Source organism: Pomacea canaliculata, linkage group LG13 (genome assembly GCF_003073045.1).
Source record: "Pomacea canaliculata isolate SZHN2017 linkage group LG13, ASM307304v1, whole genome shotgun sequence".
NCBI classification, from domain to species: Eukaryota; Metazoa; Mollusca; class Gastropoda; order Architaenioglossa; family Ampullariidae; genus Pomacea; species Pomacea canaliculata.
This window is the reverse complement of record NC_037602.1, coordinates 6,246,022-6,478,826: the sequence shown is the minus strand read 5'-3', so window position 1 is coordinate 6,478,826 and position 232,805 is coordinate 6,246,022. Positions and strand designations below refer to the sequence as shown.

At 40.8% G+C, this 232,805-nt stretch overlaps 3 protein-coding genes across 7 annotated transcripts; 1 reads left to right on the top strand and 2 right to left on the bottom strand.

Annotated features, from left to right (window-relative positions):
• Positions 1 to 37,406: 37,406 nt before the first annotated feature.
• Positions 37,407 to 60,951, top strand: LOC112554603 (forkhead box protein B1-like). Its single transcript, XM_025222476.1, is given in 4 exon segments — positions 37,407 to 39,136; positions 39,139 to 39,500; positions 39,503 to 40,205; positions 57,862 to 60,951. Coding segments are annotated over 3 exon segments (669 nt in total). The 5' UTR covers positions 37,407 to 38,988; the 3' UTR covers positions 39,662 to 40,205; positions 57,862 to 60,951.
• A 17,950-nt stretch (positions 60,952 to 78,901) lies between these two features.
• Positions 78,902 to 181,311, bottom strand: LOC112554294 (zwei Ig domain protein zig-8-like). Of its 3 annotated transcripts, none has more exons than XM_025222016.1 (9): positions 180,550 to 181,311; positions 177,554 to 177,689; positions 106,962 to 107,092; positions 96,202 to 96,416; positions 95,853 to 95,891; positions 95,427 to 95,569; positions 92,713 to 92,860; positions 87,936 to 87,959; positions 78,902 to 85,329 (listed from the first exon to the last, which is right to left on the bottom strand). In XM_025222016.1, the coding sequence occupies exons 4-9, from the start codon at positions 96,338 to 96,340 to the stop codon at positions 85,175 to 85,177; spliced, it is 648 nt and encodes a 215-aa protein (XP_025077801.1). In that variant the 5' UTR covers positions 96,341 to 96,416; positions 106,962 to 107,092; positions 177,554 to 177,689; positions 180,550 to 181,311; the 3' UTR covers positions 78,902 to 85,174. The 3 variants fall into 3 exon arrangements, with proteins under 3 accessions (XP_025077801.1, XP_025077802.1, XP_025077803.1); XM_025222017.1 differs by having other exon boundaries at positions 180,851 to 181,311; XM_025222018.1 differs by lacking the exons at positions 177,554 to 177,689; positions 180,550 to 181,311 and adding an exon at positions 129,943 to 130,309.
• Positions 181,312 to 211,175: 29,864 nt separating this feature from the next.
• Positions 211,176 to 227,949, bottom strand: LOC112553929. Of its 3 annotated transcripts, XM_025221420.1 has the most exons (5): positions 227,902 to 227,949; positions 226,905 to 227,196; positions 224,447 to 224,524; positions 214,482 to 214,505; positions 211,176 to 213,909 (listed from the first exon to the last, which is right to left on the bottom strand). In XM_025221420.1, the coding sequence occupies exons 2-5, from the start codon at positions 227,086 to 227,088 to the stop codon at positions 213,779 to 213,781; spliced, it is 417 nt and encodes a 138-aa protein (XP_025077205.1). In that variant the 5' UTR covers positions 227,089 to 227,196; positions 227,902 to 227,949; the 3' UTR covers positions 211,176 to 213,778. The 3 variants fall into 3 exon arrangements, with proteins under 3 accessions (XP_025077205.1, XP_025077206.1, XP_025077207.1); XM_025221421.1 differs by lacking the exon at positions 224,447 to 224,524 and having other exon boundaries at positions 214,482 to 214,556; XM_025221422.1 differs by lacking the exon at positions 224,447 to 224,524 and having other exon boundaries at positions 227,902 to 227,947.
• Between the last annotated feature and the right edge of the window lie 4,856 nt (positions 227,950 to 232,805).

Here is a 232,805-nt window from a genome sequence, read left to right as displayed (position 1 = left end):
GAGAGGTTTAGTAAAGTTGCATATATAATAAAAAGGCTAATAAATACTTAATCTGGATAGTGATAATTATTTGCAGTTTAATATCGTGTCTTTTTTAATAAATGCGGTCATTGCTCCTTAACCTACATGATGTATTCCTGAATGGAAAGTTCCTGAGCTTTGATATAAACTTCGTGCAACACAAATACCACAATTCCCCCATTTGCTGGGGTAGGGATCGGGTAGAGGCTTAATGTTTGACGCCTGGTGCAGCAGGGATCGTGACATTAAGAATCCGACATTTCTCTCCACTGGCTCAAGTGGCAAAAGGTCATCGCAAGACAAAGTGCCGTAGACACACGTGGGCCTCAGTCGATGGTGGAAGATCGATGTCTTGTGATGAACGGGAAACGTGCTCAGCGATTCATGGCAACTGGAGATGAAATGTCTTTATGCGAAGACCAGGGACTCGACACACGCTCTCTCTTGTTTATACAAACGATCGTAAGGGGGATTGGGGGGGGGATGCTGTTAATTAATTTATTAAATTTTTCACTCTCCCATCCCTCAGTCTAACGTGGTCAATGGGTATCCTGACTGGTGATCGTTGAATCTGATCCTTCTGCACCTTCTTCCCCAGTCACCGCCTCAACGATCTGAAGGCATCCTCTGCTTGCGGATTTGCATAGCGGACTGGATTTCCGACTCCGGTCACGTGATTCAACACGTCACAACTATGGCGTGGGTTACAGACGCCTCCATTTTTGGTTGTGCGTGGGGAAGTTGTCGTCTGCCTAATATCTAGCAAATGATATCAGTAAACTAAAAAAAGCAACTGTTAATTTTTTTAAAATAAAACTTCTGGCAAGAGAAATGTGTTTTCCCTCCAAAAGAAGTTTTGACAGTTGGGATTCACACATCACAAAAGGCCGTGTTCGTTATCTTTCGTACGATTAATGGGGAGAGAGAGAAAGGAGAGGGTTATCCATCAGAGCTATCTGTGAGCTATACTAGGAGCAAGCAAACTACACTGAAATATTGTTTTGATAAACAGAAGTTCCGCAAAGAGACGCAAAAGTGGGGGTAAATATAGATGAGATGATAATGAGGAGGAGAGCTTCGTCCACCCTTTTCAAGCCTTGGTGTGAAGATGGTGGAGAGTAGCAGAAGTAGTTCAGCAAACGATTAATGTTATTTTATCAGTGGAAGGGCAAAGTGTAACACGCTGGCAAATTTACTCCAAGCTCACCATATTTGCCAATGTTCGGATGTGTGGGACGGAATGAAGGAATTTGGGATGTTAAAATAATTTATGCTGTTAACATAACTTGGATTTAATCTACGATGTCAATGTAGCCTAAAGTAAAATTATCAGACAATAAAATAGCGAAACACACGAGCACAAGTGCAAAATAATTGACGGAAAAACCTTATCTCCCTCTTCAGTTCCACTTTTAAAGACCCGTGCTGAATTTTCCATTTCCGCCATATGTGTCGTAACAGTTAAAATATATTAGCTTTTTATTTCCAAAATGGTTAACACTATTTTTTCAAAATTCGTCGCCTGTTCGTGTTATCTTATTTTCTCAAAAAAGTAGCAAAATGCAACAGAAGCATTGCAATTATTAAAAATAAAGTTTTAAAAAATCTGAGCATTTTTAATGACACATTCGAATTTAATGAAGCGCACCCGTTTTTTAATTTTTTTGATGATAGCACTAGTTGATTTAGAGAAATGTTCTAATCAACCAAAAACTGAAAGAGCTCATGTTGTGATCTGTGGCCTGCGTTTAGTGAAAATTAGAACTTCAGCCAAACGGAAGGCCAGAAGTACAGAACCACATCAACATGTCTATTTGAAGCAAACTTTGACACAAAAATGAACGCTTGGAATTGTGCCTGTCTTTTTCCACAACAAAATAACACACAATAGCCTTATATTCTTAAGTGAATCACTCTAGAAAATAATAGCAAATATTACCCAGTAAGTTAATAAACATTCAATAAATACACTAAAGCTTGTATAAATACACTAAAGCTTGTATAATACACTTAAGTTCGTATAAACACTCTAAAAGCTGGCATAAATACACCAAAGCTCGAAAGACAAAATTAAACAAAAACTTGTACAAGTGAGATGAATTTACAGTTGTGGAGGAAAAGAAACACACACAGGACACGCGCTGGAGCGGGAATTCCTAATCCAGGGAATTGCTTCTTTAATGGTCGGAATTGAGCACTCGAGCTGTCAGCATCCACTGACGGGAGGAACTTGATGATCAAAGGCATTTGTGATGGCTCTTGTGGTGCCTCTGCTTGCACTGTGCACCAGTCTCAGACTACAAGTGTTCCCCAGCTGCTCGTTATGTTTCGAATTCATTAGCAGACGGGAAAAAAATGATTAACAGAAGATCGCATGGACCTTTGCATGTTTTGTTGGTTTTTCTGGATTCGCGGAGATTTTAGACATCTTTTGTTTTGAGTTCAGTCTGTTAGCTTTATGTCTCCTTTAATGTTTGTTCCATTATTTATTTGTTTGTTTATTTTTTTTTTGCTTGTTTATTTGTTTGCTTGTTTGTTTGTTTATTTGTTGTTTTTTAAACGTATAAGACTACTTTAATTAGTGACTATTGGAATAATTTTAATAACCAATTCCAAAGAACCAAAAACCATGGCAGACTTGGCCTTATATATTCGTCTGTTAGCTTTGCTGCTTCACACTGACTCCCATTGATGGGTATCTCCAAGCTAGACAGCTCATCTACAAAAAAAAATGTCTTTTAAATAAGCATTATCCATGATATTACTCCTCTCCGAACTTTATTCCCATGACAATTCTGTTTCGGGAGAAAAACGCTCAGATGAACCGAGGGCAAACATTTTTCTTGTTGGCGAGGTCCACATATCTTTTGGATGAGGTTGGAGAGGTCGCCCTGTCTGTGCGTCTCGCCACGTGCTTCAAGGTCTCGTGAATTTGTCACGTGCAGTCACGCTTGAGCGAATCGGAGCTTAAAAAGCCATGATCGTCGGAGTGAGTTTGGATGCGCGGTTTTAGCACAAGGTTTCGTGTGAACACCCAGCAGGGCCACCACTCCAACAGACACGGAATGACAGACAGAACGCAACTTTTTTTTAGAAATTCTGCTGATAATGGGCTCGGAGAGCTTCTAGTAGACTTGTTTTTTTATCCTCACATCTCTCCCTCTCTATTTCGATTTAGCGACCCGACTCTCGATTCGCGGACCACTGGAAAGGGTTTCTGACGACTGCGTTGCAAAAAACCAAAAAAAATTCAGTTGCTAAAGTTTTTTTTAAAAAAATGGAAGATCTCAGTGGAACTGTCGGCAGCATCACGATTTAAAGTGCCCTCCCAGGTTTTGACAGACAGGGACACGTACTATCTCTCTAAGGTCAAAAAGGTCCAACGGATTTCTGTCAATTCGTGTTTGTTTAACCTTTCGATTTACTTCAAGAATGTTCGTTGTGGTACGACTGTGTGTGACATATTTCCATTTTGGAGACCTCATCTTCTGAGGGTAAACTTGAAACCTAGTGGTGAGGAGTCAGTAAGCTATGTAAGTAGGGTAAACAGCTTTCTCCCACACACTCAACGCAGGAAGAGAACCAGTAAATGTGTTAACCCTTTCTTGACGGCTGCCTTCCTTTTACAGCAAGTTGCAGCATCGTGATTGGTGAGTCTGTCTCACCCTCCTTGTGTGTCGCCGACATGTCTGTAACACTCTCCTTGCTTCGTTGGTCAGTTGTTTTTTTTAACGGGAAAGTGCTTCTACCTAAAAGTGATTTCGCACTATGAGGATAGAGCGACGGAAACTGGAGTACCCGGAGAACACCCTTCCCTCCACCCTTCACTGGTCCAAAACTGCGAATAGGTGTCACATATAAATGTGTCTATACTCCTCGAAGATTAACAAGGACTGAAGTAATAGACTGTTTCGAAATGAGATGTAAGGCCTCTAACAAGTGAATTTTTTAATCACTCCGCTATCGAGCTTTCCATTCTCTTCTCGTCCCTGTAGCTGTGTCTCCTCTCGTCTCCTTCCTTGTATGGAGGAAAAAGTGCTGCCACCCACAGGCGATTTCGTACTGCTGTGTGGGGAGGGTGGGGAGGGAGGGGAAGGGGAGGAAAGGGGTGAGGGTAGTTGTGGGAGGAGGGTCGGTGTTCCGTGATGCCGCAAGTGATGGTTGCTCTCTTCCATCTGCTCTTTTGTTCCATCTCTTGTCCTCAGAGGCCAGGAGGCGTACCGTGGTGGTGGACTATACTGATCGCCCGATTTCTTCAGTTGCCCAATTCCTATACTTTAATCTTTTGTTCAGTTTTGGAGTACTATTTTTATTTCTACTCTTAATTTAATACATGTTGTAATTTTTTTATAATTTATTTATTTAAAATTGCTTGTATAAATATAGATTCGGATGATTTGCCGCCATTTTTATAGTTCTTTCGATTCAGAGACGAAGTTACTCTGTTTTATGTTTAATTACAGCTCCGTCTATGGATGAATAAAGCAAACCATATGCACTGTAGATGATGCTAACGGGTTGGTGAAGTTGGGGCTTATGCTCCGACACTTCTGTGGGCATAAAGTGTAGGGGACAAGTGTCAAACTGTGTCTTTTGTGGGCATAAAGTTTGGATGACAAGTGTCAAACTGTACGCCAGATCTGTGTGCTCCTGACCTCTCGTGACCTCCTGTGCTGGAGGAAAAACTGGATGGGTTAAGAAGAAAAAATACTTTCGAAACAACGTTTTTCGTTCCATATTTTTCACACTCAGTTGATTTATTATTAAATTTTTTGAACGGTTACATCAAGACAGACATGTTATCGAACATTTTCGTTAACTTTTTTTTTTTACAGAAATAATCCTATAGAAGGAAGTGTCATGTCTGTCAGATTGTTAAATAACTTTTATTTCGTTTTCTGCGAAAGAGCTAGTTTCTCCCAAAAAGGGTTTTCTTGTGGGTGATCGGAGACAAATGCGTGCATTTGCATCGCAAATGAAAATGTGTTCCAGACTTGGGTTTTGTTGACCCTTTGATTGACAGAAACTGAACTGCTAAAAGAAAATAAATATCTCTTCATATTTGATAGAGTTGATTTTACAAAGAAAAAAAAGAGAAGGAAAGGACGAAAGAAAGAAATTGTTCTGTTATGGATGGCAACTGCTAGATTCAAAATATCAGTATTGCTGCTTGCTCAGGAAAAAATTTAATTTCACTTAGGGAAAGTACAGCATCCAAATCGCCGAAAGAAACCAATACTTGGCAGAAGGGATGTGTAGCATTCAACCCCACACGCACCCCTCCCGTCAATATAACCTGACATACGGGAGGTACAACATCAAAGTTCCTGAAAAGAAGTTTATAACTTGGCGTAAGGGAAGCGTAGTCTTCAAAGCCCCTTTACTTCAGTCGCATCACGCATGTGCAGACGGCAGCAGCACGCGCCATCAATATTAACGCAGTGCCTGCCGCCCTCCACAATGGTGGCTAAAGCAATCAGGAACGTCAATACAGTCTCGCAGAGTTTTGCCAGAGTAGCGTCCCCTGCCTTTTGTTTTCATCACGTAGCTACTTGCAGGCTCCGGCCTGCCCTGGGCCAGTGGCCGGCTGGGGCCAGGGATGTAAATGAAAACAGGTGTCTTCTGTAAGCAAAGCGTCCGGCGGTCAACGTCTGTTCAGTGGAGGATAGCCATGAAAGGTCGTGAACTCTGCCGAGGGGAAGGAAGAAGGACCAGTAGACTACTATAATACAATTGTCTTAGTCGCAGAGTAATCAGAACAGCGGTACAAAGTATCAGTGTCATATTTTCGATCGCTTTACACCACACAGAGTGAGAAAAAAAAGTACATCATCGGATTTGATATCTTTGTTGTAGTTTTGACACGTTCTCCTACTTCTTTCTCTCTCTCACACACACACATACCGGATCCTCGTATACTTTTATATATGTTTTGCTAACACAAAATTACGTTGTTTTTTTTTAAATTAATTTGATTCTAGTTTGTCTACAATTGCCCTTGGATATTTGTGTTTTGTTTGCGAGAGAGAAAGGGTGTGTGTAAGGGACGTTGTCCAGTTTGTGAAAATGTTTAGAAAACTCGGCGAGTCTGGTTTTGATTGGGAGAACAGCGCTACATAAATTATTATTCTGTTTTCCAGTCAATAAAACTTACATATTCTATGATACCTTCATCGCGATATGATATGGCCATGCTAATGAAGCACTAATGCAATGCATAATGTAGAAGGTGTCGAGTTACAGACAGAAATCAGGAACTGACTTTGTGTCCGAGCTGTCTGGTGCAAGTCAGTATTCCAGCTCTGACTATTGTGTGTCTGAATATTATAGTCCTGATCTTGCTCAATTCGCAGAAGAAGCACTAATAATGTTGATGGTTCTTTGATCACCACGTCTAACAGCAAATGCACTTAAAAAAAGAGAATGTGTTTGGGATTTCCGTTCCTACAAATGCTAGCAGTTGAGGGTTGAATACAAATATATTTACTGCAATTAAAACCTGTGAGAACTGTGTCAGAGAGTCATGGCTGTTAGGAGAGACCACTCAATAACAAAATCGTTTTCACAGTTTATCACCCTTGCTTCTAACCCTTGTACTCTAGTTACAGAAACACTCTGGCATGCTCCAAAGAATTTTATGTCAACTCCCAGGATTCATTCATTTTATTAGTTCATAAATCTAACTTCTATTTTATTCTCTTTAATGCGAAAATGTACTCCCGTTATCCAGCTGTTTTATTTTTATTTGTATTTTTATTTTATTTTCTCTTTCGAAGCTGCACTTGAAAACACAGTTTTATCCGACAAATCATAAAAAAAAAAAATATGCACAAACGTTGGCAAATTTCTTCTTCTTTAGCTGTGTCCGTTGCCTTATTTCATGTGTTCATGTGTTCATGTCTGCTTGGCAGTTTTCTGTCTACCTGTCCATATGGGTTTTTTTTTCGGTCTGTCGGCTACTTTTGCTGGCCAGTGCATCAACATGTTTACCACCTTTATTCAGACACTTCTCGTTTCCTCACCTCAGAACTTCTTTTCTCATCTTGTACTTACTGCTTCACGAAGAACTGATAAGGGTGGCTTTCATATTTCTGATATTTTAGCAGACCTTGTCCTTGCGTGCCACGTCTGCTGCCGCCCTGTAGATCCTTGTTGATGATAAAGATGATGTTGGTGCGTAACCACAGTAACAGCAATGTAAAGTTGACAAGTTATGACATTATGGAGCAGGAGGCAGGAGTCTCTCTATTTTTATGGACCTTCATTCAGGTAGAGAGTGGATGCACAGAAGGGCGGCCTGCCAGGAAAATGTATCATGTTCTGAACATCCGTCAGTAATGGTAAGCTCTGCTTTGCACTTTTAGCTGCTTACAGCCCTGTTATTTATTCTTTTTTTTTTTTACCTCTTTGCTCGGAGGTATGATAAGCGAGAAAATGCGGCATGTTTCTTTTTTCCTTTTTTCTTCTTTTTTTTTTTTAATTATTTTTTGGGGATTTATCCATTATTTTCTCCTCATTTTCAGCAAATGTATCTGTCTTTTAAAAAGGTCGTTGCTTTATGCATAATTTTTAAAAAGTTTTTGGTCTAGATTGTAAGAACATTCTATCTTTCATGTCTGAAGATTAGACTCATCAAGATTGGTCTTTATTCGGGTGGTACAGCGGAAACCCGTAAATGGATCAGACGAGCACCTCTTTTTTTCATTGTTAATTGTAAAAAATATTAAATCACCCTCTTTAAAACGTGAAAACCAGTTTTTATCTTTATGTCACAATGAATCAATAACGATGACTGCTTCGCGAACTCTAACCCCTCACCCCTAGCCCCCAACGCTTGGTGCATCTCAATGTTTAATAGCTTCAGTCTGCACAGAAAGCCAGGGTTTAGTCTGTTAGGACTGTGAATCCTTGGTAAGCATGGTTTTGTTAATTAGACTAAATAAACCAGGAATTCTGGTTCCTTGAACTGAATAATCTAGACAGATCGGTCTGGAGGTGTGAGCACATCGTAATTCTCTCTCATTCGCCCGAGGACATGGAGTGCGCAGTGTTGTTTTGCAGTCAGGGAGTTTTATAGGAAAGGATGAGGCAGCGAAAAAAAAAAAAGGCTAAAGGAAGAAAAAAGGTGAAAAGGGAAGAAGAACTGATGAGAAGACCATGAATGACACAGCAGGAACTAAATGGGACAAAGAATGTCAAAACCGATTCTTCCGGCAACATGATGGAATAGTAGCTTCAGCTGGTATTCTTGATGATGATGATGATGATGATGATGATGATGATGATGATGATGATGATGATGATGGTGGTGATGGTGATGGTGATAAGTAGTATTAAATCTGGTAAAATCAAACGTTTGTTGTGTGTATTTTTTCTTGTATTTTTACTAACAGAAGTTAAATGCCGGAGGCACTTTTCTCTATGTCGCAAGAATATTTTTTTTTTTGCTTTTGGGGATATTAGTATTCTTCTGTAGGGATTGTGGAGTAATTCAAGAAGTGCCTGAATCACCCAATAATTTAAAAAGCCTGAGGTGTTCACTGTCAATAATATGGTTCATGTGTAATTAATATTTTTTCACCCATAAATCTGACAAAGCACAGTTGGGTAATGTATTAATAGGCGGGGTACGACAGTTTACTACTGGAGCGTGAAACGTTTGCAATTTTATCAAAAAAAAAAAAAAAAAAAAGTTTTATTACTCGGCAGGAGATCGTTTCTAAGTCTAAAGCAATGTTGTGGTGGATGTGGCGCACGACTCGTCATTTTTATCAGTACTTCTTAGCAAGTGCTCACAACACAGAAGACTAAGAGGAGCTCGTTAAAGGGAAAGCACTCGTTCAAAACTCAACAATGGTTAAAGGGAGGTAACAGCACACCTCTCCGTGATCGTAGGGTTAGTGGTTAGTGCAGCGAAGTACGCCCACACACTGGTGTAATACCAATGAGAGATATCCAACTTCTCCATGTTAATTAGCTGCAGGATGAGTACCTTAACCCTTTATACGATGAAGGCAGGAAAAGGAGGCTACTTGCGAGCCCTGCTCTCTAGCTCTGTCACCCTTTCACACACACAGAAAAAAAATATTTATAATATATAGATAAACATATATTTATTGTTTCAAGCGTATTTGCTATCATGGGTTGGTGTTATATATAAATTATAAATCAAATATGTATAATATGTATAAATAGGACATTATATTAAACATCCAATTCACCCCTACCAGGCTACCATACCTGGAGTATAAGGACAATGGCGAGCTACTCGACGTTGTGAGAAATGGTTTCTATGAGCTTTTTTATTCTCCCTCCCCACTTCTGCAAAGCATGTATAAGCCATTCTCGTGTTATTCTAGGTTCTAACATCAACCAATTTTATCTTTCTTTACAAAATAATACTGCTATATAAAAGAGCTGTTTTGAATGCCAGTATACTACTTTTGACAAAAGATATCCCTCAGTCCCCAATCTATCTCTAAATTTCTTTCTTTTCCATTGCCAACTGTGTGTGTGTGTGTGAGAGAGAGAGAGCTGGTCCTGATTAAATGGGATCACTCTTAATTCAATCCTCAACGACGAAAAAGACCAGAGAATAAAATACTCGTCTATCTGTGTCAGTTAACAAAGCAGATAAAAATATTTTGATAACCCAAAAACGAACCAGTGACCTCTGCATTCTTGTTAAATTATAAAAATGCGACCTTTCGACCTCTTTCTTAAACAAAAAGAGATCAACATAACAGTTCATTCAGTTGTTGTCATAACGAAATTGTTTTCAGTAAGATTTTCCTTCCCATCCTCCAACCTGCGAAGTATTAAGCAGATGAGTAAGGCAAGCAGGGGAGCGCACTTTGCATGTGCATTTTTGTATCAGCAAGACAAGAGTTGCTTCCCGTGCATCACTGATTACAATACCATTCCGTCATTAAAAAAATTTTGTTTCGGAAAGTCAGAAAAAAAATTGTAAATTTTATTTTTATTTTAACTACTTCCATATGCACCTTGGATAAAGCATTGGCATAGAGGTAGGCAAGATTGTATTGAAGGTAAATGGCTTGCGAACTTCTATACAATGTTGTAGATATTAGACATCTGTCCAACAAAGTTCTATCGTTTGTAACTTTTATTATGCATTCAAAATTTGTAAAGTAAAATGACTGTGATTGCTCGGAGCGAATTATGGTATCCTGATATTTCTATCTTGGGTTTAATGGATTTGTATGCATTAAATAGTCAAGCATTGTTAAACAAACCAAAATATCGTTTACTACATTGCTCCACGGAACGAAAATTTTATTTTTTGCAGATTTTAAAATCATAGTAAAATCCAAACAAAAAAGGAGGGGGGGAAGGGGGGTTTGCAAAAACTGGTTTGAGGTTTCGATGAAACCGCTAATGGATAACTAACTCGTCCGACCCTTGCGTTTTATTATATGTAGTTACCTCCCTTTATCTAGTGTAAAAGCGCGGTGCCTTACAAATATGTAGAATACTATTACTTTTATTTGTTAATATATTTATATTTTAGTATACTTACTCATTATTTTGTCTGACGGAACCTGCGTCAAGCGTTTGCATACAACGTCTTTTAAAATTAAATAATAATAAAATTGCGTTTTGATTATTAATGTGTCGCTGTGTCAATTTTTCGTTATGTAACCCTTCTTTAATAATTTTTTAGTTTACAGTAAAGAAAAATCAAATGTGCACCATAAAAAACGATTCATAACAAAGATCATTTGCATTATTATTTGTATGATTATTTGTATTTATCTCTTCTTCTGTCGAAACACTCGTAGAGTACCAGGAACCTCTACTTGAAACACTCGAATGACGTAAACTCGTCTTCTTTGCTCATGTCATATGGCATGACCCTAACCCTTCAAGGTACCTTGGAAGGTAGTCGACTCCATGGTGGCCAAAGAAAGAACAAAACTAGACTGGTCGTCCTGTACAGGACCTCACTATTGTGTAAAGGTAAGATTGGAGGCCGCGTCTATCCAAATCTGCTTCCTCTAGCGACAGTGCTAACATTAATTCTGTCCCCGCTTTTAACAACTTGTTATCTTTATTTGATTTAGCTGCTGGGATTTAATATGGACACGGCTACAGAAAATGCAAAAGTTGTCAATCAAAGCGAAGAAATACACTCACTCAATCGTTGGTTTCTCTTGCTGTCCCATCCCACCCCGCATGGGGCAGGTCTATCACGTGACCAGATAGATCATTCGCTCGTCCACTGTGTCCTCTGTGCCCTCAAAACTTTGACACAAGCTAGAGTGTCCTCAAAAGTTCATGGCAGCTGAAAGCGAAATGATTTAACCATCTTTCACAGCAAAGGAAATGTTGTGCAGTTGTACTGCTGGCGTACTTGAGCGTCAAAGGGCTGAGAGGTCCCTTGATGGCATGGTGTTGGTGAGGGACTCGGCAAAGTATTTCTGTAACCTCTTGATGAGAGTAGATTCCCTTGACTGGCCAGGAGACACGTCAGGCGTCACTGGGGTTCAATGAATGCTTCAGCAGACATGAAAAATAGAGGGAGGCTCTCATGACTTCCCGTCTCTTCTAAAAACCTTTAATTTTCAATCTGCGGATTAACAGTCATTTGCTGTAAGTCACAACAGCTAATTGCCTCCATTACGCAACCATTGCCTAATGTCTGTGGATCCCTTTTCATTGGCACCTGTTTCGTAAGGAAGGAAATTTGTAATTTGTCTTGATTTTTCACTTGTTACCTTTTACAGAAGGCAATCTATGTCGTATTATTCAACATAAGCGTTTCTTTGAAAATAAAAAGGTGCCTTGTACCTAGCTCGATTACAGTGATAAAAAAGGAGGGAAACTAGAGACTGCAACTAAAGTTCGTGAGAAGTTTGAGTGTCTGGGCTTGGCGTCGTTTAAGCCGATGATATAATGTAAAGCTTTTTTGATAATTAAAACATTCTTTAACATCTTTACTAGTCTCCACCTTAAATTTCTTTGATTATTGTTAGCTTTTAGTTGCCTGTTTCGAAGGTGGTTTAGTTTCTTTTGAAAGTTTGGAATTGAGATGATGATGATGGTTGATGATGATGATGAGGAGGAGGAGGAGGTGGAGAAGTAGGAGGAGGAGGATGCATACATCACCAACACAAAGGAAAGATGAATTATTGACAGTACCTCTCATTGATACGTCTAATTCACACCTCTTCCATCTCTTCTATTGCTGAACACTTAACAAAGTACACGTTGCCATGTACAATCATATATCGCCCCTGTCAACCTCTTTCTTGTCACACATCAGACGGTAGAAGATCTCAACAAGGCCATTAGTAGTCTGGCTTCGGGTAAAGCCCCGGATGACGTGGGATCTGTCCTGGTTTCATCAAGCACTTGGTGCTGATTGTAAGACAAGAACTGAAAAGGTAAATTCACCTGGATATGGGAATTAGTGTCTAGCACGGATCTGTGCCAAGTCATTTTATGAACAAAAACTGAACGCCACTAAACCTGGAGGTACGACTTGCAGGAAATGATCTGTCTTCTCGTTGTTAGCGTGACTAGGATGGGATCATATACACATGGAGTATTCTTTCTTTAGTTTTTGCGTATAATGCAGGCTTAACTTTTATATAGTCATGCCAGAAATGTGTAAAAAAAAAAAAAAAAAAAAGAAAGGGAGTACTTTCAGCAGCATTGTCCTAAAACTCACACATACACACACTTCCATATACGCATGTATGCCTTATTCTTGTGGGTCGTAAATGTCATATAGTCTACATAATATTTATTTAATTATTGCGAACTACAAAAAGAGTACAAAACTTGTGTCTTCCGTTTTCAAGAAGACGTATCTAGATGATAAAAAGCTGATAACCGAGTAGCTCCGAGTGCTGGTGTCTGAATCAAGGGGAGCAGGTTCGATACCCTTGTGGCGCAGCAAAGTTTTCTCTGTTTGACCCTGTTTACTTCATAGGGGTCTAGAAAAAAGCTAAAGCACCGAGTGAGTGCATTTCATTATTTTATTATCATTTAATTCACTGGGGTTTTCTCTCTATATATATAGGGACCCAGATATTTCTTCCATCTTCATAGCAGCAACTCTTTAGCAACTCATGTGGAATCTCTAACCATCTCGCACATTAAAATGTCCCTTAAAAAGTCCAGAGAGTGTGTATGAACTGGAATGTACCCCACTCATGCACCCCACCCCGAGTTACAACCGTCGTACGCTGGCTACACCGACAGCCGCTGACGTGGGCGGCACTCTGAAGATTCACTTAATAAGAGATACAGTTACCTCGGCCGGCAGGGGTTGCGGGGCCTAATCGCCATCTTGCTACCTTGCAAGCGATTACCGACAAATGGCTGCTGGGCCGGTGACAAATGACGGGCCCGCTACACCCGCCTTTTCTTCCTGAGCTTTCAGTTCACCCACGTGGACCCTGTCAAAGGGATGGCGGCCTGCTTCTTTGTAAACTATTGCGGAGGCTGCGTGAAAAGGAGAGCGAGATTCAATTGTCAGCTGGAGCTGTAAGACCAAGCTACATAAAAGCGCTTCTGGTGTCCGACGGAAGATTTAAGGACACAGGGTGACCCTTTGACTACAAGGGGTGACTGATAACTTGTCAATGAAAGTGGTTTAAAAAAGATTTTTTTTTTCGACAGTATTTAATGTTTGTTTTGTGAACGAAAGAAGAAATCAGCTTGTTAATTAAAAATATAAAATTCCCAAAGCATTCTACATTAATTCGAGCAAATTTATTCTGGCTCCAGAAAAATTGTGTCGTTATTATTTACTGATTTATGCAAACATGTACATTCGTTTTGTTTTCATTTCCTGTAGAAGTATTTTTAAATAGTTTTTCATCATCATCCTCATCGTCATCATCATCATCGTCATCGTCGTCATCGTCATCATGACGAGATTTTCACCTTTTTGATTGCAGACATTCTGTATGCTCGACAATATGTTAAGTCTTTAAATGCATGATACTCTATCCTCACCCTCTCAGAAGCCCATTGTCTCCTGACGGAGGACAACACCAGAAGGAATGTATATCAGCATCAACGACCACTTACCTCAGCAACAGCAGGCCAGACCGACGCCGAGGCCCTTAAAGTGGAAAATCAAGCGACAAGTGTTGCTGGCGAGAGTATCCAATGACAAGTTCGCTTGCAAATGGTTTTCTTTTCTCCTCCCGAGACTCGTATTCTTGTCGACTCTTTCGTGTCAAGGAGTCGCCGGCGATTAGGTGTCTGAGGCTAGTGATCAACTCTCAGTAAGCTCGCCATGAATAGATAGTACTTACACATTTAAGTATCTACAGTCAACTACAAGGACTTGTTAGATCTTTTCCGAGTACAACATAGTCACATCCTTTCTCTTCCCCTCTTTCTCTCTCTTACACACATACAAAACAGGATTTATAGCCAGATATAGTGGAGCATTCTCCGTCACACCATGTGTCGCACAAGTCGTGACCATGTGTATGAATATCTCTTAGAAATATGCCTGGTTTGAAGCCAAATCTACTGAAATGTTACCCATCTTTGATGTTAATGGTTCCAGTCGTGTCCAATACAAGCGACCATATCTGCAGACTCTAATCATGACCTGGAGGAAAAATCAACAAGCTTTCGCAAAAACAAGTACTGGACATTGGTCATTCAAACATTTCGAGGATGCCACAATAGGCGGGTTTGTGAACGCAAAGGGAGAGCATTTGGACAAACCCAAAATAAGAGAGTTCGCCTAAAATAATAGGGACCTTGTCACAAAAGGTCAACAGATGGAGAAGTGGGTGGAATATTACTTTACTGTCCTCAGCTCTTGCAATCCGAGCGCCTGAAGACCATGGACGAGTTTGACACAGAGCTGACGGTAGACGATCTCAATAAGGTCTTTAGCAGCCTGGCTTCCGGTAAAGCCCCGGATGACGATGGGATGTTCTCAGGCTTCATCATGCACTACAAGAGTAACCTATTATCGCTGGGTAGGATTTTTACCAGACTGGGTTTCGCCACGTGGCCACGAGTTAACTGTCCAGCTAGTAAAAACAACTTCAGCAGAAATCAGCAGATGCTATTATACATTGTTTTATTGACATCACCCAGAAGTATGGTCCTGTGAGCAGAGAAGACATGCTCAAAACCTTCCCAAAGATTGGCTGCATCCCTAAGCCAGATGGAATCCTTTGAATCTCATTCAAAAATCCGTACAATTCAACAGCATCTCCTCTGAGCCTTATGGCATCGTATCGGCACTGGTTGTTGCGCTAGTCCTCAAACAGTCTTCTGGAACGAGAACTGAGGCCATGTATCTTCACATCCGGTCAGGCGGAAAGCTTTTCAACCTTTTGCTAAGCTGGGGATACATGAAATGCTCATTAAGGACCTGTTTGTTTGCAGACAACACAGCGTTGATCACACACGTAAGCACTCCAGCTTCTTCTGTAGGACCGCTTCTCTACGACCTGCCTGGACTTGGGGCTGACCGTCTGCCCGCAGAAGACCAACATTCTGGTACAGAATGTAAACGAATCGCAAATCATTACCATTGAAGTTCATCGGTTGAATTAACTTGGACCTACCACCATCGAAAACCTTTTCCTCAGCAGAGAGGTTTGGAAAGACAGAGAACGCTACTCACACATCTCACCTCGAAGTGTGGAACAATCCCAGGGGTACACACAGAAAAAAGCGCAGGAATTTCACCAACTCTTTATTTTAATAATCAAGTATATCCACTTTAATAGATGTTACAATACTCAAAAATATCCAGCTTAACAGAGATTGTTATTCCAGTTCTGATCTGTTGCGCCATGCGAACAGCTGATACATTCGAGCTTTAAGCAGTAAATGTAGATTCACCAACCATAGTCAACTCTGAAGGAGTCCCAGAAACAATTGTGACAAACATGATTACAGAGCTCCTAGGCGCTTACAACAATGACTCAGCATTGAAGTGGAATGTTTTTGATTTTAACGGTTTCTTTAGTTTAACGGTGTTATATACTTTTGCCGTTTAACGAGATGTGATAAGGCTAGTGGCCCCCCGCTCTCACTTCCCCTTCCCTCTTTCTCTCCCCCTGCTAGAACCCTCCACCCATCTGACTCTTTCCTTCCCTGTCAGTTTGTTTCTCCTCCTCTCCTTTTTGCGTTTTTTTCACACCTGTGGCCTTGTAAGCTCTCCAGAGTTGCCGTTGACTCCTTTTGTTTGCTTAACTTCCTCCTCGTCAGAGTCGTCACAGCTTAGTTGTCTCCTGTTACCTCGCACGTGCGACCTGCTCCAAAAGTCCCCGACACCTCCACGTGCACACCCTTCCTTCCTTCCTTCCTTTCACTCCCATTCCGGAGTAGCGACCCTTGTCCTGCAGCTTATAGACCAGACCTGGGCAAACGCCGGCCCGCGGGCCGGATCCGGCCCGCCTCCTGTCTCTGACCGGCCCGCCCGCTGGCCGCCCACCAGTAAATATACTATATATACAGTATTGGGTAAAACTGAGTTAACTATATTAGTCCTGCCCTCTAGAACCATTCCAGTTTCTCATCCGGCCCCTTGGGAAAATTAATTGCCCACCCCTGTTATAGACAGAGAACTCTCTTAGGTGATGACAGTTCACAGGTCAACAACACTTTTTTTCCTCATCCATATATTTGAATTTCCCTTATATATAAGACCCCAGGAGTTAGCAATTGTAATGTTTAAAATATTTGTTGTTACAAACATAGAAATAAATAGTGATGTCTTAGCAATCACCATCGCTTGTTGTGTATGATGCAAAACACGACTCAAAAAGACAACACCTGCACTAGGGTCAGCCATTACATGTTCGGATTTACCTCTTTGCGCACCTGTGCGGCATCTTCTTTCAGCTCGGTGGAGCTCAGCCGCGCAAGGGCAGGTAACAAATTAGCAACACGGGGCCAGGTGTGTCGAGGTGTCAGGGCCAACACTCGGGGCCGCAGGCGGCACTTGACGGAAGCTCCCGGTGTCCCTGCTCCCGGCAGTGCGGAAAAACCATCCGGAAACTGCGGCGTTCATGTCCAGGTAAGGGTACATCCAGAGATGCGAAGTATCTTGTATCACACACACACCCAGTCCCCCACACCCCCTGCCTTTGCCGACACCTGCTCAATCTTAATGTTTGGATTGAAAGTAAAACAAGAAATACGTTAAACGCCAAGACGACGACGACGATGATGATGACTGGTACTCTTTAAAGAGGTCATAAAGAAATAAAAAGAAATGTAGTGGCAAAGAAGAATGAAAAATTATGAAGAAGGATAAACGACAATGATAAATAAAAAGAAAGAAAGAAGAAGAAAAAAGGTTTTCAGGAAATATTGTCTTAGTATTTTGAAATGTAACAAAGAATTCTGATGTAAAAGCCTTCTCTCCTGCGAACGAAAGTTTTATATATATATAAGCCCAGTCGTTTCAAAATATTTCTATACTCGGGTAAGCCTTTAAGCCGAGCAGGTTAGTGTAGATGTTTACACGCTTGACAGCGCAACTCGCGTGTAACGGTGAGCACTGGGGCGAAACGGTTGGTATGATGACAGTCTTCTATCTTTTCCTCTTTGATCTCGTTGTGTTGTATATCACTCATGAACACTGACTTTTTTCTATTTAAAAGCTTAATAAATAAATATATTCTTAGGTTGTCGAGAGACGGTTGGCTTTCAAAGTCAGAAAAGTAGAGGTATTGTCACCTTCTGGCCTTTGTGTATTAAGAGATTACAGGTTCAAAGGTTACATACCATAACTATCTCGGAGCAAGTTTATTATGTGAGGCATTCATCCATCGCTGCGTTACGCGGGTATCGAACCAACTACCACGTGATACTCCGGTTTTGGCATTTTAACCTCGAGGCTGTCCACTTTTCTGGTTTTAATGAAGGAGATAGGTTAACTTTCATTATTGATACTGTTGACGGCATAAACTGAATGTGAATCACCTGTCTATTTAAATCATTTTACTAACGTCTCACTCGTTCACTAATCACATGTCTAGAGATTGGATTCTCTCCACACCACCAATCATCCTTTTTAATGTCTTTGTATTTTTCCCTCCGACTATCATCCCCTTCATCCATCTCTCTGCCTGTAGGACCATTTAGCTGAGTGGGCTGTGACAATATCCAGTCAGCCAAGCTAACGCAGGGCATGTGTTAGAGCGGAAAACAACAATGGAATAATGAACAGGACAACAGTCGACAACACCTTTTCGGCACCAGCACCCAATTTACACCGCAGGTGATGTGAACAGCGGCAGCTGTGGTCGATACATATTGGTTTAAAGGGCTAGAGTTAATCAGCGGACAGTTCATCGCCCAGCCTCGTGGCTGCGATTTACGAGGAACGTCTGGCTTCCAACGAGGTCCTCTTTCTCATCGTTGTGAATGTCATCAGACTGTCCATGCGAAACATTTTGCAGTGATGAAGTCTTCATGGACAATCTGAAGTTTTGATTTGTGGCCAATCCCTCATGCTATCTAAAACTTGTACAAACGATAAGATTAATACAGCTGATCATGTGGGTTTTTGTGTTTAATAAAGTTGAGACAGGATTGTGACAACTTACAACTGAAGGTGGATTGTCGATGGCGCAGAAGCAGGTGACTGTTGACACACGTAAGGGAAAGCGAAAGAAAAGAGACGATAAATGAACAGGAGGTGAAACAACCACACACTATTCATAGCAGTTAACTGTCTGTCTGGTCGATCCTGATTAGAAGGCACCAGATAGGTATTAACAACTATCGACTACCTGCAGTTGGGAGGAACACATATGCCACCCAAATATTACCAGAACAGCGCGGCGATCGTGAAATGAGAAAGCGGCCTGACCGGCAAAAAAAGAAAAAAAAATACGCCGGACAGGGTGCAGCCCTTGGGCAGATGGCTGCTGGAGAGAGAACTCTTCTGTCTTGCAAAACCCAGTTTGGCCATCAGAGCGCACGGAAGGGAGGTAATTGATAGGTTGGTGGCCCAGTGTTGGGCACGGCCCGCAAATTAATGCACTTTTCGCAAACATCATAAATCCTAGCATCGAGCCCCCGTAATTAACGCTACCTTATCCAGGCGCCTTATAAACAAATTATCGCCCTCCGTTTCTCTTCGCCACTTTGGGCGTCAAGGGTTAAAGGGCGGATTGTGACGTCCGTTCTCTCCCGCCATGCATCGCGATTGCGACGTGGCGGCACGTGGAAGAGGGCATTGCACGTGCGGGATAATGTGATCAAAGCAGGGGAACATGAGACCGATGGGAGTTATCATGCGAGAGATGCAGGCTGGGGAGCCCGCAGTTCTGACGATGTTTCCATCTGGATGATTGTGGGAAAAAATGAATAAATAAAAACAAAAAATGTTATCCACAACATAACAATGATGTTTGGCTAGGAAAGAAAATCAATAGACTAAATAAAATAAAATTAAATTTATTTTAATGTGTAAGGTGGCAAGCTTTTGTCTGTTGAAAGAGAATGAAAGGTTAACTGTAATGGCTTGTTGACACGCGAACACAGGCGTTGAGAGAGGAAGAATACGAAAAAGAGAAGAAAAAACAAAACAAACAGACCACCTCTCTCTCCCCAATCCTCTCCATCCAAATGTTGAATGGGAAAAACACTATAGCACTGTTTTTCATGGCAAACTAGTTACTTTATCAGAAATTAAACCACAAACTTTACCAAACTACCAAAAACACCAAAACAAAAATGCTAATCACGATTTTGCTGCATCAGTTTTTGCTGCATGCTAACATTTTAGTCCTCACATGAAGTGATCATTAGGGTCAATAATATGCCTTGCTGAACGGAGTTTAAACAATTAATAATGAATCCGTTGGTTTTAATCAAGAGATATATTTTCATGCATGCACGTGCTGTCTGTAAATGTTTTCATGCTTCTACACGCTGTCAGCAGAAGCCGTATACACCACACGCGATGTACAGGATATTTTGTAACTGTCTGAGATACTAAAGAACACTTTCTATTAACATGATGCATAATTTTATTTATTTCTAAAGATGCTTGCAGAGGAAGGATGACTATACGTGGGTCGAAGGTTAAGGACTTCACTCGCGACGAACGACCGTGGCCACTGCTTTCTTGTTTAGCCCTTGCCCGTAAATGTTAATGATGTTGTTGATGTTGATGTTGATGTTGTTGTTGTTGTTGTTGTTCTTCTTCTTCTTCTTCTTCTTCTTCTTCTTCTTCTTCTAGAGGATCTAGAAAGAACGTATGTGCTCGCGGTTGATGGACACTGACGACCAGCAGTCTAAGTATGCTTCTAACTGAAATATCATCAGTCAGTTGACTGTTTTGCTGTAGCAGTCAGGTTGACTGTACTTTGCTCAGATAACACAAGTAAGTGGAGAGACATGTGGCCCTAGGTTCCTCGAAAAGTAACAAGGACTAAACAACAAACGGAGAAATTGATACAAACACCTTTCCCCTTTCTTTAAAAAAAAAATCCTGCATTCTCTTCATTGTTGGTCTATTTTTGAAAGAATTATTTGTTTGGGGAGTTTTTTATTAATACAATTTGGTCAGCCTATGATGCGGTTACTGTCGGCATATCCACAGCAAACACAGAGCTCGGCAAACAAACTAAAAGCTCGACGAATGCAATACTGTAGGCTAATGCTTGTAAGTGTTTAGAAACTCACAGACACCAAGTATAATTAAGCAAAGCAGCGGAAATCAAAATACTTGTTACTGAGAAAACAGTTGTGAGTGAGCGAGCGAACAAGTCTCGGTGAGAGGATGGGTGAGGTATAAAAAAAAAATCCTGGAGGCGGCTAATCAAACGACTTCACAGCAAACGTTTTTACCAACTTGTCCTCTTCATCTTCCCAATGCCTCTTTCTTTTTCTCTCTCTCTCTCTCTTTCTCCCCCCCCTACCCCCTCCGAACCCCGCAAGCTCTTGTTGGGGCCGTGTACACGATTCGCCGTAACAAATTGTTTTGGAACTTGATTAGTTCGCACAGGCGGCGCTGCAGCGGTGGCGGTGATGAGGCCAGATGACGGATGGATGCGGCAGCTGGGGGGTCGCTGGCAGACTATGTTGCAAGGATGTCTGCCTTGTCCTCCCTCCCATTGCTTGGCGAGCACCGCGCCTGGAAATTGTCTGGCGTCAACAGAATCCGCTAGGTCGGTCATTTGCCGTTGGGAGGGGCGTGGCTGGACACAAGGCGAAAACAAATTGTTTGGCCACCCGAGTCTCTGAGTTTACCGAGGGCTTCGAGCCATTTGCACAAACGTATTCGATTGTAAAAGAAAAAAGGAAAAAAAATGAAGTAGGGTAACCACGTTCTTTGCATTGCAGAGCATCGCCGCAGCTGAATCGTGTTTTGTCCTCCGAGTTTAAATCGTGTTTTAAGAAATTTGCGTTCTGAAGCAAAGAAACAGAAGGGGTATCACTGTTTTATTTAAAGTTCACACTATTTCTTGATTCTACTGAATCGAACAGCAAAGAAAGAAAAGGAAGTCGATTGTTTCAAATGTAATAGTGTTTCTACATGGACTCTCTGTCGTTTCACTATTACAGAGATAAAGAGAGATGACTGAGCAACACTTCTTTGTGCCAGTGTATGGAGAAGATAGACAACGACTTGAATAATAGAGGATGTCATGTTGACATAACCATCAGCCCATAATGGTGACGATCCATGTTTGCATAAATCCTTTACAAAACCTATTCTGCCATTATTTTACAACTCTCCCGACTCAAAGAAGCTTTACTAAATCATTTCTGGGAGGTTTTTACAGTTTTTTCGCAATATTTTCAATAGCTGCATTTTTAAAACCCATTTTCCTGGGAAGTTATTGGAACACTCGCACATTTAAGTGATGAATAACTTTAAACATGTCTCCCAGTCACATGTCTGCTTCACAAATGTTTTTTTGCCGTCAATACATCAAACAGACAGGTGATGATGCATACGATTTTCGCCGATCACATGGAAATATTCCCTTACGTCCTCATAAAACAAAGATCGATGATTTGGAAAAAAAAGGACATACATTTTACTGGCAAAGAGAATAAGAAGCATGTACAAAGACACAAAATTGTTATGTATGGAAGTACAGACGATAGAAACGTTGAGTTTGCACACGAATTGGAACATAATTTTTTCATTATTTTATTTCTTACAAGGTAAATCTCTGTTTTCCACCTGTAGACTGCTTTCTCGTTCTTGTTTCTATCTACCCCTCTCCCATATCTATAAAGATTCAGTTACCCACTTCAGGGCTGCGTTGTTCGGGTATCGAACCAGCTGGTATGGTCTTCATCATGTTCAGATGTTTTCGTCATCACCTCCAGGATCTTTGAGAAGGACAAAGAAGGGATGAATGTAAATAAGGAAAAACTGAAACTAATCATGACAGATATAAAGAAAGAATGAATCAGATCAGAATATTTTTGTCTTCTGAGAAATCTGTTGCCTTGAACCTACCGTTGTTTGCTAAAGTGCGACCAAGCCCTGTGCCGGAGTTATCGCCGCCTGGAATAGCAGACGAGTCCCAATCACATGTCTGATGTATCGTCAAGGAAAACAAGAAGGAGCATTCAGATTATGTTAATATTGATCGATATGAACACTTCATCAGGTCAAAGGAACTCATAAAGAATGGATGACAGTAAATTTCCCCAAAGCCATTATCGACTTAAACTTCCATGCACGGAAGATCCTATTTATTCACTCAGTCCTCCGCGAATTAGCCCACATCATGTTGCGGAACTATCCATTTTCTTTGTTAGTTTTCTTTTCTAAAAAATGCAACAGACCACAAAGCAATAACGCTCTTAAGATGATGGAGCTGTTGTCCAATATTTTTCAAAACAAGACTTTCCATTTTTCAAGATGCCAAAACGGTTAATCAGGCAAAACATTGTGTGGAAATTGGAGGAGAAGCAGCTTTGGTGAGTGTGGGCGCCGTGTCACCGCTTCTTCTGCATGTGGGCGCATCAAAGCCAGTGGGTAATCTACAATCTAAACAAGCGCAAACGAATGCTAAATAAACAACATTACCCTTGTATGACCTGTGGGAATGGCAAGGAAACAACGCCTAATGAGGATCTGTAATTCGATTTCTTCAGATTTATGGCTCAGTTTTTGTCTTCTTCTGTCGTCAACGAAGCAGATGATTCCATTTAAAGATGACCGTTCCTTTAGAAGATTATTTTAGACGACAAACATAAAGCTAGAGACGGACTTGTAACTGATCAAATAAAAAGATATGTATATATATATTTTATTGTCTTTCTCTCTCTGTCTGCGTATTTATTTCTATGTTTATGTCCATTAGTCTATATCTCTCTCTTTCTCTTCTTGCGCTGATTCTGCTGAGCAGTGGCTTCATATTAATGCAATCATCTACTAACAGTAATATTTTTTTTCAGGTATTAAACAGTTTAGGTAACATTCTAATACACGTGCACACTCACCTAGCTACTACGACAGTATCACCAGCAAAGAATATTCCTGAAATGTGCACATGGAAATGAAACTCTGAGACAGAACAAACATCAAAGGAATCCCAGCTCTCTAAGCCCGACAAATCATTTGTTTCTCACCTTTCCTATTTAGTATTAATTCCACAAGGAATAACTTCATCGTTTGCGACCTCCCGCCCTCTCACTCCCCCTCCTGGCTTTCCATTAGCTTGGGGCCGGCAAATTAGCAACATGAGGCACCCACGTGTAGCCAAAAATGTAAATTTGTTGACAGAATTAATAACACTGGGGCCTACATTAATCAAGATCGCGAGTGACACAGACTTTGTCCTATTGACCAGCCCTTTTCCACTCAAGAGTAAACACATAAAGGCCTTTGCAAATATTTGGCGCCTCCGTTGAAACTCAGACTACCGTGAGTTTACCAGTCTTTGCTGCTGGAGCCCCCCTGTAAGCTAGCTGGTGCCCGCCCTTCCCCACAATCCGAATTTGCTTTCAGAAATTTTCCGGAGTTTCGGCCAGCGTCAAAGCCCAACTGTCCAAAGTGCAGTCATTAAAGAGAGAACGAGCGAGGCAGAAACCCACCATTCGTCTTGCTGGCTTTCCAGCCGGCTGCCCCTGTATGGGTCGTTTGGGAGAAAGCTTGGGGACACCACGCAAACGCGGCCGACATGTTGAAAGGACCCGGATCGAATTAGCGCCCTTGGCTTTCCGCCCTGCAACTGTAATGGTGTCAGGGCCTCCCTGTCACGTCGCCCACCGGATGTGCGCCCTTGCGCCTGCGCAGTGAGTGGAAGTAACGGCGGCCATTTCAAGTCAACGAGGAAACAACGTCCTTCTTTACATGCCTGCGCATGCGCGCAGTCTGTATTTGCTGAATATTCTCTTTCTTGTCTGTGCTCTCCCCGTTTTGCGACAGTTCTCTCCCTTGTGAGCGACTTGCAAGCAGATGATATGTAATCTCAGCTTTATGTCTCCTGGCGTGTGACGATACTCCTGCTAGTGTCTTCAAGAAAAAAAAAACTTACAAAGAACAAAGAACAAAGTACACGGACATGTGGAAGACAGTAATACAGAAGTGACCAATCACTGCGCTCCTGTGCGACTTAATAGCAGACAGAGCAGCAGAGCTGCATGCTGAATATTTGTTGTCACCTGGCGCCCTCTGTGGAGTTTTTAGGCATTATTGACTTTATTATGTTTTGCAAACTATGTTCATTCGTTGGAGAAGTGTAATTAATATGTTAATTTAAGAAATAAAACTGCTGAAATCCGAATCATCTTTTCCATTGATAAATTACCATAATCTATTGAGATTTAATCTTTAAACAAAAAGGCAAAACAGTCGACGCGAAAACTTCTTTGGCGTCGATAAAGGACTAAAAGGGTATCTTACCAAACTTACTTGTTAGTTGTTTTAGTCGTGGTTTTGTTCTTTCTTTCTTTTCTTCTTTTTTTTTTTCGTTTTCTTTGTGGTTTTTAAAAAAAAAATATATATATTTTTTGTTTGTTTTAACTTGTGTTTCGTTTTGGTGTTTTGATTTTGGTGCTTGTATTTTTATTAGTATGGGGTTTTTTTGGTGTGGGGTCTGTGAAAAGGTGAGATTTTTCTGGATGTTGATAGAATTGTTTGTGCCACGTCCAATGATCCCAGGTTGCAGGTTCGTCTGAATATCCTGTCCTTGTCGCCCTTTCAACATTTATTTCTAGTTGCGAAACTGAAAAGCGAGAAGAATGATCAGTTGATGATAGCGACAAATGACTAACAGGGAATATTCAGGTTTTTTTAAAAAGCGAGAACATGAAATGTAAAAAGAGTTCTGCTGTAGGTACTATTCTGTGATTCTCTCCTAACATATCATGGACTGGTACAACTGCCTGCAAGAACCTCTCTGAATCTTAGGATGCTTGGTTCGTTCTGATAGCTTCTGATAGCTGAGTAAATAACCTTTCAGGAAGGAAATAAACTCAGATCGTACGCCGATAGTTTCTAAACTTCTAGTGTGTAAATGTATTTAAAAATTAAAGAAAAAAAGGAAACAAACAGAAAATCTAAAAGAGTTATAAAAGTATTTTCAAAAATGAAAAAATGATGAATACATTTTAATGAAAATTCTAAATTCTCATGCTTCTGCTTGTGCTTCAGACAGTATGGACTCTTGTGACTGCGTGCGTGCGTGTGTGCCAGCGTACACATGTACAATCACACGTGCGCACACTTGTTATGCTGCACACCCTACCCCTACCCTTTTAACCATCAGTTAACCTCTTCTTTACACTCCTCCCTTTCACAAATCGACTCTCAGCAAGTTCCCTCCTACCACCCCTATAATCAGCAGTGGTGACCAAGTTTACTGCCTTCAAGAACGCACATCCTCCATAGGTTTCTCGCCCCACTGCCTCTTGTTCCACATAAAGCCCACAATGCATGGCGCGGCGGTCGTAAAGCCACTCCGCTGTTTGGTCGTCTGGACACCACGGCAGCGACGACTGCCTCTTGCGATGGCAGTTGGACACTGATGGGGCTGTGAACGGTGGTCGTTGGCAGTCATTGCCGCGATCGTGGTGTGTACATCTGGCGGTGGTCGCCATCGAGGATGAGGCTTGCGCGCTCTTCAACGATCTTGGGCTCGACGACTTCGGTCGATGAGTGATGAACACTCATCGACAGACGACAGTCATCAATTATGTTCGTCTTACATGGAGGCGTAGGATCGTCTTTATTAGTCTCAGCCATGCATAATAATTATTAGCAAAATCGCATATAAGTTATAAAGATGATTAAGTTAAGTCTTCGGGTTTTCTTTGTTTGTTTGTTTGTTTGTTTGTTTGTTTGTTTGTTTGTTTGTTTGTTTGTTTGTTTGTTTCTTTGCTTGCTTGCTTTTTTCTTTGCTTGTTTGTTTCTTTCTTTCTTTTTAAAGTATTTTCTCGAGTAAGTTAATCGTAGGCTTTTGTAGATGAGTTCTTCTTGGGACGTTGTATTTCATTCCTCACTCTCTTCTATTCTCTGTACCCAGTCTCTCTCTCTGTTTTTTTAATCGACTTACCTTGGCAGTCATCGCTTGTTTTTTAAATTGTAATGCTAGTCTGATTCCCAAGAGATAATGTTAATGATGTAACTGCAAAATCTGGAAAGCTTTCCGGGGACATCTTTTTTAAACTGAGCAATCCTTCTCAGTTTGAACATCGTCCCAGCAATCAAGAGAATATAACTTTAAGAAAAACGATCATTCACGAACTATTTCATGTTGATCGGTGATCTAGGTTCTTTTACTATATTTATTAGTACATATAGCTGATACATCGAATATGATTGTCCAATATGTATGAATGATGGTGCAGGGGACTTATTTAAGAATTGAACGATCAGAGAAAAGGTTCTCGTGAACAGTTATGACAGTCTTTTCCTTCCCTGAACCTACTTTGCCACCTCTGTTTGAACTGTCGGAACCTATGTCTTTCTGTCCCTTACATTTTTATATATTTGCTTTAAGTTTCATCAGATTTGTACTCTTACAGGCTAACTTGCGAGCAGAGACTGAAGTACTAAGCCGCTCCTAAAATGGTATAAGTGTGGGATTACAGTAAGTTGTTATACAGGTGATGAAACTGCTTTTTAAATTACCTTTCCTGTGGTAAATTAATTCTAGCACCTACAGTGTGCAAAAAAAGTTGTGACTGTTACTTTGGCGCAGCACTGGATATTTCTGCTAATTCTCTTAAACTATAGTTATGGCTGATCAATTTTAAAATTAGTTTTGCACAAAACCACATCACTAACTTTAAATAATGTTTTACATAATAGCGAGTGTATACAAGCTGTTGTTAATGGGATTGTGAGCTTTCTTTTTTAGTTAAATAAAAGTACGACTAATTTGGTTGTGTATATAGTTTAAGTTTGAGGACTTCTTGAACTTGGTGGTCAGCGACAGGCAACAAGAACAACCGAGAAACCAAAGTAAAGACTGAGAGTGAAAGTACATGTAGACGTAAACGTACTCGTGATCGCGAAGGTACGCATGAGAGAAGGACGAGTACTCGATGTTGTCACGTATTATTAAAATTACTAATGTTGTCATAATTAGTTAATTGATATCCAGAAATTACACTGGGAGATATTGGCAACGTTGGCACAATGTTTAAAATTCCCAAATTACCTGGGTTTAATTTGCCAACATAACTACATCAGAATACTGAAAAAAATGATAATAATCTCTTGTCACGTGACTCCATGCAGTTGTAAGTTGTGCTGTTTCATTCACACCACAAAGGACATCAGCATCTTACTACTAACATCAGGAAACTACATTGAGGCTCGACTAGAAACAATAGTTATGGACTTTTAAATAGTTTGGAAGGAACTTTCTATGTGATGTCAACACGCAGGCGGCAGCAGCACTCGTGGTGTCGTCCAGCGACCTTTCAAACGGTAGCCAAGTCTCCGTCTTTTGAATTAATATTCATGAGCCTGCGAGCATTTGTATAGCCTGCGCTTAAAAAAGCGATTTGAGCACCTTTAGCCGAACGAGTTGACCAGTTTTCAGAGGGTTCATTCTTTTCGCACCCAGCAGGAGTCATGTGACACGAAAAGATCAAACGCTAGGCGGGCGAGGAGGGACCTGGGAGGTAATGACAATGGTCACAGGGGCGCTGTTTACATTAGCGCCTTGCGATCAGCAGTAGGGGTGGTAGGGACTTGTCATCAACGAACAGATCTTTAAATAATTTTTATTTCCTTCCTACACCCTTCTTCTTTCAGTGTCGAGTTTTGAACTTTATAAAAAATTCTCTTTTTTTCTTTCTTCTCTCACCTGTTGAGAGGTGTGTTCGTCTGAAGATCAACGTGTACACAGGACCTCATTGCAGCGCCTCAAACGGGTACGGCAAGATGGGTAGAAGTTAATCGCGCAACCACTCACGCGAAAGTCCCCTCCACGGGCTATCAATGGATCTCACCCAGTGGGGGATCCTGGGGGATAGCCGCCAAAGCTTGCGCCCTTCCCATAAGCAGAGAACGGCGTGGACAAATCCGCGTCGGGCAGAGCCAGATCCCGAACCACATCAATCTCCGTCGCCAGGACAGCCCGCGCGGCAGAGGGTACGCTACTCTGTTGACAAAGTGGCTCAAAACGCAGGGTTTATGTTCCTCCACGTTGCTCCAGTCTCTCCAGGGGGCGCTAGGCTCTCGGCGAACAATATGCCCTTTTGAACCTTGTTTTCCTTTCGCACCAATGACTTACCGGGCCATGTTGACACACCATCAACTTCAGCGGAGCAGGGGAAGTCACCATTTTGCGAGGTGTCTTCCTAAGGGAGCATACCTAGCCTCGGCATTCTGACCCCAATTTCTTTTTTTCTTTTTTTTAATACTGTGGAAGTCTTCTATTCAGGAGGACCTTCTTCTCAATCCCTGATGTCCTCTGGCTTGCAAATGCCACATTTCAAACGGAACGCCCTCTCCCTGTAGCCCTCCGTGGCGATGGCCAATCTTTCACCATGCCATTAGACAGACCTTCAACCCTGGTTCACACCAAACACGTCGTTGTCTTCAATAGAAATGGAAGGAGGCCAAGACCTGCAGATCATTTCCGATGGGGGACATCAGTATTTCCTAGGTTCCAGTCTGCTAGAAGCACTGCTTTTATTTTCATTGGCATTCATTCTAGTCTAGCTTTCATCGCCATTTCAAGGCCTACCCGATTTCACTAAACTAAACACAAAATAAAACAAAAAAATCTTGTCAGTATTTTGTTCTGATTTTCTTCAGTAAAGCTCAGCTGCATTCAAATTTCTGAAATCACTGAAAACTGCTGAAAGGCGACAGTTCCTAACATTTGTTAATACAGAATTTCCCAATCAGCAAGGGTACTTATGTGACAATCCATGGAATGAAATTTCGACTTATTTTCAAACACTCAGGTGTAAAAAAAACACCGATGTTTAAAATCTTGAACGTTGTGATCGGAACAGACCTGTTCGCTGAGATTTAGGAAATTGGCAACTTTTAATGGATAAAGCACATTGATGTGAAAACAATTTCGCACCCGCGTTTTTCTGTTGAGGTGTGGTTTCCTCATTGTCTGCGGTTCTGGTGTGGGCAACTGCTCCGTTTACGGTGTCTTTATACAGGGTGAGGTTTTTTCTCTCCAACTTTTTCCTACAGTAACCACAAAAGTGAGATGGATAGCCTTTCAACTGATCAGAAAGAGGGCAACAAGGATTACCACAGATTTTTATGGACTACAGCAGCATGCGCATGCACGTGACAGTGTATAAAGCACACAAGTGGCTGCAGTCCTGTGTGGTTGGCGGTCCGAATATTCTCCATTATCCCCGCATATGGGTACGTTGGCTGCCCAGATGGTCACATCTCTGAAGCCAGACATCAGCAGCAAAGGGAGATAAAACAAGCCGTTAAACGATTGTCCCGCCGACCATCTCTTCCTCTGAATTCGCTATAAACCCAGCGAAAGCTGGCCATCAAGGTTTCTCGCTCACTTGCCGTGCATTAAAAGCCTAATGAATAAAAGTGCCACCTTCCAGCGCGGTCTCATTTTCATGTCCTTTGAGTGACAGAGGCGACGAAGCGGTAACTCGGTAATGGTCTCTGGAACAGCTGACAGTGACCTCCGCAGGACCAACAGTCGTGTCACTGACACTTGCCACGCGTCCGCCAAAAAATAAAAGTGGGGAGGGACTTGGTGGGGTGAGAGAATCTTTTTTTCTGATCGGGATCCCCAAAGCTAGCGTATGTAGAATATGCTTCTCTCCAGAACTACTTTGTTGAAGCAGTCGCTGCTCAGTCCTGGGACAATTTCGTGCTTCTTGTCTCGTCACTCCACAGTATTTACTGGATTTCAAGTACAGTATGTTACTGGACTGAAGAAAGTTGCTCTACTGAATATATACTGAATACGCTCGCCGAGTTCATTATCGTCTCTCGTCGACGTCGCTTGTCTTCGCTACGTCACTCCACTACGTTGCCGAGTTATCGACGTCTTCCCTCGTCTTTTGCTCGTTGCTGAACGTCTTGGATCTGGGGAATAATGTCTCTAGCGATGGAGGTAGCCATTTCTTTTCTTCACATCCAGTCGGGACAGCTTCAGTGACTACAAATCCTAACCGGTTTCGCTTGTTATCGTTTATAAGGTTTGCCTTTGTTTTATATCCCAACAGAATGTATTCCGAATTATGAGTTAGCAGCCTCATTTTAACTGTAACAAAATCCACTTCGATAAAGCAAAAATGACAAATCAGCATAACAAATAAATTTTAGAAATGAAATTTTAATACAGACTTACTTTAAAGTAGGTTTTACTCGTTATCCCTGAGACAAAGTAAAGTTTGCCATTGCTCATATCATGATAAATATTGCTCACTTTTTTTAAAATATGAAAAATTGTAAGCTTATTTGGAATTTAACAAAAATAAATAAATGCACTACACCTACCATTTTATGGTTCGTAATGATGCAATACATCAGAAATGTCATTGTGCAAATGGTGTACACTTCTACTCTGACAAAAACAAAGCAACCCCTACCCCACCCCCTAAATCCACAAAACTTTTTAAAGAAAAAGAATGTCAACCCTACATCAGGTCTGTTTTTCTCAGCAGTTTACACGTTTGCATAAGAATAAGGTTAAAAAACGTGTTGGGATGGGAAGAGATGAAAACATGGGGATGGAAGAGCTCAGACTGTCTGTAAACGTGTTTTCCTTCGAACTCTTGCCAGAGGCTGCATGCAGGACAGCAAAGGCTTCTGGAACCTTCATTTCCGCATCAAGGCAAGGTTTCCACGCTACAGGAAAAAAAGGTCAATCGAAGCCGGAAGTGTATCAAGAGAACTAATAGAAGCGGGTGGAAATCGGGAATAATTTGGGGATAGCGATATTCCATTACAGGTCTGCACTTTGTAGGGATTTTCTATCCAACAGTTGACATTTGAAATCAAGGGGTTAGCCCCTGAACAAAAAGGAGGCCATTTGCCTTGAAAGAGTCTTCGTAAGGTTTTCGTCCTGATGTTTACTTTCGCAGGGCGGGATGTCTGGGGGGTACAACTCGGGCTTTGTGGCTGGCCAGTGATGTCCCTTGGGCAAAGCTAGATGCTCGGGCTGGTCGGCGCGTTCGTATTCTACTCATTCCATGCTTTGTTTTTCTCGTAAACGGCTTTAATGCTCTGTATTCCTTTTTATGTTTGTCGCTGTCACATGACATACTGCGAAGATGCACCATTCCAGTCCTCGCCTCTTCCTGACCATCTGCTTACCTCCACTTCATCCGGTTCCCCAGCTTTCCGGGGATTGGCTGCCTCGCTGTCAAAAAGAAAGTTGGTGAAAAGCAATTGTAACTTTATTTTCTCCCACTCAAACCAACAAATGGTCGTCAGATATTGATGTTTTCACATTAAAATCCGAGATTTTACAAGAATTGATGGACAGAATAACTGAAAAATTAAACTTTAGGGAAACTGTTATTCAAACATGAATACTTTAACAGTAAGTTTATTTGTATTTTTTTTTTTTTTTTGATGGAGGTAGAATGTGTTTTGGCCGTTGTTGATGATCACTGATGGAAATGAGCCGTTAAGATAAAAACTAGTCAGCTGAAACTGTTTGCACTCTTCACTTATATCGGTGTACAACAAACAGCTCTCTGTGGCACTGAGTGGAGTTTTAATGACTTCACACTTAGTTTATCTTCCAATGTTCATGAGTTAATGTGGCGGTGATTACGGCGCTGGTCACGACTCATCAAACAGGCTGCTAGTGTTGCGCCTAAACGTTTGTCACACATCATCGAACAATGAAGTGATCCCTTTTTTTCAATGACTGGAGCAGATATGAAAATGAGAAAAAAAAAACTTTGATATAAATTAAAAAGTGTGTGAGAGAGAGAAACAAAGATAGCAAGAGTTGTCGACGGCTGTCAAATTTATTATATCATTTCTACTTTCTCGCTCGGCGGTGGTCCTTTGGGAGTTAAACAGACTTGATACTGTCACAGTCAGGTCACACGGAGTGAGTGAGTGAGTTGAGTATGTTTGAATCTGTGTCTGAATTTTTTTCTATCCCACATATGTTATTGCCGTCGGTGATAATGTCTGTAGCCGGTGTCACACCTGGTGGATGACAAACTGGAAGAGGATACGATGACGAATGTGAACAGCGATGACGACTATGTCGACATTTCTGGTTCTCGTGAAGTAGTAGTCGGAACGTGACCTTATAAAAAAATAAAGATCTCATCGGGTTCCGTGCAGGTGTGAGGACACCTGAATCTTCTTACCTGTTAAATGTAAGGCAGCGTCTGATTTATTTATATCGCTGACGTCAGTGTCCGATTGTTGACGTCAGATATAAATAATACTTTTGGAACGAATGTACACGTGCACGTACACATGTGCATATACACATAGACACGTACACAAGATGTACACACGATTTACGCCCGTATAAATGTATTCAGTCCTGATCACACACATGCCCAATGTCACTCTCACACGAAAGCTTAACCTGTCAGGTAAATCAGCAGTTCACGGAGTCCTGTGGATATTTTCGGAGCTTTCGGCGTTTTTTGACTGACATTGTATGTGTGTGTGTCATAAAATGTCTTCAGCCATCTTGACCTGGAGCTAAATACGTGAGACGTGCAGGTGTCACACCTGTCCTGTTGCTTCCCTCATCTTTGATACGCAGGGATGCCCGCCTCTGTGTGTTGCTCTCACATTTTTCCCCCTTCACCTATAAATGTTTCCGATTAGAGTGTAAGACTGCAAATGTTGGAGTTAAGATGGAGGTAATGTGGGAGGCTGGAAATAGGGGGAGAGGGAGACATCAACAATAACTCAACATAAAATGACACTGGTATTTCTCTAAAACAATGTTTATCGTTCTTGCTACATTCTTAACAAAGCTGTTTTATCTGGAAATATTTGTTTTTGATCATAGTTCCTCAAGTGATGGACACTGGGGAAAACCCACATTCACGCATAATAATTACGAGAAGTTTACGTTTCCTGCGGGTTGACGTTTGGAAATTGTTCTGTTGACCAATATGTCAATGTGAAATAGCTTCACTGATAGGAATTAAAGTTGGCCCAGTAGGTAATGTAAACATTTAAAAAAAATTGTAATTGTTGAATATATTTTTTCCACCTGAGACATGTCATGCAAAGACAAGGCCAGACTGAAGTGAGGGAGCAAGAAGAGAGAGAAAAAAAAAGGAGCAAGGAAAATATATCAGTCCAAGAACAAAATTTTAAAAAAGCATAAAGGAGACAACAAAAAGGAAAGCAAAATTACATATTTTGTTATATTTTAACATTTTTATTCTAGCAAAATGCTAAATATATTGCAGTTCCCTATCAGTCCTTTTTTTTTTTCTTTTCTTTTCTTTTTTTTTTTTTTTTTTTTTTGCACCTGGATGTAAATTATTCTATCTCTTTAATAATTTTTATATGGTTCGACTCCACGAAAGATTAAAGGAAGTAGTCACATTTACCATGAATGGTTTTTATTTGTTGACTTTATTATTTTATTTATTTTTATTTTTTTTTAATTTTTTTTTTTTTTTTTTTGCTCTCTGCCCACTGTTTTTTTAAATACAGAACTTCCCTGTCTTTTTTTTTAAAAACCTGAGCGTGGAATAAATATACACATATATATATACACACACACTGCCATATCCTGTTAAGAGAACAAAAGCTCGTGTATAACTAGAAATGTATTCATCTCACTGTAAACAATCTGAAACAAGAAACTAGCCCTCAAAACTGCTGGACATGTAATACAAATTAATCCAGTATAAAACAGCTTTGTTCCGCGACAAACAATACTGAACTGTCAACGGCCGCTTAAACGGATAACTGCCCTTAACTCTGCCACCCGACCTTGTCGCCAGCGGGTAGGTGATTAATAGGTGATTTTGTGGCCATGCTTCTGTCATTACCGCATCGATCCCCGTGTCACCCCGTTGCCTCCCTTTTCTCGTTGATGTTGAGTGGCCCCGCAGTAATGCACACGGATGGTTGACAATGAAATCGAGACTGAAACCTTCGCTTTTTTCTCCCTTCCCTTCTTCCCCACAGCATGGATCATGAAAATACTGTCGCACTATTTTTTTTTTAAAGTGCTTGAAGGTTATGGGATTTACCTATGGCGTTGAAGTTTAATAAACATGAACATGATCCTTAATCAATGATGTTCAAAAAGAAACAAACTATAAAACCCGAGTATTTTTAAAGTGAGGTAAGATGATAGATTTCTGAGAAAGAGGAAAATCCGCGTGTTAATAAAGCAATACATATAGCACAATGGTGGCATGAGGGATGAAATACATTTTAAGGCATGTAATGAGAACGAATGCCACTTTAAATACAAATCTCCTTTTATAGAATAGTAAATATTTCTCAGTAAAGTATTTTAAAAAAATATCGCAAGTTCTGCTATGGTTATGTAGAAAACGCTCAGGCCGTAAGAGCAGGAAATAGAGTTATTTTTGTGCGATATTGTTATTGTGAGAATTTGTTAGTTAATACAGGTGAGAGAGAGAGAAGACAGAAAGTTAAGTTTACATGGAACAGTCAACATGAACGAAGCTGACGGAAAGTTTCTTAGTAACCTAAAAGATATTAAAGAAACTAAATAATGGATAAGACTCTCACTACTGAAGTTTCTCTAAAAGCTATTCCAACTACATAAAAGCCAAAGGGCCGCAAACTAAAGTTTCACTGATGAGAAAAATGCTGTGAGAGCTGACAGGAAAGTAATCGTCGTGGGCAGAACGTTTCGAGATAATGGAACTTTTGCCAACATGCTAAGTCCACAGTTTGTATTGTTTTTCAATACATTGCCTAACATTTTGCCAAGTTGGACAGGATTTTGGTGCAGGCTGGGGGCTTTAACCCTTTGGCACTTTGAGAGCAACCTTAACTGTGGTCTTCATCGGATACAATACCTCAACATCACAGGGTCACATCTCCATACTGCCGTATATTCCATTTAGGAACTGTATTTGGAAATATAATATGGGAGGATAGTCAGGACATTTGAAAATTTGTGTGATTAGAAGTAAGAACCAGTATTTCTTCACCGTATTTTCTTTCTGTAATCATAAACAAAAATATCTACATTGAAATCCTTGAAATGTCTCAACATATAGGTATAAATACGATATTTCTATTATCTCCCTCCCCCTCCAATGTCACCCACGAGTGTAGATAAAAATGAGTATCAACCTGGGCTCAAAACTTAGTCCAATGTTTGTCCATGTATGTCCGATTGAGAAGGACATTTAGACAAGGATGCTTGTCTTACATATCAAAAAGTTTATAAGTTTCTGCCACGAGTTTTCCTTTTCATCTAGCCCAGCGACCTTTTCATTGCAAGAAAACCGATCTTTGATCAAGCCAATAATTAAGCCTACATATTAATATAGTTTTTTTTATGGGGCCTCGCACTAATTAGAGTGGTAAGTAATTTTAACTAGCAAAACTTCAGTGAAAATGTGTAATCACTTACATACATATACTGGCCCCGGAACCTTCCATGAGCTGATAGTACCTAAGAACTAACGGTACCAACAATGAACAACATTAAACTTAACCAACGGAAATATTTGAGGAAATTCATCGTTAGTCGATGTCATCGTTAGAGGGACATCTCAGTGACCTTACAGAAACACAGTTGTGTACTGTCAAGTATTAGGCACTATACATCATTGTATTATGTACTAGATATAATTGTATTCTTGTACAATTGGCATTGAAGTAGGTTTGTTGACACCAGCATCGTGTTACTGTGTGCTTCGATGTCACCAGACGACAGGAACTGTTCAGTTTTATTTTATTTTATCTCTGGCCGCCGTCACTTGAGGATAGGAATGGCTCATCACTATATGAATGTATGGGTCTACTGTCAATAGAAAACAGTAGGTGTCCCGCTCCATTCTAATATTATGGGCAACACCGTGGTATACAGGGTCTATTGTTGTTATGCGGTCTGTGACTTCCCCGATGATTAGAAGGACCGTTAAACCCTCTGAACCCTCTTGGCAAAAGTCGCTGATTAGGAAATGGTTAAGTTTTCTCCAGTTTCTTCAGTTTCTTATTCGTACTTAGTATATCAATACAGTTATTATGATTGTTATACATTTATATATATATATATATCAGTGAAAATATGTAATTATTTATAAGCTTTAGCAAAAACTTAACAAATATATGTATATAAATATAAATATACACTGCCCCCAAAATCTTCAGTGAGCTGAGAATGCCTAAGACCTTCTCTCTCTCTTTCTCTCATGTGTGAATGCTTTTGCTTGAGTATGTGTATGTGTGAAATTCCACATTTTACGAAATCCACATACCATCAATATTGTTTTCGTCAGTCAGTCTGCCTCTTCGTAATGTGGTTCGTTTTTATTTTTGGGTATATATATACATACACACACTTCAGCGTACGCGTCTACAAAATCGAGGAAAAGCGTCAATGGAGCCAGCTTTACATTTCCTGGGTGAGTTCAAATATCTTACAAAACGTGTCACGTTCCTTGTAGCATTTACAGTTTAATATTGAAAGTAATTCACCTTAGTGTCTGAATGTCCAGGCGGTGATATGTCATGATATACCTGATCAGCGCTAAGATCAGGAGCACTTCTCCGAAACGAGGTACACACTTGGTTACAGTCAACGGAAGAAGGAAGTTTATGTTGAGAGAGACAGAAGAGAAGAAAAAGTGAGAAAGATTGGTTCTAAAATCAAGGTTGAATCGGCACTGAACTCTCTTCTATATATATATACCCTTCTTTTTTCTCTATATATCTATCAAACTATGGAACAGAATAAACAGAATTGTTAGTGATCATATGTCGGTAGCAAGATGATTAGCCAAACACCTAGCCATTTTAGCTGTCAGGCAATAATAGATGGAAGGAAATAGATACAAGCAAACGCATGTAGAGCAAACATGCTGACACATAGTCAAGCAAGCAAGCAAACTGACAGAAAGAACATTTTGCACCGTAAGTGCCATTAACTACAGGGACCAGCTATCTTCTTTTTAATATTTTACACACAAGGAAGCGACCTTTCCCTCCTGCCATTAAAATCTTTTTTTTTTTTTTGGTTGTTAAATAAGTTATACATATACGAGTGTATGCATCATTACCCGTAGGCGACTTGTAAACCCCGCTCGCGAACCTTCTCTCTTCCTTCCGAATAAGAGCATCTAGACGAATCCCTCACACTTTCTCCCTGGGACACCATCCCACTCGCTTGGCTTGTTACAGCAAACAGGGAGACGTCAAACACGACTAATTTCTCGTCTGTTAGGATCGGTGTTAGCCCCGTGGTCCCCCTCCCTGTGAAGCCCGGCATCGCTCGTCTGCTCCTATTGTTCCCACCAGGAGTCAGGTTCCAGGAGGGCGTGGCTCCGCAAGCCCGATCCCCCAACCTCCCCCTTTCTTGTCACGCCGACGGTCGAAGAGCTCGGGTGCTGTAGCCCCGCCCACTGGAGGAGATTGACTGACAGAGGCGCGAGAAGTCGTCTGGCAAGAGATGAGAATTAAGCGAAGACGAGGTTGACAGGGTGAAGGATGCCATGAAGTTGCGGTGCGTTTGTGCCGTGCCGGCGGAGCGCAACCTTGCTGTCAAAATGGTGTGACAAGTCACCTTTTCACCCCCCGAGTGTTCATGTTGGGCTGTTGCTAAACACGGGAGGAGGAGGAGGAGGACAGACGTGGACGACTGGTCTCTCAAGCTTTCTCAACCTCGGACACTTGGCCATTCAGTCTTGAAGCTCAACCCGAGGTAGCAGCTGTTTGCAGAAAACTTACTTCGACTACCCGGCTGACTTCGACTGGGGGACATTCCGGGTAAAGGGGGGAACCTTCGTCATTGGTATGTGTGTGTGAGATCCCGTTGTTTACAGCCTCACCCTCGGTGTCTTCTCGACGACGATTTGGAACCGAGGGGCTTAACGAACATTGCGCTTCCTCGCGGAGAGCTTTCAGAATGATGACTGTAGGCGCAATAATTTATAATGCACTTATGCGACGACTGTTTGCACGATGAAAGGGAGAATTTTACAGTTGATGTGATTTTCAATTGAGCTTCGATCGACGTAGGAATCAAGTGGATGAGAGGTGACATCATATCTTGTTCAAGGCTCAGAAACTCAAATTACGTCAAAGCCTCTGTTGCTAGGTAAACATCATTAATAAACAATTCGATTAGTTAGAATAAAAAAAAAAAAAACAGGTGAAAGAGGAAAACAAGGAACATCTGTGGAACACGAATGCGAAGACTTGACAGTTCAGTGAAAGACGTGTTCAGAGCAAACTTACCTTGCCTCACCTGGTCTTCTGACGATGTGATTAACTGTAGGGATATGGGCAGAAACACCGGCAAGAAAGCGACTACTGCAAATGATAAGTCTGTTCGTATTTAGTGAGCTCCACCCTTTAAAGTAAACAACAGCCAACAGAGTGCTCCTGAAAGAGGCCTTGCCATGCCGAGACCGGGTAGAAACAGCTACGAGGAGCAGAAGCCTCCGTACTCCTACATTGCCCTCACTGCCATGGCGATTCAGAGCTCGCACGAGAAGATGCTGCCTTTGAACGAGATCTACAAGTTCATCATGGACAATTTTCCTTTCTACGAAAGAACACTCAGCGCTGGCAGAACTCCCTCCGCCATAACCTGTCCTTTAACGACTGCTTCATCAAGATCCCCAGACGCCCGGACCGCCCCGGCAAGGGCAGCTACTGGGCCTTGCATCCCATGTGCGGGGACATGTTCGAGAACGGCAGCTTCCTGCGTAGGAGGAAGCGCTTCAAGCTGTTGAAATCCCCGGGGAATCTGTCGCATGGAGTGGACCCAGCCTTGAGCTTAAAACCAGGTCTGCAGCCCTCGGCCAGCTTCCTACAAGAACAAGCAAGGCTGCGATTGCAGCAGTGGGGGGCTGCCACCGGCGCCAGGTTCCAGCCGTACCCGTTGTCCCCCATCACGCCGTCCTCGGAGCCACCATCATCAGTAGCTTCCAAACCTCCTTTTCTATCGACAGCATCATGGCACCCGACTTCAAGTCCCAGGCACCTCGATTTCCACCCCAGCCCGGCCTGCTGAGTCCTACCTGCCGGCCTTCAGTCACTTGGCCAGCGGCATTTCTCAGGCGGCTTTGATGGCGTCCTACGCAGCGTCCATGGAACTGTCTGGCCCACTGGGGTCACCCCTTGCTCGGCTGCCGGGTCGCTCTTGTCTAGAGTGTCTCCATCGGACTTTCCCTTGTTAAAACACGACATCATGCCTCCAGCGGTCCCTGTGCCGATAAAACCCTCTCCCATCAACCCCCTGGCTGCCCTTCACGGAGCAGGTGTGGCTCCTTCCGGGGCACTGGCAAGGGTGGGGCTACCCTTGTCCCTGGCATCCTCGCTGGCAGTAGGGAGGCCCCACCACGGCATTTTCCTTGACATCCGTGCCCAGCTTCTCGCCGGTGGAGTGTTGCGCGCTGGTCAGCAGCCTGGCTGAGGTCGGGGCATCAGTACTGACCAGAGGCTCTCACCTGTCCAGAGACAATGCCTCTGCTCTGGCACTGGTGTCCAGCGTGATGGACAGGGAATCTTCCGGTGCCGATCGCTCACTTCCGCTTCCGGTAGTTCGTCTGCCGTCGCCGTCGTCTTCTGAAAGCTGACACCTTTCGTCGATGTCGGACAATGAACGGACCTGGTGAGAAAACACAGCTCTTCTTGTGTCTTGTTTCGTTTGCAATGTGTGTGCTGTGCACCCAGTGTGATCCAGGTAAAAACTTAAAGTTTGTGAACATGATACTGGAAAACCTTTCTATGAACAATACATAACTGGTGTTACAATGTCTGTTTATTGTTACAGAGGTTGACAATTTACATTTCACCCTCTTAAAAACTTTTTTTCTCGTTATGAACTGGAAATGATCGGACTTTGAAAATAATTGTCAGGTTATTTGGAATCTCAAACCCATTTTAAGTTAAAAATTTAACATAAAGTAGTCCTCATCTGTGTCAGAGCATACCTTCCCTTAAAATAACTTACTATGATAAATAACAGAGTAACCTCTTCATTTCTTCTTTATTGTATTCTTTTCTCTTCCTTCTACATTTTCTTTCCTTTCTCTTTGTTTTATTTATACTGTTGTTTTGAGACTGTCTATTTATTGTGCTTTTTTATAATTTTGGTTTTATCATCATCATATAGACATCTAAAGAAGTAACACAAATGTTTTCTGATCTACATCTTTAAAGAATACTTTCCAGAGAAAATATTTCACCTTTCACATTATTTCTCTTATACATGGCAAAAAATACCATTGAGAGCTCAAACCTTTTATTTGAAAAGATACGGATTGAATTATTTCGGTTCTACATGGCCACTGAGTGGAGAACTGTTCACTTCTGTCAGAGAGAGAGGTTGAAAAGGGTGGGATGAATAGGGCTGTGGACAACATGTGAATGAAGGCGAATTATTTCTCTCAGTGCTTTGCTACCCACTCAGCTACCCGTGAAAATTTGAGAGGTCTCGTCGGCCCCCGTCTCCTACTTTGTAAAGATACGGGTAGCAAAATGAACATCAAGCAACTGAGCTTGTGTACAGACCCACAACAGTTTATGATGCTGCACCTTTACCAGGCACTTAACTTCAAGTTCATTGGCACTCACACTATCAATGGTACCTGAGATATATATATAGATAGATATATTCTTTTTCATCGTGAGCGACTTAACCAGATTCTTTTCACTCAGACAGCGGTTGTTATTTTTAATACAAATATAAGCAAATGCTAAGTTTATAAGTTTATCTGCAACCTTCATTTTATTTATATTGCTTGGCCTAGCTATGTCTTATTATTCTCAATAACAAATATAGTTGTTTATTTCCTTAAGTGGAAAGGTGAACAATTCAATAGAAAGATACAAATCTTTACTTAATGTAAGAATCTTAAAACTCTGATATACTTATTGAAAATACATGGACAGAGAGAACAAACATTAGGAAATATGTGTACGCATGTGCGTACCGATAGAAAGATATGGAAAGATGAGTCTCTATAGAGTACATTTGTGAAGAACAAGAAATTAAAGAAAACTTAACATTAGAAGTCATGAAAATTTCCAACTAATTAGCACCACACGTTCTAATAATTTGTCTGAGCATTACTATACACAAGTTACCCTTCTATATGGTACACGTTTGAAAGAAAAAAAGTGTTTACATTAGACTTTAGAAGTGTAGCCACACCCCTAGTTTATTCTGTCAACAGTCTGGCAAAGCTGTACACACATACACACAGACAACACAGACAAACACACAAACAACAAATCACTTCACACACACACACACACACACACACACACACACACACACACAAACTACCCCCCACCACTCCCTCTCACACACCCTCACGCACACACGCACACGTACACACACGCACTCCCCCTCACACACCCTCAGCACCAAACACAAGCATGAGGTCGTTTAACGGAAACGTTTTTATTCCTCTCCCCCGCTCTCTCCTCCATCTCTCTCATGCACTTCGTGCAATAGTGTAACTGTTCTTCTACTGAGTGGATCAAGTGACAATCACATATTTATTAAGTAAAAGCTAAACAAAATACCCGGGAATCAAATGGAAGTGGACAGCGTAGTCTTACAGAAGATATGTAGATACACTGATTACTAAATATAGAAATGAGCAAATAAAATAATATATAAAATAAATAATATGTACACATAGCATTGCATGTTAGGAGTTTACAGATTCCAGGTGACATCGTGTGCAATGTTTTTCTTCTCTTTTCCTTAAGTGAATTAAAAAACTTGGAAAAAACAAACAAAAAAGAGATAGATATTGGATGTAAGGAAAGCAGAGAGAGAGAGATAAATAGACAGCAAGCAATAACATTAGTCTTGATAGAGCCTTGCGTACTTTTTTTTCTTTTCTTCCTTTTTTTACTCTTTTCTCTCACTTTGAAATGTCCTTTTTTTCTCTGTTAAAATTACTTAAAGTCTTATCTCTCTCTCTCTCCCCGTGTAGGATCATGAAGGTAATCTGCCATGTCCTCATATTTCACATGAACCTACATCGACGGTTAAATTAATTACTTTGTTTTTATAGTAAGTTTGAGAAAAATAGATTGTCCTTTTTCATGTTTTAATCTACATTCTAAATATATAAGAAGCTGACATTTCAGTAAGAGGTAGGAGAGGGACTCAGAACAGACGTGGGAAGCAAAATTTGACACTTGCTGCTTTTGAGCTGAAAGGTCTTTGATACAGAACAGCCTGTTTAACCTACTTGTTTTTGTTTATTTTTTTTTTTACTTCTGTCCATTTTTATGCTATTTCTTTCTTTGTTTCTTTTTCTTTCTCTCTCAAGCTCATTCAGTAACACCCACACACTCTCTCTCTCATTGAAGTGGTTTCGGTAGTCCTGTGTTCCCATTCTTCAAATAATTCCCTCAGAATTGGCTATTTATAGTGCAGGTTCTGAAAGTACATGACTGCAGGTAGGTAAAGACATATTCAAGATATGCTGAAGATCGGTTTATCCCCTCATACGGGGCTGGGCGAGGGGGAGGAGGGTCTATTCACGATTTAATGGCAATCTACCCCACGCAGAGCCGAGCCAAGCGCTGTAGGTAATGATGCAGCAAAGTCAACAGGGCAAATATTTCATGATTTTTTTTTTTTTCATTAAAGCCTGCGATTGATTTTGATATTGAAATATTTAATGCTCATCTCTACCTGTGGCCTGCTGCTGGTATTAAATACTTGATTATTTAGCACGCTATACAGCGGCAAGGGGAGGCAAAGGGGCGCGAAGGTAGAGAACTCGTCATCAAATATGCATCTTGTTTAGCAGCCACCGGGGTATAAACTGCATCAAGATGTCTGTGCACCATTGTCAGCCCGTGTTCTATAACTCAAGCTGACATTAAAATACATCTCTTGCGTGAACAATCAGGAGGATTTTTTTATTTCCATTTTTACCGTTTATTTTTATGGCGGCCTGACTGGGAGTAGAAAGGAGTCTTTGATCCCATTTTCTTCTGCTTTTCTTCCTCCAACAATTACCTTGCAGTGCGAGAACCGTTTAATTTTAATTTGCTATTTAAAGAAATGTGCAGTATGGAATTGGATTACCTTGAACCAGAAAATAACTATTTAAATCTTTATGGAGTACATGCGTTAATTTTTAACTTCTTTCTTGGTTAGAAAAAAGATTTTGCGGATTCTTTTATAAAATTATAGGATGGCATCTAATAATTCTTTTAAAGTTTATTTGATCTGGTATTAGCAGTTAATATTTTAGAACTGTAATGATTACTATTTGCTGTTATTGAGTCATGTGAGTGTAAAGCATGGTTGATGTGGAGATAGTAAATAAAAATGTCCGATATAGCATGCTTTGTGCTCTTGGAGGCGAATGAGAAAGTCATTGTTTACTTGTAAAAATTAAGATTGGCAATGAAATACTTTTATTTTTCAAATTACTTTTGTGCAATAATACTTGTTATAGTTATACAGACACAAATCAACAAATTCACACACATACACACACACAGAAAACAACGCGACACGCGGACACTTCGTATACATGTGAATCATGCAAACGGCTAAAAATATTGGGTTGAGGAGGGAGAGGGTGGAGGAGAAATAAAATCAATGATAAAGTGACAAAATAACAAAGACTTTGCGAAAGAAATGAGTAGGCAGGCAAGCAATCAGACAATCAAAATGAATCGGAAAATTAAATAAGAGCATTTATCTTTTTTTAAACCCCATCTGTCTCTCCTGGCTATAGTTCCATAGTTCTTCACATATTGTTGAGGACAACCCCAGCATAAACAACCCCTAAGTCATCGCCTCTGTCGATTTAGTTGCCGCAGAATTATCTGTTTGCCAACCAGTGTGACGGACAAAGCAGACGTCCCCGATGAATAGCAGCGGCAGTCTTTGATATTTGATTTCAATAAAAAGCAAATATTTTGCTTGAGTGCTTAAGACATGCCCCGCGTTCGACTCTTGCAGTTTCCAGCTTCAAATGTGTTCAGGTTTAATGTTTCTGCATTGCAGAAAAACACTGAGGCCACTTTCCGGCAGGGATGGTTGAAAGGCATGTTTTCCTCCTTTTTCTTTTCTTTTTTTCTTCCATCCATGTACGTATGTCTCGTGATTTCCACATGACAACCCCGTGAAACAGTAATTAAAATAGCAATAATCATATACTGAAGAAAGAGTTACGTGTCACTTGAGAGTTGCTTTGAAAATCGGAAATTTGTGTACACACATCAGTGCACACAGGAAATCGTTCATTCTCAAGCGCAGCAAAGAGATTTATAAGATGCTCTGTATATTTAATAATGAATGAAGATTTGACATACCGTCGCTTGTGCACTCACTCACTCACTCACTCACTCACTCACTCACTCACTCACTCACTCACTCACTCACTCACTCACTCACTCACTCACTCACTCACTCACTCACTCACTCACTCACTCACTCACTCACTCACTCACTCACTCACTCACTCACTCACTCAAGCACGCCAAGGAGACAGATACCCTGAAACATCAGGGTTCAAAACCCGCTCCATCACTGTTTCTATTTCTCTGCTCACGACGGGGGTTAAATGCAGAATGTCACACTCAACAATAATCAGTGATTAAGAAGTAACCCTCCGACAGCTGAGCTTTCTGGAGGTTCAAAAAAGGTCGAGACAGAATGTTCAAGAAAACTCACATCACCGAGGTCTCATTTAAGGTCGCAATTATCATCGCAAACCACGGAGACCCAAATCCTGTTGGCCCTGGTGGTATTAGAAGGTCAAAGAGCATAAAATAAACTGTCTTATTACACCCACACTTGCCAATGTCATGCCAGGATCCACTCGGAGAACAAAATGGCGGGATCTCTGTGGGTGTGAGCTCACCATCCATCTCCTGTGCTTCTTGGTGCGCCTGCTGCTGTGACTGCGCGGCAGCCAACGCGATTTTTAATTCCGCAAATTTGCATTTTATTTGTTTGGCCTTATTTCCTAAACAGCGGTCCTCGGGCGCAGGCCACAAAGGGAAGTGTTTGGTTCCTGTTTTCATATTTTGATTAGATTAGTCAAGCTTGGCTACATTGAAATAAAAAGAAAACATCCATCCTTTCTGGGCTGTCTACGACGGGAAATCTGAACTGGCTAGACTGATTGCTGAGCTGAGCAAACAGAAGTGAGTCCAAGTTGCCGAGTCTTTCGCCTGTCATGGTCTAATCGTCAAGATAGAAAGACAAAAAATAAATAAAATAAAAATAAAATAGAAATAAAATTTAAAAAAATCGTGAACTATGTACAAGTTTAAGGTGTACATCGTATATCAGTTAAATATAAAGATCAAGTTCACTCCGAGGGATTGGTAATGAAGTAGAGTTATCGTAACACTAGGATTAACGATGGACCGTTAGCATCCTGGGGTCCTGTGCATAAATACATGTAAGTACCTGTCGTGTCACTGTCACTAGATACGCCCACCAGATACTCGGGGGCCTTTTTGTACTGATGGAATTGTAAAGCAAATATTTCATGACTACGACCCCCTCCATGCAATGAATATGAAATTCTTGCCAGCAAGCTTTGCCCTCCCTTTGATATGGTGCTCGAGCTGAAATATTGTTTCTTTTTTGGAAAAAATAAACAAACAAAACAATCAAGTACCCCTAGGCTTCTGAACACCAATTTCCAATTATGTTAATCTGAACAGATTTTTATCTTAATTCTTTTAAGTACACAAAAAAAAAAAATTTCCTTGAAATCGTGTATTAAAAAATTTATTAAATTACAAAACTTTGTATCAGTTAAGTAGCTTTTAAGCCGGGACAGTTTGCTCCTCGTATAAAGAATTATGGCTGATAGAAGCATTGTTGATAGAGACATGGCTTATAGAAAAAACCAACCTGAATTGCCATCCCTACCCTCACCTTCCTTAAGATGAAGCTTAATCACATTAACCGCATGCAATCTGTTTATTGTGTACACTTACAGAAGCATGTGAACGGTCGTTTAATGGACTGTAAGGTCACTTCAGTCAGGCTCCTTTGTAAGCTACATTGTGTTCCTGTCTTTTTCTTTAAACAATGTGTGTTATAAGCAGGTAGCTGTCTTCCTTCTATCGCTCTTGTTAACCCACGAATTCCTTTCTACTTCTATGTTTTAGAAAGCAAACATGTCTTTTTTTGTCAGAAGCATGCATGGATGTTTACATTGCTTGGCACAGCGATGAAACAAGTTTTCAATGGAGAAATGTAGCATTGTAGTGAAGCATGTTTGTTTTGTTAAGCAGAACAAATTTCGGTGTACACTTAACCTTGCCTTTTGCTGTTGACAGGGTTTTCGTGTGTGACCACTCGAAATGCCTATATATGCCCAAAAGTAAACAATATTCTTGGCAAAAATAAGAAAGTCAGAATTCTATTATCAAGATTAGATTTTACAACTGCAGACCCAAGGTGTCCGTCTTTAGAGATGCTTACAATGCCTCTTTTTTTACCTACATATATTTAACGAAGGATGTGAAAAAAGAAAGAAAGAAAGAATAAAACCTCTAGGTCTGCTCGATCGATCTGGAGGTACACAAGTCGAGGCCTTATCAATATTGACAATAGCTGACGCTCCAGAGGCACAATGCCAACACACATCTTGTAGTTAAAATTAATTCCTATTAATCCCCTGTGTCACTAGATGACTGCTGTATCCAGCCAAGGATCACATGCGTGGACAGTCACGTGGGTCTTGGAACAGTCCTCACCATGGCAAGCTTAACAGATGGCAAACATCTTTTATTGTCTATTCTAATTTGAAGGTTGAGATGCGGATTCAGAGCACAAGGAGAGATAAGAGTAGTCCGTGGTTTATGAACCTGGCAATAGTTTGCAAACAGTGGTTTTCAGTCAAAAGACTTTTAATACATTTGACAAGTATTTTATATCTTTCCGTGAAATATCCGTCAGCTCATGCCAATGATGTGCACAATATTACAAAGTGTATTTCATTGTCGAGATCGGTTTTGTGGTTTGCTGTATAGGTAACCTGTGTGTATCCATTCTATGATGTGTGTAGCCAGTAGCCAATACAGCTTGCCCGTTCGTATACGCATATAAACAAAAAGTTCACACACATTTAAAGCTTGATCCATGCTTTTTTTATTTGGTCACTAAAATCCGTGTGCTTTAAACACGAAAGCCGAAAATGCCCACAGAAATCGGCCCAAACAATCCTAAAATTTAGGCATTTTTGGACGTTCTTGGAGTAGGAATACTGTCCCAGATCAGTCAAATAAATCCGGTATTCTGTAATTAAAGAAGGAAAATTAGTCTAAATTAAGCACTGAACAAAAGCTGCTAGCCTACCGCTAGTGGACAGATCTTACAAATCCTTGAGAAGAGAGAAGAGTGGACCGAGAAATGCAGTGGGTAGAAATTGGCGACGACTGAAACGAGAGAGACAGGGCGATGAGACTGAGGACAATAGAGAAAGAGCGGAAGGGAAGAAGAGAAAGAAAATAAGTAAAAAAGAAAAGTATAAGAGAGGAAGAAACAGGGAGGGAAGGTAAAATTGAAGCAGGAAGAGGTAGAGGAAAGAATAGGGAGAGAGATAGAGAGAGCAAAAATAAACAAATAAAAAATAAAAAATAAAAAAGCGAAAAAGAACAGAGAGCGAGAGAGGCCAAGATGAAACGGAGGAAACGGAGTTTTAACAATACAATGCCACTGTTGATAAAATATCGTATTTCCTGTAATATTTCATGGATCAGGATGATTGAATATGTTTAGAAATGTCTGGCTCGCCTGTAATATGAATGAACGTTTCTTTCTCGCACAAGCAGAGTGTTTGTTGGTGTAGTCCTCCGGGTGAGTCACAGGGAGACTGAATGTTGTCTCTGGACCCAGGGGCATCAGCTACACCTCCAACATGCTTCATCCACACACTTCAGGTGCATGCAGTCTCCTTCACCTCTTTACACCTGTTTGTGTTTTTCTCCAATGCTATTTCTAAAATACTAAAGAATAGCACAATTATCAATTGTTTAGTATTTATTTGGTTGGTTGTCTGTCTGGGCGTGGCCTGATGGACTTGTTTCTTGTTTTAAACATCACTTGCTTGAAACTTGTTGGCAACAAGAGCTAAAGTTTTGCTTGTGGTAATGTAAGGCAATGCTTTCAATGTTAAATTAAAATTTATTGTTGGGAATAAAAGAGGATTGTGTTACTTTATGTAAATGTTGTACAACTATGTTGTGTATGTACCTTTCCCTTCCTATCCTATTTTAATTTTAATATTTGTTGTACCTCATATGCATGCTACTGCTGTATATACATGAAGCTTTCAAACGAAGAAACATAGTAGGAATGTTTAAATGTAGTATCTCGGAGTCGTGAAACAATTTTCTGTGGATTTTTTAATTATGCGTTAGCGATGGTATACACCTTCCCGACCTTACTGTATTTTTTTTTCCAGATTAATTAGTACAAAGTCCCTGCTGTGCAAGCTGAAACGAATTTATGTTAAAGATAGAGAAATGGAAGTAGCAAGAATAAAAGTTAATAAACTGTACTGAATTTTCTGGAATAGAATACATGGATAAAAATCACAATCCTGAGACAATTACAATCTAAAAATCTTATTATTTCTGAAGACACCAATAATATAAGAAAAAGCAACAATGTTTACAATTTTAAGACGCTACACTACCTTTAACTTAGTCTCCAATCGTATACTTTATTTTTTTTGTTTTATTTTTGTTACTTAATTACTTAAAGTTAGTGCTAAGTAATCCATAATTTGGTTTTGATATAGAATTTCTCTCTTGGACAGCGATGGTGTCATTCGAAGTTTTTTTTAGGTTCTTTTTCTCTCCTGAGCTCAAGATTTGAGGGACCAAGCCTTACTTTATTACACAGATGTACAACCATTAGGTGAAGACATGCTAGCGGATGTGAGATGGTCTTTACCTTCTGTTGCAGGATTTTGTTAAGACTTCAGCGGTGACTGATGTGTGCCTTGCATGTCATGTCTTATAAGGCTACCACGCACAAACTCAATGAGGCTAAATGGCCGGAGAATCAATGAATATTAAATCTTGAGGCAGACTGGATAGTTTGAAGCAAGTTCTCGGACTGCCCCCTCCAGCTTGGTGGCAAAATCACAACATGTGAGGACGATATGAGTTTCATCATCTAGCTAAATTTTGGAAGAATTCTCGCTTCTAATGAAGTCGGAATAGTACAAAGTACTCCTGTCATATCATCAAAAGGAAATCATTTTTTTCTCTAATCTCCAAGTTTGATAATAAATAAGTAAAATGGTGTATAAAGACATCAAGTCGGTGGGGTTCGATATAAATTATGAGAAACAATTTGATATATATAAATGGAACTTTCAATAAACAAAACAATTTAATTTAAAGCAAAAGTCAAGGAAATGACAACCGGGGCTTATACTGACAATTTGGATCGTTTCCATGCAACGTTTTGGATTGCAAAAATAATCATTTATCTACAATCCCGTCTAGCACACGGTCTGGTGCAGTACAAGGAAGCCACCCTGGTTTATTGTCATGATCCCATCCGTCCATCCCGCCCGGCCATTCACTGTTAATATCCTAAGTGCGGTCGTCGAAACGCTGGCATCGTGCGCACAGCTTCGAACCTGAGGACAGCGGGTTGAGCTTTGCAAGAAGACTGGTTACAAAACTTCATACTTCACTAGTTAAAGTCAGTTTGTTTTCGACAGGCATACAGCTGTATGTTAAACTTGACTGTAAGTAAAATATTTATTTAAATCCAGAAATATTGAGCGGAAGCAATTCACAGATTTAGTATCTATCATTCTCCTCGCAACGGCTAGCGATTGTCACCAAAAACTATAGACTGGATGTCCTGGGTTCAGTTCTCGTATCGGGATGCTGTTTCTATCTCTACACGACCGCTACTATGTCGTGATAAAGCAAAACTGAATAAAACATCAATTTCTCCACAATTCCTAATTTCCTTTCTCTTTTGCTTTAATACTAAGAAGGAGAAAAAAACCCAGCAGAGCACCGACAAAAAATAAAGAAATAAATGAATAAATAAAACAAATAAATAAAATAAAAACAAAAAAGGTAAAATAAATTAAAACAGAAATGTAAAAGAAATAAAAACAAGAAAAATACAAATAATATAAATAAAGAAAAAAAAAAAGAAGATTGCTAGCAATCCTTGAATATTAACACAAGAACGGAAGACTTAATAAAGTAGGTGAACTTGGCGCTGAGCAAATAAGCCACGCCTGATTAGCCGGACCTGACTGAATGGACCCTCCCATCTGGAGTTCCGTGAAGATAGATCAAATCACTGGCATTATTGCTCCATTGTATGCGCAAACATTGCTCCAGCCTGTCTAATCCCGACCACGCATGCGCGCAAACGTCATTCTACATCCGCGATCGTCCTCGGTCGACCGGTCACCTGCAACAGCTGCTGTCGCGGTCGTCGGCGACACTTGTGAAGTCGCAGATGGAGCATCAATAACTGCTAAAGAAGAGAGGCAGTGTCAACATGTGGTTTAGTGGCAGGATGAAAGTTCGCTAGTAAATCACTTGAGGCTTCTGGAATTTCTCGCGAGTGAATGTAGTAAAAGAAAGAAGTGTTGCGGTAACCATAGGAACGCGTGAACACACTTCTGAACACTCATCGGTTAAAAATGATTCACACTGGCAAACACGTTCAGTATAATATTGCTTCGTTCAGTAACTCCAGAAGGAGAAGAGACAAGACCAGAAACATTGGAGGACCATGACACTATATTCAAAATTAACTAAATTAGCTACTTTTTTATAGTGTATAACCATCTACAATCAGAGAACACCCCCACACACACAGATAAAAAAGAAAATACACGACGTGTATATATATATACACACTCCCTTTGATGAGTGCGACATTAGTCGGAGTAAATGTCAATCGTAAAGAACATCTTACAGCTGTAGGGTCATTGAGTTCATGTACACGTGTGCTGGTTTAGTCCCCAGATTTCGCCTACCTCCCAATCCGTACAAAATAGGAATAAAGGAGTGTGGGTAGGGTTGGGGGACTGGGTAGGTGGGAGGAGGAGGTGAAAGGTGACCGAGCCTGCAGCAGACGTTGACCGCTGACTTGACCCCTCTGCTTATTGGCGCATGCGCACAACTTCCTGTGTTTTTCTCGCCTTTTCCATGGGGATCTGCTTTTCGGAACTGGTGAAGGAGAATGTGCTTTTTTTTCTCCATCTTTCGTCGAAAAATCTATCGTCTGTTTCTTGTAAATAATTATTTCACTGCTCTGGCTCAAGTACATGAACCCATTTATTCTCAAATATTTAGCGGAATAGGTCTTTGTTTATTTTTAACCAAAAACAAAACTAATTAATTTTGCGCTACTTATGAACTGAAAATTAATCCAAAAACGGAAGAAAGTATATCAGGAATCATTCTTGTTTCAAATGCAATTTAACTGATAACAATCAAAATAATTAATAGAAAAAATTATAATTATATACGACAACAACATAAGTGAATGAATTTATTTTATCCCAGTCCAACTCTTTGTCCAACTGATATCCTAATGTCTACAGAAGAAAAAAAAATGCAGGCCTTCACACAACACAAGACACACGAAGTACTATATAGTCCTTAGTTATTACAATCTTTTTTTAAAAAAAATGGAGTGTAGTGAAGTGGATCGACACTCGCTTCATTTCTTATTGTTCACCAATACTTTTGATGAGCCTGGGGGCGCGCTGTCTGCCTGTCTCAGCACGCGTGTACGGGTACCCTGGCCACAGATATACCCCGAGGAGCCCTTAATCGGCCCCCACGGGCACAAGGCAAATGTTGATAATCCGAAAATCGCAAGCCAGAAGGGAGGCGGATGCAAACAATAATGGCAAGACGATGAAAGTTTGATGAGGCCGGGCATGAGAAGCCGAGTGATGGCGCGCGGGGGTTGCGTGAGTAAATCAAAAGGGTAGGTAAGGTCGTGAACGTGGGGCCCGACAAACACCAAATACAAAACGAAAAAAAAAAAAAAAGGCAAAAAGAAAGGAAGAAAATAGAAGGGTGGAACACGATACCATCTTCACGAAAGAAACGAATATTTGTCGAGGTCAGCCAGAAAGAATGATTTTGTCTTTCTTTGTCAGTCTTTGGGAGCACGATCGTTCAGTTATTCATTCCTCTTCTCATTTCAAGTGAAAGTCTAAACATTTAATAAAACATGTCTTATCCATTCTCGATTTCAATATCAGAAGATATCTTTTTATTTATTAAAAGAGCGTACAGTAACAAACAAACATACACACGTGCACACATATACAAACACACACGCACAGAACCAGGAAGGAGAAGAGAGAAAAGCTGGGCGGTGACAATAAAGCAGATTAATGTTTCCAAGAAATTTCCTCGACATCAAAATCAATGGTTTTACTCTTTTATTTACATGAATTCTGTTGTGAAAATTTGACACGTGTGTGTTTATTGCCAAGAAATACTTATTCTATTTGTCAGATGGCAAAGCCTTTGAATAAAGCCACGTTGACAGAAGAATTCTGTTTAACATTTATGATATCCCGTGCCTGGTAGTTAGCCTACATTTTCAGGAAATAGGTTGGCCCACAGTTCTCTGACCTTCCAGCAAACATTTGTTTGCACATCAACCGAAATTTCGCTAGTTTGTCTTTGTCTCCAATTTTTTCTCTTTTCCTATGTATATTTTTGCACTCCTTTATCATGTGTGTCAACATTAATGTGCATGAGCAGTTCATGTGTGTAGGTGAGTCTGTACAAGATGACTCTCTCTCTCTGTTTTCTCATAATAATCTACTGCAGTCAGATGGCCTACATCTTGTTTCCCACCACAGAAACACCATTCCTTCTCAAACCCTAGTCAACCACGGTCTCCCCCAGACACACGCCTTCCACAAAAAGAAAGACCTCACTGTTCCACACTCCATCCCAAACTTTAGTGGCGGTTGGCACGTGTGCTATCAACTTAACTTAATAAACGACCCGACCACGTGACAAGTTGGGGTCCTTAATGAGCTTCCAGTTGCCCAGTTGTTCCAAGTCCTGTGTTTAGCTTCCTGTTTCTTAGACAGAAGCGACGGTTCCAAGTCTATTATTTGTTCGTAAATTACTGGAAGTAGTCAGAAAACAGTTACTGACTTCATTAAACATTCGCCAAGCGCCTGCCATTTGCAATTTGCTAATGATTATTGCGGCACATACGTGGCCTGCAGGCCGGAATACCCCGGGTGTCGAATCATGAGAAATCTCTCCAGCTTCGGAAACATTAAGATGAAGTGGTTTAATATTTAATAGAAGTTGGTTATTATCATTGCTTGTTTATGCAGATTTATCGGTGTAGCTTGAACGCTGAAAGGTACTATCTCTCAATCTGTTACTGTTCTATATGTAAATGTGTGTTTGTTGTTTGTGTGCTTGTGTGTTTTGTGTGTGTTTTATGTGTTTATGCGTGTGTGTGTTGGAGAAAGAAAGAGAAAAAGGTGACGTTAATTAAACCAATCAAGGAAGATGGAGAGATAAGTTAAATGAATAGAGAAAAAGTGATTTAGGTAATTTGGGTGTCAAGCCTAAGGCGCTATATGCTCTTTTAAACATATTTTCACAGGTTTTCTGTATTTATATTTCTTTTGAATATGTCTTCATTTGTTTAATAGGTATTCTAAAGTCACACACACACACAAGGCGTCTGTAATATTTATCTATTTTTTTCTGAAGAATAATTTTATTGGAGCACAATGTTTATAGGTTTTCCGAGTAAATATTTAACGCACTATATTTCTGTATTTGTCCCTAAATTCTTATTGAACTATGTATCATTAGTTCTATATTTATGTTCTTTAAATAATTTTAATCTTATTTTATAGGAGTTTGCATTGAATGCAGCAGGTACAAATTAATAATTAATTACAAATACATTTTTATGCTCCATTCGCAATGATTGAGGGATGCATCAGCAGCTTAAATTCAATCAAAATAAGTTGGATAAATTTAGTTATTTATTTTAAAATCTTTGTAGTGAATATAATTCTGGTCTGCGGCAATATTACTACAGGTTAATTTTTCCTTATGCCACTTTCCACAATACTTTCATACAAAATTTTATTTTCCACTGGGACTAAATTAATCACGAGCTGAACACAGAGCTCGGTGCAAGCACTACTACTACAACATGGAGCTCAGTCAGTGTGATAGCCACTGCAAGTGCCACCCGACTCGACAGGGGTAGCAGCCACTTCTGTGTGCTATCCCTGCCACCCGAGTAGGACCCTGGGTCTCCTCTCTTTCTGTCTGATTTGCCTTCAATGCATAATTTACCTTTTGCCGCCAGACGCAGCGGGCCGCCGCTTTCACTTGCAAACACAGCGCCCCCTATGAGCCGCGGGTCGAGATGCTGGAGGTGTGAAAGCCGGGCTTCAAACTTTGCCAGCGAGGACATGTGGATGGTACGATGTCCCATAGTTCGAAGCTTTGACTGCAAGAGTTCATTAAATACTGTTTGTAGGCAATCTTGTGGTAAAGGAACTAAGTGCCTATTCCACTTTTTTATTTACATACATATTAAAATTTGACTACACGGTATACATAGCAGTGTATGAAAACTCTCTCTCTCTTGGTGTGTGTGTGGGCACGGATTAAGTTTAAAACTCTAGCCGGTTGATGATTTATTACGCTCACAAAACTACTTTTTAACTACTTTTCTTAAAATATCATTTCAACATTTATCATAGCCTAACCCATTTCCTTATATTGTTGAAGCGGAAAGAAACCAATAAATAAATAAATAAAATAAATAAATAAACAAAAAAGAAAGACAAAAAACCATGTGTTTTTAACGAACTTTACGAAACTGTTTGATGGCAAGACTTCAATCTGTTCAAGACCACGCGTAGTCAAGAAAATTCAATTGCATTCTCAAACAGTGGCGCAGCTTTTAGTCATGTTGTGTTCATGGTTATATGTAAATAACTGTAGCCATGCTGTAGAACTAACACATAAAATATAAGCTGATATGTCGTCTACCTGACAGTACATTTCACAGCTATAATTGTCCTTACACTTCTACCCGAACTGATGTATCAAGCCTGTCGCTTCACTCGAAGACATCATCCATCACAACAAAGACACGCGAGTCTTGTGACCCTTGACATCCGTTAATCGCTTTGTGAATAAGGTGAGGTATCTGGGTGGCTGGGGTTCGGGTGGAAACATTAAGGGCAGCTAGAAAAATCACCCATAATATTTTCACACTGCTCTCGCGATTACACCACAAGAAAACAAATACAGCAATTAGATGAACCTTCCACCCTGCTCTATTTTTTTTTCCCACAGACACATGCGCGTGAGCGCCTACAAATAAAGAAAAGCAAAGAAACACACAACCACACTCAAATAAACACAAACACACAAACTGAAGACACACGCACGTACACACACACACACACGGACACGCTCCTCCTCCCTTTACTCAAAGTGCTAACAGGAAACGCCGATGACAGTCATTTGAACAAAATGACGTGCAACCAATTTCCATCCCTCCGTGTTTCGTCGCTTCTTTTCCAATTTCGACTTCATTTCTGGCGAACGCTTTGTGTAATCACTAATTCCGACCCTCGCAGGCGTCACACCGTTTGCCAAATGAAAGAGCCGCCCGTTGCCCGCGCCTGGGACCCATTACGCGTCGCAGACGAGCAGGCCGCACATCAGGCGGAAGAGCGGGTGCGCGCGCCGAGGCCTGGTCACGTGACATGTTGATGAGTCCACCGAGGGGAGCGACGACTTGGCGTCGGGGGCTGCGCGCGACAAAGTGACAAGGTTGTGTAATCCCGTCATTTGCCTTGATATACCCTGCGCTGAGCCGGCGGATTTCCAGCCAGCGAGTTAAACGGGTGGGAACAACGAAAGGTGGAGGGGAGAAGAGGTAATAATTAATTACCAGCGAGGACGTCCGCCGATGAGCAGGAGGAGATGATCAAGACAGGCAAGCATCGTAAAGCACCTCCAGCTCGAGGGAATCAATGACCTGCTTGCACATATTGTCTCGCCTTCAAATAGAAAAACAAATTCCGAGGGTGTTTTGCTTGACATACATCGGGTGTGCGAGACAAACGTCTCCAGCGACTGGTGACAATCCAATTTCCTTGTTCAACGTGGTTCACTTTTATGATGTCTACTTACTGAAAACAGGGAGGAGGTGCAACTGGAACTGTCACTTTAGTCCTTCTTTTCTATAATGACGGTTAATACTGGGGTAGTTACTCCGAGCAAGCAACTTTTAAAAATATAATTTGTTTGGTATAGAACAAAATTAAAGTATAATGTCTGTAATACGTAATATTATTTTCATACCTCGCGATGTACACAAACACTAATCGGAAGCTGTAACAAATATTCTGTAACGAATACAATATATATATATACAAATAAACAAATATAATGGAGCTCCCAGCAACAAAGGAAAATATATATCTCTGTTGCAACCAGACATAGACAATAAAGATGTATTGTATATATTTTTACATAACCTGTAACGATTACGATTTTCGTGAAGTATGTAGTTAATTCTCATATACACCACACTTTTCTTTTCTTTGCTTTTTGTTTGTATGTTTGTATGTTTGTTGTGTGTGTGTGTGCAATTCACGTGCACTTAAAGCTTATTGTCGGTGCAGTATGTTCTCTCCTTCACGTTTCACATGAAACTACATGTCAATCTTTAGTTTTAAATATTTACTTACTAGTACATACTTAATACTTTTATTCATCCGCAAGTTTTATTTTATATAATTATAGTAGCATTCTGAAGACTGACTACTCTGAAAGGATAAGGTTCGCGGAAGGAATAAAAACAAAATTTAGTAAATTTTATTGCACCAATTAAAATAATTGAACATCAATTTTCAAATTATACGCGGCTTATTACAAAATTGAAAAAAAAATTGCTCATGATTGAATATTTTTGATTAATTACTTTTTTACACATTCGCAAGGTAGACAAACACTGCAAATAGCTATACGATTGAGAAAGGTTCATGTAATGGCAGTGAATACAGTTAGCTTTTCGCCCTGTAAATGCGTATAATTGCTGCATTATTGCCAGTGATACAGCCATCAACATCTTGTCATTCTCAGGACCTCATTTTCTTCTTCTCTTTTTCCTTCTTTCCTTCGCACTCATAAACATGCCACTCCCCTCCTTGGGCCACTGTTAATGCAACATCAATCAGGTTTCGTGAAGAAAACTTTAAATCCGTGTTTTCTTACAGACCCTGACCCATCTGCTGTTCGCGACTTTTGTGCTGAAGAGCTCGCAAGAAGTTGGTGACAGCGTCGACAAGGCGCGGGTCGCAGACTTGGCGAAAATCCTCTTCCCTTGTTCTTCAGCCACTGGCCAGGTCTCCTGTGCCCCTGGTCGGTATCATCAAAACAACATCTAGAACAAGCCGACGCTGACTCCTTCAAACAATTAGTGTTTCTCTCTGACGGACCCCTTTCACCGCCTTAATCCAGACTTTGCATAAGCAATGCAGTTTGTCCCCTCTTTCATTTTGTTTTACATCGTAAACAGACAGGGCCAAGTGCCAGGCGAAACCCGTCTCCAGGAGAACATTAACTCGGAGAGGGTTAGGCGGACGTTTGGTCTTAATTAAAGGGGGATTACTCGCAATGGTGGCATTTCTCACTGGAGGAGGATGCCTGTCAGAGCCTCTGGCGTATGTGAAAAACCTTCATTTTGTGTGTAGCTCCACTCCAACGCACTCCTTGGCCAAACTCTACAGGAGGAATCTTCTACTAGAGGTATAAACATAACTTATTCCTCTCTTCCACCATCCGAGTGTAGCTCGTCTATCCAGGTTTGTCTCCCGCTGTTAGCTGATGTACAAAATATTTCCTTCTAGTATTTGATTATTTATTGAGGTAAGGTTCAGTTGCAGTGATTTTAGTAAGTGTATGGTTGTCGTTTTTAGTTTAAAAAAATTAAGGATCTTCTGGCTGGAAGTACTGAAACAGTAGTGTGTTTATTTAATAATACTGAACGAGAGAGAGAGAGGAAGAGAGACAAGGGAGAGAGAACGGTGGATAGAGATAACTGATAATCAACCTAAAACAGAGCTGATTTGGAGGAAAGAGCTGGCATAATTATACTGACATGATATTCTCTCTTTTGAACCAGAATGGAAGTGCTCTGTCTGTCTCTAAGGTGCAGACAAATTACACGCAAATAGAAATAATGTAAAATTTCAGTTTGGAAGTTTCCTTTCGAGTGGTGATGTATTGGCGTCTGGACCTGTAATTGTCAAGACTTTTGACTACATGGTGTGTGTGTTTTCGCTTCGTGTAACATCCTCCATTTTGTAAACCTTTTTCCGTATACCTTGCAGAACCTTGATTATAAACCATCCCCAATAAAACACTACAAGACTCCCTCACGGTATGCAACAAAAACAACAGGATTGATCGACTTGACTAATCAACCAGGCTATAAAAAGCATAAAAACAAGTAACAATTGAAATGTTTTAAACAGCAACAATAAAATGATGGTAAAATTTGGCATAGCGCCTTTGGAAAGACCATTTCTCTATCTGTTTCTGCGCATGACAATCTGTGCGTTCTGTTTTGTTTTATAAATGAATGTGATCCTAATTTGTACCGGAAGATAAATCACTAGTGATGTACCAAAATATTTATCAACAAATGGCTGATGCTCGATGTGAGGTACATTTTCCCCAAATCTGGATGAATAATCCCTTTAGTTCTTGACAGACACATGTACAAACATCTGCCAGGAGTCAACAACACTGACGTCACGATTGTACACGGAGACGGTTATGTTGTAAAGGTTTCAGCTGTACAGCAGGGAACATAATGTAAACTTGACATATCCTGACTTCATGATTTCTACCTTTTTCTGAATAATTTGATATTTGTAAATGTTTACCTCGGAAACAAACAAGGAATATTCATCCAGTTTCTTGAGGACAGAGCGTCTGACACCGAGCTTTACAACAATCAGTAGAAACATATTTCACGAATCTGTCAACAAAATGCTACACAACATTGGAAACTGCTGTGTTGTGTTCGAATTTTTCTGCACATCTCACGGAGCTGTCCCAAATGTTTTCTCACCACAGATCAGTCTGCCAGCAAACATCTCCATAATACTTCCCCGCGTTGACACATTCCCCTGACAAGTAAAGTACACTTGTGTGAGATTTCCTCGCAAACTGAAAGGCAAGTTCGACATAGACTGGCAGCCAGACCCCAGAGTTCCGGACTGATAATTATCATTAAGGTGCCTTTTTCTTTGCTGCTGATCGTGGGTGGATACTATATCTGTCATTGTTTCCCTCTTTTTTTGTATTTTGTTGCTCTTACACGCGTGATCGTAATAATTTAGAAATTTATGCTGCTGATGCCCAATAATTCGTTAGAATTTTTAAATATTTTCTCTGGTTACTGGAAGTACACCCACCATTTCCATTCTATTGCACGGGAGTAAGGCTGTTCACCAGACAGGTCAAGAATGTTGTCAGAAATCCTGATCCTGTTGTATGGGTTCAATCTTCTATACGTGTGACTGCCAGTCTGTACTAGCAGAACTGATCACTTTTTTTTTGTTTTTTTTTTGTTGTTGTAAAAATAGAATCTGTTTCTCATATCATGTGGCTTTATCTGCCGGGTTTTTGTAGAAATATTTCTCAGACAACATTATTTAGCTGTTCGCCTTCTGAATTGCGTCTCGTCAGGCTGATAAACACGTTTCGCATTCTGCTTTTTCTTGTTTTGTTTTTGAATATCCAGGGCTATCGGGACTGTTTAATGTAACACAGTTCTATTACACAGTGTTCGTTCAGTACCCTCCTGTCAGACCGCTGGTGGTCCAGTGGTTCAACCGTGAAGCGCTTGTCATCAGATCAGCGATGATCGGTTATCGTTTGTTCATACCTCGGGTATGTTGTTCTTTCTCTAAAGGTGGCAAGTGTTTACATGGGCGACATTGTCGGTGTCTTTATTTTAGACATATCTACCCGTAAAACACAATTCTAGCTCAGCAACCGACCCTAACACTACGATTGTCTGTATCAGGTAACATTTTCAAAACGGATTTCATCACCGTACGAACTTCTTTCGTGCCGCCATGTGGCGCCCTACTCGGTCATTCGGAAGGAGTCGCATACACCTACAGACATTATAGAACATAGACATTCAGCTATGTCACGATAATTAAATTTTTTTACAGGCGTCGTGGGTATGCGAAGGAATGTGAAATTTTATTAAAATCATCCTCTGACCAAAGCCTATGTTTTGTTGTTGTTTTTGTTGTTTTAAATGATAAATAAATCAAATAAAATTCAGTCGAAACCAAGCTGTGCATTCTTTATACCTTAACCTTTGCATGAACGAGCGCGCTCACTCACAGAGAAGGAAGTGAGAGACAAAGAGAAGGAAAGATGGAGAGAGGGAGAGAGATCTTCCGTGCAACCAGTGTGTGCACAGACAGAAAAATAACTCCACGCTACTTATTTTATATTTCACGTGCATACACAACAAATAATAATAAATAAAGTACATGTTTGGGCACAAGCAGCTGCCACGCTACCAGCACTGAGGTCGGTTCAGACCTCCAGAGGTCGACTCCACCAGCAGGTCGCCTCAGTCTTTTCACCGATGGCGGACTGAGCCGCCGCGTGATCGGCTGGAAATCAATTAAATTCGTCTTAGTGAGGCGCACTGCGCGCACGGACATGCGCAGTGGGGGCTGGAGAAGGTGGAGGGGGGATGAACAGCAGCGACAGCACAAGAGAGAGAGAATGAGAGAGAAAGAAATAAGGGGGGTGGACATACCTTTTGCTGCTTCAAGAAGGTTGGCTGTGATACAATAAGGGGGCAAGAATTTTTTGAGTGTGGATGTGTGTATATCGGATAGTGTGGCTTGACAGCAGGACAAATATAAAAATATAGGCTCAACTTCTTCAAAGGTCTAAGCATCATATGGCAAACATATGGCAAAGTTTGCACAGGCATAAACATTGTCCATTACATGATCAAAAGCTCTCTCTCTCTCTCTCTCTCTCACACACACACACAGATAAAGAGAGAGAGAGACACACACACACACATGTACAAAGACAGAAAAAGTTTGCCAGCCTACCTCTCCCCCACAATACATTCCTCTCCCTCCTACATTCTCTCTCTCCGGTAGCACAAACACTTTGCCTACCCTGACCAACCCGTACTTTCTCTTACCTACATAAGCACACTCATCCTTTTCTCCAATACATAAACAAACAACACAACCCTTACACAAATTTTGACACAGATGAACCGTCGGACGGACTGACGGACACAATGAATGAACCAAACGTGTGTGACAGCGATAAGAGAGGAAAGAGTGGGAGACAGGAGACAATTTCGTTGATTACTTTTAAACATCGCGTGCTTAGCGACTTCGAAAAGATCTGCAACGATGAAATGAATGAATGACAGCAAGAAGAAAAAAAAGGTATCTGATAAAACCACGAAATAAAGGTAAGCAAACATGTAAAAACATCCCACAGAGACATGAATACAATAATCCTACTACTTAGTCTGCTAAGCAGTGCACAAAGCATGTGCATTGAAAATAAATAAAGTTTTACACACACACAAACAAATAACGAGACAGACAGACAGACAGACAGAGAGACAGACAGACAGACAGAGACCTTGCTCCTCCAGTCTTTCCTTTCATGGGAGGGTTGCGCCCAGACACATCCCGTGGATTTAGCGGCCCACGTTTTGCCATGAGGGCGCCGTGAGGCGGGACTAGCGAGGGCTTGGTGGGCAAGCATCACTCAAGGCGGACTGCATCACACCCGCTCCACCCCTGGCAAGCCTCGGCTACGTGGGGATGAGGGAACAGCAGCACACAAAGCCATGGCAACCTTCCAGGAGGGGGAGGGCAAGGACCGGAATGAGGCGAGCGTAGCAACACATGTGTCGCCATCAGAGGGCTCTCCGCGGGTTAATTGCTGCAGTGGGGGAGGGGAGGAAGAGAAGGAGAGTTGGAGGGTAAAATGAAGGAGTTGGGTGTTGAGTCAGTGCTGTATGCCACCCAGGTACCACCTCTATTGACTTTTACTCATAGATGATACACAGATTATCTTGACACACACAAACACAGTCAATGCCACCCACACACACTCCGCCTGTCCAATATTTTCTGGACAGTAAATACCCGGACTAGTGGAAATAGTTTAGGCAAGAAGAAGCTAGAGACCTCACGCACAGTTAGTCCTTTAAAGGTCACTGATTAACGTAGTAAACACCATTCCTAGTTACTCGAATTTGGAAAAAAAAAAATTCCTAATTACTCGAATTTGGGAAAAAAAGTTTCATCAAGTTTCCCGAAGTTTTTACATCAGGGTTATTTAGAAACTTTTCCAGACTTCGTCAGAACAAATTACAGATGTTCAAACTAATTATTTACAATTTTTTCTTTATTTTCCCCCCTCTCTCTCTGTGTCCACTTCGTCTTCCTGTATTGTCTGTGAATATGATTCGGAACTAGGTTGGAAATTCCTTCTAAACTTTTGTTTCCATGACTTCCGCAAAAGCTGTAACCTTTCTACTGGAATACATTAGTCACCTAACTTGTGTTCGGCCAAATGCAAAAATGATACTAAGTAAAAGAATTCCAAAATTCATGCAAAAATATCTGTAACTTCGTTTTCTATGTTTTCGCAAACGGAGGCTCTTGCAGTTTCATACAAAAAGTTTGAGCATAACTACTATTATCTCATGGCGCTTATTTCTCTACCTAATCGTTTATTTGTTTGGTCTGTCGTTTTACAATATAATTGTCTGTTTTTCTATGAGAAGAAGAAAAAAAAATGAAATTTGTGTATTTTGTGGGCGCCGACTTCTTCCTTGAAGCATACACGTCTATCATTAGTTAATACAAAACTCCAAACATGAAACTCAAGCCGGAACAATTCTGACCACACATTGACAAACGAGTTCCATCTTCTCGACTTGTTATATCAGGATCTGTGTGCAGGATGCTCCCCTCCACCACTCCCTTGCACCCCACACACTAAACTCCGCCTGGGAATCTTCCCAGAAAGCCCTTCTCTTAGCACCCAATCCTTCCTCCCTCAGCAGCCTCCCTCGTTACCTTGGTACCCTACCTTTGGCGACACCTCCCTCCGTCTGCCCGGTGTCATGACCATTTGTTTTCATGTTGCAGTGTTGTGCTGGGCATCTTAACTGTTAGCATAGTCTGCAAGGATTAGCCTTTTTTCGTTCCGGAGCGAATCCCTTGACAAATTTTGCGTCCATCCATCAGTGGTTCCGCAAATTGCGCATTCATCACACCCGACCGTGCGGCTTGCGAAGCAAGGTTCAATTACGGGCAGGGCTTGCAGAAAAGGGACCAGAAGGTGGCAGCATCCAGCATCCCTGGCCATCAATGGCAGATAGCATGACTACAGACGATCGTCTGCTCTCAATAGTTGATTGCTTGCTCAAATTTATTGCCTGCATTTCCTTGGTATTTAAGTAACCACTGTCTCATTTTTAAACGAGTTACCCAACGTTGCAGAAAAGTTTCAAGCGAAGAAAATGCTGTCGTTCTCCCCCCTTTTCCCCATATCAGCCATTTTGTCGGCTCCCCCGAGAGATTGGAGCTGGCTTAGGACAAGAACAAAGCCGCGGAGATTCTCACCTGAAAAACACAGGCAATACCCCGGCTATAAGCTACCGCTCTTCCTGCCTCAATATACTGACTGCAAACGATCTCAATTAATTTTCTTTGCTGATCGAAAAGAGATTTCCCTTTTAACTGCTTGTCCGCCAGGGTGCGCTGACACAGTCATGCGAAAATCCATTTTGCATTGTTGCTTAGCGCTTTGCAAAACTATTTCTTTATTGTGTTCGCACTTGGCTGTTGCCTGTTCATTTTCTACCCAAGTCTCTATTTATTTTCTTTTTTCCTCTCTTTTCCTGTCACCAATGAGATCCTGCCTCCACAATTATTTGAATATGTGCTTAAAGATTATTTGTTTAAGTCTTTGTTTTTTTTTTACCAAATCAATTATTACACCAAGTAAGACTGGTCTAGTAAGTATAAATGTAATAAAGTAAGTATCAAAGCATAAATTAATTAATTAGAATTATTTAACCAAACTTAAAATATGAGCCTAACGAATTCCAAAACTGACAAAAGTAAATGATTCTAGACCAGAGGTACAAAGGATGAGTTTATTGTCAGTTATAAATGAAAGGAAGATGATGGGATACGTCTTCCTCCTCATCCAGCTTGATGGGGTGTGCGTGCGTGTGTTCATCCACAAACCCTATACAGGTGAATGACTGAGCAGGTTTCAACTGGCAATGTGTTGTGTAGACTCCAGTATATTTCCTCAGGTGCCCATCCTTACGGGTAGCGAACCATGATAGGCATGACACAGGAAGTGAAGGTTTGGATGTCAACGTGGTGCAAGTGTCAAAGGTTTAGCACTCAGGAATGCTAGTGTCCGATGTTTAGAAATGAGTTGATCAGGGTGGATATACTATGTCGAACTCTACAGAAAAGAGCTATTTGTCTTTCTCTTTCTTTCCCCACCCCGTATACTTCAATACCTCTACAATATATAATTTTAAAGAGCGGTACAATGCCAAACTTTATGCTGGGATAATTCTGTCTTTCAATGGCTGTTAAATTACTTCATGGACAATATAACTTTCAAGCATATATGAACAGTTTTATGTGAGGATATATCTAGTATCTCTGCAAAAACTTCTTAATATTTATCTCTGGAGGATATTGATAGATTGATCTGATGTACCATATGCATACAAAGAGAAACAAAGAGACAGAGAAAGAGAAGATGAGGAAGAAAGAAGTAAAACAAACAAAAGAAAATAAATATGAATAAAATAAAAGAATCTACTTACATTTAATTATTAAGAGAAAGTTATGAAAAGTCTTTCTTTCTTTTTAACCGTTCTTCTGTCTTTTTAGCTTTCGTAGGAAATACAGAAATCTTTGTGACATGCAAAAGAAAGAAAAAAGTAATCTCGTTGGCAACAGAGAGCTGCGGAGCTACGACAGTATAACACATCCCAGCGAAGTGACTCGAGCATTCGTTTCGTATCTCGAATGTTCGCAGGACTGCTGCAGGCTGTGGTGCGTGTGTCTCCGGCCATCCCTTAAGTCTGCTACAAGCAGTAGTTTCCTCAATTTACTGATGCATGCTTCTTTCTTCTCCAATTAGCGAAGTTAACGGCGTCGTGCCCCCGGAATTTGAACAACACAGATGAGCACTTCACTCACGCCAGCAACGAGCAGCGTCACCATCCCACAACCACTACGACGACCACCACCACCATTACCTCTCATACAACTACTCATAAGTAAGCTACAAATAGTCAAGAACCAGTTCTGATAACTTTATACACAGTGAGTTACTAAGACTAGAATGTTTATTATTTACCCTTTCACTATACTGCTTGGTCAAGGCGACGCTTACATTTCACTCACATATTTAATTAAAAAAAAATTAAATGTATTGTAAATCAGACCGGGCAAGTCAAAACCCTATCAAACCACTAACTCAACCAACTCAACTCAACCAACTCAACTCAACCAACCAACCAACCCAACGAACGAGCGAACGAACAAACGAACGAACCATCCAACCAACCAACCAACCAACCAACCAACCAACCAACCAACCAACCAACCAACCAACCAACCAACCAACCAACCAACCAACCAACCAACCAACCAACCAACCAACCAACCAACCAAACAAACAAACAAACAAACAAACAAACGAACGAACGAACGAAACCAATCCAAAACTAAACCAAACTAAACTAAACCAAAACAAACGAAACAAAGTTAAGCTACTCTATTTGTTCAACATGTCCTTTAAATTTTCCGGTGTGTGTAGTAGATTACTGCAACTGTTGTAATTTGCTGATTACCTACACTACTCGGGTACAAAGCCGAGCATGTTAATGACCGTGCAAGTCTGAAAAAAGCACAAGAGGGACGACACAAGGTCCACCGAGCAGACGAACCAATACTCATTAGGTGGACGGGCCCGAGCCGGAATGTTTCAAGAGGGATGAGTGGTGTGCTCCTAGGTAGAATCGCAATTAATAATGCATAGCTAATCACTAACGAATGTTTTCTGTCTTCGCTGATCCGGAAACAGATGACGCTTTATTGGACAATCGAGGAAAATCGAGAAAAATTAGTTTGCCAAAAAACAGGTGTTGAAGCTGTAGGGAAAAAAATCTCCAGGGAACGAAAGGAGCTTTGCGAAATATGAGTCTCTAAACTGTCAACTGAAAAGTCAACATAAGAAAGAAACAAACACAAGAAGGTGTCTGAATGTGAGTTTCGGCAATAGTGATGTTTGTTAGATGAAACACATTATAATCCCGACACTTGGTTTGTTCAAAAATATAACAAGGAAAGTTTATGGTTCGTATTCGTAAACAAAAAAAACACAAACAATCCCCTTTGTCATTTCTGCTACTAATACACCTCTAACTAACTCTAAGCAAACGATTTCAGATTTAAACATTAGTTTTTTTTAGCCCGTATAACCAATTATTATCTTTTGTATCAGCAGAATTGTTCAAGAGGCCTTTTGGAACTCATGTTCTGTCAGATCGTTTACAAAACAAAAACCCACGAAAAAACCACACAAAAATATTTCCGAATGAGGCGGAATCGAGTTGGAAGGACGAAGGAATAATATTTGGATTTATGGGAGGCCGAACAATGGCGCTGGCTGGCCTGGTGATGTTGTTTACCGAGGTAATCTCGTGAAGTATATTAATAACCGTAAGGCCATTCATTATAAACACCATTAAAATTTTGTTGGAAAATGCAGTCTGCTTCAAGCTTATTTCTGCTCTGATATCTCTCTTTTCCATTCCTTCCTTTCTCCTATTTTTCGATCTTTCTCCCTCGTCTTAAAATCATACATGGTAGAGAAGAGAGAGAGAAGGAGATGAAACATCCCGTATGATTTCTCAGACAATATGACATTACATAGAAAGAAAAGTTTGTTTTTTTCTTCTTCTTTTTTTGCAAGGTGGGGCTGATAATTACAAATTGCAATATTTGATTTCACCAGACACCCTGGCTTGGAAGCTGACACTGTTCCACCAACAATGGCCCGACAATGGGCCGGAATCATAGGCTGGGATCCGGGCCGTAATCCTGCAAATGAATGCCATTTGTGGTTCTTGCTCTCAATGGTGTTTTGTCATAGAGGACGACAAAATCTGCCTTTCTTCCTTGAGTGTGGAGTTCGAAAACTTCACGGTTTGCTACTCTCGCACGCACACACGCACATGACTCACTCACGCACGCACTCACTCACCAACTCACTCACGCACTCAGAATAATGACTAACAAGCTTTATAAACTCTACTCTTTTTTTTTAAAGTTAAAACTGCAAAGAAAAAATATTGTATTGCAATATTTAGTCATAAAGGGAGAAAATCCACCGCTAGCAAGTAAACAACCAAACACACTTAAATTCAGCATGAAAACTTCAGAAGGAAAGAAAATCAAATCGAACTTGGTTTTAAAGAGTTTAATACTTTCCCATAAAAGCAAACAAATTAGTTAATAATTATAGTAGAAACATTTGAAAACGATCAAACACTGTATAACTAATAAAACACAGTAGAAATTGTTTTTAAAATAAAGAGAAGAAAAACTTGCTTGATTTTTGATTAAAGAAGAAAGAAAGAAATGGAAAAAATGGAATGGGTGAGTGAGTGACTGACAGAGACAAATAAATAGAAATAAAACGATTATTCTTTTAGAATTGATTTACCAAAGAATTCTTCCTTCTTACTAACAAAATAACAAAACATCATCTCGTGTCGCTTGGGTCCAGAGTTGAAAACTCGTGTTTGTTAACAGACTCACACTTAATTAATTTCCCCAGGTCTGTGTGAACTGATGCTCATGGATTTCACCAGAGTGAAAACATCAGAGCGATACTTGAAGTGTGTAGTAGTATCTTGAAGAATAACAATACAAGACTCAGTTGACTCCTTATCCCTTAAGGTATCTCAGGGTATCTTTGTGCGACACATTGAAAACATCCATTCTACTGAGGAATTACACATCACAGTATTCCTATATTAACTCCTCTAACTTGACTTTCTCGACAAGCAGAAACAAATAAAAAAAAAACCAGAACTGATGGGAGGACAGGTAAATATCGTTGTATAACACGACCCACGCCCAAATTTATACCATTTTCACACCGCCTCTCAAGAGATTTGTAGCGTGGACAAAAATATTTGAAAGGCAGACCGGGTCTCTTTTTATTCTTATTTTGTTCCTTTTTCTTCTTCCAGATTCGAAAGACGAATGATGGGTACTGTTCCAGACGGCAAGCTTACAATTCTGCCTTTGTGCCCACCCTATCAGCTTGTCTCCAAAGTCGATTACGCCACACAATGCGTTTTGGTCCGGCACCCAGACTGGCTCTAACCCGGGGGTCACTTTACCCACAGGAAATCAGAAGCTCCTTATGCATTGGTGTTTCAGCCGCCAACAATGGACTCCTGCGTAGGGTCAAAACCCGGGAGATTACGAGTTTAATGCGCCCCTGTGTGTAGAGAAGTCTGAACAGGTATTGATACAGCGGAGGAAAATTTGATGTTTTGTTCCGCTTTGTTACACAGCAGAGCATTGCATGCATTTGCAACAGGATTTAGAAGTTTGGAAAATATTTTCCCCCGGACGGAAGAAAATAACTACATGCACAGACACCATGCTCAGCTGGATCGGACAAAAGACAAACAGAAGTCAGAAAAGAAAGCGCAAATATGATGTAAATTTCATTTATACAATTTTCAAATCACTAATCACTTTCCTGAGATCAAACGCGCCTGGTTCCATGAGGTGGTCCTCCGTACGGTCAAATCACATTTGAAAAAAAAAGAAATCTCGTTTGTATTGTTGTACACAGATTGCTGGAGATGTTTGTCTATTATTTTCATGGATATTTATTGTCTCCAACGAACTAGTTTTGAGCTAAACCTTGCTCTAAACATGAATAAATGAATTTTTATCAGATGCAGCTCTGAAATGTACAGACATCGCGAGTGTAAAACAGATTTGCAATTACTTAAACAAATTGACTGCAATTAGTTTGTCTCAAATGTTCGTTAACGATTATGAAAATGTCTCACGTGGGTTGACTTATTTTCGAATCATTTTAGAAGGCCAAAGCCAGATTGAAAGCTTTACTTCGACAGAGAAGGCTTTCTCCTGTTAATGAGAATCTTTTTTACGTCCAATCACTTGTCGCCCAAACTCAGATGATAATTCTGGTGGTTCAAATCACACGAACTAAACAATTTTTGCTTAGAAAAACGGTGTTAGTTCCTTGTATAGAACTGAGTTCAGTCATTAAAAAAATTGCATTTTAATTAGCCTAACACTGTTTAAGACACACGTTTGCTTTGTCCGAATTGACATAAGATTTGTAAACAGTCGTATTTCTATTTTTCCCCACGATATCACCTCTCCTCTTGTTAACTCAATCAAAAACAGAAAATACCTGTGCAATCAGATATAGAAATGATTAAGGAGGTGGACGCGTCAATCATCTAAAATCAAAGTCTCGTGCAAAGGTGAGAAGAAAAAAAAAGTACGGAAAGCTACTTGCGCTATAGCTTCTTTATTTCAAGGAGTCGTAATTAAAACGAAAACTGTCAACGCGTCTGTCAACACATCGGTGGCCCTCCTGGACTCCTTATGACATAACGAGCAACACGAGCCTTTTCTGTCCACCCAATCACTTCTGGCTGCAAAACAATCTCACCAAAGCCTTTGATGTAATTCAATGAACGTCAGACGACAGAAACACCGCCCGTGCCTTGTTTTGTCGTTTTGATTGGCAGCCATTCAATTTCTGGCCATACATGAAAGAGGTGCATAGTCTAAATTTGCATTTCGCTCCCCCAACACGTGCACCGGAATGAGCGATGCTTCCAACGGTCCTTCGAATCAATTCCTCCCAGAACGCCAAATCCGGGTGGACGCAAAGTCTGCTCAAAGAGTCTAGATATGGCCTTACGTGACACAGCAATCAAATATTTGCTAATTAAATCGTGTGACTTTTCTTCTTCTATGCTACAGAAATTCAATTGACCCACTGTATTGTAGAGCAAATTAAAAGCTTTAATTACAACCGGAAGGGGGTTTCTAAAGTTATTTTATTTCGACGATATTAAAAAAAAAACAACAACAACCAAAAATCCTAGTTATGAAGTTTTCGGTTTTATTTTTATTTTATTTATTACATTTGAGTGGATATCATTTGATGAAAAACAGGTGACGGAGGCACTTAAATATAAACAAACTATATGGGCTGTCACTCTTGTTTGTTCACCTCTCTTGTTGACCATGTGTGTGTGTATCGTCGTGACAACGATATTCTAAACGTGCAGTGATGTGAACACAAGAGCAACGATAAACACATTATTCCAAACAACAACAAAACTTGTCTCAAAAAACAAACAAACAAACAAAACCCTGCTTATCCCTTTTGTGAAGAAAGCGGAGACAAATATGATCTTGTTTTTTCTTTCTTTCTTTTTTGCTCCATTTATTTTTTTCCCACTCTCTCTCTCTTAGGGACACAGTCTCGTACGCGACTTCACACATACACTTCCAGCACCCGCACACTCATACACATGCACTCAGACTTTTTCTCTTTCCACAACCCTTTCTCTCTTTTCTTTCACTTCCTCCCGTCTTGTCCACGACAACACCAGCCAAGCAGAACCCTCACGGCAGTCAGGCGAGACAATGAAGCAGGCCCGGGTCTCCAGCGCGCAGGTCTCAGCAGCTTTGGACCACATTCATCACGTGACTCGCCCGGACGCCCGCGTGCTAGTCTCAGCAGCTTTGGTCCACATTCATCACGTCACTCGCCCTGACGCCCAGCGGCGGTGCCCCTCTCTCCGGAGCGGTGACGTTCGGGGCACTGGTGGTGCTAACATTTACACATGTCAGTCCACGTGGCCGTCGGTGCGTGCTGCTGGCTTCCACGACTGCAGCAAGTGGGTCGTCTTGGAGAAGACAAAATGCTTGTGTTTTCATCTGAAACAATTGTATGAGAGGTTGACGACAGTGACGTGATATGCACGTGTCCTTCTATGAGACAGAATCACACACACACAACCACAATCGCATACAAAGATAAAACGAGGGAGGGACATTCTAAATTCCCAATTTAAGGAAAAGTGTAAATGACAAAAGAAGAAATGAATATTTATTACACACCTACACGCGAAAGTAGTTTTAGTTCAAACCGTTGATATACAAGAACATTCTCGCATCCTCGTCATCGAGCTTTCTGACTTCAATCTCCAGAAGTAACATTCCTTCCCTGCCTCTCCCGGCATTTTCTTTTCAAACCAAATCTTCAGCCGTTCCTTTCTGTTGACCTGACATTAATGTTCACTTTCCAAAGCGACTAAAGCTTCGATATTGTGGCGATATTCTGTCAAGCCGCTTGTATGAATTTTTTCTGCCCTTCCTTTTATTTCCTTAAGCCGCCACAGGAATCCGATTGAAACGACAAATATTTGCATGCCCTATAGAATGATCAGGCCACTCTCCTTAATTGCAAAGTAAACGCAAGGGGACCTTTGCATAGCGACGCTCGACCAAAAAAACAGGAAGGAATTAAATCGACTACCTCCAGGCCTCGCGAGAAAACGAAATGAGAACAGACCATCACGAAAAGGTGCAATTTGGTATGAAATACATCCAGACAATCGGTGACCAAAAGGAACCAGAATAAACTGTTTTCGTGCAAAAGCTAAATTTTCTCTTTGTAAGAAAATTAAAAAAAAGGGAGATGATTTAATGTTCCATTCCTGCTGAGTTCTTTGTCGCACGAAACGGGAGGATTTGCGCTCAGACAAATATTTTGGATGAAATTACCCGGCTATGTTATTTTATTTATTTTACCCTGACACCAACATGGGGCTGAAGAGCACACTTTCCGCCACGCAGAAGCATATTTTGTGCGCGGATAACAATTCAAAAGAGCGGACTAACATTGGTCAAATAGGCTAAATTGGGCAGAGTGTGATCTGGACCGGTTGGCTGACAAACAAGAGCGCCTGGCCAAACTTACGATTCATTTCCGCCCCGAGCTGTCCAAGAGGGCGAAGAGAGGCGAAACATTACAGCCACTCGATTAAACAAGTAGTGCATTGACACTTTACCACTGGGCGGAGACTCCATGGCTTCAAACCGCGCTTTTCTTGCCCCCTTTTAACTCTTCTTTTGAGAGATCAACGTAGTCCGTTACTTGACTTGCCCTGTCAAATGTTAGCGCGCCGAAAACTGATGACTCCCTCTAATGGAACTCTCGGGTATTTCCTCTCTCCATTTCCTGTCTCGCCTTTTTGCTCGGGACCTCGCGTGATTCGGAATGTCTCGCTGGCAAAAGAACAGAGATGTCGATGGTGTCGGACACTGAACAGCCGAGCAGAGGCGGTCGTAGCTGCCAACAACGGCGGGGTCGTGTGACGTCATTATTCGACGATTGCAAGCGAGCGATGAAGCGATGCCTGGACGGCGATGTAAAAACAACATGAATTGGTTTCGTTACTAATGTGGATGACCAATTGACCTTTTATGTTGTTGCAAATATTAGTGTTTGTGTTAGTCTAGATTAACAGTGTTTGAATGATCGTGACTGTGAAAGGTTGGAGAATTTTTTTTTTTTTTTGAAAAGGGTGGACAGTCTTTACCTTAACCTCTGGGTGGGGGTTTTAAAGACCATAATTTTCTCGGGGCCAGCTCTTTGTGAGATCGGGGCCTAAAGCTTTACCTTCCCCTGGAATCAGGTAGCCATTCCCGACAGCTGGGTCAACTGAAGGAGGAAGCCGCTGTGCAACATGGGAATCGATTTGTAACGCCTCTCATTTCCCTGTCAAGGAAAAAAAAGACACACACACACATACATAAATATACACCCACTCACATATGTATCACAGATGATGTATAAATTACCTAAAGAATGATTGTAACTAAACAGGTAAATGGAAAAGAGAAATGCACTACGACATCGCGTTTTGTCAGCCGATGTCTCACATGCATGGAGCAGTTAGGCAAGGGAAGCAACCCTTCTATTTTGTTTGACTAGTCACTCAGTGCTTGCGTCCCATGCAGCAGCGGCCTAATTTTTGTCTCTGCCATTACTCGCTCACATGTTCAGTCCGAGGCGATGCAAGGGATATAACTGTGCTTAAATAAAACGTTATCGTCTTACTTCCCCTTTATACCCTCTCGCTATGCAATAGAGAAAAAGAAATACAAAGAAAACAAGAGTGACCACTGTTACAGAGCTTCAAGTCTCGCCACCTTCAGTACATAAAGGTAAACATCCTTTACATCGCGAGTAAACATCCTTTAACGAAGATTAATGTATCACAGTACCTGTTGTTGACATGGAAACAGACACCTCCGCCACGCACCTTACCGGTAATTGTAGCAGACCTGTCTGATCTGAGAAGTCGGTAATGGTTAGGTCAAAGCAAACATCCTTTGATCAGTCACTTTCAGTAAATGTCAACAAACAAGTAACCCTGGCTAGGGTGAGTGCGCGTGCGCTTGTGCGTGCTCCATACAAAGTCACTGGTTTTGCTCTTCCTTCATAACAGGCTTGGGGGAATGTTTTTTTACTCAAAAGGTCATTTTGATATTTATAACATCATTTGCGGGCCACACAACATTATCTACTCAGATCACCACAAATACCTTTTCGTAATTTTGTGCGCGAACAATTAGTTCTGCCCGGGAAAGCATAGCGAGACGACTGCTTGGCGTCTGTAAAATATTTGTTAATGATCAGAATGTGTCAAGAGAATACAGTAACAAAGCCTTTTTATTATCCACAGCTTTGTTTGTGGTTGTGCAGTGAACGTAGAATAATAATAAAAATCGTGAATATGAGCACACAACTACCTCCTCCTAATGTTCGATGCATTTGCGAAATGTCCACACACTCACACACACAGATATGATTATCCTTTGTACTTTTGGATACTTGTACGCGAACTGTACACAACACTTAGGGTAAAGGTCAAATTCATGTATTATTATTTTCCAGTGTCGTTCACACAGGCCGCGGGTAGCCGTCTAAAAGCCTCCGTGTCTGTCCTGTCATGTACTCGTATGTGTTCTGTCTATCCGTAATGGACGTTCCGTGCTTGTCTCTCAAAAGTGATGTAGTTATAAAAATTATTATTATTCACTTAATATACATTTTTATTGCTATGAAAATTGCTGCTAGATTTACTGAAATTTACGGTTGCCTTGGGCTGGATCGAATGTCACCACCCTGCTGTATATGATTTGGAACAGCTTAAGACCTCTCGTCCCCTGTATTATCCCCTCTTTCTCTCTCTCTTTCTCTCATCGGGAAGCAATGTCAAGGTGTCACATTCATACATCTCCTCGCATCGTGAGCGTTAATTTGAACTGAATGGTTGCAATCTCTCTATGTGCCTAATTTAATTTTCTTTTACTAACGGAAGAGAAGATATTTTGCTGCCGGAATTAATAGGCGCCTAAACTACAGTAAGTTTGAATCAGCAAATAAATGTTTAGCTTGAACGGACAAAGCCCAAAGTTGTAAAGTGGGCGACTTGTCATCAATACCAGAGTTATATAGTAATGTTAGGACCCCGCTTAGATGTCTGTGTGCCCTTGGAGTAATAGTTATTGAGAGGTAGCAAAGATGCCCTTGGGTAATGAATCAGGAGTCAGTGTCCGCAGGGGCTAAGTATGACATTGCAATTACGAAACTGAACGCTTTGTTTGCCTGCCTGACTTTGCCCTGGGGAACAGACTCACCCTCCTTCACAACTACATCCCCATGGGGGCAACTGCGCAGCGTTCATGTTGTGTTCCTTGCAAGGGACTTGGACCAGTCTCCTAAAGTATTTAGTTTTGAAAGCCCGGATCCGTCTCTTCCTCCTGGCGACCCAGGTCCACGTTTTACAGCATGATGGCAGCGACTAGAAACTTGTATAGTCTGAATTTGTTACGAGACCTCAAAAACAAAACCATCGGCAGCGAGAGCACATACGAGATAGAAATCAGTATGGACAAGAGCAAAGTGATGATGAAACACCATCAGACAAAGAAAAGCGGAGATCCATATAAAGAGTACAACTTGGAGTAAGCAGAGTTTCAGGTATGAGGACGGCAGCTGCTCGAAGTACATTAGTTTTAGAATCAAAGCAGCGACAGCAGAGATGGAAATATAGAAAATATGGAAAGCTTTACCACCAAATTTAAGATATATTTCTAATATAACACTTTTAAACAGTTTATGTCGACCTGTCTGCTGTTTTCCTTCTTTTTGTCTTTCTACTTTTTTTTCTAGTATTTTTTTATTTCTGTTATCATTTTTCTGTCGCAATAGATAATTATTTACTTCTATCTGTGAGTTTACACGTCTGTGAGGCCACATATTCAGACTTACTTGTCCTTTTGTTTGTTTTCCTTGGTTCTAACTTTGAAGACATTGTTGAATAACACTTAAAGAAACCCCATCAAAACAACGACAACAAACTGGAGACGAAGAAGAGATTTTGGGAAAGGAGAATGAAAACCCTATCAAAGGGTGTTGTGCTGTTTTCCCCGGGCGACATAGGGAGGGCTGAAAGACGCCATTTCGATCGATCCCACAAGGCCTCGCGCGCCTGCTGATGAAATTGCCTCCCACCGATTGCGCTGCTGAAGTTCAAACGGCAAAATGAAAGGTTCGGGGTTTTTATTCATTAGCTTTTCAATGCTCATCTGTCAATATCTGACGAAAGAACGATAGCGAGGAGTTTGCGGAATCTCATGACCAAACACTGAGGAGTAGAGGCAGTGATGACAGTGGGTTGCTGATGCTGGGAGGAGGAAAGGCAAGGAGGAGAAACTCCTCTCAGACGAATGTAGTGTCGTGTGCAAAGGTGCACAGGAATAACTTTCAAGCTATTTTTAAATCTCAACGAACACTGCTTTCGTCAAAGACGCAAAAACAATAAACAACTACAACCCACGTTCTATACTATCGGCACTGACAACGGTCTTCGCATCAACATCAATAAACATTTATTTACGGTGGACACGTCACGATGGTGGTAAGAACATGTCATCAGCAAAGTTTTTAACCGATAAGAAAACAAACAAACATGTTATTTTGTCTTCAAGACTCTTTCGGAAGAATTTTGTGTCGTTTCGAAAAAAAAAAATTCAAACGAGAAGAGCGCTTAAAAAGTCTGATGGAAGTGACCTTTGATAAGAACACAAAGACAACAGGATGAATCATTATTTAATTTTTAATGGAAATTATCTGCAAGGATACCAGGTTATTTCCGGTGCTGCCCATTAGGACTGCAGACAGGGTTTTAGGAAATAAGGAGTGTGGCGACTGCACTGTTTGCCGCCTGATTTAATGTCAGTGTTTTGACCACTCTGCTTGTCTAGAACTCCAATGGAGCAGTCGGCACGAGAACACAGATTTTTATTCCGGGTGTTGTGGTGTCGCTGGTAATGTACGGTGCTGCCAGCCTCGCTCGGGTGAAGTCTCATGTAGCCTCATGCAGAAGATTTGCTCATAAACGAAAGTCTGGCATGACATTGGACAAAGAGTTGAGAAAAGGTTTTGTTACAAAAAATATCATAGTTTTAGTATTCTTGGGGTATTTACTGTTTACTGTGTTTGTTGAATAATAGAGAGAAATTATGGTCGAAGAATTAGATTAGCGTCGTGTGTGTGTGTGTGTGTGTGTGGTGTGTGCGTGTGATATATATATATATGTGTGCGTGTGTGTTCATGTGCGTGCTCACTACTCAATTTCGATTTTTCCATCCCCAGCCAGGACGTGCAATAATACGAACTACGAGATTCCGATCTGCGCATGCACGAAACAGTTTTACTCAACCAATCACACCCGTGGAGCGCAGGGTGGACGACTATACAATTTGGCACGCAAAGTAAAAATCGTTTACGACGAGGGCAACTGGAGTGGGCAACAAAGTTCAACTACTTTGCTTTTTTTTATTTTTGTGGCAATTAATTTGCTTGCACTCGCGCATGTGTATGGTCAATATTATGTCACAAGAGTCACATACGGGACCAGAGGGGGAGCTGAGGGGGAGGGATTGTGGGAAACAGTAGCATCGAGGGCTTTGTCCTTTGTGAGAAAGTCGAGCAGACACGGTATTGGTGTTTCTATGTCACGGTTTATGGATGTCAAGGACCACTGTGCGCATGCGCGTTTGTGTGCGTCCGTGCGTGTGTGTATGATGTATTTATTTTGTGTATTTCGTGTGTTTGTGCGTGTTGGTGGATGAGTATGCGAGGTTTTGTTTTGTATCTGCGTGTCTTTGAGCAGATGCTTATGAAAGGTTTAGTATGTGTGTACTTTCGTGCGAATTTACACGCAATTTTACAATTTTTGTGTTTTGGGAATTTTAGTACTTTTTGGAGGTTTGTAAAGTGTGTCAATGTTGAGTCTTAATAATTTTGGTAATGACTATGGGAGCTTTCGATAATTTTGTGACTTTTGATAATTTTGGTTAATGGTAATATTTTTGACAGCTTTGCTACTTTGCAAAATTTTGAAGCATGTTGTCCTTCCCATGTTCGCACTTGCCAGCGTGCTACCCCACAAAGACAGAAGTTGGGTCTTAATCATATTGTAAGGGTGGACTACTCATAAGTGTCATGAGTTCATCCACTTTACTAACAGAAAGTTTTGACAAATTTGTAAAACATTTTGTTGGCAGAAAAAGTGGTGTAATAATGTCCCTTGTACATATAGTATTAATACTTCGGTCTGAAGGTAGCACAATTCTGACATTGATATACCTGTTCCGTTTACATGACGAACTGCACTGTATGTATTTGCATGTGAGTGTGTATTTGAGAGAAAGAGAGAGAGAAAGATTTATGCACAATGCAAACATTCACTCACACACAACACTTCACATACAAACATTAATCACCTATCATTCTTGTCCTCATGTATAGCTCATTAGCTCCCCAACTTAACAAACAAAATGCAACATTAAATATCCTCTTTCTGAACAGCCAAGTCCTTCGTCTGAACATTTGTCACCAAACCCTGTATCAAGATCCAACATGTCGGCAAAAGTAAAAATAGGAATTCCTAACAGCAACATTATTGATCACCACAAAGAACATCGATTACCTTGTCGAACAAACACAACATCACAAGTTTTGTAAAATAAAAGCCGTTTATTTTCACAGTGTCCAGACATTCACACACAAATCATAAAGCTAGCGTTTATGGCAAGTTCTTTACAGGCGAATAGAAACATTGAATTATGACATTCCGATCTTTTGTGATGATCGATTGATTTTTCCTCTCACATGTGCGCGAATGATGATGGAACGAGCTCTGATTAGTTTTTTTCTTAAGTAGGCCTCAGAAGGAAAATATTAATAAGTCGTTATTGAATGTGGGGGTCGTTTAGCAATACACCAGCTTTACAGTCTGTTGATGGGAAAATCATGTTTGTAGGCTGAGATGCGAGGCAAATAATATTTCTTGTGTGCCTTCTCGAGACTGAAAATAATGAACATGTGTATTTATGGAAAAAAATACTCGAACGTTCATAAATGATGCACTAGCATGACTGCCTGAGTGACAGAGTGAGTGAGTGAGACTATTCCTTTCAAGATAAACCCAAGTATTTGTGTTTAGAGTGAGTTTCAATCAGTATCAGATGCAAATTTTAGCGGTCCATCAAGAGGTTCTTACATCGAAACATCACAATTCTCTGGTTTTGGAAAAAAAAAATTGTTTCCCGTCCTTACGAAATGTAGGCTGTTGACTGGACATTAGAACTTTCTTTCTCACTGGCAGTGGCTTTCATAGAACACAGTAAATGGTAATTAAGTCAATCTACATGTCTTTAAAAAACCATAAACAACAATTTTGGGGGAAACTAAAGACATTGATTAAAGACACAGACCTATGATTGGTCATCGTGTCTAACTCTTGAGCTAAACTTCATGCATGACTCGGGTTTGATGGTTGACGATTTATGTTTATTATGTTCACAAGTATAAATACATTTCGGTTTAATATTTAAACCGACGAATTCTGCATTCTGACCATCCGCACACATACACTGATTGCCAAATAGTAAGCATACCTCACGTGTAACAACAGACCTATTATCATATTGTAAACAAAGAAACAATAAAGACACACAGTATATCAACAACGTTTTACAAGGTTATTTTACAATGAATCAACCGGCAACACTTTCCGGTGCATGGTGAACGATTTTAATACAACAAAGCAACATGCAAATTTTATGCATCTTGGGTGGTTTTACACTCGGATAACTAACCTGCATCCCCTAAAACTGGAAAGCTTCTAAAAATAGTTCACAAAGATGCCAAGAGGGAGTACAGCTTAACTAGATCATGAGAAAAGGAAAGAAAGACAATAAAACTATGCCAGAGAAGTAACACAAGGACCAGGGTGATCAGATGTGTGTATATGTAAGGCCTCATATGAATCGACGAACTTTGCTTAGTTGACCTGTTTGCTCACTCATCACGTGTTCACCGTCTCCAACAGTCATCAGTCTCACGATACTGCAGACGGGAAGAAGGATAAGAAGAAAAAGTTTTCTGCACGAAAATCATGAAGAAGTTCGATACTGTCTAAACCTACCACAGAAATACAGATACGCAGAATTTATCAGAAAAAATATAGGAAATGGCTACAGGAACACAGGAAAGAAATGCGATAAAGATGTAAAAAGATGCCAGAAGGGTGGTACTGTTACAGAAATATTACAGAAGTGGATTTAATAACTAACTTGAAAAATTGAAAATCTTGAAAACATTGTGATCACAACTGTACGAGTGACGCCTGAGCTCCATTCCAAACTTGTTTTCAGAAAGCAAATAACAGAAATTTCAAATAAATGAACAAAAAAATATTTTCTTCCTCCTGTTTCTTTTTAATCAAAACATTTTTACGACTTGATAGGTAATGTCCATTACAGGAAAAAATACACTGGAATGAGATAAATGGAGTCTCAGCCTCTCAGGAACTTGTGTTTTTGTCGTAAAAAATACTCAGTAAGATTCATCACGAATCTTTCAAAATATTTCTATATATTTTTCGTGCACATCTTCTCAAGCTGAGACGAGGAACAGCATTGTGAAGGAAGCTGGTGGAATATTTTGTCAGCTTATTCCAGATGCATGCCAAGTCATTTTGCCTGCTCCAGACAACAGATGGGGAAAATGGAAACTACGTCCGACTTCATTTATCGGAGAAAAGAACAATTCTGACGTTTGGCCAATGGCGAGATCCTTCAACATTTATTAGGGAAGTTCGACTGTCGAGACGATCCCTACAGTCGTGTTCCAGACACTTCCATCCCTGACTGCTTCTCTTACGAACGAGCTTCATTCTGCTCAGGACGAGAAAACCTTGCAATGTTCACTTGAACTTACTTTAACAACCTGTCCTTTTAAGCTTCTGAGGCTAAATCTCTCTCCAATGAATTGTTCCTTTGTGTGGGTTGTACTACGTCCACAATGGAAAGAAGAGATAACTATACGGGAGAGGAATGCAGCTGGAAATGGAGAAGTAAGGAAACTCCTCCGCACTGAAAAAAAAGCAACAGAAAAAAATTTTTCTTCTGTTGAGAATTTCAATCTACATTTTTCTTTGATTGATTGATTGATTTATTGATCGATTGATTGGAGTGACGGTCCTGTCATCAACAATCACGATTCTGTTTCAGTTAATGCTAAGCGTGGTACTAAGAGCAATTATGAAAATTCAGTTTCTAGTGTGTTTTAGTAAGTAACTAAGAACAAGAACTCAACCCATCGCCTCTTGCTCTTAGAAAAGGCAAAAATAGCGATGATGATATTATAAATCATAATTAATCAAAATAAACCACAATCGGACTAGAATGGACAATCAATAAGGGAATTGATAACACGTACAATTATTCATTAAATATATCAGTAAGAAAGATAAAGATAAAAACCGTATAATGATAAAACCAATTTTATTAATAGTTGTCTTTCATGCTTGTATACTTCACATACTAAGTACAACAGACTCAGTCATGTACTATGTACGTGGCAAAATAATTTAACATCATATTGAGAATCAAACGAAAAAATCGCTGAAAAAAAAAAATGGATTACAAAGGGTTGATCTCTTGCTTAAGAACTGGAGCCGTATTCCTTTCATCTGAAATCGAGATTTAAAGATCGTCAAGCTGAGAACAGTAATGACAAAATGTCACCAGGGTTCGCGATGCACATACATGGTCGAACGACAGACTATTGTCTTTGTGGAAGACTAGCTTAGTTCTGGCATTGCCCTTTACAGACATCCTACACCATTCTTGTGCTGCCAGGATGAGAGTCTTGCTACATGGATTAAATAATCGTGGGAATCCTTCTCGAAAACATGGTCTGGACATGTAAACGCCTTCGGTCCTACTATCCCTGGTTCGTATACATCGCCAGTCGAAGTACCCTGTTAAATGCTAAACAGAAATAGTCAGACAGCCACTGTCGCACCCCCAGAGAAATTATTCTTCCACAATTGCACAGTTCACAATTGCACCGACATTGTGGAACCGGGGATCAAGCTATTGGTCTTGGCCAGAACAAGGTCCTGTTTGAGGCTTCCAGCGAGTGGGACATCTACATGGCTTCCTCTCTCGATTGTCTCACGAAAGAAGGGAGGCAGTAAAACTTGCACGTTGAACCCTTTGTTAAACTGCTGCTGATTTGTCTCAAATGCTGATTGAGTGATGGGGAGACATTAAACTTAAGGAAACTCACGAAAAAAGCAGCGAAGACTACATGATTGCAGTGTGCTCGTAGGACGGAGAAAAATCAACGTGTTGTGACAAGGATGACAACAGTTTATTGAAATACACAATCACGTAGTTAATCACGTAATTACACAAAGCTGGAGGTGCGGTAATTATATATAGAAAATCGCACCATTCGGATGCAGTTTGTTCGAAATGAGACAAGAGGATATCATGACAATAAATAGCGACATTGGTTTTTAAATGGAAAATTAAATGAAATACGAAGGTGATTGTTGTAGATGGTGGTGGGGGACTCTCTCTAAAAGTAATTATCCTTGGGGTCGTTGTCCTAGAAATGACCTGCTAATTAGAAGGAATCTCTGACTTGGACGTATAGTGGCTGATGACCAGACTGAAAACTGAATAGTGGAACACACAGGTATGTGCAGAAGCTGTAGTAAAACATGGATGTAGAAACAGGTAATCCTAGTCGTCTCCAAATAAACACACATTCACTCATATTACAAATGCACACACAGACATATGCATGCATAGACAACACACACACACACACACCCACACGCGGACAGGCCAATCGCAGGAGACGACACTCACAGAGCCATGGATAAAAGTAACGGAGCAGACAAATGGCAGAAGTGCTGAAGGACGGATGACGAGATTGTTGTAAAGGTGATTAAAGAAGATATGATGAAGATATGAAGAAGATATGTCCCAGTCCTAACAATAATTGCAATAAATTGTTTAACAGAAAAGGCACGGAACACAGCTATCGTGCAAATATTCCAGTAGATGAAGGTGCAAAGTTCGCTGATGTAACAGAGTATAGAAGCCATGGCTAAGTAGGTACAGAAGCTTTGTTTACTAATCACAGATAAAACAGTTTAGCAGAGCATGTTACCTGTGTGGGATGTTTACACGATTGTTTTCAATGCCATTTACGAGCTTTGTCTTGCATCAGGCAAGAGAACAGTTAAAATTACATTTGATGATGGAACTACAAAGAAATAAGCTGTTTGTAAAACTTGACATTCACGATTTCTGACAATTCACACAGAAATAATGACAGAACCAAATAAAATCAGCTATGTATGGCTAATTCTCATTACCTTTAGAAAACTTTACATCAACAAAGTAATCGGTCCTAAGATTACCCCCACCAAAAAAAAATAATAATTGAGTAAACGATAGAAGAAAACGAAAAAAGATCATGATACATAAATGCATTTCAAATAACTTATGTTCAAATGTATTTTTATTTTTCTTCTATGATCTGAGCGATGAACTGGGGTGTGTCACATGTCATCCAGGGTGGGACGAACGCACTCGATGTAGAAACAAGAATACAGTTCTTATTGGAGTGGCATCATCATTGTTCGCATTTTGGGCGATAACTTACATCACGTGGGAAACTGTTACAAAAGAAGGATAACTATGCATCCCTTCTTAAGTCATCAATTATCAATCACATTATCAATAACTTCTTGTCGCTACAGTCGCATATTTTCACAAATGTTATAAATTACTCCTTTTCAGAAATGAGTTCTAATCCTCTTGTATTCACAAACAATAAAAGTTGTTTTTATTTTCACTGCACATCATGTCTAGCATGAAATAATTTAGGAATTAATCGAACTTGAGGAGTTAAATCAATACTTCTCAGAAGAAGACTATTCTGTTTTGCCAGGTATTTGTTCTTTCTCCTTGCCTCTCTACTTTTGTTAGTCTTTCTCCTTCATGTCAGAAATTTCAAAAAAATCTTTTTCGCCGCAAAAGGCATTTTCAAACTCATACTGTACTTATTACAATAACTGGGAATTCTCTGATTTATTTCTTGGACACAAACCCAAAAGCAAGGCATTACAGTTCACACTGGAAGTTTCATTTCTATCCAGGAGAAGCCGGTAATAATGTCTTTGTTTCCTCCTCTCCAAAGGGCAAATCAAACATGATCATGGAGCTGTCTCCAGGTGTCCCCGGTTTCTGACACTCCGATATGAATTCACACAATTCTTTGTAAATCCCACACAAGTCTCGGTTTTTAAGTTTCATGTTTCTAACTGCAAGCAGTTCTCTGAATCAGGGACAGTTCACGAGAAAAACTAGTTCCACAGCGCTGTACAAAGGCCAGAAACAAACATAACTGGACCGCAGGACAGAGGTAGAACTATGAGATAGTAATGGAGGAGTAATAAACGGCAAGGTATTTTGATACATATAGAGAAAACACCACCTGATAGACAGTTTGTAGTATTTAGCTTACTTCCCCTCCCTCTTTCCCCTGTCCCTCCATCAATGTATCCGATGTGTTTGTGGCGAAGCTGATGGCGGGTGGTTGCCAGGTCATCTTTATCTCTCATCCCCACCCCCAGTCACCACCACTCACTCCTGACTGGAATGTTCTCAGCAAGTTTTTCTTCTGCTGTTCACACACAGACGACAATCTATTTACTTCGATCTTAGGAACATGTCACAGCTTCATCATGTTTGTGATGTGAAAGTGAGTCAGCAGCTACCAGAGACCTCACTGAGCTCAGGTGTTGTGACAGGTGATCAGGTTACCACTGGGTCTGTCAAAATACCTGTGGCACTTGTGTATTCATTGTAGTGAGCTTTTCACCCAAACAGGGCATGTCCGGGGATAAGATTGGGGAAACAAATGTCAGCCATACAGGCTCCAGGTGGACAATGTCAACATCAATGAGAGACGGACAATGAGCAAAAGGGACACAACTGTGAGGCAGTGTAGTCTGTGGCTGGCATAACTTGAAAGACGAAGACGAGCAGATGGAGTCCCCTTGCTTCCTTTGTCGGTTCCTGTAAAAAGTAGATAAAAAGAGGCTAAAATAGAATTATTTCCCCTTAAAATTTCTTATTTAAATTAATTAGAAGAAGAAGAGAGAAAGAAAGAAAAAACAACATGCCGGAAGGAAAGAAAAAATGCGATAAAAGTAATCTAGTCTTTAAATTTTCTAAAAGGAGGTTTTTTTTTAAATCGTAGTTAAACATTAAATTTAGGGATGTTTGAGTTTCTTTCCGTTATAAGATTTAGCAGGGTTTATTACTGACAGAGTTTGAAGGCGATTACGAAAAGAAAGAACGTATCAAGCATCACGTGACACTGAACTGCAGGAACTCATCCCATCACAGTTGTAATTCACACTCTGGTCACCAGGTTGAATTAAATCTTCATTCTGTTTACCGTTGTGTCTTTGGTCACTAAATTGGTGTAAATCCTTATACTTTGGTTCATACGTTCGTCGGCTTGTCTTCTACTCTCACAGCGCCACCTATAAAATCCCTTTCCTTCGTTTCCCACTCGTGAGTCGCCAAGCAACGAGTTACTGACTTATTCTTCTTAGGATTTTTTGTTTGTTTGTTTGAAGCTGATGTATGGGAGAAGTGCTTTTAGCTAAAGACGATTTCTCAGTGTAGGGAGTCTTCGTGGAGAAAACGTGTGAAAGAGAGGAAAGGGGTTAGGTGGGAAAGGAGTAGAAGGTGGCTGGATGATCAGTGTTATATTTGTTATTCTCTATTGATATTGTATAATGTAATATTTGTATTATTTATTTTATTGTTATACTACTGAATGTTCATAACGCTTTTAGAACTATCTTTATTTCATTTATGTTCAGGTGCTGCTATCGTTATATTTTAAATTCGCCTTTTTCTGGGCTCCATGTTTCTCTGAATTTATATCAAATTAAAATTTAGATTGTTTTCTACTATTTTCACAGTTAATGACAGTACAGACTGACGTAGTTTTTTTTAGGTGGATTCAACCTTTACAGTCTTTGTCGTCAGGAAAGTTTAGTTAATAAGCTTTTAATGACCTTTTGTGTAAAAACTTTTAATCTAGTTGAATTTGCTTAAGACCTTTTAACGTTTTTTTTTCTTTGTGGGACTTTTTTTTAGCCTTTATCACCACAGCTGAGTGCAAAAGGATGTGCGTTCCTATTTAGATATTCTCAGTGTAGTCTGGTTGTAGCTGTTTTCGTCTGGTTTAATTGTAAAAAAAAGGAAGGATAATGGCTGGACTGAATGTAACTTTGATACATCCATCACCCCTACTATTATACCTTTACTTTGTTTCCGACACTTTAAAGTCAGTTATAAATATGAATGAACAGCCATATGTGTTTGCTTTCCCCATAAAGTGATACATTAGACTGTACACCATTATAGAAATATTGTATGGACGATTCCTGGAAAGATCGAGAGAAGGGAACATTCGACATGACAACATGGAGTTATTCATGTTATCAGTATCAGGGACAGACATTTATGTACATAAGGGCTTTGCAGTTCATGGAAAGCATAAGGGAAGAGTTAACTAAAGAATATATAATTTTATTACATCAGTTATTTTCAATCAAAATGTCGTTTCAACAGACGCTTTATTGAGGGCATCAAAGTTGATATTTCCTATAAACATAACATCTGAGATAAAATTTTCCAGGACCTCACTAATCTGAACCAGAACGGACTGTCCCCCACTTTCACACAGTCTCGCAGCCTCTATCCAGGGAAATGTCCTTATGCTTTACAAGAATTCACTTTTCCGGATGGCAGGGAGGGAGTGAGAAGGAGTGAGGGTGTGAGAGCCGTTTTAATACCATGTAGTGCACGGGGAAGAGGAAGATGCAGACTCCCTTTGGGAGTGAACAGGAGATATAAATAGTAACAGATGCTATGCCATGGGCTATGCAGGAAGCGTGAAACTGTGATAGTTATCTCTGGAATCTTGTCCACAGCAACTCACCTCCCGAGCTTCACTCTCAGGTTCTTACGAGGAAAGAAGGAAGTTTGAAATTTATTTCAGGACCGTTTGTGTTTTGTCCACAATGAAACTTTGCAAGAACTGTCTCCAGGTAGCATCCTGATTGTCAAGATTTCCTCTTCTTAGTCGCCAACATTTTTCCTCTGCTGAATCACGACTCTCTCAGTTCTTGTCACACGATTCCTCTTTGCGTTTTCTATATCTGTCTTTTATTTGTCCTCTTTCACTAGTCATCAGTACTGTTTGTTCTTCCGTCGTTCATGTGTTGTTCACGTTAAGTTCTTTTCTCGAGGACTTACAATCGTGAGTATGCTCTTTATAAATTATGCGCTTATTATTTATTATTATTTTTACTTATTTATTAGTTTAATTAATTTATTTACTGTATCTTTCAGCTTTATAGCTCGATACAAGATACAAATCCAGTAGCAGAGTCGTCCAACTACACAAACAAAGGCAACGAAGAAGGGAGAGATGGTGGGGAAAAGAAGATAATTATATATTTTTTTCAAATCTCTTCCTAACATTTGTGACAGACGTAGATAAACCAAATTAAAATTTAACAAACTTTCTTTTTTAACCACTTTTCTTTCTAGCTAAAACTCATCTATTATCACACACTGAAAGATGGAAACATAGTTACCTCTCTTGACATTGTAGGTATCGGCTGAAACAAAGACATACAGTGTGTTACAAATGTCTCTTGCTATTACAAGACAACAGCAAAAAAAAAAGAAATGAAACGACCCTGCTTGACCCGTGAACTTACGATTGAAGGGGAGTGTCAGGACCTTATTCATCTTGAGGGTGCACATATCTCTTTTCCTTCGCTGCCTCATCTGTCCTACTCTACAAAGTCAACTGTTGTAAGTACGCGGCGTGACACGGGTTTCGAACCACCAGTGTGCAGCCTTTGGCTTCTGAAGCCGTTGTTCTAATACTCAGCTGATATCCACTACCTTCTTGCTCATACGTCAAATCATTTTTACTCATCACATAAAGGATGCGTTCCTAAATCATTATCAACATTAATATGCGTATATAAATACATATAGCGGGTTGAGTATCTCTATACATATAAGTTAATAATAATAGGAAAAAAATGAGACATTAAACAATGTGAACGTCTTTCTCTCCCACACACATGCGTGAAACACACATAGAGAGATAAATATAAATAAGACAGAATACATTTACTTGCGTACAAATAATGAGCATTTTCAGGGATGTGGGAGAATTCTGTTTGTCTTTCTGTAACAACCCTGCCATCTCCTCAGGCCCTTTAAGAGAGATAGAGAGAGAGAGAGAGACGGAAGCAGAGACACCCCGTGCAACGTGATTAACAAGTGGACAGGCTGGCTGGAGACAAAGAATGCCCATGGGTTTGTTTTTTTCCTTCTTGCTTCGTCTGCTAGTAAAACAAATAGGACAGGTTGTCGAGCTGACTCAATTTCTTTTTCAATCCAAAAACTGATGTTCTTTCTTTTACCTTTTAGGTTCCGTTGTTACACATATTTATCTACCATGTCGTTAGTCCTTGTGTGTGTGTTTGTGTGTTTTTTTTTTTTTTTTTTGTTAAAAAATTGAGTTCGATTTATTTCGAAATGTCAGCGCAAATCCAAGTTGTCCACAATTACTTGAAATGCATTTACTTTTTTAATTCAAGTAGCTGAGGGGCTTATGTTGCAAAAGAAAGGCAATGTTTATTCATTACGCAAAAAGAAAATCGCGAAATTGCTTCATTTAACAAGAGAACACCTTTTTATCTTCTTTTCTTTCAATATTAGCCCCGATACATTATCAGCAGAGCGGACCTTTAAGCTCAACCAGTTTGACATCAACCTTAAATTAGACACATCCAGGCCATACCGACTGCCACTAAATCTTTCTTTATCAAACTAGGAAAACATTCCTTTCATGATTTCGTGGTTATTTATTATTTATTTAGTCTTTTTTCTGCAAGCGTTTAATGTTCTTCAAGTTTCAGGTAACCAAAATAATAAGGTTTCAACGATTAATTCTAGAAAGCATTTTCTCCGCCAAGAAAACAAAAACTCACTTATCTCTGCAAAGAAACTATTTACCAACTGAATTTAAACTGGAGTAATTTACGATCTATCTTGTGTTTAATAAACAGAAAAAAATGTCTAACAAACTACAAACGTTTTTATTCGTTCGGAAAGTTTATTGAAGTTTCAAAAAATTTATTTCCTGACTGTTGCTTTACTGATTCAATATACTTTTTTAAACGTAGGCGGTCCATTGACAACATCGCGGAAAACTCGTTTAAAAAGGGGGAAAAATATTCTAGCTAAACTCAGAAAACTTGTAAGAAATGTGAATAATGTATATTGAGTTTTAACGCCAACCAAAATGTTCTAGAAGACAAACTTCTAAGCCATAAACAATTTTTCCTACAAAAATCTACTGATGTGGAACAGGACGTGAGAAGGAGCATTTAAAAAATAGAGTCGAGAAGAAATTTCAATGCACATTAAAAAAAGTTGTTGGCTTGCTCGTTCTCTTCTCTTTCATAGATGAAATCCTGCTTGTGTTCGATAGAAAGTCAGGATGGATCGATGGTGGTGGTGTTCCGAGTGAAGAATGTTCATGCTTGATTGAATCCCGTGTTCAGTTGAGCTCTTGGCGAGCAGGCAACGTGTAACCCAATACTCTCCAGAGAACGGCTCGGCACTGGCTTGAAGAACACTCATCATAAACAAAGTGTTCTGCAAACTTCTAATTGCTTCTCTACAGTAGCTCATGCAGAACAAGGACATTTTGGCATCCTGCATGAAGACGTGTTCGGAGAGTTTTGTAACCAAAGGTAATAGGTTGTAACACGTGCCAATGTTGGTTTGGACATTTTATTCTTCATCAATTTGAAAGACTGTATCGCGTGCCGATAGTTTTGGGTCAGTTTCTATTGCAGTGCTAATATTGGTTCGAAGATCAAACCAGTGCTCATATTATTTGAAACAGTTTTATATATACAACTGTGTTAGCATGAATCGGAAACATGAATGCAAAAGAATAGCTTTTTTTGCAGACCTTAGTACAAGTTGCAATTATTTCTGAAGGATGAGGCTCCAGTAGCAAAATCTCCATCAATAGCCTCAAAAGGACGACACAGTCGAATTTTTAGTTTTAAAAAATCGCACTTTTCTCCAGGGTCTAAAGAACCTTTTTCTGTCGTGGGCTAGACTCGGTTGATTTCTTCTAGCAAAAGAGAATTTGATTTTTAAGATTTTCTAATGCTCACAACACTTTGAGGTTTCTTTTAGTTCTTCTTTTTGTTGTTGTTGTTCTTGTAGTTACTGCTCTTGTCCTTGTTGTTCCTTTTCATTTTTCTATCTTGTTTTTCTTTCTTCAATCACCGCAATTTATGTTTCAAACATTTAGAGATATAGTCGTATTACAGAAAAAAAAGATTTGCTGTGGGACTAGCTTTCGTCTGTAAAACATGTATTCTCACATTTTCCTCAACTTTCGTCTCTCTCGACGACCCGTTCCATGACCGATGAAGGACTAGACATGTTAAAATGTAAATATTTCGACATTTTTTCTAGGGAAGAATGTTTACAGTTTCCTTGGATTTTGCGAAAAAAACATCAAATGGCGTGTCTCGGAGACGGGAAGAGAATGAGCCAAGTGTGACTAATACAATTTGGGTATCGACCCATGTGCGTCCGATAAGCAAAGTGGGAAATTGATGTCACGTGAGACTTCACAACGTTCATCATTTTCCATCCAGTCCCGGAAATTGGAGGCTGTAAGACCCAACTAAATGGCTCTTCGATGAAAATCGAGAAGCAAACACATCGATGTTGGAGGACCGCTCAACTGTTCTCGCCTGGACCGGAGAGGCATCATTTCTTGTCTTACTAAAATTCGTAGGAGTAGTCTACAACATTAAGACCACGCTCGCAAATCGGTGTTCAAACATGACCCCTTCATTGCTCTCTTCAGAACTCTTGACAATAAAATAAAGTCTCGATATAGAATTCATAAATGAAGGAAACGAAGACAAAATAATAATGGAAATAAAGGTATCAAACTTCTAGGTTAGTCAAATATTAATTGTTGACGGTATAGATAAACATTTAGCAGAAGCATCTATTTTATAAAATGTTTTACTGTAGGCACCTATATGTTTATTTTTCCTAACGGCTGATGTTTTGCAGTTATGTAACAAGTTTGAAATCGTTGAGTGATGTAAAAGTAATATAAGAACAGATTTATAGTAAACAAGTTTTAAAGAAACAACTCTTCCTACAATGACAGCATGAAAAGAGATTATAAATAAAAACATTTCCAGATTAGCCGTCAAAACAAAGTTTTTATAAGGTCAGGAGGTCAAGTTCTCCATTAAGGACGTATCAGACTTTCCGCTGCTTGTCTATGAATCAAACCTGCGATATTTATCTTTGTTGTTCCTTCCTTGTCTTCCTGGCCTTGTTGGTCCCAACTTTTAATGGTGCATTTCCTTCGCCAACAAAAGGTCACCTTCACAGTTCAAACCAAACAGCCATCGACCTTTCGCTCCAGCTAAAGGTGAAGTCTGGGAAAGTTCCAGATTAGATTCTTCCGTGCGAGTCACGGCGGTCGTCAGGTGCGCTGGCGGCCTTGATGGCACGAATAAAATTTATCATGAAATATTGCCTTCGGCATGTACGCTTGGGATGCTCCGCAAACACGGAGCGTGGTGCCAGACACTCAGAGATGCCTTGATGGAATGTTGATTGTCTCGTTGCTTGCTGAAGATCAGGATTTTTCAAGACCAGCTTGGCACAAACCACGTGTTTTTCAGGTCACATCTCTATTTTTTATTGATAGTGTTGTTTTTGTTTTGTTTGATGGTGCAAAAGAGCTGACGTTCTTAAGTAAAATGCGCAGCTAATGGTTTGAAGCTCTTTTCATCTCCATGCTATGGCTGCTCAAAGTGTTTCTTTGGCTATAATGTAGTCTTTGAAAATATAGTTAGGAACCGATAGAAGATTATCAGCAAGCTATAACACTCGGGACTACTAATGAAGCCAGAGAGTTAACGAAGTAATACATTCACTTTCCATTACGAGCGGACGAGGGAAGGGGAAGTAACCAAACCACAGGTGACTGCAGGCATGGATGTGAGATGGAAAGTGGGTAAAGAGTGGATCCACGCTAAAGAGTGTCTGAATGTTTACTGCTACTTAACAACTGTTAAATCAGACATTAGACTGATTCTTGCCACATAAAACTATTTTGATATAATTATAGACTAAAATACTTGGACAGAATAAAACATCGCTGGTGGGACAAACCAGAGTTTATATACATTTTACATTTTATACATTTTTTATATTTATATACCTTTCACGGACGTGGACAGAAAAAGAAACTCACATACACGCACGCTCGTAATTAACTTCTAAACTCACCACTGAGGACAGTGACCTGTGTGCTCTTGACCAACAGGTTGGAGGTTCTACACGTGTAGATTCCGCTGTGGTCGAGCTGGGCGTCCCGTATCTCCAGGATGCTTACAATCGTTTTGTCAGTCAACGACACAAACTTCTGGATAAATGTCTGTTGTAAATAAAAATCAAGTCCATTGTCACAGAGAAAGAAAACATTAAATATCATTAATATAAATATATAATGAGTAAACTCTAGCACTGTCTTGAACCCAAGCTTAAGCCCATCAGGGAACTAAAAAGTTTCCACACTTAGATACATGTAAGTATTAACAAAGGAAAAAAAATCAACCGAACGCATATAGGAAAAGTTATTTACTGAGAAATTGTTCCCAAGGATGTGGACTGATTTAGGATTTATTGCCTAGCACAAACATCATTCCAACTACAAGCATATTGGTAAGACACAGTGTGTGGGGCCTTCGACCAAACACACGACCTCCGCGAAATCCACCAGGCATGGAGCCATCCCAGAACTTGAAATATCGCCACAGGGATCGTGTTGCTAAGAATGTTGGGATTGAAGGCAGTGTTGCAGCGAGCTAAGGGGACCATACAAATCTCGGTTTCGCCATATCGTCGTTTATTTTCTCACTAATGTCTTATCGTGTCTGGATCCTGACAGAGAGAGCGAAAGGAGACAATTCCTTACACTATGGCCGCCTATCAATCCATCTTGTTTGCTCTGAAGCTTTGAGTTCAACATCGTGTACAGCAATGACAACCACCACTGTACCTATCTCCGACTTTAAAATCGTATAAACTGTGACTACTTCGAGTCAATTCGGTGAACAAGTTATTAACCTACCATTACCACGCAATAGTCTAAACGTTTAGGGCAATGAAATTTTTGGTCTAATTGATTAAAAAAAAGTTTAAAGGCTATTTCTCCAAATCTAGGTGAATAATTCTCTTCTATTTTCAAGATACCACCATACACAGACAAAGATTAAATTCATAGAAACGCAGAATTAATTATGACCCTAGTTCTCCCCGTTGGCCGACGCCATTTCAAAATAAACTCACTCATGTACAACCCTGAGAGTTGTGTTGTTGACCTGTGTTTGTCAATATCTTAGATCTTGGGGAATATTATCTTGCATTTAGTTTTATACAGGTATTTTAAACAACTGCACCCCTCTAAAAGTTTTTAAGAGTAAACTAATTACAAAATAATGTATTAACTTTGTAACTTTCTGATGTTTATCAAGAAAACGTGAGTAGATGGAAATGAAAGGCATGATCGATGACTTTGATAAAAAAAATAATTAATGCTGTTCGCTATTGAAAAATCTATTAAATGGCTGATGGGTAGGCAGCTGGCTGGTTCCGCCAGTCTTTACTCACAGTTTGAAAGTGAAGCGCAAGCCAAAAACATGGCGAAAAAGCGACTTCCTGACAAAGAATTATGAACTTGACACATTTTCGATCAGCTTTCACTCGTATAGTTAATACCGTTAAAAATCGACAGATTAATTACAGAAAATTCGGCGAAAGTGGACAGTGCAGATGACTTCGTGAATAGGTTCGACTAGTTCTCAGACAACAGGGATCCCACTGACAAAGAGATGATGATGATGATGGAGTTTTGTAGCGCGCTAGTATCCGCATCACAAAGATGCGCTCAAAGAGGCTAAAGTATCACTCGTTCAAACTATCTTTGCAAGGAAGTTTTCTTCCTTTGTTATTTTTTCTACTCAGTTTTGTGACAAGTTTAAGAAAAAAATTCTCGTTGGTAATTTTTACAGAATTGAGTTGTATCTGTAAATATTTATTGCTACTTGTTTGACTAAAGGTTGAGGTATTAAAAAGGTTGCATATATTAACTGACATGTACTTCATGTAGCTTGAAACCATTTAGTACCACTTGGTCAATGAGAAGCACCCGTACTAAGGAAAAGATTTTAGGATGAAAAATTTGTAATCCTGTCTTTCGTAAAGTGGCGGGCTTACCACAAGTACACTTTGACCCGGAGAGCTCAATTAGTTCGGGAACTAGAAGGACAACCTTAATCCACAAAGACAAAAAAAAAACACCATTTAAAAATGAATCGTACAATTTGTTTTATTTTTCAGCTAAGATTCTGTATTTTATAGATAAGAAGTTAACATCCTTATTCTTCAAAGCTTGTCTAATGGTACAAGAATATTAAAAGTCTGTGCAATACACATATCGTGAAGCCAAATAAAAGGCCCCATAGAGTGTTTAACATTTTAGCTTGTATTATTAAGCTCAGTTGCCTCGGTAGCTTAGTTTTTGAAACTTAAATTAATTTGTCATGACATTGCATAAAAAATGATGAGCCTGAAAATGTGGGTGTTGATTTATGCAAACAATCCTAACTTGAAGGCAAACTCGCGGATGCACAAATACCTGACAATGTGAAACTGTACAGACACCAATCCATCAGAGTTTTACCTCTAAATCCTGTGCTACTAGACTCGTAAAGTTCTGGAAATGTTATCAACTTGGACATACAAAGATCAGAGAGTGCCACAAAAAAGTAAAGTGCAAAAGTTAACTCCCAAGTGTGGGAGTGTTGACTCACCTCGCACTTAAACTGAGCTTCACTCCAACTAGTTTCCTTCCAAACATCTTGTCCGATACGCTCATATAAAACCAAATATAAAAAGCACCAAGGTGTGAAAATGTCATTAAGCTACGACAGCAGCAATACCTTTTCATCTGCATTGGTCGCCAGTTTGATTCCTTCAAAGAACCAGTCCAAATCCTCCGGAGGATACTCCAGGCCGGTGGCGTTACAAATGAGGTAGATGCGGTCATCTTTGTCCACAGCAGCGGACCCAGAGATTTGAATAGCTTGAGTAATTAAAACAAAAATTGGAACTAAGCGAACATTGGTACGTGGACTCTTCATATCTGGACGAAGGGGCGGAAAAGGAGTGAAAATAAGAAGGAAGACAAGCAGGAGATGGGAGAAAGGGCAAAGAAACAGGAAGAGACAAACCAGAAGATGCGCACGGAAGAAAAGGAAATGAATAAAAAATGTGTATTAATATTTTAGCGAGGTTAGTTTGTAGTAATAGTCACAAAGCCAAGTTTACAGTGCTAAATGTGACTAGAGGAAAAATATATTACTTACAGGGTCTTGGAGTTGGCGTGGATATCGGTTCCCGTGTATCTGTCAATAAATATAAAGAAATATTCTTAGTGATCCTAATGATACACAAAGAGGAGGAGAGAAGAGTTTACGACTAGAATCGCAACATTAAATAAAGATAATTTTACCTTTACACATGTGAGTGAGACAAACAGACAGACAGACAGACAGACAGACAGACTAACCAAGGTGAGTAAGGTTGGACCCAGGTCAAGAAAACAACGTTTTCTAGACGAGCAGGTATAGCCCAGGGCTAGAACAAAGACATGGTTGTTCAGATACATGGCAGCATCATATCAAAGTCCTGGGAAACAAGTGTCTCAACACTTACCATGGACCTCCAGCAGCACGTGGTGTCGAAGATGTCTGAGCTTGGAGCTGACCTGACACTCGTACACGCCGGCATCCTGCAGACGCACGCGCTTGATGAGGAGGTTCCAGTGCTGGGAACCGGGGTCGTGCTCCAGCATGAAGCGGATGATCCTCCCAAAACGTCTCCTTCCCCACTGTCAGGGGATTGGGGTCTGAGGCTTTTCTCCAGATGACCTGAACAAGTAGCAGCATCATTGATCATGTCACGTGATATAACGTCTGTCTTCATCTCTGTCTCTTACCCTCTCGCCCACTAGAAGACCCTGTCAGTAAGCGACAAAACTTCACCAACCTAAACTGCACTGGAAAAATTTGCTGTAAGTACGTGAATAAACAAAACAAAATGAAATAAAAAAAAACTCCTATGCGCATGTTGCCCAAAACGATCAGTACTAAGATGCAATATAGCGCAAATTAATAATAATAATAAATAATTATTATTATTGAATAGCAATTTTTTACAGTAATTGGTTTATGTTCTGAACACAAATCAAGTACATGAACAATATAAATGTAAAAAATTGTACAACAAATATAACAAGTCTTATGCTAGTATCTTCCAGTTTTTAATCTTAAAATGCACAAATCTACTCCAACAATTTTTTGTCGATAAAATTCTTTCTCAGTAGGGAGAGAAATTGCTGTTTTACGCCGAGCCAGCTGATAAGGCAATGCAGTCATCGCTGTAAACAGATTCCACTTGCAGAGAAAAAAATAGTGTGTCCGAGACGAGATCTGAACCCACTCAGCAAAATGAGTTTTATTCCCATTTGATGATCACGGAAATGAGATTGCTAATGAAGAGGTTGTGGGATGCTTGATAATTAATAATGTCTTTACATTCAGTTGATTTTCAGCGGTAGTAAACAACTGCGCCAGCATGCACAGGAAAAAATGGCGACTGGAATCGACTTTCAATCAGCGCCGTGCTAACAGCTGTTGCCCATGCAGTTTAGTTATGCAGCGCAGCAGAAGTAAATAAGACCAAAGATCACATCTCGGTGTCCAGGACATCAGGATGAAATCATAAAAAAATTCACGGATACACCCATCCAGCAAGCCACCCACACTCGCATCCACACCCACACACACACACGCGAGTGCACGCTCGCCAACGTATCCAGGGTCAGACAACTGCGACGCTGCTGCTGCTGGCGCTGGGAACTCTGAGCTTTACAGCTGTCTGGGAAGGTGTCAGCCGAGGTCTGAAAATGGCTAGTTTGATGATTTTAATGGATTGGATTCCTCGCAAGAGGATACGAGGGAAAAGAAGTGTCACTCTTCACCTGTCAGGTTGTCGGTGTTTGGTTGGCACTTCACTGCAAACATATTCCAGACTTTTTTTAAAAAAAATAAAGAAAAGACAAAAAATAAAAAAAAAATGAGTCAACAAAACATTCACAAAATTTCAGGGTAGGGCCTTGCACTGGTTGCCCTAACCTGTGAAGAGAATGTACTTCTCAAGTTCCACGTAATCATTGTACGTTTGTGTATTTATTAACAGGTTGTTTAAATGGCAACTAGCATGGGGAATACTACTTATAAATATAAAAATAAGAAATGGCAAAACTTTTTTTGGCGAAGGTTTCTAATGCATTAGCAATGGAAGATAACTATATTAGGTTCACAGACACAGAGAATAAGCTATACATGCTATCCTTCTATGAAATATTGTAACCATTTTCCTCTAAATGATGATCATCAGTATTCCAGACAAAGAATGTAACACATATTTACCATCCGTCTTAGGAATATCGTAGCCATTTTACCCTATCTCTGGCCAGAACATTTTGCTTGGCAGGGAGGAGCGAGCTGGTGCTCTGATTCCCATGAGAGAAAAACATAGATAACTGCAATGAAACACAGTCATAGGCACCACTTGGTATCAGCATTTAGCAAGGGGAACTATTTCCCTTGACACCGTGCTTTGGTCGTCCTCCTCCTTGAGAAGGTTCGGACGATAGCCACAGCGGAACTACCCCAACGGGTTTTCATATTTTTGTCTGGCAGGACATGACATTACAGTCCACGTTTATCAATGACATTCTGGATGGACAATCTTCACAATCGTTTCTGACATGTTCATTCTGACCCAAAGCCATGTTGGAAAAAAAGCTGCCACCTTTCGCATGCTAGAACTACATCTCGCCATTATGATCATTACACCTTATTGTCATGTTTCCATATATACTATTTCCTTTTAATTTTACATTTATACTAACGCTTTATGCTACTATTATTTGTTCGATTTATCCTTTTGTCCATTCAACCATTCATCTTTTGCTATCCGTCGACCCATTAAGGAAATTACTGAATTATTTTATTTTGGTAAGCACAATTATTCTCCCTCTGTTGATACATACCTTTAAAGTTTTTTCTATATACCACTTCCCCAAATGATTAGAAATAACTGCTGTTCTTGCATCTTTCATCAATCCTTCAATTTTATAACCTGTTCCGTCCATTCTTTTGTCTACCAAACCATTAATAAATAATTCGGTTATTTATTAATTTGTGGCTTCCTTATTAACCTCTTCTCCGCTTCATGTAGCTTTCCTTGTTATTTTTCTCTTTGATAGTTTTCACAATCTTTCCTAATAAAAGAACTAGTTTAAACCTTATTCATTTTATCCCATCACACATAAATGATAACTCCTAGGAGTTTGTTACCTAGAATATTGAATCATCACGAAAAGCTTATTAAAACTATGAAGTTTAGAAAATAGCTTTGGAACTTTTAAAGATCAGACAACAGTCGACGCCATCCATGTCTTCCTTCGATCAAAACTGAAAGAATGGATTCTCCGGACCCATATGAAGTTGAAAAGATATTTGCGTGACCCTTTTGCCCCACTTCTCATTCTTTGTCGAAACAGACTGTCAGCATCATTTTTGGACACTAATTTCCCCAGTGACGGTCCCATAATGGTTTTGAAAGCTAATACAGTTATGTGTTGGCAGACAGGTCGGGAGCCAGGGTCTGAATGGCTCATGGCGGTGCTCCATCAGACACAAGGAACTCGATGCTATGGAATGGACTCGGCAATGTCCCTCTGTCATTAGACACGTAAAGGGTTCTTTAAGTGCTTGCTACCAAGTGAGCATTTGCTGCTGATTCTTGCTCCAAGGGAAACCTATTGGATTAATGGAAAGTATCAGAAGAAACCGTTGACAGCAGCGCCGCAGACAACCACACACGCACACCCTCTCTCTCTCTCCGAGCCACACACACACACAGAATGAGAGAAAGAGATGTACCGAGAAGATAATACGAAATAGGGAAAGATGGAATAAATAAATTAAATCTCCAAGAAATAAAATGAGAATGAAAGAAAAGACAAAAACAAGAGAAAACCAAAATGAAAATAATCTATAAAAGAAAATATATTTTATTACCAGAAATTGTTAATATATATATACTTACAAGATGGTGTAATAATAATACTAGATAATAATAATAAAAAGTATCAAGTGGAAAGGTTATTTTACTAGGAAAGCTTAATGTTTTATATAATACAAAGAGAGGTGTACAGCTTTTATTTTGTGTTCGCTCTGCTGTCAAGGGTGATTACTATCACAAACAACGAGGAATTTCACTTTCTTCATCCTTTCGACCTGAAGTTCTAGACAGTTATTTCAGAGGTCAAAGAGACATCCACAGAATCAACATTATCATAATGGATGCTCTTGGAAAGGCTCTGACTGTGACACCCGTCTGCATCATGTCGAAGGAGCTAAGTATGTTGTCACCTCTCCAGACCAAGCTTCCGTCAAAGACAGGACGAGAGAGAAATACTGACGGACACACGAAGGGATGGGAAATTATTTCAGAGACTCAACAGACTTACCACGAAAAGGCGGCACCAATCGAGTTTAGCCACGAAAGGACAAGTCACGCCAAGTACTTATTCTTCCTATTCTCCGGGTCAGCCATGACAACAACTCATAACTGAGATGGAAATGGCTGAACCTCCAACACACGACTACACCAAATCTGCCGGCAACTTGACCTTATCTGAGATAATCAGCGCTTGTTTGCCTCCGCCATTCAGTGCCATACTCCTACAATTATCCTCATGTTGCATGTTGTCGAAGAACACGTTTGGCCGATAAAATCTCTGCCAGTCAGTTTGTCCGTCCGTTCTTCTTTTTCCCTCCCCCTAGTCTTTCTTTCTCAGTGTTTTCTACCAGAAGTTCAGCCTCTTCAGTTTGGCGAAGGTTGATCAACATGCTGATGCCAAAAGGAACATAACTTGAACGCTTGGAGGGGTCTGCAAGAAACAGAAATTGCTTGTCTGGTGTCCTGGCAGACACATCGCCCCAAATGTCGGGACTGAGAAGCGGGCACAATGGAGGCGGTCTCCTTCTTCTCTTCAGTCTCTCTGGAATGTTATCCTTGCACTGCTCGGTTCTTAGAGGAGCGTGAGATGAGAGGAAAGCATGCAGATTAAAACAGCAATGTCTGTGTGTGTGTGTGTGTGAGTGTGACTGAGCAAAGAAAAAGAAAAGCATTGTGTGTGAGAGAGAGAGAGAGAGACAGAGAGCGTGAGTGCGTGCATGCGTGTCTGTCAACGCGTATGTTTATTTAGACCAGGTGGAGTGGAGGAAATGACTTTAAAGAAGACGGGAGGAAAAGAGGTTAGCCTTTTGTCAGGCTTTTCAGTTCTGCTTGTGTGGTCGGTCTTCTAGCAAAATTGATTCCTGAAATTCAATTACTTTATTTTGTTTTCCAATCCGTCTTTAGCACAAACGAAAGGAATGGGCCACAGTTACATTACTGTACACTCTTATTGTTTTTCCTATTACTTTTTATAAAAATGTCCTTCGCTTGATGGTGTGTCGCACCTTTAAATTAAATCTGGGCAACATTCACGACCTTTTCGACACGCTCGAAGTTTCTAGCCTATCAAGAAACAGTGATTAGAAAAAGTTTTCTCTTAATGTTTTCTTTCTGCTTCATACAATATTGCGACTATGGCGACTATGGCAATAATAATTTTCAAAAATAATGTAGTTGTTTCACTCACTATTGAGATTTAGCAAAACATTGAAACAACGTTTCCTTCTTGATATTGTGTCAAATCTTACGCTTTGATAGTTTGGTAGGTGGCTGGCTGGTTGGTCTACGGGTGTATTTCGTAGAAGACTATTTCTTCGTATCTGTGATTCCCCTCTATGAAAGGGAGAATATCTGAGCATGCGGAAATTCAGTCTAGTAGGGACTAGTAAGAACTACATCAAAAAGCCGAATAAACAAACAAATAAACAATGAATAAAGGTACACTAATCGTGTTGATGATAAAGCAATATTGGTGTTCAGTAGCCACCATATCAGAAGGTCGCCCCCAAGGCGTCTGTGTTTCACCATGACCACAACTGGCTGCTGATAGACCACTTTTGGACCGTTTGACCACTTTGGGGCCATCTGTTTTACATACTGGCGTTCAAGCAAAGTAATGTCATGCCAAAGCTACTTAGCGAACAGCACTGTCACACACCTAATGGAGCAGCTGCATGGCTGACACTGCTACACGTCATCATCACGTGACTCGGACTCTCACGTGGGAAGGAGAAAGAGAGAAGAGATCACAAAAGGTGGAAAATGAAAAGGATCTAAAGGCATTTATATAGGTTATAGCTTGAGGCCACGAGCATGACAGAAAACTTAAACGTGATTCATCTGTGACCTAGAGGTCATAAAAAAATTCTTTTTTTTTTTCAAAATGAAAAGGATAAATTATTGACAACGACAATAGTAGCAAAGAAAAGGAGAAAGAGGATCAAGAGAAAATTAATAAAGAAAGAAGATTGAAAAAAAGAAGATAACTAAAAAATAAAACAGAAGAATAAAGGAAAAGAAAAATTTCAGGAAAAGAAGAAAAAATAAAATAAAAAAAATAATAAAAAGAAACGAAAAAGTGAAAGATCAAAGACTATAAAAATGAAGAAAAATTTTTTTTTAAAAAAAAAGAACGAAAGCAAAATAAGAAAAAAGGAAAATGGAAGGAAGACAGAAAAACAAATAAAATTTAAAAATTAAAAAAGAACAAGATAGTCCATGACGCGATACATTTCAGTGGAAATAGTAATGTTTGTTGAACATTTGGTCGCTAGGATAGGTAGTGAGATAAGAAAGTAAACTTGCAGACAGTGTCAAAACTTTTGAATCAATGCATTACAAGCTCGGATTTTTCTCCTTTTTCGGTCCTTCTTTCTTCAAGTCAGGGATGCATTTAAATCCGGCTCCCAGGCTTCCAATGTCCTACCTGTAAGGGTGTGACCGATTCCAGGATTAACCCAGACTAGATGGGTTCATCAACTGTAAGGGACCGACCTTTGTGGGTGATGGACCCAGGGGTCGCAGTTTCCGCTCAGGATGTCCGCGTGTCTGGCTGCCTGCCTCTGATGTGTGCGTGCCTCTCTCTCTCTGTCACTTATCCTCTGTGCCGGTGCTTCTTTACCTTCTTCCCATGATCAGTCATTCACACGGGCACTTCGTGAAAACTATCCTTTATTTAGGACTGAGTAATCATTAACTGTTTCTTTCATTTATTCCAGTTTTGAGTGGATGCTTTTTGAAAGCAAATCGAAATAACTAAGGATATTTACACCATGAAACATTCAAGAAGGTGAACAATCACATCGTTGACTGTGTATGTGACAGGTTAAGAGAATCAACAAGTTATCACCCTAAAACTGTATTCAACTTTGACATTGAACTCTATGTTTAAATAAGATCTCGTTAGTATGAGAGTTTCATTTGAAAGAAACTAATGTTTTGAATTCAGCTGTGATGGTAAACAACATGTCTTGCTTCAAATTTTGTTTTAAACCCATTTATTTTTACTACTTTTTACACGTTGTTTAAAGAAACAAACTGCTTTCAACATGTCCATGAATTTTGCGCATTACTCCTTGCATCAGTCCTATTTTATGCCCAACAGATGTGTGTAGTAGCATGTTGTCACGTATGAGAAACATTCTTTGTTGTCAGAGGAAAAAAGGCTTCTAGTTTTTTAAAACAACACATACAGTGTAAATTACATTACACCAAGCTTAAAATTTTCTTCGCATATTTTTTATCATTTGTCAGTTTGTCCTTTATCATCAAATTAGATGGATGCTTCCAGAGCAGTTGCACAGACAAGCTCATTTTAATGTTGTAGATGATGATATTGCAGTCTCTGGTAGACAGAGATCGGAATGCTTTTGACCTGCAGATGCAGGATCAGGGGGAGACAAATGGAGATTTCTCTAGTTGGTTGCGGCCCCTAGCACGTATTTCTCACGTCTTTGGTCTCGTGAACTTTTTTTAAAATTTTCTCGAGCTTTTTGCTTTCCATTTTTCATTTAATTTCTTTAGACAGAAGCTCCGGAACTTGCAAAGCAAGAGCGTTTCATTTATGTTATGTACCCTCCCACCGCCTCACACCACACCACACCCACACACACAGAAGATATATATATCTGTTGCGTTTGATTTTTTCTTTAAAAATGCCATGATATTATGGTTGTAGTCCTTCCTGCTATTTGCTTAGTATCCAATGTAATTAATACAGTTAAAAATTTAATTAAAAATCAAATAAAAATTAGATATAAGTAGCAATAATAACATTTTATTTATCTGACACGCATTTCAGAATATACAGGTTTACATAATTTTAAATTAAAATTGTCATTGCTTTTTCTTTTAACTTAACATTTTTAAAAGTTGGTCTGAAACGTGTACAGGACGCAGACACATGTAGCCGCATACACTTTCACATGCATTCACACACACATACTACTACCACACACGCACAAAAACGCTAAACAAATACAAAAGCTATGAACCGAAATAACGAAGGCATCAGTATCAGCCTAACGATGCTCAATCACGGTGATTGCCGGTGCGTGGGTGAGTGCCCTTGGAGGCGGTGTAGGCTTATTGCTCGACCACCTCTCGGCACAAATCGTCACGTCTGTGTGGCCATCGCTGAGTGGCAGCTCACCACCAGGCCTTCTTAATGACCCGGCGAGGCACCCTGACAAGGGAACTGCAGGGTGGTCAGGGTCACCAGATGCTACAAGAGGCACACATCATTTCTTGTTTTGTTTTTTAGATATAAGCTTGTTTACAATTGTTATTGTTTACAACAGATTTTTCTTACACAGAGATTTATATCGTGCATGTGACTATTTATGTGGCAAATTAAAATGTGCCATACATAGTGACACATTTGATACTGTGTCCTGTTAAGCTCACCCTTAGGAATAATAATTATTATTATTATTATCGTCGAGGACATAATCCCATTTTCCCAAGGCAAGCCTCTCTCCTCGTCTTGGTGTCAGCGTTAAATTAATCGCCTCGGGCGGAAACCAGTCAAGGCTGTTAATTCTCGCGGATTACCATCCGTCAACTTCTGCTTCTCTCCCCTCACGTTGCGCACGTGACGAGTGCGAGATCTCGCTCGAGGTGGCGTGGCGTGAATCCGACTGGCTCAGGAATAGTTTTTCGTTGCTCATGGAGATATTCAATGTGAAGGTTACACAGTACAGAATTTGTGTACGATTGCAATTGACTTCTCTGTCCAATAAATTTGAGGATAAAAGAAATCCCTGTTCAGATAATGAGTATTTCATATGTATGAAAACAATGTTTGCATGAACAACCACACCGATAAACGACACTCAGATACGTAGTTAGGTAAACTGAATTGTTTCGGATGTATAAAATTAGCAAGGTACTAACAATTTTTTTAAAAGAACATAACAAGAAACCCACTTTTCCTGTTTCTGAAAGCATCATTATGCTCCACTTTCCCCTCTTGATTTACAAATGAGACTTCGCAGAAAAACGATGAGACTCATCTACAGCACTCTGGGAATTGGGCTTTCTCCTGTTTTTAGTTACTGATGTGTCTCATTGTTCCCTGGCTAGCCTGAGTGCCACGATCGTGCAGGTATCATGCGGGAGTCGTTATTTGCCAAAATCCATTTCCAGCGGGAACCACGGCAATACGACTTCCCTTAATGACGCGTTTCCGGTACAGACAGGTTTCGCTCCCAGGGGAACTCTGGGTAAAGTTTCTTAACACGGGAGATAAGTGGGTGGAAGTGGCCCGAACTGTAAATGTATCCTCTACTTACATGACTTACGTGAACATGACGTTTGACAGTCTAGGTCACTGGCCTCGATCACGAGGATTAATCGTCCTTTTCTCCCCTCGGAATCTTCCACATTTCTTCTCTCTTTATATATCTTTATATAATTACTGGAAGTGTTGAGTTTGCATACGCATGACTGTGTATTTTCCAAAATAAAGAATGAAGAAGAATTATGTCTTTACATAAGTTTTTAATCCATCTATAAATCGATACATGTGTTTATGTCTACTGTGCTATCTTATGGATGCTATCTCAGATATAAAGACTTATCCAAACTACATAAGTCCTGTAAGTGTCCTGACGTTTGCTAACGCGTTCCAATGCCCTAAAGGGAGACTACGGTCGGAGGAAAATAGCATCATTGAAAGTACCTGCTGCGGAATTTTCAGTTCCCTAATTTCCCCCTGGTGCTGGCAATTTCGATAGAATCTTAAGACCTAGTATTTGTTATGCTTTTATTCTAAGCTCAGATGCAGGGCGTGTAGTCCGTGTTCAGCTTTTCTTGCAAGTTTATGAACTTGTTTGGGTTCAAAAAGTTTTTGAGACAAAAAAATTATGCGTTGAAGGAAGTATTTTTTCCTCTTTAGATTGAAAATATCGGCAATGTTTCGTGCAGCCTCTTCAATTCTTCGGTTTTATTTTTCTTTTGTTTCGTCTTATTTGCATTAATTCTGCTTAAGTCATCTTGAGGTAATAAGGTGTTAAGCACAGTCGGCGAGAGAGAGAGTATGCCGCTACATGACGATCGGCGATAACAGGAATGACAGCAGCACTTTTTTGTTGGTTAGAATGTTTTATTTGAGATTATAATAGATAACAATTTTTTGTCATCATCATTGATGCTGCTTTTGATGACGACGACGACAAAGACAACGACGACGACGATGATGACGATGATAATGATGAGAGATAATGTTTCAAATACAACGACTACTACAGTAGTAGCAATAATGAAGCCACAGAAGAAGATTTTCATTTCAGTATATTAAGATTGAAGTAAAGTTCGATAATTTCCTATTACGAATTCTCAATCTTCACGTGCATGTACAAACACCCACACCCACCCTGAGAGAGAGAGAGCAACTTACTTTATTTTATAATAAGTAGTTATAACTATTGTGACCTACCTGTCCTGTGTCGTCTGATGTGACATCGTTAAAATGAATACAGGTACAGTTGCTTTTATTTTACTAAAAATACGTTTCGAGCGATTTTTAAACAAACACCATGATGAATGCTGTTCACGTTAAAAAAAGTGTTTCAATTGTCATGTAAGAGTTTTTTTCCTCCATAAAACTCGATCAAACGTTCGCCAAATATTTTTGTTCGGTTAAGAAGGGCCTTTAGGCACTTGTGAGTTTTGTGTTGCACGAAAGCAATAATTCTTAAAAATAAAAACACATTGTAGGAATCGATGGAATTTGGTATCAACTGTGGACTTTTGCACCAATGAGACCGAATCGGACGACACATGAGAAGGTAGGTAATGAGGAATAATGAATAACAAGGAACCTAAAATAAAGGAAAGAATTAAAGAACAAATAAAAGATGACAATTATGCTGACTCACCTTTTTTTCGTCGAGATCAGTGATGGCACATTCCAATATTGCGGTCTGGCCAACCTGAGCTGTGTAAAATGTGGGTGTCGGTAGAAATCGAGGCATGTTGGAATTTAGCTCCACCTCGTCCAGGTTGAAAGCTGAAAGTATAAGAAATATTCAACCTAAAGGTCTGATAACTGATGCCATTGTCCCCATCCCTTTTCTCAGAAATAGGTACATTTCTGGGCTGGCATAGTTAGAAAGCAAAACCAAGTAAAGAAATATTTTACAAAGATTTTTATTATAGTTGTTTGGAGGATAGCATGATTGCTGCTACACGAAACTACCATTTAAATAATAAAATGTATTAGTCGGATAAATCAAAGTAAAGTGAACGCAGTGGGATTGGACACCAAGGCACGCATGTCAACTGTACTAGATAATGGTTAGTATTGATAAACTTGGCAAGGATGCCACCCACACGATGCTAGCACATTCTGGACAATAACATTTTCAAAATCAAAGATCGTCAGTCCTCGTCCTCTGTGCTGCCCAGTCGATTCCTCCTCGTTTGCCATGTATTCAAGAACGACACGTACAGCATGCAAGTGCCTTATGTGTAATGCTCTTCTGTGGTTTCTCAAATCTCATTTCAAGTTTTTTGAAAGCTAAAGGTTCTTTGAAAGCATCCTATAATTTCATTAAATGTCTGCAGAAAAGGAAAAAAAAAAGAAACTGTAAAAAAGTCAGTTCGACAACTCTCAGCAACGAGAAAAGCGCTGCAGGCGCAAAGCTCAACTTCGTTCCTTAAACCCAGCTTCCCCTGTTTTGAAAACTATCCCAAACCCAAAAAAAGGGAAAAAAAAGGAAAAAAAAACACATTATATGTCTTTTACAGTGTAAATTGAAGGATGCGCGTGATAGGATAAAAATGTACAAATACACTTACGATATTATGATGATGTGTTTTGATTGAATTGTTGGTAATCGACTTCTAAGGTCTTTGATCTCAATTCCATGCTGCAGTCTTATTATTTTTCCCTGCCACCCTTTTCCGATTATTGGGTTCCAAGGCGCAGTTGCTTTCCTTAAGCATGTTTCCCCTTTCCTCTTTCCGCTCCTTGCTGGATGACCTGGACTTAACCTCTGACCTCTTTCCTCATTTAGTTAAATCGCTCTTGAATTATGTCCGTTGCATTATACACACAACATCAACGACTGCATTAATGAGACATTTCCTGAAAGAAATGGCGCACAACTCTTGGCAAAGTTTACATCTCATTGTGAACGACCTGTTAGGTAGTCGTGGGCGTGATGAGGTCGTTACTCGGGAAGCTAGGAAAAACGTTCAAAGCCCCATAATCTAGTGTCGGAAGAGGCAGTAAATGTAAGTGGTTCAACATGTCTAAGCGCAAAACACGTAAAAATCGAGATCCCTACGATTGACAAGATGGGGTGATACTCTTGAAGCGTATCTGACATAATTTTGTCCACATAAATGTTAAACAGCACCAGGGTTAGAGTACTGAGGTGCAACGACTGGATGGTTTGGACGATGCCCTCTTCGATGTTGTACTTCTGCATCACGTGCAGCAAACCTCGTACCAGACCATTGAAGGCCTTCTTGAAATCAATACACTGCGTTCCCTTATGAATCAAGTTCCCATTTGGGAAAAGGAAAGTTTTCCAGTAACAGGCTCAAGCAGGTATCAAGCTAGTGACTTTCTTCTTCACACTTGCGTGCACTAACAGAGCTTCACCTTTGACATCTGATCGTCTCGAAAATCTAGACTGAACTTGCTGAACCACAACATAACTATGTTCTTGCTCAAAATGTCGTATAAGTCAGAATGAAACATGAGCATCCACATCTACCTACACAGTTTAGATGTCAAAGAAATAAACAATGTAAATAACTATGACAGTGATGGCTGAAAAATTCGAAAATACTGTTACAACAGTTAGCTCTGCTGAGACGGTTAGCCATACGTGTACCAACATCACCTTCAGAGCCAGCAGCCAGGGTCTAGTCATTAGTTTCGGATCAGTGGCTAGCTATCTGAACTAAAATAAGCAAAGGTGATTAAACATTCATCAAAGTCAGTCAAACAGAGATAAATGTTAGGAAATCGGGGTCATTCAGTGTGAGACTGATGGCAGTGTATGCTAGACACTTCTTCTCTTCTTCAATCGTTACCTTACAGATCTTATTCCTCATTTGCGTATTTTCATCACGTGTCTAGCTCACGTCTCGCGCGCATGTTCAGATTCCCTGGCGATCTCAGGGCCCATCTTGCCGGGCCATTATTCTCGTACGAGCATTACTAAATGCCTCCATTCATCGCATCGTTAATCACCGGCAGAGAAAGCCGGGTTCCGCCAAACCGCATCTCCGTTTTGTCCTCCAAACCGTTTTCTGGTCGCTTGGCGCCGCCTGGCCAAGTGTGGCGGTAAATGACAATTTCCACGCCTGACTGCCCAGCCACGGGAGCAGGATACCTGACATGTCCATTTGTGAGGATGGGTCTGAAGTGGTTACGCTAGTCGCACGATGGAGACGTGGTGTTCCTGAAATGGTTCAGACCTGTCCATCAGACTCTATCGGCATCCCTACCTACACTCGCTGGCATAACTAATGGCGAGGTAGATGGGGTAATGTGAGTGATGCTAAAATGATTTGAATTATTTGTGCAAAAGATGATATTTTCATTTTGTTACTTTTTCTTTTTGTTATTTATTTACCTGTTTCATTCTCTCTGTATTCTCTGGACTCTTTCCTACTTTACTTATTTCTGTTTTAATTGTTCTTGTGTCCGTTAGGAGGGAAAGGTGTGAGTTTTTTAACAATAAAAACAATTCAAAACCGTGGTAGTAACATACATTTACACATGTATGCTGGTTTACAAAGCGGCACACTGATAGATCTTTACAAAAAGTTAAGGTATATCTACCAAATAACTGAGAGCACCTTCCTACCATGTCACCTCTTCCTCCCCACTCTACTATGTCTACATACACACAAACTACAGTTGACAATGATGAGACTGCAATAGTCTGGCGCTAGACAGCCTGCAAGTGCTTGACGATACACTTTATCGAATTGAGGAGACAGCTGCCGGTCCATCGATGACTAAGCCCAACTTTTCTCAACGATAGATAAAGGATTTGACGTTTGCCCATCTACGTTCAATGTAATTTCTTATCAATTTGTCTTTTATTGTTTCACTAGGACAATTTGGCACCAAGACTCTAGGCAGACACTTTAGTCGTTTGTTCGACATCTGTTTGCCAAAAGAAAAAAAAAATGCTCTCCGGCATATCAGCGCTTCAAGGGAGTATTACAAGAAGAAAAAAAGGGAAAAATAGTAATTCTGGATACAGTTTACATTAGTTACGGCAGAAATAGTCTTCATTCCGGGATAAAGTATAAAAGCATTAGAAGACATGAAGTATTAAATCATCATCTTCACCTTAGGCTGCATTTCCGTCGACGCTGATAGTTCTGATTCGTTTAATCCCGAACGACAGAGGGAATTTGTAGTGATGAAAGGCTTTCCTCATGGGTGCATTCCCTTTCCCTGTTCTATGCAAATATGCCTTTTCAGTGAATCGATGGATGTTGCTGAAAAAGCTTGGCAGATATATTTTGTCAGTTGGGTATAGAACTTATAGGGAGCTAAACATGTCCTCATGCACTGACGAACAGTGAGCGTGGGAATGCATGCGTGAGAGCCTGCTTGTCTGCCTGGCTGTGTTTTCTATCTGATTGTCTACCTGTCTGAATGAAATAAGTTTTTATCAAAGAAAAGAAACAGAAGAATCACTATCATGGTTCGAATGCCATTTGTAGCTCATAAAAATTCTGACAGCAAAATCCTCTTGTGTTCCTGTGTGTGATGACACTAGCAACCCTCAGGCATTGTGTAGCTCTACTTTGTATTCTGGAAACATGTTTCTATGATAGGAATCATGGTAAGATCTGAAGGTCTAGTTCGTTTGATGCTAAAGGAGCATTCTAGTTTATTAGTTAATTGAATTCATCTGTTAAATCGTCTGAAGGGCAAGAACCGTGCGTGCTTCTTTACATGAACATGCTTTTTGGTATCTATACGATAGCCTATCTCGGCGCCAGGAGGCTGCATAGGAAGTAGAAGTGGGTAAAAAATTATCTTTTGTATTACAAAAGAGATATTTATTATTATCATCCCATATTTGGAAATTAAAGAACACATCTATTTACTAGCTAGAGAATACACTATGGTCACTAGGGAAGAGAGAGAAAAAAAGTCTTTGCTGTTTGTCATTGTGTAGGGCAGCGGAAGTATATGATGTTAATTAAACTTTCAATGCATGCGATGGGATGGCATATGTCGTGTTCCACTAGTATACAGAACCCAGGAGAATATTACAATAATCAAATACTGTTTCCTTCTCCATATTTTCTAGTATTTCTCTCCTTGATTGCTCTATTTCTCTCTCAAATGCACTCACACAACCATACACCCATCACACTCATTGTGAAAGAATCTTAGCAACAAAACCTGATACCAGTAATGCTATAATAAGCCTCTCCTGGTGCCACATTGAAAATGCCACAGTTAGACCATCCTGGAGAGAGGTTGTTAGCCCATCCTTTAAAACTACAGAAGATAAAAAACGAGAAGAAGCCCCTGCTGCCTCCTGGAAAAATGTGGAATATCTCTGTTTCTGCCTTTTTATCTGACACGATAGTGTCTTTAAGATTCTGTCATCGCTGACGGCACAGTCCTACATTACCAATCTCCTTTAAGTTTTTTTGTGACTGCAAAGATCATTAGATGTACATCACTCTGTAGCTCGCGGGCTTTGGAATAATGAAATCTTGCAAGCAATGCACTTTCCCTGCATGTGCTTGCCTCGGGGTAAATTTGCTCTTTCCCCAGGGAAGACCCTCCATTGAGGCAGTGCGATCTTCTCCAGCTCTTTGTCACATCGTCGTCAACTTCAAGTCACGTAGGCCCTCGACTGAGTCACCTCGTATCAGTTAAACGCATCACTTCCCATGAAGCAATGCTCCGGTTGTGCAGTGGAATAGTCGATTGGCTTGAGTCAACTCCTCTGGCCTTACATTGAACATCACCAGCGACTGGTGGTTGATGGCGGAACAAGATCTTGCGTGAACCTTGACGGTGTTGGCCATTTTTCTGGACTGCTATGATTCTTGCCTTCGAGGGACATGAAGACTATCTTTGTCCATTACCTGGTGTATCTTGGTACTCAGTAGTGCCACATTACTCTTAGGGTCTGGGTGCAGCACAGTAAGTCACTTGGTTGCATGACTAACATAAAGCAATGAACTTAAATGCTAATAAAATATATAAGCTAAACCGTCCAGCTAAAGAGCTAACGGATTTCGCTCACCGTGATCCCAAAACAAAATGCTTGTGTCTGTTTGTCCAGGAGGGTTACCTGCCTGACAACGAACGGATCGATCATTGATCCAATTTTCATCGTTAATGAGGATACAAGGCAAATCGCCTTCTAGCCAATCTATGTTTTCCAATATAAAGATCAGTCCGGGTTCATGATTTTTGTAGAGTTCCTTCTACACCACCAGGCTGATGTTTGTTTACAGTACATTATGTCAGGAATCACCAGTTTCCGGATAGTCATGGAAAGAAATATACTTTTTTATTTGATAAAGTACTGAAAATTTATTATGTTCAGGTTTAATGAGTTAGCAGCTGACAAAGATGTCATTTAAATGTAGAAAAAATTGAAATGGAAACAAAACTAGGAAGGAAAGTTATTAATGACAGGAAATGACACAGAAAGAAACGAAGTGAAGCAAATGAAGTTATAAATATATATATAGAAATAAATAAATAAAGAAAAATAGAAAATTAGAGAAAAAGGGAGAAAAAAGAAAGAAACAAGAAACAAAAAAAAAAAAAAAAAAAACAAAGAAAAGGAAGAACGCAAGAATAAAGAAAGTAAGAAATGATGAAAGGAAGGAAGAAGTAAAAAAGAAAGAGTAAAGTAGAAACATAAAGAGCATTCACCCAAGGAGTCAACAAATAAAAAGAAAGAAAAAGAAAAGAGAAAAACAAACATATTCACAAAATTAAAAAAACTTAAAGAGGAAGTTTTCAAGACACAAACTGCACGAACCTCGACCTGAAGACCTTCTTCCTCGGAGATAATCTCGCGGCCACAAAGCCTCCCACTATGTCGGAATGGTTTGTAAGGCTGAAAATGTCAACTGTGCTTATTATGTCTTACATCTTTCACTGCACTAACCCTGGTTTGATTGTAAGATCTCGTGGAGCTTACGAATCGTGGGTGTGTTCGTAAAATGCGAGGGCAGCTTGGAAAGAATACAAAGCAAATCTTTCCTAAAATAAAGTCTGGCATCTGCAGAAAAAGGGAGAGAAATAAGCACAGGTAAAGAGATAACACCACCAGATGCTTTCCATGTAAGAAAAATAGTTTTCTAAAATAATTCTCAAGATTTATTTGCTTTTGTTTATGTAAACAAACATACTCATTCTCTGACCTTGGTTTTGGTACGGGATTTTGAAAAAGACCATTGTCGGTCAGAAGCATGAGGCTACCGGATAGGATAGTGTTGACAAAAGGGAGATAACGGAGAATGAAAAATGAGTGGGCATCGCTATCTACATGAAGTCCTACAGACAGTGGACCACTTACTTTTGGTCTTTGCGGCACTACACTATAAAGCTTTTAACCTTTAATCTTTGCTGTTTTTTAATTGTCCTGTTCAGCTACTCATCGAGCTTTCGTCAGGTCACCACCCATGCACCCACCAAAACCCCTACAAATTCTCTCTCTCTCACACACACATATACAAACATGCATACCCTCAATGATTTTACATTTTGCAGAAGTCGAAATCTGAAAAAAGTTTATATATACTTACTCGAACCAGTCGCCTTATAATTAAGTTGTAGTGCTTCTCGTACCAAGCTCACTTTTCATAAATGTCTTTCCATTGCCTTATTGATAAAAATTTCTAGACTAGGAAGAGAAATCAGTGCATGAAGAAAGTCTGAAGCGTACTAGGCACCCCTCACAACATCCCCATCCCTCCTTAAACCTCGTCACACGAGACTTATTTACCAGTTGGCTTATTTCGCACACCAAAGAGAGGGGCCGTCCAATTTCTGTCAGGGCGAGTCGCCAGTCTAGCCTCAACCTGACCACAAATCGTTACTAAAAGCTCATTTGTTCCTACCCTGTCGGTCATCCGGGCCTCGCTACCAGTAATTCAAAAAAAGATTTGTTTTCCTTGCACGCGCACTGTCTTAAAGGGGTGCGCTAAAAATGAATGGCGGCTTTTTAAAAATCCCTTCGTCATTCCCATGAAAATTGTGACAATATTTTACATTCCTTCAGTTCAACCCACATCACGTGATCTGCTTTCTCGAGAGATCCAGCTCCGAAAGCAAGATTCTGGCTGGAAATGTCTGGTCAATGTCATCAGGGATTTCCACAAAACTTTCTGAACAAAAGAAAATCTCGTTAAATGCGTTAACAATGATCAATTTTCAATATTTTAACTAGAGGGCTATGACTGAAAGCACGTGACATCAAGCAAAGTTTCTTTAAGTCTGAGATTTCATTCTGGAACAGAGTGCGAGGACCAGACACTGAAGTCGAGCATTCTTCCCGACACGAATAAAACTCCGATTGTAATTTCTTATCACATTTCTCTGATGGTGTTAGCCTTTAAAGATGTTTGCTCTGTCCTTTCAGCTGCCGGCTGAAGTCACTAGGAACTAGGAACCAATTCTGCCATGACATAATCAAATATTCCTTTATTCAGTTAGCTGTGTTTGTGTGGCGTACTACTTATACAAACTGTCCAATAGCTGTCGTCTGCTTTGAACTTTCTTTTTTGTTTTTTTTTTTTTTTTCCTTCGCCCACAACAACCAACCTTTGTTAAGCATTTGCTTTGCATTGTACTCGGACCTGATTGTTGTTTACAGTGAATAACATGTTGTGTTCATGGTTTCAGACATTCGTGAGTATTATGAAGAGTAGCCCTCTACTCCAGGGATATTCCTGGATATACATTTATTTTTGATTAAAAAGCTGAACCTTTACCACGCAAGTTCAGCATAGTCTGGGGAACTATGTTAAAAAAAGATGGATTGTAGTCCTACTACAAGTATTTTCGCCCTGTTTCAGGTCGATTGGCAGACTTGTACTGAGGTCCTTTCATTAACAGCCCATGTCAGTCATTTATCACACACTTCGCACATCTCAGTCGTGGCATCTCGACAATCGAAAATAAAGTCTGAGTAGGAAGCCCAGGAATTCTAATAAACCTCCTTAAATAACGAAAAACAAGCTCTGGAAAAATGTTAAAATACTTTTCTTGATGTTTCTTAAAATTTATTATCCCTTTTTCAGCCCCCAAAACGTAGTAAATGAAAATTATCTTTATGTTTGCAGATAAGTTGACATTAAGCGCGCGGAGCATGTGTGTCTGAACCATTTGTATTATTTTATTTTATTTTTATTTTTTATTCAAAATAAATTACTCAGTAAGCTCCACAGCTGAATCAGTTATTTATTATTTTTACGAAAGTAATAAATACAAATCGCATGTTAAAGTAATGGTTATCTTCATGTGACATTATCTATGTGCGTGTTTTCTCACATCTGTGTATATATTCTCTTATGGTGCATTATTTGAATTAAAGAACTCACACATCGCAGCTCGGTCTATGTTTTTGTTTATCTCTAACATGCCTGCAGCATTTATGTCCGGAAAAGCAGAGTATTGAGGGGGGCAATGTTTCCAACATACATCCTGCCCTCAAGTCTATATTTCGCAAAACCGAGGCGCTTTGGAGCTTCGTCAAGACAAGAATATTACTTATATTTCTTGAGTAGATTTTTAGATATCTTAACGCTGCATCGCATAAAGCTTGGCTCTGTCTAGGTCACAAAGACCTAGTTTCGATCACTTTGCACTGGACACAAAAGCAACAGCAGGGGTCCAGCTTATCACGGGTGGGCCTACAGAGAAGTTGTGCATCAACAACTCTTTGACCTTCGCCCCAGGCTCCCTCGGCCAGGAAACTAAATTGAATTGATGATGACGATAGTAAGCTGGCCTGCCACGACCAGTAAACAGCACAATATTGATGAATCCAGGATCCAGGATCCAGGATCTGTATGTCCATGTCATTCAGGTGGGTTAGACACCAAGATAACCTTAGCACCAACACATCACGTGATGAGTGATCCTGCTTAAGATTTATGTTTATATTTTCATCTGATATACCCCATTAAGGGTTTATTTGTGTTTCATGCGAAGAAAAAAGTAATAAAAATATTTTTCTGTTTCATACACGGTACGTTCGCGCTTATAAATAACTACATAAAGTGTATGTAGAAGGAGGTAAGCAGATTTGTGTGTTCCTGAATGGCTACAACGATAAACAAATCGGTGTTTGGAGAACACGAAAGGACGGATGGACGGACGTGTTTACTTGTTTTGCCTACTTTTTCTTCGTTTTACTATCATTTTTATCCACAGCCACTGCAGCGTTTAATGGAAGCTTTTACGGCTGATCCCCGGGGATGAAAAGGGCAACGATGGTGATGAATGGCTGTACAACTGCCCTTTGACCTCTGGACGCTGCTGTTATTCAACAGTATTGTGTAGAACATGAAACAAGCTGATCAGCTTCATGTAATGAAGCGAACGTGGGGCCAGAATGGTTGGCCTGTTCTTATGACCGTTTAATACGGTGTCAAGGGGAAGCAATCAGTAGCATAACACTGGATAATAACGTTATATTGTCCCCCTGCCTGCAACCCATGGGAGCCGGGAAATAATGCCAATGAGGACGAGAGCTTTATTAAGACGAAGGACAAATTGGAGAAAGTTCCATTACTTAAAAGACAATATTGTCCAATAGAAAGGACTAGACATTGCTGAAGATTACATCCATCAAAAAAAGGGAATTATAAGTAACAAAAGACAGCTATAAAAAGTTTAGAAAGTTCAGAAAAGCTGAATCTAGACATTATAAGGGCACACACACACACACGCACAGCTCCTTTTTCTAGCCTGTCTTCAATAACATTCACAAATGTCCATAAAAATAGTAATATGAGGCATAACAAAAATCTTGAAATGTTAGATGAAAATAAAATGTGTTCGAGACTGCGAGGACGGAATGCTAACATGAAACATGTGACATTTCAAGAACAAAACAAGAGAAACATCAAATTCCTTACAACATTAAAAAAAAAAAGACAGTCCAACAACGAATACTGGCTTTTTTTCGAAAGTCTTTCCTATTTCTGTACAAGCCTTTAATTTTGAAGTTCACAGACCGTGAGGAATCCAGCAGGGCGTACCAATGCTTTATGTCTCCTATGTAATGTCCCAGTTAAGACTCATTGGAAAGAAAGGCTTGTCTCCTGGGGAAGATAGGCTTTCCCCTGAACGCACGTCCCTAGAATGGTGGGCATGAGGGAGACAGGAAACCACTAACAAGAGAAGCCATCTAGAGACTTGTTTTTTACAAAGCAAATTAGGAGCTCGTTTCAGTTTTTAAATCCTTATCTGAAGCTGCAACTCCTTTCAACTTCACGTATACTCAAAAAACCCTTTCCCCCAACAGCGTTAATTAGCATTTCGTAGTAAACACAGACTTTTTGTAAAATATATCTTTATACAGATAGTATTATATAGATATTTATGTTTTATTTGTTTGGTTGTTGGGTTTGTTTTGTTTTGTTTTGCTTTGCTTTGCTTTTGTTTTGTTTTTTGTTTTTCGTTTTTTTTAGTTTTGGTTTTTCGGTGGGTTTTTTTTTCTCCCTTACTGACTCCAGCAATATTTTTGATTGGAAACAATGTTCTTTTTTATTTTTATTTTTCCAATCTTTTTCTCCTTCCTTCTGTAGTGATAAGTCGATAACAACAATCACAGTCTAAATCCATCTTAGTGTGTTTCGAAGCCTTTTTTAAGAACAGTAACCGCAGTCTGTCAGGACTGCAGCATTAAAGGCGAAATAGTGAAAATCATTAAATCAATTGTTGGGAGGATTTAAAGTGCAGTTTGCCGTTGTGCGCATGTCAAGCGCCACATATTTTAGGCTTGCGTTCAGCAGGGGCTTTAACACCACGTGACAGCTGAGCGTGACAGCTTTAGGTGCAAGACAGGGGGGGGGGGGGGAGGGCATGGGGGCAGGGGCACAGGGGGCAGGGGGTAAGGTAAGCCTGAAGACCTCGCTCTCTCCCTCGTGCAGTGAATGGATATCGTGTCCAGGAAAAATGTGGCGAATCTCCTTGTTTACTAAATCATCGCTGGGATTTCGATCATATCTGAAACATGGATGGGTTTATCTTTTTTTTTTTTTTTTTTTTTTTTTTTTTTGAAAACAAACCTTCAGGGAATAAGTGTATTTATTAGATCGCCAACAGAGAGATGCTTTGGAAAATAGTTCTAATTAGAATACCTTCCTAAAATAGAAGTCTAATAGACAGAAACCCACTAACTGGAAGGTACACAGATGGACGATCACAAAAACATGTTAAACAGGAGAGCACGGTGGATAGAGAAGCACTACTGTGTTTCTAAGAACACTAACATGGAGGTATCATGGGAATATTTCCGATATTCAGTTGCTGTCGGTGATCACAGAAAGGTACTCTCCACTCATAAGTTAAATATTGTACTTTGGGCTTACGGCAGATAGTGTCAGCCTTCTATATGAACTGTCAAAGATATATATATATATAAATTCAGCGACAATAAGTCTGTAATTTTGTTTCAACAGAAAATTATACAAGTAAGAGCAGAAGACGATAAACAAACATGATTTTTTTAAAAGAAGTAAGAAAATTAATAATGATCATTATAAGTAAATAAGCAAGTAAGTAAATAGCCATAAAAAGGCATTTATTTCTATGGAATTCTGACCAGATTACAAACTGATTATTTTAATGCACTCTACAAGAGGGATTTAACTGATCGTGCTAGAATAATTCTTACAGGGTTTTCAAACTTAATAGCTGAATCGTGACATCTGCAAAACGACGATAAACAATTTTGTCCATGCTTCCGATTTTTCCGATGTACTTTTCGTTTTTTCTATTTCTGTCTCCCACTTCTCTCTTTCTCTGTCTCTCTAATAACAGTTTTCCCGCATGAACTGATCTTTGATTACATAACATCAAAAAAGGTAAGAAACATGAACTCTTGAAGTCAAACCTGACTCGAACATGAAAATTTAAACTCGCTGTTTCAAAAAGGTTAGCAAGAGCATAACAAGGTCTTAATCTTACATCGAAAATGTTTTATTTTTGCTAACTTTAAGAGTTCGTGAGGAGATAAAGAAGACAGACAAGAGGATTGTTTGAAATCCACAATCGTGGCTTCACGGAAGGTCACTGCTAGTATCAAGGTTTAAAGACCTCGTGTTAAATACCATAATAACTGAGCTTTTTACTTCTGTGATATCGCATTACAAGAAGTTCATGACCTTTTGCATGAAGAAGTAAAGGAAGACAATGGTTTTGAGGTTAAAAATCTTGTATCACGTTAATGAATCAGAATTACTGGCTGAGATGTTGGAAATGAGTATTATGACAGCAATTATGAATCCAGACTGACCTCTAGAGTAACTCCTCCTTGTCCCTCAAGCTAATGGTAAAAGCAATAATGATGCCTACAGAAACATTGTAAGTATAAACTGAACATTAAAACACACTTGTCTTTTGGCCTTATCACTCTGAACTTACCAGTTTTGTGCCGCCAGGAACGTTGGTGGCAACTGTTCATACTTCTACTAACATCAACACCAACGCCGTCTTCACCACGACTTCGCCACCACCACAGTGTCTTCCTGCCTCCCTTTCACCCAATCTAAATTTACATTAATGATTTAAAGTTGTGAAAGTCTTACACTCAGCAAAGGCAAAGGTAAAGAATTTACGGCCATGCCAGGATCTGAACTCCGAGGCTTCATATTGATTTTGATTGCCAAGAGTTGCTTTATGTGGAGTCGGTGCTGGTCCACCTCTGTCATGCTCTTGTAATAGCCATTACTTCAAGAGGAAATAGTTTCTTGCAGATGGAATTAGTAAAGACAGTGCTATCTTAATTGGATTATATCAAGAAGCCCATGTGGAATACGAACTCTTCACATACATTGCAAGGACGTCAGTGGACTAAGGGAGATAAGACAGCACGGAAGTCAAGCAGGTTGAACAGGTTTAAGAAAACCAATCCAAGGACACTTCAGACATTAACGAAAGTAATTTGAAAGAGATCTGGAGTTAGGCACTCGTCTAAAAATACTAAACATGCCGTGAATTGTAAAAATAGGTACACGGAATACCCAGATCATCTTCAGCCCTCGTATAACCTACAGAAAAGCTTAAAACAAGGAAAAATAAATATCAAACTTAAATTCGAAAATAACAGGAATAGGAAGTGGGAAACATTTCAGACAAGACTGCAAAATCCTTAAAAATAATTTATTCTCCCTATTGATTCGAGAAACGGAATTAGCTTGGAATCATATTTTCTTAATTAAATACTTCTTATATTCTTTAGTTTAATTTTCAATAGTCTTTCAATCTATTTCTTGTGTTTATGTAAGTGTGAAAGCGTTCGTATGTCTGAGAGAGATGTTTACCACATACACAAGGCGAGCGCTTTTGCACGCGTGTGAACTTTGTCATCTAAAAAAAAAAATAATGCTATCTCTTCATTATCTACAGTCTCTCTTTCTCTCCCTCTTTCTCTCTCTCTCTGTACTCAATTGTATGAATTGTGCAACCCCTTCTTAACGACTGTTGGCCAAGGAAGTAAGCAATTTGTTATTTCTCTCCATCTCCCTCCTTCTCCCACTGCTTCCCTTTCGACGGAGTAGATGATTGCTGCGGGCTTGTGCTTCTCTCCCAGGAAATGGAAAACAATTATGTGTCATCATCCCATCTCAACCATGTGATATGCGCCCACCACATTTTTCCTAGTGGGAACCAAATGTTTCTCATTAAAAAAAAAAGTTTGATCCCTTGCTTAAAGATCGCGCGGTGAAAAAAAATATTCTCTGAAATGCTCTTCTTGCCTGTTGCGTACTTTCGGGAGGTCCACTTGTCTGGAAGTGTCCACCGTGTTTTGTCGGGTATGCGTGACTGGGGGGTAGGACAAGGAGGTGAGTGAGGATGCCTGGAGGTAGGGGTGGGATTACAGCCTGGAGGAGAAGAGGATCCGACAATGGCGGGTCCCCCGCGTGGCCCCAGGCATGACATCAAGAACAAAAAGAACGGGCGTGGAGTCTGGCGAAGAATTAAGTGAACGTCTGGAGAGCGCCTTATTGACATTCCAGGACTGTCCTGTCCACACTGTGGTCAATGGTCCAGTGTCTGGAGGTCACCACCGACGTGTGGACATCTCTGTAGCAAGCGTTAGGCCTCGGGGCTGTTTGGCAAAGTCCTTGTAAACTACTGCCATTGATTGGGGAACCAGATTAGGGCTTTCGATTGCAGTCAAGAAGTATAGGGTTGTATAAACACCGATTAACGAGCCAGCCATAGAGGTGATATGCTCATTCTCGCTCTAAATATATGAAATAAAAATATAAAACTACACAAAATTTACATATAATTCATAAGCTATTAAAATGAGACTCATGTTAGAAACTGCAATAATCATTTAAATATATAATAATACATATACCATAGTTCAGTTTTTGGGACTATTGCGAGTGGAAACTGAAAGTCGTCAAAAATATGGATAAATATTTTCTCCGATGTACACAAAGAAGCTATAATCAGCAATTAACCTATAATTACTGGTATAATTGAGGCTTCAACAGAAATCGACATGAATGGATATCCGCCCTAAGCTTCGGTTACAACATGTGAACACATTGACAATTCGCAATCATCTGCAGTCATTAGTCCGACTGTAAACCCATCTTTTTGTCTGTCCGTGTGTCTCCTAACGAACATTACAGTCGTATTTAGAATTAACTTCATGCAACAGAACAAACTGATCGGTTTTCGGGGTGTTTCAAAACTGGTGTCCAGAAATAGATGAAACTAATTTGGAATACAGACCATCGGCAACTTACCATTCCGGCAGCAAGTCAAGCGTGAAATTAGAGTACGGTAGGGTGCATCACAACTAGGAATCTTCACATGCTTAATTAACCAGCTGACGTAACCAACCAATCTGAACCAGCCTACCAAAGACAGAAAGAATGAATACGATTGAACGAACGAGAGAAAGATCTCATAACAGCGTAGAAAGACTTTGAGATAGCTTATTACAACATCATTTCTTCATCTGACTTTGAATGTGAACTTTGACATCGTGAAGAAAAGTGTTTATGCAGCAAATGTCATTCAAACCTGTCGTTATTTGGACAACTCTCACGGCGATGAAAAGTATTTCCTCTAAAAGACAGAAAGTGTGAGCTGCCACGAAACTGTCAGACTGTCAACGAAAAGCCAAAATAGTTTTCTGAAAAAGGAAGAACGTGGCCAAGACTAAAATTAGCAAATAAAACGGAGAAGTTTGAAATAGAAAGTATTTGCGTCTCTCCATCTCTCTTTATTTATGTCTTGTTTCATAAACATGTTTTTATATACGAAGTGCTTTTAACAAATAATTTTGATGTTCAAAGTCTGAGTTCATACTATTGAGCAAGGCACAAACTCACTAACCGGCGCAAGCGGAACACAAACAAAAAAACAAAAAAAGAAAGTAAATAAGCAATGAACGAATGAGCGATTAGAAGTAAAAGAGAAGACATATCTTTGCTGGGATCTTTCTCCAGCATTCCATCACTGCTGAGAGTAACAGGAATCAAGTCATTTGTTACTGTAGCGGTGTTGCAGGAATCAAGTCATTTGTTACTTTTTCATTAGGGAAGCGCTCGTGGTGGAGGACCAGTAACAGAGACAAATGTAGCGACAAAGTGCCACCACCATCTCTCTCTCCCTCTCTGCCTCTCGTCTCTCTCCTTAAAGAAACAGTCGAAGTCTTCCACAGGACCAAGTTTGAACTTTTAAATTGTATTCTGGTTCGCATTTTGTTGTTGTTGTTGCTGCTGTTGTTGTTGTTGTGGACGGTGTTAATAATATTTAGCTTTTGCTTATACGTATCCTTTTTTGGATAATTCAATATTGCATTAGCTGAATGGAGTGAACACCAGATGCAAGAAAAAGTAGTGAAGGACATGTCCTGTATAGGGATGAGTAATTGAAAGAAAGAGAGAAGGTTATCTTTGGTTGAATCATCGACTAGCATTCCATCATTGCAGAGTGAAATGTAAGTAGAAGTTTCAGAGGAATGGACATTCCACAGAGAGGGGATGAGTAAATATACATTTCGCAAACTGACACACTGACCTGCCCCAACACACACACACACATATTGCACCTTAACATGCACATTTCGCGCATGCGCACATACAGACACAGCAATCTCACAATCAGGGAATATTTACGTGCACGTAGACACAGCACACACTCTGTCTTGCTCACTTAGGAACACACATACAAACACACAGACACACTTTTCATGTTACTGGGGGACGTAGGAGGCTGTGGGTTGCAGTTGTGTGCAAACACGTGTTCAACGGCGCATCTATGCACATAAGTTCACTAGAGCCTGTTAACTGATGATTTCATGTACCTTTTATTCCTTACTTTGTATCGTTTATCTTTTGATGTATTTATTATTCCATATTGCGATGTAAGAGATTAAGTATAATAAGACCTGATGGGCTACGTATAGAATGCTTTTATTATGGTTGATTTATTGTGCTTTTATTGTTTCACTCTGCCTGTATAGGCGGGTAGCCTCGTAAAAATAGATTTTTTCTTTTTTTTTTCTTCCACACAATCTCTGTCTCTTACATTCAGGCCTTTTACTATCGCAATATTGCTTTCACAGTTTTTACTTTTGTTGCCAATTTCGTTTAGTACCAAAAATACGGGAGTTTTATTAAATTAACTAACTATATTTAGCAAAGAAGACATTTTATGATGTACCCCAATGATTGGGTCATCTAGATCTTCTACTTCAATACATCGGGCTAACTGAAGTCATTTCTCAAAGGAGAAATGGAGGTTCGAATCGAGGCAAGTCCCAGGAGGGTCAAACTAGGTTCCCTCATCAATAAGTACACCCTCTTCGGTCTTGGATTAACGGTCTTACTACCTTATGGGTACTCTAAGGAATGGTAAAGGTTAAGGGAGTAAACCCCTACAGCAAATCGTGTTTGTAAAACTGTATCACTGAGAGGAAAGAACCGACTATGACCTAAGGACCAACCACTCACATCCAAGTTGATGCATCAATTGAAAGATCTCGGATGTAGTCTCACTTGAAGAAGAAATGAGTACCAAGCATATAAGCCCAGAGATAGCAGAAGTGAATTATCATCCCAGATCCGTCGAGGATAGGATTAACAACGACCGAGCGCCCCACTGGCAGCCATCAGAGAGGAGACAGCAAAATACCTTTTACTGGAGCCAAACAACCAATAAAGCTAAGAGAATTAAATTCCATCGGTACTTTCAACATCCACTCACTATACCAGTGTGGTACTCTTGAAAGAACTCATGAGCTAGAATGATACCGGTGGTGAAATTGTGGGACTGGCAAATGTCAAAGACCAGGGTTTGGGGAGACACGAAGATCACAGGCTGTGGTACATCGGGAAGACAGACACAAACATGGCGACTTCCTCGTATTTAGAAAAATGCTCGAAGCAGTCATAAGGTGAACACCAATATCCGGCATCCTGACCTCCACATTGGCATCTCCGCAGGCCTCATCGATGTCCGTATTGTTTTAGTCTACATTTTCCAGTCTACGAAGAAGTGGAGGAACTTCTATGATCATCTAGAAAGAACATTGTAGTCGTATTCAGTGACTGGTAGGTAAAGATCGTCCATTTGAGTACCAGCAGTGAGCAGAAACGGTAGGTAAATTTACTCTATGTGACATCAACGACAGGGAACTCCGATTCCTGAAGTTTGCACAGAGCCAGGGAGTCACAAGACCCAACATCCTGCATCCCTACAAGAAATCGGATGGGTAATTCAGCATTCTCGGCGAAAACTAAGCCCTGTCCAGGTGCTTACATAGGCAATGAGTATATTCTTGCTTTAACAAGCACAAAGTTGAGGCTGGAGGCAAAACGTTAGCTAATCACTCTTCCCCTCGAATTTCGCTTTGACTTGAAAAAAAAATCTACAAGCCCAAAGGTTTTCGAGGTCTTCCAAGGCACAAATCTGAGGCAAATTCTGACGTTAACAAAGTAGACTGTGATGTCCCCCTCTCTGGAAACATCAAAAAGGTGCAATTTTCAACGGCCGAAGAGGCTCTAGGAAGGCATGAGAAGAACAAATAGCTCTGGGTCACAAATGATATGTTGATCTTTGTGTCCAAAGAGACAGGAGAACACGTAGAAGCTACCATGTTCGTACCAGTGAAGTGTGACATCAGAAAGGGGATGGAGGGCAATAGGTAGAACTGGATAGAAGATCAGCGCCGGACTAAAGAGGAGGTAACTTCACGAAAAAACAATACAAAACAAAAATACCAATTATTGGTGAACCTCACCACGACCGGTCAACACGAGTCTTGAGTCATCAAAGACAGCAACGGACATTCAGTACTAGAGGCTGTGGTATATGATGAGACCATTCCACAAGACGGCTTTCTCAAGTCATCGAAGCTCCAGAGAGTCGTTCAATGAGTTCAATACTATTTAACATTTAACTGGAATAAGTTGGTGTATGCCAAGGGTGACTACTTCTTGCAGACAACAATGTATCATCATACGAAAAACTTTTCACCACCATCAAGCCTCCGTTTCCATCGATGGGAGGCCATTTTGTAACCTACGTTTTGCAAATGGCATTCATTCGATGGTGGTAAATAAAAAATCAAACTGTGAAGACCTTATCAGCAGTTCGGCATTTGGGAATAGAGAATGGAGACAAGACCAAAGTCATGATTAACACAATTGGCAACAGCAAAGATTGACATGAACAAGATCACAACTGGTCTAATATACGGTCACATGACCTGACATGTGCTCTGTCGAAAACCGTTCTTGGTTTATACAAGCTGTTATTACCGTAGTGGTACACGATCAGTAGAAAAATTCTAAAAGTTAACCCCTAGCGCTTTTCCTGCAGACTCTTTATTCAATGGTCTAGACATTCTAGAACGCTAATAAATCGGCTCCTACTAAAAGGAATTTTGGACTAGGGGTCCTCGGATAACATCTCAGCTATAATGGTCTAAAAACTCATTAACGAAGCCATTATCAATCCTGGAGACGTTTAAATAACTAGTCTGCGAGAAAAAAAAAAAGAAAAAAGCAAAAATCGTGTTTTGTTACCGGTCTCACTTTGTTAACGCAGCAACGGTCCCCTCGGCAAGTATCCTTATATTATGAATATTTCTATTTAATTTATTTGCAATGTATGATTAAACAGTCGAATAACTACCCTTATAGGTCATTTCTGAGAAACCTATCTGTACTAAAAAAACATAAAAGAAACCTAGTCCTTTGCTAATTTTGTCTGCAGAGCGTTTCATTCGGGAAAGGAAATTCGAACTTAGTGAAAGGGGATAAATAGGATAATGAAAGCTATCATCTTTGTTGCAAAACATCGTCCGTGGGTATCAACAAATAAGGGAAACATCCCGCTGACAAGGACAAAAGTTCAGATGAAATCGATGTCTTGGTCAAAGAACTAAACTAATCTCATGCCTAATTTTGAGACGATAAAAAAGACGACGGTAGAGATGAAAGTAGAAAAAAAATCGATGTAGAAAAAAAAATGATGAAAAAAAAGTAAAGCTCCGAAATTTTCATCCCTGTGTCTTATCCACGAAAGAGTCCCAACCTCATCACACGCTACGACAAATGTTCTACATTAAGGTAAGTGGATATCACGGATGTGTTTCAAATCATCTGTTATTTCTTGACCGAGAGATTATCTTGACAGCTCGGCGTGCAAATGCGCTCTCGAGGGTCAGGAAAGGTCAGCGTTTGCAGCCAATTAGAAACGATACCTAACCGTCGTCATGGCTACACTTTGTTCTTAATGACAGTGACTTTCTGGTATAATATTTAAAATCCGTTTCTTCAAACGATTAGTATTTTATTCTCCCTAAATCTTTCCTAAACTTTGATTTAAATTATGAATTCAGAATTAAAAGACTTTTCGGGGAGGATTTGACGATAAGGATAACTGGAGAGTTACCGAGAAACTTTAGAATCTGCCTCACTTCAGTTTTGGATGTGATATCAGATGACATGAATGAGGAACGGGCGGATGTCTGTGGTTACATTGGCACAATATCTGTCAACAAGATTTCTTTACTCAACACGCGAAATCTGTCCACAAATATTGCCAGATGAAAACATATTGCCTGCAGACACTAAAGAAAGTCTTTCGATGGCTGTCCCAGGGTTATAATGAAAAATCATACAAAAAAAAAAAACAACACCACAAAATCATTGTCGCTGCCATTGTCATTCATCTCATGTTATTCACGTTAAAGATGAATGGAAAATCCGAGTTAAAATCATTTTTACCTTACCCGGCATGCAAAGTAAATTTTCCACTTTTTTGTGGTCACTGCGGGTATTATTGTAATAGTGTTCCTAGAAAAGCTGTAAGATTTGGGATCGCAAGGATTGTGTTTGTTTATTGCTGTTAGCGAGTAAGCAGCTTGCGAGACTTCGCACTGGCGTTCCTGGTCGACAGCATTAGCCGGCCATCGGTCCTACCAGCCCTCGGCGGTCCCTCCTTCCATTTCTCGAGTTCCCTTCTTAAGCTGGCGGGATGCTGCTAGCGACAGAAAAAGACGGGAACTTGTAAGACTTCTCCTTACATGCTCTCCTCTCCCTTCCCTTTCCGTCCCCTTCCCTCTCTCTGACATGCGCACTCCTGCTTCGATGATCGACCTTTTCCTCTTTTCTTGTCCATCTTGTAAGATGTGACGTAACACGGTTGACGGTTGGTTCGTTATTGCTCCTTTTTTTTACCACAGGCCTTGCCCTTCACTGAAGGTTAAAAGTCAAGACCAATACTACTGAGTGTCAGAGGCTTTTTTCGGTTTTGAACCACTCCTGTCTCTCTCTCTCAATGTCCATCTACTAACCAGCAAGATTACGAACGATTTTGGCGTTTGAGTATATGCTTGTAAAGTGGACGCAGACGTATCGAACCAAAAGCAGCTTTTAAAAAAAAACCATCTTTACTCTAGCAGCTAACATTTTTAAGTAACCAAGACCCACTGACCTGCAAGACGATCAATGCACGAGAGCAAACTTAATAACAGTGTAGAGGGTTAAGACCGACTTCGACACTTTAAGCACTATAGTGAGATGACGGATAGACGGATAGCCAATAGGTCGAGCCTTTTAGCTACATCGTGGCCATAGTGATAGGCCTAATAGCTTCTGCTTCAGGCCACATCAGCATGTGATAAAATGGAATCACTGTCCGCTCAAAGCAACTGCCAACAGGAAACAGACCTGGTGGGAGTATTAAAGACGTTGGACAAGGACGTAAAACTAATAGTCAGACGGCGATCTGGGTGTTGTATCGGGAGCTGATGGTCCGATGACAGGCCGGCAGTGACACAGATGCCCACTCAGATGTTTTAATACCTGAAGATAAGTTTTAATCAAGACAGCAGGCTTTATCTGCCCGTATTTTGGAATGTTACACCCTGTCATTAGATAGAAGTGAGTTTTCTTCTTTGTCGTCGATGGGGTATAAGGTAGTAGGTTCGTATTCCTGATGGACAAGCTCTTGGCGCATAAAGAAACACATGCACGCAAACACAATCAAAACACACACACACACACACACACAGAACGTAAGAAAGTGAGAAAAAGCCTGATATTTCAATTCACAGAAGGTTTCAAATCAGAAAAGGGGTGAAACGCTTTACAATCAGTGGCACGGCTGACAATGTTTTTGATAAGACAACCCATAAACAAATGTCAACCAGTCGCTGCCACCACAAAATGTGGCTAAAAAGAGCACTCAAATATCCGCTCGCAGTCTAACACCAAGGATCGCCTGGCTCCGGAATGGTACGGAAGCGTATCAGTCTGGCGAAGGGAGGTTTATTTACTGCCAGCTCCAGGAGTCTGACCGCAGCACCCAAAGTAACGACTGTGAAGACGAGACAGCCATTACAGAACTCGCTGGTCTCCGGGCATTTACAGCTTGTTGCTGGGCAGTCCACTTTCAGAGTGTTTAGTTCACAATGTGTCTGGTATACCGCAGTCTACCCTCAGAGGTTGGCTTGTGGACTCGAAGCTAGTCCCACTAATTGTATACTTGTGTGATGGGTCACTAAAGGTCTTTATCCCTCCATCTCCTTTTTTTTAAATTTACTTCTCTTGCCTTTCTCAAAGTAAGGTCAGGGTACTATTGAAGAAATGATTGCATTATTTATATAAGCCTTGTGTTTGACTGTTCACTACAATTTATTGCGTGTACTGCAAGCCCAATATTGAGTGTATTTTATTCCTAATTATATTGTCATTTTGGTAGCATTGTAGGTTAATTCAAAATTAATTTATTAGTCATGAGTTGGGACTGGGAGGTAAAGGCCACATTGTCTGAGATTGGTTTGGGAAAGAAGGTTGAGGACGTGCTGGCATAATTCCCTGTTAATACGAACTCACAGAGATCACGTGTACTTGATGACCGAAGCATCTCTGAATAATTGTTTCTATAATAGGGTGTTTCATTAAAAAATTCTGAAAGAGGAGTAGGACACATGTACTCATACAGATTTATACAATTAAACTTAAGACACGCATATACGCGCTCGCAAACACACACACAGAAGAAAAGAATAAAAAAAAGTTACAAACAGAGGAAAATATAGTCTTCAGGACAAATAACAATGCCAGGAATTAGCCAGCCAATGACAAATGTCAGCGGGAGTGTAACCCGGCTTTACTTACCGGAAATAATGACTGAGATGATTAGTAAAGGCATTCTCTTCATCGTCCTCCCTTCACTTAGTCCTGTAGTGCGCCCATTAGATGCAGTCAGTCTCTCCTTCCTTCGCACTTCTTTCAGCCGCTTACAGGCGGGACTGGCGGCCCTTCAACCAACAGGTCTGAGCTAAGGCGTGTCACTCTTTATTTTCTGTACGTGAGGATTCTTCCGCCTCGTGCAATAAACGTCCTCATTCCAGATGTTAGAAACCGTTTGCAGAAGATTTACGATGGAGATGCTTATCTCACAATATGCCACCTTTACACAATTCTCCAGCTTTTTCAGATCACCTGTGTTTTCGTCTTGAGTTTTCTAAATATCCTATTCACTCTTAACATTAAACATTTAGTCTCTGCCACTTCCCCTGATGGACCTATGCCCAAACGGTTTTGCAAGAGTGTTGGCTGGACTAAAATCAAACCCTCTGTCGCGAACTTGAGTGGAATCGAAGTCTCGTTTTCGTCAGGAGACCATCTTGTAGTGCTCCGCCAAGAAAACAAGTTCGTGGAATGTAAAGGAGATACGTATTTATAAGACATCACCAAAAAAGGCGGGGGTACACAACCCAATAAAGAAGTCAGCATGTGTAATCCGTAGAATGTTCCAGAAGGTGTTACCGTTCGCAGCGGAATCTTCATTAGTGGCACAAAAACTTGTTGCCGCAGGAGACCTGGTGGCGCTGACGTCGCTTTAAAGACATGGACGTGGATTTAATGACCGCACATACAGACACACAGTTCTCCAAAAAAGAGAAATTAAACAGAAACTGTTCAGATTGATCCAAAAAGTTCTTCGCCGCACGGCAGCAGGTCCTTATTAAAACAAACTAGATGTTCTAGACAGAGGTGATAGAAGAGTTGCACATAGTGTTATTCATCCCGGTGTAAGACTGTTCAAAGTGTTCTCACTTTCCTACAGGTATTCCTGCGTATGCAGGTTGCATATCTCGTATGACATAAATCAGGGTCACTGTCAGATGACCTTGTTCATAAACGTGTGACAATCAGACAGTAACACCACGAACCTGTATTACTGGACTGCTAGCAGACGAGTTTTTTTTGTCCAGTTAACTACTAAAACGAGGCAGATGTGTACAAAACTTCCGGTTTATTCAAATTTCAGATTAACTACTAAAACGAGGCATGAGACTACAAAGCTTCCGGTTTAGTCACAGTCTTTGTTTAGGCTCGCCGAGACTAGCAGCGGAGAACTTCGCAAGAGACTAAGAGTTGGTTGGTCTTGGCAGACAGACAGCAGTCCACCTGCACATATCCATGGTAACGGCAATAGTTGTTGTATTTTTAAGCAGCAACTTTTGACTGAGGCATGTTACTGGGTGACAGCATTTTATCACAAAGCTCACACTTGTGAAAAAATCTATCCAGCTAAAAAGAATACTTATTGGGATTTTTTCTCTTTTCTTTAAGAAGACTGACAGCCACAGAATCTTGGATAATGAAACAGATTTTTTAAAGGATTTGCTTTTCTTTACGACCCTTAGCCCTTCCCTTTTCTCTCCTTTTTATTCTTTAGGAACTAACTAAACTAATTTCTTGAAACATTTGTTACTTTCAAAATGAGGGCAGCTGCACTCATCCAGTATTAAAATCAGTTTATTTACCTTTCGAAATGGAAAACGTAGGGCTGGAGTCAGTTTGATAAATGACCGTTTCTCCGTTTCCAACGAGCACCTTTAAAAGTATCCCGTTCTGTTAAGAAAAAAAAAAATCAGAGCAAGGCGACACATTTCACCCCTGACAAAGTTTACTTTCCGCATCAGGTTGCCTGGCAGCGGGCAGGAAACTTTTGTGTAAGTTTGTTTGGGAGGGCGGAGACATGGGCGTCAAGGGTCAGACGCTGCCGAGGACCTTCATGGTCCGAGAGGTCGCACTGTCCGGTTCTCTGCGGGTCGCTCTGTTCGCTTCGTCTTCTCGCCTCTCTCGCCAATGACCACGGTTTTCAGCTCTTGTGACGGCCGTCGCCGGGTGGTTTCATCTCCACCACCCTGATTGATAACTGCGGGTCGCGGCACCTGTTGCCCAGGGCGCTGGCACACAGGGCATGGTGGGAAGCTGACAGGCGAAGACAGGATGGGAGAGAAAGGTGTTGACGTTGCTTGAGATGCTTGGAATGATGCCACCTCCTTCATTGTGTGGTTGCTATTGATTCCCGGGCTCTGTCTACTCTCCTCCAACGCCCCGATCGTTCAAGGACATGGCAAATTTAATTTTACAACAACCTTTCCTTTCCATAAAACAGTTGTTTCTAAACTTTCCCGATAAAAACCCCATTTTTTTCAATTGTATAATCCGGAATGTAATTGAAATCTTTTGGACATTTAGTAACAGGACACCCCATCCGTATTGTTTTCACAGGTAAGAATTCCTTAAGCACGGTCTTGAGTTCACATCGGAAACAACAAAAGCAAGAAAGATCTTGCTGACACATCAAGTTTATTTTGACGAGAGTTCTCTCGGTCAGGTCGATCACCAAAATTCTGCACAATGAAAAGAGGAAACAAAGAAACCCCTTGGCCGTTCTCGCCGGAACCAGTGAACACGGCTTGTGTGTGGCAGGACTGAAGTTGACAAACCAGGCGCGGCGAAACAATTAGGAGAAAAAGGACGAAGAGGATAGAACGAATGGAGGAAATAGAAAGAAAAGAGTTGAAGGAATACAAAAAGCAAAGTTTTTTTGCTGGGGACAGACAGGACGGAGGGAAGGAAAGCGTTACCCAAGCTGTGTTCAATCAATACATCTCGGCTCTCACAGACACCCCGTCAACAGGGAGCTACGTCACCAGGGTGGACTGAGGGGATAACGGTCGGCCATAGTCCTTCCTGGCTTTCCTCGCACCCCACGTGCAGTCGTGGTGTTTTTTTTTTTAAAAATTCTAACATAAACACCAATACAGCTTTGGGTATCATTCCAGGAAGAGGATCAGGGTAGTGAATGATATAAATTCCCAAAGGATATCTGGTATATTAACCGACCTATAACTGTTCCGTTTTTTTTATCTATCACTCTCTTTTGGTTGTAAATGCTTCACATCTGTATTAACACTTGTAGGTAAGTAAGCAGAGAATAGGCCAGTATGTTTGGTGTATGTTATCATATTCACCACTTCTCCTTGGTAACATCTGACGAAGACCTATGATACCGGTCGGCGGGGGATGCGGACGGTAAAGGTGAGACATTTACACCTTTACTGGCGGTACAAAAGTGCTTCATGGTGACTAGTCCGTTCTTTAGTGTTTGCTAGCCATTCCTCCTTCTGTTCACCTAGGTGTCAATCGTATCCCGAGGAGTGGTCACCAGACCAGGCCAGCTCGCACCAGACGAGGTGTTTGGTGTCTCACCAGGGTGTCAACAGTGCGTCGAACAAATTCATTTCCTAGGTTCCGTGTAAGAAATTAAGAAAAGTTTTCTTCGGCACTTGGTCTCGAATGCTTGGATCCTATTTTTTCTGTCTCAGCATGAAAACTCCAAGTCTCGCATCCATGCAGCGAGATGACAAGCACGATGGGCTTGTACAAAGGACATCTGATGGTGCTGCTTCGCCAGATACTGTCCAGCCTGGCCATTGTTGCTGTGCTGTCGCAATGCTGATGCGGATGTCTGAAGTGTAGCTGCTGTCTGTGGAAATGGTGGCTGCCAAGTACTTGCAGCTGTTCCCGTAGATACTGTAAATCCCTGCTTTGCTGTAGTCGTTAGTGTCAACCATGACTTTGATCATGTCAGCGCTACTTTCTATTCCGTATTCATTCCCACTGTTCGTCAGTCTGTCTGTAAGGTCTTGCAACTCGCTGTTGCTCCCTTTCATCAAATCAGTGTCGTCTGCAAAGTGTAACTTGCATAAGAACCTCTGGCGATGGAAAGAGAGGTTTGGCCATCATGACTGGGTGTTTCGTATGATATTCTCCAGGAGACGAGGGGTGTGTACTTGATGGAACTCCACTGCGGTAGGCATGCACGACTGTGTATATGTGCATAAAAATATTTGTGAATGAATGTGAATAGTTTACTGTCTTATGTCTGGCAATTTGTAGCATAGCCTAAATATTTTACTCCCAAATATACCACCTTTTGCCATACCCGTGCTCAGAAATCAGCACAGATCTTTCTGTAGCAATCAACACCCAATTAGTATCTCTCTAAATGAAGACATAATAATAAACATAAAAATATAAAAGAATAGAACAACAACAAAGAAAACTGTTTCTAGAACAATAGAAACTTGTGTTTCGAAGGCTCAGACTGCCGTCAACAGCCAAGCGCCGTCTTTGCTATTGGGAATTCTTCCACAAGTCTGTCGAGCTTCCGCAGACTTAGGTCCAGCAGGAACTCTTAATGAGAGAAGACGTTTAATGTCCATGGGATTCACACAGACAGTCATGTTCCAAGGTAGTGGAATAAAGCAGGCAACTACTGTCTGATGATATCACGCACTGAGGGCAAATAACTCTAAAACAGAGTTCAACCATTGAAAACCAAGTCTGCTTTCTGCGTCTTGGTGGTTTGTGTTGACAACAAATCATCTCCAGCAACAGGTTCTCTTGTAAACAACCTCAGGTTTTGTAATGAGTCTTCATTGTTATTTGAATTAATGAGTTATAGAAAGAGAGATGGTAGCAAGTAGCATGACATGTAAATAGACGAAGAGGTGGCAACGATAAAGTAAAATGATGATGATGATGATGATGAAGAAGAAGAAAACGTATGTTAAGTACATTTATATTCGATCGAGACATCCTCTTATTCTGAGAACAGATGAGAATGTACTGTACATCCTTTGGAGGGGAGTGGGGTTGATATCCTTAAATTGAAAATAGTATTTTGTATATTTGTAATTAACTAACCTGAACATGATGGACACAAACAGAAAGCACACCAGCAGGACTTTAAAGGCCTGCAGCAGGTCTGTAAGTAAATGCAGGCGGGAGGGAGCCAGGGCATTAGGAAGATGGGCCAGTGGCTACAGTAAGTACACAGGATTCACTGACCATCATCGATTACCACGTGCATGCTTGTTTGCATGCGCTGGCGGAACGCTTTGAGTTCGGGAAGTTTGATTTCCTTCAGAAACGCTAGGTGGGCATGTTGCCGGCGTCTAATGATTGATGTCTCGTGCTAAATCATTTTTTCTTTTTCTTTTTCTTCTACTATCTCTCTATCTGTCAATTTTTTTTCTTTTTGGCGCAATCGGAACATCATCAGCATCTTACATCTTTATGATCACTTGCCAACATGGCGGTAGGAAGTGTGTTATAATGTCATGTTTGATTTCTCTTTCCTTTTTTTTTTTTTCATCGTCCTGTTTTCTCTGTTGTCTCGTATCGTTAACATACGCGCGTGCGCACACATTCTTGCGCACGCTGACATCAAAACCGTTAAACATATTAGTTAATGTCTTATATAATTCCATTTAGTCATATATTTCTGTGAGTTAAACGTTCCCCAGAGGGATGAGAGAGAGAACTGCGAAGGTGGGGATGCACGATGGGGGAAGAGTAGACAGGCATGCAAGAGTTGGTTGCAGACCGTAAAGAGATACAATAAAGTATTGAAGACGGGGTAACCGGGTTGATGCTATAAGTATAAAAATTTCACTTCTTGTCAGATCACACGGGATTGCAGGGCTGACAAAGAGCCCCGCCTATATGTCATGTTTACATGAATACCTCAATTAGGAACATTAACGGGGGCGAGACAGTGCACCCAGTGCCTCATTCACCACCACCGCTTCGTCCTTATCTTTTCATTATTCAATCATCAAGCGCATGGCGGTAAAATGTTCTTCCTTAATAAACACTGAGGGTGGGTTTCGGTATTAATTCTTTCTTTTCTTGTCAGAGATTTGGCGATGTTGGAGAGAGTGGGGTAAATGGGTATGAATGCATCAGAATTTATATCTGAACCCCTTAGTTTAGTAGTTTGTTCCCTGTTGCTCCTCTGAGGAACCCCTTATCGCACAAAAAAGACTTTACTTGCATAATTCAAGCAGCTTAAGTATGATGGAGTTAGAATTTTCAATAGGATTACAATAAGATTACTTTATCCTAATAAAGATTATTACGCCTTGCTATAAATTAGTTTACTGAGCTATCTTATTTTCAAGTTTTAGCAACTCTCGGAAGTTTGAAAACAAATCTTTTAATGGATGTGGCCAACAGACAAAAGCCATTAGCGGTGAATTACATCCAATGATGTAATCTCAGTTTAATTAATGTGAAAAGGGGGATAAAAGCGAAGTAATTACACGTAATAAATGTTGAAAAGATAGAGGACATATTAAAATAGAGAGAAAAGAGAGATATGCAGTCAGTAAAGAAAGAAGAACGAAGACAAGAGGGTTTTAAAATGTGGGGGTAGTGGTGGGCGAGAGGAGGGTGAAAGGGAAGTAGAAAGAGAGAGCGAGAGGTACAGACACAGGGTAAAGGTCATGGTCATTTATATGACGGCGACTGATAAACGTGGTTCATCATGCTCCCGACCACGTATCTCGCCAAGGAAAATGAAACGAGAGAATTTTTTTTAATGTGAAAGACGGACATGACATTGCCGAGACAGACAACGACGAGACAGACACCGAGATGAACAAACTAAAGAGGTGTGGAATGAAGGAGAGTGTGGGAGAGAAAGAAAAGGGCGGAAGAAGGGAGTGTGAAGGAGGGACACGAGTGGAGCAAGAGACAGCTCGTAGTCTAGACCTGAAAAGTTGATGTAGGCTGCGAGTAGCATGGGTCGAAGGGGAAAAGGAAGCGAAACGCTGTACACGGGAGGATAGGGGAAGGTGGCAGGACGGGATGAAGGTGGGGAGGGACCAGTCTTGTGCTGCCGCCTGGGTCCAGGATCGATGTGAGGCACCTTAGTGACATTTTTTTCAATACAAATGTCTCCGGTGGTGGCGAGAGAGCAAACACACGCTCAGCTAACTGATGCAGTTCCACTGGAATGGTGGCCGGCACTGCGGCTCTTCACATGCAAAGTGCGGACGGAAGTGATACAAGCTATTAGGTTACAGCTTTGAGCCTCACACAGTGTCTGTCAGCTAATTAGTCTCACGGTTGTTCTCTCCTAGCTCCTGTTCTGTGGAGAACCACTCTGGTTAAGCTTGATATAAGACAGCTTCATTAAAGAGCTGGAGAAAAAAAAAGTTACCTGTTGTTTTGTGTGGACGAATGATTGGTGATGTTTCTTGTGGCTTTTAATTAATGACCAGGTCCAGCAGTGTTCATCTTCCTCAGGGATCGATTAAGTGATGTTATTGTCATTGATAAATATGGTTAGTTTGAAACCTACGTAGAAAGATCTTAATATGTGCATGTGTATATGAACACTTATTATTATTATTATTATTATTATTATTATTATTATTATTATTATTATTATTATTATTATTATTATTATTATTATTATTATTATTATTATTATTAAACTGACCTAAATTTCCCATTCTTTTATTAACTCTTTCTTTCGTTATTCCCCTCTTTTCTGTTCACGATCCTGCATACGGGTATGTCTGTTTTTCTGCTTTAAGGACAAGACAAAGTTCATCACTGTCCTATCATTAACCTGTGGACATCCAACAAGCACTTCCATACGGACTGTTCTCATCTTGTTCTCGCTATTCATGCCTCTAATGTGTGTGTGTGTGCGCATGCTTGGATATATAAGTAGCAATGACGGGAGAAAAGAGCGGAATGAAGTGAAAATCGCCTGAAGGAAGAAATTGATCAAGTAGCTGAAGTGTAGATGGAGAGTAGAATTTTACAAGACTGTGCTTCTTATCTTGCATGCCTGTGGCCAAAACTAAAGAGGGCAGATTCCTTCTCTCCATCTCTCGGTGAATTCTTCTGAAGGAGACAGCGGCAGTGAACAGCGATGGCTGTTGATGAAGAGAGCGACAAAGAAATCGACGATGACCATCATGATGATGATGATGATTAATGAATTTCAAACTGACTCCAGCTGCCGAGACAAGCCAACATCTTCTCATGCTGTAATTATCAGCACGAGGAATGCTGGCCACCAGCTCACTTAGATGTCATGACAAGCTCCAACATTTTAGGAGTCTGTAGGCCTGAGATGGAACTGGATTGCTTGGTTTACTGTTGATAACCCTGACCTTCCTAGAAGACATAATTTTCCCTTCCACAAACGTGCTTACAGCCTCTGAGCGAGAAAGGAGACAATTAGTGTGTTGTGCAGGACCAAAGGAGAAGGGAGACAATTAAATAGCAATTCTGAGGCCAAATGGTGAGACAATTACTGCTTGCCTCCAGACGACGAGAGCGACATTAATTTCCGAATCGAACGACTTACACACTTCACCGAGGAGATGTATGACTGTATCATTGTATGCATCCATACATACATTAAGTATCTGCTTTTTGTACCAAAGTTTTTAATTTTGGGAGGATAGCTACATTACACTGTATCCCACAAAAAGTTCCTTTACTTTAATTATAAAAAAAAAGCTTACATCGTCGGCTATAGCCAGCTAAGCAGTATTTCTTGTCAAAGATTTTATCGACGAATTTGTATGGACGATAACGAAAACATTTTGCAATTATTATTTTAAAGTAGAATTAAGCAGGCTGCGACAAAATAATAAATTAACAAAAATGACCGAGATAATGAATAACTAATCACAAACAATATTGGTAGAGGCAGGCTTTGTGGCAGATAGTTTCCGTTGATCAATTGTTCGTAAACAACAGGAATAAATCGACGCAGAGTATCACATTACTTCAACTTCCTCAGTTAAGAATCACAAGAATAAAACAAACATTGTAACATTGTTGTGGTTTCTGATACCAAAGTGGAGAATACGGTAATAGCAAACAGCTTTCTTCCGGACCTTGTTATTATATAGCTGCCATAACGACAGTTTATAACAACACAACAATTCCTCCAACATGTTCACTTACCTCCTTTGCCCCTCCTTCCTTCAGGGGATAAAACCGTGATTATCTCCTACCCCGTGTTCTGGAGACAGAACCTCTTTTATAGTTTCCCCCTTCCATCTCTGGATGTCTGAGTGACATCAAGTGGCATGTTCCCTTTGATCGTTGACCTCCAGTGAGGGGATTGCCCGGACATCAGTAAAAGACCAGGGAACGATTAGCTTAATGTCTTCACCCACACACCTTCCCCCTCCCAACATAAGCCAGAGCGAGGCTGAGTGGAAAGTGAACAGCCAATATATCACTTTTGAATTAAGCAGCAAGAAAAAGCTGCGTAATAACAGGGATCGCTGCATTATTCCCTCTCTCTCCTCCTTTGTTTCTCCCTCTTTTTCCTTCTTTCTTATGTTATTTGCAGTCACATAACCAGAGCCCCGCTGTGTGCATAGCGATCGTGCTTGCCACATGCAATCATCCACGCAAGACAAACTTTGCATGCACAGCATTTGCCGTGCAGCAGCCGCACCGTTTACATCCACGCAGCCTTTGGCAGACAGAGAAGGTGTTTGGGACCGCAATATCTATATACTTACTATCTTTTCCTTTCTTTACAGCTTGTAGAATTGTTCTAGAATATGAAGCAGCCACTAATCATAGGTGTGTGTGTGTGGTTTAGGGGGATATTACTACTGTATCACATACAGGTGATTAACTGCATAAAAAAAACAAACAAACAAAACCATAACGCATCAGGGATGCAGACAGGGGAGGTTATCTGGAGATCTCCGGCATCTTTCGCAATATTAACGCCCACAATAGCTTTTGTACACAACTTACACTTTTTGTTATAAAGGTGAAAAACTCTTTTTTTTTTTTTTTAAGGAGGCAGAGAATGCAAAAGGTATGGGACGACAGAAGACAAGCTCTCTCTCTAGCTTTATCAGACCGATTACGCCCCCTGCAGATGGTAATGATGTAACATAATGATACGCTAGCGTCTACGGAAAGAGAAAGCTCTGCCACGTCACGACAGGCGAAAGGAGGATTAAACCCTCCTCATCATAGTCTCAACACATTTACCCATCAACCCCAGCACACACACACACACACACGTAAACAGACCATCTTAATTTTTATTGATAATTAGGTCTTAAAATAGACCGACTGCTGAACTCATATCTGGGTTTTCCTTTTTACCAGCTGTGGAACATTCGAAAATGGAGAAGAGCAAAACAGTATTTGTGAAACTGTCCAGTGACAGACATTTCTGCTGCCGATGTAAATTAATGACATCAAGAAATGTAATCATGAAAGGTATTATAAAAATCTTCGATCCTCGTAAAGGCACTCGGCATTCATTGCGTTCTTGCTTGTCGAAATGCTTACATCCTGTTAAAAACTGTTTTTATTCTCGGCTAACATAAAAACTCCTCCTCTATTTATTCGTTCTTTCAAAGATTGATTGGCACGTCGCTCAATGTATCCTGGAATTCATATCAGACGCCAAACATGGCTAAACATGCGCTTTCCTTTTTAAAAAAAGTATTTAAACAAGATGAAGAAAGTTTCAAGCAACATTTCAATGCCTTTTTGAGAAATGTAGAATATAGAAGTTTTGCTGATCGCCATTTGCTCATGTCATTGAGAATTTTCGCGCATGTCAAGTCCAAGATAGCTTTCTCCGTTCTCCTTCCCCAGGTCGCTAATTTTTTCTTTCGTTCACAATATCTGCATTTCGTTAAAGAAAATGCAAGCAAATATATTCTATTGAAAGTCTGTTGTTGTTTTCAAAGACGATCCATCAATATTGCCTAAGAACATTTGCCAAATGGGATCCTTTCTATTTCTCTCTCTGTCTGGAGAGAGAGAGAGAGAGTGTGTGCCTTTTCGCAAAAGAAGAAATATTGTAATAAAATAATTGACAGGAACATGGGAAAACTGTTTTGTTTTAATATTTTGGTAACTGATTGTATGATAAATTTATGAATTTATTTGTCATATTTGTCATCATGCCTCGTTTTCTAAATTAATAACGATGAAGAAGACTTTATATATTCTTCTCTATTTGCATTAATTCAGTTGTTGTTATTATTTTCTGCTTTCTTTCTATCTTTCCTGTCTTTTTTTTAATTCCAAAGTAAGCTACAAATGCTATTGGTGTTTTAAGAATATCCCCGTTAAAGGAAGAAATAAATAAATTAATAATATGTCGGGATAGCATCCGTTCAGCTTCAGAAAGGTGGACAGATATAAAGAAAGTTTTCCTCAATAATTTTTTTTAGGCATCAGTTATTTAATGAAAGAAGTGAGAGTAGGAGCGATAAGAAGGAGAGACAGAGACGGAGAGAGACTGCGACAGGAATGGAGACAGAGCGAGGAAGACCAGTGAAAGTAGGACTGGCACGGTGCTTTAGATACTGGAACAGACATTTAACAGCTCCATGGCAGACAGCGGACGACCAATAAACATTTTTGCTGCCTGGGGAACAGAGATACAAGATGCAACCCTTACGTTTCTTCCTTTCCTTTTTTTCTTTCATTCTTTCTCTCTTTGCCAGGCCCTTGTCAACCTCTCCTGCAAGCTGGGCGGGCACGACCTAATCGACACCATCTCTCCAAGACTGTCTCGCAGTTCCGGCTCGCGTTCTTGTCGCGAGACTAAACGAGAACAAACTTTTGGTGAAAAGCCGCGGAGGACAGATATATCGCCGACCACTCAAAGACCACTGCTGTCCCCTGGCAGAAACCTAGTTAAGGCTGACTGGCAACCGCCATGTTGTGGTCTCTTCAGCCTCTCAGTCACGGGCACGTGCAGGCAGCAAAGAAAAAAAAAAAAAAATTACCCAGAGGGGTGTGAGAGGGATGACCTTCCTGTCTACCCTCCTTTCTGTCTCGCATCAGCCATCCCTTCTTCTTTCGACCTCTTTTTTTTTTTCTCGCTGTCTTTTTTTACTGATTGAGTTCCGGTCAGTCTTTTCAGGGTGCTGATCGACTGCGTAGTTCGTGATGGGGGTGATGGTGATGGTAGGGATGACGACAACGACTTTTATGATGATGATGAACTACTGCGTTTCGGTTTTAGCGGTAAATACAATTATCAAAATCAGCAGAGAAGGGTAATAAAGTACAATGTGATGGAGTGCTTGCTGGTCTACGGGATGGTGCAGAGATGTAGAATCATTGTTAGCATTTACTATGATGGCAAAGCAGGAGGAGTCAAATCTTTGAAATACAAAGACCGGTTGAAATGGTCAATCCATGAGGATTATAGTGGACTGACGTAGCATCTTCCTATCATACTCTTAACTAAAGCAATTTAGGAGCTTTAGTCATTCGCAACTGCCTAGGACTGGGGATGGAGGTGGACGAGAAGAAAAGTACAAGCTGCAACCACAATGGGATATCCACGTAACGTCCACTCTTCTGCGAAAGACCAAACACTCATACCTATCTGACAACCAGGTCGTCCCTCCCACACCTTTCTTCCACTACAGCAAACTCCCCGGCCCCTGACAAGTCCAGAATCGAAAACAGGAAGCAGCTGGTCCAGCCATGCCATCTGCTTGCCGCTAGGTGACGAGCTCACGCTGTCGTGAACTCTCGGAAACGTTGCCGAGACTTGGCGAATGACGGAGTAATGAAATTTAATGGCCTTTCTTGGCAGTTTCCGGTTCGCAGAGCTTTCCGGGCCATCCATTCCCCCCATGCGGCCAGAATAAGCTGAGCGTTATTAAGAGGTTCGCTGGGAGGTAAATAGCTGCAGTCGTTCCTGCGGTGCGGCAGCTGATGCAGCTGACGGAAAATAACGGTGACGTGGAACCGTCTCGAAAAAGACCTTTGATGGGCACGTGGAGTAGGTGGGTGATGAGGATGGCCACAGCAGTGTCGCAGGAAGAAGATTCTACCTTGAACCGTTGTTTTTCACGGCTTGACAGTAAAATAAGCTGACGTCAGCAATGTTCAGAACTAAAAATAGTTTCAGTGCTCAAGGATCTGAATGCGTCCATCTTTTATGAGCTGAGTGCCCTCGACCATTCTTTGATGTCTGTTAATTATAGCTGAATTGTAAACAGAATAATGCATATAATATCTATTAAATAGCTTTAATATAAACATCTTCCACATACGCTGATTGTCAATAAGTTATTTGTAAGTGGTGCGCTGTGTTTAAAGAAAATATGTAATACTTGATGATGGTGTTTTTGATCTTTGAATAAATATTGGAGGGTGACATTTCCAGTACTTTATGATGAAAGATCGGTGTGGTGTGTTTAAGAGAACAACTATCTCAAACTCCGTCTGTGCCAGACTCTGACCATAACAATAAGTCTGATGTAGACTACCACCAAGCTTCATTGTTGTGTGCAGAACAGCAACTTTTGTACCTGTTACAGCAGTGTGTTGAAGACCTTAAACAAAGAATAGAAGTCTGACTCGAACTACTGTATATTTCCTGAAAATAGTTTTAATCATCATCGTCGTCGTCGCCGCCGTCGTTGTTGCCACAGCGGCCTTGTCCTCTTCGGATTTGTATATTGTTTTTTAGTTTGTATTTTTTTTGTTTTTTTGTTTTTATCATCATCAGCTTCACCTACTTGGTATTTGGTCGTCATTGTCTTTTCTAGGAAAAGATATTTTTCACCAATTCAAGCCCATCACACAAGTCTCTAGATATTTCTACAGCCCCATAGAATTTGCATTTGCAGATCGTTATCTCGTTTCTGACGCCATACAGACAATACATTTTCAAACCCTTTAACTCTACAGAGAATTTGTTCCTCTTCTGATTGCAATAGTTCTTTCCCCAGGGCAACAGATAGTTTCATATCATAGCTTTATTTCTTGGTAAGAAAATTGACAAAAATAATTGCAAGTGCTGATGTTGGTAGCAACAAAAGTTCAGAACCCCTTGGAATGGAAATTTCGGTAGGACGGGATGGAGTCAGACTTGGAAAGAAAACAGCCGCTTATTCCCATTTTGTTTACCAGGTCACCGGATGAAAAACGCTTTGGAGGATAAAGTAGACAGAGAACTCGCAGAGATAACATGATGAACTATTTTTACGATGTATGATGACATGCGGTCCCCCAGTGTGAGGCGCCAGTCACTACGGCAGGAAGATCAAGAGCCTGGGTGCCTTCCTGGAGCAGCCCTCCCGCTCCGGGGGTAGGCAGTGCCCTGGGTGGGTACCTCTCGCAACAGCAGCCTTTTAATCTGAGCTCTCCTGTGGTTTTTTTCCAGCTGTAACAACCGCTTAATAATGCTTTTCTTTGCGTTTTACAAGCAGCACATTTCAAAAATTCCCTTCAGTTGTTGTCACTGACATGGAAGAGGGCAAAGAGGAAGAAGGGCGGGTCACGAATGTCTTGATGATGAATGAAAGGTACAGGGTTCCTCTCTGGTTTCTCTTTGCTGAGGACAAAAGCAACATCCTTTGCCGAGAGTTCATTTTACCGTGCTGGCACGAATGCTTTTCAAATTTTGCCATTAACTCGCAAGCTGTGATAGTGTGAGAAAAGAAAAAAGAACACATCCCCTAATTTCACATACTGTTTTGTACAGACCATGTTTTCACCATTCAAAAACCCGTTTTCTCTCGTTACGCCTCTTCACTCTTCTTTCTCTAGCCCAGTCGTTCATTTTGCATTCCTTTGCTCTGTAATTTTTAAACTCGAAGAAGAAACATTATTGTTGGTAACATGGCCGACATGTCTTCCTGTAGCGAAGCCAGTGCATTAGCCCTTAGATGACAGTAGCTCACCAGGTCCCTCCCTGGCCCAAAGCAAATATGCCAGAGCTCCCTTAATCTCAAGTTGATACATAAATGGGAGGGAAGGAGTTTGGAGGGTTTTCGAGGCTAAGGTAAAGTCTGCGAGAATGCTTGCAAGACATTCCTGAAAAGCTTTAGTGACACGTTCGGATTTCATAAAATGGAGGATTTTATCTTCCCTGCCATGTGAAGATCGAAGTTACAGTCAGTAGAGGACTTGAAAGTCGAATCACATGACAGTTTGATTGATGATAGAAATGAAACAGCATTGTTGATTGGTGCTAATATGTTGTTGTTTATTTGTCGGTCAGGAGTGTGTGTGGGTCTACAGCTGTTTTACGTATTGTTGCTCTGTATCACAATGCCCATTGCGCCTATAAATCTTTCTGCTGGTCTCTGGTCAAGAGACAGTCGATGGCAGCGAACCTGCTCGTGCATGGCATGACATGTTTGTGTCATTTTGTTTACGACCAGCAAACTGTCTCGTGCAACATTGTTCCCTCTAAAACCGTTGTCAACACCAGCCCTGTGCTCCTGCTGCTGCTTCTGTAAGTCTAAGTACCAATCACCCTGGCACAAAGTCCTCCCAAGATCTGTTACCCAAAGGGCAGATAAATCACACTTCCTGTAATTCATCGAAATTCCCACTGACGAAGCGTAGTGGTTGTAACAGCTCAGTCTTAGGGGTACAAGTCCTCTTGGCGTCGCCACCGTCTGGCCAACGTCTAAGAGATGCATGGGGCAGCCATATTAGGTTCTTTCCCCTTGGTGCCCTGCCCTGTCCTGTTGATGCATGAGTAGTTTTTAACGCCCAGTTCGTGGAGAGGGAAAACTTTGTCGTAAAACAACATACGCCCTGGCTGTCATTTCTCGCCAGGAGTGCCGGCGGTAAAAAAAATAAAACAGAGAAGGAAAAGGAAAAAAAAAGAAAGGAAATTGATTAATAAGCTATGTGTTAGTGTCTAGCACCTTATACATGCCATTGCAAAACAAGAAAATGGGGAACGGCTACATGTATAAGAAGGAATAAAACAGATTTGGGGTTTGTACTTTCATTCTTTCGTTCTTTCTCTCCTACTCATTCTCTTCTGTTCTTTCTCGCCCTCCAACATTTAATTAAGTTTAGTTTGTTTTCCTTTCTTCCTCTCACAATCATTTTATACATTTTCTCTCTCTCTCTCACACACACACACAATTCATCTGTCCACCACCCTTCCATTCTCTCTTGTGTGTGTGTGTGTGTCTCTGTGAGATGAAAATAAAGAGGAAACAAGTAAACTGAATCAAATGTCAGAGGGAAGCGTGTATGTTTGTTTTTTTTATTAAGAACTAAATTTATTTTTATAGTTAAACGGACCTGTTTGTCTCCTCCAAAGCTTCAGAATGTAACATTGTGTTCTTACAAGCATCTGATGACCCCATCGACGAGCAACTCCAGATGGTATTAACAATTTAATTTTATAAACTAATTTCTTCCTGATTGTGTCCTGCATATCATGTGAAATATATTCTGCAGATTAGCACTTGTTGATGCTCTTTAATCACAAAAACTAACAGTTGATAAGTGAACCATTAGATATATTTTTGGATTGATAATGGCACCACTCTTTTGCCTTGCCTCTTTCTTTGCGGGCATCCAGATCATATTACTTTATTAAAAGCAATCTTAGGTGAGGCCATCCGAGAAAGGAAGATACATTTACCGCTGCCTTCTCATTACTGTTATAAAGAAAAGGAGTTAGGATTGGAATGACAGCTTTTAGTACATTCTTGGGGCAAGTTTTAGGAGCCCGGTAAAGGAAGCTGACCACTTTTTGTTCTTCCACCCTGACCATCTCCTCCATCCTGGGGCAAGTGCTGGTCACAAAGTTGGTTGTAAAGTTGACCCATAGTCTGGCTTACTTCCATTTGTCCTGTCTGACATACTGTGTTGGTCCATCTATGGTCTTCTTGAGAGATACAATAAACTACTTCACTTGCACACTTTTTCGTTACTATGGAGATTCAATCGGTAGAAGGTTAACCTTTTGGTTTTCTGTCCAGAAAGCTTTGATGTAGAGAACCTGTCTGGGTCTTGATTCCCATTAATCTTTTTATTGACTCTCGACTGTTTGTTTCGATAAATCTCTGGAAACCAAGAAGAACTGGAAAATATGTGGTTGGTTCTTTCTTGCAGGGGTACATAACTCTTCCCTACATTCCTGTCATTGTCGTCTTTATTTGTTGACTTTGTCGGTTTTATCCCTCCTTCGTTCAATTTCTTTTCTTCGTTGTATCCTCTTTTATTCTCTCTTAGTTCACAGTCCATTTCAAGTATATCTGGCTTCATGGCTTACACACAAGTCATTTTATCAAGAATTGCTCTTTATCGTTCTGCCCACTTCTTTAATTTTGTTTCACATATATTGAACTGACCCTTGCTATGCCAAAGGTTAGATGGTTAGCGTGAAAAAGTCAGATATACTGCTTAATATTTTGTATTTATTTTAGTTTGATTATTGCTTCACAATAAGTAGCTAGGTACTGTGTAGATTGCCATGAGGCAAATATATGATTGCCAGCTAAAACATTTCTAAGTATTTTATCTGACTACTACCTAAGCCATGTTAGTGGTACCGTGGCCCAAGCTTCCACAACCCTGTGAAGCGGAAGATGATAGTGATCCTTTCTTTCGAAATGAAGTCTGCTATGGGGTTCACAGCTAAACCCACCCAAAGGACAATGTATGAGTGTGAGAAGACAGACCTCGCCATGCGCAAAGTCGCCGGGAGAAACCTTAGAGAGAGACTGCCGCCATGCTGCAGGCCAGAAGAGACATCCTTTGCTGCTGATGACAGCCTGCAGCATCCCTAGCTTGCCCCAAGAAGCCTTGAATCCCAGCAGCGTGGACAGGGCGATGCAGGCAGGATGAGACGAAGCGAGGAGAACGAAAAGCAAGTCATCAACCTCCCCCCTGCCATCTCCATACCCCGATGAAAAAAGCATCGGGATTTCCGCTCATATGATCGCCTTGAATGGCAATAAACATACGCGAGTGACAGACAGAGATGGGAGTTGTTGGTCATTGGGTGCGAGTCTGCAAGCCAGCTTCCTTTGTGTCCTTTTTTAGTATGACTTTCTTTCACATCGGAGAAGATTTATTTACATCCACAGCCAGCAATGCACCAAAATCACGCGAAAACAAACAAACAACAAGCAAACACACACACAGAGAATAATAGAGTGTTCGTGTTTCAGAAAGAATTCAAAAGTATTTATCCAGAACTATTTTGTGTGCATGTGTGTCTGTACGCGTGTACGACTAAGTGGAAGAGATTAAGAGAGAAGCAAACTGTTTTCACAGTCTCGGTTCAGAACGAGGCTCTTTTCACACTCATGACGTGCAATCTCAAAATGGCGCCGAGCAACAAGCTGGCGACTGACAAGTAATAACAATCCCCGGTGTATGAACGCTTGAACTGTCTGCCTCGTAGCCTTATAGCCTCTAAGACTCGAGCACCGGCTCCACGCACATCCCAGCAGCCATTTCGACAATTTTGTGGATCAGGTTGCTGGCGATGGAGAAGCCAAAGACCTGACAACAAACACAGGGAGAGTGAGTGCAGGAGGGAAGAGGAGGCCACTGAGGAGAGCTCAACTAATGACCCACATCATTTGCATAAAATCTGTCTGTCTGGAATTCTACATGACAAAGTGCACTGTCTACCTCCAAAAATAAATTCTTTCTTTCTTTCCTAAGCAGACAAAGAAGACAAAAGCTCGTGTGTGCACGTGCCTGCTTCAAGATACGAACACCAGAAAAAACTGACCAAAGTTAAACTCTCAAATGCGAACCCTTTCCTAGCCTGACATGTACACCAAGACAACCTTCAGCAATAATCATTTCTTGGCGTGCAAAGTGATTTGACCATTATGAAATAATAATACCTCTCAGACGAATTATATACTTGTTGCAATTATTACAATAAATTTAACAGACTAACAAACAAGAATACAAAATAACAAAACTATCTATTACAGATTGAATAACAAACTTCAGCCATGTTAGGCGCACAGCAACTTTCAAAGAAAAGAATGTTTCCATAATCAAAATTTTCGAAAAAATGTGCTTTTACTGAAACGATTTTGTGTTAAAAGCTACAATTGGCTGTGAATGGAATATTTGAATGAAAAGGGATTTCGCGTGTTCGCACGAACAGGAAGTGGTTTTAAAATACATTTGTCTGTACAAAAAGTTATTAAACTTTATTAAACAAATGTTATTGAATCGGAATCAATTGCTTCAAACATCCTAGTAATTTATTAAATATTTGTGTAACTGTTTGGAAGAAGTTTTTTTTCGAACTGAAGCTCAGAATTTTCGAGCTTCGTGAGCATCTATGTCAATGAAACATGTCGGGTTCTCGGAACGTGCTCAGCAGAACACATGAAGGTCGATGTTTTCTAAAACTAGAAAGAAAATTATTTTTTTCTTGGTGGAGAAGATTCTTTTTGTTGCTAAATCAATCTCATCATATATTACTGATGTTCCTAGCAAGCGATTTTCCTTGCAATTAATTTTCTATCAATCATGGAACGCGAGGGCGTCGGTCTTTCAAAGCGAACTCTCCTTGAAATCCAAAATTAAATAAGCCTTAGAAGTCGACAGAAGTCTGAAAACGAGAGGCACAAAGGGTATCCGAAAAGATAACGAGGAGTATTTTGTGGAAATTGGAAACTTCAGACCCGCACAAGAGGACAAAAATCTATTGCCCATTGTTGCAGTCCAGTCGTCATTGATAACATACTGTCGGAGTCTTGTTACTGTGGTTTATGCCAGAGATAGTGAAAAAGGGAGAGTCCAGAAGAAGAGAGAGAGAAAAAAGAGAGACTGATGATTTACGAAGGGGAATAAAAAGAAGGAAATAGCGCACGAAGTGTGTGTGTGACAGAGAGAGAGAGAGAGAAAGAGAGAGATAGAGAGCGAAATGCATGGATGTGAAAGAAAAAAAAGTAGAACCTAAAGTGAAAAGACAAAACTTGCCAGCTGGTATTTGGGAACATTGACATGTCTGTTGTAAGAAAGCGGAAAATATCAGCAATTAGGCCTTCACTGTTGGGTGGAACTGGCTCTCCTGCAGGCACACCTCTCCCTTATTGCGCCATGCACTCACCTGCCGACAGGTGAAAACCCTGGCAGCTTTCTCTATTCCAGTGCACATACCATCGTTAATAAATTGAAGTTTTCACAGCACCTCTGACAAATACGTGCATGTCTGAAAGGCCCCAACCAATGGGACAGCTGAGACCAAATTATTAGTGTATCTGTGTACAAACGTGACGTCACGACTTTCACCTCATGGGGATAGGGATTTTAGAAAATAGTTTCCTGCACTGGGTTTTATACCCAAGCATTAAAAAACTGCATCTTATTAGTCTTTCCAGTCCAGTTCGCATTGTCGTTGCTGTAAGCTGGTAACCGTGTAAACTGGAAAAGAAGTGACTTTATGTGAAATTAGGATTTTAGTATTAGATTGATATTTTACATCGAGCCAGTAACTAAGACGTAAATCATGGCAAAGCAGCCCTGTAAACAGATGCCAGATGCGAAGAAGAAAAAACAGCGTGCCCGAGACGAGATCTGAACCCAGGACAGCCAACTTTCACTGTATTGGTGACAGGCACTAACCGTTGCACCATTGGTCCGCCTAGTGGCATGAAAGTTAAGAGGAACACAAAATGTGTAAAAGTGGTTTAAAAATTTAGCTAAATATAGTTCCACCGCAAAATCAAATATTCGTTTGCATGCACAGCCATTTACTTTTTCATATCAAATCACGCTTGTTTTGAGCAGTCGCCTAAAAAGTCACCCTTGCACTTATTATCTATTTTTTGAAGCCTTCGTGCTTTCTTGCCTGTTCTTTTCAGACACAGAATATTTGTGTTTTTTAAGACAACTAGACTATTTCTAGTTTCCGTCTCGATCCCAAAATTAGGGGTGCCGAAAATGGCACCAACTCATTAAAAGTTATGAATTCAGTTGCCAATTTTCAATGCAAAAAAGTTTCGTTCCCCTTTTTCCATTAATTCGGGATTTGGTCTCTACTCACACGACAATATCCTTGGTACCACTATAGTTCAGAACATCTCTTAGTAAAAAAAAAAAAAAAAAGTTAAAATCAGAGTTCGATACCGGCAGAGTTCACTCTAGTTGATAACGTGGGCGCCGCCATTCTTGACATACCAGTACAGACGTTTGACTTTCTCGCTGACATTTGGGGAATGCTGGCGCCAATCGTGCTCCCCCTCCTGACAGCCTCCCACCCTGACTCCTCCCTACCTCCTGCCTCCCACCCTGACTCCTCCCTACCCCTGTCCCCCCAGCTCTACCCAGACGCCCACGTCAGTTGGTGCTGACAGCGCCGCCCGCCATTGATTGCCTGTGGTGTATGAGGCTACAGCGCGCACCTGCGAGTCACTTCCTTACCTTTTGCCTCCGCTAATCAAAACAATTAAAGGTCGCCAGTTAGGCTTTGATGTTCGGATGCTCTCAGACGTTGTTTGTAAATGATTTGTTTAATCGATGCTAGAGGTAAGGGTGTTTCGTGAAAATTTGGAGAACAATGTCCTAGTTTTGTGAATGATGGAGAAACAAACTATTGCGTAGTCTGTTTCTTTTCTCATTTTATTTTTTTTCTCTCCTTCTTCACCTTATGTGCGAGTGCATGTTGTATGTGTGTGTGTGCAGATATATATATATTCATGTGTATACGTGTGCATGTCTCCCTGTACTTAACCTCTCATAATATTTTAATCATCAAACCTCACATCCCTTACTACTCTTCGTGTTCTTCAACTAACAACTACCTGACAAAAAATCCAAATTAAAAACTAGAAAAATTTTAACGAATTGTTTTCTCAGTTTACAATACTTTCCATTCTGCATGCGAATACTGGTTCCATACTTCAAACTGTTTACCCTCACAGCGGCTACCCTCCAAAAGAGTGCGAACCCCGAAGTCGCCTCCATGTATGCTCCTCCAAAACGAGTGCCCCTCGACCCCTGGTTATTTGCCGCACAAATAACACAGAAAAGATGAAGAAACTCGGCGAGAGTGAGCGGGAGGGTGGATGCAGGGATTCCATAGCAGCATCCAGGTCTGAATGGCATATCTGCCAAGGACCGGCATGCGCGCTCCACTTTAGTCCTGCAAGTAAACTCTTCCTTGCCACTCACCGGCACCAGTAGTGCGCATGCGCACAATTGCCCTTGGAACAACCTTTTCGTATTAAAAGAAGATAACTCTTCTGCGTTTTCCTCTCTTTCTTGCTTTGTGTGTGTGTGTGGTAAGAAATATAATTTCAAGACACCGTCCTTCTAGTTTTCTGACATCTGCAATCAAATATTATCACATCCATTTTTTTTCCATTTGATATCGAGTCAAAATTTGCTAAAAAATAAACCTGAAGTCGAATCACTCCTCTGATTTTCTTTTTATCAAAGTGTAGAGTCAAATGTTCTACAGATGCGATTTTGAAGTGAATGTTCTTGCCTTCATACACTCGATAGTGTTATGACCTCAGGCTTTGAGCTTCCTCCTTCAATTCTCAATCCCGATCGAATGACAGAGAGAAGCTAATGACATATTTGTCTTCGATTCTACGTTTTTGGTTTTCTTTTGTGCTGTGACTTTGATAAAAAAAGAAGCATCTTGTAAATTTATTTTCCTTTCGTTTCCTATTTCGCTTTAATGTCATAAATAATACTGGAGTCATGAAAGTCGGAGTCTGTCAAGAACAAAAGAAGAAAATGTCAAGGGTCATCGGTCTCAAGCTATCGACTGTACTCCTGTCCACGAACTCTTTGCATCAGACTTAATTAACGGTGGCGCGGGGCCATCACCGTTAATGCCCGTTACACCTAGTGTGACGAGTGGGTGACGTCAGGTTTCTCTGTATGTGACTTGTCACGTCACCAGACAAAGCACCAGGTGAGACAGAGGTCACTTTGCCTGACCAAGCATCTATGTTACCTGAGAAATATCACGCGAAGTCGCAGATGTGTTGTGATATAAAAGTGTCGGCGTCTCCGACATCGCGTGATCCGATGAACCTTTCAACACTAGTGTGACATTTCCTTCTGATGAGAATGTTATCGAGTGACACTTTTCTTACCAGAACATTAACGAGAAAAATTTTCATTAAATGCCACAGTAACAGGAAGTGTAAGTTGAGATTATTTCAACATGAACTAGTGAAATCAAGAGAGGCAGTTATGTATAGAACTACCATTTTCCATTTCGTTTTCTCAATCGTCTATCAGTCTGAAAATTAACACAAGCTCCCAACCTTCTCATGTGAAGTGAGCGGATCCAGGATTGTTTGTAAAGTCAGTCTTGACATCTATATGTGCATGATCTTTATAGGCTGTATAGCAATAACATACAATTTTTATTAATTAATGTTTGAAAATTGTCTTTTATTGAACTCAATCCATTCAAAAACTGTAAAATTCTATACTTTTGGTATTCTTGCTCCTGAGTTCTTTCATGTCCTCATTCCCAGTTAAAGAACAAGTTTTTCATTAAATTCACTTTAGTAACCTCTCACTGCTGAGTTCTCTGACTTTACAAAGGTTTTTCTATTTTGCAATACCCCGGTTGTTTCATCTTTCAGTATAAAACCTGTTCAGATTTAGGTTTCGAAGGTTCTACCTCCTCCCCTTCCTCGGTCGCAAATGTCAGTCCGTCTTTCGCCATCTCACACTTCTTGGTAACACGAGGCAGGAAATGGACCCCACAGAGAGTTGTTGCCCCAGGAACAGATGAATACGACCTGTTAGTCAAGGAATAAGGTCACTGCCACTAAAGTTCTCCATCTTCAGCACGGAGCACGAGAAAAGCATCACACGGAACACGGCGTTCAGTCCCCCCAAACATGATGGTGTTTTCCTGACCGGCTCTCTCTTTGTTTGCTCGAGCATCTGGTCTCTGGACTAGAACAAGACTATTACTTTCATCGTTCGCGGAGACAGCTGCTTTTACTGGCACAGCATCATCGCAGCCTCACGCACGATTCGCACGGCCTGACCCTCAATCCACTCGTTTGTTGCACCAGTGAAAGGACAATGAAGTTAAACAATTTGACCCTCGTGGGTCATGAGACGGGTTTGTACCGTAGGTCATAAAAAAACCTTGATGTAGCCTCCCACAACGAAAGGTTGAAAGGTTAAACAAATCTTGGAAATGTTGGCAATAGTTTGGATGTTAATGTTACCATCGGGTGCAAAACTCCCAAGAGTGAGCTAATGAGTTAGTCTAAGCTGTAAAGTTAATTAATGGAATTGAATACATCTTCAATGACATGTTTCATTCTAAATTCCAATACTTTTTGCTATCAACGGAATTGAACCCACTCCCCATACCCTTACAATCCACGCCCGCCAGCTGTCGGCATCTTATTTGAGAGTCGAGGCAAACATCGATATTTTCTACAGAAAGGAGATCCGCGGATTTTGCTCGCTCAATTTAATCCGATACATGTTGAAAAGTTTAATCAAAATCAAAAGAAAAACTGGATGCGAATTTTTATGATTGGCGAGCTCAAAAGCTCCTTATTATTATGCAATGGAATGAGAAGAAAAGCTTGGAGATCGCCCTCCTCGTCATTGTGCAATTGCTCTGACATCCATCATTCTCAAGCATTTGTTTGAATGCCTCTGTAGCTTTGCACAAATTTGCTTTCCTAGTGCATATAAAGGTTCTTCTGTGCTCCACGTGAAACACGAGGCTACAGACCACAATGTGTTTGTCTTACCATGGAACACAACTAAACAGCTCCACGATATCATAAAGCAGACTAAAATATAAATACCATTAATGAATTTGAATATTTCTGCCAGAACCAAGTCATTTCAAGAAAATTTACATTAATATGACTTATGATCATCGACAATATTTACATGGTATATAAGAATTGTGTAATTAAACAAAAGTCCCAGAAGGAAGGAGAAAGTATAACTATAACTTCGATACGTATCGACTCGTTATCTTTTCAGTAACTGAAAGCTGAGAGACTGGTGTGTAAAGTGCACCTCACCCTGACATGACCTCAGGATAGGTAACTGAACAACACATAAAGCATAACGAGTCGCATTAACTAATATCGCTACCATAGCTGTTGCTGTTGTTATGGCGATAATGTTACATGTTACATCGATAATGAATTTTCAAAGGTTCGATGTCTTCAGGAATATTTGCCACATCCTCTCAGTCAATGCATAGTCTGCAATTTTCTTTCTTTACCTTCTTACCCAGGGTTTGTAGTAATCAGCCAATGAAACCTGTAAACCACCGGACATCAGCAGATAAAGACGGCCATTTCCGCTGGTAGAAAAACGAAATCCTTGGAGTGGTTGTCCTACATTGCACCATCGCGTGCCGCTGTCATGATGATGGCCTTAAAGAAAGGTTTTGCTGTTAGCATGTTCGTAACTGTAGCTTTTTTTCGGTTAAGCATCTTTTTGAACATAAAAGGTCTTTTCGGGGAAAACGACTTGCCCATCCGCGCCCCTGGAGGCAGGTAACTGAGCGCGGAGCTGAAAGCCGCACACAACAGTCTTTTCGCTCGATGTTTAAACTCTTCTCGCTTCCGTTTCATTCAGCAAACAGAACCTCGTGAACTTTACTGATTGTGCCCCGGGCTGTTTGAAGTTGATGATTTTGCTTAGTTTCTTGGGAGTAAGTTTCAACCCTCTAGGTATGGGTTACTTCTGTTTTTCCATTCATAAACCTTCACGGGAAATGATTATATGTTTGTAGACCACGAGAATAATAGGCACTCACACACATACACACATGTGACTAAGCAAAAGGTGTTTCGTAGAATTTAGCCCTTACAGCCTGTAGCTCGTTATGCTGCTTGGTAACTATTCTACAGGGTCTATTAGCACGCTGCAGGGTCTGTTAGCACGCTACAAGGTCTGTTAGCACGCTGCAGGGTCTGCTAGCACGTTTCATATTCTGTTAGCACGCTGCGGGGTCTGTTAGCCCTCTACATGGTCTGTTAGCATGTTACAGGGTCTGTTAGCTCGCTACTTAGCTTGACGGTAACCCGACTGACGGCGGTAAGGAGGAGAATCAGCCATTTGTAGTGACGTGTCAGACCTAAATAATCAGACATGGGAAAGCGTTTTACTTGAAGTGCTGCTAAGAGGCTGGCCAGTCCCTCACATAAAAATATTACAGCTCGCTTGTCCAAGTGATGCCGTTTGTTTCTCCATAAATTTATTCATTCTTTCTGGCTTTGATTTTTGTTGTTGATGAGTTACTATGTGTGTTCGTCGGTGGATTTTGATATTAGGCTGTTTCTCATCTGTTCCAAGTCTCTAGCAATTCATCGTGTTTGAAAAGGAGTCCTGACGCAAAATCAACAAACAATACATACGCACACACACATACACACCATACACGTACGCACGCACATATACATACAGAAACATACACATCCACACATATGCAATTACAAACAAACACATGGTATAAAGACGAAGGACATATTTGATGTGCATTTCATATTCACCTAAACACGCAGAAGTCGCTGCCAGAAAATCTTCATTCAATGGTAGGCTGGACCAACCAAGCGGAGGGGAAGGCGAGAAGAATTTCTTTGACTTCTTTGCCCCTAGTCTATTTCTAAAACCACATTATTGGCCTGCTAGGAAAAAGTTCTGTTTGCAATGACAGAATTAGTACAAATGTTGGATCTCTACATCAAATGTAAGTGGTTCGATTCCTTACTTCAAATTATGTTTTCTAGACCCATGGATTCAAAGACGTGTTCTGTTTAACTTTTCAGTACTTGGCTCCATTGAAAATTTATATTTGTTTCGTCACCAAACATTTCAACTATTTTTACTATCCTTCTTTACTTCATATAAACAAACTTTAGAAGTCTAGGTCCTGCTGCTGTTTAATAATGGGTTAATATTGGCGCTGGACGATTCTTCTCACTAGACGAGTTAAGTTTTCGGCAGACTTGTCCAACTTTGCCTGCAGATGGACGATAACAAAAAGCAGTCTCCGAGGATACCGCTTTAACCGCGTCTCAGTGCCAGTAAAAACTTATTTTGGGAATAGCATTTTGACACGCCGTACATTTGTCACAATACCCGAAGCCAAGCAGCAAAGATTACAATTGACAGAGAAGATGCGGTTTTTCGATTTTTCGCTCGATGGTCCTGATTGCATGCTTAGGCAAGAGGTGCCTTTATCGTCGCGGACATGGACCATAAAAGAGAAACTGAGGAACCTTTCCTCTGAGTGTTAATGAAAAAGGATGTAAATGAGACGGTTGAAGATGAGGAAGGTGCAAATGGTCTCAAGTTAAGTTTTTTTCATTCTCTATCCAAGATGCGATTTTTGTGTCCTGGGACACTATGGGGCAGTGCGGGATGGAGACCTCAGTTGTTGCCACTCGTGTACTATAAGGAGTTCACAGCAAGAGAAGGACATGAAGGGGACGAGACAGGGAGGAAGTGATGTCATCAATTCACAGAAGAATAAACGAGATGATGGCTTACATGATGGCCAGAGTCTCGAAAACATTCATTGATACCGTCCTCGTGTTTCCCTCACACCGCCGACGGGAGACACTTACCGATCGATGGACGTGTCCATAAATCGAGGAAAATTTACTTATTCAGAGTAAATTTATACTCAAGACTTAGAGACATTAGAGACATCGTTAAAGTTGAGTATCTCACCCTTTGTGAGTTATGGAGGACATTGTTCAGAACTTTCTCTAAAAGATTATTTCTATAGAATAAAGATGTCGGCTGGTAATCAATTTAGTCTAAATTTCTTACTTATTTTAAAACGAAATCGTTGCAAACTCCTAAATTTATGTCAAAGTGGGTTTATATCTATATATCTGTCATCTTGTTTTTAGTTTTATTGTAAATGAAGACTTTATTTCTGAAGAGTTGTACCAAAACTCAGTTAATCATCGCCGATGAAGACACGCTTTACTGTCATGAATCACAGAACAAAAGGACAAGACTTATAATACAAGTCTGTTCCTTGGACACCCGTAGAGCCGTTAAGCGTATGTTGGTTGACATCTTGGCATCAATCAGGGGGGACCTGGGGAGAGTCACACAACTCGTCGCGACGGATGCGCCAGGAAGAGTCAACAGATGCGGCGCGTTACTGTCGGCCGCCAGAGGGCGTTGAAAGGACCAGGGTGAAGGACGATGTTTACCCACAGAAATCCGCAGGACCGTGAAATAGTGCGACTCATCCAACACCTTCTCTTAGACAGGACTACAGAGGCGCGAGCCCCACTGAGCCTCAACGATGTAGTCTCTGCAAACTCATTTCTTCTTCTGACTTGAGGCGCCATGGGTTTTGCTTTTCGGAGACATGAAAGAAGTCTTGGCCAGCTGCGCGTGAATGCAGAAAATTATCTCGCTATGCATGATTAATCCGAAGCTCGCATTACGAGGCAGAGTGGGTTTTGTGTACTTACTAGTGGTCCAGATGATTGGAACCCAGGTCAGAACAGGATAGGGTTCAGAATTGGGAAATTTGATGTTGATGGGAAAGCGGGACATTTTTCTGCGAAGCCAAGAGGGAAAAGTCTCAGAATTATTAGAAAATTTTTTCTTGAGATTAATCGCCTTGCTAAGCAAAGGTCTACAAAATTAATTAAGAAATAAACTCTTTGTGCGTCTGTATATGCATTTGTATCTGTATGTTCGCGAGCGCGTACTCCTGGTGTGTTCCTACGTGCATAAAGACATAAGTTCACTGACTTTATGGAATTTGTTTTTATCTCTGTGATAGATATCCAACAAAAAAGAAACTTCTAGCCCCTGCAGTGTTCCGTCTATTGTTTATAGACTTGAAGGGCATCTTCCATACCAAAGACAGCGATATTCTTACACATTCACAACACCAGTATCAAACGAGGCAGCTTGGGATTCATTTCAACAGATATGAGATAATAAAACATGAAAACAAACAGCACTTTATATTCACCTAGATATCACTTAACAATCCTTTATTCAGTTTTGCATAAAGATGTAAACTGTTGTTCTTTATGTTTGTCCTTTTTCGCAGGTCTGTTTCTTTACAACATTTTAGAGAAAAAGCGTTTCCTCCTTAATCCATATTCTCCACACAACTGAAGCATCCATCTAAAGAGTTCTTATCAATGTCACTCACACGACGCCTATTTCCTCTCCATACACCCATTCTCTCGAAACTTTCTTTTTTAATCTTTCTTTTTCTGGTACATTATTTTCTTCTTTTACTTCTTTTTTTTAATCTTTCAAGTTCAATCACACTTCCTGTCTGTAATTACAGTAACAAAATATCAGGAACTTCGACATCCTCTCTTAAGCTCCCTTGGGCAAAAGGGGGAAAAATGTTCAAACCATTCAAATTTTCTTTTTTTCTTGTTCATCGTTAACGTGAGTGCAGGGCTTTGCCTCGTTCTAAAAATGTTGCCTTCGGCTCCTGCGATTAAAGGTACACCAGTCCTGCTCGTATCCAGTAATTACTCAATAAACTTGCCCAGCCATGGGTCTATGCTCATCCGAGACAGAAATGGATAACGAAAGGGGTTTTTTTTTAACCTTTAGTAGAAGGGACAATGGATAACGAAAGGTTTGTGGGTTTTTTAAACCTTTAGTAGAAGGAATATTGACCAGACAGCAAGGGTGAGTGGGGAATGTCGGGTGGGTGGGTTAGTAAACTTACACACCTATTGTTATTGTGGCTTCTATCCGTTTGTCGTTGGCCGACATTCTATTCCTAAGTGACGAGTTTCTTTTAATTTTTTTTTTATATGGGAACAATCTCTAAAAAGTTGGAATGGATTCTCATCTTACGCCATCAAGATAGCTTTCTGTCATGTTTGTGCGCCTTGGCTTTCCGCGGTGCAAAAACACGAGACACTCATATTGATAATTCTCGACTGGTTGCTCCATCTAAGCACGCAACACTTTTACGGTTTGCTCTTTTTCTGTCTCTTTACTTTTTTGGTCGTTTCTGCTTTCTCGTCATTAAAGGAAAACTCAAGTTAATATGGAAAGTTACAGATGCTGATATTTTAAATCATTTTTGCTTCGAATTTCAAACTGTTTACTTACAATCTTGTCTAAAAAAAAATACAGCTATGTGTCGGTATTTGAGGGCCGCCTTCTTTCGTAGTTTTTTCCTGAAAAAGCAACTCTCTAATTAATGAAGAAGGAGATGCCATCTGACAAGAAAGCTTCTGTCACGCACGCGAATCTTTTCCACTTCATTCAACTCTTCTTGGCTGTGAATCGTTGTGGTTCGAGCCCCAGATCCATGATGCATTTCGGCGACCGCACTTAAAAACCTTGCCCACAATAGTTTTGGCAACATCACTCAGCAATAAATAATGGACCATCTTAGATGGTACTATATTGTACTGCCTAAAATCTGAATTTTACACACGACTGTATGCAAACGATTGTTTTCATTTCGAATGTTTGAGTTAAAAACGGTTCAAAACACCATTATCCATCATTTCACTTGCCTTGTCCTTTAAGTGTGAAACTTTCCGAAAGCGCACACCACCCCATCCCATAATATTGATTCTATGAAGTCGAAGGTGTACACCTAATACTATACAAGCCAACACGTTTGTTGCTATGGTAATTTCAGTGGCAGCTGAGAAATGACGATGGGGTGGAAGGAAAATAGGATGTTGATGACGAGGAAAACAAGGACACGAGAGACGAGAGCCCGAAGTAAAAGGGGGCAAAACTGTATTATTTAGTTGCCACGTAACCCTTTAGAATGATTCCAGGCAATACACTTTTCCTCCTGTCGGTGTAAACTTGTAGGAAGCTGCAGCATAAATTGTCAGTTAGTGCTTTTCCGTCTGGTCGTCAGTTTGAACAAACACGCAAACACGTATGATCTACATCGCGCATGCGCACACACAAACACTTATTCTATAAAATTATGGAGATAAGATTCTCTATTCTTGAGAGTGATAGGAAGACACTTACAAAAATGAGACATCAATGGCAGAAAAAAAGGAATGAAGAGAAAAAATGGATAAAAAAGAGAAACAGGAAAGTATCAGGGAGTAGAAGAAAGAAGAAAATGCATGTAAAGAAAAAAAAAGACTAAGCAGGAGAAGCAGGAACTGTGGGATGACCTTCACTTTTGGGTTTTTGTTGAGAAAATGACAAGACGCTTTTAGCTAAGGGTTCGTGAGTACTGACATGATCAAGAGCTGACCCTCGGGCAGTCTCGTGAAGAGAAGTGTTGGGTGGTACTGTCGCCCGACTCGCCCAGGAGATGGGAATTGTGGTGCCGGCCAAAGACCCCCTTAATAGTGTCAATGACTTGGCTACAGCCTGGAGAGGGAGGCAAGAGAGGGAAGATGGGGGAGCACAGGGGATGAGAAAGGTGGTGTTCGATCTGTTGCTCGCGGGTCTCCATCGATCTGCCGTGAAAAGCGAGAAAATTAATCAACGTTTCTCTTTCCCCGGCAGCGGGCGGGTGGCCGGCTGGGCTCGCTTCCAGCAATCTGTGGCGATAGTGTGTAGCATAAGTAACCGTTTTGTCTACGTGGCGTGACGTGGCTACGTCGTGGCCAGCTCTCTAATAGGGAGGGGGAATCTCTGTTGAAGTCAAGACCGTCTCCCAGTTGTCATTAACTCATCCTTTTACCCATTGTAGACACCTCTGAAAAACAATCTGACTTCATGAAGAACTTCACCAACTGGCTTTCTGAGTAATGTTGTTGTCGAGAAGTTACCCCGAAGTTATATATTCTTGACACGCTCCTCCCAAACTTTATTTTTATAGTCCTTCCAAAGACTTCAAACCGAGACAAGCCCGTAATCAAACAAACTTCCAACATTTATTGTTTGCTTTGTATGTCAAACTTTAGTACAACTTAAACAATTATAAGTATTCATTACAAAGAAAAGCTTAGTGGAAATGTTGAACATCTTTTGAACCAGCGTTTCTCAAAACGACCGCCAGTGTAACTGCACACCTCAAACCTTTATACCTCACTAAATTTTAGTACTAGAAAGAAAAACTTTGGTATCAAAGGAAAGGTTAAGATCTGTGCATTTTTAAAATATACAATTTACAGCATCTCATATTTCCGACTAATGACATTCTGCGTTGGCGAGTCACATATATTCTACCTAACCTTACCTACCAAGCTATCAAGACATCTTTATTGACTGTCTGATCTTTACGGCAAAGAACCTCCATCTTAAAGCACACAGAGCACTTTAAGAAAGAAGAAGTGTCCTCGATGACAGCCAGCTTCCTATAAGTTCATGCCTTCAAGAAAAGAAACAAGTCCATAATATTACTTTTTCAATCATGGCAATACAATATTGTTAAAAATACAAGGAATGGCTCGGCACGATGTAGTGTTCACACTTTATACAAAACATGGCTAAAGGCGTTTCGGTTTTAAGTAAAAAGAAGGTTTGATGGAGTTTTCAGGCAGACGAAGCTCTGGTTATTCTCCTTAATTATTTTTCTAGTGTCGAGTTATTCACACTAATATTAACAACAATCGCTCGCTTTTTATGAAGGTGTTTCCCATCAGTCACCTCTATAAGAACCTCTTTATGTCTCAGTCAGAACTGAAATCTGGATGCGGAGCAAAGTGCCATCTTTTTATACACGTGGCATCAGAGAGCTCCTTGTGTCTGTCGGGCTTTCACGGGGTGCAGTGTTACGGGTGGGACCTCCTGCAACACCAACCTCCTGCGGTTTTCACATCATTGACAGATATCGAAAAGTGTGTTTGTTGTGTTTCTGGATCACAGGTAAACATGAAATCAGTGTAGTTGTGGCGAAAGGAACGAGCAGTGTCCTTCTTGGAGAAGGAGAATGTATCCTTGCATCTCCAAACCAACATCTGGTTCACCTTTGAGGTCGCTGCTTGAACTCACTCCTTGCATCCTTCTATGCTCTTGTACACTCTTGGAACTCGCAGGACTTCCACATCAAATGGAGGACGGTTACAGTTAACCAAACATAGACACGGGTAGTTATTTGCCTCGAGTTTTTAACCCCACATCAATATTCATTCATGTTCTAACGAGCATGTCATTTAACAAGCAATTTCTACAAATTGTCGGGTAGTTTTATGTGTATGGTAAGAAATCAGAATCAGAGATAAAGTATTTTTGAGAATGAGCTAATTTGAGAGACAGGCTACAAAAAGACGGTCAGAGAATCCATTATCGAAACTTAAAATCATAAAAATCGAAGTATAATAAGAAAATTGAGCTTCCATTTAAATTTCAGATGATCACATGAGGCCTTTATTAGGCAACATCCTGTTTGATCGTCAGTATTTCTCGTTGTAGCCAGTTTTGTAAGGTTGTTTAAAGTTTATAGGCATTCTAAAGTTAATGAGAAGTGAATAGCTTACTCTCAACACTGAATATGCTTTTTTTTCAATTTGAGAGCAGGAGACAGTATAATGGACTAACAGAGTATTGTTTCTTGCTGTTTTACGAAATCCATCAAGAAGGCAATTTAGCTGGAAAACAGTCTTTCTGCTATAATTAAATCTTCTTAGAGGGCAAGACATCTTTTAGGAAATATGGTGGGCATAAACACACCCGCTCACTGATACACGCACCTTCACATCTTCATCATCTGACTTTCGATTATGGACGCCTCCCAGGTCCAAACAACTTTTTTAAGAAGAGTGATGAGTGTTCATGATTATATAGATATCGTACCACACTCGCTGTTCCCTACTGTGTACACAGGACCTCATCAATTCTTCTTCAAGCAAACCAGTGACAGTGAAGGCCCTGTCATCTCCTGTTGCAGTCTGCCCTCCAGCATGCTTCAGTCCCTGTCTCTCGTGGAAAATTAGTTCCCAGCCTCAAAGAGTCGCTAAAGCTTTGGCTGTGACTTGCAGGCTCGCTCCTTTTAGTACCCGATTGTTTCGATTTACTGACCTAAACACGATGAACCACTTCTAGTATACACTGGTCTATGGCACCTTACTCTTTTCTCGCTTGGGCGGTCAGGTAGCGCAACGATTAGCGGCTATCACCAAAACAGTGAAGGTTGGCTGTCCTGGATTCGATTCTCGTCTCGGACAAGTTGTTATTTTCTGCACGTGATATCTGTTTGCTTGATAGTTGAGCTCGGTGTAAAACACACCCCCTGACACAGACACACACACTCTCTTCTCACTTCCAACCCAAGGTTTAATTCCATCAACTGTCATGAGTAGGCTATGATGCAATGCATGATGCAACGACAAAAGTGCCATCAAGTCGAATTCTGAATGACAGTTCCAACAAAATTATAAAAAATACTTTCACCAGAGGCGAAAAAATACGGCCAGTTTGATGTGACCAGAGCTTTTTGTGCTTATGATTAACAGAAGGGCTTTTTGAAGTTTCTTATCGACTACTGGAGAAATGAAACTCTATTTTCCTTACGACGGCTCCCTCTCCCCTTCTCTGTCTTTCACCCATCCCCCAACTCCCTTTTCCTTTTTTTTCCTATTTACCACCCTGTATCTGCTGGTCGCTTTCTTCTCTTTGTTTCCATCTTTCTTTCCCCTGTCTCTATTTCTTTCCCCGACTTTTTCTTTCCCTTCTATCTTCCCCCATCTCTCCCTCTCTGTTGCACGGATGGATGACAGCGTGGGTGGGTTGATGTAGTGATGTATGGATGGATGGATGAAGCTGTTACAATGTTTATTCATGTCGAAAACGGGTTTGCGAGCAAGGATGAGAGAGATTAAAGCAGCCCCCGAGTGGCTAATCGAAACTACTTTTTTGCAATGACGTCACGATTGTCTGTGTGGTTCGAAAGTTTAAGGTCACAGCCAGCCATCTTAAAATTCATGAAGATAACAAATGAGAAAAAGTTTACTTTCACCAAACTTGTTCTGCTTTGTTTCGAAAGAGTATGGCTAAAAAATAAGACTTGTGCCAAGGAGTTATTCCTCTCTGTCATCATCTTCTTTACAGTTTGCATCATTTCAAGATTTTTTTCTCTGTCTCGTCTCGTTATCTATTCACATCTGGGGAAAAAAGTTCAGCAATTCTCAAGACATCTCTGAATTTAAATGATGTACGGGTTACTGACATTTACTAGTTAGAGAGTTCAGTTTCAAATTTTTTTAAGACAGTCCTCAAAAATAGTTTGACCAAGTTTCAGCCGAGAGGAATGTCTCGGTTTGACGGAAGTAGAAATATCTTTAGGCGGTCCTTAGGAATTTTACGAGATATTTTGACAGCTTAATATTAATTAATCAAATTGTCTTCTCCGCGAGTTGGGAACAAAGATGGGAGGAAGATGTGCAGTCATGCTTGACTTTCGGATTTGAAACGTTGTAATCAGAGAATGTCACCGAATATTAACTGTGTAGCAAAAGTTAAAACAGGAAAAAGAAACAAACCCCAAAATAATTATATTAGGCTATGATCACATTATCACATTCCTTCACGCTCTGATGCTGTTCTCATCGCCTCACACCCCATCACTCTATCATATCCTCACGCTCTCGTCACACTTCGATAAACTCACACTATGACACTTCCATCATCTGATGATACAACCAGTGTTCGTCAACGGCTTCCTGTAACTCATGCAACTCCCCCGTTCCATCATAAAGTAGCTTTAAGTATCCTTTAGCCTTAACCCAAGAGTAAACAACCCTTTCCTGACCTGTTGATCGGCGGCTACCTTGGCGTGGTGCCCAGCCGCCATTTTTCCTGGCTAGTATGTAATCATTTCTCTTGTAACTGCCACTGTGCTTATCAGCAGAGGATAACAAAAATGCTCTCGAAGGGTCTCATTAATAATATCATTTGGCTTTGTGCCTGTCTTTATCTATCTTTATTGCCTCATTCACGATACAAGTGCTTTTATGTGAAAATAATTACGTGAGTTTAAAATCATCATCATCATCATCATCATCATCATCATCATCATCATCATCATCATCATCATCATCATCATCATCATCATCATCATCATCATCATCATCATCAATCATCAATCATCAATCATCAATCATCAATCATCAATCATCATCATCATCATCATCATCATCATCATCATCATCATCATCGTCAAGAACAATAATTTATCATTGCTTATCAGATTTAACAGTGACATTAGAGGATGTACAAAGACAGCTTCGTTCTCAATGCAATCCTATTGGCTTAGATGGATGATGCAAAAAGTTCGTCTCAAATTGATCATAATTCAGGTTAGTTGATGGCTTGGATGTACCCACCCATCCTGAGAGAGAAAGAGAGAGGAGAGAAAAAGAGAAAGACGAAGGGAGAAAGAGAAAAAAAACCGCAGGATAGGACAAAAGCAGCAGAACAAACCAGAACATGAACTAGTCCCGTAATCTTTGGAATCGTTGAAAATTCCGGTGACCTCACACATCCCGTGTAAGGACTATTCTCATGTCATATCTCTCCCTGTCTTTCCCTCCTATACGGGGTCGAGCACTCATTCAAGAGATATGACAACTGGGAAAAGTTTGTTGCCCTTTATAAGTATCGAACCAGCTTGAACCCCGCTCTGCCCTCGCACGTTGGTGCTCTGGTCCACTCGGCTTTCCTCCCGTGAGTAAAGAAAACAGTTCATTCAACTCTAGCAAGAGCATTATATTTTCTATAGGCTTCTGTCTCAATGACGATGACGATACCTCCCAAAACTGACCTCTTCCTCTCGTTTCGATAAGGGGTTGGGAAGGGAGAATAGTGATAAATAAAAAAACAGACTCGTTGGTACGCAACCTTTTGACCCCTTCAGGTACATTTATTTGCACTGGTTTGGTTAGAATTTGCTGGTTGTGTAGTTATTTGAAAAGTCGTTGTCTATGTTTCTACTTTGTCCACTTTCTTGTAGAATCGTCTTGTGTATGGTGGCCAATGTATCTACTAAGCGCACTGATCTCTACAAAATGTCCTCCTCGCCCTGTGTCTCGCCTCTCTGGACACGGAGCTGCTCTCATCGTCTTCGTCCTCAGTGCAGTTACCATATTGATTCATCATCTCAACTTATTCTTCTCCCTCAATCTCTTCCAGTCATCATAACCCTACTTTTTAAAACAGTTGAATAACAGATTACTTACCATCAATAAATGCCTTGAGGATACTTTCTTACCGAGCGCAAAATTCCCCAAAGCAGTCGCCATTTCTTACAAGTATTCAAACAAAAAGCTCTCCTGAGTCATTCATCTTGATTGCTTGTTTTCGCTTGTAAATAGAAATTATAGCCTCCTAGAAACAATGAAACAACTCGGTGGTGTGTTTTATTAGCTCTCTAGTAAATATCCAACAGAATGAGAACAATTTTTCAACGAAATGATTTCTTTTTCATTTTAATTTAAATCGAGAGCGCATTTAGTTTCTAGTTTTTCAATAGTTCACTTCCTCCATGATTCTCCTTCAATTCATAGGAGAAAAGTTCAGCGAGTGCAGAATTATGCATTATAGAGCAGGAAACATTAACACATTGAAAACAGAGGACGGTGAGTTTGTTTGCATGCACTCGGCGCGATGTAACGACACCCAGGGCAAAGGGACAAAAGAATGCAGACGACGAGAGATAAGTAAATAACTGAAAATAGAAATTTGTTGTTAGAAGAAGTCGATCAGGCAATATGAAACTGCTTCTCTAAAACTAGTCAATGCCTTAATCAATGTCCCAGACTCCAGTTTTCATGTAGTTCATATTATTTGTCCTCATAAAACCTCAGTTGTTCTTCTTAGTCTAATGTGGGCTTCTTAAACAGGTATTGGATAAAAGTGTGGACATTGCACGCTGTCTTTTGTTAATTACTTGAATGAATTGTTGTTGCAAATAATGTTGAGCAGACCAGCCTTCTAAAGCCTGTGTCACACAGTTTTGTATTAAGCTCTATGACAATGAAGTACACCACAGGAGCAAAGCGTGGCAAAATCGCACAGTGTCACAGCACCTTAACTTGTGGAGCAAGGATCCGGATTGAACCAAAACGTGATTCGAGTTTAGGTCTGTGAATTTTCAGCAATGTATCAAACAAAGCATCCTTTTTTTTTTTTGCCAGTGGCATTTTTAGTTTAACTCAGCAACAGCAACAATCTTCAGTATATCTCTGAGCAGCTAAGGGTAACTTCAAGGTGGTCGGGATGGTCTTTGATGGGGTTGTCACTGACCAACACTGCCCGTTCCACAAAAGACAAGAGATTCATAACCTGTTAATGTTGATTGAGATGTTTAACAGTCCACTAGGAAGAAATATCAAATATAAGATTGAGGAAGTGTTTGGGAGCAAAGGAAGAAAAGAAAGAAAGAAGTAACTGGTCCTGAAACAATGAACAGCATCCACGGCCCAGGTGCTGGCTGCATGGCTAATGTGTAGCTGTCAGCTACAGAAATACGAGTGTTGTAGGCTGAGTGCTAGGTGTTAGACTTTTCTGTACACTGTCTTGTGTCAGCTCGTGCATGTGGCCCGCGGCTGCACTTCTCGCCAACTTGTGTTCGCCGCTCGACAAACAAGTTCTCCGCCATTACATGCAGCGCTTGATCACAAGCTTATTGATTGATCTCCCTTGGATGCATGGCTGCTCTTCAGCCGCTCTTTTAATCTCGTCTTGGCTGACCAGTGATTACCTCATATTTACTGCGATACTTCCATTGCAGCAACTTCATGTTCTTACCATAGTCATCGAAACAAAATTAAAACTTAAGGGATGTGATTTGTTAGAAGGAATACATGCTATAGATGATTAAAGTTTAGTTGTACTCTCTATTTAGATGACAACGAGTCTTGTTTGTTTCAAAGACACGGTTCATAACATTTCAGTTTATAACGCCAAAAAAAAAAAAAAAATTATTCTGTTCTTTAAGAGATGACTCAGTGTTAATTGTTTGTCCTGGAGTTGAATCTGTTCTCAACATGTGATGCCTCTTTACAACACCAGTTCTTTGACTGTAGCTGCTGACTCAGAGTAAACAAGACAACAATTACCCTCCCAAATTCCACACCCCTTTAATAGGTTCATATCGGAGAATCTAACGATCCACTTACCCAAGAAGATAAGTTAATTTAACACATCTTGTAAATACTGAAGTTAAATATTTTTGCTTAAATTCTTCTGGGATATTTGAAAATGGGTCAAGCAACTCACGGAATTAAAAAAAAATATACTGCTATCAAGTTTAAAAGGTATTTTATGTTTATATCTCCTCCAGAAACTTCATATCCTGCAGGTGGCTTCAAAGTAAAGTGCGAGAATAGCAGCATGCACTCGTATAACAGTGTACAACCTCGCTATTCTCAGCGGGTAGCCTCGAGCTTTGAATTACTTCACTGAGGCCGCCATTTGGCAAGCTGATCGTAGAGGATGTCCCAAATGGAACGAAAACTTTAAAGATTAAAATATTTACGTCAGTGGTGTACATATATATATATATTTATTTTTTTTTTACTTCAAAATTCGGTTACAAATTTGCCATTTTATACGCTCAGATATATAAAAATTCCCAATCGGAAACTGAACTTTACTTATGGACAGACAGACCACTGCGCCCCTCCAACAGTGATAACATTATGTTCATCGAACTAATTTTAAACATTCTTCCAAATTAAGCAAATCAAATAAATTAAATAAATATTCATGGACACCCGGTATAAAGCTCAGTACACTTGCTTCTACTAAGGAATCCCTTCCGAACATAAACATACAGAAAAAAGTAGTATCAACTAACAGCATATTTATTCTCAAATAAAAATATTCGGTAATGGAAATAAATACCCGTATAGCAGCCGCAATTGCAACGGTCCGCACGTTCCCTCCAATCTGTGGGAGGTAATGGCTCTACTAACTACATGGAAGCTCGGGTGTCTATGTTTCGTGATGTTAATGTTTTGTGTTTAAGGAGCCAAAAGTTTGTGAGTCTTGTCCTGCGGTTGACCACACTCCGTAATTGTTGTTACGAGCATTCACATAAAACTCTTCGCCTAAAACCTAATTTCCACCCGCATGATAAGCAGTCTTTTTTCTTACTCAAACATGTTGCTCCTGTGACTAATCTCATCCTCATCTCTGGCGGACAAAACAGCGGAGTTGGACATGGAAATTTTCAAACCATGTTAAAGGGTGTATTTCTGTCATTGTAGTAGAAGAAAAACTGTCAATTAGAGTTTTCTGACTTATTGATTTCGTTTTGCTTACGTTCGATTTTCCACTAAAAGAGGAAAATTTGCGGAAATTTTCTTTACACGCCTAGCTGCGCTCGATTTTAAACACTGTCCATGCGTCTGGACTTTATTTCAGGTTCACTCCCTTACCCAATGAATTTTTTTTTCACTTCAAATCACCTCACCTCATCTTCAGATCCATACATTGATTTGCCGAGGCAAGGAGCATGCGCACTGAGATGTTACTAGTGTGCTAGAGTTGTCAAGCCAGACCTAATGATGTTAGTAATGCGAGTCTTCGATACGTCTGAGGTCCATCGATGGCGATTGACCCCTGACCTTAGCGATGCTGCTACGTAGTATGACAAATTACTTAGATGGAAAACACGACTGTGGCCAAGAAGACAGAATACAAAAGTCATTTAAAAGCTCCAGGCTGGCGTTAGTGATTGATGAAACTTGATTTTTGTTGCTGTTCGCGTGGAAAGGTCACGTGGTCTCTGACATGGTCGTTAGGTTGAGCCGGAGACCAAATATGGCATTGAGTAAACAATTGTGCAATGCAATAGAAAGTTAGTTTACGCCGTCTTGCTTTTATGTGTGTTTGGGGAGTTGATTACAATGTTGTTGATCCTGTTGTCAGATATTCTACAATGGACACACTCGACGCACGACAGTAGTCCCACACCTAAACACGTTCTTGCCAAGTTGTTTTCTCGGTTGTATAGGAGTAACCAGAACGAAATCAGAATGAAACCAGAATGAAAGTGGCACATACAGAAAAAGAACAGGGTGGCCAAGAGGAGATATGATCCCAGAGTAACTGATCCATTCTTTACTGAAAACAAGAAGCCAGCCAACAGTCCGATATGGTATACTTGCACTATTCCACAAAATCCCGCTCTCTCTCTCTCATCTTGTTTGTAAGACAGTAGACAACATAGTAAGAAAAACAATGTATTTAAAAGGCTCATAAAAAACAAGTGCCAAGAGCGGTGTTGTCTAGTGCCAACAATGAGCGAAATGCTATAAGTAAAGAATAAATAAAGAAAAGAGGAAAAAAAAAATAACTTCAAGCTTAAATAAAGGAACAAGACATCCTAACACGGTTTTACGGGCAAGTTGTTTAGAAGATGGACGATTTAACGAAATACACGCAAAAACAAAGAAATCAGCATTAAATACTTTTTCTCAAACCTTCTTTTCTCTTTAACCCTCGCATTCACAAGCACGACAGGAACTTTTTTCACGACAAACAAACGACTGATTATTGCTACGCCGAGTCTTCAGTTTAACGATCTCTTGAATGAAATCCTGGAGAGTTTTTGACACCTCTAATTTGTCTGCATTTTCAGTAATATTTCGTCGATATTTAGAATTTTTGATTTACGTGTAACTGTCGCCATGGTGACCCTCTCAAGATCACTTTTAAGCCAGCTAATCTTGTAATCGCCCGAAGTGTTCTCCCAATAGAAAAGTTCTAACAAAGTGCAACATTTCTTTCTAAATGATTGTGATGAACACAGAAAGAATTAATATTATCCTTAAAATGAGGAGATAACTCCCTGGAGGTAAACCCATAAACATTCGCATGCATAGAAAGGTGTCAGAAACTCTGACTTCTTTAACTCCTTTGTTTATACTTGTTTAGTAAATAGTCTCGGTCTTGACAAAGTTACAGCTTTCACGTGCATTATGGATATATTTATTATCTTTTTCTCTTTCTTTCTCTCTCTCTTCTCTCTCTCTCTCTCCACATGTTCTTCTTAGTCCAATCTTTTTAATCTTTCTTTCTTTTTCGTCTTCGTTCCACTCCTGTGCAATCATATCTTCTCCTAAAGAAAGGGACAGAACTGGCTGCTTGTTGAGATGGGGATGACAAGGGCGGGGAGAGGAGGGACCAGTGTGAATGCGGTCACGCAGAACAAACACCATTTCACACGCTCTCATCAACAAAGCAAGGAGGTGTGACCGAATTCTTCCAACCTCTTTGCATGGCAATATTTGGTGGCTCGACCTCTGGTAAATCTTTGATTTCCCTAGTATATCGCTGACATGAATGTTCGTGACTTTCTACATGACATTGTCTTTATGTTCCGAAACATTTTATAAATTTCTTATCGTTCTTCATCTTTTACTTTCCAACGCTCTGCCGTCAAGTTCTGGTTGCCCGGATGTTTGTACATGACAGTGAATAAATCGTCTGGCCAAACAACAAAAGAATGTCCTGGTCTTCAATTACATGTTTGCTTTCATCAGCGTCTAGGGTGTGGATGGCAGTTCTTTGAATTTCATCCCAAATAGCTGCTACTACACCATCCTCCCACCTCACCCATGCACATCCCTGTCAGCCTGGGGGGAATCTCTCCAATAACAGCATCAGGCAGAGAACAAATAAAGCATCTACTGCTTATTGTTCGTCAACCAGCTTCGGAAATTAGAATGTTCCATACTTCCAGGCTTTCCTTCTGCCGACCATTCCTGTACAAATATTGCCCAGCAGCAGTTTGTAACTACAGCGATGTAGTGAACGGAGAGAAAGTTGGCACTTTAGAGATGGATGTTGTGGGAACTCTTTTTTTAAGAAATAAGGTTGATGCTTTTGCGACAGTGGGGCGGCCCGAGGCCTTACCAAACAAGTGAAATACAGACAAACATCGCAGATTTTTCGCAAAACATTTGAGCAAGATTCGCCATGTTGACGGTGGACCGTTGTATCTACAAGCGAAACTGAAGTCCAGCCGTTTGTATATTTGATATCGCCATCAGTCACTGTGATTATACTTTTTCTTCCTTTTTGCAAAGTAAATTCCATCGTCTCAATTCTCGCGTGTGTGTGTGTGTGTGTGCCAGTGCGTTCTTAAGGATAGTAAAGGTAGGTGTGGATACATCATGATGACATGTATTAAAAAGCGATTCCCACACAATAGAGGCATTCTGAAGTGAAGGAAATAATGGAAAGAAGAATATAAGGTTAACATGCTTACGAAAGATAAATGACATTGTACTTGTTTTTGTTATACTCTCTCTCTCTCTCTTAGATGAGAAGGACAATAGGCTATTGTAAACAATCTAACGAGAACAAAAACAAACGAGTCGAAAAGGCATTTGAAAGAAAGAAAAACTGTATAAAAAAAATGATAATTTTTGAAAAGTAGATTATTGGCACACACAATAATCCAAAGTGTATTGAGTACCTGGGGACAAGCCATATCGGAATGACAATCTGTCTAGCCTTAAAGACAAAGTCACTTGAAAACACAGACAAATGCACAGGCAAAACCAGAAATGTAAATATCGTGTAAAGGTACAGTTTTATTTTATTTATTTTATTTTATTTTTTGCTTTGGTTGTGTATCAGGCAGAAAACGGAATGTCGATATGAGGAGAGGACAGTTGTTTATCACTGTCTTCATCTTGTGCATGAAAACATTTTAGGAGAATTGAAATACAAGTTACCCCGTTGCGATGGCGAGGAGAGATATCTATATCTAAACTCCCTGCTGTATGTAGCACTCAGGCAGGCAGTACCCACAATACACCACTCTCTAATGCCCTTAAAGTTGTTTTCCTCACTCAGAAACTCAGAGATATCCAAGAGAAATCCCAAGGAATGAGACAGCAGATGAAGCTTGCCAAACATGGATCAAGAAAACAGCAACTGGACATGAAGAACAGATCGCCATAAAGGTTGTAATGCAACTCGCTTCCACAAGTCAGACCTACTATTCGCTAGACCAGTGGCAAAAGACCGGGCTTCTACGACTAAATGATAAATGGTAAATGGACTCAGGCATAATCGTCAACCTGTATCTGAAATGGCTTAGTGAATCCTCCGGAACATGTCCTGTACTGAAGGCAAAGAGAGAGAGTATGGAATGCAACCCAACTCTCGAGAAAGCTTCTCTGGAAGCATAAGAGACTTGAAGGACACTGCATCCTTGGTTCTGAAGGCTGTCCTGAGGGTGTAAACAAATACATAAAAAAAAAAAAAAACCTTCAGCAAGGTCGTACAAATATTCTGAGAAATAATTCAAAAGTGGACTTAATGGGCTTGTTTTTCTTCCTGCATTCCGAAGAAGAAAGACGTAGAAAACTGCACTCACATATATAGATGCTAGGTTCATTTCACAGTCAATAGATGCTGAAGGGTTTTGTCCACCCGCAGAAATCCCAAGCTCGAATCACTTGTTAAGGGGAGAAAAACTTGTTTTGAGAAAAGGACAATACGCGATCATGTACAGTGGGAAAAAATTTAGTCGATGTGTTCGTCAACATAGAACAGCGAAAATTTCACTTTTAAACTTTTGACCCTGTTGGAGGAACTGTAATCTCAGGGTAAATCAGGCTTGGAATGACATTGCACGACCTAACCTGTTGTGTGATCAATCTCAACCCTTTATCAACAACAGTTTAACTTCTCTGTTCCCTGTTATCTTTCTCTCTATTATCCCTCCGTGCAAGTCTCTGCTCGCTTTCTCTTTTCTTTGTTGCCATTGGTGAATTAAGCCTCTCTCTATTTTTCTCTCTTCTTCTAGATCTTTGTTTGTTTATTCCGAGTTAATTAATTTGCTTTGAGTGCTTTCATCATACCCACTCCCAAATATTGCGTGACTTTGTGTTGTTTTGTACTGGGAACAGGAAGTGGGGAATATACTGACAGGTAACTACCCAAGGAATGTTCATAAAAGCACTTGTGTCGACGGCAAAGCGATAAAACTTGTGTTTCCCCAAAGACGGGAGAAAATATATTACATATAAAAGATTGTTGGAGCAAACAATGTCATTAGGTTGATAACAACAAACGATATCGAGAGAGGGAGAGAGGGTGAACTTTCACAATAAGTGACTGCAACAAAGGCTGATTGAGTGAATTGGTTCCTTGATCTTCGTCTGTAGGGTTGACAGGCACAAATCACAACCAGCCAGCCACTCAGCCAGCCAGCGTACCCCATCCATGTATACATCCACACTCATATAATCCATGCACTCATAGGTATTCATAGATACACATACTCCTACATATCAATATATAACGGACTTCACAAAGCCCCGAGAGTCAATTACGATTATGCGGGAGTCTAGCAACAAGAACCCGGATGTCCGTTACCTAAGTCACCATGAGCCCTTTAGGAGCTTGACAAACGACAGGATTACGATTCGTCTGAGGGTAAACGGGAGCAAGTATTGTTCAGACTTGTTTACCGTCGTATGACGATGTGCGTTTGAGTGGTTTGAACACTGGCTTGCCGTACTACGTACTACGTCCTCGTCCTCTCCCCTCGTGCTCCTATCAAACGTGAAGCCGTCGATCTCGTCCTTTGTTAGTTCGCTTGTATTAACAAATGTTAGTTGTAAATCTGGTGGAATCGAAATAACATCACCAGCAGGAAGTTGTAAAAGATAAAGAAAGAATTCAACGAATTTGCTGATTTGAAATACAATCAATCTTCAGCACTTTGCATCGTTAACAACGGTCTTTAAATGCGGACGAACATTTGATCAAGTTTAACAAAGTATTTTACATGTGAGTTCCAAAAAGAAATACTGTGGCAAACTCTTGTCGATAATTCTCTAATTTAAAAATGGCAAAATAAAAATTCCTGGCAAACTCCTATCTTCTTCGATGTTCATTAGCACTACTCAAGTAAGAAATCCACGCAACAGCTCCTGTAAGTAAAATCTGTGAAGTTTGGGGAAGCGGTTATTTTATTTTAATTTTTTGAAGAGCTCAGAACCGTGATTTTCTTCACAGGCAAACTAATCGCTGCCTGCACACGTCACTGAGCTGAGGTTAAGCCCATGAACTCTTCAAAGCGTGTAAGTGTGTGACGAGAGTTTGCTTTTTCACGCTCGGGTGGACAGCAGCCTTCCTGGCGCGGCCGTCGAGCAAACGAGTTATCGCGCCTTGTCCAGGGGATTACGGGGACTGCTCGTGGAGTCGTTGGACTGGGTACCCCGACCTACCCGCCGCTCAGCCTGACGTGGATCGGGTGCAGTTTGTCTCGTTAGTGCTGCGAGATTAAGCTCCCCGGATGCACATTGCGCGGCAGTGCGGCTCACTTAGCGTCTGCAACTGACTTGCGGAACTTGTTTATTGAAGACTGGGCTGCACGTGTATCACAGCAATGGCAATGGCAATATCCTCCCTTCCCTCCATCATCTTACTCTCTCTGAGATCAGAGGAATATTTGTTTATTAAGCCTTTAAAGTAATGCAGAAAACTATGAAAGAGTTGGGCTTATTGATGGAAAAATTATGAATTATGAGTTATCTCTCTTTCTCTTGCTCTCTCTCTCTCTCCCTCACTCGGTAAGATGTTAAAAAAATAGTTGGAGTTCCATCCCTCTCTCTCTTAGATATGTGTGTGTAAATTAAATGGAATTTAATTAGATTAGTTCATATCAGCAAGCTGTTATTTATGTCTAGAAATTAGCTATTGTCATCGTGGGGTTTCACTGAGTGAACGGAATACATTGGCTGCAAGTTCGTGCTAGAGACCCACCAAACTACAAAGCAAACCAGAAGAGACGAACTGACTACCATAAAATGCAACAACAAACAACTTCTGGATAATCTTAGAAAATAAAGCAAAATGTGTATGTGGCGATGTGTGTGTGTTCGTTTGTTTGTTGTTGAGGGAAATGCAGCCATATTTATCTTCCCCTGTACAACAAAGATGGTTGGCAACATTTTGCGTTGCCCTTTGATCTGTCCGCGAGCGCACTTAGTGCTGACAGCCTGTCAAAAGCAGGGACTTGGCCACACAACGAAGTGATGCGGGATGTTTCAAGATCACCAGTAAGGAGAGGTGCAATATACGGGTACACAGCATCCAACAGCGGATTAGCCTCTCAAGTCATCACACACACATGCGCGCGCCCACACACACACACAGGCTGACAGAAATAGCTAAAAGTGGAATAGAGAAACACATGCAATCGGAGTTTTAAACAGCAGCTAAGGCTATACCACAGTGCCACAAGCAAAGCAAAAATAGCGAGCTGAAGACTGGATCTGAACTCAGAACAATTCATCCTCACTGTGATGGTGAGAAACGCTTAACCACTGCGCCATCGGGGAAGCGGCGGAACAAGGGGGTATGGGGAGGAGGAGACATAGCCATAGGTTCCAGAAGAGAAACACACACACATACCACGTACGCGAGTGAGTATGCACCCATACCCACTTTCTATAACAGCCGCTGTGAGGGATGTGTCTCTGGTGAGGATTGCTCACTGCGCCCTCTGGCGGCCGCGCATGCGTGACGAAAGCCGATACGCCTGGCTGCTCGCGCTCCACTTTGAAAGACTTCACGAAGACCAGAGCGTGCTCCTCGGGACAACCACAGGCCTACATGTGTGAGCTCAACATGCAAACAGTAACAACACTACCTGTCCCACCCCACACACACTACTACTCCCATGCCACCCGTCACCTCACCTACCCGTCACGGTAATACGCCCTTCCTACCTTGACACGTCACACGACCTTGACCTCCACATCAGCGTGTTGAATGTTGAAGTTGTTCGTCACGAACATTTTTCTCAACAGGTAAAAAAGTCAAATGCTGGAAAGTGCTTTGGCGGTAATTACAAGTGACATTTAAAAACAAGCATAGGTAGGTCTCTAATGTAATTATATAATTACCGCTTCCAAAAACAAAAACGGAAAAACAATCGAAAATATTAAAAAAATGACTTGGACTTCACCTCTCGTTTGATGGCAGATGAAAATCACGAAGCTTACAGTCCAAAGCTTGACATTGTTCACCTTACTCCATTTCCGCAGAATCCAATCCATCTTGCTAGTCGTGGAAGCTGGTCGCACTGGTTTCTTTGTCATTTCCTGAGACAAAATGCAGCTTCAAGTTGTCTGGAGTTAACGAAGGACATCACTAAATCAAGCAAGCCATCCCCAAGGTTAAACATCAATCAGTTCATCGAAGAAAAAAAAACTATGAAAAAACTTAAATTAAGACGAAGTTCTCAAGCACAATGGTCGCGCATTATTTGCAAATTGTTTGGCGAGGCCGAGTAGCAATCGATTCAACTTCGATAACATCTAATCATGATTAAAGCAGCTCTTTTTTTTTTTTTTAACTGAGCACGAACAAGCAGTCCTTGCCTGCGTACACACGTGCGGACAATAAATTCCCGTGATTTTGCAAACACGCCTTACAACCGTAATCAAAAACAAAGACCAAACAAGAACGGGTACAGACATGCGCACTAGGGCGTGAAAGGCTTAGTGTATTTTTTGGTATCAAATCAATACATCCATTACAGCTTCGCCCTCAGTTATCCCCCCATTCACATGTCCTCTCCACCCGCCTACCCTAAAAAGAAGAAAACTAAAAGTCTTCGACCTCTTGTGAGTTTACGGAGGACAAAAGAACAATACAAAGGGGAATTAAAAAAAATCCCAATAGCTATTTGTCTCCCCTCCCTACCCCTCCTCCCTGTTTAAAAGAAAGTGCGGGGTAGCCTCTGGAGTAGGCAGATGTAACTGTCAGCCTGAAACCACAAAACGATGATAGCTCCCGCCTCTCATTTCACCAAGACGCGGTCTGCGACTTTAGAGAATTTAGCTCCTCCTAAACAACGATGCTTGGCACCGGGGAGGCAGCTCTCCTCCCAGACACAAGCAGACTGCGAGAATCAGACTTTTTCTGCTGATTGTTGAAGCATGAAGGTGATCTGTATATTCCCAGTGTATCTGTGTGCATTTGGTCTGTTGGAGGCGTTAAGTGCGCTAACTTGACATGGGGTTACCTCCCAAAGCTAAAACCGTCCTCTATCCATCGGTTCCAGACTTCTGTCAGAAGCTTTATCGTTGACTGTGAAGTGGCAGATATTTGCAAAGCATGGAAGCAGTCGATCTGTTTGCCACATAAATACACATTCGCTTGACAAAAGATTCCCTTTCAAAGTTATAATCGCCCAAATCAAGCCACCATCCTAACCTTCTGTCCACGAACTTTAGTGTCCTGACTATGGCGGACATTACCGAGGCTGCAACATCCCTGGCTTTCATTTGTAACAATCCGACTCTGCCCTGTGGGAACAAGAGAAAACGTAATTATTTCTCTTAAGATTCAAATTGGCCTCCGTAACGATCCTGGATTGCAGCCAGTGACTCACCGTTTAACTGTGATGAAAGTTTCAACAGTGAACAAACGATGCCAAGACTATTTGTAACACTGTTATCATTAAAAACTCGATTGTTTGCAAGAGTAAAAAACGAAGTAACAACAGCAGCAAAATTAAAAAAGAAAAGAATACCAATGTATTGTGGAGAAGACGATGTTGCAGCATTTGTGCAGACCACCACAGCAAACCCAACGACCCTGCCAAGCTCTCCAGAGACACTATTGTCTGCGGTGAGTTACAACTTGCAGCATCGGAGTCCTGCCTCCTCCCTGCGCCTGCTTCCTGGACGTTTACAAACAGACTTGTACAGCTGCTGTTCCTCTGGACGCAGTTTACTTTGTCTTTGTTCAAAGGGAAGAAGAATTCCTGTGAACTTATCCTCCCCAACCCACCTTACCAACCATGCATTTTTGTTTCTTAACATCATCTTCTATAACTTCAGTTCCTTACAATGATTGTACCCAGGTCTTACTCCTATTGCACTATTTTGTCTCAACTTCTGATGAGTCTCCTTCAAGAAGACCAAAACTTTGCAGGGGGAGGTAAGTTCTTTACTATCGATGTTCATGTATGTGGATGCGTGGTCAAGATCATGATTATCCAATTTTTTTCCTCTACCACAATACATTTAACTATCAACTTCGCGTCTTTTCCCTCAGCTACCTGAACTGTTGCCAAAAACATTGATTGGAATTGCCAAATATTTCTGACAGAGTTATTTCGCTTGTAAGAAACGATCAAGAAGTTATCCAACCCTCTCCCAGGATGGAAGAAGTCAGAAGAGTAGCAATACATTTCTAAATTAATCCACAATCATAATTACGATGTTTTTACATTAACTAAGTTGAAAAACAGAAGTACCCCTTCGCCAATTTAAGGGGAACAACTCTGACTGCTTGATCACTAACGGGGGAGAGTCGTAAGGGTCCAGACAACTGGCTCCAGCCACAGAAAGAGAGAAAAAGTTGCGTGTAAAGGTCGGCACTCCGGCGGTATCGATCCCCTTCTAACTGCTTCTGTGGCGTAGGATGGATGCCGGTCCACCGGCCCTGTACCCGCCTGTAAGTGTTCCCTCCCACATCAAAGGTGTCAGATGGGGCGGACGAGATGAAATACAGATTTGTCCACGATTTTGATTGCACCAGCGTCTGCAGCGCTCCTAGCGGCCCAGCGCCAGGATGTAGGCGGAAGTGACAGAGGAAGTTGGCAGGGTAGTTTTTTTGGTCCACTTTTGAATACACTCCCGTCCCAAACTAGGAAAATGCTTCACCAAACGCTTGACAGGCGCCTTTTTTATTATTTTTATTATTGTGCGTGTGTCTGATCTCTTCCGGATTTCTTGTATATTTTTTGTTGATTTCAATTACTTTTCCTGAATAACACTTTCTTAAAGAAATGACAGTACTCTAAAATCATGGATCATCATCATCATCATTACAAAGTTTCGAGCAAAATATATGACATTAATCAAGCCACAAGCATAGAATTACCCACTTAAAAAAAAAATTGACCATGTTTTTTTTTCACTTTGACAACAAATTTACTGATGCACTTACTTGCAAACGTGCCCCCCTCCGGAGCTGTTACGAGACGAAAGCACACGTAAAGCCAATCCAGTCGTATGTATTAATATGTCCAAAGGAATGAAAACATACTGGAAAGTTGACAAGCACCTTATTTCCTCACTTTTCATCTATTTTTCTTGTTTTAAAAAAATCTTTCTTTAGCGATAGTTTCTAACACCACCTTCCTCAAATCGTGGGAGGGTGAACACAGACCTCCCAGTGGTGAAACTGTCCAGAAAGATGAGCAAACCCAGTCACAGAAACTTCACAATCTCAATAACGATGAGCTCACCTCGCCCAGCCTGGCCTCAGAAACTTTGCTCCTCCGAAGACAAAAAAATTTCTGAAGTTTTGTCTTGAGTTTCTTTCTCAGAGAGACGCACCGAAGGAACAAGCGACGGCACTGAAGGAGAAAGAATGAGAGATGGAGGGACGGTGGATGGGCGGGTGGGTACCCGGGCAGTACATCTGCTAAAAACAGTAGCGGGTGGCGCAAGAAAAGCAAGTTAACGCTGAGTCGAACCGTGCCGTGTGTTATGTCAACCGCCGCACGGCGCTAACAACGGCGGTGGGTGAGCGACGGAAGTATTCGCGCCTCCCGCAGCCTCGCTTTCGCAACTCGCGCGCCGCGCACTTGCCCTCCCAACCTCCTCCATCTCTCCATCCCTCCATCCTCCGCTCCCGACACAACGCCACAACACTGTCCGCGACAGTCAAGGCTGGAAGCTGGAGTTCTTCCCCTGGAACCGTACCCAAACCATGCCACCGTTTTTATTCTTCCTTTCACGTTCCTTTATTTGCACAAAAAGATCTGACAATTAATGACGGGTGGGTGGATCATTAATAATTCGTCGAAAAATAGTAAGTTCTCGAATATACCACCACATCTCATATTAATGATGATTCAAATCCCATTCTGGAGACCCATCCATAGATACCTAGCTATGTGATAGTAAAGTAATGGGTTAGCTTCTAAGTAGATAATGAGTTTACATTTCTGGATACATTAGGATGCAATGATTTTTTTCTACTTGTCATATTTACTTTATTAATCATTTCTGTGCCATAAAATAAAATCAAAAGAATTATAATTCAAACTAACAGCTCTCTGATAATAATCAGCTGGCTGTCTGTGGAACAAAAGAAGTCCTTGACGCTAACATGTGATTCATAAGCTAGAGCCCTCCTCACCCCGCCCCTCACCCTCCACCGCCCTCAAGCCTGGCCTGACTGCACCAGCCAATCGGAAACAACGTTGTGGCAGATGTGGGAATCCATCATTAAAAATATCTTTGTTCTTAATCACAGGTGTTAGCGAAGCTGACGAATTTGTTTGCTGTGCCCAAGAGCTGACTTGTGTGGGATTGTCTTGGACAGGTGTGAGAGAATGCTGCTAAACGGTAAAACCTTGAGGACGATGAGCTTCTCGTTTATAGCCCCTAGGGGGCGCCACAAAAAGGAAGTGATAAAACCGATTCGTCCACAAACACCTTTTAAAATGTTTCGTTCGGTGGCTGGATCCCAATGGAGAGTGTCTTATTCTCCTGACTTATTTTCTGTGTGGTCTCATTTGTTGTCTTGTATGTAGCAATGTTTTCGTATGTATCTTGCTTCCTTGTGAACAACTCACTAACCTTTTTTTTTTAACTTACCCATAAATAATTGGCCGACAACAGACGGAGATAAATGGCCAGACATAAACCCGAGAGGCTGTTCTTCTGTCACTTAATTTTTATTTTAAGCTTTTTGCACCTATCTCTCTTTGTGTCTTGCCCTCCTACTGTCTCTCTATCTCTCCCTGTGTGTGTTTGTGTTTTTCCACGCACCCGTGTGTTTTGCTTATGTGGACGGATGCCTGCATATATGATCAGTCAAAACTTTTCATTTAACAAATAGTCGGCCAAACTAAAATCATAACGAACCTCCATTTATACGTCCACATGCACTTCTGGACTATAAATACACAAGCAAGCCTGCACACACACACACTTGCACCAGTCAAGGTCCAGAGTTGGAGGAAGAGAAAGCCAGACAGCCCCTCCACGATTGGCCGACAATGAGCTCGGTCACGTGCCGGCGCCGTTAACCATGTGCGCATGCGCGTGGCCATGAGGAAGCGGAACAGCACCGAGCCCTACGTGTCATTAATCATCACAAGCTCTCAGCTCCCTCCCAACCTCTGTTTGCAGGTCACCCACGTCGGTGCACCCTTCGATCTGCACCCGTGTTGATTTTTCTCCTCGCCCTTACCATTAACACGTTGTCTTGTTTCCTCCTCGTGTCACGTGATCGACTTTGTGCCCCTCCGACCCTCTACTTTCCTCTAAAAACTTATCATGAATTTTGTTACCAGAAGCATCAAAGTTGTACGAGTAGATGACAGTACCACCATTGTAAAGGAAACTGTTGGATATCTGTGCCGAATGTATTTTAAGGAACAGTCTGTGTTTCTCAGCATTTATTATTACTACTTAGCAGCAGCAGCAATAACAACACCAGCAACAACGATGTTATCGGTAACATAAGACGATCCATTTGCAGGAGACTTGTCCCCAGATGTCCTTGATCAAGTGCACTTAATGGCAGCGAGGCTGTCACCAGACGAGATGACAAAGAAAGCTAAGCGGCAAGTGAGATGAGTCACTCAGGAATAACCGGTCTGTCTCCTCCGTCGGGTGCGCGGCTACACAGATATCGGGTGCCCTTGGGACTTGCTGTGTGCGTCCGTGGATGTGTGTGTGCGTGTGTGTGTGGGTTTTTTTTTTCATTCGCTTGTAGTTGTAGGATATTTTCAATTGTTACGAGTGTTTGTTACTTTATTCTTGTGAGTGAAATGTTGTAATCCGTATTGTTGTTTTTATTGCGCCACTTCTTTGAAATGGTAGCAAATCTGTCAGTCGATCAATCATCCAAGATAACAGTTGAAAGAAATAAAAATAAACCCCAAAGAAAAAAATAACTAAGAAAGAACACACGGAAGTGCAAGCACACACACACACACACGCGCACACACACTCACACGTACGTGCATGCGTGTGTGCACACATTTCTATAATTAAAGAGGTGGTGGGCAGAACGGTTGAGGTTGGAGTCGGCTGCCGTTACGAGGTTTTCCCGAGGCTGTGACTAACCCACCCGGCCACTTTATGCCGCTGGGTACCCATTCATCACAGGAGGTAACAGGCAGCCCCGCCTTCTACTATTCCTGCGAATCACAGAGTTTTCTACCCCTGCCACTACACTTTGTGACTTCTATTCCCCTAACCCTACCCCACCTCATTTCACCCTGACTGAAATGAGTGCCTAAAATAGTAACAACATGAGATAGTAAAAACATCCAGCAGTTAAAGTTTTCTTGCGAAGACCACCCCGGGTAGTGATCAGTATATCTCTTTGAGTGTTCATATTTTCATTGTTACACGTGTTCTTTTTTAACTTTATTCTCTGACTGACATGTTGCAAGCCATATTATTGCTCAGTTTGCATTACTTCTTTCAATTCCAGCAAATATCTTAGTTCATTAACCCAAACGAACAGTCACCTAATTCAACATATAATCTCAAATTTCTTCTATAACTGTAGCCATGACAACGTGTAGTTATCCATGTACAATTCTGACCCCTGTGTTGTTGACCTTTTTCTGTGTCTGCTCATGTCTGTAAGCGTGTATTTCGAGAACAAACGGGGAATATTTACTCATTAAGGCAAACAACTTATTTCACTGAGCAATCTACTCATTAAAATACAAAATGCACCCATTAATCCTTTAACCACAGAGCAATTGTCGCTAAAACTCGATAACTTTCTTCTTCTGTCTGTCGTGTAGTAAGACATTTTTTTTGCTGAAATATAATTTTGAGTTGTGAAAAACAGATGGAAATGTCAGCAACATGTCGGTGGAATCTGGTTTTATACAGCTACATAGAACATTTTGCTTGTCAACATTTAAATTTGCATTTTTAACTCTTCTTTCACTACAAAGGAGTTTCTTTTTATTTATTTTTTTTTTTTTGTGGTTCATGCTTTGCATAAATGTAAATCTTGTCTACATTTACATGCGAAAAGTGATTATTCAGATTACATTTTTCCGACCTTTGTTTAAACTGAATGAAGCAATCAGTTTTGCTATCTCCTAAGTTTATGCATTTTTTTATTTATTTTTTTTTTTTCGATGCCTTGTGAAAATCGGACAATTTATGGGATAAATGCAGGGTCCTCTTGCACTCGACGAAAAGGTCAATAAAAAGTCAATATTCTTCTCTTTCTTTGTATCCGTTTACTCTATTCTTATCGTTAATTCTCCTTCACCGATAATTCTGTTATTTCGACAAACATTTTTGTCAAAAATTCTTCTTCAAGCTAGCTCTTAAACAATGTTTCAGCGAGAACAAATTAACAACAAAAAATCCTCAAGTATTTCTTACACGATTTTCCCCTTCATCATGCATTAGAGAAAAGATGTCTTCATGTTTCGATGAGCCTAAATTCCTCACAAAAGCTCTCGTCCTAACTAGAGCAAGCTTTAAACAAAATAAAGTCAGCGCACAATCTCTTTGAATTTAAATGTCGTTTGAAAATTAAATGTCTTTGAATAGGGAGGAACGGCGATGAGGAAAGGTTCATGAATTCTGTTTAAAAAATTCAGAGGAAAGAGAAAAAAAGACAGAAAGAAGGAAAAAAAGAGGAAGAGAGAAGCAAGGACATCAGGTGATAGTGACTAACAGTCACACCCGAGAAGGTGACACGGTATCCATCTCCGGGACTAGATTTATGCTTGCGACCAATAAAACCAGCGCAAAAGCACGCGCACACAAAACGAGACACCCGACCCAAGTCCGGGCACCCATCACACCCCACATAAACCACGGCACGTGACCTCGGCCTCCCCCTCCCAACTCCATCCTCCCTTTGAGCACGCAAGGTCTCGCTAGAAGAATGCGGTGGGGTGGGACTGGAAACACTCTCCTATCATTTTCATCTCAGCCCCTGGACGCCGCCTGGCGGAGCATGACTGCTGCTCACCAACGCTCAGATAACCGTTGGATGCTGGTGACCGTTGGGCTGCAGCTTTTACGGCCCCTCTGTGGTCGGGTACTAAGCATCATGGCGCTGGGTTTGTGACTGCGAACTGGGAAATCCACTCGGACTAGAATGTTGTAAAGAGCGAGTTTTACACTCACAAAGGGCGAGCGAGCACGCACGCACACACAAAAGGTGAGAACCAGCTACACTTTAACTTATTGTTAGGCCATCATTTAAAATTAACACAGTCATTATACTCCAAAATTTCCCAGAATGACAATTGATTGACAATGATTGATGGAAATAGAAAGTTTTATTTCAGAGGGTGTTAAACAGTTCTGAAGACAAACAAACAAGCACGAGCGCGCGCGTGAGAGAGAGGCCAGTGACGAAATCGTTAATGTATGAGTATGTTACGTTTGTCACAGAAATTAGAATAACGACCGGCAGATACCTGTCGAAACTAGACGCATGACTCACGGCAACCTTACTACCTGGTCATAAAAAAACTGAGATCTCAGTCTGGAACTGGTAGTTCCATGAGTACCAGCCAGAACGAGATATGAGTCGTAGCGCTCAAGGGTGTAGAGGTGGGTGGGGTGGGAGTGGCGGAGAGTGGGATGGAATAGAATAAAAGTGCCGTGAGGCGCTCACCACGTGAGTCATAGGCCGATGACCTCATTTCCGCATCACAGGTAGCTCCCCCTACCGTGTGCGTTTTGTTGCTTCAACCTGTACCGCCGCCGAGAATTCGTGCTGAATTATTGAAGTCCGGAGAGACTCCAAACCTTCAACTCCTTTTTTCAGTCTCGTTCACACACGCGAACAAACTTTCTCATACTCTCCCCCCACACATATATATATTAATACTCCCCTCCCTCACCCTCCACACACACCTTCACTATCATTGTAACTCTTGTTCAAGAGCTTGACAAAACTACACACGAATGCTTTCAAGTTTATTGTCGTCTCCCTCACCCACCCACCTTTTCTACTCGGACCCAGGGTGGAAGGAAACGGCGGCTTTCCTGGTGTAACCTGAGGCAGGCCACTTACCCGACTCTGAAGGGCGGGTGCGCACGCGAGGCGATGATATTTTAGTGTCGTTTGTATTGGCAGGTCGGCAGTTTGTGCAGTTATGGTGGCCTTTGTGTCGTCTTGTGTTTCGTGTTAGGTCGAGATCGCTTTTTATTCCCGTGGCTTTGCCCCTGGCCAGAATATGACCCAAAACGCAGGTCCTGTTGCGTGTCTGCGTGAGTTATGAGCAGTTGCCGTTCTGTTCCTTGCTTTGTCAAACTTGCAGCAATATTTAATAGTTTTCTCAGGGGATTTTTAAAGTTTTTCTCTTGTTTATCTTGACAAATGTGACACACCCGGCTGCAAACTCGCCTCACCTGACACGACGGATAATGAGAATACGAAAATGTTGTTGAGGGACTGGCGTGTCTTTTCTTGAACAGACGATGTCTATAAATATTATATGTGGAGATATATTTGTTCCGACGTGTATCAAGTGCAGATCTTATATATTCAAGCAAAGATATTTATAAACATGTGCAAATGCACGCAGGTGTTAAGTGCATGTCTGGGTGTCTATGTGGGTGATCCTGTGTAACAATGGATAAGCGCTGTAGAAGGTCGTACGTCCGGTGATCAAAACCCACATCCGACACGCGCGTTATTTGTTCATAGAGGAAGACTACATATATCACACGACTGAACATCAGTTCCTCCCTTTAAGTAAAATGGAAGCAGGCAACTAATCCTGTACATCTGGGTATGTATGTATGAGGGTACATCTGGTATGTATGTATGTCCGTGTCTTAGTGTGTGTTGTCTTCGTCACACACACTCAAAACTTTGTCATTAGTACCTCTCGGTTCTCCATTTCTTTCTTACACTCTTACCCGCTTTCACCTTTTCTTTCTCTGTTTCTGTCTACAGGACACAGGAAACACGGTGAATAGATATTCTAGAGCAGCATGTAACTCAATGACCTCCCGAATGAATCCTGCTTTCGCCCCCTCACCACCTTTGGGTATGGGACTTGGGGAAACCCGTGAGTGTACTTGAACCCAGGCCAGGTTAAACAAGGCGCCCTCTTCAGCCTCAGTTTGTTGTCTCACAGCGCCAGCATCCGTCCAAGGCTTGTCCTTTTCCCGTCTGGCTGCTCCTTTCCAGAAAATATTAAAATAAAGACAATAATCGACAATCGGTTCATTGTGCAAAAGGGAAGCAATTTATGAAGCGTTCATTTCTTGCAATTTTTTGGAAACGATTTTTTTAATTTTTATTTTTTTTAACTTCGCATTCCTTGCCTTAAATTCCAGATTTGTAATCGTCTTCGGACTAAGAAACCTACCCTCAGCATCAACATTCGCTTACTATATGTAGGTTCGTGGCTACAGCAGTCAATTTATTGTTCGGATAGTTATCTCCCGTGGATATCACCGTTGGTTGCTTACGTCACTTTAGTTAATATGGCAGCATTTTCGTGTAACCTGCGCATTGTAAATCATCTCCAGATTACGACAATACCTAATTAAAAATAAATAATTAATATTGGTTATACTGTTGTTTAGAGAACGACGACATATACAAAGCATGCAACCATCGTAGGCCTAGTGACAAGGTACAATATCATCAATGTAATTTTTTTTCTTCTTTCATAGCTTACAGATTGTTTCCACTTAATGACATGAAAGAATAATCTGTCCGTTGCACCCTATTCAAATGTTATATTCTGTGAACCTTATGAAAAATTTGTTAATATTTAATCCGAGGATGCGGAACCAGCGGATACGGAAGTCCGATCATGTTAGTGATGTGAATGTTTGTCTCTCAGATGTCCATAATGCACTGTTCCCTAAATCTCCCTATATCGAACAATAAATGACTAAGCTGATTAAATAATTCTTGATCACCTGTTCGTCTTGCAGGAAAAGAGCATCAGAGTCGAAAATAAACTCAGTTCAGAAATCATGCTTAATGTCAAAGGCCTGGCTTGAATGGTATCCTACATACAGACCTCTCTGTTTTTCCCATTGATGGCCGGAAAAATGTCAAAGAATCAACCTTCTTCATTTTCCTACAGTCTACCTGTTAAATGTCAGCCCCTTAAGAAGTAAAGCACGTTTAGAAGGTGATGACTTTATCCTCTCAGACACTGATTTAGAAGCTTTGTATATTATCTACCTACCTGTGTAGCTATTTGTTGTCTTTTGTGAGCTGCTCCCCCCTGTCGGGCTTCTGAGTACCTTCTGTCAATCACAACCCTGTGGGTTTCTTTGTTAAATTAGAGAAATGGTTGCCTAGGAGCCAGGACAATTTAGCAGTTTTTACCGAACTACAAGTGGTTGTCCACGGTAACTGCGCGCGAAGAGACCAGCACTTCAACTACATCGACACAGGATGCAGCGAGTAGACATCTTCCCGCGAGAGCCACGTGATTACCCGGATGATCAACAGACGGTCTGCCGGTCAAGCACCATCCACGTCGGCGTGAACTTGGCGGTGCATAAAAATGGACATTATGTCACTTCCGGGAAACGTTCATCGAATGGAAACGTGCAATTTTCGTTGATGCTAACAGTAGGTGAGTTAGCATGGATACATGATATTGAAAATATATTGATGATGCACAACAAAACTAATTCGAAAGTTTTAAAATGTCTCAAGAATCCATTACAAAATAACAAAACTGCAAACAACAAATTCATATTGACAGGGACTATTGAACAGGGATCATACTTTATTGATCTTTGTGATGTTGTCTTTCATTAAACCTTCGTCAATAATAAAAGCCACACGAATATAAAAGCTCATCCATCCAAAATATAAAAAAATGATAATAACAAATCAGTGACTCGTCAACTCATTACATAAATTGTTATAATAATTATAATTAATGATATAAACAGCCAATAAATAGCAACAATCATAGAGGATGAAAGAACGGGGAAAGAAGTGAGGTCGTGTGAGATATGACTGGATGTCCGCGTGCTGGAGGGGATGGGTGAAAACAAAAGATATCTTCCATTAAATAAGTATTTGAGAACATGATACCTTATTTAAAAGCAATCGGATTTAATAATGAATCGGATCAAGCTTGACTACAAAACCCGGATTTTCTTATTTCTTGGAAATATGGACATACATATATACAGACATACACACATACCCCACAGACGCACGCGCACACACACACACACATACAGTTGGAGGAGTGAGGTGGGGACACACAGATAAAGCTTGAGGTGGAGATCGCAAGAGTATGTCCGAATTGACAAAGTTTAGATTGAGTATTTCTCTGGACAGCACCCTATTCTTATGGGCATGTGTGGGCTTCGGACTGTTAAGACAAGTTTTCGAAAATCAATGGCAGATGAATAGACGCAGGACAAAAGGAATGCGGACGGGTCGAGTCCGACAAGAACAGGAGATGCTGGGGCCAGTGTTTCGCACCCATCGAGACACACTTGTGGTCGATGGCGAGAGGGAGGACTTGTCAGCGGTCGGTGAATGCAAAGAGGATGAGGGGTGGACTCCCGAAAATGCTGACCTTAGCTCGGTCAACCGCTGGCAATGGCGATGTTTACGTGAAGATGTGTTTGTGTGTGTAGGTTGATGGAGAGAGAACGAAGGTTGAGTGGGCGGACGTGTGTGTGTGTAAGAGAGAGAGAGAAAGAAAAGAAAAGACTGTGTATGTATGTGCTGATTGTGTATGCCCATGTGTAGTGTTTGTGTCTTTGTGTATATGTGTGCATGTGTATTTGTGTGTAGTGGCTGTGTCTGTGTGCATGGGTATGCACTTTTATGTTTCATGCATCTATACATCTTTCTGACAGTTAACAAAGAATATATATAACGAAAAATAAAAAATATCACTGCGATCTGAATCCTTACATTTAAAATATCAATGAGCTTCTTTTTATGATCTTTTACACCTGTCTGCCGGGTGAGGCAGGACCCCGGTGGTAGCTGCGTCCCTCCCGAAATGTCTGTGGTACAGTGCGTGGGCCTGAGCACTGCTCACTGTTGATGACTTGAGAAACACAGGCTGTTCAGTCCCCCTCGAACTATTTCTCAGTTTAATCTTTTTAAGCTCTCGACAGTCGAGCCTGTAGCGGCCGGCACCCAGAATGGTGGAGACGACCGGTTCAATTCGCTCTTCCATTCTGTTGTGTAGACTCGGTGGCACCAAGCATCCAGACCTGCTGGGGCTTAACATTTGTGTCTGGCTTTAAGCCCCAGGGAATGCACTTTCTAATGACTGGTTTTCCCTGTGTGGATATGTGCTTGAGAAGAAAAATAAAATGCATGGGGTTCTTTTCTAAAAAAAAAAGATTTCAAAGCAAGTGCTCATCTAGTCTGAGCGGATACTTCGAGCATTGACAGGTACCCTCATCACGCGCTCATTGGAAACATGTGGCACGATAAGAAGCTCAATCCAGTGAGAATTATGCTTTGAAATAAATCAGGGAATGGATTTCTCTTTTTCTTAACACACACATACACATTCACATACTCCTACATACACACTTTCTCTCTCTCTGTTCCTCTCTACACGTGTCACCGTTGAAACTACGGGTAGAAAACGTTCTATAGACGGTAATACCCGTTAGTTTACTTCACACGGAAAACACAACCGTTTAGAGGCGATTTTGTATATCTGGGAGAATGAGTTTTCAAGAAGAGAGAAACCCTGGTACTCCGACTGCAAGCTCTGAAAAAAAAGTTCATATCCACACAGAAAGATGTGAGATATCTGTGCCCCAAAGCTTGCAATCTTTACCGTTGTGGGTGACGATGGCACGGTTTACCCACTGCGCTACCAGGCCTCCCTGTTGGCGCGACTTGAGGGGGAGGGGGAGGATGGGGTGTGAGGCTACCCGCAACATGCCAGGTACAATAGCATCTTCTCCGCAATCTTCGCTAACAGGTCTGAGCAGACATTCATGGATGAGGTCTTAGTTCGCGTAGTTGTTGCCCCTAGCTGTTCGTAATGGGGGCAAAGGTCAGACTAATTGATTCCTTCCCGCCCCCACCCTGCCCTGCCATCTGGCGGTTGTACTTTTGTAGCTGTCACGTATCCATGCGGCACATGCACGGGTACAATGGGGAGAGCAATAGGCATAGGTGGTCCCAATGGGTTGTCTTTCCAATGTTCCGTCCACATGTTCAAAATTATGTTCCAAACAAACTGATCACGTGGTCATCATCCTAAATGAAGCTTTAAAGTAGGTCATACTAACAACTCTTAATGGGGTGATGGGTGCACCGTAGTTAAAGCGCCTGTCATTATACGACAGAGAGTTTCGGGTCGAACGCACATCGCTATGGATGATACGGGTAGACAAGGCTTGACCATCAGGGGTTTCCATCCAGTATACTAGCTTCCGTCACTCTCCCTTTTCATTAGTATTATTATTAGTTCATTAGGAACATTCGCACTCATGGTACCGTGTGGTTTTGAAATATTATGAAATTATCTGCTTGAACAACTATATCGGTACAGCTAAGCAGATTTACTAGACTAGAGGGTACTTTGGGGTGGACTTGTGCGCCGGTAACGAGCTGGGTTAATGCACCGGGTGACTGAGATATTTAGTTTTAATAGCATTTAAAATGTACCTTATACCTAGTGAATTCATGTGACTAAATTTGAGGAACGACCAGTGTTGTTACGTTTGTTGAAGGGCTAAAAATTATAATTTAAAAGCATGGGAGGACATTAATAGTGCAAAAATTGTGCGTACTAATGACATAGTGAGTACGGAGTCTACAAGAAATCAGTTTTAAACTACTGAATCATCATCATCATCATCATCATCATCATCATCATCATCATCATCATCATCATCATCATCATCATCATCATCATCAATAACAACAATTCATAGTCTTCATAGTCATTGAAGATGTTTCTGTCAACGCTCACTATGGGACTTTGTAAATCTATGGAATGTCCTGTTCCTATAGTAACCATGAGGTTTTTTGCTTCTGCCATTTTTTGCTCTTAGGTCGCACGCACGCACACATTTTATAATACACTTTTATTTTTTCTCGATACTTTATTCGCTCTTTTGCTTCATAAAGTAGAAGAAGAAACCTTTTTGATCTCAGTAAGTGTCCCGTGACCGCCAGCGAAAACAAGGGACGTAAGCAACACTCAACTCTTGTAGGAAGCAAACCGTCGGTAGGTAACTTATCTTGGAATGATCTCGAGACAGAAGATTGTGCATCAGTCGTGTTTTTTTCTTTCTTTCTCTCTCTCTGACACACAGATGAAAAACTAGAGCCCACTCACCCACTCACACTCTCGCCACACACGCAGACATTCATAGATAAAGACAGTGAGAAATACTCGAGATATTAAATAATGAAAGATAGCAAAGTACTATTTGTATGCAGCAGACTTCTCAGAACCGACAGTTCTATTTGCATGATCGCAAGGGAACCGCCTCATAAGATGGCGACCTTGCTTTGTTCTCCAGTTGGGGAAATATCATCGGGCCACAGGAGACGAACACCGAAACCACGTGCCAGAGATTACTTCCAAATGTGGAGATCATGTCCACTCTGATGATGTACAATTATTCATCAATGATTATCTGGGGAATGAGGACAGACGAAGCTGAAAGGAAGAGAAAAATGAACATAATGAGAAGAAAAAGATGAAAGAGAAGGCAGAAAAAATGTATGAAGAAAGAAAAAGAAATAAAGTTCGAAAATGACATGGAAGGAAAAAATGAGAACAAAATTAGCATAAAAATTTGCTTTAGCACAAAACACGCATTAACAAAGAATGAAGGAGGGTAGGCAGAAGAATTTTATTCGAGTTACGATGAAAACATGACAACCTCTTCTCCCCATGAGTCCTTGGGTATAAAGTGCCTGGCCTTACCTTCAGGTACCATACTCTAGTTGCAGATTTTGTTTAAAACTATTGGAATTTTTATAGAAGCCTAACAGGTTACATTTCAGCTTATACAACAACTCTTGAGTTCTTGAAACTGGTCTGCGTTCTCAGATTGTCCATTCCAGACGCAATTTGTCAGACTGGCTGATTGGCTGGTTGGCCATTTGGTTGGAACTTGTTTCCTGGGATTTTCCACTGTATGGAATAGGGTGATTAATGTGAATAAAACCTCCGGGTGGCAGGTCCTGTAAACGGATGTCCCATACAAAGAGTGCAACAGCCGATGAGACCCAAGTTCAGGAACTTCTGTCTCAGTGCAGCGACGACCACCGAGCATTTATCCCACAGCGCTATCGGGATCCCAGATGCTTTATTTCTTCTTAATCTTTATTTTATTACACTCTTCCCATGTTAGTCTGCTTTGTATTACTAACATTGAATGTCTTTGTCTGGTATAAAACCTCATAAACTGTGGTTGATGTTTGTTACATCATGTATAAAAATGTAACAGACATAAGCTACAATGTACAGACTAAAAGCCACATTTTTAATGTATGGACATCGACTGTTGTGAATGTAGCATCACTCTCCTCTCTGTCAAGTGCCGGGGCTCGATCACAACACTCAACGATCAGACCCAGTCAGGAGCAGGACTAGAGTTGCCTCCCTTTCACCAGGCCTAACTCTCTGCTCCGGAAATTGAAAAATCGATGGTCTCCCTTTCCTCCTGGTGTGCCTGACGCGGGTCTTTGATTCTGGCAGCCTACTGTTACAGTCATTGTGACGACTGCGGTGATGAGCATGCTGATGGTGACGATGATAACGAGGCACGGTGATTCGTCTCATCAATAGATGATAAATTCTTGCGCGATGAGGAGTGTTGATAGAGTGAAGGAACTGAGAGAGATCGTCGTGTTGTGTGCATCATCTTCGTGTTCCTTTCTTTCAAAGTGTGTGTGGTGCATGTTGGTGGTGATTGCTGTTGTTGGAGGTGGTGGTGGTGTGTGAGAGTGAGTGCAATAGCATGTGTTGGATGTCCGCATCTGACATTTTTTTTCTCCATCTCTCTCTCCAAGACGTATCGATGCGGGTGGTGAATGTGAAAATCACAGTAAGTCCCACCTACGCGGTGTAATTCTCTACAGGCTGCCGTGTCTTACAAGGGAGGCAAACACTGCCTCCCAGGGCCCTGCAGGCTTATTGGATCTGTCGCCATCCGCCGCGGGGGTTATCCGCGCCTGCGCTGTTTGTCTTGCAACGCATTAGCCAAGTGACACCCAGGATACACTAGTGTTAGCAGTCCTCTAGGACCACCAATTTTATATCCCACTTCAATATCTTCTTCACCTTTTCTTTTCCCGCTCAGAATAGCTTTCACTTTGGAACATGAACATTTATTTGTTGTTTTATACCTTTTTTCCTTCTTTAATTCACTCCACTGGTTGTTTTTTTTTTTTCTCTTTTCCACTTTCTTTTGTCCTCCGATGATATTTCTTATAATAACAGCATTCTCTCCGAGTTAATGGACACTTACTTGAGAGGAAATGTCACCTTAGAGATTCATAATCTTTCATTTTCTAATTCTGGAAAGGTTTCTACCGAATGTAACTTTGTTGTAAAAGTACTCTTTCACAAATCGATTTTAAAATAATATTCCTCTGTGTAGTGCGTGTGTGCGTGCGTGTATGTAATGTTTATTACATTAAACTCGATATTTTATTTCATCTTTCTATAAAGTGTCTATTATAACTGAAAGTTTTGTAATGTTTAAGTAATGTCCTATCGTTTCTTTTTGCTCACAAAATTGCAGCATAAAGAGGTAAAGCACCACCTCAGGATACATGAATTGGTACGCAGGACATTGCTTCCAAATTCTGGATTTTTCCCAATTCATGTCCATGGAACATTTTTCTTGCTTTCTTGCGCACACACACACACACGCGTTTTATTCAGTAAATATTCGACTAACAATCGAGCATTTAAGCATGTCTTTGTGCTTCTCGTACTGGTCTTTTGTGTAATAACCTCTCTCTGGCGAGAGAAACGTACTTGTCCACTTTTGTTCCCCACCATACCTCGAGGGTATGAACTGAAAGGCTGGCTATTGGGCTAATGGTGGCTGCGTTCAACACCGTATGCTGCTCATATTCAACAGCGTGGAAAGAAATCCATAATGTGTGCATGGCAAAGTACGGGAGAGAGGGGGAGACAGAGAAAAAGAATCAAGGGAGCGAGACAGAGAAAGAGAGAGGGGTGAATGGAGAGAGAGAGAGTGCGAGTCTGTTAGTGGGACTTGGTGCTGACGAAGCACGCATCTCCAACCCCTCCTCGTCCCCTGCTCACCCGCCTCCTCCTCCCTCATTCATCTGACAAGATGCTTTGAAGTCAAGTGCATTCCTGATTTCGCTTTGATTCTGGCCGCGGCATCGAATCTCATTACCTCATCATTTCGACATCTGCCGTGTCGCTTCACTCATCGCGCCGACGATTGGAGCTGGCGTGCTCGACTCTGATTCTGCGCACGAGAGCGGGCCACCGGCCTTGACGATTATATGGGATTAGACTTCATCATAGTCAGTTGTCATTGTGTTGACCATTTCTACAGGTTTTTTTTTATTTTAAGTTAGATGGGGCTAACGTTCGCTACTGTCAATTCCAAAAAATAGTATGTGATGTCAAGTAACAGTTGGCACGGTAATTGTTTTACATATTTTTGCAATTCCCGGTCCATGCTATTATTTTTTTCTGTTTTTCTCTCACTGTTTCCTTTCTTCATTCTTGCACGCCTCATTTTATTGTCATCTTGATCTACCTTTTTCCTTTCACATTGCTATGGCTCATTCTGCTATTCTCTCTCTCTCCCTCTTTTTTATCTCTCTCTCTCTCTCTGTTCTATTTCTTCCTATCGTTCTCACTCTTTGTCACACTTCAGTGACCGTTCCTGGCCTAAATGTTTTCACTTCATCATACATCCATTTGTTGTTTTCTCAGAGAGTTCTATGCCCACCTAAGGTGATTTTTGTTTTGTCACAGTTCCATTGACACCTACCACCAAAGTCGGTCTCCTCGGTCTTCTGAGTTCCACACATCAGACGGTAAAAATTCGGCAGATGCCTCTTCTCTTTCTCCGGTTCCACTGTTTGAAATTTCCATGCTCCTTCTTCTTTGAAAGTCCGCCCTCAAAACTCAAACTTTAAGAACGCCTTTCCTCACATTTCATGATATTCGCTTGCAGCCACCAGGCTCTACCGACTAAGAAGGAAAGTTTGAGCTCCAGCAAGACGAAACGATGACTCCATGGTAGTTTTAACGAAGAAAGCAAAACAAGAGAGCGAGCTGGAGGAGGGAAGGACTATCCTCCCCTGCTTCCTGTCAAAAGATGTTGTCATAAAGCCCACGACGCCGACACTGGAGTACAGCCACTAACAGACGTGCATAGCAGCAGGCTGATAAACCAGGACAGGGCATCTGTCTCCGGCACAGGTATGCCTCTCATCTGTTTCTCAGGTAAGCAAACAACGCCCCGGCCCCGTGTTTGGCGAGAGAGTCAGATGAAGATGCCGGTGTTTTCACTCGCCATTCCCGGTCTTCACTGATGGCTGAGAAGACTTCATCGCTGAAAAATTGGATCAGCCTACAAACTCGGGGTAAGGGTGGGGACTGGGGAAGCGGGGTATGTTTGTGTTGTTCTTTGGGATAAAACACGTCTGAAATTACACCTTGATATCTGGATTTTTTTTTACCTATCTTCTCATTTAAAAACGACCCTAAAAATGTAAAAGTTCGTATTTATTACCCAGATTCCTCACAAATACAAATGTCCCGTCTTTGTTTAGACTAAAATACTTTCAGATGTTCCGTTCGCTCGCACTTGTCTTTCGCTGTCACTATTTACCTGCCTAACCCTCCTCCTTCCTCGCCCCAATTTTCTCTTTGCCTATCCCCTTTTTTTCCCTCCAACTCCCAACGATCCCTAACTTCTCCTCCTGGCTGTCCTTCTTGAACTTTCGCCGAGAGCGTACAGAATGTCAACACGATGTCAGGTGAAATGTAAACAGTGCGATTAACGTGTATCGCTCTTTCAAAGCACATGTGATCGTGGTTTTACTGAGAAGGAGGTAAACAGAAGTTTTTGTTTGGTTTTTTTATTTTTTTTTTTTTGGTTTCTTTCTTACAGAGAGAGGTAACGAGCTCTTCTTTGTGCTGTTACTAAAGAGGTTTTTTTAATATTTCTCAACACTCTCTACAAATACGAGTGGGATTTTAACTGTATGTCATTAGTGTTTGTTTTGTCTTCCTCCACATCTTTGTATCCTTTGTATACCCAGCATTCAAAGCGATGCCAAGGAGGAGACTCATGACACGCAGACGTGTATCCTCCAAAACACTGAAAATAAATAGACGAAAATGGAGAAAGGTTTCCAACATTTGACCACTGGCAGTGTTGATCTCTTACTGTTTTCAAGGATGGAGGAGGGAGGGGAGAGGAGGCGGGGACGGGGAACGGGTGCACAGTCTGTTTTTGTTTCTGACAGATGCAACATGGCAAAGCGATAAAAACGATGAAAAATGAAGGTTTATCCTCAAAGATATGTGTTGCAGAGGATGCCAACTCGAAGGTCGGTCCTATTGTCTTTGAGAACAACACTCAGGATGTTCTCATTTGCAGAGAATTTTTTTTAAACTTTGGCTTTTCTAAATTTTTAAAGCTTTGGGCTTAATTGAAAGCAGACACCTTCTTCATGGATGTTAACTAGATATTTTTGTCCGTCCCCGTAAACTTCGCCTCACCCTGCCACTCACATACCCGTCTATCAGTCTCCTGTATGGGCGAGAACCACTCCAGAGGCAAGTACTACCCCGCTGCTTAAAACGCCATGAATTTTCTTTGTGCATTAAACGAGACACTTGCGAGCACATTTCCAGACGAGGCCAAGCGGCCAACCTCCATTAGTGCTTTCAAACCACATTTCCAGGGGAAGAAAATATAGCGCACTTCTCATTTTACTAATTCTGCACTGAGCACGCTTCTAAAAAAAAAAAAAAAAGAAAAGAAAAGGTGAAGGAATGAGGTATGTGAAAAAGGCTTATATAGTCTGTTGGAAAAGGGTGAATTTTAATGCTTACCCTACGCTTATTCAATTCTTTGTCTTAATGAAGAGCGAAAATTGGTGAAAGTCTAGAAATATGGCAAATTGGAAGCATCTATAATATCGCTAAATATATTTTGAAGGCCTACGGGTATAGACATTGTGTACACTTATCTTGAGATAAAGCCCGTAGACTGAGAGTTGCCCAAGGAGGATGCTCTTCTGACCTTCTGACCTCACACAGCGCAGTTGTAGCACTGTCGGTGTATTGTGCATCTGTAACAATTCATCAACAGCCGACAGCTACAGTGGAGGCGGCTGCTGATGCTCTGTTTGTCATCCTTTTGTCTTTTTGTCTTGAAGTTTAGCAGATCGATGTATTTTTTAAAAGCAATATTTACGACTTCGTGACTAAGAGTTTGAATGTCCGCTTGCATCCTCTGATTCTAGTTATGTGTGTGTGTTTTTTTTTCTAGTTCATCCCGAGCTTATTTATGCAAAAATTCTCAAAAACACACAATGTATGAACATTTAAAAAATACTAAAAAATGTTAAGCATCCAACTAACAGACGCAACCCCCACACCACTCCACCCCCACACACGCGCACGCACGTCTGCACACACATACACACGTTCATTCATTCACTCTGTAATCTCATTTGTGGACACAGAAACACGATTCTGGGTATCCCTGTAGTTTGATGAAGTGGAGGAGGGAAAACTGACCCTCCCGCAAACTGTCTTGTAACCGCTTGCCGTGTCCAAGCGTGACAAGAAGAAAGCAGCAGGGAAGTGAATCACTGAGGCTCTCGTTGTTTCCTCTGTCGTCAGAGAACAAAAGGTTTCTGATTGCAGAACACGACTGAGAGGCGACACGAAATGAGTCAGTCAGCTCCCTTTGCTGCCCCTCCCTCTCATCCCTGGGGAGTGGTTAGTACAACCATGGTCTTCTATTTTACTATAACTGACAAACGGAACAAACTGAGAGAACAAAATACAAAACGAGGAAGAGAGAGATAGTCCTTGCAGCTGTTTTTTTTTTTTTTTGGTCCGTGACTCACGGCTGACCCTAATTTGTTGACCTTTGACACTAGTATGCAGTCAATAGCTGACGCACCACGATGTTTAAGCCTCAAGTAGTTGAAGAATTGACTGATTAACAGCAAACTGCAGATTCGCTTCCCAAAAAAAAAAAAAAAAAATGAAGAAGGGTGAAAAAGTGAACGATGGCGATCTTTGGGTGGATCAATATTACAGTCTTTACTCATGAAAATAATCAATTACATTTTTATTATTTTTTGAATCCGTTTTTGAACAAACTAAATTTACTTCCACTGCCGTCCCGTGGGATGCGAATCAGGCCCATCAGACCACTCATCACACTTACCCTATCCTGTCTCTTGTCCCGTATGTCAGTCACAAAGAACAAGCGTTGGTGTACCTCGGTAAAACGACATGAGAGAGAGAATCTTTGAACTTTATAATACTGTGATAGTTAAAACCAGAAAAATTTATTATAAATCATGATGCGCATAAAATCCCAAGATCCCAGCAATATTTTTTATTGATGACTGATGATAAGATTTACATTGTTCCTGCAACAAAGATAGTGATAAATATCACAAAAAGTGGTTTGGAAAACAAGATCAGTTTCATATATTTTTCTTCCATCCTTCCATTTTTAAACCCGATCTAACAAGTAAAAGCGAACGATAGACCAAATATAAAACTGATAAATGGCAAGTAAGCATTTATTTCTGCAAAGCATCCAAAGCCATCAAAATTACCTAACAGGTGTAGGATATATTTGGAGAACACAGATACGCTTTACAGAAATAAAGTGGGAAGGGAGACCAGAGATAAAAGCTATTGAAATTGACTGAAAATGAAATCTTGGGGTGGCAATTGGCAAAAGTGGCCTTTGCATTCTTTCCATCAACAGTCTTCAGTTTTCCAGAAATTGCTTCTCTGCTTCTTTTTCATCTGACAGCGCAGTTGCTTTTTGTGAACGCTTGGCTGATTGTCATCAAGCGAGGAGCTTGCAATGGCGTCACAGCTCAGTTTTGTTTTTGAACCTGCTGGTTCGTAATCTCATTGGTCCAACAGGAAATTTCAGCTGTTTAAACTCCACCTGACTCATTCTAGAGCGATTGCAAAGGGCAACAAGCAATATCTTTCGAGAGAGAAAAGAATCAGGATTTCAATTTCTGTTCCAAAAGGTTTTCTGGCGTTTCGTTCTTTTTTACAAAAGTCGTAATTTCGAGGTCTGTCCTGACCAAGAAAGTTTTTGACTTCAACAGACGAGCTCAAGAAAACTTTCCTAACACAAACCTTTCATGATCGGTTGTTTGAGGGTGGTGTATGAATGCCGTATAAATGTTATATATATATAGGTTATTAACACCTAGCTGCTTTTATATTACAGATATATATAAACGAATTACAATAGAAACATTATAAATAAAAGAAACAAAGTGGAAAAAAAAAAAAGAGAAATAAAAGGGAGGAAGAAGTGAGGATATTTTAAACAAATCTCGCCATAATCTCTGTCGAAAACAATCTTTCCAAACTCAGTAAAACATAAACACATATCAACGCCTCTGTCTCCATTTCAGGTTCCAGGGAAAGCCACATTATCCGTGGCTGGAGGCGATTTGTCGATGTCATCTTAATGGAAATTTGAACAAAATACTGTTTACATTTGCCATTTCAAACCCCATTGATAAGCCAAGAATAACTAATCCAACGGAGTAAAAAATCAGGATCATTGAAACCATTGTCAGAAAACGGAAAGTTTGACGAATATTATAAATTAAAGTATAACAGAGCTTTGATTTCGAGAAAGTGAAAAAGGTTACCTTTAACATTTACTTACATGAAATCGGAACCAAACTGAAAACAGAAGTTGATGATTTGAAATTCCAGAAATAGCAGATGCACACGCCATCGTCGCCGCGAAGCAATCAACATTAAAACAAACAAACGGTCCAAATTTCTGTCAAAATGAAATTGTCTTCTTGCTATAAAACATAAATAAATTAGTCGTGAAACCTTTATCGTAACGACAGGCCAAACTCGAGGGCATTTTGAAAACGTGGCTTCTCTGCAATTATTAAAATGGAAAATTATCTGTTGTGCCTGTGGAGTCAAGCACTAACCTTTTACAGAGTATGACGAATGGATGTGAAAGGCTTGTTACACAGAAACTGTCAGTCCTCTAACATCCTCATTTATCAATCGAGAAAAAAGTGTCTGTCCAGTTTTGCTTGCTAAGCCTCACATCGGGTGGGTTATTGAGTAAAACACAAAATACGAGGAGAGAAGACAGAAAAAATCTAGCCAAAGCTGTAAGAACAAAGAATAAAGGAAAACACACCACGAAGACATAGAGATATTGGAAAGAATGAATGTGTTAAAATTAAACTAAAGAAAAAAATACATTTACGGATGTAAATATCAATGCACCATTTTATTTAAAATTTTATATCCGTTTAATCATTACTGATTTGTAATTAGTTTCTATACTTTAGATTGTTTGAGCTTCTAAAGTTTTAATCGACTTTAAAAAACAGAAAAAAACTTCAGTCGCAGTTGTCAACAAGATTAGTTTCAACAATTCAAACTAGACTCACCTTAATTGGACTTGGTATCAGCTGCCTTTCACACATTAAGCAGCTTCACAAGCTGGAAGGTCAGAGTTCACAAAGGTCAAGTCACACCTGCTACCGGCGATGTCTGGGTTTCCCGGAGTAGGACCTGTGGTGATAACGGTAGCTAACAGTAACCGATCAGGATTATTTCCTTGACAAAAAGAACGGGTCATGTTTCCACAGTTAATTAAAGCAATTTATCCCAAAGACTTTGTAATCTGACCAGACATCAGGAATTTGTTAGCAGTTCTCCGGCTACCGATGGTCTGTAGAATTCCACAGAGACGCCATCTGAACAAAGATGTCTGAAATTATTTTTATCAGAAAAGATACATAAATGTGAATGCTGGGCGACTAAAGGACAAGAGGTCAAGAAAAAGAAAACTAGTCCATGAGAAATGTCTCATCCAACAGTCAGAATGTTGCCACTAGCAGTTATTAAATTCCGCGCTAATGGTGGGGTGGGAGGGCAAAGATTGTTGGGTGTTCATGATAACGGTTTTGTCCAGCTTGGGGTGCACTAACAATTTACCATAGCTCCCGTCTCGGTCATTAACCTTTGCCGAGGAGATAGCATCCTGACCCACCTGCCAGCCTGGGAGCAGCACGAGCCCGTATAACGGCCGAGCATATCTGCAACTTCGCGTGTGTAATATCCTCCATTATATTCCCCACCTTGCGGGGGCTCAGTAGAAGTTCACGATGCGGGTCAGGTGGAGGTAGCGAGGCGAGTGAGTTATTGCAGTAGTCGCAAAGGGAGAGTATCTGTGTCGAGATTTGATATCTAGACATTCCTTTGCTCTTCTTCCTCCACTCACACACCTCTCCATCCCACCACCACCACCACTACCACCGCCACCACCACCACCACCATCACATACACACACGCCATGACACCAAAGCACGTCAAGCATTCCGGAAATAGAACGATTAACCAGAGACCCAGGTAACTTCCGGCAGAGCAACGCTGTAGGTAGGGCAGACAACGACACCGAGGCGTGGCCATTCCCCTCAGCGCTTGCGCTCTTGGTTCGGGGCACACGTGCTTCACTCTTTGTGTGGTATCTGTTCTCCGTCCTGCGGGTTTCTGCCTGCTTCCTCCACTTTTTTTTATTATCTCTTCCCCCAAAGAGCAAATTAACCACCAATGAAATTCATTTCCTGTCTAATAAATGAATCATCTCTCTTTGGTAAAAAGTGGTAGGAAATCACAGTTTGTCAACTCAATCAGTCTAATAACGGATTCTGATTGGAAAATTGGAAATTGACCAGCATTTAAAAATTTAGCCTACTTCTTCTATTTCCTGGCAACTGAGGTACACGGTCGTCTCACAGCTTTGCTTTTGCTTGTCACGATGTCAACCCCCTTCGGTGTAGTCATGGAAACCACCCTCGGCAAGGTTGTATCATGTCGGACTACATGACCGAACCACTCCAGCTTCTATCCTCTGACAGTAGCGAGGAGAGCTCATGGGGAGCAAGTCATCAAGCAGGTGACTAGGTTGCAGACGAAGTCGTTCGTCTTCTGTTCCCCGTAGGAGATCCGTAGGAGTCTCCTGAACCACTTCTGGATCCGTTGCTCAGACTTTTAGAGCGGAGTCCACGTCTCGTACTATCTCGACCAGGTCGAGTCGGTACTTCAACAACACTTATCCGACTGATGGCTGAATTCCTCGCTAGACTTTCTTTCGGAGAATATTTTTCGCTTTGACAATAAAGACAACCTAAAACTATTTCTGGATTCTTTCGGTTGTTAGAGCGAGCGCCCACGTATCATCTTTCGATAGGTAAGAGAAAAAAAATGTTCTTTGCTTTTTCTCACTTTTTGTGTCAGTGGGAGAGAGGTGTTGTTATTGTTACCGTATTTACTTGTGTTGATTGCTCGTCCCTCCCAAGGGATTTTAAAAGTCATGAGATGGCTCCTTGATGACTGCTCTGTGTACAGTTCGTGGAGATCATTACTGGAGTTAGCATTCCTGACTAATAAGGTTTCCCTTCCCCAAAACAGCTGCTAATTAATGCATTGTTTCTGTCTGTGTGTGTGTAAATGGGAAAGTGAATGTGTGAATGTGAGTTAGTATGTGTGTGACGGCGAAAGTGTGTGTGTGAAACAAATGTCACAAGCAAGTATACTTTTTGCAGCAACATCTAAACCCTACATGTAGCAGACAATTCCAAAAACTTTAACAACAAAACATTGTTTCTTGTTCTACCAGAGTCAGCGAACCGACCGCTTTCAAAACACCAGCTCACGCCTCTCTAGACGATCCTGCCAGGCTACCAACATAAAAACAAAAGACAAGAAAAGCCTACCAGAAGGAACAAAAGAGACATTTCAGCTGATGGTTCCAGAAAAAACAAGACCCCAGCAGACTGAAGGCTGGCATTCTTCGCGAGCACGATCCGTTAGATGGTTCAATTAATTTGAGAGAAATTCCCCCAACGTCTTTCCCGGACCAAACACAATCACACGCAGAAGCACGAAACGAAATGACAATGGAAAGACTTCTTCATCTGCTGGACTAATAGTTTATCAAGTGTAGATGCATTTAAATAAATAAATGTTTCCGAAGTTTAGCTGTTGGCAAAGAAATAATTGCATCTGTACCTGAGCGGAAGTAAAGATGACGCCATTTTTTTGCAGCTGCGGCTGTTCCGTTAGCCGTCAGTTGTGAAACCTTGGGTGTGGAAGATCAGCAGCAAGAAAAAAAAATTCTTCATTTGTCTGTCGCTTCCCTGCTAGTGGCTACCGGAAACAGGAAGGAGCGTGTAGACGAAGATTTACCAGACCGCCGCACCACCCACGAGGGTTCTCACAAATGAGGGAGCCAACAAACAAAACAAAACTCAAAAAAACTCAAAAAAAATAAAAGGCAGGTTCAGACAAGGGGGACATGGTGTGCTGTGCATGTTTTCACTGGGCCACAGGCCGGTGCAAAATATTTCCACGCAAGCGACCCAGCTGCAAAATGTCTCTATTTCCTCTACAACAAAATCTCTATTTCCTCCACAATTTTATCGCAATCCTCTTCCGAATTTTAATGGCTGGAAACTAAAACATCGACTAGTGCTTTCATTATGAAAGGCAAAACCTTGCTATAATATAAATTGCATGTATATATCTATATAATTTGATGTCTGGATTTACAATAAAAGACCGTTTGATACTAACAGGATAATCATAACTAGGACTAGATTAGTTCATTTGAAAGCTGTCCACAGGGAATGCATAAACTTTATATTGCAATTTAACCTGCAAGGGCTTTATAATGATGGAGATTGTGCAATCAATGGTCCCACATTTTCGTCTGATTCAATGACTGCAATCTATAAGCTCAATTTTCCCTGACCTGATATTACGGAATCCAACAATTTAATGTTGTTGTGGCTGGAATAAGACTGGATCGAAAGCAAACTGGATTATTTTTTTTTTTTTTTTTTTGCATTCTCATTTGAAACTTTTGTTGGTGAGCAGTATTATTTTTTTTTTCTGTATCGCCATACCTCTGTGTACGGTGAAGTCATTCAGGAATTCCGGTTCCTGTGGTCTGTGAGCATTAATGAAATAGCAGGAAATGAATAACAAGAATAGGAAATATGTTTTGAGCCCAGCTGAGAAGAAGATGTGGGTTCATACACACATAAGCACTAACGTAGGCGTGAACACACACAAAAATACATAAAAATGCACAAACACACACAAACACACACAATATTTCACTGAGACTTACATAAACCAAAGCTAATGCCTTTAAGCCTTTTCACCAATCTCTCCTATAATGTCGTCCTCTTCACATCGGGGTTAATGTACATTAGAGGAAACAGAGACTGCCTCTATATTGCTACAACTTGAGATAAGCCTCTAAAGACTTATTCCTTTATTGCCCCAAAAACACTTCAGAGGTGTACATCTTCGGACTGTTATTGCTGAAACAAAAAGGCGAGGAGATTGTCGATGCAAACGCTGAAATCAGTTTCCTGGGTACTCCATAATCCAGACAAGAAGCACCGTGGACTTTAAATGTTGCATTCCGTTGTTGTTTAGTTGTGGCTGAAGGAAGGAAGCCATTAGTTGTCTCTCAACACACAGAAAAGCCTGAGTGACAATCCCACAGTCAGCGTCGTGCAACAGAAATTACTTCACAAAAACACAGATGGAGGAAAGTCAGAGGCCTGCTTATTTCTCTTTGGTAATGGATTTCTTTTTCCTCTCATTTTGTCTTTCTTCGCATTAGTTTAGGCGAGTTGAAAGGCGAGACCAGAGCAAACGTTAGTACGATAAGATCAAAGACCAAGGGTAACCAGGCTCCCACAGGAAATAAACAAAACAGACCATCACAGCCAAAAGGCGGCGGCTTCAGAAATGATTTGCAGAACCATCGGCCATGCTGGTATAAAAACTAGCATTTGCGAAGTGCATATTTGTTTGTATATGCGTTTGTGTGTGTGTGTGGATGTGGATCCACGTGAGCTCATTCAATCTTGGCACGCGCTCTGACCGTTTTAGAAAACATTCGAACGTGTGTGTAACATTCAAATATTGTTTGTCAGATGCCATAGTTTAATTAACTTTCCAAAAGGAAAGATGATTTTTTTCCACATTTAATATAAACAAGTTCGTCAGCAGGGTTGTCCTTCCCCTCCTGTTTGAATGTGAACATTTGTGAGAAAGTTTCTTGTGCATTAAAATATTGATTACAAAAAAAGAAGAAAATGGAGGCAGATATTTATTTTCCAAACAGGTCCCAAAAGGCTTGCACGTCATGATTTAAGTGGGTTTTTATTAAGAGCAATATCTTTATTTATTACCCATTCGCTTTTTTTCCGAGTGACTGAAAGGATAACTCGCGCCCGTCTCGTCAAGGCGATCGTATCACCGACTGCAGTCTGACGCGGCGCTGCTTGTCAATAAATTAAGTCCCCTGCCTCTACAGCACCATGGGGTGGGCTGCATGACTGATCGTATTTCCTTCCTAATAATAGTCGGTGGCCTTACACATCTCAAAGGGCGAACAAACTTCGAAAAATATGCAATGCGACCAACTTTCATGTTTTTTCTGGTTTTTTTTCTCTTCTTCTTCTTCTTTTTTTTTTTTTTTTGTTCATCTTTGTTCTTTTTGCAGCCTTGTGAAACCGTTTGTTGTTTATTTGGTATTTTCTTGTTTAATAGCGTTTGTTATTTTTATCTTTACTTTTTTGACTCTCCGTTTGTTTTGTTTTTTCACTTGATCTTTTATTTTTTTCTAATTATTTCTTTCTTTCAATTTTTTTTTCAATTCGTTCTTTTTTTGCTTTTTCTTTTGTTCTTTGTTTTTCTTTATTTATTTTAATTCACTTTTTTCTTTCTTTCTATTTTTCTTTTTTATCCTTATTGTTTTATTTAATTCAGTTTCTCCCTTCACCCTTTTCTTCTTCATCTTTTGATTATTTTTATGTTTTTAATACCTTCGTTTTTTCTTATATTTTAATTCCTTTAACTCTTTCTTTAATTTGTTCTTTTATCATCTCATTTTTTTTCTTTCTTTTCATTTTCGTGCCTGAGGAAACAGACGGTATTCAAAATGCAAGTTCGCACAAACATGCACTCGCTTTGATGAAAGAAAAATCCAGAGAGCTTCCATCAAACCGCACAGGTCTTTCGCAGTTTTATTTCTTGTTTTCATGGTTTTTGTTTTCAAAAGAGCCTCTTACAGTACCATCAGACCTGGAGAGGAAGCCTGGCCTGTGTCACCCACGCAGTTTCGTAGTAAGTGGCTCTTCTTGACTCGAGACATGGAGCTATAAACATTAGGGTGGCTTGCCACTTCCAAAGCAATTAATGCAAACACGGGAGGCAGGAACAGTTTACATGGTACAACGATCTTTGAAAAAAAGGCCAACAAAAACAAAACTCGTGTTGGACTTGGCATGAGGGACACTCTACAAACTGTTCAAGAAATCTTGCCGTGTAGAACAGTTGCTGTTTAATCCATTGTAGCAGAGCCACCTGTGGGCTGTCCTTCAGCGCCATGTCAGAGGAGCGTTCAGAGAGAGAGAGAGAAAGAATGAGCGAGCAAACGATCGCTTGTCCATCCACCGTTCCGCAGAGCATGCATCGGAAGCGCTTGCATCTTCTCCTGATTTTTCTACGTTAGAGAATAGCGATTTCAAAAAAAAACAAAACTAATAAAAGATTCAACCATTGTCATTGATATTCTCTCCTGCTCGCTAAAGAACTGTGTAGTTATAATAAAAATTCATACCTGAGCCTCGCTTTCACTTCTTATCTATAACCATGACCGATATACATAGATGGATATTCTCTGTTTCAGCTTTTCTTGTCCACGGAGCTTTCTGAAATCATTATTGGTGATTTTTAGACTCTGATTTCTGAAATGTATCTTTTAGTAAACAAAACACAATAAAAAATTAAGCTTGATGTGATTTTTGATAGACTTTGTTAAACACCTCAGTTCATTTCAATGTAACGTAGACTTTAAAGTCACTCAATTTCCTCGCTTACAATAATAATTCTTGCTATTTTATATTAAAATTTACACCTGCAAACAATTCAAGCTGATAGAACAGCTCGAGAAAAGCTCGAGAAGAAAACACGCGTCCATCGTACTACAGACTAGTTGCACCTTATTACAGTGTATAGGAACACCTAGTATATATATGTTGCTTCAACCACGAACTTGTATTACTGGACTGGTGGCAGACGATTGTTTCCAGTTAACTACTAAAACGAGGCATGAGACTACACAGCTTCCGGTTTAGTCACAGTCTTTGTTTAGGCTCACCGAGACTAACAGCGGAGAACATCACAAGAGGCTAAGCGTTGGTCTTGGCAGACAGACAGCAATCCACCTATACACATCCATGCCTCAACCAAGTAAGTAGCCACCATTGCTTCTTTCACATCAGTTTGCCTCCCTCACCTTACAGAAAGGTAAAAGTGAAGAACAACATTAAGATGTCAGCTGTCGAGGATCACATGCATGTATAATCACACCCTGTAAACGTTAGAAGGATGGAAAGATGATGCTAGTTTGTACTGGAGCAAAGGGGGAAAAGGCTAGGCGGGTCGAGGAAGAACAAGCAATGGAGGGAGCGGAGCCTGGCAGCGTTGCTATGAGCTCCAGACCTCAGCAATCTCGCGCAGCCGTCTGGCACCTGCGTGGCGTCCTTGACGACCCGACGAGACCGGCGCTTGTGGGCGACATTTGCTTTACTTTGCTGCTCGGGTGGCATTTCGCGAGCATAATGGAGCCCTCCATACTCCCAGGGTAAAAATCTCCATTCAGGATTCTGAAAGCATTGGTGGTACCCCGAGGAACCGTCTGGTTCGCGGCTGACGTCGATTGTAATGTCGGGTTGACCCTTTCTGAGAGATATCTGTAAGAACCTGACTGTCCGTTTTGCGAGGTCGAAGTTCATCCATACCTCCACATATGTTAATAAGAAAACAAAATACAATCACACTCTTTGGCGTTTGCCATCATTTTCATTATTAAAAAACCGAAAAATTCTCCCAAGAAATGAAAAGTATGTCACTATCGACACTTAAGCCAAACTCGCCTCATTTTAGGAGAGTGTTTTCTTTGATTTTCTTCCTCACTTTTTAATAGCTCTGGCAAAGAGGTTCACGTAATTTATTAAGTTATACGGAATGTCTAGAATGATTCACAAGTATTTGGCCGAACAAAAGTTTGCAACTGACTTTTTAGTTCAGCTCTGGTAATTGAATCACTTTTCTTCCTCGCGTAACCGATTATAATTAAATTACATGTCCCTCGTGTGCTGAAGCTGCAGTTGAGGGTTGTGTGGTGGAGAGTAAGGGCTAACGGAGGTCTTGCGATTTCTTTTCCATTTTTTAATTTTTTTATTTTGCCGGAAGCAATTTCCGATGCCACACATGGGACCTCGCACCTTCTTCAGTAATTCACGTCTGGATTTTTATTGGTGATGAGCATGTAACCATTCACAAGTCTTTTATCGCTGCATTGCGTAGCGTCCCTTCGCGTGGAAAAGAGCGACAACTCGACGCCACCCAGCGCTTACCGTTCCTGACTCCCAGGTTAGTGTTACACACTCCGCATCTCATCTTTCACAGCACTTGACCTCAGTACTGTACTGAGTTTTAGACCCTCGAGAATTTAAACGTCAATGTTTTTTTGTCTATAAATTTTTAGCGTGTCATTCAAAGCCAGATTCTTCTTTCGTGAAATGCCAGGAGAAAAAAAAATATTTCTACGAAATATTGCACCTTAAACAAACAAATAAATTTTTTTAATGTGCGTACGTGGGGATGTTCGGGTGACTGGGTAGATAAGAGAAAGAAGGATGCTATATTTCACAAATTTGTTGTCTACACTGCTGCATTTGAAGTTCTTTCTCTGGTGAGTAATAAATAATAAAAAGAATGGGGGAGAGGCAGTAAGGATTTTCACACGTTGTGTGTGGCTTGTGTCTTTGTCCGTATTAACATTAGCGCTAAAGTTTTGTTCTCCGTGCGAAGCAGTGCAGCCATCCGACCGTCAGGAGTACGTGTAGAATATTCTAGAACATGGTGTGAGTGCAGACAGTTCGCGAGGTCACAGCTGCGAGACACAATTCCACGCATGCGCATAGTAAAGAGTAATTACTTCAATTGCTGCCATTTTTTTGTAGTAGACATGGGAAGTAACTCGAAAGGCGAGGGTGGCAAGGGAGGTAAGGTCGGGGTGACATGGCTCTGGCAGTGGTATATAGTCAATGAAGTGACAACCTTCGCTCCATCCCCCCACAGAAGTGTGTCTACAGAGCACGTCTCTGCTTTTGAGGATGCCTGGTGGGGAAGGCATAAATAAAACAATGGCTGCATCCGAGAAACCCTTCCACCAGGTAATACAATACATCCTTCTCTTCTTTCATCCATCCCCACCATGCGAACCAAGACAAGAAGCAATTAGTGAAATGTGGATACATTTTTTTTTTTTTGAAAAAAAAAATCAAGAACCCAACTCTGGAGTCTGAATTATTGGCTCACAAAATCAACATCTCTGAGAATGAAATTGGTTTAATATCAGACTAGTGTAAGACTCGCTTTTATCTTAGGTACCTACGAAAGTAAAAGGGATGGTTTCACATCAGAGTCGTGGAAATACCACAGGTTATCACGAAAATCTTGTATTACCCCTTTATATCTAAAGTTCCAGGATAAACGTGGTGGTTGTTTTCATTAAAATACCCGAGACATGAATGAAGAATATTTTCATGCTGACAAAAGTATACAGGAAATCATCATAAAACACATTGAAATGAAAGAACAATGAACCACTTCCATCTCTGCATTAGGCGCAGGGTCTCTGGACATAAAAGGCAACCACTTTTATGGACAGACAGAAAGAGAGAAATACCGGCACAGACAGACAGACAAACAGACAGGAAGACAGCTGACAGAGAACAAGGCAAACACGCAGATAATTAGTGTGGGTACAGGACAATTGTGGGAGGGAAAATAAAAGAAAATGACAAACAGCTGTACAACGCCAAACTGATTTATGTAGATACATCACATTCTGAATGGACACTGTACAAAGAGGGATATAATTATGTAACAGCTCCCAGTCAAAGCATATTGTCACAATATTCTGTAACATTTCCAGGCACACAATGAAAATATGCCATACAATATTGGCAAAGCGCGCTCTCACACTCTCTCACACACACACATGCTCATTCACGCAGCAACAATAACTGGCCACCTGTGGGAGGGACACAAGCCCAGTACCCCAGGCTGTGTGCCTTGCTTCTGTCCTCCTGTCCCCTCAGAAAAAAAAACCCCGGCCCTTAACTCGATGAATACTTCTTCAGGCGCCACCAGCCATGGCGACAGCTGGCTGACAGCTGGTGTCCTGCGCTAAGTCAATCTCTTCCTTGCGTGACCCGACTTTCATAAGGCTTTCTTCTCTTCTTCCTCTTTCGATTTATAACTACACTCTTTGGTTACGCGACTGTCACGTGATGTCTCATACGTGACGTGACTAACGACTCTTGTGTCTACACTGTAAGCCGTAGCATGTCTACAAACCAAAAACTTTATAATTTATCTTTTACATGCTGCCATTCGTCGCATAAGACAGAGCAGAGCCTATCAAATTTTTGAAGTATGAGGTTTTACAATCTTCAGTAAATAAATAATCCCTACTTTGTAACAAATTCGGGTAAAACCCTCGGCAATGGTTCACACTTTTTAATTAACCGTTTACATTTACCTGACAAACTTAACGTGCTCAAATGCAATGAACACTTTTAATGTTAAAAGTATGGAGGATACTATGCACGAGTAGAAAACCACGTGTGAGGTAACCCATAGAGAACAAGGTGGGGGAGGGTTCTTTTGCTCGCGCTTTTCTATGATAAATGTACCTACATATACAAATACAGGTTCCATTGAATCGCATTACAACACAACCATCGATTTCATCTGCCATGTGTCGTCGTCAACAAGTCCGGGTCATGGACGACGATAACGAATATGGCAAGTGTCCCTGATCAGCTGACTGACAACAAATAGTTAACAAAACAGACTAAAAAATTCAAACAAAGGGCGTTAGGTCATTATCGCTATTTTTGGATCCGTGAAGTCACCTTCTTTTCCTGATGCATGACATCGCCATGAATGATGATGTAGTATAAGTTGTATCATCTTGGCCTAGTTAATGCCAAATAAACAGTCTTTTTGGTGTTATTTTTCTCGTCGCTGTTTCCATCGATTTGACGTTCACTGTTCACAGCAGCTTTCTCCAGGAAAAAAAAAATTAATAAAACAAAGATTTGATTCCACGACACACAGTCCTGCAGACCGATGAGGTATAATGTTCCACACTTATATCTCGAGACTGAACTGACCTGAAAACCCTGCAGGTTCCGATCACCCCTCGCAGACACAATTCTCATTAAAGAAAAGAGAACTCACACGCGAGTAGAAACATGTTTAAAACAAATGGACACCGAACATGAGTTTAAACAAAAATCACATCATATTCATCACAAAAAATGCTGAAGCCGAACAGTCTGGAAGATGTTTTGAAAAAGAGAGAGACAAAGAGTGGGCAACAGACATGCGCACTGAGGACTCTTGAGCGGAAGCGCGTCACGCTAGGTTCTCCCTGTGTTCCGTCATGAAAGTTGTTTTGAGTTTGTTTTGTGCTGGTAACGGCAAGGCCACGAAGTACCGTTAATCTCGTCACTCATTTGCATCTCTGGGTGGGTTGCTTTAAATAGCAACCCCTCTACCCCTCCCTTCCATCCCCTTGCCCTCCCCCAAGTCCACCCCGATCTCCTTTGTCCAGTTCTGTAGGCGTTGTGCACTTCTGGAGACAACACTTGCGACACTTACAACACCGCAGCAGGTCAGCTTGGAACAAGAAGCATCTGAGGTAGACGAAATTCCGTTCCGAAATAAATTGAATCAACCTCACAGGCTTCTTCTCTCACATCTTCTGTTTCTCTCCATTTTCTTCTTTTTTTTTTTAGTCTGTTTATTTAGGTTTATATACTTTTGAGCAGGTCATGTGATGACGGAGAAGAGAAAAGAAGCCCCGAGAAAGAACACACACTCAAGCAGCAATGTCAGGCCAGACGACTGTGTGGCGGCATTGTGAGAATCGGGCATGCCTTCTGTTCTGCCATTTTCGGTGCCTGAAGAAAAGGAGAGAGAAAAAAATCATAGGCAAGATAGATGGAAAGATAGACAAAGGTCTACAGCGATGATTAAAACTGATGCACGGTGGGAAAAAAAGATGTTGGAGAAGAAGAGCAGGCCAGGAAAGGTAGAATTGGTGAGTGAAGCTAGAGTGTCATGCGGCATCAGATTAGTTGCTGCTACCAGTTCCATGCTGTTAATTACAACAAAGCCTTCGTTAACAAGCGATTACATAATATAATGACGAGGCTTAATTTTTTTTTAAATGTAAATAAATAGCAACTTTCTGGATTAATACAGTCAGCAAACAAGAAAAAGCTATTTCCAGCGATGCTATTTCTAGCGCCTCTCAAAAAAAAAAAAAGAAAAAAAAGCACAGCTTGAGGTAAACATAAAATGATTAGAAGTACTTTAGTCCTCACGTGTAAGGAGTGTCTTATATTTTCAGCGCCATTAGCCACGTGCAAATGATATATAAATAGCGCGGAGGAATCTAGTGTAAGCAAAGCCACAGACAAGCGGAGGCAGAAAGGCGGACTCTGGTGACGGAGGAGGGACTACAACTCACCTCGTTTGACGTTGAAGGTGTCCCCTGAAACAGAAGAGGAGACACGATAAGCTGTAGCCAGAGTGAACATGAAGTCTGAAACAGCAGAGTGATCCGCAGTCAAAGCATGAAACTGCCTAGAAGACACGAGAGAAGGAGAGAGGGAGAGAAAATGAAACATGGCTATAATGAAGTCAGAAATGACACGAGAGATACAGGCAGGCAGACAGACAGACAAAGACAAGACAGACAAGACAGGTCGATAAAAAGAGGGACAGGTGGGATGTACAGGTGCAAAAGAAAGTAAGGTGAGAAATGAAAGAAGCCGAGAAATTAGGAAAGTGATAAGGGAGGAAGGGTAAAAAGAATAAAGAAAAGAAGACAGAATAAGACTGCGTGATGAAGAGAAGCAGCACACACATAAATAATCATCATAATTATTGTACATATACATATACTACAAACATACAAACATTCATGCATAGCAAACATGAAATACAAAAAGAAAATAAGATGTGACTTAAAGGAAAAAAATCGGACAGTAAGAAAGACACAAAAGAAGAATTAGAAAAATTAAAACTATCAATTGGCTAAGAATTCAGAATCAAGCTTAAATAAACACCTAAAATCTTAAGTTATTTTATTAAATATATATTTGTAATAAGTGTTCATATTTGCTACAATAAATAAACAAAATACCCCTAAACAAATTTGTTTCCGGGGCAATATACAGGTTGTGTGGTCACAAAATACAGGAAGTACTGTGTGGAAGGACTTGATAGTAAGAACACATGACTGCATGATCTGCCAATGGCGGAGACACTATCGACAACATAGTCTTGTGGTTACTGTGCAATGCTTCGGAGCAAAGGGTTGTCCAGGACTCTCCCTTCAACTTGGCCCGTGCTAGACAGGGTGGACCACTTACAGCTCAGTGCATTTAGCTCTATCTGTTATACAACTTACGTAGTCTAGGAACAAGAATCTCGTTTATCATCAATCATCATAATCATCATCATCATCATCCCAGCACTGCCTTGTTAACTCTTTGTGCACTGAAATGTAGCCACATTAAAGTTTCGGGATTTTTGTGTTTTCTTGCTCCATTAAACCAATTCAGGGCCGAATCATTTGGTTCAACAACTCCTTCCTTTCTTTACGGAAGGTGGAGAGAATGAAGTTTTGTCTGCTTGGGATCTTACTGGTCAGCGCATATGGTCCAAACGCTGGTGTGAGATACTGCCAGATCCTAGTAGTACCGATCCAGCTTTATGGATGTGAAATGTCTACTCTGCATGTCCATAAGGAGAGGAGACTAGGCATTCGAGAAGAAGGTCCTGATAAGGCAAAGAACCCAAAACCAATGACCCTGTACACACCATGGTCACCAGGACAACCCTACTTCAGGACAACCCTACTTCAAGCTGGTCTAGTTTTGCCATGGGACCAGTCACAACTCTTTGTCCAAGATGGTCTTTCAATGTACCATTGGAGACAAGTCTACACCGCAGTAGGTAAAGGAAGAAATAGCTGACGAACGAGAAGGAATGGAGTGGTCCTGCTCATAATAGTCTAAGACTGGAGTGAATGGTGGGTACTGTCAGCTGCCTCGTCCATCCATATGCTACCCCTAGCGACCAGTTCCAGCCAAGGGACGAATGAATGAATAAATGACCGACGGACAGCAGAGGGAAACAATGTAAGATCTCCATTAAGATTTCGAGATTCAGACATTCCCTAGTCAGTCGGAACTGTTGCCATTGCAACTTTGTATTCATCACTGTCTCCAGGCTGTCAGGTTGCTGTGTTCTCGGTTCGAACACATTCTTACATTCTGTTTATCCTTTGCTGGCCTTTTCCCGGTCTCTCGTGTTTCTTTTTCTCTCTCTTTCTTTATGACTGCCTGCGTAGCCAATCAATCACATTTGTCCGTCTGCTCACCCACAACCTATTTATCTAATTATTAATGACAAATTTAAACTATAACGAATTGAGAGTTCAGTGCACACACTTGCTAATAACTAAAATAGAATTTAGCATCGTGCCCAGCATCCTGCTGTAAAGTCCCGCCATGTCACTCCTGATTAAGACATCAGTCTTGTAGCTGTAACGAATTCAACATAATAAAAGTCATTTAAAAATTGCACCGTACTTGTCCTTTAAGATTTTTTTTTTTTCGTTCAGTCGGTTGACTAGCAAAAGAGAGAAAGAAAAAGAAAATGTAGTTAAAAGTTAATATCGCGATACACAATCTGTTTTTATTTCTGCAGCCGCCCACCGTCGAAGCAATCACTCACAGGCATGCCCAAGAGAAGAGAATCTTATTGCAAACTTTATAAGCCGATGAAATGCAAATGACTGCTAGCAGAACTCAGTAACTTTGTTTTTGCCAGCGAAATATTAGAAGAGAAAGTGTCAATCAAAGGACATATAACCCTGGTTAGAACTTGATCTTCTCTATACTAAAGTTGTTCTGTGTTCCTCACATATCAATTATTGAGAGAAGATACTGCCTGTGTGCTTGTCTTGATGTCAGAATGTGGAGCAAAGAGTGGTGTACCTACAATATAAATAAGCCAACGAGAAAGGGAGAAGGTAGAGCGAATTAAATAAAAACATGAAAAATACATGACATATCCATGTCTATACAGACAGTATACATGTAACACACACATCGTGAAGCTGTTTTGTTTATTCTATTGAACAGCGTGGAGGTGTGCGTGTGTTTGAGTGAGAAAAAGAGAGGCTCTGCTAGCCTACACGGTTTATCCGATTTGAACCGAACTGGCATCCCATGCTGCTCTTGGATCTGGTCCGCGAGCGCTGCGAGCCCTGACAGCCGGGTAGACAAAAATGATTCTTGCTAACTCTAGCTAGAGAGAGTTAAACATGTATGCATCGACTTAAATGCATGCACTGTAGTTACACCACTTTGTAATTTCTGAACGCGGATCACATATCTAAAAATATTTAATCCAATTCTAACATCCTGACCTCTTTACTTCCCCCTTCTCCACTTTTTTACGCATTCAGTCCGCTTACATTATCTGTTAAGACGGGTTTAAACTGCTCAGGCAATTTTCTCAGCTGCTGCAACTTGTCAGCCAATCTCGCTCTCTGCCAATAAATTCGACGGTCCGCTCACCTGCTCCCTTACCTTTAATTCAGAGAAGTGCCATTAAAAATAACAACAGCAATATTATCAGCGCCTGGCATGCCAGCTATTTTGTCACTGGTACTATACCAAGCACTGTGACATCAGTGGTATGCATGAATAGATGCCATTCCACCCATTCCCCATCCGAGTAACACCGCAGATTACACCCAGAAGACTTCCATCCTACGAGCAAATTACGAATACACACAAGTAGAATTTGGCCTGAGCGATCTCAAAAACTCGGAAAATAAGCATCATCATCTTTTTATTTTTCTTCGTATTGTATCACGAATTTATTTTATTTGTTTTTAGAGTGTGCGATGGCAGACTCCCAATGCCCTTATCGCCGGTGAATGGATCTCGCGCAACTATAAATAGCCCTGAAGACATTGGCTGAGAGGAAATCAGGTTTTTGCGGGCGTTTGAGGGTTTCCTGGGTATGTAGGAACCAACAGTGTGAAGACGTGGACAAGAGCATGAACAGGGCTTCCCTGGATTCAAGGTTTCCACGGAGCGGAAAAGAAATAAATGAATGATAAGAAAAAGAGAAATATCAAAGAGGCACAGCGATCCAAGCAGATAACAAACGATGTATATATAGATATAGATATAGATATGTATTATTAATATAACTGCGATTATCACATCTGGTTCATTTTATTTTTCTCTTCACTGAGGCAGTCCTGAGCAAACTACTGTGTTACTTATAATCAGTACAAACTGTTATTTGACTTGTAATGTGACTTGACTTAATCTAACACGATTTGAGATATGTAACAAGGTTCACATGGTTTTATTGACAGACACTTTATACGCCCCCCAAAAGCAGTTAAAAACCTTTAAATGACGATAAAAATGAAAGCTGAGAGTGTAAACCCAACAATAACAGATGATTTATTTAGCATTCCAGTGTCATTCAGTTCATTTCACCTGAAAAAAAAAACCCACACAAAAAATGATGGAGATAGCAAATCTCATTACCTGAAGTTTTCTTCTTCCTTCAGATGAATATTTCAGTTTTGCCAGTACGCCCAGGGAATATTATAATGAACAGAACAGAGACCTCGTTTGTCTAAAGGGAGTGAATAGCGTCAATTAAACCAGGGGAGCTAAGCAAACTCGCCACTGTCAACCTAATCAGATACAGCCAGCTGTGCTTGCAGCCAAAAGGCGGCAAAAAGGTTCCAGAAAATCTCAGGAACACGTGCAAACGGATATGCGCCCTCCCCACGTTGGTGTTCTAAGTACTTGAGACAAATATTTAAAAAAACCGAGTCTCGCTCGCCCAATTTCGGTGCATTTGCTTCCGTCTGGAAAATTAGGTTTGGGGCACTAATGGAAAAAAAAATCACAGAAAAAAACCAACAACAGGGAAATTCCACACAGAACGAGACTCAAACTCAACAGACATTTAAAAAAAATGTCATTAGAGTTTAATTGGTTTATTTCGATAGACTGAATGATAATGTAGATACTGTCTGCACGCAGGTGTGTTTGGTACAGGTGAACGGCATCGAGCAGTAAACAAATAGCAGCGATAAAACATGCGTTATTATTATGCGTTATTGATTTTATTTTATTATTTTTTTTGAAAGACAGAACTGTCCGCAAGGCTTATGGAATATATTCTAACTGCTCCAACCGTTATTAACCGTGTGCTCGAGTCTATAAAGTTCTGCATGAAGTTTTCAGGACACTAATGCTTCTTGGGGACGAACTTTCGGGACATTTGATTGACGGACAATATGATGGACAAACTCCAGAGTTGATTGCCAATACATCTCCCAATACATTTGACAATACAATGCAGCTTTAAAGCACTTTCGATGTTTGATGTTTCGACATTTTCTGTTAAGATCAACTTTTAAGTAAAACTCAGAACCGTGCAGCCTGGTGTTTGCTCTCACGACCGTTTGTATTCCTAGCCATATCTCTTCTTTTTTAAATATTTACTTTATACAATTTGTGTCTTATTTGTCTTATTTTGGTTTATGTCTTTCGTTAGGTTTAAAATTTGGGATCGTTCTAGTGATGGGACGGAGATGGAGCCTGAACAATCTTCGTTTTAGCTAGCGACAACGGTTATTACCATTAGCCAATCATTAACCATGATGTGTATTCTGACATCAAAACTTCATCTCTAATTTTATATTTGTATCACAAACTGTAATGTGATACTGATCGTTCCCGAGATTCTTTCCCTTTTGCTATGTTTGTGTATCCGTTGTGTGTGTTTCTATGCGTGTATACATGAGCCCGTGCATGTGTGTTTGTGCGTGTGTCTGTGCCAGAGAGAGAGAGAGAGAGATTACAGAAACATACACATTGACGTCCAACGTCCCAAAGTTTCCCTGGGTGGTATTCGCTGGGATTCAGAAAGGATGAGAAAGGACCACGAGACGACATCACGAATAGGTTCTACGTTCCGCAGGAAAGTGGATGGGAGGTTTTTTTTTTTAATTAAAAGATTAAGAAACAGTGCTCTGCAGAAACTCTATGCGTGGGTGTCTTTCGGAAAGTAAACAAGAACTTTAGCCAAAGGAGGTCGCAATTACGAAGTGGCTTTGAAAGAGGCTATTTATAGGAGGAATTGTCAACAACAGCATCTGCAACATCATCAGCGTTAAAAGGAAGTTTCGTAAGACTTCAGCTCGCGGAGACACGAAGAAAATAAAATAAAAAGCAGCACCCGTGGAATTTCAGTGACATGAGTGAAACCTCGCAAAGTCTCGTTCTCTTCCGCCACGCGAACCAATCGTCGTAAGAGATGGTCTGCGTGACGTCTGCAAGGAGTCTTTTCTTGCCTGCAGCATTACATTAGACGGAGGTAGCAGAGCGGACCAGACCCTTGTTGACTTCTGCATGCAGACAGACAGACAAGCCAACAGGAGGAAAGGGTGGAGACTTTGGGATAAAAGGGTAGAGGGTAGGATGAGGGATAAATGACTTAAGATACCCATGCAACCTACTGTTCGTGGATGGTTATGGATATGAACAAAGATGGAGGTGACAAAGACACAAATAGATGTGTAGCATATACTGAACAGGACGACAAACACACAGGAAGAGAGAAACAGAGAAAGAGAGAACAAGATAGAGAAAAAAAAACAGATGTCTTAGGATTCTCATACACTCACTCTGGTGATGCAAAATCTCAGATAGTACTTTCGAGAAGTCCTCTCGAGGACCTAAAAATTTTGGTTGAGTAAACATCATCCCCGGGTGTCAAACCTCAACACCAGACAACTTGAGGGTAGAAAAAAGTAAGAGTAGTGGGAGCGGAAAAAAAAGAGGAAACAAAAAACGAACAGGAAGAAGATATTTCCTGTGCAACCTTTGCTGAGTTTATCCAACTGCTGGCCAGCCATGTGTTGTGGTAGAGCAAGATTTTAGTCCTCCCTTCTCGTGTCGGTTGATGCCAAGGAAAAAATGTGAGCCGACAAGAAGAGTAAAGAAAAAAGTGTGAACAGATATGAAGTGTTTAATTTATTAATTCACAACTAGCGTGGGTTTCTCAGCCACAGCCAAATGGTTGATAAACACAAGTAAAGGCGATGGAAGATGTGCGCGATAAATGATTCTGACAGAAGGAAAACTGCTAATGCATCCCCAGTACAAAAAATAATGACTTAAAGCACAACAAAATTAATTGCATTGCAAAGAAAAAAGAAGGTAGGAAGTGTCTTCGCTATATTTATCGCAGAATAATTTGAACTGAATGACACTCAAGCCCTCGGAACAAGACTGAAGTCTTGCAATAAACATGTATGCTCGATTTCACAAACAACTGTAGAAATTGAAAGCTTAGATAATCAAAATCTAGTTCTCCATTCAGCCTTCCACATTCTGTTTCTCTCTCTCTCTCACTTACACCCTCTTATACAGCTGTCGGTAGGCAAATAAGTGTATCATACGCATAATTTCGCATTAGTATGCTCGCATTTTTCTGTTTTGTCATCTCTCTCTTTCTATCCCTAGCTTTTGGGCTCTTTTAAGTCTTTTTTTAATTTCTTTTTCATTTTATCTTTCGTTCGCTTTTCTCTTTTTTCTCTCTCCTTCCTATATCTGTTTTATTTTCCTTTCTCTCTTTTTATCTATATCTGTTTTATCTTTCCCTCTTCATCTTTTGTATCTTTTTCTTCATTTATTTCTCTCAATTCCTTCCTTTCTATCTCTCTTTTCTCTGTCTGCTTTACATTTATTTATCTCTCTCTTATCTTGAGCTTTTATTTTTCTCTATTCCTTCCCAACTCTCTCGCTCTCTTCTGTCTCTATTTTCATTACCACTCTTTCTATCGTTCGGTTTCGTTTCTCTTTCTTTCTCTCATAACTTGTATCTACTTTTCTGCATTTATTAATTCTTTCCTTAGTATTTCTTTCTTTCTATTTCATCCATTCTCTCTCTCATCTTCGTTTTATCCTTTCTACCTTCCACCTCTTTTTCTTTCTCTCCTTCCTTTCATCTCTTTTCCTGTTTCACTCTCTTTTTCGGTTTGTTTAGCTCAAACGAACGTGCGTAAGCACGAAGTCAGTGCGGACACCACTGCGCGCACACCAGGATGGAGGCGACCAGCCAGCGGACCTGCCAAGAAACACACTGCGCGCTCGGCACGCTCGTAAAGTTCTTCAATAACGTGCGTCCATCCATCTCAGTCACCCGCACCCGTCCTCCCAGCGTTACAAGGTCTCGCGGCGGTGATTTCACTCGGCGAAGTGCAATAACAGAATCCCTGCGGTCAAGATGCCTTATCACACTTAACACGTTCGCTGGGATCGTCTGACAAAAGGATCTGTCTTTCTATTGTCATGGTCTGCTTGTTTCTGTTTGTGCTTGTTTACACTGGTCCATGTCAGACTTGCTGCATTTTGCCAGGCATTACTTTATATTTGGACAGTATGGAAGTGATAGGTATCATGTACACAAAATCGAGTGTGAAAAGGCTTTTGACTCCCAATTGCTCAAACCATAAAATCAGTTGGTAAGATACGTAGATGTCAATGTTTTAGTTTATTTTCCTGAAGTAATAATCTTTCTTGTTCTGTCTTTTAAATCAGATATTAAGGTATAACGCGGATTTTTTTTTTTTTTTTTTTTTTTTTACATTTCTCTATTTTGTTTGTTTTGCAGCTTATTTGTCTTTCATGATCACCATCAATCTAAACACATGTTTTGTAATCTCTACTTCATCAGTCTTAAAAATAATACAGGAAGCAGTTGATCTTCGATCTCGTGAAAGAAGTAGTGAATCGAGATAAACGATGACAAAGTTGTGTTAATCAGCTTCAGCTTGGCTCCTAATTAGTTTTTGTTTTGTCCGTTCGCTGGGTCAGAGTGAAAAGTTCTGTATCGACTGGAGCAGCGAATCTGGGAACATGAGGGCGTGAAAGAAGAATAAGGAAGCAAGCGGGCCAGAGAAAAAGAGAGGAGAGAAAATGAGAGCAAAGAGAGCCATTAAGACTGTTGATTAGATTGGAAGGACCGCAGGAAGGGACGAAGGAAGTGCAAGGTCTCCAGTAATCACAGCAGACTCGGACAGGAAGACGCACTCACGTGCAGCACGTGGGCTCCGACACCGCGGCGGTTGCGACTAAACCCAAGATGGCACATTGCCCGTGATGCAAAGTTCAGGACCAAACAAGTGACCTGCTCTCATAAAATGACACGGACAGATGTTAGATGGACGGAAAGACAAATGGAAAGACAAGCAGACAGGTTGACAAGGGGAGACAGATGCACAGCCGAACGGTAGTCAAACGATTATTTAACAGACATGACTAAACATAGCGAAGCAACATTTTTTTAAAAATTACATAAAGTTCCACTCACACAGACTGATTGTTTTAATCCTGTTAGGACTGCAATGGTAAAGAAGAAGGCAGTGAAATGTGTTCACTAAACAATTTTTTTATGAAATACAGAGTCAACGTAACATTAGAAAGATATCTGACATTTGCTTGCATTTTTATTTATTTTTTATTTATTTTTTAGGGAAGGGTGAATTTTTCTTTTGTAAGTTTTCGTTTTAGCTGTTTCGGATGGAGAGATGGACAGACAGCTATTGCGAGCAATTACTGGTTCTTGATGACCCTGAGACTTCCGGTTTTCAAAAGTCCACGGAATTTGCTATGATTGACAGCAAATAAAAAAAAACACTTTGTAGTGGCTAAGATGATTGCTGTTCTACACTTACTTTAAAAAATTGTCGTCTTTATGCGGCAGGTTTGTTTTTGAGTTTATTTTTTTAATACAAAAAGTTTCTTCTCCTGCACTCTCTCTCTCCGTCATCTTATTCTCGTCATGGGCCTCACATCTGATCCAGGGTATCAACATTCAGTTCATAGCTTCTGCAGAATTATCGATTCAGTATTCATTCAGAAAAAACTCCAGACTCGGAACTGGAAAGTAATCTCTCCAAACAAGATATATAACGGAAAATGGGAGAGTTGATGGGATCAGGAGAGGGAAGAAGAAAAAAATGGGCTGAGGAGAGGTTGGGGATAGCACTCAACATTTGGTAGGTTAGACAATGGACGGCAAAACGTGAAAATAAATCCATGTACCAAAATTTAGAATAAACCAATACAATCAAAATAGAACACTTGATGGTTTATATTCAGATGTGCTCAAAATTTGCTTAGAGAAATGTCTGGAAGCACTTCCTATATTCTTTTCTTCCTTTGATTTACCTAGTTTGTTTATTCCCTGGAACTAGACTTCCCTTTCCGAGCAGTCTGCAGTCTTCATCAATATTGGACCTCACTGAACACTACTGTGAACACTACTTACTTATGACAGGTTATAAAGCATGCTCTCCCCTGTCGGTCTTACCTCCTAGCGCCCCCAATTTCTTCTTCTTCCCGACATCCTCTGCCAGCTTGCGTGACCTCTCGTTCGTTCTCACCGTGTCTACGTAAACGACACACATACACACACACCAACTTTGAATAATTTGACTTTTCTTGCCCATTTCCAGACTGCTATCATAGTTACTCATGTGGCTAGTAAACCAGATCCTTTTAAGTGTCACGCCACTGCAGTCCATCTGTGAAAAAGTACTTCCATCAAGATAAGTATGATTCAATGCGGCATTGCAAGTGTAAACATGTCAGAAGGAAATACCAGAGTCCTTTGCTCAGTCCTGTCTAGACACGGCAGACTTCGAGGAGGACTCTTCACTTCTGCAACTAGGAAGGATCTTGTCAATGGTCCTTTAATGAACTCAGTTTGGACATACTCTGGCGATGTTGCTGAGGCTTAACAGCCATTAAATTATCGTATTGTGTGCTAAACAAGCGCAGAGGATATCAGATTACGAGCTTGTCCTTCACTAATGCCTGCAGCTGATTTTGTTTCAGCTCGACTGGGATGCCAGATGTAATCTACGGTGAAGAATAGTGGCTACAGGCAAAGGTCAACTGGACGTCGAAGGTGGGGAAAGGTCAAGAAAACCCTGATTATCAAACCTCGCTAGTGTGAATCCGGTGTCAAGATTTCTGTTCCCCTTGGGTCCACCTGTCCCAACTGCGAATACCGTGACATGTTCTTTATATCGGCCTTCCATTGGCTATTTAACACGTGTCCTCTCAGTCATCCAATCACATGTAAGGTCAGGGGCACAGGTTTGAACACAGCCATGCTTTTACGCGTTATCTGCATTTTGTTTCAATGACTAACACCACAAGAGTTCTGATATTCCTAAAAAAATCTTACAAAATGAATAAATGATAAAAATGAGATATCTAACTTTTCAGCATTGAGATGCTTCCATCGCATGTCAAACACAGATTTACTTTTCTCGATCGACTACGCATGCATCTGTTGGCAAACTGCGAATGCGCGGTGCAGGTTTGGAAAAATGGATGTACGGGAATACTGAAAGCATGACAAGAGCTCAGTACAATGAGAGTGCAGTGGCGCCCTGGACGAAAATAAGTTAATTGAGATCAACAATGCATGACTGAACTGCCATCTCTGTTTTTCTGCAGTGCACATAAGTACATCAGCACGCGTGAATGTTACATAATTTATAAGTTCACACACTATTAATTCAAAATTAAAGCTAATGACATTCTTCAAAGCCTATGAAGATACACGATTAGTTAACCTGTTAAAAAGTAGGTATCTGTTACCTTTGAATGTGAACGAGTTAAAATACGAACAGAAATTATGAACGCCTTGTAACTGGTCACCTGGCAAAGGTTAACAGTTAAGAATGGTTATGAAGAAAACTTCTCTCCGATTCACATAAACAAGGTAAGCAGAATCTGTGTTGGAAGAAGACTTTCTCAAGTTTTTTCTTTAGCTCAGTGTGCATAAGCCAGACGCGACAGTCCGATCAGATGCTGGGGCTGAGATAAGAAGCAGCATCCGGGCATCCCAGACACCATCTTGCGAAGCTAAGCGCTTTAGGCCAACGGAACAAGAAGAGTTTGAAAACGCATATTTTCGGATCCAACTTCAGCGCATCCATGGCTAGACAAACACACTGGAGTGCTAGGCTGCCAGGAACAGTGAGGGCCACTCTATGAATTATTCCATAATAATCTTGCCTCAGACGCCTGCCCCTAACTAAATCAACTCTATATGCGCACAGCCGTATGCGCGCGGTCACGCGAGGCGGGAAGCAAATGAAACATTCCCCCCAGACACTGGAGCGTGACCCTGGCCTTTGCGTGCATCCCCCGTGTTTAGCTCTCACCCAAATATCCCCCAGTCGCTGCATAGATGAGGTCTAGAGAGCTGTCGCAGCGGTAACGGTCATAAGTAAACCTTTTTTTCTTACCTGAACTTTATGAAACTTGTAAGTATATTACTTGTTGATAATGTATGGACTCTACTAATGGCCCCTTTCCTAGGATACGACCTATTGGTTCGTTTCTACAGTATTCTTCACACCCACAATGTGTAGGAATATTTCTGCAGCTGTGGTGTATGGATTCATTTCTTCACCTGTTATTCACTTCTGTTGAAATGGAGATTGGATAAATTCATACACCTTTATTTATATAGCTACGGTGTGTGGATTTACTTCTACATTTGTGGTTTGTAAATTTACTTCTAAAGCTTCTAAATTTATTTGACAGGTGTGTAAATTTATTTCTTCAGCTGTTCTGTCAAATTTTTTCTCATCCACCGTGGTGTCAGAATGAAGTTTCTGTCTATCTGTTTGTACACGTATAATATATTCAAATCTGACTGCAAAAAGACCATTCTGCTAAATACTAGCTTGGCTACATAGCCCCAGGGCCTGTGCTGGGAGGTCACGCAGCCCGCGCCCAAGACCTACCGTTGAGGACGTTGACCCGGAAGCTGGTGACGTCCAGGCTGGACGTGCGACACACGTAGAAGCCGGCGTCCTTCAGGCGAGCGTTCTTGATCTCCAGGGTGCTGAAGATGGTGCCAGTCGACAAGGGTGTACGATTTACGGATGTACACACCCTTCGATTCGCTTGTCTGCAACTTTTCGCCATCACGGAACCAGTCGAGGTCGTCGGGAGGCTGGTCCTGCGCCGTGGCGTTGCAGATGAGGAAGATCTTCTCTCCTTCGTCCACGAACTTGGCCCCCGTTATCTGAATATCTGGCAGAAAAGGAAAACAGAAAGATTAATACTCGAACTTTAGACGAACTGTGATATCTCTTGTATCTAATTTTTATATGTTTGAAAAGTGGAGGGCAAACAGTTCCCTTGCCTGTATGGTCCCCATTTTTATGATTCGTTTAGCAGCGCGCACACTCTGCAAATGAAATTCTTAGCCACAAAGGAGTTTGGTCTCTGCCGATGCCATTAAAACTAAGGGTGATGAAACGTTCTCGTTCCTAAACAGAGTGTCGGTCACCGGGTATAAACATTTCCACAGAGACAAACTGTACACGATTATTGAGTTCACAGCTTCAGGGTGGCAGTGTGTGACGAGAAGTCATGGGCGGATGAAAGAGCCGACGAAGACGATGAAACAAAGAGGATGGAAAACAGATCGCACATCGTGAAAGATAGTTCCAATGAACTCTTTTATCGCTCGATGGAGACCTTCTTGAAAACAGATTAGCACCGACATCGGATCCTTGGCGACTATTGTGAAAAGCTTCACCAGCACGCTTCGGTTGTCAATGTGTCAGCACACACACAAACACACACACAACAATAGATGTCGAAAGGCAGAAGAAGGGCAGAAACAAATATCTTTGATCAGTTGCAGAAGAGAATTTCAGGAAGGTTAAAGAGGAAGAGCCTCTTCTGAAAAACACCTAACACTAGGGAGTGGTGAAGACAACAAGTACTTACTAGGTTTTTTCGGCTCCCTTCGGTTCGTCTGAAAAAAAAAAAAAAAGAAGACAATTCGTAAACGAAAGCTGAAAGACTTTGTTAAGTTTGGACGATTTTGTTATCAAATTGCATTTGCAAAACGATGTGCAAGAAATCACACACAAAGAGAGGGAAACGTGTGAACCATTTGTTTGATGTAGAAACACAAAAACACAGATGCACACACAGCGATTAGTTTAATAAGTGTGAATATGCACACGTGCGCGCACACACACACATTGATCACACCTTGTCAAAATATGAGTCCATCGGATCTCGCTATACGAATGCTAATCTGTTAGCCATGCTTATTAGGCCAGCAATCTACATGAATGTTCTGCACATTTCCCAACTGGTCTCTGCACTGTGTCTCTTGACATTTGCTATCTACAAGAATTAATTAATTGTTCCTGGACCATGCATGCCAGATCGCCCAGGAGAATTGCAAAGCCACACTTTATAAAAAGCTGAATTAATCAAGGAATAAAAAGTTTGCAATTGTTGTTTCAAAGGTTGAAAATTTGAAGGTGTATATCATGAAAGGCCGACATGTAACACTCCCAGCGAGGTACACCCGCCGTGGGAAAGTAGATATTGTACACCAGGGGGAGAATTTCTGAAGTCAATGATTTCTCAATTTTCATTGTCTAGTTTTTTTTTAAGTGGAACATCTTGGGAAACTTTTTTGTAAAGTATCTGAAGATGATTAATCCACAATGTAAGGATGAGCATTGCTCACTGCTGGTACATGCTAAACAGCAGCATCTAGTAAAAGACAGATGAATGTTTATATAACAGTGTTGTTGGTCAATTTTTATATTAAGTTAGCAGGTGAATGTTTGTGGCAATTAAAAGACAAGCAGCAGCAACAACACACACAACCTCCCCATTCTTGCAAATACTTTGCACACGGACACCACCTCCTCTACACACAGACAACCACAAACACACAAACCATACTGACACACACACAAAAGGAAGGGGAATGAACGGAGTGTCCACACAGAAGAAGGGGGAAGACGGGAATGAAGAGCGTGTTTGGCTGCTACAGAGGGTCAGAGAAAGAAAATTAAATCTGAATAATTTATTTATTTGTCTCCCCACACGATCAAGGGAGACTAGTGCTGGACACATAAAGTACAACATACTGGCTAACCACATCAGGGACAAAGACAAATGTTGAAATGTCAATACCAAGGTTTGCTCTGGTTCTTGTACACGTGTCTAGTAGAGGTGGGTGAATAGGTGAACAACGGGTGGGGTAGCCGGTGTACAACCCCATCTGTCTGAAGTTTTGTATGTAAACCCAGTTATGTACGACAGAATGTACTGTTGGAATTACCAATCATTCCCCGGGCATATGTGTGCTGCGTGGTCCACCTCAGCTAATAATGAAGAACTCGACATGAGCAGAACCAAAGTATCCAACAAACCTCGAGAGGATAGAAACAAACGAAGAGAAATGCGAAGACGAAAATAAAGAAGACAAAGAAAGACTCATGACGGATGTAGAGCCGGGGCGAAAAAATTCCCTTTTCGATAAGATGTATTCATATTTAAGCCAATCAACAAGTACATCACAGGCGGCTTTTCTCTGTTCTTGGAAGTACAGATCGTTTAGGCTTGTATTTCCGCCCCCGCTACATGGCAGATGGCTTTGACCAACCTTCCCTGCTTGGACATGACACAAAGCAGAAGGGCCGTGTGCAAGGTCTTACAAGAGGTTGGGACAGGACTGAGCCATGTCTGGACTTTCTAGAAACCCGCAGGAAATCGTGGTCTTACAAGCCCAGAAAGGAATGGACTGGGGACAAAGAATCTTGGAGTCGATCAGTCGCTCCTTAGAAATGAAGAAGAATGCATTGTTTCATAAGGATTTACGGCGGGCTGAGAGGTACCTCAGCGTGGTGTCTCTTTCAAGAGCGTATCGACAACCTCTCGGCCCTCCACTGATGAGAGTAGCCAACCGCAGATGAGAGCAAACACGACAGGAATGTGGTGGGGAGGAGCAATCGATGAGTTCGGTCCGACACTTTCCTGCAGCCTCGATATGATTTGCGTGCCTGCCATTAATAAGCGTCCAAACTTATCTGTAACTCCATTTTGTGTTTCCGATAAAAGCTGCTGCAAGCTGGACCATCGATTCCTCTGAGAGTATTCTGATGATGTAACAAGTGGACAACCTGCAGCTTGATATGTGTCTGTTTACTTCCATCTTTCTCTTAGTTTATGTGTTGTTTTCTGCGTAGGTATTTTTTTTCTCTCTCTCTCACCCTCTTCCTCTTGGAATGAAGGAATGTTGTTGAGAACCGAGAAGATGAAGCGAAAGGAAGATACACTTGAAAATATTAGTCAACTGATAAACAGAATTAACAAAGTCTGAAATAAATAATCTGCGATTTTAATTCACTCGAGGACAATGGAGTGGTTAAAATACAACCTCGAATATTGCTGGAACAAAATTTCCCAGCAGGCTTCAAAGCTGTTGTACCTTTGATTAAAATGAATTTAGGGATGGTGGAGACAGGACTACAAATCATCCATGTTCTTTACCCGCCAGGCTTTGCTTTCAGTCTTTCACTACCACTGAGGTAGTGTACCCCTGCTTCATGGATCGGTCCTAAAGGACCTCATGGGAATTTCTCTTCTTGTTCGTGAAGCTTTTATTTTGTTTTGTTTATGTTTTCAACATATAATTCAAAAGATTGCCAGTTTTGTGATCAGGTCGATATTCGTAAAACTTAAGACGATGAAGACAATATTGCGAGCTACAGAAAGATGTTAAGGAACGAAAGCTGTTGTTGGACTCAAAACATTTGAGAAGCTATTCTAAAAAAAAAAAAAGTGATGCGTGAGAGAAGCTCGAATCGCACAGGAAGATGAAGCAAGATTTATTTGCTTGCAAAGTCGATGACAGCCGTGAAACAAGGAAGGGAATTCGCTGGTTTCAAAAAACAAAGCAAAACAGAAAAAAATAAAACAACATTTTCGTGAGTCAGCTGAAATAATGAGTAAGAAATAAAAATGAGAAAGAACTATATAGATATATATGATACACAAACCGCTCGTAAATCATCAGTCTCTTTGTTCGGCCGTGTGGTAAGCAGTTATGACAGTAAGATGACCAGAAATGATAATGTTTTTGAGCGAATGCATTTTTCCTCTCATATATATCTTATATATATGATAGACAGTCTCTGTTATACCTTCCTCTCAGAGCTTAGTACTAGGACATGGAGATAAACATTGATAAAAGTGTGAGAAGACACTGGGTTGTAAGTGTATAGTATGTTACTTGTGAAATTTAAATGTTTAAAGTCATTAACCACGTGTCACACATCGTCAGGTCATCTACGGTCGAAGACATTTTCTCTTCACCTTGTTATAAACTTTCCACCAAACAACTTGTGTCCAAAGGAATCCTACAGAGCGGTGCACCGAACTGTCCGTCAGTGCCGAGATTCCCACGATCCAATCGAATTCTGTCTGAAGACCAGCTGATCCGAGAAAAAAAAGACGAAAACTTTTCACCTAATTATAGGCCATCAAGAGTGAAATAAGTCTTTTGCGCGAGGGCGCCGAGCGGCAGGAAACTTTTCCTTGGTTTTCGGCGACGATGCATTGACCTAGCGCAGGACCGCCGCAGGCAAACTGGAGTTCGTACAGACAGACAGACAGACAGACAGACAGACAGACAGACAGACAGACAGACAGCAGTGTGTCACAATAAGCGAGTGACGTGACTGACGATGTTACGTGCAGCATTAGGTCTGCGGTCCTTGCAATGGCGACCGTCGGTGACGCACAGCAGCTGTCGAGGGCAACAACCGAGGGAAATGCCGTGGTGGATGTTTGTGTGGTGTGTGTTGGTGGGTGGGTTGAGGTGATCTCCGGCAGAAGACGTTGGACGAGGACACAGTTCCCTATCAGGTCGCAGCCATTTGCTGCGACATAATCTTGAGCTGCGTGACTGCGTGGAGCTGGAATATTATGTCACGGGTTGACTATTGGAAGCCCCGCAGAGTTGCTGGGACTGGAAGAGAAGGGTATGATGTCAGGAAACAGAATTTGAACTCCCTACAAGGCGTCAAGAGAACTGTTTTTATTTCCTACCTGTAGAATGCAGTATTCTTCTTATTATTTTTATTTTTTTCTGCAGTTGGTTCTAGAACTATACCTCCTTCATAACCTCCGCTTGTCTACTTACATTGAAAACTGATGGCATATCACGCACTATATGCACTGTACCAAACACTACATGCCAGTCTACACAGCCATTTAATCATTCTTTATGTGGACAAATAATGTACAATCACCTACTGCAGTTAATTATCGCTTATCGCAAACAAATGGAAGAGGAGCTTATTTATTTGTTGGCTGTCTGCAGAGTATTTGCTTCCCTTGCGAGATTCACACTTCACATTTCACATCTTACGTTACACAGAGGTGGCCAGACTTCTTTTTAATTCAAAGGCATTGAGTCAGTCTGCTCTGGCACTATTATCCCTGAGATTTTTAGTTTGGCAGGGACTATTAATGTCCTAGCTCAGCTTATCTAGTGAATCCAGAAACTGCTTATATTGTGGGCAAGGAAGTAAAGATGGGTTAGTGAACTGTTAGTCCATACGAGAGACTGAGATGGGACGAAGGGTAAACGAGATAAAATAAAAGTCTGGCGGGATGTTACTGTGTCCATGTCTGAAGGATGGTTTGTGCTTGTCCTTACCAAGGGGTTATAAATGAATAATGCATAAATAATATTCTTGGAAGTGCAAACAAATTTCCTAAATCTCTTATTTTAGAGATACTTTCATTGACCTTTGCTACTTAGTCGATGATAATGATAATGAAAAAAGTGACTACTTTTTGGCTGCGCAGTCAGA

What these genes read in the sequence shown, in the direction of transcription:
- LOC112553929 (XM_025221420.1), bottom strand. Translation starts at nt 227,088, where the DNA reads ATGGCGAAAAGTTGCAGACAAGCGAATCGAAGGGTGTGTACATCCGTA. An exon ending in CCGGGTCAACGTCCTCAACG is followed by an intron (nt 224,525 to 226,904) that starts GTAGGTCTTGGG and finishes TCGTTTACGTAG; the next exon opens with ACACGGTGAGAACGAACGAG. An exon ending in CACCTTCAACGTCAAACGAG is followed by an intron (nt 213,910 to 214,481) that starts GTGAGTTGTAGT and finishes CCTTTTCTTCAG; the next exon opens with GCACCGAAAATGGCAGAACA.
- LOC112554294 (XM_025222016.1), bottom strand. Translation starts at nt 96,340, where the DNA reads ATGCTGGAGCACGACCCCGGTTCCCAGCACTGGAACCTCCTCATCAAG. An exon ending in ACAGGTCACTGTCCTCAGTG is followed by an intron (nt 87,960 to 92,712) that starts GTGAGTTTAGAA and finishes TCTTTGTTTCAG; the next exon opens with CCGATACCTACAATGTCAAG. An exon ending in TACCTACAATGTCAAGAGAG is followed by an intron (nt 85,330 to 87,935) that starts GTAACTATGTTT and finishes TACTTTTTACAG; the next exon opens with GAACCGACAAAGGAAGCAAG.